This window comes from Gobio gobio (assembly GCF_949357685.1).
Source record: "Gobio gobio genome assembly, chromosome: 18".
Taxonomy (NCBI): Eukaryota; Metazoa; Chordata; class Actinopteri; order Cypriniformes; family Gobionidae; genus Gobio; species Gobio gobio.
The window spans coordinates 26545307-26805683 of record NC_137111.1 but is presented as its reverse complement, the minus strand read 5'-3'; the positions used below and the strand labels follow the sequence as shown (position 1 = coordinate 26805683).

At 38.3% G+C, this 260377-nt stretch overlaps 7 protein-coding genes and 1 pseudogene across 24 annotated transcripts; 6 read left to right on the top strand and 2 right to left on the bottom strand.

Moving 5' to 3' along the window:
- The first annotated feature begins 5111 nt into the window (after positions 1–5111).
- vstm4a (V-set and transmembrane domain containing 4a) lies at positions 5112–18433 on the top strand. Its single transcript, XM_079841944.1, has 8 exons — positions 5112–5521; positions 6332–6727; positions 14631–14684; positions 15204–15311; positions 15493–15526; positions 16417–16541; positions 16992–17050; positions 17947–18433. Exons 1-8 carry the CDS (start codon positions 5470–5472, stop codon positions 18106–18108), a joined length of 990 nt encoding a protein of 329 aa, XP_079698070.1. The 5' UTR covers positions 5112–5469; the 3' UTR covers positions 18109–18433.
- An 11755-nt stretch (positions 18434–30188) lies between these two features.
- wdfy4 (WDFY family member 4) lies at positions 30189–88097 on the bottom strand. The gene is made up of 62 exons (XM_079841943.1): positions 87781–88097; positions 86598–86834; positions 82195–82306; positions 81740–81846; positions 80963–81115; positions 80523–80712; positions 79765–79954; positions 77919–78079; positions 76566–77027; positions 76387–76488; positions 75976–76166; positions 71031–71638; positions 70824–70914; positions 70004–70218; positions 69827–69900; positions 69451–69679; positions 68806–68882; positions 68330–68542; positions 68064–68242; positions 67318–67549; positions 67083–67234; positions 66886–66997; positions 66577–66767; positions 66344–66496; positions 64646–64716; positions 64301–64462; positions 64049–64140; positions 63837–63927; positions 61894–62096; positions 61593–61759; positions 61307–61426; positions 60810–60971; positions 60503–60682; positions 59924–60050; positions 59638–59789; positions 59308–59546; positions 58207–58328; positions 57928–58119; positions 57625–57737; positions 54750–54827; positions 54458–54649; positions 54157–54241; positions 53869–54041; positions 51021–51169; positions 50292–50412; positions 49980–50065; positions 49724–49780; positions 45127–45169; positions 44816–44935; positions 44608–44725; positions 44218–44327; positions 43182–43335; positions 42688–42779; positions 41499–41711; positions 37139–37271; positions 35034–35191; positions 34718–34876; positions 34402–34581; positions 32884–33066; positions 32327–32423; positions 31518–31638; positions 30189–31400 (listed from the first exon to the last, which is right to left on the bottom strand). Exons 1-62 carry the CDS (start codon positions 87799–87801, stop codon positions 31334–31336), a joined length of 9534 nt encoding a protein of 3177 aa, XP_079698069.1. The 5' UTR covers positions 87802–88097; the 3' UTR covers positions 30189–31333.
- lrrc18a (leucine rich repeat containing 18a) lies at positions 47843–48841 on the top strand (the record flags this gene model as incomplete). The annotated part of the gene is made up of 1 exon (XM_079843507.1): positions 47843–48841. Exon 1 carries the CDS (start codon positions 47951–47953, stop codon positions 48839–48841), a length of 891 nt encoding a protein of 296 aa, XP_079699633.1. The 5' UTR covers positions 47843–47950.
- Positions 88098–90639: 2542 nt separating the features above from the next.
- LOC307141804 (serine/threonine-protein kinase pim-2-like) lies at positions 90640–94629 on the top strand (annotated as a pseudogene). The gene is made up of 7 exons: positions 90640–90874; positions 91146–91277; positions 91518–91612; positions 91752–91802; positions 91978–92353; positions 92443–92617; positions 94502–94629. The product of its transcript is annotated as a serine/threonine-protein kinase pim-2-like (transcript).
- Positions 94630–96015: 1386 nt separating this feature from the next.
- On the top strand, positions 96016–110400 carry LOC307142477 (uncharacterized protein). Its single transcript, XM_079843393.1, has 10 exons — positions 96016–96324; positions 101074–101209; positions 101331–101441; positions 101588–101720; positions 104034–104212; positions 105359–105432; positions 105519–105681; positions 105776–105858; positions 105958–106148; positions 106898–110400. The coding sequence occupies exons 1-10, from the start codon at positions 96219–96221 to the stop codon at positions 107354–107356; spliced, it is 1635 nt and encodes a 544-aa protein (XP_079699519.1). The 5' UTR covers positions 96016–96218; the 3' UTR covers positions 107357–110400.
- A 1383-nt stretch (positions 110401–111783) lies between these two features.
- Positions 111784–148878, top strand: arhgap22a (Rho GTPase activating protein 22a). Of its 3 annotated transcripts, none has more exons than XM_079843390.1 (10): positions 111784–111909; positions 118167–118366; positions 122517–122604; positions 138776–138904; positions 141179–141386; positions 142221–142353; positions 144362–144435; positions 144582–144703; positions 144775–145666; positions 147438–148878. In XM_079843390.1, the coding sequence occupies exons 1-10, from the start codon at positions 111864–111866 to the stop codon at positions 147658–147660; spliced, it is 2115 nt and encodes a 704-aa protein (XP_079699516.1). In that variant the 5' UTR covers positions 111784–111863; the 3' UTR covers positions 147661–148878. The 3 variants fall into 3 exon arrangements, with proteins under 3 accessions (XP_079699516.1, XP_079699517.1, XP_079699518.1); XM_079843391.1 differs by lacking the exon at positions 111784–111909 and adding an exon at positions 114596–114743; XM_079843392.1 differs by lacking the exons at positions 111784–111909; positions 118167–118366; positions 122517–122604 and adding an exon at positions 130191–130490.
- Positions 148879–149401: 523 nt separating this feature from the next.
- mapk8a (mitogen-activated protein kinase 8a) lies at positions 149402–164648 on the bottom strand. 15 transcript variants are annotated; one of them, XM_079842125.1, is made up of 13 exons: positions 164422–164622; positions 162672–162840; positions 162449–162578; positions 162271–162329; positions 161958–162096; positions 160476–160641; positions 160014–160085; positions 158053–158235; positions 157590–157714; positions 155490–155553; positions 153923–154000; positions 153063–153159; positions 149402–150469 (listed from the first exon to the last, which is right to left on the bottom strand). In XM_079842125.1, the coding sequence occupies exons 2-12, from the start codon at positions 162791–162793 to the stop codon at positions 153089–153091; spliced, it is 1209 nt and encodes a 402-aa protein (XP_079698251.1). In that variant the 5' UTR covers positions 162794–162840; positions 164422–164622; the 3' UTR covers positions 149402–150469; positions 153063–153088. The 15 variants fall into 15 exon arrangements, with proteins under 15 accessions (XP_079698251.1, XP_079698258.1, XP_079698248.1 ...); XM_079842132.1 differs by having other exon boundaries at positions 149403–150469; positions 153063–153234; positions 164422–164648; XM_079842122.1 differs by lacking the exon at positions 160014–160085 and adding an exon at positions 158461–158532 and having other exon boundaries at positions 149403–150469; positions 153063–153234.
- Positions 164649–167085: 2437 nt separating this feature from the next.
- ptpn20 (protein tyrosine phosphatase non-receptor type 20) lies at positions 167086–219549 on the top strand. The gene is made up of 47 exons (XM_079842121.1): positions 167086–167310; positions 175009–175156; positions 175249–175409; positions 179936–180001; positions 180140–180319; positions 180415–180490; positions 186837–186926; positions 188279–188354; positions 188440–188593; positions 188687–188758; positions 188900–189074; positions 189195–189330; positions 189962–190100; positions 190184–190336; positions 190476–190661; positions 190813–190972; positions 192066–192309; positions 192408–192508; positions 192652–192729; positions 192822–192929; positions 193010–193126; positions 193366–193565; positions 193669–193770; positions 193855–193948; positions 194582–194667; positions 195716–195905; positions 196789–196994; positions 197637–197714; positions 197791–198236; positions 199517–199826; positions 201252–201422; positions 201573–201747; positions 203246–203456; positions 203546–203583; positions 204095–204181; positions 204732–204796; positions 205446–205607; positions 205694–205865; positions 207261–207346; positions 207663–207736; positions 208265–208413; positions 208605–208750; positions 208994–209084; positions 214256–214590; positions 216722–216937; positions 217852–217914; positions 218152–219549. Exons 2-47 carry the CDS (start codon positions 175033–175035, stop codon positions 218266–218268), a joined length of 6666 nt encoding a protein of 2221 aa, XP_079698247.1. The 5' UTR covers positions 167086–167310; positions 175009–175032; the 3' UTR covers positions 218269–219549.
- The last annotated feature ends 40828 nt before the right edge of the window (positions 219550–260377 follow it).

The following is a 260377-nucleotide window of genomic DNA, read 5'->3' as shown; positions in this document are numbered from 1 at the left end:
TCATCTTAATAAAAGGGGGCAATAAATGGGTCACAATAGGAGTGGTGTTTTTTGAGCTGGCACCTCCCCCCTCAGTCAATCCATTTTCAAATGTCCCCCTGATGTCAAGCTGTCTCGAGCCAGTCTTAACATTGCAGCCAGGCACTGCTATAATAGGACATGGGTGCAGTGAACTCTTTCCCAGGAGTCTTGGCTGCAGCAGAGGGCCTGGAGCGTAAATGTGATGGACACTCACATATGGAGCAGCAGGGCCGCCCTCTCTCCTCTTTAGAGCTCTGTTGCTAAGCTCTCGTCCGAGCTGTTGCACCCTCGCTCACCACTTCCTCACCACTCGCAGCTGTAGTTTACAGTACTGCCTGATATCCTCAGCTGAACAAGATGACCTGTTATGATCAAAACAATATGAGTCTAACCGCTGAGAACATGAGAGATACAGTCACAGTACATTAACATTGAGAAATGTCTCATTTTTATATTTTTGCATGAATTTTTGTAAATAGTCATATTTACTTGGATTTGTTTTTGATAATGAAAAAGGCAATTTTTACACTGCAAAAATATTTTTCCTAAACAGCTACAAAAAGATTTGGTAACACTTTAGATTAGGGTCCAATTATCACTATTAAATAGTTACTTTTTACATTTGTATTAGGACTAATAAAGCACATATTAATGCCTTTTTCTGCATATAGTCTAGCATCCCTTAATCCTACAGAACAAGGGTGTACCTTTACAACAGCTTGTACTACTTACTCAGTACCCTTAAAAGGACATCTTTGTACCTTAGTACCTTAGAGTACAAATACGTACCTTAAGAGGTACTAATATGAACCTTTTTGTGGTAAAAAAGGTACAAAGATGTCCTTTTAAGGGTACTGCCCCAGTGACAAGCTGTATAACCCCTAAAGGTACAATTTTGACACCCTTTTTCTCTGTATGTACCCAATACCTAAACTTAACAACTACCTCACTAATTATTAATAAGCAGTAATTAGGAGTATATTGAGGCAAAAGTCATAGTAAATAGTGAGAACTGGACCCTAAACTAAAGTGGATTTACATAAGAAACTAAATAACTTTTTTTAGTTTTCCAGTTTAATTGGCATAAAAAAATATAATATAATATATATTTGTAGGTGGAACTTCACAGTACAAACACGTAAATTGTTTGTTTGAGTAGCCCAAAACAGCAACAAATCTGAACAGTTCGGATCTTCCCATCCTATCTACAGAATTTATTTTCTCAAATAAGCATGATATAGGTGGCTTACGGGGACATTCCATGGGCGCAATGTTTTTATACTGTACAAACTGTATATTCTATCACCCTACACTAACCCTACCCCAAAACCTACCCATCACACAAAACTTTCTGTATGTTTACATTTCTAGTAAAAAGTCGTTTAGTAGGCTATGTTCATTTTGCGTTTTGAATTACAAAATCAGGGTAAAAACCTCCATATTATGCCATGTTGAGGATAATGGGAGCAACTGTCGCTATCATGGGTGGAGTCTCAGTGGGATACTACACTCTTGTAAAAGTTCTGATTATATTACATATGTACATCTGGCCTTGAGAGATCAGGAAGGTGCTGAACCCCATAACAGGCTGTAATGGTCTCTTCCAATCACTGGTCATTCCCTCTGTGAATCACCCCACATGACATTTATGGGATTGTACTGCATTTACAGACATTCTGCTTGTCAAATATTTCTAAATGCGTTATCAGGTAACTGATAACAGTGTTGTTTCAATACACTCTATTATCAATTTATTTTTGAACAGCTGCAAATGCAGAGTTTTTACTGCTTGCACACTCTTTCGCTTTATTTTGGACTAAAAATTTCTACAAACAATAATGCCTACTTTATGTGGATTGTCATTATAAGCTCAGAAACTCTGTTGGAGGAGCCCAACACAGCAATATTGGCTCAACCAATGGTATGAGTTTGGGGGTGAGGCTAACACTCAGTCAATAATCTGTCACTGAAAGTACTTAAGCCATCAAATATTAGAATAACGTCACTACTTCCCAGGCTCATTTACAAAACGCATAGCCCTTCTTATGGTGCCTGTAATGTTCTGACATATTGATTGTATCAGGGATATTAGCTGGTCTGTGACTTAATCAGCCACCGCCCCCATCTGAATAAAGCTTGAGCTAAATGACTCCCTCCTGAGGGGGTCTGCTCTGTCTCTTTTTATTAAAACCCCGCAGTCATTTGAATGAAAATGTCAATAGATCTTCCCTTACATTTACTTTTACAAGAGAACGAACTGGATTGTGATGAATTCAGAGTGACAAAACACTTTTATATACAGCCCTATTTATTTGATTTAATTCATATCTTATGGGATTTTTTTTTTAAATGCTGATCCATTGGGCCTACTACAGTATTTCAGTGGTTCAGCCAATAAGCCTTGTTCCAAACTTCCGAAGATAATGATTCAAGAGTTTTATTCCCAGAAATGTATGCATTGGTTTACTGATACTGTGAGGATGGGGGAATGGCAACAGGCTATAACATGTAAATAATCTAGGACATTAAACAGTCCCATTTCCACGCTGGGTCTTTTTTAGAGTGCCACAACACTGGTCCTCTGCATATCCAGTGGTATAATTATAAAACCAATTAACTGAGAATAATTTGCCCTAATGGCAGAGCCAATAAACAAACAAACTGAGCGAGTGATTTAATGGAAGGGTGTCTTTGTGTTGCTTTGTTGCCTCGCGAGTGGCCCAAATGAGTTTAACAAGAGCTCCCTCGAGATGCTACATATACCAGAGATATGAGTGTGCATCTCCTTTTGATTTCCCCAGATCCTCGACTCGCATTAAAAACTTTAAGAGGCGTCTGTGGAGGTCGGTCGAGCACCTTACTGTACCTATAGCACTGACCATACCGGAGATGTCCGGTGTAGAGACCGGACCCGAGGCTCTTATGTTAGCGGAGTTGTTGTTGTTGTGTTATCCGTATCTCCCGCTGACTTGTGTATTACATTAACAAGCCACTTACTGATTGACTGAGAGCTTCTCTCCATGAGCCCTTTTAATCTACTCTGATATGAAATGCATGATTTCGCTGCAGGAGTCAGGTCTGCGGGTGGGCGATGTCTTAAACTGTAATTGAATAAGTGTAAGAATCACTGTGTCTTACATTATCTACAAGGGTAACATAAGTGATGATCGTTCACCCTTTTTTGATTGGCGCACACACACAACACACAGGTTTATAGTGCAATTGGGACCTTATATGTAAAATGTCATCCAAATTTTAAGCTTCCAGACTGTTAACAAAGTGGACCATAAAAGCATATATAATCATGAAGTGAATCTCTGTGAGTTGGTTCTGTGTGAGAGGATCTGGCATCTGTGTTGTAGCCACATGGAGTCAGTGTAGAGTCCTGATAGCAGGAATGAATGTGGCATGTAATTATTTTACAATGAATTGAGTTTCTCTTGCATTTTGCTGGCCTGATTAACTGGTTAATTAGAATAGAAAAAAAAAACAGGTGTTTTGCAATGAAAAACCTGATAAAAATGCTCATTTTGACTACAGACGCAATGTTACTTGTATTGACTGCTGTTTTGGAATACCATCACAGCAGTAAATTTAAGCATACATGCTTAGATTGATTTTAGATTTCCACTCTCCAGTATGATGAAGGAACCAGATGTGGCATCAGCTGTGATTTTCAAACTTTCTTGACTTATTGATGCAGCAGTAACAGTACTTTTTCCAAGATGACAACTAGATGCCACTCACTGAATTAAATTAAAATGCAATGCCGTCATGTTTTAAACATTAATCGATGCATAGTGCATTCACAGTATTTAAAAATGTAGCTAAAGCTGTGAAATACAGTCCTTGTTGTAATCAATGAGTTGGATGCAGCCCTGAAAGATAAGTGGTAGTATCTTTAGAGAATTGTTTATACATAGAATTCCTACTTGTTTAGACTTCTGAGACTCTGATGTCTGATGTCTGTGTGGGAGTCTAGCATTAAATGTTTACGTTTTGGTGGTGTGCCGACTTTTTCCTGTCTTTTAAACGTCTGATTTAGACCAACCGATTCCAGCATATCAAAGTTTACGAATAACTGGCATTTTCTTGCACATGCTCCTTTGGCTGAGTTTTAAATGTTTCATAAATGATTGTAAACTGTGAAAACTAATAACTGGAAATTTCTTGCGCATGCTCCTTTGGTTGAGTTCAACATGTTTCATAAATTATTACAGACGTGAAATTCTCAACAGGCTTTGTCTCCAGACAGCATATTACAACATGCTGTATATATTCTTAAATTTTTTCCTTGATCCGAGAACAATGGAATGATTTTTTCCCCCCAAACAATACAGAGTTAAAGACAAAAGCTGAAGTATTGCACTGGCAGGACACGTGTTAAGCTGTAGCCCTATAATCTGTTGCTATATATAAGCACATTGTGTAATTCAACTCCTCTTGGCAGCAGTTCTCAGTAGGAGAAACCACTAGCTCAGCACATTACTCTACCCAATAAACCATTATGCTTCAAACCACGAGATGGGTGGACAAGAACTGTGTGCTGAAGACAGAAAACTGCATTACAACTCCAGACCGTGGACATATTTTCAATAGTCAATGTTTAAAGGCGTTTACACGAAAGTCCGTCATCATTTACTCATACTCATGTCACTTCAAACCTGCAGTACTTTATTTCTTCCGTAGAATACAAAGTGTGAATTTTGAAAATCATTTTGGTCAGTTTGTAAATTGTTACACAAAGATTTTATATATTATGTATGGTGCATGAGATATATGGACTATTTTTGAGAGACTTTAATGATAGTTTTGCATCCTTTTTAAAGCTTAAAAGCCCGATCATTGTAACTGCGTGGAAGAAATTAATCCATCCTTTGTGTTTAACAGAAGAAAGTCAATACGAGTGGATCAACATTAATTAAAAATTTGGGGTGAACTATTCCTTTAAACTTATTTTCTGCTTAATTTTTTTTAAATATATTGTGAATAACAGTAAACCAAATTTTTACCACTGTCACAATATTTATATAAATTGGGGTTTTGGACTTTCTAAAAAGTGAGTGTGAGACAAGCCACTGTCTTCACTCATTGTCTAAGCTGAATTCGTAAACCCCACTAAGACCTGGCCGCTGCTCCTACTTTCGTACGCTGTATGTCCAGCTGAAAATTTGTGCTGCTTCCAAAGGTTCTCTCAGGAAATGACATTTCCTACGTACTCTTCCCTGGCAGGGGGAGTGATTTCAGGATAGAGAAAGAAAATGAATGCGGGTGAAAAAAGAAAGACTGGGAAAGAGGGGTGTTTCTAACTGGGAACAGAGCACGCACTGTTTCAGATTACACACACACAGTGAGAGGGAGAAAGAGAAAGAAAAGGAGAAAAAATCCCTGGGACTCCTTTCTTTTCTTGACGTTTAGTTGGGTTTATGGAGCCTGCGGGTCTGCAAAATGAAGCTCTCCGCTGTTGCGATAGTTCTCCTGACTAGGGCTTTTATTGGAGGTAAGGATGTGTGTTTATGTTGGCCTTTTATGCAATGACGAAACTTGCAAAATAGCTTTCAGGGGGTGAGATTTCTGAGACAACTGCTTCACGGTTGTCACACATGTACAGTAACTGCAGTCTTTATTTGCATAAATCTATTTTGCATGCTAAAAATGTAATTTAAAAAAAGTAAACAAAACTTATAAAACTCTTTGACCTAATTTTACTCTAGATTTGTGTATTTTTCTCCAGTGAATATTGCAAACTGCATTGTTTTGAACAGTAAGCAACTACTTAAAACATCTTCATGGTCAAGATTTTATTCAGCATTATTATTGTGGGGGCTTTTTGTTTGTCCAAATTTCTCTTGTGATGTGGTTTTGGCATTGAAAACAGAGCCCCGGTTGACCCCTGAGGGTCTCGAGTAATTGGGACACAACATAAACACGACATATGCTTTTAACAGCTGGATACAATCTTGTTGTCGTGTTCCCTGCTCTATCCTCTAGTTCAAGAAGGCAGACAAATGTTTTCCACCTGTAGTTTCTGTTTGGCAGAGCATATTGAGCCCAGATGCATTCAGATATTTTACATCCTTTATAGGGGTCATGGATTTGGGCCAGAATAGGAGACATCACCAATGAAGCTTAAATCTAAATGTTTATTTTTTTCTTTTTATGATTCAAATCTATTTCTCTGTATGCACATTTAAATTAGGAATTACTTTCTATTGATTTAAGTCAATATCACAGAATCAAACATGCTCTATTTAATATAATACATTAGCAGCATTACAGAGAAACATAATTTTTTTAATTCTTTTCCCAGAGCTGAGTGGTGCTTTAAATGTGTCCGTCACCCCTGGGCCAGTCAGCATGTGTATGGAAGGAGACAACATCACTTTGTCTTGCTTAGTGTCTCAGAGGAAGAGAAGCAGCAGTGTTTTGGTGCTTCGTTGGCTCTATTTCCCCACTCCTGAAGACGAGCACCTCCTGGTCAGAATGGGCATGAAGAAAGCCAAGTATTACGGCAACTACAGCAAGCACTTTCCCCAGACAAAGTTCCACCTGTGGGAAGAAATGGACGGACAGATCTACCGTCTACTGATCCTGAATGTGTCCCTGGAGGACGGGGGCAACTACACCTGTAAAGTGCAGGAAATACGGAAGCACAGAAACAAGTGGAGGGCCTCGTCGAATGGAACAGGGAGCATGGAATTACGAGGTAACTTAAGGATTTTTTGAGCTGTGTCTTAAATTATGTAAAATACACATGTACTCAGCTATATAGTATATATTTATGCAAGTTATATATATATATATATAGTCAAATCAAAGATTATTCAGACACCAGGTATTTTTTTTACTAATAGGTACAGGACACTATAGTTCATTTTTGTAAGTGAGGATAGCAAAATAAAGTAATAAACTGTGATATATTATACACAACAATTCTTCATACAGTGGACTACCAGTAAAATTAATACAAATTTGGGACCAAAACTATTCATAAACTTTGACCTGACCAAGTGTTTTTTTCTTTAATTGCTAACAGCTGACTGGTTGTAATCCATTACATACCTTTCTATCAAAGTTATCTGACATTATCAAGATTAATTTGTTCTGACATAGTTTAACTTAAGTTCTTGTCATATTTTATTACCATTTTCTAAACTATAGTGAATTAACTTAAATAATGTGAGTAAATGTTGAAGGTGTCTGAATAAATGTTGGTTTGATTGTATATAAAGTGTATAAAGCAACTTTTTCAGTTCACTTATCAAATGTGCATTCTCTCGTTTGGTGCGGTGGTTAGCTAACCTGAGTCCAAGCACCAATTTTTTTCTTTTTTTTATATATACATATTACGCATATTATACAAATATTGAATCATTAATCACACATTGAACTCACATTTGAAATGTGTTTTGGTAGTTGACGTCTGCCATTTTAACATTTTTATCAAGCTAACTTTGTAGCTCTGTTTTTGTTGCATACAAAAAATATGTTTTTATTGAACATTGATGGAGCAACAGATTTTGTGTGGGGGAAAAAAATCATAAAAGTGTTTTGTTTAAAAATCTTATAAATGCATCAGGTGGCAAGGTGGGCCTTTTACCCCACACATGAGGTAAAAGGCACAAAGTATTGATACAAATAATTGTAAAAAGCTAAATTAATAATGTCTAAGTTAACCCTCCTGTTACCCTCAAATCTGGTAACATTTTTACCCACTGGGGTCAATTTGACCCCAGCAATTTAAACATCCAGAATATGATTTTTTTTTTTTTTTTTGGTTACAAAGGTTTATTTATTTATCAGGTCATTTATGACTGAAAGCATATCTGGTGGGCCCTGGAACCATTTTGAAGACATTAGCAGCACTATGTTTACCCGGTTGTTAAAGTGGGGAGCAGTACCATAATAACATTAACTACTAGTGGTTCTTACAATACTACAGGTATGGTTATGTTAGGTTAGGTTAGGTAAGGTTAGAGCCCTAAAACAGAGGGAAGTTGTTTGAATATTATATTGAATATATAAAATTATAGCATGTTATAGTGACCTAAAAAAAAAAAAACCAAAACAAATGTGTGTTTTATACAGCTAAAAGAGCCTGGGGTCAAATTGACCCCAAAGAACACATGCTACAAAATGTGTACTGGACATTGGAAAAATATCATCATGCTCATTTTATGTTTACAGAGTTGTCCCCATTAAATTAGGAAAAGTCATTAATTCAATCTGAAGCAAAAGAAATTATGTCAATTGTGTATCTAGACGTTAAACATTGAAGATAATAGGAGGGTTAATACTTCCCAAACAATAACTTTAGCAAAGTACTATTGTACTAGTATAGCTTTACCGTAGTAACAAATAAATATATTTTATTACATGATATGATTAACATATTTTAATATGATGGTTTAATTATAAATATGGCGATTATCTCTAAGGTAGACACCCAACTTGGTTATGATATTCATCTGAATCTAACATGTCATATCAACAAATGGAAAAGTCAGCCAGCTATTGTCGTGTTAATTGTGCTTTTAGCCACAGGGGCACTTTTTAACCCAAATACCGTACTTTGACATATTCTTCCGTAATTGAAAAACTGTTGCTTTAATTACCTTGAACAAAACATTAACAAGACCTTTGTCTCAAAATATAGTCAGTAATTTTATACATTCTCATCTGCTATATAAATCTACAAAAAAACATGAAATATTAGATCAAATTAGCGCATAATCAACTTGACGTTGCTGTCTGCGATCGCGTCAAGGATCAGTCAAATGTCCACGTGCTTCAAAAGCGGTTGTTAAGAAAAGTGAGCTGAATTTTTGTGCCATCTAGCCTAGTTTATCTAGTTATGGCCGATACATATGCTCCTTTTTTAAACTCTATTTGCTTTTTTGTCAACGTGGGCATTTGTTGTTGTTGTGTTTTCTGTAGTTTATTGTTGTTGGACCACCTCCTCCATTTGGACAAACTAATTAGTGCAACAACAAAAAAAGCAAGGCGCATGTGCGAGGTGCGCATACAGATTATGCATGGTTAGAAAAATTGCACAATGCCAAAGCTTTGTATGCAAGTAAAGTAAGCAATCTGGAGTATCAGAGTTTAAAACTAACCGTTCAATTCAGAGCCTAGTCACTAGTGCCAGCGAACACAGTGGCTGAGTTGGATGTGGTGGAAGAGTGATGTCTTGCCACGGTCAGGGCTAACCACACAACAGCTGTTTCCTCCAGTTCACTAATCCTTCAGTTCACCCAGCACAGGGTCAATTCCAATTCCACAATTAGCGACAACGTTCATTGTTAGCTATTTGTAAACCTCTTTTACAGAGGGGATGGTCTGTCTTTTCACAACATCACAAAAGAGTGACTATATCAGATTCACAGTGACATTACTCCATGTCAATGGTTCAAAGCCCAAATCCAAATAGTTTTAGAATGGTCCATAAAATCTTCAAATAAGCAACAAGAAAATGAGGTGTAAACGTTCCCATTTCTCACGTTGTAGCCTTTTCTTACATGCTAGCTTCGGTGTGATTGTAAGTCTCAGGGTTCCACCTTCCACATATATACATCATTTCCACTATAAATGTGTTCTGGGCCAACACAAACAGACCATGAGGCTGTTAACGAGAGCAACCTGGACACACTGTGGGGACAGAGCGAGGAGGCTTGGCAAGGATGCAACTGAAAACATTTACTCTGGCTGCATTAGGAGTTTTCCTATGGTGTTCGGACAGCAAGAGGTCCCCAATGCCTCAGCGTCCACTGGATTAATCATCTGCCTGATAAACGCAATTGCCTGATTCAAGCAACAATAATGAGAACAAAGAAGTATTTGTTTGCACTTAAAGGGACAGTTCACTTAAAAATAAACATTTAGTCATTTTTGACTTAATGCCTGCCATATGACTTTATTACTTCGATAGAACACAAAAGATGTTCTGAAGAATGTACTAAACTTTAAAAAAAAAACATGCAAACATCATTCAGCAACATTTTATAAAAGTAAATAAATCTTCTGAAATACCTTTGTGTGATCAATAGACTAAAATATACGTTTTTCACGTATAATCCTCACCGTTTTTTAATCAAGATTTTGTAAACGGAATCGAGTCATTTGAAAAGATCCAAATCAAAAGAATGATGCTTTCACAAATCAGACATTGCTCACGAATGTAGTGTACATTAACACAACATACATGTACATATGGTGCTTTATTTACTGCTGGTTACTAGGTTACCAATACCACCGTCAACCGCTCGAGCAACTTGATGGAAACGCACCTAATTTGCATTTATTTTGTTTGTTTTTTTTGTGAACTTTGAAAAGATTTGCTTCACGTTTAGATGGAAACCCAGCTGGTGAGAACTATGGCAGATGTAAAGATTTTCATTGTATAAGAAATTACATTTCAATCTGTTCCTCGCATAAAGCTATTACAGGTTTCAGAAGACTTGGAATATAGTGCACAAGTCATATTTCTTTTTTTATGTTCTACTGAAGATAGAAAGTCATATGGGTTTGGAATGACATGAGAATAAAGAAATGTTTAATCCAAAAATTGAAAACTATGTCATAATTTACTAATTTAGCTCAGTTCTTTGTACCATTTACCGTTCTTTGTATACGTTTAGTATGCTTCATTATTGGCTATGAATATCCATTGCATTTTTCTTTGAATAGTTTTCTTTGTATAATTGATGTTTTAAGCTAAATCCAAAATTCTATAAGTCTGTGAAATTGCAGTATATACAAGCAGTTTGTTTTGAAAAGAGAAAAAACATGTTTTGCTGATGATTTATTTGAAGAAATACACAGGCATATATTACACTGATATAAAGATGTGGGTTTGAGGGATATAAGCACTCTGAAACACAAAAATACAAGAAAAAAACAAGCGAAAGAGTAAACAAGCAAGAGGCAATAAGGAAGGAAATGGCGGTCGTAGGTTGAGTTAAACCAGGGAATTTGTCTTGTACAACAAAACAATGTCAACTAGCTGAGATACCCCATAAACATAGACCAAAGCAGGACCACAGAGCAGGGTTAACCACTTCAACTATCCCTACAGCCACAGGGTCGGCCAGCAAATGACTTAATGCTTTTCCAAAACAAAAGCGGTACTCAAACATGTGCTGTTCCCCACCCGTTTGACTTCAGATGTATTGTGCACTTTGTTCTCGAGTGTTATTGCACAGTGTTTCTGTAGATCTGAAAATGTGCTGAACCCTTCAGTTTAGCAGGGGTTTTATAGAACGGTTTTGACTTGAAGGAAAATGCAGATCAGATGTGTAACCGTATACCTGGTGTGGATGGAGTCTCTAGAAAGGTTTCTCTAGAGCTCTGCTCTTGTGCCTTTCACTGCTCTAGTAATTAAGAAAATGTAACAGTGTTCAATTTTAATGTTAAAATACTTTATCCTTGCTTAATATACAGAGAAAGCCATTTGTGGATTGATTTATCCTTCCATTCCATTTCTTTAGCATCTTAACCTGCCCAACACAGCAACATTGACTCTGATTGGCAGAAATATGTTTCTGGCTGACCATTGGCAGACGAAGGGAATGTTCAGGGAATTTCAAGTTTTTTGCTTTCTTGTTGTGTCACACAAAGAAAGTGTAAGCAAGAACCTATTATTGCGTTTCATCATTCCATCATCTACATTTTATTGAGCTCATTTGAAGTTTTAACTATCTTACAATTATCTTTGAAAGTAATTTTCTCTACAGTGCCCTCAACATCTGCAAGCAATTTCCCCTGACCTGTTTAAAAAATGCCATGCAGCAAGCATTGAAAGAGGACAAATTAAAGAAAGAGAGAAAGAGTATGATTTTCCATGTATTCTCAAAAATCTGATTTTAGTTTCCCAGGTAAACTATAATATTAACAATAATAAATAGTAAACTAAGTTATTTAAACATTGGTGTAATGCATGCTGAATGTATTAATAGTTGTTTGTAAGCTTTCTGTGATAGATTTATTAAAGCCACATTTCTCAGGGTCAAAGGTTAAGTATTTTTAGAGGCCGCTAATGCAACTTCCTTTTAAACTAAATGTCCTTGCCTGGTCATATTGAAGCCTCATCAAGCACAACCCTGCAAAAAATATCCAAGGTATACAAGATGTTGGAAAAAAATTACCAGTTTGGGACTTGAGCCAAATATGCAACAATAAATTTCAATATTTTGTGTTGAACTTTTTTGTCTGAACTTAGATTGTAAAATTGAAATACAAATGTTAAGCACAATAAAATCCACAACAACCCAAACCAGTTTGGGTTATGAGCTATCCGATATATTCTGATTGTCAAATATGTGTAAGTAAATGTGTTTTTTTTAAACACCTTTACAATGATTATGTTAGTTGTATAATGCGAGATGGGCTGTGCCATGTTAGTCAATTCAGAGAATCTGATCTGTCAGATTTACATCACATATAATCATTTTCTCCCGAATAATTTTCTTCAGTTTATTCTAATAACTTTTGAACTGTAAGGGCTAAAAACAAAATGAAAAACAATTATCTGATGTTATAAGTTCAAGACGATTTGATTGCATCCTACGACATTTTCCATCATGAAAAATTGTCCACCATTTTGAATTTTTCCGAAAAACCTACATTTTTGAAATCATCCTAAATGGTATGTCTGTTTTTCACTCAAATGGGATCATCTTCAGACCATGCTGGAAAAAAAGTTATTGAAAGTTTTTTGATAAACCCAACCGTTTACAAATAACGAGCACACCAAAATGGATGCAAGGCTATGTCGCCACAATGCTTTAGAGTGTCGAGACAAATCTCTCAAATGTCATCACAAGCATGACCTTAGGCTAAATTCAGCATTTCGGCACAGCGCCACCTACTGGTCAGGAGATGTGAAAAGTGTCTATTTTTGCTTATAACTTCTGAAATTGTCATAAATGCTTTGTTTTATGAACACATTAGTGTATCATTCATTACGAAACTTAGAACAGTGCCACCTTGGTCAAAATTTATAATGAAAAATGCTATAGCTTTTGATTCATTTTGCCTATTTAAATGAAACTGGTCTGATAGATTTCTTGAGTCATACTGAGAACCAATTATGCCATAATCGGGCAAACTTGCTGTCCTTTTTGAATTTCTTTGAAAACCTACTTTTTCAAACTCCTCCTAGACTTTTGGTCTGATTTTCACCAAAATCAGCTCAGATCATCAACAGACCATGCTCGCAAAAAGTTATTAAAAGCGTTCTCGAATAATAACACATCAACAAATTTGATGGTGTGGCGACAAGCTGATTCTCAGACTGATAAGGCCTGGGTATACTTCATTTTCCGCAGTTGAGCACGCAAGCCTTTCAAACGGTGAGTCCCAATTCGAATACTATCCGTCCTAAATAGTATTTGAAAATAGAATTAGTATGTCCCAAATTGTAGTATGTTAAAATGAGTATTCCAAAGATACCCGGATGGTCTACTATTTCCGGTTAGAATTCGAAGTGCAGATCCATGCACACTCTAACAGTTAATATTGCCCACAACCCATTGCGAGTTGGACGAGGATTCGATTAGAACTACAAACGAGGATAAAAGCGTATTAAAAAACTACAAACACGGCGGATGTGCAAGTCCGACGGTTAAGTAGAGAAGTTTAGATAAAGGGGTTTGAGTGAATAATTATCAGTATGTAACCTGATGAAAAGACATTTATTCAGTGTTATCCACATTATATTTAATCTGCAACAGAATTGAGAACTTTTGTAATGATACGTTTGGCCATTAACTTTTAAACACATTATCATATTCAAATTTCAAACACATGAGGGGAGTCTCTGCATGAAATACCCATGACTGGTAGATCAACGTGCTACTACAAACTCTCCGATACGGTAGGAAATTAAATGAAAGGAGGGTTTTAACTGTGACAAGATGATTGACAGGGCAGTTTAAACAGTGACAGGATGCACGTAACTAAGCGACAGAGCTGTCCGTTAAAGATGACGAAGTAGTATGTCCCAAAGCTTTTCTAGTTTTCTGCAACACACTCAAAAGCATGTACTTTTTCTTTACAAAAAGAGTAGGTCGTAGTATAAGTAGGCGAATTGGGACGCAGCAAAATTATATTCCTTTGGTCATGAGTGCAGAAAAGACGCATTTGTTGTGTGCGTAGTATCTAGTAGACTGTGTTTTCAAGTGCTCAAGTCACTCACACATGCGCTGAGTCTGCGGACCCTCCTGATAACGAAAATTACGTCACACGGACAGTGTGCGGACCATCGCAAAACGCAGACAGCCAACTTTGGTCTTGAATCTACAACGCTCTGGCAAACTGACACCAAACTTTATGTGTCATTGTCTCCTCACACTGAAAACACAACATCAATTTGGTAACAGTGCCACCTATGTCAAAAGTGATAAGCAATTTAATACAAGTGATTGTATTTGGGATTTTTCCTGCCATTTTGACTAAAATAATCTAAAAATGTCTTTAATTATTCATTGTTTCAATTCCTCTGATCCTCCCAGCCATGCTTGCATAACTCATCATGCCTTTTTTTGTTGGCCCTTTATTTGCTGCTTTCAGCTGTATTTTTATGTCTCAATTTATTTTATGTCTGTTTTCAGTACATCATATACCAAGCACAGGAAAAGCTGACGTCATATGGCGCATGTTTGAAGGTATGCTGTTACCTCAATATTGTAATAATAGAGCAACTTGTTGTTTATTGCAGTCTGGTGTATGGTCTCTGTCACTGATAAAGAAACACATTTTGTGTTCTGGCTTAGATCCCAGTTTAGTGTTAGACAGCTTTTGGCTAGTGTGCTACATCTCCTCCCTTCTGGTGGAGAAAGACCAAACCAAATTCAACCAAGTGTAAACCAAATGTGCTCACAGTGTTTGGTTTATTTTTGTGGTCAGCTTTGCCCAAGCTTTTATTGGAACAAAGATTCTTACTTGGTTTATGACACTTTACAACATTTCCATTGTATTATTACAAAATCCACTACATTTTAAATACAAAATAAATAAGAAAAAACATTACATTATTGTGGGTATAATTTATAGTTTTAATAACATTTGTTAAAAGTAAAAATAACGTAGCAGTGATGTATGATTGTTGGAGAATGTTTTCATTTGTTTTCTGCTCATTGTAATTTAGTGTTTACAGCACATCATTTTGCTCTGATGTTTTTTAGATTTGTATCTGTGTGCTGTGCTCATCTGCTCTATCGGTCTGGTCTGTATGCTTGTCTTTGCCATGACTATCACATGTCAGCACCTGCAGCACAAACGAAGAATACGAGGTGATGAGCTTTTTACCCTAGATTCAAATTATTTACACTATACTTTAATAAGTCAATGTCATCAATGCAAAAATGTATTTCAAAATTAAATTGTATTATTATTATTTTATTATTTTCTTGATCCTGTTGTTTCATGTCTAATTTGTTTTCTAAAGTTTATGCTTGTTCTGTCTCCATCTAGCCAATTATTACCTGGTGAAGTGCCCAGAAAACAGGTAAACCTATGTAATTAGGGTGGCCATACGTCCAGATTTTGGCCGGACAGTCCGGATTTTAAGCCTCCTGTCAAGCGTAGCCTCAAGCCGGACACTCATTTGTCCTCCTTTTTGGAGTTGCACTGAAAAGTTGCTAAAAGAAAAACTCAGCTCTAGAATCTTTATTGGGAAGCAGCGGCATAACGTCTAATGCCCGTAAGATCTCTGGTCAAACAAATGATTGGCTGAAAGCGGTGTCAAATAAATATCTGATATATCATTGGTTAAAACCGTAAACAAGCCTCCACGACGTGCTGGCTACGTCATATCATAACGTTAACATGCTGAAACGTCAGACCTCTTTTAATCCGGAATGGACAAAAGAGCACGAATTTATATCAAAAAGCAGTAGATACGCTTTTCATGGATTTGGCACAGATTATTTGTTTATTTATGTATTTCTTTTATTTCCAGAAGTCTATGTTTTCTGGCACACTGCACTTTGCAAGTGGTTCATCTCAGTGATCAGTTTTTGAAACAGACATCACATTGTCTTGAATAAATACAAATACTGTGAACAAACACTTTTTTTGCCTCTTACACATACGTCTACTTCAAGATATATATCGTAGATCAAATGGTCTGGCAATGAATAGAGCAGGCTATCTCAGAATCACTGTATCATGATACCATCGATATGATGGACAAAAATGTATTGTAGTTGCGAGTACACCAGTCCTATGCAATTATTCTTGCTTCACTAAATGCCGCAAAGTGTCCTCCTTTTTGGTGTTATGGAAATGGCCACCCTATATGTAATATGATTTAGCCTACCACTGCTTTACTGTTATGTGATTGATTTATTCTTAGATTGATTCTAAGACTAACATTGTTCTGTTTTAAATATCCAGCTCAGGAGAGACAGTAACCAGCGTGGCCAGCTCCTCTCCTGCAATGCACAGAAAAGAGAAACGACACAAACCACAGCTCAGAAAAGTCACTGAACCACTACCACCACCACAGATACCAGCTAAAGGTACATTAAAACACCAAAACAAAGATGGCTGTCTGGGTGCATATTGTGTTATCAAAAATGTTGGGTAACACTGTACAATAAGGTTAAATGAATTAACATTAGTTAATGCGTTAGGTATCATAAACCAACAATTAACTTTTTAATAGCATTTAATAATACAGGTTAATGTTAAATTATAAATAAACTATTGCATTTACATTTATGCATCTGGCAGATGCTTTTGTCCATTTGTTCATTCACATTCATATACATTATTTACTGTTCATTGAACACTTAGTGTGTGTAGAAATTACAACATTAACCAATGTTAATAAATGCTTTAAATAATTTTATGCTAACTATTTCACAGCTTTTCACACTAGCTGTTACACTATAGAACCTTATTGTAAAGTGTTTCCAAATATTGAACCCTTCAAAATAATGATTTTTTTTTCATATTATGTTTTCTAGCACCTGTACCAAGAAAACCACGTAGAACCAAACTTTTAAAGCCACAACATACAAAAATGGTAGGAATGCAGACTCTTATCGAATTCATTTTCCATAAGAGGATTATTTGCTTTCATGCTAAAACATTAAAAAGATTAAGTGATGCTGATATGGTTTCATAATTGTCCTATAAATATATATCGTGCTAAATTACTTTTATAATTTAAAAAAATATATTTTTTATAATTAATTTTGTATGTGTAATCTTTTTATTCACAATTGTATAATATTTGCATCTAACAACGCACTTTCTTTAGCCTCTCAATTGAATTTTCACAGACTAGAAACATGCAAGAGGGAAATAATGTGGCTTTCTCATAGAGCTTTATGTTCACCACAGTTATTGCTATACCTACCTCCATTTATGGGTGTTATAATTTTATTTACTATTATTGCTTTCCAAAGCGTGATTATTTATTTAACATGCTTGATTCTTATTAGATTAGTTTCCAGGGAAATCATCACAGAAATGCAGAAAAGCAGCAAAAAAGAAAATGTTTTATGATCCAGCATTGTGTTATGAAATCCGGTTGTAATCTGGTTGGTCAATGATGACAAGCTTTATTATGACAAGGCTCTATATAGAACACAGACTTGTTTAAATGTGTGATTGATAGGGTATCGGAGGACATAAATATGTCTATGCTTCCACTCTGTTTACGTTGTTTGCGTTCCATTTTTTAGAAGTACTTGCTTTGACCATCTGAAATATCTGCTTATCAGTTGAACTGCTTGTTCCTACTTGAGACTCAGTTACAACTGTCTCCAAACAATCCTAAAATTATACCTATAATTTCATGTTGTTCTGACCCCACATTCCCCAGTGAATACTAAACGCCTTTTTCAGACCTCTGACCACATACTGTAGTCTAGTCTTCATATATCTGAAACGCCCTGTTCTCTTCTCGTCCTCAAGCCAAGGGTGGTGGAGGACAGTCTGACATATGCAGAGCTGGAGCTGGTGAAACCGAAGCCTGAGCTGAAAACAGACTCGACTGGATATGCACAACTTGAGCCCAAAACAAACTGCACGGGGACTGTATACGCCCAAATACTTTTTGTGGAGAAGCAAGTGTAAATATGTATATAAAGAGTTTCATACCAAAATTATTTATTTTTTACCTACATACTGATGTTCTGGTTTTCACATGGACTAGTATAAATCTGTAATGCAACAGCAGTATTTTCTTTTTATATATTTGGGCACATTTATGTACCTATAGATTTGAGACCTTCCTTTCTTTAGCAAAAAAGAAAGGATTACATTATGGATTTAACTCCGAACATGTGTAATTTGATTATGCAATTTTGTAAAATATGTAACAATTTAATTTTTTGCTATGTTGTATGGAATAAAGATTACTCCTCTAAAAGCAGAGGATGATACAGTATGAGAAAAACTGATTTATTGTCTCATTTATGTCCGCTTAAACATGCAGTCAAAACTTATTGAGTATTGAAGCATATCGAAGAATATTTAACACTCTGATGTAACCGTGAGTGGACACCATGCATTTAAACTTTGCGTTAGATATTTTATTCAGCTCGACTGAGACAATTTATAAAAAATGCATAATATTTGTAAATAATAATAATAATAATAAACATTTATTTATTTTAAATATATATATATATATATATATATATATATATATATATATATATATATATATATATATATATATATATATATATATATATATATATATACATTATTACAAATACAAACAGAGCAATATTTTTTATATGAATATGCATATGAGTGTAGTGAAGGTTATGCACATGGAGCATTTGCTTCTTTAAACATTTTTGATAGTAATAAAATCTGTAATATTTTGCAATTCAGGAGTGCTCGTAATTTATTATGTTTTATAACAGCTAAAATGTCTATCTACATAATTAGGTTTGGACAAGTTATTCTAAGCATGAAGCCACTGATACAATGCACATCCTGTCCTCTCCTATCGTCCATTCTTGAGTTTAGTCTGTCTCTCTCTTTCTCCATTTCTCCCACACACAGTTAAGAACCAGTGACTGTGATGAACCCTTTAATGGTTACATTTATTAAAATCATACTAATTGTAATCATGCTTAATAATTAGCTTTACAGTGCATTATAATTGGGTTAGGCTACAAGATGGTTCTGCCTAGGTGATATAATTTATTTGATTTAATTATTCAGAAGAGCCCAAATGGTTTGACATTTAATATCCTAAAATCACCGACGTATTAAAATTGAGATGGCTATTGTCTTTTCAGAAGGTCATTTGCTTCTCTTCTTGAGATATACGGTGATTATTTTCCAGTCTATTAAGCGCCTCTACTTAGCACAATTAGCCGCATGCACAAAGGTTAAAGAGAGCGACTCTCCCCCCTTCCTTGTGGTCACAGTGCATATTAATGAGCAGATGCGGCGCGAGGATGGCAGAGGGGCCGAACAGGAGAGGGAGTGACAGAGCGAGATACAGTTTCTCCTGCGCCCTCAGCTCTGGATCACTATGAAACATTAGCGTCAAGCGTAAACACAGCTATACTCTTCATCAAAGCCTGTCTGTTTCGTCTCATCTAAACTTACGGTGACCTTCTGCTGCCCCGTTTTGTTTTTGCTCTGCAGGAGTGGCCGTGCTATAGCTGAGGAGACCATTTTCTGACCGGGTCTCCTCAGAGAGAGAGAGAGAGTGAGAGAGAGAGAGACTAGGCCTGCTCTCTGCTGTTTTGTATGGATATGTGCAGATGTTGCAAGCACAAAACAAAGAACAAAGCGAGAATGTCAACTGTTCTCAAGGGAGAGAAATCCACAAACACAGTGTACCACAAACCACACAGAGATGCTTACATATTAGGCCATCAAAAGCTGTTTTTCTGCTCTCAAGTCTGTTGTGTTTTGAACAACACCCTCGACTAAATATAAAAAGGCAGCAACAAAAAAAAATCTAATTTTCCCTGCTCTAAGCTGCAACTTCAGCACAAAAAAAAAAGAAAAAAAGAGAAAAAGTCTGTGATTATTTACTCACGCTCATGTCGTTCCAAACCCATATGCTGTCATTTAAACTCCAAATGGCAGAATCTGAAGGATTTTACATCGTTCTTTTCCTCACAGTTCATAGAGACCTATAGGGCCTATAGGGTAAAAAATAAAGCACAATAAATTGAAGGCACTATATGTATGTATATTTCAAGTTAGTGTTTTAGACAATTTAAACAACATACAGTATATTATTTGTGAACTAATGTTCAGCGGTCATCTATCTTGTACACTGGTGGTCAGATACAGACATGAAGATGTACCTTTAATTTCCCCATGATGATTGGTAGTGGTTTTGGTGGAGCTAGTAAAAATGCTGTCTTCGCGTGCTATCAGCAAAATCCCACTTCCCACTTCTGAAGTCGTGATTACGTGCTCATCACATTTAAATTTTGACTTGATAGGGCGTTCATTTCCATTTTTTTAACTAGGAAACCAGTATTTGCCATAATTCCGATAGCACGTGAAGGCATTATGCTGCGTTCACACCACCTCTTATTTACCGGAATCTTGAGATGACAACACGTGACATTGTATTCGGGGCTATTTTTTTTACTCTGAGCTGTAAACCGGGGATTATCCGTTTCTATAGCGACAGTCGGCTAAATGAACCCGCGTGAAAGAATGCTGTAATTTATGCTGCCTTCACGTGCTATCGGAATTATCGTAAATACGAGTTTCCTAGGTAAAAATTGGCCATGAACACCCTCTGATGTCGTGTTTACCACTGGGAAGTTTGGAAATAATTTTGATACCCAAATTCCTGAGATGGGCGTGCCATAAACTTTAAACATGGTGGCGGGGAGAACTACTGCTGGGTTTCCCCCAAAACAGCTAGGTCGTCTTGTCTTGACATTAATGTAGTGCATATTTACATGTACGAGTAATCATTTGAAGCGTATTGTATGTTTGATACACAGTGAAAATAGCCTGCATTACTGAAATTACAGAATCGGCAGAAAGCTGGCAATCTGGAATGTTTATCAGTGCATGGGACACTACATAGGCCTATGATGTTGGTTTTAATAAGATTTTCCCAAATAAGATAGGCAAGAATAAACGTTAGGTTACTGACGTCACCCCGGTTCTCTGATAACATGAAGTAAGGTATCTCACTATGGGAACGCCTCAGGGCATGACCGATCGCGGAAGCACCAATAACACCACGTCAGCCAACCATGGCAGACCAATCGCTACAGCGATCAGGGAGTCCCGTCTCCCTGTATATAAACCGCAGCAACCTGCCATTTCGTCATTTTCTGCATATCTCTTCTCCGTGCAGGACAGGCAAGGAGGGCAATGTTGTGCGATACCTCACTTCATGTTATCAGAGAACCAGGGTTACGTCAGTAACCTAAAGTTATTTTTCAAACATTTGTTCGGTATCTCACTATGGGATATAGACAACTCCCGTATTGCCGATATGCTGATGAAGCAGACTAAGAAAGGCTGTGTAATTCTCTGAATCATAACTCCCGACGGAGGTGAAAACAGAATAATAAGAGGAATTCGCCCATTAATAAACTAACTACTCACTCCCAGGACTGAGTGGGCTAGAGAGGGTTCTGTCACATCCAGTCTATAGAAACGAGCAAAAGAGTGCAGAGAAGACCAGCTGGCTGCCGCACAAATTTCTTGGATAGAGATGCCTCTAAACAGAGCCCAGAACATAGCCATGCCTCTAATGGAGTGTGCTCGTAGTCCTATTAGGGGCTCTAAATTTGCATTATTGTAACATAATACGATAGCCTCCACCCCCCAGTGAGAAAGGCGTTGACAGAATAGGTTTAGATAGGTTTTCCACTGTGAGAGTCAGCCCACGAGACAAATAGCTGATTGCTCTTACGAAGTGAGCGGGTTCTCTGAACATACATATGTAGACTACGCACCGGACATAAACTATGTAACCTCTCCTCCTCTGGTGATTGAAAAGGTGTTGGATGAAAAACTAGCAGGTCCACCGTTTGGACTGCACCAGCGTGATCAGACCCGGGTACAAACGCAGGGTTAGTTCTAAAAGTGACTTTTTGACCACCCATAGCGAACATCATACATGAAGAGTGAACTGATAAAGCCTGTAGTTCACTCACCCTTTTTGCTGTAGTGAGAGCAAGTAACAGAGCCGTCTTTAAAGCAAGTAGCTGAAGGCAATTTTATCAATGGGTTCGAAAGGGGCTTTCGAGAGCGTGTTCAAAACCACGGACAAGTCCCAGGGCGGGACCAGCGGCTTCGAGCAGGAAAAATATCAATGTGAAAATATGCGTCCTGGAGGTCCACCGAGGTGAACCAATCCCCTTGACGAATACTTTGACACAAAGTTCTGAGCGAAAGCATTCTGAATTTGTATTTTCTGAGGTGTTTGTTGAGGATCCGTAAATCTAAAATGCGACAAAGACCCATTCCCGTTTGGGAATCACAAAATAACGGGAGTAGAAACCCATCTGGCTTTCTTCCGTTGGAATCACTCTTATCACTCCTTTTCTCATTAAAGAGAAATATTTCTTCCTCTAAAACCTGAGCTGCTTCCCCTTGGGCCACTGAAATAACCACTCCACTGAACACAGGAGGTTTTTACAGCGAATTGAAGTCTGTATCCTCTGTCTATCGTGGTTAAAACCCAGGGATGAACTGCACTAGATAGATAGATAGATAGATAGATAGATAGATAGATAGATAGATAGATAGATAGATAGATAGATAGATAGATAGATAGATAGATAGATAGATAGATAGATAGATAGATAGATAGATAGATAGATAGATAGATAGATAGATAGATAGATAGATAGATAGATAGATAGATAGATAGATAGATAGATAGATAGATAGATAGATAGATAGATAGATAGATAGATAGATAGATAGATAGATAGATAGATAGATAGATAGATAGATAGATAGATAGATAGATAGATAGATAGATAGATAGATAGATAGATAGATAGATAGATAGATAGATAGATAGATAGATAGATAGATAGATAGATAGATAGATAGATAGATAGATAGATAGATAGATAGATAGATAGATAGATAGATAGATAGATAGATAGATAGATAGATAGATAGATAGATAGATAGATAGATAGATAGATAGATAGATAGATAGATAGATAGATAGATAGATAGATAGATAGATAGATAGATAGATAGATAGATAGATAGATAGATAGATAGATAGATAGATAGATAGATAGATAATAGATAGATAGATAGATAGATAGATAGATAGATAGATAGATAGATAGATAGATAGATAGATAGATAGATAGATAGATAGATAGATAGATAGATAGATAGATAGATAAATAGTCTCCAAACCCCTCTTGTTGGCAAACTAATGTCTCAGGTCGACCGTCTCTTCTTATTCCCCAGAGGGGTGGCCGTCTGGTATTTCGCTGCTGCGGCTGCGAATGACTGTTTCGGTCTCACGAAACCGGGCTTTGACTGAGGGTCTGCGTTTCCCGGCTGTTTTGGTGGAGAAGGATGGGAAGGTTGATATTCAGAGTGACCTCCTCTACCTGAAGGCCTGAAATTCGGACTGCTCGGGTGATAAGGGCGAGCTGCCGGCTTTCTGGGGAGACAGACCTCGAATGCTTCTCCCTCTTTTTTCCGCAGGTCACATTATTGACACATAGCTGAGACCGTCGCACCGAACATGGCCTTTGGGTCGATAGGGGCTTTTTCTTTGTCAGAGAGGCCTGACAAACCCAGCCATAGTGATCTCTCTCCCACAACAGCTAAGCCCATATTCCAATCGCAACTTTCAACTGCTCCGCGGTTTAAATCTGCAATGACGCATATCTCCTCCCAGAGCGCTGGGTTGGGAGAACCGGAGTCCAGCTGACGAACCATCTCCTCTAATAACTCCGCTTGATAGGCTGTAAGGAGGGATGTCGCGTTCAAAGCACGGATGGCTAGTGCAGAAGACTTATAAATCTTTTGAAAAACAGAGGCGGCAAAGCGCTTTGTTTTCCCTGGCAGCGAGGCTCCGGCTGACGAGAGCGCTGCCCTGCGACTCGGGTGCAAATGATTCGCCACCGATGATTCGACTGGGGGAGGATCCGCCATCCCCAAATCCTCCATTCCCTGAACATCCAGCCTCGAGAAGCCCTTGACAGGTACTCGGTGGGAAATAGGCTTATCCCAAAACCTCTTCATTTCAGCCTTACAAGCCGGGACGGCTGGAATATGCTGCTTCACTGGAGGGAGATGTGACGGAAGTCTCTTTCCATCATACAAGTCTCTTACAGCTCCCTGACCTGCTGGTTGGGATGACCAGTCGATCGACAGTCTGGCCGTGGCCCTGCGACAGAGCTCGAGAAGGTCTGCATCCGTCTGCACGGGGGAGGGGGAGCTCTCATCCTGTGCGCTCGGCAAATGCAATTGCATCGGGGGAAGAATAGCATCGTCATCCTCGTCCTCGAGGATGGTCGACAGAACTTCGTCATCGTTATCTTCCTCTCCCGCTAACGGATCTCCGAACAGCGGGGGAAGGACGGGTGACACCTTCTCCATCATCTCACCCCACGAGCTGGAGGCCTGTGATGGACAATCCATCGGTTCCTCTCTGGGTTGAGCAGAGAGGCATGAGTCCGATTTCCCAGCTACTGCGACACGAAGCCTTCGCTCTCTGGTTTTAACCGAGAATGTTGTGCAGTAAGGACAGCACTCAAGGTTGGACAGCGCTGCCTGAGCATGTTTAGTGCCAAAACAGGAGATGCAGAGACCGTGTGAATCCTTCGCAGAAATCCACATTCCGCAAGTACACGGCCTTTTCCTCCGTGGTGAGTGCACCAAAAACTTGGAAAATTAAATAAATAGAAACTTAAAGCTGAAAACTCGCCTTTACGCGTTAGTTATCTTGCTCTAAGTAGCAAGTCACTCGACAAACGTTAAGAATATATTGCGTTTGGGATGTTACCTTGCGGCTCCGTATGTAAGCCATTGAGCAATAATTCCCAAAGTCTGCTGAGAACAGCTTCCGAAATCTTCACGGGGAAGAGAGCGAGAATGACGAAATGGCAGGTTGCTGCGGTATATATATGGGGAGACGGGACTCCCTGATCGCTGCAGCGATTGGTCTGCCATGGTTGGCAGACGTGGTGTTAATGGTGCTTCTGCGATCGGTCATGCCCTGAGGCGTTCCCACAGTGAGATACCGAACTAATGTTTGAAAGAGAACCTGGTGTCCTCCATGTTTCCTGTTCATTCCGACAACAAAGCACTTGAATGCAACAAATTCGTAATCACGACTTCTAAAGTGGGAATTAGGACATTTCCGATAGCATGTGAAAGCAGCATTAATTTAAGTAAAATGTAATAAAATGTAATTTAAGTACTAAGAAGAACAAAAATCCCCATAGAAGTAACACTGAAGGGTTATTCAAATGCGTTATTATTACACTTTCATTTATTTAGGTTGTCATATTGTCGTGTATATATATATATATATATATATATATATATATATATATACACATCTATGGCCGTAATGCTCAGACAATTCCCAGCCCACATACTGTAATTACGAGCTCTACGAGGACGTGAACACTTTTAAAAGCTAGAATCTCGTAATTACAGGAATTACGAGGTGGCGAGAACGCACCTTTATGCTGCCTCCGGAGGACACATTTCAAGGCAGGAAGGCACCAAGGAATGTCCGAATCTAATGTTAGCTTCACTTCCTGTCTCCATGTAGAGATACCTTCATCTGATCGATTTTTGAATATTTAATATATTTAACTACTACACCCTAGGGTGCTTCTCAATATCCCTCCTTGTTTCCTCGCTCCTCCATCCTATGACCCGGAAACCGACCGAGCTCAGCCATCTTGTAGGACATCTCAATTCTCTAATTGCATCACGAGGAGGCGAGGATCGAGGAGTGAGGAGGCTTCCTGAGGAGTCATGAGCATACATGGGTGTATCCTTTGAGGAAGTGTTTTATCGACTAAAGGTGACACACATAATAATTCTCCTCCCCCTTCACATCTTGCCACAGTTTATTGACACAAATGTATGTCAAATAACAACAACTGAGAGTTGCAGAATTATATCAAAGCACAAGAAAATGAAAGAAACAAACTGTAATACTATAAACAAAAAATAAAAAGCAGTTAATAACTGGATATAAATAGTTGTTATTAATAACTGGTAATATTAAATAAAATATGGACAAATGTGGTATTTTCGTGGCATTGAAACTATTACAATATAAATAATTATCTCTAATGTTCAAGAATCCCGATGTATGCTCCAATGCTTTGTTTACATCTAACGTTAGCTATCACAATTCCTTGCGCACAGCAGTTTGGCTTGCCTTTGCTAAAAAAAAGTCGTGAGTCGTGGTTTGAAGTCTTGACTAACGTTACGGGCTCAAACACCTGCCTGGAACACAGCATTATGATGGCCAAATTCCCGAGATGGGCGTGCCATAAACTACATAATAATTGGCATAATTTCTTTCGGTGTTTCGGTTTTCGGCCTTGGTTTCCTCTTTTTCGGTTTTCGGCCAAGAATTTTCATTTCGGTGCATCCCTACATATGTTGGTTTTAATAAGATTTTTAAGGCTACTTACATACCCTGAAAGTTACCTCCATTTTTGGAACCGAAAATTGAGGTTATACCCCAGTATGTCTCATAACCTGCTTTCTGGAATACCCCCTGGTGTCCTCCATGATTCCTGTTCATTCCGACAACAAAGCACTTGAATGCAAGCTCGTAATCACGACTTCTGAAGTGGGAATTAGGAAATGTCTGATAGCATAAAATATATATAAAATATGTATAAAATTATATAGGCTATATATCCACATACCGGTATTCAACTGCAGTAAGGAGTGAAGAATATGAATATAATAAGAATATAATACATAAAGAGAATGTCCACATATTCATTGCAGTAAAGTGACATATGTGTGTTTGTGTGTGTGTATATATATATATATATATATATATATATATATATATATATATATATATATATATATATATATATATATATATATATATATATATATATATATATATATATATATATATACACACACATACATACACACACACACACACACAAAATGTCACTTTACTGCAGTGAACATGTGGACATTAATATTTCTTTATTTTTCGCATTTTGAGAGCAAGTACAATACACCAATCTCCCTACACACCAGAGCAAAGTGGAGATATAACCTTATGGAACGGCTGATCTCAGATTCCCATCCCCGTTTTCTTTATGACCCGACCCCCATCGCTGGATTATTCATGCTGCTTAATGACGGCTATTAGGAGAAGACAGTCTCCAAAGGTTGGAGGGGAGCAACAATTAGCCCTCTTCCCCAGGGAGGGAAGTGGAGCGTGGCCTGGTGGGAGCTCCCAGTAATCACAGCTCTTTCCCTGCTGTCCGCCTGCTTGAGAGAACCAGACTCAGACTCACTCATGTGCCAAAGAGCCCCTTAATACACAGCAAAGTTACACATCTGGACAGCTGAACAGAGGAAGACCAGAAGCTTTTTATTTTTTTTGCTGGTCTGTTCAAGAAGTTATTTCTGAGAGCCTTATATATAGTCTAAATATATATAATATAGTAAATACATTTTATAAATTCTATTTATGTATAAATTATAAAAACATAATTATAATATAATTATTGAACAATTATATTTAAAGCATTTCCTGGGTCCACATTGCAATTTTTGTAAAAGCATGTGTTGTTCTGCATGCAGTGACCCATATTCTTAAACTTAATGGACATCTGTGTTGATTCTATGAATTTAACTACCGCAGTAGCCCTGACAACAACTTCCAAAAACATTACATCAACTACTGGATGCTGCCAGGGGACCACATGTACAAATGGACAATTCACAGAAAACTTATATTCGCTAGCATTCCTGTAGAATAAACATATTCATTAAGGGTGTCAGCAAATACAGGCTATTATTAATCGGTCTGCATGCAAACAGAAGCGTCATTCAAGGTCATGACTAAATGATGCTATTCAAATCATAAGATTCATTAATATTCCTGGCATCTTTTGCAGATGATGTTACACATTTACACTTTATGTGTTGATGACATCTGAGAAATTAATCAGATTAAATATGCATTAGTGGGTTAAATAGATATGTTAAGGCATATTTTGGTAATGCTGGAATGAGGTTTGGTAAGTAGAGCCTGTGATTGAGGGTAAAAACAGGCATGCAGGGCTCCAGACTAACTTTTTTCACTAGGAGCACAGTGGCCCCCAACTGAAAATTTTAGGGGCACAACCAGAAATTTTAGGGGCGCACACCGTAAATCAACATGCTAACCAAATCTACTAATTTCCACTGTATTACTAATAGGGATCGGTATTGTTAAGGTTTTAATAGTATTACTACTCTTACCGATACTGCTTATTGATCCGTTACTTTAACAGTATTCTTACCGGTTCTTTTTATTATACTTTATATATATATATATATATATATATATATATATATATATATATATATATATATATATATATATATATATATATATATATATATATATATATATATATATATATATATAAAACATAATTAAGAACATAATTAACATGGCTTTATAATCTGAAAAGTAAAATATCTATAGCAAAAGAAACCGCAAAGTTTGAACAAAAATATAAAACATCTATTTGTAAATGGACCAGTGTGCAGGCATTCGGAAGGTCTGCTAACATTAATATTACAGTAAAGAACAAACCTACACAGAAATCTAATAAAGTAATGAAATGTAAAATAACACTGCATAGTTTTCACTGTATAAATTGATAGATTAATGCTTATAAAAGCTAAAGTTATTAATTCAAGAGATGTGAATATTTTCTATTTGCCTTTTGTTCGATTCGAATTAATGTCTCAATCGTCAGCAGGTTTATTAGACGCTGCCCCTTTAAGACCGATCGATTGTAGAACTAATAATATCATATTCTCCTATTTCTCCAAACTATTTACGCCCATTTAAGATATAAACTGTTAAAATAACTACTCTCCAATCCGTTCATTTTGACACCGGCTATTTGTTGTTTATTTGATGGTTTAGACGCGCACACGAAGCCTAAAATATTAAGTGCAAGTCGGTCCATTTCGCAGCACACACACATAAGCCGCATTGAAGTTGGAAACAGCGTCTCTTGCGCGGATTATTGTGCATTTAATAGCTCTTTATTATCAAACACATCCCGCAGTTTAGCAACAGTAGAGACTGCAGTTTACAACAATCACTGAATCTGACGTTTAGTTTAGGTTTAGGGAGAAATGACAGCGCAGCTGTGAAGGGAAGGATGAGCTCGACGAACACGGCTATAGGAATAGTTTTACCTCATACCATCTTTTTATAATTCTTGGAAGCCAAAATCGAAAATAAAATTAGATTAATATCACAGCACATCCCTAAAGTTTAAGCAGACTAAAGTTTTGTTTAGTTCTTGGCCATCGTCACTCATTAAGCTGACTGTGGTGTTGTGTTCGCTGTAGCTCCACGTGAGAGCTCGCTCGCTTTCTCTCTCTTCTGGATTGCATTTGCAAATGGCAAAAATGCCACGGACAAATGGTTTAATATTCTCTCATATAGAAACGGCTGGCAAAGATAGAATTTGCCAGACATAACGTCTATCAATTATAATTAGTAAGTGTATTTTCTGAATTTCTCCAGTACCGACAGTAGGCAAATTTACTGGTCGCACATGTGCGACTGGATGTAAAATTCAGTCGCACACTCTCAAATTTTAGTCGCAAAATGCGACCATTTAGTCGCACTCTGGAGCCCTGGCATGTACAGTACAAACATGTTTTCCAAACCAAACAACAAAGAATTTTCATTTTCAATCCTTTACCACACTGCAAAAACAAAATGTTCCACAATTAAATTCTGTAAAAATCTTTAAATTGTTTAAGTTGGGGTCAGCAAGTTTTTTTTGTTTTGTTTTAAGTAATACTTTAATTCAGCAAAAACACATAACATTGATCCGAAGTGACAGTAAAATTTATATTGTTAAAAAAAAAACGTATTCAAATAAATTATGTTCTTTCTAACATTCTATTAATCAAAGAACTCTAAATAAAATGTATCAAAATGTACAGAAAAATATTAAGCAGCACAACCGTTTCCAATATTGATAATAAGAAATGTTTATTGAACACCTAATTTGCATATTAGAACGATTTTAAAATATATAAAAATGGAAAACAGTTTTTAAAACAATATTTTAAAATATTACTGTTTTACTGTATTATTGCTTTTTATTTATGTGTTGCTTTGTTGATCATAGAAAAAACTTTTTAAAACATTTACAGTAAAATATTAACAACCCCAAAGTTTTAGTTCATTGTTAGTTTATGACACAATGCATTAATTAATGTTAACTAATGCTAATGTAAGCGTTAGCAATAATAATTCTTTACACAAATAAAACCGGATATCACAGTTCTTTCCTTTATGGCATAATTTTGTGGCATTTATTTCAGAATTCTCCAGATCATGGAATGCGTGTAAATGCAGCTTTACAAATCCGCACCCTCTATGATGGGAATCAGGGGCACATTGCCAGTGGAATCTCTGACTCTAATTGGCTGAGGGTTGATTCAGCCCTTTAACAGTAGCCAGACTGAGATAGCAGGACCACATAATGAGTAAACAATTTTATTTTGATTTAATTACAGATTGTTAAGTTTAACTAATAAAATCATCTTGATATACAGTATACACTGTATAAAAAAATCCTCATGGTTCCAGTATAAAAAACAGCAAGTAAGCAGAACCCTGCTGCTTTATAAAGTACACATATCCATTCAGTATGTCCACCAGTGTAATTTAAAGCAAAAAATATGAAATGGCACACAAGCGAATGGCTTTGAAATTCCAGCATACCAGTGTTTATAAAATAAACATTACTTTGGCTTTCTGAGAGTCCAGCGAGAGAAAGAGAGCCTACTATACAATAAAACCGATCCACCGAATGGGCCTAATTTATAATTTTTTTTAAATGGCATCATCTTTCATTTCTTAAATAAGCAGTGTTGTGTTTCCGGCCCTGGCCAGCGAGCCTCACCCAGTCCAAGAAAGAATGCGTCATCCCTGTAATTCACCAGACCCAGAGTGGGTCTCCTGAAGTCAGCAGTCCTGCTGGAAGTGGTGAGAGCAAAGTGCACACGTAGGCAGCTCTTAAGCTGGACTCTCCGCTGGAATGTGCCTGCATTCAGCTGCAGTTACTGCCGAATTTAACGCTGACTGACGGATGACTGATTGATCCTAGCTCTCGCAGGACCAGCCATACACCCTGCCCCAGGCATCACCTACCAGCAGCGTGCCATACGTTCTGAAATCACAATAAAATGATATCTTCAGAAGAAAAGACACTGCTGCAGTTCAATCCTGCACTGAATCATTTAAAAAAGGAGAGCTTTCAGCCCATAGACCGGCCTTTTGTCAATACCTGGATATGCTCAGAGCCGTAATCGCAGGGTTATTTTTGCAGCGTCTACGAGAGACGGCCTGGTTGCGGTTTAACTCTCGACAGAGCACCAGGTGTCTTTCCCACTTCCACGAGCCGCTGTCTAAGAAAAGCAAAAGCAAGAGTGAGATATGAGACAGAGATTATTTATGGTCAGCACGTTGTTAAATTGAGAGAAATACATCTAATATAAAGCCTTCACTGTTACAACGAGTTCCCCCAATTTAATTTAAACGTGTTGATACTTACACGCGCTGACGCTGTGCTGTAACCAATGTGTACCAAATTGGATTTGGTTATTATTGCTTTCTAAATTGCATGCCTACATCAGCAAAATTGCTCATCAGTGTTTACAGGCTGTATGTTTAATAACTTTGCCCCATAATTCCTCGCAGCTAGCCCTAATGCGTCGCACGAAACAGTAGATCATTATGAACTTTTCTTGCGGATCGCTCAAAACCGAACCTCCGGCTGAGCGTCTGTACTATCACACTTAAGAACAGATGTAATCCGATTTATACGGCATTTTTGAAGGATGTCTAGTATTTGGTCTGGCTATTTAATTTCAAACATTACTTGTATATTAGAAAATAACGATTCTCGTGACGTCACAAAGTACATTGTTTTCCAATATTCTGAGCGAGTTCCTGTTATTTCATGCTGGCCATTAAGGAAGCTTGTGGTTATATCAGCTTGTGGTTATACCGGTCCTATGACCGGAGGCGAGAGCAAATGCACATATTCACGCTCTAGTTCAATTCTGCACTTAAGGTGAAGTGTATTAGTGTTACCTGCTTCCTCAGGAGCTGATGACAAAACATGCCCTTGAGACACCGAGCACTCCTCATGTCCAGGTAATTGTACTCTAGTATATTCAGTCTTCCATATCTGCAACAGAACCACACGGTTAATGAAAAAAAGAGGGGAGAAAAAAAAAAAATCGAATGCAATTGAAGCTATATTCATAAATCAAATCTGCCGGCCATTGATGTCGCAGGTCCAGGCTCCAATTGATGCCTAATTTAAGAAGCATTTTGATTTAATAACTGCTCTTACCTCATTTAAAGTGAGCACATGTAACTATTAATGCTTCAGTGGGACTTTTCAGCCAAGCCTGTGAGCCCCATTTCAATATCCCAGTTACCATATTTTAATATTTTTCAGCTATATTACCTGACTATTAAGCAGGAAACTCTACAGGAAAGATTTATTGCTTAAACACAAAGGTGTAGTCTTTGGAGAAGACTTCTCATTTAAACGCTCTCATTATAAAGTTCGCTATGCGAACGCTACGCCCCATCATCTTTCAGTCAAAGCCTTTCGAAGAGCATTAAAAAAAAGCCCGTACCCGGACGATGCCGTCAGCGCTGCCGGTGACGATCACGTTGCGAGAGTCCCACTCGTACTTCTGAGTGAAACAGCAGCAAAGAATGTCTCCTTCAGGCCAACAGGAAGTGTTTACAGATGCCAGCTGCTGCCCCTTCATGCTCCACAGGTACAAATGTGTCCCTGCACATGACAAAATCTCACCCTGAGAGAGATAGAAAGGCGATTAATGATGTAAACATATCAGGGAATGCTCTATCTATCCATCTACACTATTGTTCAAAAGTTTAGATGATCAAAAAATACTTTTAGTCACCAAGCATGCCTTAAATTAATCAAAAGTGACAGTAGCCACGTTTCCATTACAGATTTGTGCAAATCTCCATCCATGGTTTCCATTAACCATGTTACGCGACTAAAACGTAATTATTTCCTCCTGCGATAAGTCATTCCAAAAATAATGGTTTCCATTGCAGTTTTGCGAAATATTCCTTTGTCAAATTGCCTGAAAAACCACCTTATGTGAGCGTAAAAACTTTTTTGAGATATATGGGAGTTTTTGCGAAATTGGCGTTTTCCATTGGGTGTGTTTCCAAATTGCAATTTCAATTTGCACCATTAAAATGGAATGGAATTGGAAATGTGGCTACTAGTAAAGACATTTCCGAAGGATCATGGGACATTGAAGACTGGAGTAAGACTCTGAAAATTCAGCTTTGCCATTACAGGAATAAATTATATTTTAAAATGTATTCAAATGTAAAAATTAAATTCCAATAGTTCACAATATTAGTTTTTACCATAGTTTTGATCAAATAAACGCAGCCTTGGTAAAAAATAAGAAACTTCTTTAAAAAAATCTTACCGACTCCAAACTTTTGTACTGTAATACTTTTTTTTTTTTTTTATACTTTCAAACAAGCCAATCTTCAAAGCTTGTCTAGACAAATGTTGTTTTTTAATCAAAAATGGCAGTTACATGAATTAAAAAAATATATATTTTAAATTATATTTATTTACAACAAATTGCAATTCTGTATGTTTGCTACTAGAAATTTAAATGAAAATTAAAAGGCATTTTTAATTCATTTCAGGCATACAACTCTGATATTAACAGTGGCCCAAAAACATTTAGATATTTAAGCAATCCTTCATTTATGAAGAAATATTTACATGGTTAAATTACCTTAAATACTTCCAATTTGCTGTATTTGAAGGAATTTTGGAATCATACATCATGTCGCTTGTGTTTTTAGTAGCAGGTACGTTTCACACTGTTTAACAGGGGGTTTAAGCGTTAAAGCAGGTCTGAAGGGAAGGATGTGCCCACCCTTCCTTCACACAGCTAGCTGAAGGGAGTTGCAGAAACCACTCTGCGGGTGCAAATGAGCCGGTATAAATGTGTCATCCAGACGCAACACGAGCTGAACGGCCCTAACCAAATTAAATGTGCGGGAGTGAGATGGATGGAGAGAGATTTGGGGGCTGAAAAATGCAGGCTGACCTCAGAGTGTGTATGTTTTTGCTGGAGGATACTCACGGTCAGGTCATTAATAGCCAGGGCAGACACGGCAGAGGAATGTTCTGGTAACTGTATGATGTAGCTGAGGTCCTCCAGGTCCCACAGGATGCAGGTCTGGTCAAGAGAGCCGCTAATAATCACACTATGTGCTTCTGATGCTACCAGACATGTCACCGTGTCTGTGTGACCGTACAAGGTCTAGGATGGAAAACAACAGAACATTTATTTTTAAAAAATGAAAAAAAAAAACTGATACCATCTTATCACAAAACTGCTTTGTGACAACTAAGCGTGAACATGGCTCTTAATGAATGGTAACAAGTGTGAATCTGACCTGTTTGAGTTTCATGTGTTTAGGTTTGTCCTTGCTAATGGAGACGTCCCACACACACACTACAGTGCTGGTCCCAGCAGTGATGATGGTGCTGTTGTTGGGACAGGCAGCACACACAGCCTCTCCCCAGTCTGACAGGCTCTCACACACTCCAAAGCTCTGCAGCACATGCAATAAAGCTATCAAACTTTAACAGCCAACCAGAAGTAACCTTGTTAAATCATAAACAGTAATTTAGTTACACAATAGGAAAACATTACAAGCAGGGCCGTCACTTTAATTTATTTATGGATCTAGAGAAACAATAAAAGCAAACCTTTTCGGCTGTGTAGCTCCCAAAAGAGCAGGTCTGGTCATAAGAACCCCAGCAGAAGTACGTGTTCCATTGCGGAGGGATGAGAAGTTTGTTTTTTTCCACAACCAATACATCCTTCTCTCTACACACTATTTGACCAACAGGCCCCAGCGAAAGCTCTACCAAGAGAAACAACAGAAAATCAGCTTTATCAACATACTGCAACAATTTTTGGGCAGTTGAGATGCTATGTATATGTGTATATGATGTCACAAGTACCGGTACTTTGGTACCAAGTCTTTACTGAAATTATAAAAATGTGTCTCTGCCGTGTGTCACTATGAGGACACGAACGCATAAACCGTCACTTCATGAGAATTTACCGTTCATTTGAGAAAACTGTCATTCAGTCAGGTCTTCACGGCAACCCGTCAAAATAAAAGTTAGGTAAAAATGTTTAATTGGCAATATATTGGGCTACTGTTGTAGCCTACAGTAGATTTAGCTACATCTCTATGTAATAATAATACGTTTCTACTACTAATAATAATTATGCCTATATGGTTGATTTATTTTTCACTTGATTTTTTTTATAAACAATGTTTACTTTTAAACAGCATACAGCCTTTAAATGTTTATGTATTATTTACTTTTGGAATTTTGGTACCGTGACATCCCTAATATATATATATATATATAGAGAGAGAGAGAGAGAGAGAGAGAGAGAGATAGAGATATATATATATATATATATATAGAGAGAGAGAGAGAGAGAGAGAGAGAGAGAGAGAGAGAGAGAGAGAGACAGACTACTATTCAAATGCTGAATTGAAGCTGTCATTAATGTAGTCTTCAGTGTCACATGATCCTTCACAAATAATTCTAATATTTGGTGCTCAAGAAACTTCTTATTGTCAATTCTTCTTCTTATTGTCAATGATGAAAACAGTTTTCTTTTTGTGGGAACCTTGATACATTTTATTTGAGCATTTATTTGAGCATTTTTTAATGAATAGAAAGTTCAAACGAACAGCATTTATTTGAAATAGATCCAATTACTCATCATAGTATTCATTTCTTTAAAAAAAACTGATGTCAAATGTTTTAAATGGAGTGTGTATATATATATATATATATATATACACACACACACACACACACACTTTTTTTAATTATTGTTTAACGTTTAATGTATTATTATACATGCAGTTAATTATAATACATGAGTTAATTTTAATTGTACTTTCATTTGTCAGAAAAGTATTACTGTTAAACTGTTAAAAGTAATATGTCAAACTATTTAAAAAAATCTAAACTTTAAATGAAGACTAAAAATGATTTATTAATCCTATTAAATTCTTACAAAATAAAATGTCACTAGTGGTTAAGACTTTTTGGAACTCATTATATATTTAAACAAAAATCTTGATGTTAAATTGGCCATTTTTTTTGACAGCCACCTTTTTACACTGTTATTGTATCTAGAATTTTGAATCAGGCATGTGGGATATTATAATTGAATTGGAACAACTGTCTCAGGTTTAAGGATATAAAAAAAAGTGTAGTCAAGACGAAGGAGTATTCAAATGACCTACATATGTGAGGACACAGTCAATCTCCTGGCTCACTGACAGTAGAACAGTAAAAGAAATCATAATGAAGCCTGAGACGATTGCAAATTTCTCTCAGGATGCCCTTCAAATCTTTCCTTGTTGGATTTACTGATCAGAATGATAAAGTAATGCCTGATGTGAGAACAAGATATTGAGCGAGAGACAATAGAGTGAGAGAGATGGAAGCGGAAGAGAATCATCTAATTTTCTAAGAGAGATCCTTTTGGGATATTCAGATTATTAAATAAGCCTCAGTGGCTGTATCATCAAGAGCGGCCTAACAAATAGCAGGAGCTGAATGGAGCCGGAGCTGAGCTATGACTGAGAAAATTAGCCTGTGAAAAGTCTAGCCAGCATCTTCTGCCTCGCGGCTCCTATTACTCCCCGTAGACATGGCCCCATCTTGTAAAAAATAATTGAGGAATGGAATAAAATAACAAGGTGACTATGAATGATTAAATGGGGGGTCTCGACCACAGAGCTGAGAAGGTTCATTTCAAGCAGGCAATGTACCTTTTATTGCCTGGGTGGAGGGCTTCAGCTTGTCCAGTTTAAAGAAAAATGGGGTTATCTGACTGGATGCCGATGTCTCTTTCGCAGCAGGACCCTTGGGAGATGTGCGGCTAGGGTGTGGTTTTGTGAAGAGCTGGAAGCATATAACTTCATTTAGTATGGGATTTAACATGCAGTACCACAATAAATCATCTCAATACAAGAAATAAACTTTTAACCCTCTGGTTGTGTTCTGGTCCTTTTGACACGGAGAAGATTTTCTTTTCCTCAAAAATGCTAGTTAATGACATTGCGTTGAACTAAAACTTGCTGATTTTTACTCACACAGTGTAGACCAATCCAGGACAGGTTTTGTATTCCTTTTGAAACGGATTGATCGTAGGCCTCAATGATCTGAGTTTATAAGCTCAGATCAATGAGGCTTGCGATTAATCAGTTTCAACAAGAATACAAAACCTGTTCTAAAAAACAAGTTAGAAGATTTAAAAAGACTGAATCCAATATTTGACGATAATATAGCTTAATAAGTGATTTAAAAGCAATAAAAAAACGGATATGTCAACACAACAGTAGGGTTAAACTGTTGTAAAAAGTTATGCTATTTTAGCATATGTTAGGCATGCATGACATTTTACAGCTATATTTGTTATTGGCCGTTATTAGAGATTTTATGTTATCAGTCAATATTGGATATTTAATTGTGCATTTCCCATATTTTTGGTCATCTAATGCTCACTTAGTTAATTTTATTTAAAGCTACACTGTGTAACTTTTTTAGTTTATTCTTAGCTAAAAACACTTAGTTCTTTCAAAAATATATGTGCTCATTAATGTATATTTACTTCTTTCAAGTAATAAAGTAAAGTATTCTCGTAAGTTTATAATATGCCATTGAAAATACAGGGAGTGCAGAATTATTAGGCACGTTGATTTTCTGATCATATTTTTTTTCCAGGCACATTTGACCAATTCCAAACCACAGTAATCCTAATAACTACTATTGATTTAGTATTTAATAATGTATAAGTGATATATAATTGTTCATGAAGGCTGGAAATGAAAAACACCTTATATTCAGGTGTGCAGAATTATTAGGCATGTTTTCTTTTACAGATAAATTGAGCCAAAAAAGAGATTTAACTCAGACTGAAAAGTCAAAAAGTATTAAATGCCCATGAGAAGGATGCAATACTAATGCAATACTAGACATTGCAGTTAAGGCATGACCATTGGACAGTGAAATGCTCGTTGGGTCAGCAGGATCTGACAAAAACATGTGGCGGAGAAAAGACACCTGTTAACCGCAAAAGAATTAAGAATTAAGGTGAAGAATTAAGGGTGAAACCATCAGGAAGCCTTTAGTCTCCAGCGCCACCATTTTCCAGAGCTGCAACCTACCTGGAGTTTCCAGAAGTGCAAGGTGTCAGGATCTCAGAGACTTCAGTTAGGTAAAGAATCCTAAAAAATGACCCCCACTAAATAAGAATCATAAGCTGAAGTGTTGTAAAATACATGAAGAAGGTTTTTTTATAGGCTTTATGGACAGATAGGTTGAGAGTGACTCTTGAAGGACCAGCACCACATCCTCTAGTACCACTGTTTGAAGAATTCATCTTCCAGAATCTGGCAGTACGTTTTGGGAGTTCATTTTTGTCCATCCTGAAGTCCGTTTTGCAGAGATGGACTAAAAATGAACTCCCAAAACGTACTGCCAGATTCTGGAAGATGAATTCTTCAAACAGTGGTACTAGAGGATGTGGTGCTGGTCCTTCAAGTCACTCTCAACTTATCTGTCCATAAAGCCTATAAAAAAACCTTCTTCGTGTATTTTACAACACTTCAGCTTGTCATTCTTATCTAGTGGGGGTCATTTTTTAGGATTCTTTACCTAACTGAAGTCTCTGATATCCTGACACCTTGCACTTCTGGAGACTCCAGGTAGGTTGCAGCTTTGGAAAATGGTGGCGCTGGAGACTAAAGGGTTCCTGATGGTTTCACCCTTAATTCTTCACCTTAATTCTTAATTCTTTTGCAGTTAACAGGTGTCTTTTCTTCACCACCTGTTTTTGTCAGATCCTGCTGACCCAACGAGCATTTCACTGTCCAATGGTCATGCCTTAACTGCAATGTCTAGTATTGCATTAGTATTGCATCCTTCTCATGGGCATTTAATACTTTTTGACTTTTCAGTCTGAGTTAAATCTCTTTTTTGGCTCAATTTATCTGTAAAAGAAAACATGCCTAATAATTCTGCACACCTGAACAGTCCTTCCAGAAAAATGCTGCTTTTTTTTGTGATTGTTGCGGGCAAAAATCCTTGATTATGCGGCACGTTTTCTTAAAAAATGCGATGAAAAATGCGGGATATTTATGCAATTTTATGCGATAAAATTGCGGGAACTTGCAAAAACTGCGGTTTGATGAGAGAGAAAAAAAGCACTACATCACAGAAAGTGCTGGAATATTTAAGTTCTCATCTTGTTTTATTGAAGACCTTAATAATGGCTCAAATTTACAAAACATTTAGTCAATCAAGTTCTGTAGCTTTACAAAAGGAATATGCTACAACTTCTGAAAAAATTAATAAATAACTTCCTGTTTTACAGATGTCGCTGTACAAAACAGACATTTGAGTGCTTCCAATGCACAAAGTGCAATCTCTTAAAGGGTTAGTTCACCTAAAAATGAAAATTCTGTCATTAATGACTTCCCTTTATGTTGTTGGACACAAATTAAGATATTTTAGTTGAATTCCGATGGCTCAGAAAGGCCTCCATTGGCACAATGTACACTCTCAAGACCCATAAAAGGTAGCCTACTAAAGACGTCGTTACAAAGTCCATCTCACTACAGTGGTTCTACAATAACTTTATGAAGCGACGATAATAGTTATTGTGTGCAAAAAAAACTAAATAACGACTTATATAGTGATGACTAATTTCAAAACACAGCATCATGATGCTATGAATCATCGAGTCGATTCATGATTCGGATCGGGTGTCAAACTGCTGAAATACGTGACTTTGGCGATCCAACCCGCTGAATCGACTCATTGATTCAAAACGCTTCAAACCGCTGAATCAACTCATTGATTCATAACGCTTCAAACCGCTGAATCGACTCATTGATTCATAACGCTTCAAAGCTTCATGATGCTGTGTTTTGAAATCAGTCAGCACACAGGGAAACTGCTTTGCTCTTTTGCTGTTATTTTTGTTGGCCAATGGGAGTTTGTGCTTCATCATGGTTTCACCGGTATCTATGGTTTCTCCACGGGGTTTGAAGCTTTTCGATGACGTTCGCGTCGGGTAATCACGTCACTTCAAAACGTTCCCATGGCAATAGGCGGAAATGGCGGCTCTTGTGTGAATTAAACGAAAAATTTTCAACTTTCTGCTAATATATATGACTTTTTTTGCAACGAAAATGCGGGGATTATGAAATCATGATAGCCCCGCATATTTTGCACGCGGAAATAGGCAATTTATGCGGCGAAAGTGCGGCGTATTTGAAAAAATGCGGCCCCCGCATGAATATGCGGACGTTGGCTGATTATGCGTTAAATCACGCGATCGCATAATCGCGTTTTTCTGGAGGGACTGCCTGAATATAAGGTGATTTTCATTTCCAGCCTTCATGAACAATTATATATCACTTATACATTATTAAATACTAAATCAATAGTAGTTATTAGGATTACTGTGGTTTGGAATTGGTCAAATGTGCCTGGAAAAAAAATATGATGAGAAAATCAACGTGCCTAATAATTCTGCACTCCCTGTACATACGGGTAAGGGGTTTGAATGCGGGTCGCCATGTTGCCCCTCCATCTTTAAAGTACATTAGCCAAAGAGGGACATACCCGTAAATTCAAGCTTCGCCTTTCGAGTTTTAACACTCGATGGCACCGTGTCGAATGTGGACGAGGTCGAACTGGAAGCCATGTTAATCTTGGACTAAATCGGCCACCGTAGGAGTTAAAACGAAATCGGAATTGAGAGGATCAGAAACTAAAATTCACTGGATGGTCATATACCTTTCACCACTAGATGGGGGGAAATATCACACAGTGTAGCTTTAAGTAATAATTTAATCTCAATAATTTAGCAAATCTCAAAATGAATATCTATGTCATATTGTACATGTTGTGATGCCTGAATTCACTAAAAAAATTTAAGACTGACCATTTATCAGCCATAACTTTAAATAATTATTGGCTTATCAGTATTGGCCAGACTTGATATATATGCACCCCTACTATATATTGTTGTGAAAGGTGCTTTAAAATGACAACCAAAAACAATTTGAATAGAGGAATACAGGATCTCCTTATTTTCTTTAACCTGAACAACTGGTGTACCTGTTTCGGCATTTGGCCAAAGTTGTTGATATAGCCGAGGACAGTACTTTTCATGACAGGATCCTTCATGGTCGCTCTATCATGTTTGTCAGTGTAGAAGTACGGGTGAAAGGTGTTGAGGGCCTCCACCGAAGGCGGACCCTGCTGTCTGTAGCCGAAGATCAGATCAATCCAAAGATGCAGGCGTGCACTCGTGTAATCGCTCTCAAGAGCCTGCAGAGAGTGCAAACTCGGTCAGTCAGCGTATCTGGATAGGTCTAATATGCTATCAGTGATGCCGAAACCTTTATTTCTATAGAAGTGCAGGCGGAAAAGCGTACAAATTTCAGGTCAAAGAGATTGCACAATAATGCATTTTAAAAAGATAATATTCCATCCGGACGACTGGTTATGGTTCGAACAATCTGATCTAAAAAATTATATTCCAAAAGTTTGTATTCCTATTCCATGTTAATAAGTTATTTTTCCAATATATATTTTTTTTAAATATAAGTATTTTATAATTGGCTAAAGTGCCTAAACATAACATAAACATTTACACAAAGGGAAAAAAACACTTAAAATAACAAGTATAATCAAAGCAGCTCTAAGTCACAAGCACTAAATTGTGGAAGATCCCTTATATTACCCTTCATTTGCATATGAAGGAAGGCGAGCAGACAGAATAGCTCATTTTATGCCATCTGGAAATGATACAAATATTGCTCTGTAGATTGGGAACTGATAAAGCCTGGCCCTTATATGCCTGCGGGCATAACGTAGTGAGAAAGAAAGCATTCATTCCAATAACCAGCAGGCTTCAGTAATGGAGTTATAGGAGAGTGCAGATATTGTACTTGCGCTGAATTGGGCCTGTTATCTTCTAATTACAATGGCGTTAAACAGAGTAATGGGGCTTCCTTGATGAACTCAACAAGTGCTTATTATCTCAAGAAAGGCAAAAAATAAAGCAACTACAAAAATTATTTAACTATTGCCAAGTTTAGCTGGATATGAATGGTGCAACGACACTGACACTGTTTCACCCCATGCTTGCTTTCATGAAACTTGCTATGTGCTCTGATTGCACTGACTCTTGTTGTCTCATGTATAGTATAAGAGTAAGTAGCAGCATTTAAACTAGAATCAGATATTATGATGCTGGTGGTCCACAAAAAAGGACTATTTTGAGTTTGATGGACAGACTGACCTCTCTGTGTACTCTGATGAACTCCTGTGGGTCTCCTTTAGCCCATGGTGGCAAAACCACATCATCTAATGATGTCCCATCCTGCATGCAACCTATATTATCAACACACACATTTACAGACTTATGAAACAGGTCATTTACAAATAAAGTATCAAAAAAGAGCCACTTTGACTCAAACCATGAAAAAAACACTAAAAGAATAAGAGTTCTCTTTTATAGTTCTCTTTCTCACTAAAATAGAACTATAAGAAACTACATTTCCATTCGATTGTTGAGCTAATACTGATATGTATTAAAGCTCGTTTCCGCCACAGAATAAAACAATTTAAAAGATAATTGCGACTTTTTATCTCACAATTCTGAATTCATAGCGCAATTGCGAGTTTATATCATGAGTTTATATAATTCAAAAAAGTTAGAATTGGGAGATAAAAAGTCACAATAACCTTCTTTTTTTATTGTGTTGTGGAAACAAGCTTTCATAGATATATTACCGAAGTCAAATTGGTTGGAGTTGACAAGAAAGTCCGGGAGGTAGAAAAATTCTGGAATGAGCTCTCTGACATCACTCATATTGTCCTTTGATGAAGATTCCCACTCATTCTGAATGCTGTGGAACATCCGCTCTGGGACGTCAAATGCTCCGCCCTGCAAAAAAAAAAATGTAAGAGTGATCTATGATCACTTTTCTAATGTTATTTGAAAGCAAAGTGGCACAATGAAAATTATTCAGAGCAAGGAAAATTATAAAGAATGAAAAAAGATGCCATCATATGTGTTTGTTTAATGCATAAGCCTGAGAGCACCACCGCCAGCTAGGCTAGAACACTAAAACAGCCCCATGTGTGCATATGAATCATAGTCAAGGAACAACTGCTTAGATTTGAGACATTTTCAAGCAATTGATTCAGGCTTTTTATTTTTCCAGGGAGTTTATATGTCCTGACGAAAATCTCTGGAGAAGTTATGTAATTTGCAGGAAAAGCAAATGCCCTCATTGAATGAAAGTAATATACTGTTAGTGGCACAAATCTGATTATGAATATTACTGCACGGAGGAAAGCTGCTCAAGTTCAGCAAATATCATTGCAAAGTGTTATCCTAATGTTTGCATTACGTTACAACGGCTATCAAATATGTATGACATTTTATTTTAATCAATTGGTTCCATGTGTATAAATGAAATATTCTTTAAAAAAACTAAATGCGGTTTTGCAAGCAAGTGACGCAAAAGAATTTATTTGCATACATATTAAAATCATACCCTAATTCAGTTTTGGAAAGAAGAAATAAAAAGCGCACACAAGCCCAAACAAGGCCAAAACCAATGAAGCTCGTTTCATCAAGTAACTTCAATTTAGAAAAATCTAATTTTATAGGAGAAGTTCTGTCACGCAGACATGTTTTGTGCTTAATTTGATAAAGAAGAAGTCAACACATATTATTGATTTCAGTTTCGGTAGCACTGTGTGCCCTGCAACAACAGTAGTGTGATGTATTTGAGTCTGGTGACACAGGTGAGAAGTTTACCTGCAGCTGGAGGAAGGTCTGAGAGAAAGGCTCCATCCTCACCAGATATGAGGCCACTATGATGGCTGAGGAATAGTGTGTGCAGTAATGACACTGAGCCGACAAATCACCTGTAATCATGATATTCACGTATGAACATAAAAGTATTTATTTTATCATTTAATCCAGTCCTACAGCCCCGAATGCTTTTTTCTGAAAAACAGCCCTGCCTTTATGTTTAAAAGCTGCTCTTGGTTAACAGAATCAGATTTTTTTGTGAAAGAAAACAAACAAAAAACACTCATGGGCCTCCATATCTGCAGGTGAAACCAACAAACTTCATGAACTAAAGCTGTGAGTGAAAGGTTTTCTCAGTTACAGAATAGTTGCATATAAAAATATTTTTTTTACCATCATTATTTTCCACTTCAAGGTATCTCTGAATGAACTTTGCTTTTCTCTTCTCAGTTTGAGCTCCCATTGGTTTGGAAAGATCTCTGAATGTAGCAGGACAGGACAGATCTAGAGTCTAATCAGCAAACAAACAAGAATTTTCTTAAAAATAAAAAAAAGTCCTTGAAATTCAAAAGTTTCAACTTTGGATGCATGTTAATTTGACCTCTGATTCATAATCAGCAATGATCCACGGAAAAACAGGATATTGCATCAAGTCGTTGTATGTCCGTCCAGCAAGCGTGTTTAGATGCATTAGGTATTCAAAGTTACTTATTTCTCCCTTCTATGGAAAAATTAAATAAATAATGTCAAAACAGAAGGGAAAAAAACAAACAAAAAAATATGCATTTGGGGTTAATGTAAAATCCCTTTTGCAAAGAGCTTATGTTTCTATTACTGCATTCAATCAATTTGCAGGATGTATATCACAAATGATAATGGTTAATAATGATAAAAGAGATTGAAGGCTCTCACCTGCCATTTAATTAGGGCCATCTTCTCAACTGCTGCCGTCCTTCTGTATGAACACAGCAAAGAAGTATTTGAAGACAGGTATTATTCAAATATTTTATTGTGAAGAATTTGTGACATCTGTCACAAAAAAAAACAAATATTTTATTTGACCTATTGCGATGAAACCTGTAATGCAAACAGAGCTGTTTACTTCTAATTCTGAACCGTTACAGAATCAAGTGCCTTGAATAAAGGGAATTCAGAACTAGTCATCTGAACCAAGTCTACTATCGTTGCGTAGCAACAGGTTAAGGAATAGAAAGAGCTTATGGTTTTAAACCAAGGAGGTACATCTTTCATCAGACACAGGGCAATAGAAACATGTATATTCTTGTGGAAATAAGGGTTGAGATTTTTGTTCAGTCATACCGTTCCCTCCATTAAAGTAGTAAATAGTGCCATCTATAGGTTTTTGAAAATGACTGTAAACACACAGTAACATATTACCTTGATAGTTTGGCTGCCTCTTCACACAAATGACTGAATTACAAGATTGCGAAGTGTGGCTCTTACAACAAGCAACCCAAACATGCAAAATCCCAGCTGATTTGACATGCATGCATGCTGATGATACACCACAAGTACTGAAATTGGTTTGCATTTATCACCATTTATTCCCATATATAAATTAAAAGAAAGAAAGAAAAAAAGAAAGAAAAAAGAGAAGAAAATACAAAGTTGAATTGTGGCTAATGGGTGAAACTATTAACGTCCCAGACTTCAAATAACATTCTGAAAATGTAATCTGAGGGAGTGTACACACACACACACACACACACACACACACACACACAAACGCTGCAACACTTCTTTCTCCCCTTTCTTTTGTCCACACTCCGGTCACAGGACAATAAAACTCTTGGCACCCCACGCAAGTGTTGCTTGGTAACAAAAGTTAAACAGGACAAAGCTTCTTTTTGGACTACAGTCTGAAGATCCTCCCCTGATTCTCAAGCAATTCAAGTTGTGGACCTTATTAAAAACCGTGAGTAAGAAAAACGTATTTAAGTCTTCCTTCACACCAGAAAGGGGATGAAATGAATCCTGGTTAACAATAGCTGGTTGAGACAAAAATGATGGTTTTTACAGCCGTTTGCGTAATCCTTTTACCTTTAAGCCTTTTAGCCTTTCTGAAGTTCTTGTGAAGCTTGTTTAAGCACAGAAAAAAATGTAAAAGGCACAAATGACTAAACATGTTATGGTTAATGATAAACCTACACACATTATGGTTAGAAAATGTGCCTACTGACTGAGTAGGGTGAATACAGGTACAACTAGTGGCACAACTATCAAAGTTAGACACTGAAGCTTATATATCTATCACAGTGTTTATATGTTTTTTTCTATTACTAAAAATAGCCATTTCATATATGACCCTGGACCACAAAATCAGTCATAAGGGTCCATTTTTAGAAATTAGAAATTGTATACATCATCTCAAGCTGAATAAATAAAATTCCCATTGATGTATGGTTTTTTAGGATATGACAATATTAGGCAGAGATACAGCCATTTGAAAATCTGGAATCTGAGGGTGCAAAAAAATATAAATACTGAGAAAATCACCTTTAAAATTGTCCAAAATGAAGTCCTTAGCAATGCATATTACTATTAATAATAAATGTTTGATATATCTATGGTAGGAAATTTACAAAATATCTTCATGAAACATGATCTTTACTTATTATCCTAATGATTTTGTCATAAAAGAAAAATTGATCATTTTGACCCATACAATGTATGGTTGGCTATTGCGACAAATATACCCGTGCGACTTATGACTAGTTTTGTGGTCCAGGGTCACATATTAGCAATTTGGATCATATTTTAAAGCGATAAAAATTACAAATTAGAACGTGTCTGACTGTATTCACTCATATATGTTTTACTTGTTATATCATTGGTACAACATTCAAAACCATTACATTTTTTATTAATGTTAATTTCGGTAAAATTTGTAATACTCTAAGACTAACTAACTAAACTATTTTTAGAGAGATTTACAAAAAGCATATTCATCAATTAGAAGTATATAAAAGTATATTTTGTTTGCAAATGATTTCGGGTCTTAAATCTGTAGTTGTGACATCTATTATATTCCATATGTCACGAAAATAGCAACACCATCCAATTTTCTCTCCGTTTGGAGGGTTCAGAATCAGCGAATCACAAACAACATGAAGATGGATCACGCCGATGGTCAGCTCTCTGTAATTGCACCTCTCGGATGCAATGGATTCAAAAACAAAAGGTCTAATAGAAACAGGATGAACCGTATTAGCCCATCTACCAATGTGATTAATGAGTTGCCAAAGGGCTTACAATGCAGCCACTCCTCCTTTTTAATGGGAAGATATGAAGGGAGCGAGTTTAAATCTCTTTCCAGTGTCATTTATCAAAGTACTGATTTGACTCTCTTCACACAGTCGCACGGACTGCTAGCGCCGCCCTGGATCAATCAGATGGAACACAAACAGCTTTTCCCAGAATATCTGTTGGGTGCTCGCCGTACCTACCGTTATCTGTTATTAGCCTTAATTAGAGAACGACATTATCCTAAAAGATCCCTTTAGGGTGAGTTGGGTGAGTGAATCAGGGTGTAAACATTACACCCCTCATTCCCCTAATGGCCCGACACCTCGCCGCCCACCGATACTGCCTGTGGCCATACATGATACCTCTTTCCCTATGCAAACAACTAAACTGTCCCGTCATTAAGTCATACATGTTTAAAGCTACCAGCTCCTGAGATAATAATTACATGAGTTAAGATTTAATCAAATTGATGCTTCAGAAGCGTTTAACCATTAATCTGTGTCTGTACAGCTCCATGGCTAAAGGGAAGAGATCAGGTGGAGCCAAAGGTACGAAGATAACACTGAAAATGGCTAAAAATGCTCTCAGAGTAACTGCAGATGGCAAACTACGACTTGATCTGAGCAACGTAGGCATCGCCACATTTCCCAAATGCCTCTTAAAGTTAAGAAACGTAGAGGAACTTGACCTGAGCCGGAACATATTGAAAACAATCCCAGAATTCATTGGCCAGCTGACTGGACTGCGTTGGTTAGACCTCCACAGCAACCAAATCGAACAACTGCCTGAAAGCATCGGACTCCTGGGATCTCTAGTCCACCTCAACCTCTGTAACAACAACCTGGACTCTGCTGGCTTGTCGCCTCAAATAGGAAATCTGAGAAACCTCCAGGTTCTGAACTTGGGTATGAATCGTCTAAACGCCCTCCCGCCCACTTTGGCTGCCCTGACAAACCTGACAGAGCTGGGACTTTTTGATAACTTGCTCACACAGGTACCTGAATGCATCCACGTGCTGCCCAACCTGACGAAGTTGAACACCAAACGCAATCCTGTGGCCTACACACAGCAAGATGGCAAAGACTCTGATTCTCTAAAGATGACGGGAAGTCTGCATTTGTTGAGAGAAGGAGATTTGTGCAATCCTTGTCAAGAGAGGTGCAGAAAGAAAAAGATGCTTGATAGGTCGCAAAGGAAGATTAATTTTTCAGGGCTGATCTCGCCAAACTCTGTAGCTCGAGGTATTCAAGAAAATTGGCGGCAAAAAACTACTACCTCACCTCCAAGTTTTCACAGAGAACATGACAGACCTGCCGGAGACACCAATACATTGTCTTTTATTAACAACCTCAATACATAATGACTGTTTTAACATTTGAATCTACTCCTGAAATTGTATTAAATAAACTGCAGGATTTGCAGGGGGTCCACCAATAACTGTTTGATCAACTCAAATGCATTTGTGAAAAAAAAAGGAAAAGAAAATATGTTTCAAACTAACCTACAACAATGTTAAAGTTTAGCTGTTTCATTGTGCCTCCAAAATTAAATGTAATGTACCAATATATGAATTTGTACATCATTAATGATTAATTAAATGTGTAAATATATAAATTGTCACTAGTATAAATGTTTTTTTAGGCCAGGTTTAAAAATGCTATCCACGAAGGGGTCTTTCGATCTGTAATCTGTACAGTATCATTAAAATAATATGCATCAAATTACTGTACATTTCTCATTGTATGAACATTTTTTGGCTTTGAAGCCGATGGGAAACAATGCTGATATTAAGTTAATTCCCTCTTCTTCATGTCAAAAAGTCAGGGAACTAAACATGATAAAACTAAATTGAGGAGAAATTGAAATGGTGAGTTAAGGAATGGTAATTTGAAACAAAACAACATCTGAAATAACAAATAGGTAGAAAGCTTATGGCACCCTTGCAGACAATTAACAACTATAAAATCGTGACTATTGGCAGCTTATGACTTTGAAAAGTTACTGAGGCTGTTTTAATTGGTAGAAAGTGCTGAAGATGCAGTTATTGTAGTTTCAGTGTTATGCCGGGATATTGTTGAGGGGATTGAGAGTCTTCCTGTCAATATTTAACCGCACACATATGAGAATGTCTTTTCTGGAAACTTTGAAACCGCGAAACTCCGATTCAATATAAAAGCACTGCAGTCTCTCCAACTGAAGTGGCAGCTGCCTTCAAGATCTGGTAGATGCTTTTGACACTCACCTCACATTAAGTACAGTCTCTCCCCTTCCCTTTAATGAGGAGACCACAGAGCACAGCCTGGAAAGAAGGACAAAGAGAGAGAGAGACCATACGAGAGAGAGAGAGAGAGAGAGAGAGAGAGAGAGAGAGAGAGAGAGAGAGAGAGAGAGAGAGAGAGAGAGAGAGAGAGAGAAAAAAATAAAGATAAATCAATTTAGTCTGTCACCTCACACACAGTTCTTTACATGCCTAAAACACAAGCACTCTCTCGCTTTACCTCTTATATGCATTGACGTGGTCATTGTTGAAGAATACCAGGAACACAGAAGTTCCGTTCTTTAAGAATATTTCCAGAGCGTTATCCTAAAGCATCATCAAGAAATAAAACAAACAATAAAAATTTAACATAATGGCTATATATATATATATATATATATATATATATATATATATATATATATATATATATATATATATATATATATATATATATATATATATATATATATATATATATATATATATATATATAATAAAATAAATAAATGAATTCAAAAAGTGAAATAACTATGGGCTCTGTGAATCTCACCTCAAGCAGAAAGCGCATGAAATTGGCCTCTTTGATGTCATCATATGACCAGCGTTTGCAGCTCGGACTCACTGAGTTTTTCTCTTTATTCATCATGTTGCAAATATATGAGTCTCTCACACTATAATTACAGAAAATGTAAGATACTGTTGAATCTACACACACAAATAAATAAAGCTGTTCTATCTCAGTAAAATCAATGTTAACCATTTAATTTATCATAAAATAGCTAATCATCACATAATCATATACAGAAAGATATACAATTATATATGGGGTGCAAAATTCTGATAAAATACTTTTAAATAAATACTGTATATACAACCATTCAAAAGTTTCTCAGTAAGATTTTTTCAATTAATACTTTTATTCCGCAAGGATGCATTCAGTGGATAAAAAGTGACAGTAAAGATGTTTACACTGTTGCAAAAGATTTATATTCCAAATAAATGCTGTTCTTTTAAACTTCCCACTTATCAAAGAATACTGAAAAAAAAAATGATTCTGATTCCCACAAAAATATTAAGCCTCACAACCATTTTTAAGACTGGAGTTCTGGAGAAAATACAGCTTTGCCAACACGGAAATAAATGAGATTTCTAATAGAAAAAGGTGTTGTTCAATTATTTTACAATATTACTGTTTTTACTTTACTTACCGACCCCAAACATTAAACGGTAGTGTGTGTATGTATGTACTGTATATGCTGAAAGAAAACAGTAGCTTTACTTGGTCTGATGATGGATTCTACAGCACACATCTCCTGTAGAGGTCAACGTGAAGCCCTCACATATGTAGAGGTCAGCTTTACCAAACAACAGCACTCCTTCAGTCACCAAGTGACCACTGACGACCACCACGCAGTGTTTGGCTTTGACCTGAAGTATGGGCACATTACAGCAGACAGCATGTGTATCAAGTAGCTTACACAGGAATCCGTTTTGTGCATTGAACTGTTTAAAATAAAGCTGTAATTTGTTTTACATGCTGCCAAAATCAATGGATGAGTAAACACGATGTCAAGCCAAGTTTTCAACAGTTGTACCAAGTGTCACTGCAGCCTGCCTTTTGAATTGTGCCCTGGGGCTAACGTGTCAAAGAAGCGCCACCCTGGCCTTGATTGATCACTGTTACCACTTCATTATCTAAACAACATGGTGAAAAGACAAAAATTAAAGGGAGAAAAAGGCAAGATGCTGAATGGTTGGGGTGTTTGTGATACAGGGCCAATCGTCCGCAGGCGGCGTTCGCACGAAACCTCTCGATTATGCACGGCTAATTGTATTGTCTCCCTTCATTTCACACCAAGCAGCTGCACCTGGCCTCAGCCCTGAGTCACCACGACTCTGGGCTCCGGGGATCCGCGTCCCCGAAACATATGGGGTCCAGCCGTACTGCCAGCCGCTCCACAATTAATACAAATCAAATCAGAGCCTCCTCTCTACGCAAGCGCCCTCTCGCCAGCGCAGAGAGAGGGCCCCACTGTTTATTACCAGAATTAATCAATGACACAGCAACAATGGCAACATGCTAATTGATTAAGGCCCTGTTTAAATATATGGTCCACCTGGTGGGGTTTTGGTTTCAGACAGAGCTTTAAAACAGAATCAGCCCTGACCTGAGTCGGTCCTAATTCTGTCTGCTCTTGAGGATTTACAGCAACAACTTATTACAGCCTGCTACAGAATGTTTTTAGGAGTGCTCGGTGAAAGTTCACATTAGAATTTATATACACTCACATTCTCACACAAACACACACACACACACACACACACACACACACACACACACACATATATATATACATATAATTTTTTTCATTTCAACACGTAAAAAATACTTAATGCAGAATCCGTTTTTTCCGTCATAATTCGGCTAGCGTAACATTATATGATCACACTCTTATTAATGCAAATGCTTTTAAACCATTCAAGCGCCACAAGAGAATCAAGAACATGCTGTCTGTGAACACTATGTGCACACGCGCGCCAGTATCGAGTTCTCTTTCGCGCTTGAAGAAACAATAACACACCTTATAGACCCTTTTCACAGACTGTGATGAAGCGTTTTAACGGTCATCAATATGCAACGTTTTTTGTATTTTCATTTTTTTTTTTAACCATAAGTACATTTATAACACTAATACTTTGTATTTTATTACTTTGCATCAAATTACAAAAACAAGTTACCGCTGCTGTGAGGGTGTTTCTATTACAGCGTCTATGGGAGTGATGGTAAAAAATTAACATATTTCTCTCTTTTGACTGCCGTTATCAATCTCAATCCATTTTTTTTTGTGTGTGAAAGTTGTGAAATCACTATTGTGGCGTTTTTCTTTTGCTATTTGAGCATATGGGCACACAATTTTTTTTTAATGTATTCTCTCATTCACAGCTATAATATTTAACCCAACTATGACGACGACTTCCGCTCTGAGAAACCCGGAAATCTGAAAAGGGTCTATTATGCCAGACTTAAATGAGTTAAATAATGTCTCAAATGAACTTAAAGAGTTGTGAGAGTATGAGATGCACGTCATGTTCAGCAGTGGCAGGTCTTAAAGTCACAGCAGCCTAATAAACCAGTTGCTGTGATGTCTGTCATTAATGTTAATCAAAGAACAAAGGTAACAGAGAAAATTGTAGCTTTGATAACTTTATTCAATTTCTGTATATTTCCTACCTGTAAGACAGAAGGGCACAGGTAAATGTGACATTTATTATAATGGGTTTATGTTAAAATGTTAAATTTTTTAAAGCCTAATAAATGTTGCAATTGATAGCTTTTAGTTATACTTACTAATTACAGAAAAAATGTGCGAAAAAGATTGATATTTATAAACAAATGTACTGCTTTCAACCCTTCCATCTATCTTCTTTTCAATCCATCAACAAACCACACACAATAACGTGGAATATTATTAATTTCCTGCCAAAGGTGCCAAAAAGGCCAAAATTAAAAGCAAAAAAATATTATTATTATAGAGATTTTTTTGCACCTATTGATAGGAATGGTTAAGATAGAACAGGAAATGATGGGTATAGGAGAAGCATTGGGAAATTAAATGAGCTAGATTTAAACTTATTTGTCCACAGGAGCACCACAGCTGAATGTGTCAGGATGTGCACTAATCGCCAAACCTCGGCTCTGTATAAAATAAATAATTAACAACTTGTAATATTGCATCTATGAAGTTATTTCCTGTTTGAGTAATAATGAAAAGCTAAGCCTCTGAGGACATGGTGCCTGTAAATTACAGTCATCATATTGCCTCTGGAATTGAGGCGTAGGCCGCGTCAAGTGTTTGCATTTCTGTATTAATAAGTATGGAGAGGGCAATTCCGCTGGCACGCAGCACAGCAGGACACAACACCGACTGAATGAATACAAGACAGCAGACATCACCCCCTACTGTTCCTTATTAATACTTCTGTCAGCCACTCTCTGCCCTGTTAATGCTGAAGAGCGCTGTCAAGCTCAACACACACACTACAGCTGTCCGTAATGAATCTCAGGAAAGCTTTTTTTCTTCATACAAAAGGAATGTGTCTCCAGGTGAATATAGGATCACTCTCACCTCTTCAGTGGGTTCCAGCTCCTTCAGTATGAGCTGAGTGTCCATGCACTGATCGGGGATGTCCTCGGGCAGAAGTGAGGCATCGTTCAGCACAGGGAAAAAGGTCAAATGCTCACAATCTAAACCAGGCTCCTCCTCAACCTCCCGGCCTGCCTCACACAGGATCCTTGGGTCTGGGACACACATAGAATATATTAACTAAAAGGGATGTGCAGATTCAGCTGTTGCTGTACAATACAAAACACGTTATAAAATTGCTCATAAAAATGACATGGAAAAATATGATACCTGAATCAGCCTCAACAACGTCAGCAACTCCTTTGCTTTCTTCAGTGAAATTCTTCTGAATAAGGCCTGAAGTCAGTGTTGGCCTCTATTTAAAATAAATAAATAAATAAATATTTCTTTAACAGAATAGAACTGAAATTGATACAGAAGATAAATCATTTTCCAAGCACAATTATTCAACAGTGATAGGAAAAATACCAATAAAATAAATATTATTATTATTATTATTAAGAATGTTATTAAGATATTAAGATTTTTCAGTCAGAAATTATTATTATTAGGCACGACAGCAATAGTTCACCTTTTTGGATCGACGTAGCTGCTTTCTGCGAATTCGGGATCGTGTGCGGTTTCGGCCTTCTGCTGTGTTCTGCACCCACCCTTGTTTGAGGAAGACTCCTGGACCAGGGCCGAAGAGACCCCTCTCTCTGAGCAGCTCTTCTTCTATTCTTAGCCACTGAACGGCCATACGTTCATTCTCACTGTGAGTCATCTACACAAAACATAAAAGCATAAGAAGGAAAACAGTTTTTGCTGGATTCCTGGGGCACAGCATTATAGGTATTTACCGTATTAGTGTAAAAAAAACAAACCTGTGCATGACTCCTCAACATGCTATCAAATATGGTCTCACAAGTTTGCCAGTGTGCTTCCATGTCCAACACGAAGCTCTAATGTGAACAAACACACACAACAGGCGCACACATGAAGGTACATTATAACAAGCAGACAGTTATATGTATGTAAACGGTCCTCTGTAGCTATTAGGTTTGCACACAGTTACAATAACATTTCGCAAATTGCATTCATGTGGGAAAAACAAGCTAGTGGCTATTTAACCATACAATAAAGCTGTCTCCAATAGTCCTCAGTGTGCTCTAATTAACTTAAAGTATAATATAAGCACAGTGTGAGGTGGCTGCTGGCCCTGCGCCATGCTCTGTGTCCTGCTGATTTATTGTACTGATAGGCATTAGCCCTTCAGGAAGCCTGTGTACTTCACCACCGACCTGCTCATATCCAGATTTACTTAAAGGCTCATTAAACCAATCATCACAGTGGTGTCCTCTCGGAGCCGCCCAATAGCCACACCGACTGCAGTTCAGAGACTACAGGTGAACCGTAAGAGGACTGAATTCAACGCTGTTAGAGCTCAAACTGAGACAAATATGAATTATGAAGGCACAAGATAAAACGAAGATGAATAAAAGGTGCGATTTCTAAAAATCATAATGAATTATTTCATGTTTTGTTGATTTACAGCTTTAAACCACAGTGGACTTCACATGGCTTTTTTTGGTGCTTCTACTAAATATGGACTTATAGTGGATGATTTTTATCTGTAGAAATGTTTTTCGTAAAAAAAAAAAAATTATGTAAAAAGCAGCAAATGAAATAATCTGTGGTAAAATAAAATAATAAAATAATAAAACAATAAAACATGAAAAGTCCTACTTTTTATCGACAGTACAAAAAGGATTTCTGCAAGTAAAAAATAAAAAGTAAGCAATAAAATAGATATTCAATTTGTAATTTTACTAAGTAACTCCGTCCACTTGTTTCACCTTCATACTCATTGCTGCTTTGCATGCCAAAAATACAACAAAAGTGTAGGAAAAATGCAATTTGGGGGACTTAGAAAGAAAAATAGTGACAAGTTATAAAACTAGAAAAATAGGAAATTGTGCATTTGTGTGTGCCAAATAGATGGTGGGATTAAGAAGTGTTACAAAGGAGTTCACAGGAGTAATTATGGCCCTGTGTTGACAGATAAACACTGAATCATCGCCTAATCGTATTCTTGTATTTAGAGAATCATAAGTAATATATAGCATTAATTACTCCATTTACCCAAACAGCAAACTTATTGGCCTTGTACGAGCGCCACATTAAACAGCATCCCCTCTGCAATTAACATCACACTGATTTCCATTTTAATTACTTTCCACAGAAAAAGACTACCTTTGATGATAACATAACATAATGTCAGCTTCATTTTAGGCTGTTGGTGAATGTGTAATAAACTTAACTTGATCATTAGCTATGTTAATTATCTTTCCATTATGAAGATATAATTAGTCTGTAGAATATATTTGAAATGAATCCAGAGCAAAGTTTGCCTTGGGTGTGCTGTATGGGTAAGTTCTCTGGAGTACAGACAACTGGATTAAACTGTGTATACAAAGTATGCATTTTAAAATGCTGAAATTGATTTATCACCCATTAGACACAGAAATAATGTGATAGTAACAAATAACTAGTTTATAAAAAACTACGGTAAACATCATCAATTAACAGGACATTTTCACCTGTGATTTTCTCATCTCTTTTTTTCTCCTTCAAATTTGCAAGTGAAATAGGAGTGGGGTAAACTGTGTCATTTTACTTACTTTAAGTTTTCTCCTAGTAAAGAAGAAATGAGAGGTAAAACTAATATTCCTAATCACTGTGCTATTATCTGAAATCAGAGGAAAGTGTCTATTGCATATGTCCTTATAAATATGACTTATCAAATTCCATTTACAATAATGAGAGATAAATTCCCAAGCCTTATCTAGCTAGACATTAGTCACATTTTCATAAAACACAGCGGAAAAGGTTTCATATTTATAGTATATGAATGCAGCAGTGAAATAATTATCACTGTTTTCTAATACAGTTTGTAATATAATTTTTTGCTCTAAATGCAGAATATGCTATGACTATTAGTTGAGCAACTAATACTACTAATCAATTAGGAGAATCTTGATTTATGAGCTAAAGTTAACTTTCTATCAAAACTCAAAAGTATGATCTGAAGCATGTGTGTACCACATGATGTTTTGGTACAGGATTTTCCAGGCGATATTCAGAATCCACAAAACGTTTCTGAGGAGGACAATTCATCAAGACAGCTGATAGGCTGTCACAAGCTGATATGATACAGAGTAACACAAAATGAATGTTTTCATCTGATCGGGACTGCCTATAATTACCGCCCCCTGTTTCTGAGGCGGAGACGGAGATAGCAGCAGTTGCAAAGAAACAGCAATTTCATGCCCTTGTGCCTGAGTAATATCTCTGTGCATTCTTTTCCAGATGGCGACGTCTTCAGTGGTGGGAACTAATGATGTGGGTTGCGTTTTCGGGGGGGGAAAAACAACAATAACAGCGTCTTTAACCTTCAACAGCAAACGCAATGTTCTAGTGAGTGTTCCCATGGAAAAAATTAACAAATATCAATTACATTGCCCACTGAGGTGTACTCAGCTGTAATAATCCAAATTGATTTAGAGACAGGATTGAGACAGAGCCACGGGGTAGGTGGTGGCGTCCGGTGGCGGTGACATTGGGATGGTGTGAGGGCACCATGTGAAGGAATTCTCATAGACTAATCTACTCACTTCCTGTCTGTCCAAAGTGGTTCTGGACATGCATCATTGGAATTCAACAGAAAAATTTGTGTTAGAACAAATTTGATTGTCCTACCTCAGCACTGCCAGCTGAATCCTTCCCAAACCTCTTCTGAACAGATTGCAACGCACTGCTGAGAAGTCCTGCCCTCTTCTGGTGGCCATTATTTGCTTTTTTCTTTTGAGAATCTGAGAGAAAAATGTTAAATGTAATTATATGCAGGAAAATCGCTTTCTACTCTTGCAACCTACTGTATATAATTCATGTGCATTCTCCTCTCTTATGTCAGTCAAATACAACCAAAACTAAAGCAAGAGGATCAAAATAAGAAATCTGACAGTAATCTCAAATGTTGACACACAAGTAGCAGTGACTGACCTATAAAGAGCTGCCAAGCTTTCATTGCCGTCTCCTCCCACAGAGGGCTCACATCACCCATAGAGACCTGGCCCTCCTTGCCAGCCGGCTTAGCAGACAGGTCGATTCTATAGGCCTCCTCCAGCGCCTGTCTCCGCTCCTGCATGACTCTACTCCAGGTGTTTTCCACAAGCATCATCAGTTCTGATTCGACTACAAGGATCACAAGCGTATTTAAAACCTTTCCTTTTACTCATGTGCCTGCCAGATAGCTAATAAAATAAGAAGTAAGAAAGACACCTTCTGCTGAATCAGCGACATTGGTCTGCGACATCACCCGGTTGTTCTTGTGAGGGAAAAGATGCCTCCAGATGTTTCTTGAGGGTTTTTTATGGACCTCACATCCAAAGCCTTCAAGAAAGCTAAAAGACAGTAATATAATATTTCTTAATGTATTGATGACATGCAAACTATGAGTTAAAAAAGAGAGTAAATTCTTTAACCACTTAAGTGTCACCCGCCTGTTTTTCACATTTATGACATGAAAATGCACTATTCAAACTTAAATGGTTGTATTTTAAGAATGCTTTGGAATATAGACCTACGGTTGGTCTTGTTTTAAAGAAGACATTTGGCAGATTATTGTAGAAGTGAAATAGAAAAAAAGTTATAGAAGTTTAAGTTTATGAAAATGTAACAACAATGTGTTACAAAACATGTTTTACTCTAAAACTGCAATAAAATCAAAGCAAAAAATCTGAACAAGTTGTGTTTCAAATTTTGTTCCAAGTTGATATCTCAAAAAATGAGCTTTCGGTAAGATTTTGTTTGGGCGCAGTACCAAACTTTTTCACTAGATGGCATCCCAGCTCCATTACTGACCATATAAGGGCATCTACATTTCTGTATATGGTTTGACAGTGGCATGAAAGGGGTTAAAAGAAATTATGTTATTTTTGTCTTATTCAGCAAATGATCAGTGAAATGGTGTTCTTGACTTGAAGAAAATGTAGATCAAACTAAATACTATATTAGCTGTTTTATGTTATATATTTTTAAAGGAGATTTTGCAACCGTTATCAAAATACAGGAAAACATACAGTTTATCTAATGTCAAAACACCTGGTTTATTATTGTGAGAGATTATAGCCTCTAAATAAAGACGACTTGTGATTTCTCTCGAAGGACAAAGTTTGCAGGTTGTGGTGTTATTACGATTTCTCTAGCAATAAACATAAATAATAATAATAACAGCAATAAAGAGTTAACCTGTCACTCAGTTAGGTAGTTTGGTATCAAACACTGGTTCATAGTTATTTATAACCTTATATTTTTCATAAATTCAAGAACAATAACCAAAAATAATCATTCAATAACCACAGAAATTGTGAAAATACCAACCTGCCAGAGCGTATAAGGACGAGGCAGTGCATGAGACAGTTTATGAAGTGGACATTGGCATTGTATGTTGCCATGATCACATCCCAGTGCTGCTGCAAAACGTGCAGTGTCTGAATAAGGAGTTCCTGCTCAGCTGGAGTCTGTCTGGATCGAGACAGGAAGAAGAGCAGGGCCCGGTTCAAGCTTTTGTACAGAATGCTGACCGTTATCTCCCGATGACCTGGACCTCTCTCCAGTGCCTGACGTCAATACAAACATGCAGTGTAAATGCAGGTGTGTCTAGGCTTAAAACAATAATACTGTGTTAGTGAAATCAGAAGATAAACTCACCGCTGCTATCTGTTCAGCCATGAAGACCAAGAGGTTCTCTGGTTCCACCACAAACATGCCAGAGTAGAGTTTTTCCACCAGCTTTTTACTGAAGAACGCCACATTATCAACCAAAACGGCAGCTTTTCCTTCCTGCTTGGACTTGGATGGATCTTATGAGAATTTAGTGGGGTATGTTAGCGGTATAAAAGCACCCTTAAACCTTGCTTGTTATATTTAAAATATAATTTCTGACCTTCAACAAATTCATTAAAAGCATTTTTATATAGTGTCTGATATATTTTACCATCTCTGGTCACATGTGTAGACTGGCCCTCTTCCTGTCCTGTCATGTGGATGATGTCCATCATAAACTCCAGGAGTTCAGTCTGAAAGCTCTGCCTCTGCTCTTGACAAACACCATCTGGGGAAAACTAAAAACAAAACCTTCAGAATGTTAAAATAATGGCTTCACTATAGTCCACAAGGGCGCTACTGGCTAGACTGTATAAACCGTAGTTATCGTCCTCCAGTGAGCAGTAATGTGCATTGCATCATCAAAACTGAGCAAAGAGTGGCACCTTATGGAGGAAAGATATTATGCACAGCATCAGATGCTGGTTTAACAGTTTAGATGCAACTTCTGCATTACAATAGTAGTACCTTTTATTATTAAATGTATGCAATAATATAATTTATATTATTATTATTATTATATAATACATAAATACACAAATACATAAGAATTTATATATTATTTATTTTTTATGTAGAATTTATACTTCATATATTTTATATAATGATTTATAGATACACATTTTGTTAAAAAAAAACAAAATTTAAAAGTTGTATTATTTATTAAATGTCAATATTTTACATCTCTCACCTCTAGCAGTTGTATTAAAGGATGAAGGCCGTCTTTGGCAGAGATGTTAATGAGGCTGTCCATCAAGAGGATGCGGATGAAGTCACACACCTGCTTCCTGCCTGGGTGGGACGGGCGAAGCAAGGGGGGCTCCCCCACCCCCTCGCCACTTTCTTTGATACCCTGGACACCTGTAGAGCTCTGTACAAGAAGATGAGAAGCAGAATATCACTTCTGTAAACTGCTTTCCTATGGGGCAATGAAATGTCTCTTGGGTATATTTTTAAGTTGCACAGAACATGTACGGTACAGTGCCCGAAAGTCTTACCTCTGGGGTTTCAAAGGGGAAAACAGCACTGGCCAGCGAACTGAGGAAATCAGGGGAAGTCCAAAGAGGATCTTGAGGAAACAAACTGTTCACCAGGCAGAGGAACTGCATCACACTACCTGGGTAATGGACTTCCCAGCCATCTGCACTTTCTGTTACAGGCTTAATAAAGATATACAAATACTCAACATGAGAAAACCTGGATTTACTGGTATTGCAATGACTATGCAATGGATTATTCAACATGTTTGCAAAAAGGGACTGTAATCATGCAAACTGCCGCTCAAATAATATGTACAAGATTACATCCCGCAGACATGCAATTGTCTGTCAATCTATTTTAATATTGCCTTTTTGAGCACTAGGTGGTGCAATACCTTATTTTGCATGTAGTACCTGCTATCCTATGCTGTCACACATCATGACATTTTTAATTATAAATAAATGTATATTATGTTACCTTATGCCAATAAATGTAACAATTTAGACACACTTACCTTAGTAATGATAATCCTAATCAACTCTAAAAGGACACAAGCTGCATCTGCACATAGTCGGATGCCCTCAGATCCACCGCAGGTGTCAATCAAACTCTGAAGCATCAGATCAATATCAACCTGACATCCAAAGGACAAAGCACAAGCATAAATCATCCCAAAATTGAACCACGAAAGACATCAAATAAACAGAATTGGGTGTAGGTAATTTAACCGTCACAATTAAATATACATGCCAATAAAATAAATGTTGTCACATGAGACATTTAAGCAATGTGATCTCTACCTGCCCAGCAGGAACCTGGAAATCAGATTTTCCTACAAGCAGTGCAGCTAGAGCTCCATAAATTTGAGGCAGGTGGATATGGATGACAAGCAGCTTCTGCAGGACTTCAAACCCTGGGCAGATACAGCTCAAACATTCAAACGACCATGAGCGAGACTTCAAATTATCTAGAGGAAAATGGCAAAAAAAAAATCAAAAATACAATTATTTTATTACATTATTTTAAATAGTTATAGTGCTATATATATAGCAAATCACATGCAACCAAATTAATGGACAATTTCATCCAGAAACACAGTACCTGTGATACTGGTAGGTATCTCCATGGTCTCCACCAATGTTCCTGGTGACACACCCTCTCTAAACTTGGTCAGGATGTTCGGATATGATAGGAAGTGAGTAAGCAATGTGAGAACCAGCAGCACTGTGCTAGTGTGGATGTGGCCCTGTAAGAAGAGGAGGAACCAATCCGACCCCAATGCGAAGAACACCTCTTCCTGGTTACTGCCATTTGAGAACGTATTTAGAATTAAAGATTTTGAAAAATATTTTATGAATATTATTGAACATGATCCAACCAAAAATCATATAGCACATATTTATGGGAAGTTAATGCAGGATCAATCTGATGACACGTTTCATATCAAAAGAAACTGGGAACTAGAGTTAAATACTGTTATAGAGGATGAGATGTGGATAAATATATGTGCTGGTGCAGGTTAAAATCTGACATTTTTCGACAGAAGTGGGCACTAATTGAAACTTATTTGCTTGAAGGAAATAGATTTAACCCTCTGGTGCTCTTCGGTCATTTCTGACCGGAATATTTTCTGTTTTGAAATTTAAAAAATCACAGCTTCATCGGAATGACATGAAACTTGGTGACTTTTCTAGCATTAGGTATGTAAACACAAAAAAATTGGGGTCATGATTCGAGCATGCTAATTGGTCGTAAAAAAAAAGTTGCGTTCATTGTCTTCGGTCAATGACCGACCATAGGAAATGAATGGGAAATCGGCAAAAACACAAAAATTCCTTGAATATTTGTGTGTACAATCTACAAATCGGCGACGATGCTGAAAAAAAGTACACAGCAGTAAAGAGGTGACACTCTAAAACATCAAGAGTGTGATATTGACACATCCACTCAGTCACACATGCACACTTATACACACACACACACACCTATGAAAAACTGAACCTATGAACCACATTTTGAATTTTTAAAAATCACAGCTTCATCAGAATGATATGAAACGTGGTGACTTTTCTAGCATTAGGTATGTAAACACAAAAAAATTGGGGTCATGATTCGAGCATGCTAATTGGTTGTAAAAAAAAAAGTTGCGTTCATTGTCTTCGGTCAATGACCGACCATAGGAAATGAATGGGAAATCGGCAAAAACACAAAAATTCCTTGAATATTTTTGTGTACAATCTACAAATCGGCCACGATGCTGAAAAAAAAGTACACAGCAGTAAAGAGGTGACACTCTAAAACATCAAGAGTGTGATATTGACACATCCACTCAGTCACACATGCACACTTATACACACACACACACACACACACACACACACACACACACACACACACACACACACACACACACACACACACACACACACACCTATGAAAAACTGAACCTTTGAACCACATTTTGAATTTTTAACATTCAAAAAAATACATTTTGAAGGCCTAGTCTCTATTTTAACCTGAAATACTGCAATTGTAATAAAATAAATAACAAACACATTTTTTTAAAAATAATTTTCAATGACAAAAATAGACCATAATCATTGCATAAATATAAAAAAAATACCATCAAATCAACTCAAAATACAAAATTTAAAAAAGAAAAAATATTATTGAAGAAAAATAAATTGCATTGGTTTTACTGGGGTGGAGGAAGTTTAATTTTTAGGTGTCCGGTCACTTATGACCAGGAAGACAACCAATGCAACCCCTAAACGAAGAGCAACAGATATGTTAATGTTTGAACCATGCAGATAATGTCAGGGGCTTGTGTATTTTTTGTGGGGTTTTTTGTTTATTTATTTATTTACTTTGCATGAGTCATATTCTATGTACATGTTATGTAACAGTGCTCTGTTTATAAGAGAAGTTCAATAAAAACACAGTTAAAAAAGAATTCAAGATTCAAGATATGCATCAATGGGATCACGTAAACAAGGATAAAGAGAGCAAGAGTTGTCGTTGTTACATTGCTAAACTCAACTCACATGCTTGAAGTGTTTGGGATGATTAGAGAAGACAGCATAGAGAGCAACTGGTTCCTTATCCAAACTGATCTCCCAGGAGTCTGACTCCAGCCTAGAGTCACAAAGAGTTTAAAGAGCATGTAAGGAGTGAGCCTCTTTCAAAAGTCAAGATTTGAGTAGAGCACAAATCTAAAATCATGAAGAAAATTAATGTTTATTGCAAAAATTGGTACCTTGTGATTGATCATCAAAATCCAAATCAGAGAAAGTGCTTTTCTCGTTCAAAGTAGGAGGCAAAAGACTATGAACTAAGAAGAGTCCAAGCCTGATTGAACAAACAAAAGTGTCAAGAAATCACACTGGGTGACTTATTTTTATTCATTTGGCGTCTTAAAGCTTTGGCGATTTTCCCAAAATTGTCATGGAAATTGAGATGCAACAAATGATTTAATTTAAGCCAAGACTGTAAAAGTTAACAGACATGCCTCTTGATGTCTGTGATGTTGAAATGCTCTTCGAGGAGGGATTTGATGATGGTACAGATGACTGACACCTTCCTGCGGGTCACACTGGGATCATGCAGCAGGATCAGGAGTTTGCTCATCATGTTGAGTATGTGCATGACTTCAGCATTCTTTTGACTCCCACTGGAAACAAACTCACCATCAGACACACGTATCCACAACAAACAACACAGGCACAGCATGTTTCCACTAACAAGGTTTATGCATGGTTGAAAAACAGGAAGTGTGCCACGCGTTTCACATCACTTTATGCTGCACACTAAACATGAACTCAAAACAACTTTACATCAGTAGCCAACAACGTACCTTGACATCAGGATATCAGCAAAATGATTTAAAACACAAATGTCAAGATTTTCGGGAGCATTCTGCCACACCTACAGAAAAAAGAAGAAATAAACTTCTCATGATTTAAGCAAAAAGTTGCTGTTGTTTCAACAACACTTTTGCAATTTCAAGTTTTGCAAAACAATAGGGCCCGGTTTCATAGTCAAGGCTTAGATTAAGTCAGGATTAAACCTTAGTTCAATTAGGGCATTTAAGTGACTTTTACCAACATGCCTTGTGCATCTTGAGACAAAACAATGGCACTGACTTATTTTAAGATATGTAATTGCAAGTTGCTTTCAGATAAAACAGCTTAAATGTGTAATTTAGTCTGGGACTAGGTTTAAGCCTTGTCTGTGAAACCGGGGGTAGAGGTGCTAAGCTTGTTGTCCTAAAACAAAGAGAATTATCACTTGAGTAACGATAACTCCTATGAGTTTTTAAAATGGCAGTAAAATAAGGTCTGTGATTAACATTGCTTGAGAGATTTCCCCTTTTTGGCTCTAAAACTTTAGCTATGCACAGTCATATCTCAAATCTGACTTCTGCAACTGCTATAAAAATATACAATACCATTCAAAGGTTTGGGTTCAGCAAGATTTTTTTAAAGAAATTTGTATTGTTTATTCAGCAAGGATGCATTCAATTGGTCAAAAGTGACAGTGAAGACATTTATAATGTGACAAATGATATTATATTTCAAATAAGCACTGTAGAAAATGTATGACTGTTAAAAATAGTAAGTAGCACAGCTGTTTTCGACATTGATAATAATAATAAATGTTTTTTTTTTGTTTTTTTATATTTTATTTAAAGCTTTTCACATTTTTACAGAACCCCCCACCCCATAATAAATGTTTTTTGAGAAGCAAATCAGCATATTAGAATGATTTCTGAAGGATCACGTGACACTGAAGACTGGAGTAATGAAAAATTCAGCTTTGCCATCAAAGAAATAAATTACATTTTAAAATATATTAAAATAGAAAACAGTTATGTAAATTGTTCTAATATTTCACAATATTACAGTTTTTACTCTATTTTGACCAAATAAATGCAGCCTTGGTGAGCATAAGAGACTTCTTTAAAAAACATTTTACAGACCCAAAAATGGTAGTGTACATTGCCAAAAAATTGCTACATAAATGTGATAAGAGTTGTTAGCTTAATTGCACATCATTAATCAAGCATGCACACTTGCATCCTTGTTTTGCATGCAGAAAGTAGTGTGTAGTGCTATTTTCACCCTTACATGAATTTCACATGGGCAAAAATACATGTGGTCACAAGTGAAACACATACTTTGCACATTGAACAGTTCCCATGTGAAATACATGTGTGATCACATGTGAAACCATGTTGTCCACATGTGATCACATGTATAATAAAAAAACAGAAACAGAAATTAAAATAAACCTGTCAGTCCAGTCGTTATGTAGCTAGCTACTTGCTAGCTAGCTCTGAAAAGTTAATTTGTATGAGTCATATATTTAGACTTGCTATGGTTAACACTCCTTGTTGAAGAATTTTATCACTAAATATAGCAATGACCAGCTTGGTAGACACCGCAGCTCTATTAAAATTCAATTAAAGTCATTCAGAATGCTATTATATTCACCAAAGTATATTAAAATTGTAGCTATGAAGAAACATACAGCACACCAAACTAAAACTTACCTCAAAGTCACAGAGGACATCCTGAAAAGCGCTGATATTTGGGATACGAGTAGTGACAATGCCCAGCTCCATTGTGCCCACTATGGCCAGAATGAGCTGAAAAATCCGGCAGCTGATCAGCTGAGACTTCATCTTCAGCAGGAAGGACAAGAGCTGACAATACAAAACAAATCAAATCTGCAGCTTTGATTTGTTATACTGTAAGTCTTAACTAATTTAATTGACTGCACTACCTTATAGCCATTAGTACGCTTCATCTCCTGCTCCATTACAGGATTTGTCTCTAAAACTGAGAGCAGAACTTTGACAGCAGCATACAAGGATCCATCATCTGAGGCCATCGCCACCAAACTCAGAATGGCAGAAGGGCCACCAATATACTGGAAGCTACTAGCAGCACTGAATGACTTGAACGTCCTTACACCTGGAAATAAAAGTGTAAAATCTGCCTCAAATCAGAAGTTCACTATCAAAACAAATGCTGCAGTCTTGTCTTACAGTAAGCACTTTAGAGCAGTAGCTAGTGGGTTTGTGTTTTTTACCAAAACAACCAACCAGGGCTGCCCCAATCGTCCGGGCAGTTCCACTGAGATGCTGGCTGATATTATGAGCCAGGAAGACAGGAGTACAGTGATCACGTGACGTAACTCCCATCTGTAATCAACATAATAGAAGAATCAATCATGATTTAATAATCAAAATAATTCAATCCATGAATTAAAAAGGAAAATAAAAGCACCTCTTTGGCAATCAGGCGACAGTCCACCTCATTGTACTGGTCTCTAATATTTACTACTGTAGTTATGGTGGAAACCGCCGGGTTTATGGCAAAGGAAATCCTCTCTGGGGAGACCATCCTAATTTGGGACATCGCACCGTCTGTCTCACCTCCTATTAAACATATGTACTTGTGTGAATACAGATTCACATAAAATTCAGAACTATTTCAGACAGAGAGAAGCAAACTTTCTCACCTAAAACGTTGAGAGCGAGGTAATTGCCAATGTATTTGGTGCCCTGCCCATAAATAGTCTCCACCTGAACAGAACTCAAAACTTCCTCAAACAAGTATGTCGGACCGACACGCCAGACCAGAGCTGCATGCTGTTTCCATAAAGGTGGAGTGCCAATAATCCCACACACGTCAATGACTGCAGAGGGATCCATTGAGATGGACTGACCGGGAAACGGCTGAATGTACTTAATCTGCAAAAAGAGCATTTTTAACAACATGTTAGCATCGGGGCTACTTGTATGGAAAACACAAGGGAAGCTTTTATCCTAAGTGATTTAAACTGCATTCAAGGTATACATTTTTTTAGGTTATGCATTGCCTGGGAATTGAACCCTTGACCTTGGCATTGCTAGCTCCATTCTCTACTGTTTGAGCTACAGAATTCCTATAATGTTAAACATGAACTTTCTTTATAAAAAATAAAAAATAAAAAAATAATTCAAACAGACCCAAAACTTTTGAACGGCAATGTATGTCACACCAAATATATTCAAATTTCCTTTTTTTGAAGAAGAATCCTTAATTTAACAAAACATCAAACATTCTTGCAAAATGTAGTTTAAGTCAAACATTCATAACATTTTCTAAAAATTCATAATTTGTGTTCGACAAAAGAAAGTCAGTCATACTGTATATAGCTAGCTTTGAAACAATAGGAAAGCGAGTAAATTATTTTTAAGTGAAAAATAAACTCCCTGCCCCAACCTTTGCTGTTCCGATTGCGGTTGCATTCAGATAAACAGTGACTACACAGCTCTTCTTGATTCCTTTGGTCATAACCACACAAAGTTGGTGCCACTGGCATGGTATCAGCTGTTTGGAACAATTAAACCGCACTGAGGCCGGCAGCGAGCTGGGAGTCGACAACTCTGGCTCCATCATGTCTGTAGAGTAAAATAAAAACTGTAAATAAGACATGGCTAAACTAGGGAAAAAAAACAAATAAAAGTAATCTCAAGTGAAATTTTCACCTAAGAACTGATATGCTTCCTCCTCAGTGGAGATCACCAAGTTGCCTTCAGAGATACTGACAGACAAGCAGCTGAACTGCTGCTCAGCACGAGACATGTGGCGCACTACCGTGAGCAGACGCACAGGGTGAGTTTCAAATGCCGAGCTGAACCTACAGATCATAAACCAGCAGGAGAAAGACAGGCCTGCTGAAGGAGGGAAGCCTCTGCAGTCTGTGGAGATAAACAAAAGGATATAAAAGAAGAACCGGACCTGCATTGCACCTTTATATATATATTATAAAAGCGTCTGGTAAATGGGTTATTTCTGAAGCAGATAAATCCATTTGGAAACAACCTTTTATTAGATTATTAGTATATTAGATTTTCATACCAAAATAATTTTAGTTGTACTTATATGTATCATGTGATTTTAGATGGGTATTTGAATCTCATATTATTTTTATGCAACAATGTAATTCTATAGTATTTCTTACCATTCCCCAAACCACCAGTGGAGATAAAGTCTGCACTGACACCTTTCACTGTGGCAAGAGATGGCAGGAACAAACACCTGTGGAGACAAAATAGTTTTTTGTCAATTAGCAGAATAAATAATGCTAGATTAATATATCAGTCATTTTACTTCCAGTAACATCTTACGTTTGGCATTGATATGTTAATTTTAACCAAAGCCCTTTAAGATATATACATATAAAGCCCATAAAGCAAAGCCCACAAAGGAAACTTGGCATGTCAATATACAGTGTTTGGCATTTTGGGATTACAGAAACAACAGTTGCCATGGTAAACACACAATACTTATACATGAACTGCTAATGAAACATATGGAAACTGTGGCTGAAAATGAACATCATACCTGCATTCAACATACCAGTTACATACTTTATGGTAATTTCATGACTTACTAATTGACAACATAATTACGACATTGCTTGCTCGTAATTATATTTTGCGCTTTATTTATAATGAAGCGATATACAGTGTGCGTAGGCGCACTTGCACAAGAAGCGCAATATCTTGCGACCCATATTTGAGTCGCAACCCACCAGTTGAGAAACACTGCCTAAAAAACACAAATCTCTATTGGTATGTCTATAAACCCGTCTGCAAACACTTACCCATAGCCACTGTCTATCATGTCAAACTCCACAAAAGAAGGGGAAATGGATATTTTGTGTGGCTGAAAGGACCGTGGCGATGTGATTGAGACAAGACTTATGATTCTATGAAGAGGAACTGCCATCCCACTGTCTAAAGAGGTTTTCAGTAGACTGAAACTTCTTTTCATTGCCTTTTTTGAGGATTTTTGAGGGTTATCCTCAGTGTCCTCAGAGTCTTTTGTCTGGTCTGTGCAATAGATAAAAGAAAATGATGAAGATCAATACAGTTTCTTCAAACAACAGATGTAACAATATGATCAAATGTTTTTTTCTTCTTCCATGAAACAGGAAGTAGTCCAAAAAGGAAGTCTGTGAGGACTAAGAAGAACTGTACTTGTGCAGTTGGCCTCTTCACAGGAGAGGTTTTCTCCACTACACATCAGAGGATCCCCAAGACACAGAAACTGCCTAAAATAATGGCATACAAAATATGTAAAGTCATTTTATCATATCATATTTAACATTTTGCATGAAGAATGCTTGAGCATGTTAACTGCAAACATATGCTGACCTCAGGCACGTGTGATCCATGGACTGAGAGGCGAGTTTCTCAACGATCCGAACTATGGGCAGGTGTAGTGAATGGGAATTGTCAATGAGGATGCGTTTGCAGTGAGTCAGCAGTGTGGAAACCAGACCAAACTCACACATGATCTGCCTGTTTCTCTCTGACTTGACCAGAGTCTGCACATGATGAGCCACAGCCAGCTGCAGCTCTTCAGCCAACTATAGGACAGAATGTGGGCCGTTACTGTAATTCTGTCAGAATCACTATCGTCAAAGTGATAGACAATTAGCATATAGTTTAGATTGGCGGTATGGTTCTGTTCTGGGCAAGAACTCCCTGTGCATCCATGCAGCCTAGCATGAATAAGAGCAGGGAGAGCAGTGATAAATACCCTTAGGGTAAACAGAACAGAAGCAATTATGTATTGCAGATAGCATTAATGTCAATATTAAAATGTACAACCAAATTTGGGAATTTAGTCTGATTCAGAGGGAATCAGAATGCCAAATCCTGACTGACGAGAGGAGGAGCTGGGGATGGAGAAGGGTAATTAGCTCCGGAGAAACACGATAGCAGCTGATAGTACTGAAGGAGCTTATATATGCATGCTGTGATGGGCATCGTATTCCTACAGGTAGATGTGATCAGCCGACAGTCAGCTGATGCGAGCTTGCCTAACGTGACCTGCCAGAACTAACGCTATATGCTGGATTTGAATAACTGTGCTATTTGTTTGTTTGTTTAAAGCAAATTATTGCCTATTAGTCATGACACCAAATACAAATTATGTCCGAGGTATGACTGTGATTGTGGTTTTACTTACACAAGGATCACTAGGACAGTAAATACTAGGCAGGAGAGTCATGATGAGCTTAACAGCTCCTGGATGAAGAATGGTGAGGTCAGAGTAAACCCTGAATAAACAATGATATGTTTAACAATCATAGACAGGCAGACAAATCTATACATTATACATAAATCTATGTCCAAGTAATCTATACATAGATAAAAGTTGATTGAGAATACCTACCTTCCAGAATTTGTTGATACTAAAGACACACTTGCGGCCCTACTGTGATTCAACAACTCATCCTCATTGGGTAGCTCCCCTATCCTCTGACCTGAGACTGTGATCTGACTCTCACCAGCATCAATATTCCCCTGCAAACTAGTGCATGGATCTGCAGCCAAGCTCACACCGGTAGCAAACTGCTCCAGGAATCCCAGCAGCTTAACACAGTCTCCTAAAGGTGGTGGCAACTGGGGTTCCGGCCTCTCCGCCGCTTCCACAAACTGCTGGAAACTCCTGCCGCCTGAGATGTCTTTGTCTGTTTCCACAGGGACCCCTCTCTGGAAACAACCTAGATGCAGCAGAGCCTCACCCAGCTTCTCGCAGACTCCGGTTGTGTGAAAAAAGTGGCCGTTGACCGGATGCACGTGCACGGCAAGGGCGATGGTGTGCAGGGTAAGAAGCAGCAGCTCAACAAGGCTCTGGCGGCTCAGTGAGGCCCACATTCCAGTTGGGGCTTCCAGCAGGGATCCTTCCATGTCCACGACAACGGAGAGCAGGCCGTTAAAGCCTCCAGCAGTGCGGAAGGCATTCCAACTGTTTGGATTCTCCAGAACTTTCATAATAGACTGTGCAAAGGCAAGATGCAAGGGATTATTACAAGTATTTCAAATGTTTGGGGTCAGTATGATTTCTTTGTTTTTGAAAACGGTAACTTATACTGCTCACCAAGGCTGATTTAATTTAATCAAAAATACAGTAAAACAGTAATATTGTGAAATATTATTTTATTTTTTTTAATCCTGTGAGGGCAAAGCTGAATTTTCAGCAGCCATTACTACAGTCTTCCATGTCACATTTAAGTAACATTTCTTATTATTATCAAGATTGAAAGCAGTTGTGCTCCTTATTTTTGAGGAAACTTCTTTGATACAAAATTCAAAAGAACAGCATTTATTTGAAAAATAAATCTTTGAGACATTATAAATGTCTTGCTGAATAAACTTTCAAAGTTTTCAAGTTTCAACAGTTGAGTAGCTCTACGGAGCCCCTGAAGGGACATGGTGATGGGAAAAAAAAGAGATCTCTTAAAGGGGTGGTAAACCACGATTTCACTATTCTAACTTTAGCTAGCGTGTAATGTTGCTGCTTGAGCATAAACAACATCTGCAAAGTTACAACGTTCAAAGTTTAAAGCAAAGGGAGATATTTGCTTTTAAAGAAATCAGTTTCTAAGGACTACAGCAAACGGCCAGTAGGCGACTACAGACATTCCTCCAGGGTTGGTGACATCAACAGGCTCAATATTTACATAAACCCCTCCTCCGAGAATATTAAATAGGGGGGGGGGGGCATTTTGTATCGCGGCGCTGTTGTGGTATAACGTTAGTTAGGCTGGAGTGTTGTTGCCGCGATGCCAAGGAAACGCTGTTATTTTCATCCGGATTGCAGGTCTGGGGTACTTGCTCTGTTCAGCCTTCCTTGGGACGGGGGTGCGTTGCAGAGCGTTTAACACACAGCATGTTATATGCACGTGTGTTTGAGTCAGCGGGGAATCAGGCGCGCGCAGGGCTCCCTGCAGCACATCTAACAGAGGAAAACATCCACCGTCTTCGCGATTTCAATGCCAGATTTGCACAACGTCAGCTGCGTGAAAAAAACACTGCCAGTGCGTGGATGCACGACGCGCGCGCTGCACATTTCACGGAGGACAACACAATCTTCCACAAACTTCGCGAGTTCAATACAGGATTTGCACAACGGCTTGTCCTGAAAGCTGGATTTACAAACAAAAGCTGTTTACGGGCCACAACCTGTAAGTCTGATTTATTTTTCATCGATGTGTTTTCCTGTAATAGGTTGTAGCAAGGAAGTAAACAGATGACAACACTGTTCTGCAAACCAGTCTGTTAAAAGCTCATTCATACTTAACGTTATCCGACGAACACCTAACGTTACAAACACTAACGTTAAAATCTCAACAGCGAACCTGGCATTAGTGTAAATGATTCTTTGATTAGAGCTTTTATGTATTGTTTATCTACAGGCATGCTAAACATGGTTCTGTGTGTGATTTGGCTAACTTACTAGTTAAAGCCAGTGCTTAGTGTTCGTTTTGGGTTAGTTCTTGCGACAGATATTTGGCTATAATCGTTCTAAAAATACAAAAGTTAAAGTGCCATTCAGTAGCGATCACTATAGACCCGCAGTCTTTACTCTTGAGGACTGAACAGGTTCTGCTCGATCATCTTCACTCAAATGTTCTGGATCTGATTCGGGCTCATATGGTTTTATTGACGCCGACCAAAGCACAGCCTCCGGTAAGGGGCGTGACGTTTCCGACGTGCACTGCGGTTAGCGAATCACAACACACTGGGCCAGCTAACCAATCTGAGCCCATTGCGTATTTTTGAGGGACTGGCTTCATACAACCCGGAAAGCATCAGACCGTTTTACAAGGAGGGACAGAGCAGTGTAGAATAAAGGTCAAATATATGAAAAATAAGGCAATTTTTTTTAAAACGAAGCATGAATACATGTTACAGTGCACCCCACAAACACAATCAAGCCTTCAAAAGAATGTGTTTTACCACCCCTTTAAGGAATTTTTTTTTAGATGGGAGGACAAATTATGTCAATGTTTTTGCATTCTCGCACAAATATTTTTCGTTCCCCAAGAAATTTTGCAGTTCATTGCAAGCGAACACAAAGTTTCTTGGGGGAAAGCAAAAGTTTTGAGAGAGAACACAAATGTTTTGAAATATAATTTTTCTACTAATCTCATATCATCATGTCCCTTTTGAGGTTCTGTACAGTTCAGACGTTAATCTTTATCAAACTTTATTATTAAATCATCAATATAAATAATATAATGGGTCATTCCGTGTCAACTCAACCAGAGGTCCTTGGCTAAAAAAACTTTGATATTGATCATTTTTTTCTGCTGAAGGAAATAAATACATGAAGAAGAAAGCCAAAATATAAAATTTCATGAATGTATATTTACTGAGTAATGCAGTAATTGTAGAGGGGGTCAAAATGACAATTTTCACATGAGATTTGGTGCCACATTACAGGGGGTAAAAATTATTTTAGAAAGATGGCAGCATCATTATTTTATTATTACACAGAGATTGTTAGGTTTATTAGTTAAATCTGTTTACTTAAGCAGTCTTTGTTGGAATATATGGTTATAACGATGACAGTTCAAAAATGGGAAAAAGCACTTCTTGTGTTTTTTGCCCCAAGTTTACATGCCTGTAACTCAAGAAGTATTAAATATATCTTAATTTCCTTTTAGATTCTAGTTCGTAACAAACTTTTCTTTTGGCGTCTTCATTTTAAAGGCCCAATATGGAGATGTTAATGTGGCTCCATGAGTAAATTGGTCAATTGTACACATTTTTAGTGGTCAAATGCCAAATGTGGGTAACTTTTCAAACAACTGATCCTTATTGTGTTTAAAGAGTAATTTCTGAAGAACAAATAATACTGAAACTAGAAATGTATCTTGTTTCCCTCTATCAAAATCATTGCATACAACATACCTCTCTGAGTACCAAAAATATATATTTTTCTGAAGTTTACATGTCTGTAACTTAAGGGCCCGGTTTCACAGACAGGGCTTAGACTAAGCCAGGATTAGGCCTTAGTTCAATTAGGACATTTAAGTAACTTTTATAAACGTGCCCAAGAAAAAAACATTACTGGTGTGCATCTTGAGACAAAACAATGCCACTGACATATTTTAAGATTTGTCAGTGCAAGATTCTTTCAGTTAAAATAGCTCAAACATGCATTTTAGTCTAGGATTAGCTTAAGCATTGTCTGTGAAACCGGGGGAAGAAGTGTTAAAGATATCTTGATATAATTTTAGACTCTTGTTCCTATTAAACTTTTCTTTTGGAATCTTAATTTTTAAGGGCCTATGAGGTTCAATCCCAGAGATATTGGGATACTCAGTAAATATACAGCCATTTAATTTAATATTTTGGCTTTCATCACAATTTATGTTAATCTTAAACAAAATTAAAAATTTGAGCCAGGGGAAGTTTCCGAAATGAGGTTGATTTGACATGGAATGACCCAACAGGAATTAGTTACAAGGTTTTACTACACCTGCCTAGAATTGTTCAAAATATCTGTTAGAAAATAATGCATCACTGTGAAAAGGCAAACGGGAGGGGTCTCACGTTTCAAAGAGCCTAGCACAAAATGGATTAGCCCTTATTCAATCTACCATGCTAATACATCAAAGAGCTAATGTGTCATAAAATGAAGCCCAAACCTAATTAGCACCAATAGAAGTAATCAGAATGGCTTTGACACATTTCACAGAGTGGTCGGGGTGAATCCAATTGTCAGCAGCCTTAACCCAGTTACACTTTAATGGTCTGCAGGTTAGTATTCCTGAGCTTGAATCTAAAAAATGGACATGTACAGTAACTGAATAACATAGTTATGCATAATTAGATTTCTCTCACATTCTCTGATCTGATATTGCTCATAATTTTGTGTGTGTCGCACCACAAGGCTGCAGGCTTAATCGAATGAAGCTTGAGTTAACAGCTAACTGTATATTAGCAAATCAATCTGAATTTGGCTATAATGGAATCAGGCTCCCAAAAGCTGATATAATAAATTCACCGGCTCATTATGCTTTAAACATGTTATAATTTGTTAGAATTAGGAATGGAGCTGAATTTACAGACAGTTACAGGCTACCTGAACTCACATTTTAGATTTAGTAGGTGCCATCTCCATTATAATCCCATCATGCTTTGGAATAACCAATTGCGACTTGTATTTCAACATTTGTACATGTATAATAAATAATTAAAAAAGTAAACAGCCCAAATCAGGAAGACAAAAATAACCATAGAAATGCATAATGGTCTTTACAGTATGTGTATGTGACTGAGGAAGTGGGAGAGCCAAAAATAAAAAGCAGCAATGGAGTAAATACCTGTAAAAGATCCTGTTTGAGTCTGAGCTCACTCTCAGTGGAGGAGCATATGGCTCCGATGGCGGTGCTCATGTATTCCTCTGGATTCACCTCAGAAAGCTGCTCCAGGATGCACAGAGCAGGACTCCGGATCTGCTCAACATCCAGAAAGATCTTCACATAGGGAATCATCCCCAAGTCCCGGATGAACACTATTAAAGCCAAGAGACTGATCAGATGCTTTGATTTCAGATGTACTGTCCTTTAGATAAACTCCTTACTTCAAATTGTACGAGAAAATGCAAGAGAAGAGATCGTTTTTTTCTTCTTTTTTCCTTCCTAAAATGTTTTAATTTAATTATATTTAATTTTATTGCAACTATTTCCTGGCTGCGTAGAGGATTCATTATAAAGAAAATTACTTCAACCAACCAGTGTTCCTGACTGACTGCAAGGCCAGGGCTGCAACCACATTCAAAATATTGGTGGTCAACTTCATCTCAAAGTTGTCACCCTTCTCTTCATCCTCATTTGCTGTTGATAAATAAGACCTTAGATCAGAACAAACTGTCTTGTAATTCATAGTACGGAGTAAACGCTGAATGACTCACCAGCAACACCAGTCTTTCTGATTATCTTCGCCCTTCTTTTAAGCTCAAACAAAAGTAGCTCCATCAGTCCTCCATCACTCAGGACTTCAGACAGCAATCCACTGTGCATGATGAGCCTATAGAAGCAGTCCAGAGCTGCGACGTTGAAGGACTCTGAACAGCCCTGCTTCAGTACAGTTTGGATCTTCTTGAGGGTCTCGTGTGGGATGTAGAAGAGCTGGAAGATGACGGTCTCAAACAGTTCAAAGAAAATGAGGTGAACAGGTGGCGATTTCTGCCACACACACTCAGCCAGCTGAGCCAGAGACTGCAGAGTCCACTCCAGCAGGAAGAAGTTAGCCTTTTCCCAAGACCAGATCATCTGGATGGTGCGCAGGATTTGGCTGCAGATCACGGTGTTGTCGGAGCGCAAGAAGGAGGACTGGATGATCTTGAAGGCTGTGAGGTTCTTCACTGACGAACCTGAAAATATGAAGACAGTGAGGCCCTTAGAAAGTGAGAAGGAAAAGGAGCAACTGGTCGAGTACTTAACTAAAAACGTTCTAGTCAAAACATTTTATAAAATAAGAAAACCATAAAATACACACCTAAAAAATGTAATACAAATAAAATGCTCAGAAAATGATCTGTACAGAAAACAAATTAATAAAATAAAAAGTGAAGTAAAGTAAAGTAAAATAAAATAAAATAAAAACTGATTAGAGATGCAATTAACTTGACTGGACAAAAAACATTGCATCATGTTTGACTAGAATAACCATGTATTACTTGACTTTATGTAGACTACACATAACGCTAACACTATTCCTAAAAGTTCATTGAGAGAGATAACTGATGACATTATGAACAACTAAGAGCTCAAGCAAATGAGAAACTATGCATCAGTATTGAGTTATTCACACTTATGCTGGCTGAAACTGTGTTATATGGCACGTATTAAAGAGATTAAACTACATTTTGAACTATATCAACATTTAAGTGTGTCAACATATGAAAAAAAAAAGACTGATTTGCTCTTTGGACAAAGGTGCGCTGATGTTTATGGCAAATAAATATAGCTGCAGAGGGTAATAAGATTGAGTTTCACCCATAATTAAAATCACATCAAAGCCAAATGAAATAAAGCTTAAAAAAAGGCACTGTTTTTCTCTCTCTCAGGAGTGAGGTGCTCTGGTGGTGATGAATGGAGAATTGCTGTATGGATGAAGAGAATGGATGCAGGGTGGCTTAAATGGGTTAGTGAGGAGAGCTGCACTTCATCATCCTGGACATAATTGCCTTTTCTGTGGTGCTACTATGAGGTGGCGCAGCAGAGATGCAGAGTGGCACTTACTGTCTGTCATGGCGGCTTACCGTTAGTCAGGGTGGGGTCAAACTTAAAGCCTGGTGGTTGGGGGTTGTTCACACATATGGCCACTTTCAGCTCAGCCTTGCCAAGAAGCGTAAATGATGCAATGAGGCCAAGAAGGTCTTGAACTGCTAGAAAGTGCTCATCTGTTACTTCCTCCTCGCAGCTGCAAAGGCAAAAAAAAAGTAATTCTCTAGTCCAATATGGCATGTTTACACTTGTATGTACATGTTTGCAACAGCTGAAACATTTAAATTCCAGTAAAACACAGTATGAATGGTATTTTGTATAATTTATTCTTTACAACTGGTCAAAGCTACACTACAGTTCGAAAGATGAAAGTATGATTTAAAAAAAAAAATTACAATTAATACTTTCATTCAGCAATGAAGCATTATATTGATCAGAATTAACAGTAAATACATTTATACTGCTACAAAAAAATCTATTTCAAATAAAAGCTGTTGTTTTTAACTTTTTATTTATCAAAGAATTCTAAAAAAATAAATTCCACAACAATATTATGCAGCACAACTGTTTTCAACATTGCTAATAAGAAATGTTACTTGAGCACCAAATCAGCATATTAAAATGATTTCTGAAGGATCATGTGACACTGAAGACTGGGTTAATGATGCTTAAATTCAGCTTTGCCAATACAGGAATAATTACATATTAAAATATATTAAAATTAGTGCTGTAAAATCGATTAAGCGCAATTAATCGCATCCAAAATAAATGTTTGTGTTTACATAATATATGTGTGTGTACTGTGTACAATCATAACAGACTTTTTTCCAAAACATTAAGGGACGGATTTACTAACATCTTGTGCTAGCGCAAACCCTCTTTTGGCATTAAAAAACTACTCTCTGGATTTACTAATGACACGCAGTGAAAAATTATCGCTGAAAAGGCGTGGACCGGATATATATATTTGTAGGAGTTTCCCGTTCATATGCAAAATTTATGGGAGGAGAGAATTTAAATGAATCTTGTAGGTGATTTACTGAAGTTTGCGCTGGTCAATTTACTGGTATTAACGCCATTATTTTCAGCCCCAAAAAAGCATGTCTTAAACCAGATGCTAAATTGCGCTGCTCTTGGTAGATTGCGTTTGTCATTATGGAAATGATCAGGCTGGGTCTGTGTTCTTTAATGTGCAGGTCTTCAGTAGATCATGCGCAGAACTTTCCACTCCCATCCGTGCTTTTTTTTTGGAATTGCGCTCTCACGCTAATTTGCCATTTAGTAAATCTGGCCTTAAAAAATCCTACAGACGCCAACATTTTGAACGGTAGTGTAAGTAACAGACAACAAGGTAACAGTGGTCTCTTTTACTAAGCGTTCTTGCAGCATGTGCACAGAAAAGTAACACAAACATTTCTACGGATTAAATGCAGATGCTCGCACACAGGTTCTACATACAAATACGCGTGTAAGCATGCTTGGTGAATGAGACCCATTGTTCATTGAGGGCGGTCTTGTCCTGTAGTGACCCTTGCTGTGAGGAAGCGCAGACACACAGTGGGTAAGAGAGAGCTGGCATGATCAGTAATATGATTGAGCTCAATTTACTGCTGATCTCATTACAAGCTCTTTAATTATTGAATTCTGCGGCATTCAAAAAGAAACTTGAAGGAGCTGAGAATGAGAGGAAGAAAGAGAGCTACAGAAAGGAATGGAAAGCCCCTAAGAATGCATTACACAAAAGCATCGAGGTGGTGGGCCACCTAATTTTTTAAAGCTTCGGAGACATTTAGTCTTCAGTTCTGCCTTTCATATGTGCACTATTTAGTGACAATCTTCAACTACATTGTTGATTTTTCCCAACAAAACTCATGAATTTACCGTAACAAGATGGCCTGAAAGATGCCATAGCCGTCGTTGTTCTCAAACTCCTCAAAAAGAACAGGGCTGACTGGATAAGAGTCCTTCACAAAGCTGAAAACACTCATGGCCACCTCAGCTAGAACATGACCAGGGACGTCCTTGCTGAACTTATGCATGTTCTGGATGCAGATCTTAATGCAGTTACTAGCTAAAGGAAACAAAACACCATAAATAAGTGTAATAGAATTACATAAGTACCTGAAGTACATACTAACAATTTAGGAACTAAGTTTCCCTAAGTCAGTGTGTAAATTTTTCTAATTGTCTCTGGCTCAGGATGTCAGGATGACAGGATGTCCCCGGGCAAACTTTCTGACTTGGATTATGTTCAATATAATATCCTAGACCCAGGACCACCAAAAAGGAGGGACAACTGGAAGCTTTTGTATCATGCCCAAGATTTTCTAATGTTATGACAACCACATGGTATGTATTCATAAGTCTGGGGCAACTAAGTAATTCAATTTAGCATCATATGAAAGTAAATTGAAGATGTGCTTATAGTCCCTTTCCATATTTAGCCAAAATACAATAATATTGTTGATAAAAGTAGATATTACCTAGATTTTTAAGTAGTTTATTACTCCAAAACACTTTTTCAATAAACTAAATGCCAATAATTGATTATGATTTTTTTTCTTCTTCATAATACAATCTAATAAGATGCATTCAGTTGACCGAAGAATGGGCTGGGGCTTGTGTGTGTGGTTGTTGACCTTGCAGTGCAGGTACAGTGTTGTGAGCTTGTGCAGCAGACACTGCTCGGAGCACACGGGACGCCTGCTGTCTCCATGAGGGGCTGCACTGATCCCACAGCAGGGTGAGAGAGATCATCACACTTGAAAGCTCCTGGGTCTCCAGCAGAACCTCCACAAAACACACATGCCTGCAGAGCTGCAAGATCACCTGAGCAAGGTTTAAAGAGATATATTTCTCTTAGTTTGACACAAATGCATTAGATATGAAAACTTTCTATACATGGTCATTCAATATAAGATTTTTTAAACAATAATAATACTAAACAAAGACATAGCTTTCTAAAAATGTACTTGCTAATGGAGAAACATTATCCCAATTTGATAAACATTACACAAGATGAGCATCTGTAGCGTAATTGCTTTACAACATAAAATAAAGCATGCCAAAATGTAAAAACCTGAATAAGAGTGTCCTGGAAAGAGCATTTGACTTCCTCTTTGACATTCTTCTGAGGGTCAAAGCTCTCTTTCCTGGGAGGCAAAGCTACAAACAGGTACAGACACTTGACTAATGCGGCAGGCAGACCTGTCTTGATCATAACGCCAACCTCCTGTCAAATAACACAACAAGTTCATGTCAAAACATGACTAGACAGGATCGAGTCAAACAGAAGAATGCACCCTTTGAACCCTGACTTGTGTAATAAAACCCTAACAAGGGAAAAAAAAGAAAATGATGACTTTGATGATTTTTGTCTCAGCAATCAAAATTCATGATTTATATATTCTTTTTTTTTATTATTGTAAAACAATATGGTAACGCTTTACTATAAGGTCTCATTTGTTAACATTGGTTAATGTATAAACTAACAATGAGCAGTACATTTGTTACAGTATTTGTTCATCTTTGTTAACGTTAATTTTGTTCATTGTTTGTTCGTGCATTAACTAATATATCTTTTTTTTAAATGTATTAGTTAATGCTGATATTAACATCACCTAAGATTAATAAATGCTGTAGAAAGTATTGTTGATTCTTAGTTCATGATAAATTCTGAAACCTTATTGTAAAGTGTTACCTAAAATACATAAAAAGCAACAGATCTGCTCTTTAACAATATTTTTAAAATGTGTAGTTATTGGTAAAACATATAGGCTACATTATACATATACAGCAAAGTAATTACAAAACTGATTGCATACATAAATATATCAGTTTTCATAGTACGACTTACAGCGTCTCTGTTAGACAAAAGAGATATTGATTTGAGCAGAAGCCATCCGTGGTTGCTTTTGACCTCTGACCTCTGAAACAACTGCTCCAATTCATATCGGGCTTCCTCTATTTTAAACAAAGCCATAAAAGCAAACAGAAAGCACAATTAAAGCCATTTGATCGTACTGTATATTAGCACACAACCGATTAGAGAGGTTTTAGGTTCTTTACACGCTGACAAATCCTTTTTAGTAATGTAATTTAAACTTAACATAATAAAGAAGAACTGAAAATATATGCACACAGACAATGTGGTCAACATTCATTTTGTTGCATGTTTGTGAAATAAAGAAGTGGGCTACTTCCCTTTAAACACCAACAGAATTGGAGTTTGCTTTGCATTTGGCCTTTAGTGACCTCTAATGCCAGTTACCACTTTATTAACATACTACGTTGAATGTTATTTGTATGTACCTGCAGGCTTTTCTGCCACTCTCTGCTGTATATGACAGACAAGAGCTTCTCCAACCTGCAGCGCCAGGCCCTGGAGATCCAGATCATCAAGGACATCGCCGCTCTCTGAGACCTTATGAAGAATTAGAGGAAAGATTGTGTCTGCTAATATTTAAACACGATAATAGTAAATGGATAGCATACAGTTGTGGTCATAATTATTGGCACCCCTGGTAAATATGGTGGCTGTAAAAATAAAAAAATGTGGCACACCAGGGTGACTAGGAACATGAAATTCCTGTTTCACATGAGTGTAAATATGAGGAAACACAAAGGCCAAATAATCTTAATCGTCCATCACAACGAGTAAAACCAAAGAATATAGTTCTGATGTGCAGCAAAAAAAATTGAGCTTCACAAAATACAAAAAGTGGCTGTAAGAAAATAGCTTAAACATTGAAAATTCCCATTTCCACCATCAGGGCAATAATTAATAAGTTCCAATCAACTAAAGATGTTACAAATCTTTGAAGAGGACATATGTCTATATCGTCCTAATGCGCGGTGAGGAGGATAGTTTGAGCGGTCAAAGACTCTCCAAGGAACACAGATCAAACAAAGCCCTACAACACCACATGTTGTTTGGGAGGGTTCAAGAAAAATCCTCCCACTAGTCCAAAAAGAAACTCCAGCATATTCAGTTGTCAGACATGTCTGGAACTTCAAACGGGACCGGATTCTATGGTCAGAAAGACCTTTTGGGCAGCAAACCCACCAGATGAATTGGTGCAAACATGAATAAAAAAGTACCCCATGTCCACGGTTAAATATACTGCTGGATCTTTAATGTTGTGGGCCTATTTGTTTGCTGGAGGTCCTGGACATCTTGTTCAGATACATGGTATCATGGATTCTAGCAAACACCTAGACTGGGTAAACCCAGCCTGATCTGCCGGCGATTTGATTTCGCCCGGCAACTCAGTCTGGAAACCTGTACATTCACTTCTACTGCTTCTGTTACACTTTTGCGGGAACCAATCACAGACTGGCTTATCCACCTGGCCCGCTATTGGAGGGATTATCACGATGACGGATAGAGAAGCGATGGGTCGTTGCCCGTTGATCAAGCCTCTTGTGGTCTGATTGGTTGAAGGACTATCCAATTGCGAACAGAGTCATTTGAATTATGCTTGTTTATCACGCCTCTTGTGGTCTGGTTGGTTGAAGGACTATCCAATTGCGTACAGAGTCATTTAATTTATGCGCGTTTATGCTTGCGTGTGCAGTAGAAAATACAGAGCAGACTCCCCAGACCAATGTTCAATCTTAAATTGAGCTTGGTCTGGTGATAGCCAGACAAGCAAATACCAACAGATTTAAAAAAAAATTTAACCCTGACGGCCTCTGCTAGAAATCGTATAAATGGATCTTCCATCAGGATAATGAATGTTCCAAAACAAACATCAAAATCAACACAAAAATGTGTCACAGAGCACTAAATGAAGCTTCTGCCATGACCATCCCAGTCCCCTGATTCAGGTCAGGGGACTGGGATGGTCATGGCAGAAGCTTCAGAAGCTTCACGTAGAAAATGAATGAGTGGTGTGAACTGAAGAGCAGAAGCACCAACATGGAGCTGGGAATCTGACAGATCTGGCGGGATTCGGTATGAAGGAATGGTCTCTGATCTCTTGTCAGGTGTTCTCCAAACTCATCAGTCATTAAAGGAGAAAACTCAGAGCTGTTATCTTGGCAAAAGGAGGTTGCAAAGTATTTAATAAAAGGGTGCCAATAATTATGGCCAACGTGTTTTCCCCCAGTTTCAATTATTTTACTTTAATGAAAGGTTAGATTTTTGCTGTTTTTTTTTTTTTAAATGAAAGATCAAAAGGATAAACGATGCAGATTTATTTTTACAGCAATCTTTGATTGTATTTACCAGGGGTGCCAATAATTCTCCACAACTGTAATCAGCATTTATCACAAGCCAGAAACAAAAACATCCACAATTAAACACAAGTTTAATTTCTCTAAGCTGTGTGAATATTTCACCTAACCTTCCCAACTTCAATCCCTACTTCTGTGTGAGTTTTCAAGCGGATGTGGTTCCTTACTCCTTACACTACGGTTGGTTAAATCCCAGTAAGAATGCAGGAATGGTAACTCAATGAGTCACACGTGTGTAAACCTCCAAACATGAACCCACACTAATCCTGTGAGTGTGATTACATATCAGTAGGTCATGGCATGAGTTTTTGTCAATGCAGCCACAAACCAGATCAATGTCTCCTAGTTGCAGATCATTGCTGGAATTTAAACAGGAAATGCTTAATCAGTGTCAGTGTCAGTGTTAAGGGCTTCTGTCAAAGGGACACAAATTTCATCCAATCACTGATGAGCAGTTAATATTATGAAAGGTGTATAATATTTAGGTTCTTATAAAGTCTTGGGATTTAATATCTATATGACCAATATACATTATCAGTCAAATGTTTCAAAACAAATAGTTTTTATGATGAATTTGGGGTTAGTATTTACTTATTTTTTTTAAGTAATTAATACTTGTATTAACCATGGGCGCATTTAAAGATATATTTCACCCAAAAATGAAAATTACCTCATGATTTACTCACCCTCAAGTCATCCTAGATGTATATGACATTCTTCTTTCAGACGAATACAATCGGAGTCATATAAAAAAAATTGTCCTGGCTCTTCCAATCATTATAATGGCAGTGAATGGCTGTTTATGTTTTGAATAAAAGTGCAACTATCCATCATAAAAGTGCTCCATACAGCTCCAGGGGCTAGTAAAGGCCTTCTGAAGCGATGCGTTCATGTAAGAAAAATATCCATATTTAAAACTTTACAAACTGTAATCTCTAACTTACACAAACTGTCGTACGCGCGTTCACAAGAGTCTGGTGTTCCAGCGTATGACAAAGAGACGCTCCGGTGAGAATATGCTTGTTCTCGCGAGAACCAAGTTTTGTTTTGCTATATCCTCTGCGCTCCCGCACTTGTCATCGGAACTTACGCTACGCTTGCATCCTACGCTGGAACACAAATTCCATCATGAGCGAACGTACAACAGTTTACGGAAGTTAGAGAATACAGTTTGTAAAATTTAAAATATGGATATTTTCTTCACACAAACGCATCGCTTCAGATGGCCTTTATTGGCTCCCGTGTGGAGCACTTTTATGATGATAGATGCACTTTTTTGGACTTCAAAACAGAAACAGCCATTCACTGCCATTATAAAGCTTGAAAGAGCCAGGACATTTTTTTTTATTTAACTCCGATTGTATTTGTCTGAAAGAAAGTCATATACATCTAGGATGGCTTGAGGGTGATTTTGATTCATGGGGTAATTTTCTTTTCGGGGTGAACTATTCCTTTAAAATGAAGAAAAGTGATTGTAAAGACTTTTACATTGTTATTATTTCAAATAATAACTGTTCTTTTGAACATTCTCTTCATCAAACAATATTAAGCAGCACAACAGCAGTTTTCAACATTGATAATAATAAGAAATGTTTCTGGAGCCATTCTAATAAGCATATTAGAAGGCATTTTCTATTTTGCATATTCAGCATATTCTGAAGGATTATGCAACACTGAAGACTGGAGTAATGACTGCTGAAAATTGAAAACACATGTCATTAGATAGATAGATAGATAGATAGATAGATAGATAGATAGATAGATAGATAGATAGATAGATAGATAGATAGGTAGGTAGGTAGGTAGGTAGGTAGGTAGGTAGGTAGGTAGGTAGGTAGGTAGGTAGGTAGGTAGGTAGGTAGGTAGGTAGGTAGGTAGGTAGGTAGGTAGGTAGGTAGGTAGGTAGGTAGGTAGGTAGGTAGGTAGGTAGGTAGGTAGGTAGGTAGGTAGGTAGGTAGGTAGGTAGGTAGGTAGGTAGGTAGGTAGGTAGGTAGGTAGGTAGGTAGGTAGGTAGGTAGGTAGGTAGGTAGGTAGGTAGGTAGGTAGGTAGGTAGGTAGGTAGGTAGGTAGGTAGGTAGGTAGGTAGGTAGATAGATAGATAGATAGATAGATAGATAGATAGATAGATAGATAGATAGATAGATAGATAGATAGATAGATAGATAGATAGATAGATAGATAGATAGATAGATAGATAGATAGATAGATAGATAGATAGATAGATAGATAGATAGATAGATAGATAGATAGATAGTGTGTATATATATATATATATATATATATATATATATATATATATATATATATATATATATATATATATATATATATATATATATATATATATATATATATATATATATATATATATATATATATATATATATATATATATTTAAATTCTTCGCATCCAAAACTTTTGACTGCCAGTTTATAACAATCAGTTCTCCTTCACTCCTCTCACTCATTTTCTGTACCTGGATGAACAGAAGCAGTAGTCGACTGAGCTCTTGGTCTTTATGTTCTGGTGAGTGTTGGCCCAGTTGAGTAAGCTGATCTCTCAGAAACATCACTAGATCCTCATCTGCTTTCAGGTCCACATTTTTCTCACTGTTAATTTGGGTAGTTTTCAATTCTGTGCTCTCTGAACTCTCCCCTGACGTACTCAGTTCTCCGTTCTCCTTACTGATTCTGTCCATTTCTCCTCCCGCCTCCTATGAAAAAAAAAAAAAGAAAAAAAAAAAAGTATTACAATGAAACACTTACACACTGATACCAGATCTGCTGTTCTCTTAAAACATTTCTGAACCTGCTTTCTCAATGAAGTGATTGTAACAAGGAAGTTATTGCACACACAAAAAGAAAAATGATTCTCTGATATGTATCCTTCACAATTCACATTACTTCAAAAACGTATGATCTGGTATATGTAATTTTAATTTTACAGCTCTAGGGAATTTTAGGTGAACCATCTGAGACAAACGTATAAATGAAACATAAAAAGGAACAGTTGATTATTGATGCATGAAACATAAAAAGGAACTTGTGAGCTATAAAACTTATTTTTTTCAAGAAGGCATCACAAAAAAAATAGTACAATATAAACATTGAAGCTGAAGCATCTGACAATAATTTAAAGGCAACTGCAGTAAGTTGGAGGGCTTTCCTGCAACTTACAATCAGCTGTTCGCACATAAATGTGATCTTGTGATGTCAAGCCGTGCTTGTTTTGCTACAGGGAGGACAATTCACATTCCAGGAGAAATGACATATTTGCACTGCACATTCCCACTTATTCGCTCAGTGGCTAAATACAGCACATGAATGTCATATCACTATTTAATCCAAACCTTAATTACTCTAAAGAATGTTGATTCTGTAGGCTACAGTAGCTGGCTTGTCTCTTGCTGAAATGTTTTTATTTTTAAAAAATAAAATAGGCAAATGTGGGCAAACAAATTAGGCTTAGAAAGCACTTGACCAAATCAGTCAAGCTTCCTTGTTTAACTTTGTGAAGCAACAAATACATTTAAATGAGACAACAACATGACAACCACAGCTGTCAACATTCGTCTCGGTGAGATATGTGAATTAACCTCTCAAACGAATGTGAACCCCAGGTGAAACTCCAGTTCAGTCAGACTGTAAACCGACACATACCTGTTGTTTGGTAGGTGGCATCTCAAGTCTTTGATAAGGCTTGTGTACGTAGATTTATGGCTGGACAGAAGTCTTTCCTCTGGGTTCCCATGTCAACTCACTCAGTGAGTGGCCAGTTGATACACACCCTAATCTGTCTAATCCATTCTACACTGTTTGCCTGAACTTTGCACAATGTGAAACTCTGACATCAGCTGCGCCTGGTCATGTGCCTCACTTCCTAGTGAAAAAAAGCAGAAGAAAGACTTTCTTGCGCATCTGTGTGTTTTTCACATTTTAATAGGCTCAAAGTAGGATCATGTGAAGAAGACTACAGTGAAGCAATCGGGCTGGTTTTCCTTATATTATCCTAAAAGGAAGATTTAAAATAGACCAATCAAACGGGATTTTGAGGGCACGTAAGTAGTATCTATGCTCTCCGGTGTTTTTTTTTTCTACACCAAACGCTTTGAGACGCGGCAGATGTTGAGCAACAGTGCCATCGTGTGGTGATTTAAGATAGCTCACAAAAATATTACAGTGACTAGGCAACTTAACAATTCACATAATAACATTTTGTAAAAACAATTAAAATCGTACAGTTGATATTTATCTGGTAGGTTTGTTAAATGTCGCAGTTAATTGTTATATATATATATATATATATATATATATATATATATATATATATATATATATATATATATATATATATATATATATATATATATATATATATATATATATATATATATACACTTGCAAATATTTCTTAAATATATACATTATGTATTTATATATACATAGTAATTATATACAGTACACACACATATATTATGTAAACACAAACTTTTATTTTGGATGTGATTAATCGATTTGGCACTAATATTTTTATAGTGAATATTTTATGTTTTAAGCATAAATCTAACATCATTTAGTGAGGTTTATGCTTAAAACAAATTCCTGAAAGGAGTAAGAAAAACTAAAGTAATTTAAAAAATAAATCTATATATAAATAATATATATATGGCTAGACAATTAACTGCGACATTTAAGTTTGAGTAGCTTGGTTGGTTTAGTTAGGCACAAACACATAGAAAAATCGAAATACACACGTACTGTCTTGCACACGTAAGTTACTGAACTGTCGGACGAAAGTAGCTCTTCAGTTCTGACTCTTATTTTGAGGGCACAGGATTTTCTCGTTTTACAAGTGTGCCGCAAAGGAGAAGGCAAAACGTTTCGCTCGCCCCATGTGGCTGGATGCAGTATAGCTCATAAACCCCGCCCTCTCCATATGTAATCTCAACATAGGATCTCGAGGCGATGACTTACATTCCTCATCGCGTGGTGGTCACGAAATAAAGAGCGGTCTCGACAATATCACGTCCCACGAGTTTATGTCGTGGCTGCCACAACAAAAATCAACGTGTTCCCATTCCGGTCCCCGTAGATACGTGTTTCTCAGAAAGGCAGTTCCTGTGGCGTTTGGATTTATACAAAACAGTTATTAAAATTAAACCACTAAACAGTCTGTGTAAACATAGGGTATAATGGTGCTAAAGTACACCTTAAGAAAATGTGCTTTTCAGCTACTTCCAAAGTTGCAGAAATTACTTATTGAATAATTGCATATCATTAATAATAGAGTAAATTGTGTGTTTTCAGAGAGGTTAACAGATAAGTTTTTGTTTAGGCCTGGCCAAAAGAGATAAGTAGCTACAGCCTATAATTCAGAAATTAATGTAGCTAATTTATCCTATAGCCTAAGTGTTATTCATTTTTAATGTCTGTGAAGTCATATTTAAAAAGTAAATAAATAAAGGCATTTGTTATTTGGCGCTTAACGTAAACTCTGGTACAGCTAGGCTACTTGTTATACGCCTATAAAATCAATATTTAATTCTCCATATGACGTTTTATGTGCTCGGATTTTTTATATTGATTAGCCTAAACAATTCAAAACAAGACATGGTTTGTAGTTGATTATTGACGTCCATTCATATCTTCCATGCCGCTTTTACCATATGGGACGCGGGAGAATATGTCAAATAAAAAAAATAAAAAATAATAAATAACAAGATGAAAAGAGGTTAATAGAACGTTCTGGGAACGTTACGGGAAGGTTAAGAGAACGTTCGGCAAACCTAAACAACCTATCTATTTCCGTAACGAAAACTTTTCTGGCTAACCAAAAACACATGTTACAAATACATGTTTTGAGAACGTTCCCAGAACGTTCTGGAAACCAAAATTTGTTAGCTGGGCTGTATTATACGAGATGGTAGCCAATGTACCAAAGAAAAAAACAATGAGAAATGCAATATTCATTGATGTCTCGCATAATAATTTAATACAAATAAAGAGACGTAAAAACATCCATGGATAATTTTACGTCTCTTTATTTTTATTAAAACATGTTTACATGTTTAAACATAAAAACAATACACTCAGCACACACTAAAAAACTAAATTGTTTAAACTCTCAGGGTCTTCTGCAGATTTATTTGATTTATATTTTAAAATCAAATGATATAGGGATTGTACAAAAATGCCCATGGCCTATTGCAATAAAACAATAAACGGTTTATTTTGAAATCAGTATAGGTTTTTCATTCTGTAGGCTATAATGACCAGAACTCTTTTATGTGCATAGTTCAACGAAATCCCGTTTAGTAGCCTATTTCTGTCAGATACACGCATTGCATTATTATTGGACATTATTAGAAGCATGTCTTCAGCGGTGAGTGAGATTTATTACGTCATATAAGTGTGTGACACTTTTAGAACGTTGCGCGCGAGACAGATTCGTGAAACTCTCTCATTGCTTACTCTGCTGCTCCTAAATCCGATAGTGTAATGCAAGCGCACATTGTGATCATGGGACAGAAGAGAAAAAGAAGTTGTTCATGCAGCGCGAAAGCTGATAATGATTGCGATCTGGTGTGCAACTTCGATCAAAGTGCAACATCCAGCACTAATGTCGCGGTGAACCATCTTCAGCCCGTTGGTGTTGGTGAGGGAAACGAGAGGCAGGGGAGAAAGAAGAGGAGGATGAAGTCACCATCTCGTAATTTCTCTGACCCGAGAGATGGCTCAGGTCAGGAGGACCAGGGTACAGCATGGCAGAGAAGTACTGAAGGTGAATCTCATGTGGTGTGAATGCCAATGTGGTTTACTGGAATAAAGTATCAAAAAGTCTCGTCTTCATATTCAGCTAGATATTAATTAATTAATTAGGTGAACGTTAATGTCGCTTAGGATGATTCTATCATTAACATATCCAAAACACAAGCACTGAAGAATCACTATGAGTAGGCTATGCCATAAACTATAATTAGCCTATTTGACTAAAACAAGCTTTTGGTTAATGTGCCCTTATTTAGTTCAGGATTCTCTACAGCACACAAGCTGTTCTGTGGAGAAGCATTATCTTCAGGAACCTCGCAACAGTGGCCCTGAGGTCCTCCCAGCTGAGGATGAGCAGGTTCAGTCTCATCCTGCTCAAGTCCCCAACAGTAATTGACCTTTATGTCAAAATTGTTCAAGTTATTTGTCAACATCAAGATTGTATATGTTGTATATGTTATAGAAGCTGTAATTGCTATAACATTAGGTTTCCCACAATTACGTTTTTTTGTGTGAAAAAAAAAATCGAAATAATGAACAAATACTCATATTCATAAATTAACTACATGTTTAATAATGATTAAACATTTTGTTTATAATGTCAAATCCAATGATTTCTCTTTTTATAGGTGACATTTTGAGTCGCTATGAAATTGGCAATAAGCTTGGTGAGGGAGCATTTGGCGCCGTCTTCGAAGGGATTCGCTTGAAGGATGGCCTTAAGGTTTCATTTTTTACTCACAGTAGCTTATCTAGACAGCTAATTGTTTTGTTGTATTCCACTCCACTCTTATTGTATATTGTGTCCACAATTTAAGACCTCTGCACACGTCAACCGTTACAATTTTTATGTTGTTGATCAGGTGGCACTGAAATTGGCCTTGAAGACGGACACCATGGAATATATCAGTATTGTAAGTAGGCTGTTTTCACATTTTTCATTTGAAAACGTATATTTAAAACTTATATTAATAGTAATCATAGATGCTTTTTCAAACTGCCATTGACAACAAAATTGTTGACTGGACTTAATGATTCTTTTGGGAAAGCTCCTCCATCTAACAATCATAAAAATGATCTTTCTTCTAGCCTGGTCATACTACGCCCCTTCCCTTAGAGGTTGCCCTAACAATGCTTGCTAACAAGGGCCCCAGCGTTCCACAGATAGTTCAGCTGGAGTGGCAGGACCAGCTCTGCTTCTACACGATGGTCTTGGAACGGCCCTCACCCTGCGAGGATCTGTTTAATTTCCTGCAGCACCGCGGAGGCGTCCTCAGTGAGGACTTAACTCGACTTATCATGTGGCAGGTAGTGCAGGCCGCCCACATGTGCTGTCGTCGTCGAGTGCTTCACCGTGATATCAAACTGGAGAACCTGTTGTTCAACAAAGAAACGCTTGAAGTCAAACTTATTGACTTCGGGTGCGGGGACCTCCTAAAAACTTCTGCCTATAAGAAATTCTGCGGTATGTATTATACTTCAAACCTGTAGCTTGTGACCACTCCTACATGCATTCTTCTTCTAACCAGTCTTCTAAAAAATGTCTTCCTTTAGGTACACAATCGTACTGCCCTCCTGAGTTTGACACGAGTGGCAAGTACCATGGGAAACCCGCAACTGTATGGTCGCTGGGAGTGCTCATGTTCGAGTTAGTGTGCGGAGACCCTCCAGACAGCAATGACCTGGACATGATTAACGCGGGCATGGACTAAACCTGGATTGTCGAAAGGTAAGCTGCCATTCACCACAGCAAAGAAGGCCAGTTGTTTCTGACGTTACAGTTTAGGACAGTTATAGATCTAATATTTTAGAGTAATAATCAGACTGTCCCATCTCCCATCTTTATGAATGCTGCCATTTAGTAAGTAAGTAAGTAAAATTTTATTTATATAGCACTTTTAACGCTACAATGCACAAAGTGCTTTACACAGTAATAACAATAAAAACAATCATTTAAACACATAATGAAGAGCTATACATAATGAAACAAAATATAATATAAGGTATCAAACCCAAACTACACAAGGACATCATTGAATACTAAAAGCACGTCTATACAAATAAGTTTTCAGACGACATTTAAAAACAGACACACATTCAGATGTTCTAATATCCATTGGCAAACTATTCCATAATTTTGGAGCTCTCACGGCAAATGCTCTATCTCCTTTTGTTTTAAATCTAGTTCTTGGAACATCCAGCAGCTTCTTAACAGACGACCTCAGACATCTCCCTGCTTCATAAGGTCTCAGGAGCTCAGTTAAATATATAGGTGCCAGACCATTTAATGCTTTGTATGTCAACAATAAAATCTTAAACTCAACCCTTGAATAAACAGGTAACCAATGTAAAGACGCTAAAACAGGTGTAATATGTTGAGATCTCTTTGTTCGTGTCAGTAATCTGGCTGCAGCATTTTGCACCAATTGTAAACGAGATAAAGTGCGATTGTTCAAAGACGAAAACAAAACATTACAATAATCAAGGCGGGAGGATATAAAAGCATGAATAAGCTTCTCTGTATCATTAAAATGTAAAAACTGCCTCACCTTGGAAATGTTTCTTAACTGATAAAAACAGGACTGAATCAGCTTCTTAACATGAAATTCAAAATTTAGATTAGAATCAAAATAAACACCCAAATTTCTAACTACCTGCTTAATATTTGGAAAAACCCCATTTAGAGCAAGCTCAATCTGATTTTTCCTTAAGCTCTGACCAATTATCACAACTTCAGTTTTATCTGTATTTAACTGCAGAAAATGTAAGGCCATCCAATTTCTTATGTCAGTTAAGCAAGCTTGGAGGACATCCAGACTATTTAGATCCTTAGAACTCAATGAAAAGTATAACTGTAGGTCATCTGCATAACAATGAAAATTTATATTATGTTTCCTGATTACTGCACCTAATGGCAGCATGTAAATTGAGAACAAGATTGGTCCTAAAAAATTGGTCCATTTGATTCAATCTTGCCTGCAGCAGAAGCGGCTTGGTTTGAGGAAAATCATTCTCCATGACTGGTTTAAGGTATCAAGTTCTAAAATGTTTTTTAAATTTTTTTATTGAGTATGTTATTTGTTTATTGTGACATGGGAATACATCTGAAGTCAAATCTCTTCTAAGTGTAATGCATGTACCTGATTTGTGTTTTTGTATGTTTCAGACCACCAAATAAGGGGAGAATGTAAATAATGTAAATGAAATCTAAATTCATTTGCACTATTATTTACCACATCAGTTGAGGAACTTCTCAGTCGGCTTAGCATCTGGCGGGCTGACATGAGTGAATTAGTCCATCCCTAGCGTCTTGTGAGAGCCAGAGCTGGTTCCCAAAGCCACCTCAGCTCCAGTGCTCTGTCAGCTCTATCCTTGTCTAAAAACTCCCTGTCAAGGCTGCCTGGGACCAAAAGTTCCTGACAAACCATGCCAGTCACAGAGCTCTCCAAATCCTGACTTCAGGTGCGAAGACCTCCAAAAAACTTCTGCCATAAGACATTCTGGGTTATGTATAATGCCTCAAACCTGTAGCTGGGACTTAAATTCTAGTGACCATGTTAAACCATATCCTAATATGCATTCTTACAGCCAATCTAAAATGTATTTTCTTCAGGCACAGAACTGTACTGCCCTCCTGAGGTTGAAACAAGTAGCAAGTACCGTGGAAAACCCGCATATGGGAGTGCTCATGTTCGAATTGGTGTGAGGAGACCCTCCAAAGCAGCAATGACCTGGACATGATGGGCCTTATGGGGTGCCGTTTGTAAAGCGGCTCACGCTGAAAATAACAGCAACATTTTGACACATTTAGCTTCAAACAATGTTTAAAAAACTGGTATGAATTTTTGGCGGTCACTTTTTTAGCACATTTACAACAATATTTGTCAACTTAGAGATATTTTAAATAGTTAAATCTAAATGTTAAATCTAAATGTTAAATCTAAATCTAAATGTTAAATCTAAATCTAAATGTTAAATCTAAATGTTAAATCTAAATGTTAAATCTAAATCTAAATTCTAAATCTAAATGTTAAATCTAAACGTTAAATCTAAATGTTACATCTAAATCTAAATGTAAAATCTAAATGTTAAATCTAAATGTTAAATCTAAATGTTAAATCTAAATGCTAAATCTAAATGTTAAATCTAAACGTTAAATCTAAATGTTACATCTAAATCTAAATGTAAAATCTAAATGTTAAATCTAAATGTTAAAACCGGTTATCTGCATTCTGAATTTGCATATTAGTTAAATATTTAGTTTCACCCGAAACATTTAGATTCAACATTTATATTTAGATTTAACATTTAGATTTAACATTTAGATTTTACATTTAGATTTAGATGTAACATTTAGATTTAACGTTTAGATTTAACATTTAGATTTAGCATTTAGATTTAGATTTAACATTTAGATTTAGATTTAACATTTAGATTTAGCATTTAGATTTAACATTTAGATTTAACATTTAGATTTAGATTTAACATTTAGATTTAACTATTTAAAATATCTCTAAGTTGACAAATATTGTTGTAAATGTGCTAAAAAAGTGACCGCCAAAAATTCATACCAGTTTTTTAAACATTGTTTGAAGCTAAATGTGTCAAAATGTTGCTGTTATTTTCAGCGTGAGCCGCTTTACAAACGGCGCCCCATAGGGCCTCTGGGGCCGGATTCACGAAACATTCTTATGAATAAAATTATTCTTAACTGACCCTTTCATCTTATTTTCTAACTTAAAAAAAGCTAAAAATGATCTTGATGGACAAAACATGTAAGTATCATAAACTTTTGTTTATCACAGAGTTTTTGTTTTTGTTGCTATAATTCTAAACCTTGTGGAAAAATCCTATTGGGTTATCGAGAGAGAGTGTGTGCGTTTAGGCCTACATCATATGGGCATTAATTCATAATTTTTGAGATGGCTGGTAAAAAATTATTAGTATACCATGTTCCAAGCGTTGCATTTAAATCTATTACAAACGATTATACTTCCATTGTCTTCTTCAGTGAGGCAAAACAAAAAAAATCTAACATTTAACTGCGGTTCAGGCCAGGTTTTGGGCCACCGAGCGCCCACTAGAGGAAACATTAAACATTTCTCCCTGTAGAGACCTATACTTGCCAGAGGGCGGGTTTTCTTTTAAATCACTAGTTCAGCCGGTGTTTACCATGGTATTTACACATGAGCAGATTCGGTCTCTTTAATCTTACGGGGCGAATATTGTGATGGACGTAGACTGTTCCGCTGAAACAAATTAATAGAACAATTAAAATATCCTTTTATAATGAGTTTCTTACAGTTGGCCGAGAAATAAATGGTGGCAGAATGTTGCAGGCTTCAGGAAGTTGTATCTTTGAATCGATTCAACGGGGTGAGATCGATCAAGTTTCCCATTTATTGCAGCAGGATCGAGGCGTCTTAAAACAAAAAGGTGAGTCTTTTGTTTTAAAGGGGGCTGAAATTGACCCACAGTGACAGATGATGGCAGAGATTGCGCTGATCCTCTGTTAACATTTCGCCTTCATCGAGCTTCATGTAAGCGTTTCGCCCTATTCTTTCACCCACCTATCATTTGCTTTCTATTACGGAAAATACCTAAACGTACGGTTTTTTAATGCATTTGTCGTTTCAATAGCATGCTTCTTCCAGTCTGTTTCCGTCCGTCCGATACCTGTTACGCTTTGTGTGATGTCCTACGTGCCTTTTGTAGGCTATGGGAACCGTAGCTGTAGTATATTTTTCTCCTAAAATACTATATTATTGTTACTAGTACTACAATAAAATTGTGAACTCGGTGATCAAAACAAGGGAAACTGACAAATATTCTGAAAGATTACTGCGGGAGATTTCATAGCATTTGCAACTAATAGTAACTAGTATTTTGACTGAAATTATGATTGATACATCTTTTGTACGGAAACAGAGCCAGTGCAAATTATATGAGTCAATCCTGTAGCTACAATACATTTTGAGCTCTGGTAAATGTAATACATTTGTATTCTTGTGTTAATTAAGTTAATTTCTGCAAGCTCGAACAATTTTTATACCTTTTACATAATAATGGGAAAACAGGATGTTAATAAAGAAGTTAGAGTTTGTTCAACTATTTGCACTACCAGTCAAAAGTCTGGACATATTTAATGTTTTTTTCCTAATTTTTTATTGTTTTCAACATTGTATATTAAAGGCACAATATGTAAGATTTTTGGATTCAAATATCCAAAAACCACTAGAACAATGTATTTTGTTGATTTTATATTTATATTATCCCAAATGTTTCCAAGAATGTTTTAAATCCAGAGAAATGGGCTAAGCAATTTTAACAAGGACCCAGACCGTGTCCGTGCGTCGCCTATTAAAGGGGTCATGAACTGGCTTTTTAAAAAAAAATTATACTGTTGTCTGAGGTCAACTTATGACGTTTGTGTGGTTTTTACATTCAAAAGCATCATAATGAATAAGTAATAGGCTATTTTCTGCCTTGGTTTTGAGGCTCTCTGAGAAACACTCGGATTTGATGGGCGTGCCGAACTGAAGACTTGGAAGTAAACGCCCACGGCTAGGATTGGATAATATTTGCATATTTAATGAGCTTCAGCTACCGTCTGTCCCAGGAATCATCTGGGGGAAATGCACAGAGGACTCGCAAAATATAAAACAAACACTAAATCCCAAACACACACTCTCGCGGACACTCACACACTCACTCACACACACACTCACGCGGACACACACACTCACGCGGACACACACACACTCACTCGCGCGGACACACACACACTCACTCGCTCGCGTGGACACGCACACACACACTCACTCGCTCGCGTGGACACGCACACACACTCACTCGCGCGGGCGGACACGCACACACACTCACTCACTCACTCGCGCGGGCGGACACGCACACACACTCACTCACTCACTCGCGCGGGCGGACACACACTCATTCACTCGCACGGACACGGACACACACACACACACACTCACTCACTCGCGCGGACGCGGAGACACACACACTCGCGCCTGGCCCATAACGCTACAAGTCCGATCACGAGTGAACCAATTAAATAACACCTTCTCCACCCTGTGACAGCGTTCTAGGGTATGTAATCAATAGATTTCAAACGATCTGTAATGTTATGCAAAACTAACACATATTAAAAAAAAACATGTTTTAGCCTACTCGCATAAGTGTGTGTTCAGAAGGAAGCCTATGCAGGGACGATCCTTAGCTCACGAGTAGGTGGGTGGGGCTACAGAAGCATATTTTTCTGTAGAGGTGGCGTCTAGGTCCTATTACGTTAGAGATCCGCACATTCTGAGAGCTCTAGTTTTCTGGGGCTGGTGTCAATAAAAAGTTTTCAGCTCTGAAACTTACAGGATATTCTTATATTACCATGACCTTTTATATATCAAAAGCTCAAGGGAAAGTTGATTTCTCAGTTCATCACCCCTTTAATGACATCATACCCGCTACCCTCAATTTCCTCAATTTCAATTTTTTATTAGACAGGTGAACAACTGTTTGGATACATTAATCGACAGAAAACTAATCATTGGTAAATGGCTCAAAACAGTCTTATTGTCTAAATCTTGTTTTCTTTATTTACCGCAAGTACCATGTTTTACCATGGCTAATATTGCCACATACACACAAAAAAAACCTGGAAGTGGTTATCTGCGGCATAATAAAAGCGCCGCAAAATCAAGGCGTCATCAACCTAAGCCTTTGTTTTGAATAAGTGACCTCTAGTGGCAAAAAATTACATATTGTGGCTTTAATACTGAATACATTGAAAGTATGACAGAACAAATATGGAATTATGTAGTCAACAAAAAACGTGTGTTAAAGGGGTCATAGAATGGTACATGCACTTTTACAAGTTGATTATACGGAAATGTGTGTTGGCAGTGCCTGTACACAACCATCCTATAATGATAAAAATACATCCAGTGTTTTTTTTTAATATCCTTATATACTTTCCCCTGTCTCAAATCGAGCCGTCTGATCGTGTGACGTTACACGGTGTACGCCCCCCCTACGATTGTTGATTGACAGCAGCGTTTCAACACAGACCCGCCCTGAGCGAACTGTCCTCAGTCCGCCATTGTTGATACTCTGGAGCAGAATGGCGTCTAAGCGATTGTGGTGTTGTGTTTTATTAACCTTTATATTAATCTTTGCAAATCGCTTGCACGCTTCACGATGAATGAGGCTAAAGTTTACAGGGTAAGTTACATTTCGGCATGCTTTCTGTGTATGACGTTCTCAATATAATTCATAATCCCACGTTTATAATGAACAACGCGTTATGTTTGTTATTACAAACTGTACTCGGGTGATAAAGTTAACGTGGTAACACTACACTAAGCTTACTTTTGTACATGGTTTATAACGGTGTCTGTTACTGATTAGAAGTAATGTAAAAAAAAAATCTTATAACATAACATCAATCTGTCAATGAACTAACACATCAGTAAACACATAGCATTCGTATCTCACTACGCTACTCTGCCAGTACAAAGATAGATCAAAGTGACATGACGTTAACCAACCATTCAGAAACGTCGAACGTCAGAAACTGTTCGAACTTCGATGGGTTCGTCATCTGTTCCTGGTCCGACTCTGGTTCAAAATGATAAGGTTGCTTAGATGTGTCCTCAGAGACTCCCGTTGCCATTATTTCTCGAAAATATACCCTCAAATGTTGTCAAGGCAACACTCCACGTGTGTTGTGGTGTTGTGTCGGGTCGAACCGAACGCCCCACAGAGCAGAGGGGGCGGGGTGAGCAAAGCTCATTATCATTTAAAGTCACATACACTGAAATGACTTGCTGAAAACTGAGTTGGTTTTGACCAGGTAAAATGAGTGTTTTCTTACAATACTAATGAGAATTTTTAATTAAAGTATATTACAAACTTTTCATTTAGACACTAAAGAATCATATTAACTTGTACAAAAATGTCATTCTATGACCCCTTTAAAAAACCCAGAAAATGTTTTATATTTTCGCTTCTTCAAAGTAGCCACATTTAGCTTTGCACACTCTTGGTATTCTCTCAGTCAGCCTCATGAGGTAGGTAGTCACCTGGAATGGTTTTCAAACAATCTTGGAGTTCCCAGAGGTGTTAAGTACTTATTGGTTATTTTTCCTTCACTCTCTGGTCCAACTCATCCCAAACCCTCTCAATTGGATTTAGATCGGGTGATTGTGGAGGCCAGGTCGTCTGATGCAGCACTCTCCTTCTTGGACAAATAGCTCTTACATAACCTAGAGGTGTGTTTTGGGTTATTGTCCTGTTGGAAAAGGAATGATTTACCAGTGCAAACCAGATGGGATGGCATGTCACTGCAAAATGCTGTGGTAGCCATGCTTGTTAAGTGTGGCCTCAAGCCACCAACAGTGTCACCAACAAAGCACCCTCAACACCATCACACCTCCTTCTACATGCTTCACAGTGGAAACCACACATTCAGGAGCCGTCCGTTCACCCTCTCTGTGTCTAACAAAGACACGGCAGTTAGAACCTAAAATCTCAAATTTGGACTCATCAGACCAAAGGACTGTTTCCCACTGTTGTAATGTAATGTCCATTCCTTGTGTTTCTTGGCCCATGCAAGTCTCTTCTGCTTGTTGTTCTTCCAAAGTAATGGTTTCTTTGCCATTGTCAGACCATGAAGGCCTGACTCACTCAGTCTCCTCTGAACAAAGGATGTTGAAATATGTCTGCCCCTTGAACGCCAAGAAGCATTTCTGTAGGCTGAGGTGCAGTAAATCGGCTGGTATTTCTAATAAACTAATAAAAAGCTCTTGGTCTTCCTTTCTTGGGATAGTCCTTATGAGAGCCAGCACTAATAGGGCTATTGACTCTTGTACCCACCCTTCCTCTGCAAAAGACAACTGATGGTCTACTCTAAAGCACATTAAGAAGGATAGAAATGTCACAAATTAACTCTTGACAAGGCACACCTGTGAATTAAAAACCTTTCAGGTTATTTTATGAATCTGAGCCATGAAGCAATACAGATACATAGACAATCGATGAGAGATTATTTTATGTATACATACACCTCTTTTCCACTGCATATTTATATTTTAATTGTCAACTCGTGTTTTGGGATTGTCACAAAAAATGTTAAAAGTAAAAAAAAAAAAAAAAAATTTCTCACTTTCTCAGGTTGGGGAGGTTTCAGAGCCCTCCACTTTGCAGCTCTCTATGGAAACCGGCCAGTGGCTGAGCTTCTGCTGAACAGTGGTGCTGATCCAAACATCCCTTGTGATGCAGGACAAACTCCTTTTCACTTCGCTTGCAGGTACGGAAAACCTCATTCATCTTATTTGTGATTTTTAATTAAAACATCCATCATACATTCTGCTCTTCCTGAAAGATCATAACATATGAAGAGGGCTTACTGTACTGTGTTATTCTTACAGAAATGGCAATATTTATATCATGCACAAAATGATGCAGCACGGTGCAGACTTGCACATAGTAGATGAGCAGGGGAAATCGTCTCTTCATCATGCAGTCGGTGGTGGAAGCGTGTAAGTAACTGGGCCTGTTACATTAGCGGCAGTCAAACGCCAACACAAAAACACTCAGGATTGTTCAAAATAATTATAGTTTTGTTTTGGTGTATGCTGCATACTTCAATATAATGTTCTTGTCACTTTCTCGTTTTCTTTCTCAGTATTGCCACGCAGTACCTGTGGGAGACTGGAATGTTCCGTTTCTCAGATGCAGATAACTATCAGGTCACTCCGCTGCATTTGGCAGCTTCCACAGGCAATACTGATGTAGTGCGGTATCTCCTTAGAGCGAATGTAAGGACTTTTACTTTACAGCACTGCTTGTAATTCTCTTACAGGGTACAACTAGGCTAAATGGCCACTAAACACGGCTGGGCAAATGCAGAATGGCTGAAAACTCGTATAAATTCTCCCATCACAATGAAATTTCATTGTATTGGAATGTTCTTTTTTTCTTAATTTTTTCAATATTACTACTTTGTTAGAGTTAGTTGTTCATTTACCTTAGTTTAAGATTTTCCTTAATTGTAAACTAGAACAGACTGTGATTTAAAGAGACTTACTATAATAGGCTTAGCTGCGGCACCATCTTAAACTTATCTATGTTTTAAAGTCATCATGAAACAGAAGATGCGATAGTGTTTTCTTCTCTATAGAGTTCAACAGTAAACTCCATTCATTTTCTCCATTAGGAAATTGATTTTGAACGATAACTTATAAACCTTTAAAGACAGACCTACTGTGAGCTACGAGGTTGTTAATCAATGGTATTTGCTTCTGCTGAAGTCATCAGCCTGCATAATTTCAGCTTATGTTTTAAAATAATTGTTTAACAGCGTAATTCCTCGTCAAAACTACATTACCCATGATGATGTACAGAAGATTAAACCAATCAGAGAGTCAAAAAAAGCAACATGCACCAAAATAGGTCTTTAGCCCCACCCACTCCCACACTCGAAGAAAAAAATGGTACGGTGGAGGTACAGTTTTGTTCCTTGGGGAACAAAACGTATAACTGTACCTTTAAAGGTACACAATTGGTCCTTAGGGTACAATTATACCATTGTTTTCCTCTACTTAGAGGTACAAAAATGTACCCTTAAGGGTACCACCCTATGACGGCCACAATTTTGGTACTTTTATTTGTTTTTGTGCAAGACTGAGCACTGCAAAATGACATATCAACATTTGTAAATGAGTAGTTTTATATTTCTCCATTGTTTTAAATTCGATTATGCTGTTTGCAATGCTTCATGGGGTTCTTTCCCTCACTAAAACTGTTTAGTACACAGTCTTGTACTTAAGCTTTTGTCTTGTCCCAACGGTTTTGACTTTTCATATGCTTCAACATGGCAGTCATAGTTGGGACCCATAAAGTAGTAGTAGCATCTCACAAACCTACGGCGAGTTTCAGGATTCAGGAATGGCTGTGACCTCATGTGAGTGACAGGTTGTCCCGCCCTCGCGACATTAAACGTCAGAGAGATATTGTTGCAAGAGGGAGGGGAAGTTAAAGGCTACATAACACACGCAGTTTCTGCCAATCTCATGTTAATCTTGAGTACCTTTAGAGTAGTATTGCATCCTTCATACCTCCAAAGAGTCTTTGGTTTTAGCATATTTATAAAAGACAGATAAGATGTACCGATTCTTTCCGAAAACAGTAGAGCTTGTGCAGGCGTGCAGTGGGCGGAGCTAAAGAGTCGCGAGCACATGCACACACACACACGAAATACAGTTATTATCCCTGGATAACTTTCGATTCACTATACGTTCGTGTTGTTTACATTATATGCACTTACGCGCAGATTGCCAATAAAGCATAGACATTTGATTTCACTCACCGCCTGCGGTTTCGACTCATGACCGAGGACAAACAAACACACTTGCAGAACTGAATTGCATCCACTGTTTCCTTAACGCTGGGTTGTCCGGGAAGCTGAACAAGGTTGTCTTTCCCTCACAACCAAAAACACACTTCTTTAGTGACATTGTTGATTTCGTGGTCTAAAAACAAAATCCGTAACCCAAACGAAACTCGTTCTTGCTCACGCTCTGGTTGATGTGCGCACACGCTTATCTGGGAGAAGTGCCCATACAAGCAGTTCCGTCCTTTAAGGCGTCATACAGTGCCATACAGTATCTGAAAAAAGTTTCCGAAACGTATTCGATTCCGGAAGGAGTGTATTTGGCACAAAAATACTCCGTCATATGTTCAACTCGTTTTTTTGAAGTTTTGGCCATGTTTAGCATGAGTCAGAATGCTTGAAATTGCATTAGACCCCCCCTTTAAATGTTCTGAAATGTGTTTGTTTCATTTAATAAATGTATTGTTTATAAATATGTTTATATCAGGGTTCCTCAAACTCAGTCCTGGAGGGCCACTGTCCTGCAGAGTTTAGCTCTAACCCTGATAAAACTCACCTACCTGTGATTTTCGTGTGATCCTGTGAATACCTTGATTAGCTTGTTCAGGTGGGTTGGATCAGGGTTGGAGCTAAACGCTGCAGGACAGTGACCCTCCAGGACCAACTTTGAGGAACCCTGGTTTGTATAGTGCTTCAATGTGTTTTCTTCAAGGTGTTATCTGATTATATCTTTAAACAGAGGTGCACAGCAGAGGCAGTTGACCACCAGGGGGCAACAGCACTTCACGTGGCTGCAGAGAAAGGCATGATTGAGGTGTGCTGGCTACTGTTGAAGAGTGCCGGACTCCACATTTTACACATGAAAAACCACACTGGCCTCACACCTCTAGACCTCTGTAATCAAGGGAATACTTTTAGGTCTGTTGAGAACCAATGAAAAATATAAAGGCTCTAATTCTGATTATTTATTTATCTTTCCAAGAGTTGAAGCAAAAATTGTGGAAATTCATTTAATTTATAAAAAGCAGGAAAACAGGAAGAATATTTAAATTTACCTGCGCTGCAATGAACATATAGCTTCAAATGGGGCACATTTAAAGGAAATCATATACACCAATCAGGCATAATATTATGACCACCTCCCTAATATTAAGTCGGCCCCCCCTTTTGCTGCCAAAACAGCCCTGACCCGTCAAAGCATCCTTTAAGTTGCGAGGCAGGGCCTCCATGGATCGGACTTTCTTTGTTCAGCACACCCTACAGATGCTTGATTGGAATGAGATCTGGGGAATTTAGAGGCCAAGTCAACACCTCAAACTTGTTGTTGTGCTCCTCAAACCATTCCTGAAGCTTTTTTGCTTTGTGGCAAGGCGCATTATCTTGCCGAAAGAGGCCACAGCTACCAGGAAATACCGTTTCCATTAAAGGGTGTACATGGTTTGCAACAATGCTTAGGTAGGTGGTACGTGTCAAAGTAACATCCACATGGATGGCAGTACCCAAGGTTTCCCAGCAGAACATTGCCCAAAGCATCACACTGCAGCCCCTTATGAACAAACTGAAGCACTGTGTATTCTGACACTTTTCTAGCAGAACCAGCATTAACTTCTTGAGCAATTTGAGCTACAGTAGCTCGTCTGTTTGATCGGACCACACGGGCCAGCCTTTGTTACACAACCCAGCCAGGATACTGACCACTGCAGACCGGGAACACCTCATTAGAACTGCAGTTTTGGAGATGCTGTGACCCAGTCGTCTAGCCTTCACAATTTGGCCCTTTGTAAAACTTGCTCAAATCCTTATGCTTGCCCATTTCTCCTGCTTCTAACACATCAACTTTGAGGACAAAATGTTCACTTGCTGCCTAATATATCCCACACACTAACAGGTGCCTTGATGAAGAGATAATCAGTGTTATTCACTTCACCTGTCAGTGGTCATAATGCTGTGCCTGATCGGTGTATATATGCTGTATATTATTTTCTATTTGTTGTAATTATACACAGTAATTACATTTTATATTGTTAACAGAATAAGATATCTACTCCTTTTTTTTATGTGCAGACATCAGCAGCTCTCCAGTATTTTGACCGGTTTCAGTCAACGACCAAAAGATCTGATTCCTAAGGACTCATATGGTATCATTTTGTTTCCTTTGGGTTTATTGTATTGTAGTGATATTCAATTGCTGTAATGTTTATTCATGAAATGATCTGTTCCCCAGTGATGTACTTCTGGGTGCTGTTGTTACCGTCTCTTAGCGGGGCAGCGGTTCTCATTATAGCTGCGGCTCTTGGTGAACATGGGGGTATCTTCTCTGCGTTGCTTTTCCCCTGTATGGCAAAAGTCATTCTTTCTCAGTATCACAGACTGAGCAGCTTTCAAAGGTTAGAGAGCTGTGATTGGAAATTGCATTATCACTGATAATAAAAGCAATGTTGATGGCATTATAACCTTTTTACTCTTTGTTTTGGACTGCAGGTTACCAAACCCTGTTTACCTGGGAACACTGACTGCAGGCCTAGTTCATTCCACAGCTTGTTTTCTCTATAAAATTTTACCTAATATCCTTTGCAGATAGCTTATGCCATCAACCACTTTTACAAGTTGAATCATTTTGATTTTGAATCATGTTTTATGTCAATGTTTCCTTAACTGCTCACGTTTTTGGCCAGCTCATACCCTCTTACACATTTCACTTGTCCATTTTTGTGTGCTTGCTGGACTTTTTTGGAAAGTACTAAATCAGAACCCAGGACAACTCAAAGAAGCTGACACTGATTCCCGGTTTTCCAGCATTGGAGACTTAATGGAAGCCAGCCAGAGGCCAGACAGATTCTGTATTTACTGCGAGGTGAGCACTTCTTTAACCAGCAGTTTGCTGACTAACATACTTTGTTAATTTATTTATGCATTAAAATTGTTTTCTTTGGAGGCTTGGATCACCAACCATTTTTGGTTTGTGAAACAAAACCTACAAGTACCAAAAACATTTTTTTTTGACATTTTATTACTAATAATATTACAATTATATTATTATTATTATTATTATTATTATTAATAATACTAACATTAATATTAATTGTTATTATTACTTTCTGTGGAGGCTTGGATCATTAACCATTTTTGGATGGTTAAACAGATCCTTCAAGTACAAATAAAAAAATCTAATTGAATTAATTACTTATTAACTTAACATTATTATTTGTATTTAATAATAATAATAATAATAATAATAATAGAATTGTATTATTTTGAGTAACCCTCCTTTCTGTGGAGGGCTGGATCATCAACCATTTTTGGATGGTTAAACAAATATAATAAAAAAAAGAAATTAAAAAAATGAATTTAATGAATTATTATTATTATTTAATTGGAAATATTATTATTAAATTAAAATGTAATATTTTAAATAATTATAATAATTAGCTTTGGATTCTAATCTGAGGATTAGCTAACTAATATATTTTGAGAGTTCATTTATTTACTTTATAAAACTATTTTTGGTTGGCTAAAATAAATATATAATATTATTATTATTACTAATAAACAATATTAGAAAAAAATACAAATGTCAAAACTGCACAAGCTATTCTCTTTCAGCTAATTCAAGTGGACAATTGCAAACACTGCCGTTTGTGTGACATGTGCATCCAAGACTACGACCACCACTGCCTCTTCCTCAATCAATGTGTGGGACGGGACAACCACTGCATCTTTATCCTCTTCATCATGTCCATGGTGATGGCTCATCTCATCTTCATCCTCAGTGCCGTTTACTACCTCTACCTGAAACTCTCAGGCTTGCAGCTGTCTGACTGGGTCTCAGTGGTGGGAAGAGAGGCCTGGGTCGTCCTGCTGGCTCTGCTCAACATCCTTTCTCTAATCTGGGTGGGATGGTTGCTAGTCGAGCAGCTTGATGCCATTTCAAGGGGAACCACAACCTACTTTAGGCGGTACGACCACAAGGGGCCTTCTAAAAGACAACGGTTGGGAACAGTCCTCTCTTTTCTGCTTGAAGGGAAAAGAAGACAGGAGCACAGTCGGTCTTTTAACATATAGAGACTTTTTGAAACTATAAAGCAACATCGCAGTTTAATCTGTATCTTGTTGTTTAGCTGGAATATACTACACAACTGTCTGGAGGAGTCGAAGCTAGTTGGCGGAAGTCCGAGCCGGTCTGCAGATTTTGTCCAGTCGCATAGTGTATGATGTTTATATTATACACAATAATACACACAATTTAAAGGTCCAATGGCATGAAATTTTCATTTTATGAGGTTTTTCAACATTAATATGAGTTCCCCTAGCCTGAATATTGTCCCCAAGTGGATAGAAATGTTGATCGGTGTAAACCCGAGTTCTGGCTGTCTTTCTCTGCCTTTGAGAAAATGACAGGCCAGACTAGCCAATCCTGAAGTCTCCTGTTTTGACGTCCAAGCAGGAACGGTTACCTCCCTTTCCTCCGCCCAGAGAATCTGGCACGCCCATGCAAACGCTCAAGAGATCATTACTTGTGAACGAGTGAACGCTGGCAGTTTCTCAGTGTTTGGATGTACAAATGAAAACAGAAGTCTTTTTTCAGTTCCTTCTGATCTGTGATCAGTGATTTCTGATGTGTAGCTAATTATTTATTATTTGTGCACACGCTGCCGCTTCTCTCTCTCCAGACAGAACGGTGTTTTCTATCTTGTGAGTCAGTGTTTTTGTACGTCCTCGTCGCGTCTATCGGTTCTAAAATGTGCATACAGTCATGAGTTTCTGCTCAACATCGGCAGAGAAAAACATCTTTAGAGATAAACCTCACACACGCCGAAGCTCGGGCTGCACTGGCCGGTGGCCTTCAACATCCCCGACCCCCAGTACTGCATCTGGCCCACAGCGGAGGCACCAAACGCGGCGTGAGATTAAGCAGACGGGGGGTAAGTGTGAGCATATCCGGGCTAGCCAGCCTAGCCCCACAATAAACTGGATTACATTCGATTACTGCTTATTTTATTTTAAAAATAATGCTATTATCAACACTTACTTTTAACTCGTTCATCTCGACAGCTGTAATGGTACTTTGCATGTGTTACAAAGTTGGTAGAATAATGATGAAGACGGACTCGGTGTGACTGGGACTCGTGTTTATTCAGAACTCTCAGATACAAACACAATAAACTCACGCTGACTGACAGCGCTCTCATAACTCAGTAGTTACAATAAATAACTTTGTTAGCAATCGCTGAGCTCCATCTCTGGTACGTTAGTGATGTCCGGTTCGCGAACGATCTTTCTTTTGAACCAGTTCTTTTTAGTGAACCGAATCAGTTCACCAAATCGGACTGAATCGTTCTAAACGGTTCGCGTCTCCAGTCAGCGCTGATCCATAATTTACTAAAGTTACTAACTTTCTGACATGAGTGACAGCCCCTCCGACTAGAAATAGACTAATAACCTGAAGTATATGCTGTAACTACAACAGTTCAGACATGCTGAGAACCGATGTGAAGTGAACTCCGGTCCATCCGTCTCTCTTGCAGCAGCTCGTGCCTGCTCGTACCTCGTAGACCTCATTAAACCACGCCCCTCCGCTCATTTAAAATGCAAAGATGTCAGCCAATCACAACAGTGGGCGTTTTTACTGAAGTCTCACAGCAGACACGCCTCTTGAAGCAGGGCATTCAGCCACAGGGCAAACAGCAGTATAGAAAAAATGCCTTTTATTTCTAAATTATGACATTTTATGATGTAAAAGTCATACTAACAATATAAGTACACCTCAGGAAACATTATAAAATAATAGAAAAATGCCATGCCATGGGACCTTTAAAACAGGGATGTCAAGTATACAGCCCGCGGAGCCGAAAACAGATGGTGTCCGAACTGACCCAGGAGATGATTTGAACAATAATAGAAAATAGAGATGCACTGGTCAAACGGCTGTAAATCGGAAAATGCTTTAAGTTTTATTTTGGCCTATTCCGGACTTGCGCACAAACTGCTTTGCAATCATTTCCCAAAATGTAATTTGTGTGGGAATATTACGACATCTGTAAACAGGACGTTAACACAGGTCAGAGACAGGAAACGCTGAAGACAGATGCAAAGAGAACACAGACGAGCCAGCAGAGCAAAAACTGTACCAGGCACAGAAAGCTCACTGTTCGTGAAATATAGGAAGGAACAATTTTAAATATTGAGAGTTGTCCTCTTTACTCTGTAAACAGTAATGATTTTAAAAGCAGCGCTACTTTGTGTACAGCAGTGAACAAAGAAATGCTATATTGCTCCTGTTCCATAAGCGCCACTTACTGCCACCTATCAAAAAATAACTGCTCATGCTGCATGTGTGTGGCATCTTTGTTTGCATCATGATTAAAATGTAGTTTCAAATCTAATTTCAAATGGCTACAAATATTTGTTTTTTATTTAAGGACAGTTTGGCCTGTTATAGAGCAAATTTGCTCAAACAAAGAAGAAAAAATTAATTACCCACAAAAAAAATCATAATCGGCGCATCCCTAATAAAAAAAATATTCTTGCCAATTAGTTTGTATGGTTAATATTAGCGTAGGCTAATTGTTAGCGCATTATGGTTTAAAAAAGGTACTTTGGCTCGCACATGGTTATATTTTCTTCCCATCCTGCCCTCAAATTAGTTTGACACCCCTGATTTAAAACAAAAGAAAATAAATTTGATTCCCATAGTTTGTACACTCTAAAAAATGCTGGGTTAAAAATAACCCAAGTTGGGTTGAAAATGGACAAACCCAGCGGTTGGGTTGTTTTAACCCAGCGGTTGGGTTGTTTTAACCCAGTGAATGGGTTGTTTTAACCCAGTGGTTGGGTTAAATGTTTGCTTAAAACAACCCAATGGCTGGGTTAAAACAACCCAACCGCTGGATTTGTCCATTTTCAACCCAACTTAGGTTATTTTTAACCCAGCATTTTTTAGAGTGTAAGAAGAAGAAAAAAAAGCATTACCTAGATGAAAAATCTTTGTAATAGTGTTTGAATTAAACAGAGGTCACTGCTGGCTTTCCACTCCCATAATAGTATCTGTACTGTTATTTTTTTGTATTTATGTGAAGTATTTTAAATAAACATCTTTGTGTAAATGTATACATTTTAATGTCTCATTTTTATCATTAATTTTTAAGTAAAACATAATGGATGAATGAGGCCAAATAAATGAGCAAAAAAAAAAAAAGATGCCCAGTTATTCATTAGTATAAAGTATTTGTTTTTATTATTCTATAAAACAGATTTGTAACATCGATTTAAACTGCTTTAACACTAAATGTATCTATATGTAAGTAATTCTTGATCAGAGCACGATGACGACTTCTTTTCTGGCTGCTCTTGACTGCATTAGGATGGAGAAGCGCTCGCGCTGCGTTCCCAGCCCTGCTTTTAAGACTGGTGTCCATCATGAATCATCTGTGAGGCTTGTGTAGTCTGCTGCTAATTTTACATTGATTTTGCTGCAGTAATACCATTCAGTGGGGGAATCTGCAGACCTATATCATTGGTCTAAGTGACATGGCAATGAATAAATGCATTTTGTTACTACTGTGGCAGAATCCTGCTAATGCAGGAGAGCATATTCAACATCTTATTCATGGGACATCCAAGTCTAGGGTTTGATTCAGGACAGGTCATTTATTGTATTTTCTCAGATGCCCTCTGTGTCTGTATAAGGCATGTGATTCCCTATCTTAGTCACTAATCACATGCTCATCTTTAGTCTATTACTGGATTAAATGATAATTCTGTCTAATTGCCAATTTATTTGGTCCCACGCTAGGCTTGTATTTTAATGATTACACTTTGAGTCTGAAATTGCCTTTTTATATTTTCATTTCAAAAAGAATTGTCTTTACACTTAATATTACATGATTTCGGGGCAAGCACACAGTTGACATTGCCCTAAGCTAACTCGACTCCATATACAGTTATACATTACTTTGTAGAAGAGCCACAATAATCCTCGACTTGATTTGGATTATTGCTCCTCTTCATTTGTTGTATTTGTTCAATTAGTACCCATAAGTATTGCACAAAATGTGTAAAACCATTATGTGCAGACAACATCCTACATGTAAGGCCATAATAAGAGGCACATGCTGCTGTTTTCACTTCTGCATTAGCAGTCGTCATTTCCTTAGATGTCTCAGCTACCAACTTTCTTGTGATTTTACCCTTCTCAGCTTTTGGAAATTTCCCCTTTATAATGCAGCTGAGCACAGTAATTCATTGGATAGCAAATGTGAAAATACTGACCTCATAGTGTTTGTGTTAGAGAGACGGATTACCGAGTAATTCTTCTCCTGAGAACCACTCTTGCTATTTTTTTGATGATGTGGACGCATTTTTCTTTAAGTTGTGTATTTATTAGATCTGCATTTGACTTGGCAAAATCATTCTCCTCCTCTCAGTTCCTTAAATGATCGAGTGGGAGTCTCTTGGTAGATGTCACATTGATGAACTATAAACTTATAACTGTAGTTCTCCTTTTACTTACACAGATATGAAGCTGTTAGTTTCATATGTCATATATGAAGATGCTAAATTGTAAGCCCTAATGTACAACTCTGAGGGTTCACCAAGGAGACGATGGAGATTTTTAGGTAATTCGTTGACTTTAATATTCTTGTTTGACTGTAAGTGATTTGTATGGTAATTTTTTGTTTGATCTCAACATCTCTTATAACTTATGACTAACAATATATGGCAAATTATTATGTAACATTTGTCATTGAAGAAAGCCTGAGAGTGTAAACATTTGTGTAAAATAAAATAAGATTTTGAATTTTGATTGTGAATCACAGCTGAATTCTTGATGTAATTACAAAGATTTATGCACCAAAATAAGACAATATGACACTTGTTGAACTAAATTATTTGTAACGGTCATAACATTTATATGACCCAGTACTATAGGCTTTATCTATTACTTTGAGCTTTTTAGAATTTTTTTTTAAATAGCTTGTGTGATTCTCAGGCAAACGGTGACCATATAGTTTTGCAGACAAAACATTTTTACTGTTGCAATTGTTGTGAAATAATATGTGTAAAATTTCATGTTTTTATTAATTAATTATCAATGCAACTACTAGATGTTAATAATACTGTTATGATTAACAATTTAAAGAACTAGTTTACTTAAAAAATAAATTATTATTTATTCACCCAAACCCATAAGCTATTATTTTTTATAATATTTAAAATTTTTAATTATTATTTATTGTGTTTCTAATGAACGCACAGCTGACATTTTAAAGATGATTTATGCAGCTCTAATGCCAGTTCACAATGACCACGTCCAGAAATGACAAAAGCGCCATAAAAAGCCCATATGAATTCTTCAATATATTCCAATTCTTCTAAAGTCATATTTAAGGGCCAAGCACCGAAGGTGTATCCGTTAGGTTTCTTATTTTTATTCTTCCGCTTCTTCTTCTACCGCTCTATAAGTCTATGGCAGCCCATAGAATCGTTGGGTAAAAAGTCGTGAAATTTGGCACACAGATTGTCCAAACATTCACCACAGCAAATTTGGAGTCTGTAACTAAATCCCTATAGCGCCACCAACTGTCCAAAGTTTCACTTACATTTATGTTAATAACTTTTTTAACTGTAAGAACTAGAAACAAATGTCTTTTTCCTCTGATTCCTTGGCTCAATCTGATTAGATTGCACCCTATATTCTGTCATAAAATCCACCATTTTGAATTTTACACCAGAACATTTTTCAAGCTTTTTCAAACTCTTCCAAATGGTTTGTCCGATTTTCACGACAAATTGGACGTGAGCCTATATCTCCGCAACGCTTTAGCGTATTCAGACCATCCCTGGTACATGTCATTATAAGCATGAGGCTACAAGCAGTGTTTCGCCACAGCGCCACTTACTGGTCCGAAAATATGAAAAATTGCTTATTTTTGCTATTAACTTATGAAAGGTTTGCCCATAAATCATAGAATTAAATTCGGTACTACATGCCAAGTTGAAGGATACCCATTTTTCCCACATCGACCATTTTGGACATCAGCCATTTATATTTTTGTGGTAAAATGCTGAATTGTATGAACGCATTACCGTATCATTACGAACTTGGTTTGTGTCATTGGCATCATGCCCTGAAGGAGCCTGTGAAGTTTCGGGTCAAAAATATATACAGTGAGGAAAATAAGTATTTGAACACCCTGCTATTTTGCAAGTTCTCCCACTTAGAAATCATGGAGGAGTTATGTCTGTGAGAGACATAATCTAAAAAAAAAAATCCAGAAATCACAATGTATGATTTTTTAAAACTATTTATTTGTATGATACAGCTGCAAATAAGTATTTGAACACCTGTCTATCAGCTAGAATTCTGACCCTCAAAGCCCTGTTAGTCTGCATTTAAAATGTCCACCTCCACTCCATTTATTATCCTAAATTAGATGCACCTGTTTGAGGTCTTTAGCTGCATAAAGACACCTGTCCACCCCATACAATCAGTAAGAATCCAACTACTAACATGGCCAAGACCAAAGAGCTGTCCAAAGACACTAGAGACAAAATTGTACACCTCCACAGGGCTGGAAAGGGCTATGGGGAAATTGCCAAGCAGCTTGGTGAAAAAAGGTCTACTGTTGGAGCAATCATTAGAAAATGGAAATATTAATTAAATATAATTAAATATCTTGAATTACTCATTGTTGCAGTTTTTCTGAGCCATGCTTGCATGTCTCATTGGCCCTTTTTGTGCTTGGCCCCGATAATTACTGCTTGCAGCTATATTTTGTTTTGTTTTGTAAATGTAAGTAAATGATGACAATATTTCTGGCAGAACTATCCTTTTTACAACTTTTTGTTGTTGTTTGGGAGTCATTTGAAATTAGGAAAAGCTAAACAATGAAAAGGTGATTGTAGAGTAGAGAAGTACATACAGTAATACTCACAAGCACATGCACATACATTCACCAGATTAAAGAGCCAATTAGGAGGGAGGGAGAATGGGGGGAAATGGCCGAAGCCCTTCTGTTTCTGCTTCACTGAATTATTGAGTGTAATCATCCAGGCCATTAATGGCTGGTCCGGAGTGGAATTAATTTGGGTGGTGTGGGATAAATAATGCATTATGGGTAAGGGTGGATCTGAGCGTGTGCAAGAGGTCTCTCTCCTCCAGCTGCCTCTGCATGATAAGGGTGGGAGGGGCCGGGAAGCGTGCCGCTCAGTGCAGTGGGCCAGTGGGACATGAGAGGGGGGAGAGAGAGCGAGAGAGAGAGAGAGAGAGAGAGAGAGAGGAAGAGAGGGAGGGAGGAAGACAGATGCTGTCCAGAGCAGGCGGAAGAGGTGCAACAGGGCGAGGCTCAGGAGGAGAGAGTAGAGTGTGGATCCCAACATGTGGATGGAGGACAGTGTTGCTCCGCTATGAACACCATGCTAAGCCCCAAGATTAGACAGTCCAGGAGAGGTAAGACTGATATGATCTGCCTTTAATTCTCAGCATCACTGGCATGTATTTCCATCCGTAGTAACACCCTCTTCAGGCTGCTTTAGCTGCGCTCACTACCGGCTCATAGTCCGCTGATCTCACATATCTCTGAGGCTCCATGGCAGTGATTCAACACACTGGGCGGTTGCTTGGAAACATCTTTCAGCTTGATTAGTGGTTAATGAGTGTAAGTGGTCTCTGGCTTTGTGTCACACTCCTTAACCAGGAAGTCATGATTAAGATCTTGACACATGCTGTTCATGCCTCATAACGTTTTATTTTGTGATTTTGGCTCACTTTTTCAAAAATGATGATGCAGAAAAGTCAAGAAGGAGTGTGATCATTATATTTCCATGTCATTTTCTCTACATGAACTCATGTTCTATTCTTGGTCTATGATGAATTGTAGTCTCAACACTCAAGGGACTTATAGGTGCAATAAATCATAACAGCTGAATGTCAAACTGTTTCACCTGCATGAGAAAAAGCTTGCTGACAATAGCCTGTAGCCTGCTATACTATTAGGGCGTACAGTATTCTTAAGCTTAATGTCATACAAAATGTAAACTACAAGCTAAATGTAGCTTGTAGGTTTATTGATCAGGTGACACTTTACAATAAGGTTCAATTCACTAACATTTTTAGTTCATGATACCCAATGCATTAACCAATGAACAGTACTTTTGCAGTATTTTCTGATCTAGGTTACTGTTAATTTCTATATGTCCTGTTCTATAAATCTAATAGTATTATGAACATGAAATAACAATCTTAACCTAGTTTTTTAAAGTGTTAAATAAATTGGATTATTTATGATACTAAATTGATCCTTATTATACAGTATTACCATTGATCAATTCCATGCACAAAACAGGTGCAACTTAATTTTTTAAAAGCTGAATTGATAATAATTGCCGGTTTTTCTTTTTATTATTTCTCCTCCTAAATGGAGAATAGTCGTGTCTGCTTCAGCAGTTGTGGTAAGAGGCTATTGTAGATTGATTTCTGCCCTGCTGTGCAACATAAAGCAAACAGAAGCATTTGAAGCGCACTGTCTGTCTGCTGGGCTCTGCATTTGTCATCTTGCATATGGATTGTGTCACCTTTAGTGAGGGTGTTGGGTTCGCCGTGTTTTAAGCTGCTACAGCACATATTCCAGCACAGCAGGCTCAGAGAAACTGCCGGGTTTCATTTGCCGACTGGTGTGTCATTCCATTCTGAGTGTCAAAACAATAAGTGGATTTACAATTGCCTTTTAATTTTGTGCTGAACTTCTGTGTTATACATGCTGTATGCTTGATACAATGTGTGTGTATATATACAGTATATGCATATGAATATGCGTGTGTGTAATATGTAAGTGAATTCATTAACTTGTGTTAGTTTTTTTTTAAGAAGTCCTACTATAATCCTCAAGAAAATTATAATCGAGCTGGATTCACGTCTGCTGTGGAAGTAATAACCCAGCGACACAAGATTCATTATTATTCTGTTCCTCGTGCCATACTCAAGGTGTCCTCATAAAACATGTCTTGTACAAAACTCTTTATTACGAGGCTATTTTAAGCAGCCTGGGCATTTCAGGCATAGATTAATTGTTGATATTAATTCTTAATAATTCTCAAAGTCTTCATATTCACTACCAGAGCCCTGAAAGGATATTTAAGGAACAGACACACATAAGAAAGGCTATTTTGTCATTCCAAAAAATGAGTCTGAATTAAACATGCATGGGCCTGGTTAGACTTCCAGTATTTTTAGACTGTGAACGTGTCAACTCGAGACAAAGCTCTGATGCTGACCCCTCTGCCCATCCGGCAACCTGCATGTTATTGAGAGTTTGCTGCTAGGTTTAAGGGGTAATAAGGAGAAACATCATTCTGTGTGTCCCTGGAGACTGTTGTTCAAAAGGCTGGATCATTTTAGGGGCTTTTCTCCCACCCTCTTCCTTCCATTTATGCTCTCTCTCACTCTTTCTCTCTCCATGAGGCTATGAGGTGTACATTTACACTGATGAGGCTTCCATTACTTACAGTGATTGAATCAGAAGGCCAGCGTTTGCAGCCCTTCATTCAGATGGGGAGGCTGTAGAGCAGAGCGGGCAGGCCATTTCTGTTATGCAGTACCTTTACACTTTGTAACTAAGAAAGAATGCTTGCATTGTAATTCAAAGAAGAATAATTATAACTTTATTATTTACACAACGGCAAGAAAATTAAGGGGATGAAATTTAACAGGAAGGAAAAAGCATTGTTAACTTACGTGATGCTTATCATTTTATATATACTTTTATGTTGTATAATTTTTATTTATTTCCATATTTTTTTTTAAAATATATTTTAAATATTTTTTTATGTGTTTTATAAATCACAGAATATAAAAAAAAAATCACAAAAATACTAATGTTTGTGTTGATGTTTGTCCACCAAAAATGACATCACTTCCTGGGTGATGTCATTGAGGAATTGGCTTGTGTTAGTTAAAGGGAGGTTACAAAGGATTTGATTACTTATTATATAATATATTTCCAATACAGTAAAAAAAAACAAAAAAAAAATTATCAGTCGAAGAAAGGACAGAATAAATTAAAAATAGATTTTTTTTAAATATATTTAGTTTTTTTATATTATAATTTGCATTAAAATTACATTCAAATTCAAAGTAATGACATTTGTTTAACTATGAAAAAAGAACAAAATGATTTCCAACTTTTAAAAACATATTTTAATTATTTTAAATACATCATTTTAACATGTTATCCAATAAATGAAGACCTACTCTGAGCATATGAAAATGTACTGCATAATAGGAATGACCCAGCCATTGTGGGCCACTGTGATAAAGGCTAGAAAAAAAATCAATCATGACTTAGCAAATAAGAGCAGTGGGATAAGACAGAAAGAGGGAGATCCGTCATGAACACGGCTGTACAAAGGAAGCTTGGGAGTACACTCTCGTGTTTACTGCTATCCTGCTGCTCTCAGCACACAGGAAAGAAAGGATTGATTTTTTTCCCTTCCGGCCCACGAGCTGCTTGTGTCACTGGGCATGCCTCTCAAAAACAGCTGCCCTATCTGATTCGCTTTGCTGTGGTTTGTGGTTGTCTCTGGTCAACATAAGAGGAATTTAAATTCATGAATAGGCCAAAAAAAATTTGCATTTGCATTACTGAGGAACCAGTCATAAAGCATGCATGATACATCTTGTTTTCAGCTGTGGTGGGAAATTACTGGCATTGCCTAACACATCTAAGCATTTTTATGCATTCTGTGCATATACTTGTCCAAACTAGTGGAGGTAAATTCTCTTGGCATAGATTGAGCAGAATGGGAATGTAAATGTGACATATAATCTAACCTAACATGTTTGAATGTATGTATGTATGTGTGTTTACGTTTCCAGCTAGGTCTAAGAGCATGGTCATGGGGGAGCTCTCCCGCGGCTCCAGCAGGCCGTCGTCCCCCAGCCTCCAAGAGAGGGCGCTGAAAGCAGGCTGGCTTAAGAAACAGCGCAGCATCATGAAGAACTGGCAGCTGCGCTGGTTTGTGCTCCGGACTGATCAGCTCTACTTCTACAAGGATGAGGAGGAAACCAAACCACAGGTACAGTTGGAGGAGGACAGACCATCCTGAGAACAGAAATAAGGATAGATGTTTTGTTATGATGTCATTTATCTGAAATAAAAAGTTTTTCCAGCCACATTAATCAAAATAAAACCTGACCCTGTTGTGTCTAAACAGTGTGACAGTTAATGTACCAAAAATAGATTTAAAAAAAGAAGACACCTAGACCTTTTATTTCTGATCAATAACACTACCTCTAAAAAAATCAATATGTTATTCTTCTTACTGATTTAAGCATTGATTGTGAGATAACTAATGACACTATTTTCGAGTTCAACCCCTATACCCACAATACACACCATCTAGGATATTGTGCTCAACACTGTATTTTACATAAATTTCAATGCATTGGATAGCCTATCTGAAGTGTTTAAATAATTTTTGAGCCGCTGTATGATCACGTGTGAATATATACACTACTGTTCAAATGTTTTTTTTTTGTTTGTATGAAATAAATGTATACTTATATTCAGCAAGGATGCATTGAAGGAACACGCCGACTTTTTGGGACTTTATCTTATTCCCCATATCCCCCAGAGTTAGATAAGTCCATACATACCATTCTCATCTCCGTGCGTGCCATAACTCTGTCTGACACACCCACCGCTAGCCTAGCTTAGCACAAAGACTGGAGGTAAATGGCTCCAGCTAGCCTACTGCTCAATAATTGTCAAAATAACGCCAACATTTTCCTATTTTGTGATGTGTATAGTTACATTGTGTACTAAGACCGACGGAAAATTAAAAGTTGTGATTTTCTAGACCGATATGACCATAGATATCCATAATAAAGGCTAGATGCCTTACGGCGGAGTCTCTAACGTCATCACCGGCGGCCATCTTGTCACAGGCAGGGCTCTGTGGTACCTGATGATCTGCATGAACACAAATACTCTTATCTCACTGAAATCTTAATGGATTTACAAATGGTTTGGTTTCTTACAAACGTTATTAACGTGGCTATAATTATGGATGCTTGAACAAATTATGAATAATTTTTTTTAAAAGTATGCAGTGTCATAACTACATCTCTGACGTTTATAACAAACCAAACAGTTTGAAAATCGGTAGAAAACTGAGCAAGTTATGGTTATTTAAAAAGTGCAAGCACCATGAAAACAATGTTACGAGTGAGCGAGCTGCCTGTGACAATATGGCCGCCAGGTGCGGACGTCGACCTCCATTGGCCAGCAGCGCGCACGAGACATCTAGCCTTTATTATGGATATCTATGGATATGACTATGAACTATACTCTCATTCCTGTGTAATGATCAAGGAATTTTACTGCCGTCCCATGAGTGAAGCGGCGCAATGATATTATGCAGCACCTGAAAACAGGCTAACTTCCATCAACATAGCCAACGTGTAACAGACTTCATTGTGATTTATCTTATAATTTTTTTTTTGTGTAAATTTTTGACATTTGTGTGTGTTTAAATAGGTTTAAGGTCTGCATTATCTGTCTTAATAAGTAGGGACTTTTATTTTGACGGATGTTGTAGTCTACGGAGAGATAGTGAGAGCTCGCGGTCCATCGGAGTGGTTAGGCAGATTTAAAGTTTTCAGTTTGTTAAGCACCCCCCGAAAAGGCATAAGGTGTGTATGTTCTTGCTTGCACAGAGAGCGCTGGGGACTATTATCAGGTGCTGCATAATATCATTGCGCCGCTTCACTCATGGTACGGCTCAAAGTTCCTTGATCATTACACAGGAATGAGAGAATAGTTCCTAGCCATATCAGTCTAGAAAATCGCAACTTTTAATTTTCCGTCGGTCTTAGTACACGATGTAACTATACACATCACAACATGTAAATGGGAAAATGTTGGCGTTATTTTGTCACTTATTGAGCAGTAGGCTAGCTGGAGCCATTTACCTCCAGTCTTTGTGCTAAGCTAGGCTAGCAGTGAGTGTGTTAGACAGAGTTATGGCACGCACGGAGATGAGAATGGTATGTATGGACTTATCTAACTCTGGGGGATGTGGTGAATAAGCTAAAGTCCCAAAAAGTTGCCGTGTTCCTTTAAACTGATCAAAGGTGACAGTAAACGCTTTTATAATGCCACAAAAAATAAATAAATACTGTTCTTTTGAACTTTTTGTTCATCATAAGTCAATTCCACAAAAATATTAAGCAACATAAGTGTTTTCAATTGTGAAATGTTTCTTAAGCAGCAAATCAGTAGCCTAGAAATCTAGATGCACCCTAGCGGCAGCAAATCTAATTTGCAGCCAGGGTCGTCTAGCAACTCTCCGTTGGCTTGCGAGCTAGATAAACCAAACTATGGTCAGGCCAATTACATCGTGTATAGAGTCGGTGGGCGGGCTTAACATAATTACAGCTGCAGTTCCGTGTGCTACTTGTAAACAAAGAAGCTGGCGAACAGCGGTCTTTCGAATCGGCTTTGGCCACGACTCTGGAAGACTTGGAGTTTAGCTCTTCTTTGAGAAAAGAACAAAGAACGGCACTGAAGTCATTCTTAAAAAAAGAAAGATGTGTTTGGAGTTTTGCCGACCAGATACAGCAAAAGTTTAATCTATCAACTAGCTCCGCTTCACCTTCTTCGTCGCTCTGGTTGGTTGTAGCGCTATCCTATTGTGTGCAGAGGGAATTTGAAAGACAACCGTTTATCCCGCCCCTCGGATTGAGCCCTGCCAATGATGTGTTCCCAGACCCAACATCTTAATGTGGGTCTGGCTTGTCAGGTTAGCAAATCAGCATTAGAATGATTTCTGAAGGATCATGTGACACTGAAGACTGGAGTAATGATGCTGAAAATGTAGCTTTGCCATCACAGGACTAAATTACATTTTAAAATATATTAGAATAGCAACATTTATTTTAAATTGTAATAATATTTCACAATATTACTGTATTGTTGATCCAATAAATTCAGCCTTGGTGAGCATCCTGGAGGCGTCTTTCAAACACTTTTGAACCATGTACATGAACGTATACATTATAAATATTGAAAAAATGAAATAAGTACTCAAGACACTATGCAAGAATTTGCTAATTTTTAAATTTGTGATTTTCAACTCCCCTAAAATTTCCTCATTGCTGTTCATGTATCAAGTACTTGTTTTTTAAAAATATGAAATTGAATGCAACATTTTTGATATATTGTATATTTTGTTTGTGAGTTGAATGCATGTTATTTTATTCTGAAAAATAATCACAAAAAATTAAGTACAAAAAAGAAAAAAAAAACTAAACAAACCTAAGAAAAAGAAATACGAAACTAAATATCATATATAGGGATTCATTCTCCCCTGTCAGCGAGGCTTTGGAAACAAAGCTATGTCCTCCACTGTCTCCATTACAGCAAGATGACATCAGCATGCTGTTAGCCTGACAAGCTCATTTGGAAACAGCATGCCCTCCCGCTTGGCTGTAGTGTAAGTCAAAGCATTTAGCGGATACAGAGCAGCTGACCCATGACCCCTAATGCAGCATGACTTTACTCAGTGTATACCGGCCACTCTGGCTCATCCATCCTTCAAGTCGTATTATTCTCCTCTGGAGCCTGTAATGCTCCCCCTCCCCCCGACCCCACCCCATCCCATCTCCATCACAGCTAAATTCAATCTCCGCTGCAGAAATGTGCCCGGCTTGCATTTGAGTGGGTAACCCTATAAGCATTTTTACCCTTATCAATGCATACCTTCTGAAATTTCATTTAACTGCAGCTGAATAGCAGAGAGGATTTTAGAGCGATGAGAACTCACATTTCTGTGTTAATGCAGCAAAGGTTGGAGGATGAACTAAAGGTGGCTGGTGCATAATTTATGATTTGACTGTCGTGTCTAATTATGCATGACTCAGCATTGCTGATTACAGTGTAAAAACTCAAATCCCGCAATGCCTTATCTGCCCTGAAGCTGAACCCCCATAGGTGCTTATTAGCACCACAAATCAATTATCAAATTACAATAGCCTAATGGAACACTGATCTCCAGTTTATCACGGCAGAGAAATTGTTCATTATGCTAATGCTATAAAAGATAAAACAGCTTAAAAAGTTAAAAAGTTCTAAAACCGAGCGAACTGGACACAAACTGTGCTAAAGACGTGACTTTCAGCCCTCTTTTCACTGTAAAGTCATCTTTTCTTTCTTTTTCCCTCCAGGGATGTATCCCATTGCAGGGGAGTCAAGTCAACGAGCTGACAGCCAATTCTGATGAACCTGGGCGGCATCTTTTTGAAATAGTTCCAGGTATGAGATAATTAAATATACCTGAATCTTCTGTGGTCTAATAAAAAAAAAAAAAAAAAACATTTAGATGGTTTGTGCCATCAGGGCATAATCTGTGCACATTATATTTTATACTATACTGTATAGTGTATACAGTATATAATTAGTCCTACTTGTCACTCAAGAAAGAATATAATGGTAAAGCAAGAAAACAAACAAGGCACTGTTCTCAGGCTCTGAACGGGAGCTTGCATATTGTTACTGATGAAATACAGCTTCCTCATTACCAGAGTTAATCACTAGAGGGCATGAGGTGTCCTCTGAGGATACATGAAGGACATTTGTGAAGACTAAAATCCATTCATATGCAAAATGCTGACCACCTGCTGTGAGGTTCAAAAGTCTGAGACCACATTGACAATCTGTTTGGTTTTCTTTACACCTTAAAATAAAAAGATGAACAACAAATTAAAAATAAAGTTGAAAAATGTATGACGTTGAAAAGGAAAAAATAAAACTGAATAATAAATACTTAAGACTTTTCTGGGTCACAAATTTATGACATTGCAGCCTGATGAGTGCTTTCATTAGGCATACTGAATATTGTAAAATTCGGAAATGTATATACATTTTTCCATTAAACCTTTGACCTGTGTAGAAGTTATTACACAGCACGTTTGAGCTTCCGCAAGAACCAATGAGGTTCATTCTTGTGTGTTACGCAGCACGTTTGAGCTTCCGCAAGAACCAATGAGGTTCATTCTCGTGTGTTACACAGCACGTTTGAGCTTCCGCAAGAACCAATGAGGTTCATTCTCGTGTGTTACGCAGTACGTTTGAGCTTCTGCAAGAACCAATGAGGTTCATTCTTGTGTGTTACGCAGCACGTTTGAGCTTCCGGAAGAACCAATGAGATTTGTTCTTGCGCATCAAGGAGGTTCAGTTGAGCTTCTGTTTGTGATCAATGTTTGAATGTGAATAAAAGCCAAAGTGGTAGTTGCATAGACCGTCAATGGAGGGACAGAAAGCTCTCAGATTTCATCAAAAAGATGTGTGTTCTGAAGATGAACGAAAGTCTTACGGGTTTGGAACAACATGATTAATTGCATAATTTTCTTTTTTTTTGGTGAACTAACCCTTTAACAATAAGGTGAAGTACCGGTAATTGTTAAAGGGGAGGTAAACCACGATTTCACTTTTCTAACTTTAGCTAGTGTGTAATGTTGCTGTTTGAGCATAAACAACATCTGCAAAGTTACAACGTTCAAAGTTTAAAGCAAAGGGAGATATTTGCTTTTAAAGAAATCAATTTCTAAGGACTACAGCAAACGGCCGGTAGGGACTACCAGACATTCCTCCAGGGTCTCTGACATCACCAGCCCCAATATTTACATAAACCCCTCCTCTGAGAATATTAAATAAGGGGGGACGAGGCCATTTTGTATTGCCGCAGGGAAGCGTTGTTGTGGTATAGTTAGTAGGCTGGAGTGTTGTTGCCGCAATGCCGACGAAACGCTGTTATTTTCATCCGGATTGCAGGTCCACTTTGTTCAGCCTTCCTAGGGACGGGGGTGCGTTGCAGTGCGTTTAACATACAACATGTTATATGCATGTGTGTATGAGACAGAGGGGAACAGGTCGCATTTGCAGCAGATATATGCTGCCCATCATAAATCAAAGCACGAGACAGACAGGGGTCGGAGGAGAAGACCGGAAAATGTGACATAATGGACAATATTCGTCTGTATTTGCAATACACAAGCCGCGGTTCAGCTGCGCGAGACAAACACTGCCAGTGTGGATGCACGACGGGCGCGCGCGGCTCCCGCTGCACATTTCACGGAGGAAAGCTTCCACAATCTTAGCGAGTTCAATGAAGGATTCGCACAACGGCTTGTCCTGAAAGATGGATTTAAAAACAGACGCTGTTTAAGGGCCACAACCTGTAAGTAAGATTTATTTTTCGTCGATGTGTTTTCCTGTAATAGTTCGTATTGTTAATTGTACGTTGTAGCAAGGAAATACACAGATGACAACGCTGTTTGCAGGGGCGGGGCCAGAGGGGGGCCTGGGGTGGCACGGGCCACCCCCAAAATGTAATTGGCCACCCCAAGTGCCCCCCCACCCATCAGAGTCGGAAGGTAATATGTTGTTGGACTTGTCAGTTTGAATTCTTTACAAGTAGTTCCAGCGGTTTTCTTAACTAAAACTAATATTTTACAGAGCATTGATTTATTTATATTTTATTGTATGCATGCAAGTGGCCACTGTACTCCTCGCCCTGTTGTTGTTGTGGAGCCGCTCCGCACTGGGGAGGAACCACTCTACCATGACGTGCTGTTATCGGAGTAAATAGTGGGCGCAAACGGACGGCGAAGTGCGGTGGTTGGTTTCTCTACTTTAAAGCTTATAAAAAAACATTTGAGCACAAACATAAACTAAAACTAAACCAATTCAGGAGTTAGAAAACGCGAATGAGAAGTTGTGCACGCTGTGAGAAGTGTGTGTGTGTGTGTGTGTGTGTGTGTGTGTGTGTGTGTGTGTGTGTGTGTGTGTTTGTGCTCATCCGAAGCGCGCAAACTCGCGTCTCGAGCAAATATTGAGTTCTCTTTAAAGTCTTGCGCTTAAACGGACAAATTCACACAAAAATTTTCAACATGATCGTCTTGAGTATTCTAGCAAACTAATATTCCTGCTGTCTGTGTTTTTAATGTTAATCAAACTACAAAAGACAAGTAAATCACTCACTGCTTTAGCTTGTATAACTTTAATAACAGTCTTTAATTTATACAGTCAAATGTGTAATGTAATTTTACATTTGATTACGGATATTCCATTTCTGAGAACTAATGTTAGACCTACCAGAAAAACCTGAAAAGCACTGTTTATTTTATAAGTATCTTTGCTCTGATTGTATTTATTTGTGCTTTTGCATAGTTAGATTATTTGTTTTTATTTTCTTTATTTTCTTTATTTTTATTTGACAGTAGTTCTTTTTTCCCTGAATATAGCACATACAGACTGAACCATGAGTAATTTGAACAGTTAGACCCTATAGCCTAAATATTCACATAAAAAATATGTATTACAGGCCCCCACTAATTATTCTAGAAATAAGTTAACTCAACGAAGGTAACCTCTTTTACTGTATTTTTTTGATGGTTTGAATGCATACTCTCCATGTTTTACCATTTATGAACTATCATTTATGTGCCCTATACCATCACCATTCATATCTATGCAACCAATAAATAAATTACTACTAAATTACAAAATTGTTTACAAAAACAAATTTCTTTATGGATCTAGTCACTTAATTTTTCTCTCAAAATGCACCAGATTTATGCATTTAAATTTAAAATGAACAAAATGTTCTTTTGGGGAGCAACCCCTAGCCTAGAGGGACCAATGTATACCCAGCACAGTCTCAAAAAATCCTGTGGGAAACAAAAATAATATATTTATAATGTAATATGAATATGAATAAACACTGCTACAGCTTCTTGTTGAGCTCAAAAGCCTTTCTACTGTTGTCTAATGTTGGTCCATCAAAAATCATGCTTGCATTGCATTTACTACAACCCATGTTCTTCTACTACTGTTGAGTTATTTGTTATTTCATATCACATTTGAAGTTGCTCATTTTTAATTCCTTTTCACTCATTATAATACGTTTTGTTATCAATAATATACAGTATTATTACCTCCAGTGTAGGGCTATTTATACTGGTTCACTGTTTACATGTATTTAAATGTGCCACCCCTCTCTGAGTCTGTGCCCCAGCCTGGCCCCCCCACGAAAAATTGTCTAGACCCGCCCCTGGCTGTTTGGCTCTGCAAACCAGTTTGTTAAATGCTCATTCATCCTTAACGTTATCCGACAAACACCTAACGTTACAAACTTTTTTTTAAATCTCAACAGCGAACTTGGCATTAGTGTAAATTATTCTTGGATTAGAGCTTTTATGTATTGTTTATCTACAGGCTTGCTAAACATGGTTCTGTGTTTGATTTAGCTATTAGTAAAGCCAAAGTTTAGTGTTCGTTTTGGGTTAATAGTTCTTGCAACAGATATTTGGCTATAATCGTTCTAAAAATACAAAAGTAACAGTGCCATTCAGTAGCGATCACTATAGATACGCAGTCTTTACTCTTGAGGACTGAACAGGTTCTGCTCGATCATCTTCACTAAAATTGTCTGGGTCTGATTCGGCTCAAATTGGTATGGTTTTATTGACGCCATTGTTTCTAATACTACCCAAAGCACAGTCTACCTGTAAAGGTAAGGGGCGTGACGTTTCCGACAAACGTGCACTCGGCGGTTAGCGAATCACAACACACTGAGCCAGCTAACCAATCTGAGCCCATTGCGTATTTTTGAGGGACCGGCTTCATAGAACCCGGAAACCATCAGACCGTTTTTACAAGAAGGGACAGAGCAGTGTAGAATAAAGGTGAAATATATGAGAAAAAAAAACGAAGCATGAACACATGTTACAGTGCACCCCACAAACACAATCAAGCCTTCGAAAGAATGTGTTTTACCACCCCTTTAAGTCTTTCATCTGTTTTTTTTCTGTTTAGTTGTCATTTATCTTGTTTGGCACACATTATCCAACAGTTATTAACTTTAGGAATTTCACATATCAACAATAATATACGATTATCCTGAATTTCTAATTCAAAGCAAACAATCCACCTCTGTTGTGTCACATGGGTCACGCTACAGATGAAGCAGTATGTTCCCGTGGGACAGATTCTGCTGAAGCGTCTATTGTTTACGTGTACTCTGGGAACCTCCGCATATCACATCATTCTGCACTGCCTGACCCAGAATCTCATAAGCTAAGGACGTGCTGGGTCAGGCTGTTGAACCTTGAATTCAGTATGGAGTGTCATAGGTTAACATGAGCTGTTGCAGGCAGTCCCCTCATATGGGGGACATTCCTTGATTCAAAATAAAGACTAAGGGGCGGTACACACAGAAAGCATTTTTGTTGTTAAAAATGCGAGGCGCAGATCAGTGGAATGAAAAAAGCGCTAGGTCTAGAGATGCATTTTTTTAAAAGTTGAACTGATTTTAACTTTTGTAAAGTTTTTATAATACCGTGTCATGCGCGAGACACTGCAAGAAATGAAAAACTATGGAAAAGTAGCACAGTGGAAGGGGAAAATTTGTTCTGTGTGGAAGGCCCCTAAATGGATAAAACTGATACGTATTTGCATGTCCACAGTAGTGACACATGCTTTTACTGCATTCACTGACACATGCTTGACACGTGCATTTACTGACACAGTTGCTTGTTGTCGAAACCCAGGAGAGCCATCATTGACTGTCAAATATTAGAAAATCTCGTACACTGTATTTGTGTGACAGCTTTTTTCTCCACTTATCTGTGGCCCTAACAGTTGCCTTATTCATGCCCTTCTGTAACTATAGATGGCTAGAGACACTTCTGTTTACAAATGTTATGTTAGATTTTGATGCTAATTTTGATGGTGTTTTTTTATTCCAATCCTCTGCAGAAATCCTAAATGAAAAATCTGTTTGCATTATGAAACTCATCTGCTAGGGTCAAGTTTATATAGTTTTGGTGATGTTATAGTGAAATGCTGTTGTCTTTTAGCCTCTTATTGGGATATTTTATTTAGGTGCCTAGCAACACGCAGACTCTCTCTCGTCTTTGTCGTAAAGTGACTGATGAGAGAATTCTTTCATTTACAACATGTAAATATCACAAGCTGTTGCTACAGCAATCAAACCTGAACGTAAAAAAAGTTTAACCTATTCCAACACATGATTTGGCATTCAGGACAGAGGTGTCTGTATTCTTTTCTGAGACTTTAAGCGCTTAGTCATAATTAACTTTAATACTTTAATGTGATGCTGAAGCAAAATCTAAGTATGAACAAGTGCATGATGGAACGAAAGTAGGGGAAAAAAGAAGGTAAAGAATAAATCATTACACTACCGTTCAAAAGTTTTGGGGTCAGTAAGGTTATTTTTTGTTGTTGTTTTGTAAATTAATACTTTTATTCAGCAAGGACACATTAAACTGATCAAAAGTCACAGTAAAGACATTTATATTGTTACAAAAGATTTTTATTTCTAATAAATGTTTAAATATTTGAATTCTGTTCATCAGAATCCTGAAGAAAAAAATGTATCACAGTTTTCTCAAAAATATTAAGCAGCACAACTTTTTTATAATAATAATCATAAATGTTTCTTGAGCAGCAAATCAGCATATTAGAATGAATTCGGAAGGATCATGTGACACTGAAGACTGCTGAAAATTCAGCTTTGCCATCACAGGAATAAATCACATATTAAAATAGAAAGCAGTTATTTTGAATTGTACAAATGTATTTAACATTATTACTTGCAAGGTATTCCTAATGGATTTATGAGTTCATACTTAAGTGAAACGTAAAGGAGAACAAACTGTCATGCTTGAAAATCACACACTTTTTGTGTAAAAAAATAAATAAAACTGATTAGTCATTGATTATTTGGCATGTAGAGTGGACACAAAAACCTCTGATGTGTCTTGGTGGTCTTGCATTTCAGATTATTGAAATTAAGATTAAAAGTGAATAATGGCTAAATCCCCTGTCTCTGAGAGTCTTTGCACACTTCTTAGGAGTTGGAGAAAGAATAGCACTTAAAAAGACCAAACAAAAGGCAAGTCTTAGCAACTTCTGCTGAGAATGAAGCATGCATTAGTTGTTGAGATTCAACACTGGCCTCCATTTATATACTTTTTACATTCTGCAGTTCATTTCTTACACCTTGACTATTATTGTCACCCCTATTATCCTTTTGCAAAGTGGACACTGAGCTTCTCTGTGTAATGGTGTTTTGTTATGTACTGCAAACTAAACCCGCTTTCCATAAGTCCTGGTCTTTTTATATCAGTCACTCAAACAATGGCTCTATTTACGCCTGCTCTCAACACAAAAGTACGACTGCAGACTGGAGTAGGGAGGTCTGATCCGAGCATGTCCTTACAGCTGACAGAAGCGTGATGCTCTGTCTGTGAAGATTGCAGTTTGGTACATTAAAAGCTCAGATCTAAAGCCTTCTGGCAATGTGCAATAAAAGCATCTGTGTAACACACAAAGCCCCTTGTGGTCTCCGAAATGTCTTCAAAGAGGGGAAGTTTTAATTAATAAGCCGTTAGATTTAATAGGGGAAAAGATCCAGGCAACATGCAGAGATTTGTGCGTCAGGCTTACAGAAATGTTCAACCGCCTCCCATGTGAAGTCACATCAACCCCCAACCACACACACACACACACACACACACACACACACACACACACACACACACACACACACACACACACACACACACACACACACACACACACACACACACACACACACACACACACACACACACACACACACAGATTGATTAGCCAGGTCTGTTTGTGTTTGGGGGGATGTTTGGCAAAGATGAGCACTGTGGTGGCTCTGCTCATGAGGGTGAGCGAGGGCGAGTCTGACAGACCAGGGGGCGGGGAAGAAAAAGGTTGGAAAAAAAGAGAACACAACAACTTCTTTTTTTTTGGAATGAATGAATGAAGCAGACTGAGGACTTGTTTTTCGGGTTTCTGGTGGTGATGGTACTGTGGGGTTCTTTGCGCTCTCTCTTTCACTCCTTTTTCTTTTACTCCTCTATTCTCACTATCTTTCTTCGTCCCATGCACAGTTTTTCCCTCTCCTCTCTCCCTCATTCGCATGCACCTAGCACACACCTATGTTGCGTATTTACCTTCCAGGAAGGCCAGAGATGTAACTAACATGGCACAGCTGTAGGGCTGCCCTCTTTGGCACCAGCGTGCCAACATGGGACTCGGTTGCCGCAAACTGCAGGAGCACCGATCTGTTCATGCTAAGGGTAAGGACACACTTTACTCATAAAGACGGCAACTTATATCGATCGATATGTGAGATTTACCGTGGTGAAAGTACAGTACGGCGTTTATAGCCAGAAAAGAATTTATGGAGGGGATTTTGTTCTTTAACCTGTAAATCGTCTATGTTGGGTCCAGCTGCGGCTTGTAAGGACTGTAACATCTGGAGTGTCAAATGCATGAAAAAGATCCAGGAAGCTGTGGCTTTGTGAGTTGTGTATTTTTGGAACAGGCTGTGAGGAGTGGAGTTGCTGCTGGTGAGGTAGTCTTGCATGAATGTGAGGGCCTGTAATTTTGCCTGAGCTATGCTGAAAGGTGTTTGTCTGCTCTCTGATCTGAAACTGACACTTTAACCCTTTCCCTGCTCATTTTGATTAAGATTTCATATGAAGTTAGTTCATGAAGTATTGTGACGATACAGTTTATTTGTGTTATTCTGTAATACTATTTGCAAGTGTATAGATTTTACAGATGGGTTCCAGGAGCTATTAGTAAAGACTTAGATTTTCCTTTGTTAAACCCATAAAAGAGAAAATATGACTTAAATATTGGGGCTTTCAGAAGATTTAAATAATTGATTTTGTAATTATTTTAACGTGTTAAATGTAATTTATTCCTGTGATGGTAAAACTCATTGTCATTAAAGTGTCACATGATCCTTCAGAAATCATTCTAATATGCTGATTTGGTGCTCAAGAAATATTTCTTATTATTATCAATGTTGAAAAAAGTTGCCTTGTTTAATATTTTTTGTGGATACAAATATACCATGATGTTTAATATACCATGATGCATTTATTTTTTCAGGATTCTGTGATGAAAAAGTTCAAAAGAACAGCATGTATTTGAAATAGAAATCAAACGAATGCTGTAGAATCACATTATAAATGTATTTACTGTAACAGTTGATCAGTTTAATCAATGCACCCCTGTTGAGTAGTATTAATAAGTATTCAAATCTTTAAAAAACATCTTACTGACCCCAAACTTTTAGAACACTATAGTGTAGAGTTTATGCACTTGGTCTGTACTTGTTTCACATATATCTCACACTTTCCCACACTGTTATTTCACTCTATTTACTGTTATTGTTCCATTTAATATATAATCCATAATATCAAACTATGTGCAGTTATAAAATATTGTAACCGATTCTTTATTTCTTACACTGCTTCAGTTTAAAACTAAGCGACTTGTTTTTTCACCTATACGGTATCAATTTGTTTTACGTGTAATGGCTATTTTAGTTATGATCATGCTAAATGATATCCAGTATAAATAAGTTAAAAAGAGCACTTTTCTTTTTTTTTGTCAATGAAGGAATACATATGATAAAAAATGGTTGAGAAACATTTATCTATAATGTCTGTGGTTGTATGTTTAAATAAAGGTCTTGTCATGTAGACATAACCATGGGGTATCATAGACTAATGATCACAAAGTTCAGAATAATCCTATTCCTTGCATTTCTCTACAAAGTAAAAACACACAGGAAGAGCTAATGGCTGTCAGAATGTAAGGAAGCCATTGTGGGTCAACTGATTTTATGACAGTGGGAGTCATGGGGGCCCATCAGGAGAGCAGAGACTCACCAAAGAGTGGCTCCCATCTGCACTAATCAGAACCAGAAACAGCAGCCCCACAGAGAGAGCTAAACCAACAGCACTGATAAGAGTTTCCAAATGGCAGATATTTTGGAGCATGTTTATGTTGGTTACTCTACATAAAGAATTCAAGCACAATTGACACGCATTGTGTTCGCAATTAGAGATCAGCTAGATTGTTCAAAGAGAGTGGACTGAAAGAAGATTGGGATATTTCTGTGAGCACTCTGAACTTAATTGCATATCTGCCCTGAATGTTTCAGATTGTGTGTGTGTTCATGTTTTTCTATCCCGGTGGAGACTTCAACCTAAATGCACACTGACTCATGGGGAACCGTGGGGACCTAAATTGAGGTCCCTATGAGGAATCAAGCTTATAAATCATACAGAATGAGTTCTTTTGAAAATGTAAAAATGCTGAGTGATGGGTAGGGTTAGTGTAAGGGGAATATACAGTTTGTACAGTATAAAAACCATTACATCTATGGTGAATTCCCACAAAGATAGTGAACCAGACATATAATTGGGATGTTTGGGAAAAAAAGGGGGGGATTTTAAAGGGATGTAACCTTGTTAGGTGTTAGCAAAGGTGTTTTGACTGGTTGCTAGGCTGTTCTGACTGTTTGGTGTGTGACTAGGCGTTTCCTATATGGTGTTCTTGGGTGGTTTCTGGGGCATTTCTAAGTGGTTGCTAGGGTGTTCTGGCTGGTTGGTTGGCCATGTATTGGTGGTTCCTATATGGTGTTTTGGTTGGTTGCTCAGGCATTTCTAGGTGAGATAGATAGACAGACAGACTGATAGACTAAAACAGCAAAACAGGGAGTTATGACCACAATTTTAGATACCAGTGAAAATTCACAATTCTCTTTTTCAGTATTGATACCGCAGATTAAACTACTAACTATAGGCTATAAATGTAAATATATTCTGCATAGTCTTCACTGTATAAATTAAACATAGATTGATCCTTAGATTTAAAAGTTATTCAGTCAAGAGCATTGAGTGATTTTTTTTTTCAGTCTTATTTTGTTTGATTAACATAAAAAACAGACAGCAGGAATATTAGGCTGCTGTCACTTTAAGACCTAAAGCACGGATCCAATATACTCATACTGCTACACATGCGATTTATTTCTCAACTGTTTACACTCACTTAAGACATAACCTATGTTTACTAGGATACTCGCAGAGACAGGCTTTTTTTTTACAAAATTTTGTGTGAATTTGTCAATTCAAGCGCAAGAAGATGTGAAAGAGAGGTCCATTTAGTATTCGCACACTGTCTGAGACGTGGATTTCTAGGTGCGCTCTACAGATGTTTAAACTTCCCTCACAGCGCACAAGTAATGAATTGAGTTCCCGTTCACGTCTCTTGCAGTTTAATATTTAAATAGGCAAGGCTTAAACTTTCATGATGATGCAGCACTGGCTGTCAACTGTCCCGGACTGTCGTTCACATTTGTTCACGTTCGTTCTCACAACATTGCATTGTTAGAATTCATAAAAAATTCAGCAGTATTACATATAAAAATATATTATTTAAAGTTTCAAAATTGTATGAACGTTAAATAATTATCTGTTAAGTGACTAAATGAATGATGTTTGTTATTATAAACTTTTGCTGAACATTATACTGGTGTCAGATTTCTCATTAAGTTAAGACACAGACTTTCACCTCTCAAGGCTGGAAAGTGGTGAATTCAAAATAAAGATCTTCTTCATCTGAAAGCCTCAGGCCTGCCGTGCTGGATGTCCTCCCAGTCTACTGCTGGCCAAACCACACACTGTGCCTTGGGCCTCGCTCTGCCTCCCATCTCTCTCTGATACATGAGAGAGGAAGACACACTGCAGCCATCAAAAAGCTGCTGACTGAGCTCTTATAGTGTGATTTCATAGTGTGTTTTTAGATGATACTCCAAAGCATTTGTTTCAATAATTTAACAAAGCGATGCATTTTAGTGCTCAAAGACAGCTAAAACTAAATTATGACTAATAAAATATGTAGGAAATGTAACCCCTTTTAAGCATTGACCTAATTGAGACTAAAGGACATTAAAGGGTTAGTTCACCCAAAAATGAAAATTCAGTCATTAATTACTCATGTCATTTCAAACCTGTAAGACCTTCGTTCATCTTCAGAACACGAATTAAGATGTTTTTGATGAAATCTGAGAGCTCTCTGACCCCACATAGACTGCAACGTTATTACCACTTTCGAGGCCCAGAAAGGTAGTAAAGACATCGATAAAATAGTCCATGTGAATACAGTGGTTCAACCATAATGCTATGAACCAACGAGAATACTTTTTGTCCGCAAACCCTTTAAGATTTTTTTTTTTACTAATCTAGTATAAATGTCTTGCATTTTAAGATGCACATAAAATTATTGTTTTTATTATTATGCGTGATAGTGCTAATGGGACATTAATGAAGACTATTTGGATCACTCCAGTACAAAGACTCTCCAAGACATGAAATTCCTAAGTACATGTTTTATCTTGAACAATGCATCATGTAAAATAGGCATGACATTGTTTGGTTCTTGACACCAGTGGAATACACAGCACTGCTCAGTCCTTCATTTTATAAATAGTCCATATCCATGACTGTACCATAGAAATATGCTGAATGTCATAGTAAAATCATTGTTTGTGATATGCATGCTAGGACAACGAGGATGTGAGAAGTTTAGCCCAGTTTGGGGTAGCAGATAAGGGATTGCAAGGCCATCTACAACCCTGGGAATTCGAAATTATGTTGTGAATGCAGAGTGATTATTTCTGACCTTGACTTTGGCCTTGAGAGTGAGCATGATAAAATGCACTTATAATTCACTCAAATTCAGGAATAACAGGAAATTATTCACACACACACACACACACACACACACATATATATATATATATATGTGTACATGTGTGTTTATATATATATATATATATATATATATATATATATATATATATATATATATATATATATATATATATATATATATATATATATGTATATGTATATGTATATATATATATATATATATATATGTATATATATATATATATATATGTATATATGTGTACATGTGTGTTTATATATATATATATATATTACACACACACACACACAGTGCATCCGAAAAGTATTCACAGCGCTTCACTTTTTCCACATTTTATGTTACAGCCTTAAAACTCATTATTTTCCTCAAAATTCTACAAACAATACCCCGTAATGACAACGTGAAAGAAGTTTGTTTGAAATATTTGCTAATTTATTAAAAAATAAAAAACAAAAAAAGTATTCACAGCCTTTGCCATGAGCTCAGGTGCACCCTGTTTCCACTGATCATCCTTGAGATGTTTCTACAACTTGAATTTACCACAGGTGGTCTCCAATCAGTTGATTGGACATGATTTGGAATGGCACACACCTGTCTTTATAAGTTTCCACAGTTCACAGTGCATGTCAGAGCACAAACCAAGGAATTGTCTGTAGACCTCCGTGACAGGATTGTATCGAGGCACAGATCCGGGGAAGGGTACAAAAAATGTCTGCAGGATTGAAGGTCCCAATGAGCACAGTGGCCTCCATCATCCGTAAATGGAAAAAGTTTGGAACCACTAAACTCTTCCTAGAGCCGGCCAAACTGAGCGATCAGGGGAGAAGGGCCTTAGTCAGGGAGGTGAACAAGAATCCAATGGTCACTCTGACAAAGCTCCAACGTTTCTCTGTGGAGAGAGGAGAACCTTCTAGAAGAATAACCATCTCTGCAGCACTCCACCAATCAGGCCTATATGGTAGAGTGGCCCAACGGAAGCCACTCCTCACAGACTGATCTCATGAAATAGCAAATGTATGACACGCCAATTCGCTATGCCATTTTGGCGTGCTATCAAGATGTATAATCTCTTTTTAGCGTGTTTATCAACGCCGTTTCATTCTATCCCCCTACACGGCCCCTACCCCTAAACCTACCCATCACACACACACACACACACACACACACACACTGCCCCTGCCCCTAAACCTACCCATCATAAGAAACATTCTGCATTTTTACATTTTCAAAAAAACATCATTTAGTATGTTTATAAATCCATTTACATTCACGCGGAATCATACGGCGTTGACATACACGCGGAATCACACCGTAGACATACACGCAGAGATTATGGTCCGTTTCGGCGTACACATACACGCGGAATGACACGGCGTAGACATACACGCGGGTAGCTCAAAATGCGTACAGATAACACGCCATTTGGCTTTAGAAAGTGGCGTGTATGTTTACGCAAAGTCATGATGTCATGTTGCTCCTCAGTAAAAGGCACATGACAGCCTGCCTGAAGTTTGCTAAAAGGCACCTGGAGGACTCGCATACCATGAGAAACAAAATTCTCTGGTCTGATGAAACAAAGATTGAACTCTTTGGCCTCAATGGCAAGCGTCATGTCTGGAGAAAACTAGGCACCACTCATCACCTGGCCAATACCATCCCTACAGTGAAGCATGGTGGCAGCATCATGCTGTGGGGATGTTTTTCAGCGGCAGGAACTGGGAGACTAGTCAGGATCGAGGGAAAGATGAATGCAGCAATGTACAGAGACATCCTTGATGAAAACCTGCTCCAGAGCACTCTGGACCTCAGACTGGGGTGAAGGTTCATCTTCCAACAGGTCAACGACCCTAAGCACACAGCCAAGATAACAAAGGAATGGCTACGGGACAACTCTGTGAATGTCCTTGAGTGGCCCAGCCAGAGCCCAGACTTGAACCCGATTGAACATCTCTGGAGAGATCTGAAAATGGCTGTGCACCGACGCTCCCCATCCAACCTGATGGAGCTTGAGAGGTCCTGCAAAGAAGAATGGGAGAAACTGCACAAAAATAGGTGTGCCAAGCTTGTAGCATCATACTCAAAAAGATATAATATACTAATTTTAATAAATCTTGAATTTATTAAGAATAGAGCCTGGTACTTTTATGTATGCCTCCTGTATAATTGTATTGTTTATTTACAAGCTTTTGTATGTAGGCTGGTAGGTAATCTGATATATATTACATGGACCTGGTTAGTGTTTCTGGCACCTTGCTGCAACTTGTTTCCCTAAGTGGTACAATAAAGCTGATCACCAATGCAAATCTGTCAATTTTAGAAATATCAAGTCAAAAGACCCAATGAAATCAACAGCTTGTGTTCTCTGAAGAGGTCACATTCACTTCTCCACAAAGTCAGGCCTTTGATTATTGCCATTAAATGTTAGGTACAGGCAGTGGAACTGCATCTGCCAAGGGCACAAGCACAGAGGCAATGCATCATCCACACTCACTGTCGTTCAGACATGTAGATCAGAGACAGTCAGACACTCCTCAGGGAGTCCTACAGTATGCGTGCTGTCTGACACAGCCACTAGCTACCTACCAATACTCTGCAGTCTGCAGCCTGGCTCAGACAGATAATGGAACCATCCATCCACAAAAACTAGGTTAAACAGAATTTATGCTGAGGATATTTTTGGGAGGTGGAGAGGGAGGGGCTGTTTGAGCAAGGAAATGAAAAGTCACAGTTCCATAATGCTATGAATTTATCAAGGCATGATGTGCTTTTGACAACCATTTAAAAACAAATCAACTTAATATTGAACTCTGTAGTTCATTTGAATAGAACACTAACATAATTTAAGTTCAAATGATAGCTTCTCCAAATGTCATGGCCCATTCAGTTCTTCCGATGTCCTCCCTTTAAGAACAATATACAATTTTCTCCTGTTTTGCTTTGGCTAATGTCTGGTATGAAGGATGATGTCATAAAGAGAAATCACAATTTTGGCCATGTGAGATTTCCCCATGACTTTAGTGCCATCTAGTGGTTAGTTAACTACAAAATATAGTAAAGAGATGCATATTCTTGTGATGGCATAGCTGAATTTTCAGCTAGACTGCACCCTTGCTGAGTAAATGTATATATATATATATATATATATATATATATATATATATATATATATATATATATATATATATATATATATATATATATATATATATATATATATATATATATATATATATATATATATATATATATATATATATATATATATATATATATATATATATATATATATATATATATATATATATATATATATATATATATATATATATATATATATATATATATATATATATATATATATATATATGAATTTATATATATATATATATATATATATATATATATATATATATATATGAATTTATATATATATATATATATATATATATATATATATATATATGAATATATATATATATATATATATATATATGAATTAAAAATTCTGAACCATCATTCATCCTTGAACGCTGATGTTTGAGTCATACTTTTTTGTATCAATTACATTTTTAACATCATTAGCATTAATTATATTATACAACAGTATTAGCATTATGTGGTTTTAATGATTCCCCGCAAATAATTATGAAATAGGTTTTCAAGTGTTATAATAGGTCTACAAACAGTAGAAGCATTTGCAATGATGTAAATGAATAGAATTATTCATGTTTTGGTATTTATCTGTCATTTGAAGCATCAAGGGACTCTGACAGACTAAATGCTATCAGTGTCAATCAAATGATTTATTCGTTTTTTCCCATCTCCATAGGCTGTTCAGGAGAGAAGGACAGATCGGCTCTCAGCCATGAGGCTTTCCTGCTCATGGCAAACTCCCAGAATGACATGGAGGATTGGGTCAAAGCCATCAGACGTGTCATCTGGGCTCCCTTTGGAGGAGGTAACTTGTATACATGGACCTAAGACCAATCACTTAACATTAGTTTCTCTTTTATGAGGCAACAATCTGCTGATTTCAAGAAAACAATGAAACTAAACTAGCAAGCATGTGTCTGTTTCTCTATTCTCGCCTTGTTTAGCTAGAGTGATCTATATCTGGCGCACAGCTTATATCATGCTGCATGGCTGATACACAAGCTCACTAAAATAACAACAGCACTAGTACAGTATGACAGTGTCTGAATCTTTAGGCATTGTATTACAGGTCTTTAATAACATGGATTATTTAGGGGTATCTTAATAATCGCAGACATTTTAATATTATTTTAATGGTATTAAATATCCACCCCAGACAGCCTCTTATATATCACAGGACCCAGACAGATTGCAGTTCTGAGCATAGCTCTTATACACAACAGCAACAGGACTTTTCAGTCTTGCCCTTAAAGTAGAAATGAAATATTAGTCATTATTTAGTTAACTGATTTCCACTTTAATAAAAATATATATAATAAACATGATTAATGTAACCATTTTAAAGACAAAAGGATGTTTTGTTAAAGTTTTAGAGCAAGGGTGCCGCCATCTTGCAATACCACAGCGTGTGACGTCATGGTGTTGGTTTGCTCCGTTGGCCAATGAAATAATATAAGCATTTCTTTACTTTTTTAACACACGCTTGTTTTGAAATTGACTGACTGTTTCATATCCACTTTAAAGTCCCACTGAAGTGCCTTGAAATGTATTTCCACTGAAAAGGAGAGTCATATCGAGTGACTCATCCCCTTTTTTTTAAATAGCCAATAGTATTTATTTTACTTCGCAGCTTGGCAAAGCAGCAGTAGACAGCTTGTGATATTCACAGTTTTATTAAAAAAGTCTACTAGGTTTTCCCATTTATGGAAGCTTGTTTCCGCCACAGAATAAGACAATTTAAAAGGTAATTGTGACTTTTTATCTCACAATTATGATTTTTTTTCTCTCACAATTGCGAGTTTTTCCCGCAAATCTGACTTTCTTGCCATTGCTAAATTATATCTGGCAATTCTGACTTCTTTGCTCAGAATTGTCAAATATAAACTCCATAATACTGACTTTTTTCTCAGAATTTATTTATGACGCTATAACACACAATTGTGACTTTATATCACGTAATTCTGACTTTAGAACTCTTAATTGTGAGTTTATATCACAAAATTCTGAATCGCTCTGAACACAAACATTTCAGCTCTCATGCCTTCTCCAGTGTGCGACTCACACAGTCACACATGAAGAATGCCGAAGAGCTGAAATGTTTTCCTCTATGTGTGAAAATGATTTAGAGTTTTTAATTTTGAGCACTGGCAAATCTTCTGCATTTAAATATTAGATCAAAAACTTTAAAAAAACATTAAAAGAAAATGTGTATATATTATATACAATGCCTTTGCAACTGAAGTACTACAATTACTAAAACTAAAAATTATAAAGCTAAATAGAAATACAAAAAGCACTATAAAAACGAATGATATAAAATGCCTAGTAATACTGCAACATGAAATAAGGCAGCGTGATACCAACAGTGAAATGTTCCAGTGCTGTTGGACTGTATATCAGCACTGAGCAGTGTAATCACTAAAATTGTCATATTTAAATCATATGTTTATAAAAAAGCAGTGTGTAATCTGGGCATAAATGGGTTAAGCAATATGATACCTCTGTGTAATCACTTACGCTCACCCACATTCTCTCCACGCTCTGTGAGGCTGGATTACCATTACAATGAAAGAGGACAGAAGCAGGTGTGACTGCTGATCGGCTGCACACACACACACACACACACACACACACACACACACACACACACACACACACACACACACACACACACACACACACACACACACACACACACTCACTCACATTCACATGCATCACTGTTCACTTGAGTCTGAAGTGGACTGCTGCCTGTGCCAGGAGGGATCTGTCATGTGTCTCATGCCTGATGTTAAAACCTTGTCATGTCTGTTCGATCATCATGGCTTGTGTGTGCATGCAGAAGATTGTAAAATACGAGGCAGAACTGTCCTACAAGGTAGGATAGGATACTGAATAGTTTTGACACAGTCAATTTTTGAGATTTACTGTGATTTTGTTAAACATATTTTGATTTCTACCATTTTGATAATGTCAAAGGTTTACAAATGTGTTTCATGTATATAATTCTCTCTCTCTCTCTCTCTCTCTCTCTCTCTCTCTCTCTCTCTCTCTCTCTCTCTCTCTCGTATTACTGTAGGTATCTTTGGCCAGCGACTGGAGGACACCGTACAATATGAGAGGAAGTTTGGACCACGGCTAGCCCCTCTCCTAGTGGAGCAGTGTGTCGATTTCATAAGGGAACAGGGTCTGAAAGAGGAGGGTCTCTTTAGGATGCCAGGACAAGCCAACCTGGTCAAAGAACTTCAGGATGCTTTTGACTGTGGTGATAAGCCTCTGTTTGACAGGTACGATGAGATCAAAACATCTCTACAACATTTAAACATTTATATTTCCATTTAGGCATTTAGCAGACTTTTATTGAAAACGACTTACAAATAGCACAAGCAATTTATGAAACGAAGCAACAATATTTGCAGTACATAATGCCAAGTGTTAAGCATAAGCTATGAATTGTACACAAGCTGTAGTAAAAGTCAAATGCAGGCAAGTAGCTTTCTTTGGAAGGTCCAATAAACTGCTTTTTAGAAACCATTTAGACTGACGTGGATATCAGAAACATCCCACAGTCATAAAGAGCATTAAGATGCTTAAAGTCAGCACAAAACGGAGGTTGTGATCTTTCCTTCCCTATTGTGTGACGTATATTTACACATGTAAAATGGCTTCTCGAACAAGAGAAAATGTAGGGCGGGACTTGATTTGTCTGAATTTATTGGATCGTTGGATGGATGTGGTTTTCTATTGCTGTGATCTTTTGTGAGTGACAGGTTGTCCCGCCCTCTCACCAGTAAACATCATCATCAGATAAGAGATGTCACTGCAAGATGGAGGGGAAGTTATTTTGATTAAAATGATGAGGGCATATGAATGAAAAAATAATGATGTGCACTGATAAATAATTTATAATAATAAATAATTTATATAATTTCATGGTGACTTTAAAGAGTATGCTTCCCTCCACCAGTTTAAACCAGCATTAGTTTCTACTGTAAATAGGCTGTATTATGCTGGTTAGGTGATTTTCAGGGTGCTGGACCAGTTTAACCATACTTGCCTAGTCAAGAAAACTAAACTGATGCATTTGTGTATCCCGCTGACCTGTGTGTGACCTCTTGCAGTAACACTGACGTTCACACAGTGGCGTCCCTCCTGAAGCTCTATCTCAGGGAGTTGCCCGAGCCTGTGATCCCCTTTAACAAATATGAGGACTTTCTAACCTGTGCACAGCTTCTGTTAAAAGATGATGAAGTGGTGAGTCTGATATACATCTTGATTTCAGTGGGATGAAGTTAAATTAAATAATGATTGCCCTTGGAAAAAATTTTTTAAAGCGTACTTTTAGAAAGAGTACTTAATATAATTTAGTATGAACTGAATATAATGTTTTCGGGCACTTAATTGCATGTCAATCAAATTAAACTGTATCATATTTTAAATTTATGTTAAATCAGTTTTTGCCCTCTTAAGTAGGACTCAAAAATGAAAAAATGCTGTCATTAATTACTCACCCGCATGTTGTTCCCAACCCGTAAGACCTTCGTTCATCTTCAGAACACAAATTAAGATATTTTTGATGAAACCCGAGAGCTCTTTGACCCCTCCATTGACAGCAATTAACACTTTCAAGGTCCAGAAAGGTAGTAAAAGCATAGTTAAAATAGGGGTCAGAGAGCTCTCAGATTTCATCAAAAATATCTTAATTTGTGTTCTGAATATGAGCGAAGGTCCTATGGGTTTGGAACGACATGAAGGGTAATTAATGATAGAATTTTCATTTTTTTGGGAAAAAACTAACCCTTTAAGCTAGTCCCATACTAAAATGCATGATTGAGCTGTTTTAACTGAAAGAAACTTATTACTGAAATATATTAAAATATCAGTAATGTTTTTTTCTAAGGCACATTTATAAAAGCTACTTGAATGTACTTGAACTAAGGCCTAATCATGGCTTAATACAAGCCCTGTCTGTGAAACCAGGCCTATATGTAATTTCATAATTACTTCTGTTTTCTTTGAAAATAGGGTTAAAGTGCACTGCCGAATGTTCTGACAAGCATTTATGGTAAACTAAAATATACTTTAATGTAATTTCTATATAAGAGCTTGTATGTCATGTATTTAAATATACATTTGCAAATACACATTTGTAGGCTAATGATGTTTGAAAGTTGCATTTTAGTACAAAATATATGAACTTTCAGTGTAATATTAACACACCACAGTTCAAATTCTAATCAAGAACTTTACATGAGCTTTAGTATATTAGTCATCAGATCAAAATAAGTTTACTTCTTTAAAGTATGACGAAAGATTATCAAAACAATGATTTAAAATGTACTTTAAAGGAACACGCCGAATTTTTGGGGCTTAATCTTATTCACCGTATCCCCCAGAGTTAGATAAGTCCATAAATACCATTCTCATCTCCGTGCGTGCCATAACTCTGTCTGACGCACACACCGCTAGCCTAGCTTAGCACAAAGACTGGAGATAAATGGCTCCAGCTAGCCTACTGCTCAATAAGTGACAAAATAACGCCAACATTTTCCTATTTACATGTTGTGTATAGTTACATCGTGTACTAAGACCGACGGTGTATGAATGAGTGAATCAATGGGTGAATGTGAGGCAATATGTAAAGCGATTTGATGGCCATGGGTCTGTTGAAAGCGCTATATAAATGCAGTCCATTTACCATTTTACCATGGTACGGCACATAGTTCCTTGATCATTACGCAGGAATGAGAGAATAGTTCCTAGCCATACCAGTCTAGAAAATTGCTACTTTTCATTTTCTGTCTGTCTTAGTACACGATGTAACTATACACATCACAACATGTAAATAGGAAAATGTCAGCGTTATTTTGTCACTTATTGAGTAGTAGGCTAGCTGGAGCCATTTACTTCCAGTCTTTTTGCTAACTTAGGCTAACGGTGGGTGCGTCAGACAGAGTTATGTCACGCACGCCACGGAGATGAGAATGGTATGTATGGACTTATCTAACTCTGGGGGATACGGCGAATAAGTCCCAAAAAGTTGGCGTGTTCCTTTAAAGTTAAACTTTTAATTATGTTTACATTATTACATAGTGCAGTTTTAAAGGTATTATATTATCTTAAATATACTTTTAAGATTTAAAGTGCACATTCAAAACAATAAATTTCACTTCTTTTTCAAATGGGGGATTTGATAGAAAAGCTCACTGCATTTTTTCCTAGTTTCCTGGATTTCTAATGTTCTCATGTGTGTCTCCTTAAGGGACTCGATGAGCTTGTGAAGCAGGTGAACACTCTTCCTCAGGCTAATTATAATTTGTTAAAGTACATTTGCAAGTAAGTGAATATATATAGTGACTTATGAATATATAACATTTCATCAGCTTTCTTGTACATGTCGATGTTTTTTAAATTATTCCTTTTTTTCATTTGAATAAATGATGAATGAATATCTGTTGTCTTTACTGTACGTCTTCACGTAGATTCTTAGATGAGGTGCAATCACACTCAAATGAGAATAAGATGAGTGTTCAGAACCTTGCAACAGTTTTTGGACCAAATATCCTTCGGCCTAAAATAGAGGACGCCGTTTCAATGATGGAAGGTAAGTATTTGCAGATATTGTGATATTTAGCTAGAAACACACATCTGAGTCATTTTAAATATTTTGTTTAGGAACCTCCCAGGTTCAGCACCTGATGACGGTGTTGATCAGTGAACATGAGCGTCTTTATGAGGGGACTGAGGGAGATCTGTCTTCTGAGCAGACCGGAAGTTGTCTTCGGGGTCAACGCAGCATGGTGGAGTGGATCTCCAATGAGGAGATGCTGAACTGCTCATCACCGAGCCAGGCGTCCAAAGTGGCAGAGAGTGTGTGCGACAGTGCCACGTCTTTAGATATCAGTACAAGTGCCCCTATCACTGCCAAAATGACACCTCAGGGAAAAGCTGGGGTGACGGTCAGCCCCAGCAAGCAGACAAAATCCCTCCCCTCCTGGAAATACTCCTTCAAGAGTGGAGGGGTACGCGGTCAGCCCGCGAAAATAGGGGGCTCGTCTGTGGACGTGTCCACCTTGCCTAGTACGGGCAACTGGTTGATGAATGGGCTTTCTTCTCTCCGCAGCCACCGACGTACTTCGTCAGGAGAGCGCATGGGAAAGGATTCAGCCCTGTCGCACCGTCTGTCCACTTACGACAACGTGACCTCATCCAGTCTCAGCGTACCCAGTGTCGCGAGCACGCCGTGGTCCACGTCCTCCTGTGAGATCTTAGTGGCTGACTCCGTGGGCAGTGACCCTTCCGGACTAAACTCTATGAAGGTGGAGTGGTCAGTTGAAGGGTCGGTCCAAGGGCAAAGTGAGGACAGGAGTTCAGAGGTCATGGAGAGCAGTGAAGCACTGGAAATGTGTGTGAGCAGTGCAGGCTGCAGTGAGAATGGAAATGTTGAAGATATGGTGAACGCCACAGGAGATACTGACACTAGCACAACAGCACTTAGCAGCCTGGTAACAGAGCTGAAAGATGAGTTGAAGAAACAGAAAGCCAACTATGAATTACGAATGCGAAGGTATGATTCACAGCAAATACACAGCACACTGATGATTTGTATTTGTCTTTACACTTTATAAGGTAAAGTTTACTTGAACTTATACCATGGTCTTTCTGAAGACTCGATTCTGATTGGCTGGAAGGTGTGCAATAAAAACGTTTAATGCACAGGTAGTTGGATCACCGTTCTACATTAATGTGCTGTGTTCATTGAAGCACGAACACACATACATCACTCGCACACAGAGAGTGGAGATCGTGCGCACACACAGAAACAACTTATTAACGCTGCCCAGCAACTTTTAGTAATAAAATAGCTTCGCTACAGAATTGCTGCATTATATTTCTCAGCAATGATGGGGTTACATCATTATTTTGAAGTAATTAAACTCACAGCTTCGTTGTTAATAGAGAGAGACGATGAACAGACGCCGGTACAAATTTCTCTTTCTCTCTCTCAATAATTAATTCAAATAAATGCTATATCATTCATTCAAGCAAATGTAATCTTACGCACTAGGGACAATCAAACGCTTTCCATTGACTTTGCATTGCGTGAGGCTGCCTCCTTGTCATTACGGACTTATAACAAAAATCAGATCAATGTCTAAAAGCTGCTATGTGACAAAGTGTACAGCAAACAAGCTAAACAAAACCCAGAACCAAAAACCCAGAAGTTTTTATAAGCTGTTGACCCAAAAAACGATCGTTTAAGGACACAAAAGTGACCTATAAGAGTGTGACACGTTATATTACACTGAGAACTACACCCACTGGAGGGGAACGCGATCAGCGACAGGAAATATAATATGACATTTGGATGACGAACTGACATTTGGATATTTAACTTAACAGTGACAAAATGTTTACAGGCATACTGAGTGTCAGGATCCCAAAATTGACCCATTCTTCCTACGGAAGCTTCACGTTTTATTGCCTGTATCCACTTTTGTCTCCTTAAATGCTCGTTTTTTGGGGGTCGACAGCTAAAAACATATTTCTGTGTTTTTTTTAGCTTGTTTGCTTGTTTGACTGACAGCAAGCTGCATGCTCCTGAAAACATTAGATTCATCCGCGCTGAGGAGCCATGGCCATGCACAACCCATGTAAAGAAGATAACTCCGCAAATAACTGCAATTGCAGGTTTCAAACAGAGATGGCGACAAAGAGGCAAAATTTACTGACTGCAGCTTTAAGCTCAAGAAGTTAGCAGCATAAACGTTCTCCTCATTACTTTAATGTTAGAATCTTTTTCAAAGCTGAAGTGTGTAAGTTGAGATGCTGTTGCGAGGGGGAGGGGAAGATTTTTTTTTTCCAGGGCACATTCTTTTTTCTTTTTTTTTAATTGTCATAAAGAATTGTCAATTTTGATTTTATGGATACTTTCTCTATAGCCCAGTTTTAATATTCAGACATGAGGGAGCCATTTTGTTAGTCGATTTCCCCTGAAAAAAGAGTAAATACTTTGGATTTCTGGTCTAATCAAAACATTATACTGTTTTTTTTTTTTTTTTTTCTGCCACAATGGCTCAACCAATGGTGTGAGTTTGGGGCGGGGCTATCTGTCTCTGCCAATAGCAGAGAGTGTGAAACCTGCTTGACAACAATTATTATTGCATTTTCATTTGATACTGCTAGCGGCGCAGAAATTACACACTTCACCTTTATATGATTTATTAAATTAATTAGAATAAATTGTGTGTAATTTATTGTGTGTTTCCTTTGCATTTCCTACATGGCATATTTGGCATTACTTTTAAAATGTAATTGATGTAATTCATTCTTCTAAGGATTGAGGAATCCAGCATCATGCTGCGTAGCCAAATGGAGAGACTAGAGGAGGAGTTGGACCAGGAGAAGAAAAGGTATCGCATGTTGGAAATTAAACTCCGCAACTCTGAACGGGCCCGTGAGGACGCAGAGACCCGCAACCGCTTGCTCCAGAACGAAATGGAGGAGTTCTTCTCCACCTTGGGAGATCTTACGTTGGGAACTAGGACAAGCAAAATTTGACCGGCGTTCTGACAGTCCTCCTGATTTAACACTGAGAGACTGCGTGTTTGTTGTAGATAGAATTTTGAAATCTCTCTGCTCATGCATCATGAGTATTCAGAGGTCATTTTGTGCTGTTTTGTAACGGCGACCTGATCGTGTAGCAGTTTTACTTTTCTCTCTGACCTTCAGTCTTACATTTTAAAGGGATAGTTCACACAAAAATTCAAATTCTGTGATTTACTCCCCCTGTTCCAAACTCATATGCTGTTTTTTTCTGGAGAGAACAAAAGGAGAAATTTTGAGAAATCTTAAAAAATGTCCAAAAGTAGTGCACTGTTTTGTGTGAAGAACAAACCAAAATGTGAATTTTGTTCTTAACGTCAAACTTGCCACGTGCTAGTTGTAAATAATAACAGTTTTATTTTCAGGTGAACTATTCCTTTAAGGTGAAGTCCAATTGTTAGCAGTCATCACTTGCACAACATAACATGCACAGATTATACCAAAGCATGACTTTTCTGACCAGACTGTTCACTCACAATGGCATTTCCTGTTAATGCATGGTATGAAAGAAGTCCTGCTGAACCGTCTCTTGATGTTTTGATGAAATTATCACATTTTCATCCAAAGTCTACTTCACTTAAAAGCAGTAAAACCATACACAAGCTGCATCCCTATCACACTGTGCCTCACACTACCAGACATGAACAAGCCATTGCTCATTTTGATCAACTGTTACACTATCAGACTACACAAACTCTTTTCAGCAAATCCCTTTATTGTAAGTAAAATGCACTATAGAATAAAAGATTAGAAGAGGTGTCACCATTCAAACTGTACAATTGTTGAACTGTAGGCTACAACTTGTCAAAAGTTATTACAATCTTTTAAATCTGCTATCAAAAGATTACTTCAGCTGCAAGATTGCCAAGGCTAGTATTTATTTAAGCTTATTAATGGTACCTAGAACTATTTCTCAGGTGTTGTTTTTCAAAACACTCAAAGAATGAGTGTCTTTATATAAAATAGATAATGGAACTAAGGCTGACATATACTTGAATGTGTTAAGGTTTTGTTTTTTTTCTTCCCAAGTATGCACATGTTCTTGTGGTTGTTTTTTTTCTTTTTCTGTTGATTCCCGAATGCAGAAAGTGCCAAAGTAGAGGTCTTCAAAAAATGGGTATTTCATTTCAAATGAAGACTGGCTAGTCTTCTTAATAAATTGCCGTTGTCATTAAACCTGTGCAATGTTGTGACTTTATAATGCATCAAGGAAGTAATATAAAAACTCATTATCCATTATCTTATTATCAAATCAAGGGTAACTTAAAGGAATAGCTCATTCAAAAATGAAAATTCTGTCATCAATTACTCACCCTCATGTCATTCCAAACCCATAAACATTCATCTTCAGAACACAATTTTTTTTTTTTTTTTTTAATGAAACCGGAGTGATTTCCTTCATGTCTCAAACTTTTTGAAATGGTGGAATGAGCTTTAAGTAGAGGGACAGGTATCCCACAGGATTCTTTTAAAAATATCTTCCATTTGTGTTTTGAAGATGAACAAAAGTCTTACTGGGCTGGAAAGATGTGAGGGTACATGATGACCGAATTTTTATTTTTGAGTGAACTATCCTTTAAAGGGTTTGGTAATATATGTAGAAAGCATTTTCCATGGTCAAATAAGGTAGTTCACTTGGAAAAAAGATAGGACTTAAGTAAAACTTGGACATCAATGAGGACACACAGACAAGCAAACCCATTTTCATATGGTTTATTTCCATTTTTCCAGTTGTTATGATGTTAACAGTTGAAGTTCAGTGCATTCTAAAGAGGTGGTAATCTGCTAACCCTAATATAAAACAACTGCATCAGTTTGTGAAGTCTAATAAACCCAGCACCATGATCTTATGGTTCTTGTAGAGTGTTTTGGACTTAAAATCAAATGCTAAGCAGGTCATGCAAGATACCGCCCACTGTTGAGACTGGGGATGAGTAATTTTTCCTCTCCATTTCAATCATTCTCTTTTCTTTTTCTCGAAACAGCAAAACATGGACATTCCAAACATTTTCTGAAATAGAGTCTGAAATAAGATGGTTCATTGTTCAGCTTTGAGAGTTACTGCACATAAGCTGAAGAAAACAAAAAAACAGTCTAGAGGAAACAAGGACAAGCACTCATTGAATTGTATACACGTACATACATACAATACATTCTCACTTACAAACTATAAAGACACTTGTACACTCCTATTCTTCTGAATAAATAAATAAAACAAAAATCAAGTTTACAGTAATACTTGTAAAATGTGAGCTGTATGGTGTCAGTGTGAGGTAGTTCAGACTCGACCTTCAAACGGCTCTTGTGTTTCATGCTTAAAACATCATGTTGAGAAGCTTTTGCTTTTTGCAGTTAAAGTTACAGTAGGTTCAGGCTTCCCAGGCAAGTACGTAGGGCTTAATATCATTGCCACAGTTAAGAGCACTTAAAAAAAATGTAATAATATAAAGCAATAGCAAAATATTTCGTTTTTTTACCCTGTACACAGGTAAATAAATCCAATGGGCTAAACCCTAGGTCAACAACATTCAGATTCCCACTTTTCACTCCACAACTTCAGGCCTATAACGTTCTCTCTCATGTTCACATTCAAAAGCAAATGTAAAAGAAACCCACTTCCCTGATATATCTTAATCTTATCAAATAATGCATGGTGCTCCACAGTATTCAATGTCATGAGTTACAATTCACATACGGAGAGTAGGTCATTTCAGTAGTTTCCGTTCATTTAGAGCACATCACGTGCCATTAAAGACCTTCCAACCTGACAGGGGAAACAAAAAAAATAACAGTAAAAATAATCTAGAGATAAATTATTTCCAAATTTGATTCATTTCCCTGTTATACAAAAATAAGTAGCTTAATAACTCTAATGGAATATGCTAGAAATGAACCAGTGTAGATGTTTTTGTTGGTATTCCAAATAATAATAAATTAGTAATTGGAAAACATTTGTTCTACCAGCTCAGATCATCTGAATAAAAAGTCACAAAAGCTGGGAAAAATATTAGAGAAAAACTGCAAAATCTAATATTGATACAATCCCAGCAACAGTCGTAGTCAGAAGTATTGGCACCCTTTGTAAATATGATCAAAGAAAACTGATGGGGGGGGGGCATTGTTTATTCTTTTGAACTTTCATTCATCCCCCCCCCCCCAATCTTACATTTCATTGAAGTAAATCTAATGAAAGTGGGGGGGGTGGGGGGGTTACATTATGAAATGTTTTTTTTTTCTTTCTAATATACATTGGCCCCAATTACTGGTACCCCTAGAAATTCCTACAAGTAATATATATCTGAAGTATATTCCCCTTCATATTTACAATTTTTAGCACACCAGGGTGGCTAGGAAAATGCCATTACTTCCTGTTTCACAGGAGTATAAATATGAAAAAACACAAAGGCCAAATTCCCTTAATCGTCCATCACAATGACTAAAACCGAAGAATATGGTTCTGTTTTGCAGTAAAAGGTTGTTGAGCTTCACAAAATAGAAAGTGATTGTAAGAAAATAGCTGAAGCATTGAAAATTCCCATTTCTACCATCAGGGCAATAATTAAGACGTTCCAATCAACAGGAAATGTTACAAATCTGCCTGGACGAGGACGTGTGTCTATATTGTCTTAATAAGCAGTGAGGAGGATAGTTTGAGTGGCCAAAGACTCTCCAAGAATCACAGCTGGAGAATTGCAGAAAATAGTTGAGTATTGGGGTCCGAAAGCCTAAAAATTGGCCCTACATCACCACAACTTGTCTGGGAGGGTTTCAAGAAAAATCTTCGGCTCTCATCCAAAAACAAACTCCAGCATATTCAGTTGTCGGACACGACTGGAACTTAAAAAGGGACCAGCTTCTATGGTCAGATGAAACTAAAAAAAAGCTTTTTGGCAGCAAACCCACCAGATGGGTTTGGTGTAAACTGGGATAAAAAGTACCCCAATGCCCACGGTTAAATATACCGCTGGATCTTTAATGTTGTGGGCCTATTTTTTTTTTTTTTTTTTTGGAGGTCCTGGACATCTTGTTCTGATACATGGTATCATGGATTCTAGCAAATACCAGATAATAAATCAAAACCTGATGGCTTCTGCTGGAAATCTTATAATGAGCCGTGGTTGGATCTTCCATCAGGACAATGATCCAAAGCAAACATCAAAATCAACACAAAAATATGTCACTGAACACAAAATCTGCCATGGCCATCCCAGTTTCCTGACCTGAACCCTATAGAAAATGAGTGGTGTGAACTGAAGAGAAGAAGCACCAACATGGAGCTGTGAATCTGGAGAGATTCTGTATGGAGGAATGGTCTCTGACCTCTTGTCAGGTGTTCTCCAAGCTCATCAGGCATTAAAGGAGAAAACTCAGGAGCTTGCAAAAAGTATGGCACAAAGGGTGCCATTAATTGTGGCCAATTTCATAATGAGATTTTCTCCCCATTTTCAATTGTTTTGCTTAAATCAATGGTAAGATTTTTTTTCTTCTTCAAAATAAAAGGTCAAAAGGTTTAAAAATGCAGATTTATTTCCACAGTCTTCTTTGCTCATATTTACCAAGGGTGCCAATATTTTCTGACCAGGACGGTATTTAAGTGCAATGCTTGATCTATATGCAGATTTCGAAGGGATAAAATGAATTTAAATAATAAAAAAGGTGCTGAAATCTTAGGTAACTAGGACTAGAACAAGAACACCAGAGACAGACGCACAAGCACGTCACATATCACAGTCTACCAGGAAATTAACCAGCAGCAAAAGTATTCATGAAAAACAGAACAGCCTGATAAAATAAATTAATGTACATATAAAAATATTTTTTTCGATGTTGTGAGTTATTATATCTAAATGAAACTGTACAAAATTTAAATAAAATGTGCTGTGCACAAAGATGGAAAACATGACCCAGAAAAAGCCACCTCTGGCGAGTTGTCAAAATGTACTTAAATAACTATGTTGATATCAATTTGTGCAACATCGTTATGTCCATTTTAAAATACTAATATTGAAAATCTAAAGATTTCCATATCCCAGGTGACCAAGAAAATTATACATTGACCAGGGAAAAAAAAAAGACTCAAACTAAATTAATTTGAGAAAATATATTCACAATTAAATCTTTACAGATTACCTTCCAAAATCACTCTACGACAACATGACAAAATACTCTAAACGTAGCTTATAAAAGAAGAGTTTTGTTAAGGAGTTCACTATCATTGGCTAAGCCTGGTTAGGGCTGTCGCTAAAAAGATAAAATTGTATAGTCATTTACAGCATCTAGAGCAGAACTCAAAAAAAGCCATACCCGACCCGAAATAATGTATTAGACTGGCCTAAATCTGATACCATGCCACACACAGAGAAACTCCAGGGGAAGGTGATAGTCATCTGCAGCAGCTCAGGGGTCCCGCAGAGGCCTCCAGGCTGCTGTCCGTGTCCGAGGCCACGGTGGGCTCTGTGGACATGGAGGAGACGTCATTAATAGAGGAGGAGGAGGAGGGCTGGGGTGAGCCGTTGATCACTGCTGCACCTGTGCTACGTGAAACACAACAGTCAGTTAGATTACCTGCACATGATGTGTGATTATATGCAGATGGTGGCAGATGCAGAGCTCAACAATAAGGACTGCCTGATGGCCCGAGGCCAGCGTGAAAGATGCTTGATGGAATTGTCATCATTTGCACATGTGTTTTGCCAAATTAATCATGCAAGTGATTGTCTGTTAGGCTAGAAATTAGAATTGAGAATTGCAAATGTTTACTGGACTCGAACATTTTGATGTCATGGGCCAAAATCACTGAAAACAATAAAAATGTTAGGTAACGCTTTATTTTACAGTGGCTTTGTCACACGTTACATGTAGTTACTATAGTAATTATGCATAATTACATGCAACTAACTCTCACAAAACCCTAATCCTACCCTGACCATATAGTAAGTGCATGCAGTTAATTAATATTACTCTTACTTAAATATATAATTACACTGTAACAAAGATACCTTAAAATAAAGTATAACCAAATTTAATTTATATAATGTGTGGTGGGGCTAGTGAAAATTTTGGTAGAGCAAGTAAAAATTTAAACCACTGGCTTGACCGGGCCAGTAGAATTAATCCGTAGCATTGAGCTCTGAGATGGTAAAAAAAAAAAACTAAAAACGAAATCAACATAAGCGAATTATTCTGCATTAGACTAAGAGAAACTCGTCTAACTAACCTAGAGGGGAGGGCTGACCTCGAATGACACCATTCTTCACCCGTTCTTCCCAATCCAGCACTTCTTTATAGATCAGCTCTGATGAAGAAAAACAAAGAGAGAATGATTAGAAAGAATAGTCAAAAGAGTGAGGCTACTCTTTTTGAAGTACTTAGCAGCATACACTTTTTATCCAGCTACAGTGAAGCAATTTAAGGGAATTAAACTTTATAAATATATTTATCAAGCATAAAAAGTAAACCATAAGATGAATTGAACCATCATTTGGGTTCAATTCAATTACAGATACATTAATGCAACTAGAAAATAATACAAAATTATGCTTGTTTCAGCCCGACGCAGTTATAATTTTCACATCCAGCACCACGTTGTTTAAATAGCAAATGTACTTGCAGTCTCGCACCCATCTGTCCGCCCATGGGCATGCTGGTCTGAAAACGAGGTGTGTTCAGGCAGAAAACAACTGACCCATTGACCAACAAAAACCTGGTCAATAGCGCAGTATTTTTGTGTTATTTAAAGGGCGTGTTAGTAAAATGTGCCTATAGGTGGGTGCACAACGCACATACACTCTGCTTATTACACAGGGACGTGCAGCAGCACACAAAAAAATTTAAGTATTAAAAATAAAAGGATTCCTCTCTGGAGAAGCGTTCAGTCTTTCCATTATCAAATTCCGCCATGTAAATAGCGAATCCGCCATGGTGCAAGTGCAACTGGCTTTTAAAGGGAATGGGAGATGAGACTCTGATTCGTTTATTGCACATTACGGCCAAAACACACCCATGACTCATTAAGAGGCTAGATACAACCCTTTTGGACCATGCGCCTGCCACGCTGACCGTTTTACCATCACTAAACTAGCAATATTGGATTCGGACACACCCTAAGTGCACCTGCGCCATGAGCTTCAGACCACATGCTCAAATCATTAAAATAGGGCCCTAAATTACATACTTGGAAGGGAAAAAAGCAGGGATTGGAATAAAAGTTAATTAATTGTTTGACTGATTAATCGCTTATTGTATCATACAACAACTAATGTATCGTATAACCCTCCAAATGAAATTATTTCCTAAAATGCATCACACTTCGCAACACTTTTAGGAACTTGCGAGGGATTTTTGTTTTGTCACACTACATAGCTACTTGGTGGGAAAAAAATAGCTTCTCTTTGAAAATTTGGAATAGATATGCTGTCTTGAATACAGCTGAGCAACTGTCATGCAGCTGAAAAAAATCCAGATAAGTTGCAATGTTACTTTTAGTTAGTTATTCCCCAACACTGGATAGATGAACGAAATCATAGAATCTGGTAAGGTTTACATTCAACAGCACATGCTCCTCTCCATGAGTTGAAAGAAATATCAATCTTTCTAATTTAAGCAACTGCCGTCAGACATTTAAACACGCTGTGGAGCTTATTAACACTATTTAATCAGGTGACCGCGCAGACAAGATTTCGACCGCGTGTGCAGTGGGCAAATGATGTTCGTTCTCAACCTCTGGCACTTTCCTTTGCATCGGATTTCACTCAGTGAACTTTAAAGTTAGAAAAACAAACTACCTTTCCACTCATCCACTGTGTGTTCCCTCTCATCGAGCTGTTTGTCTGTGATCAGAGGAGGTGGCTGAAGAGAGAAAGAGAAGCATACATAATTATACTGGCGAGAAAAACAAATCAATGTGCTAAATGCATGCTAATCTGAGAATTTAAAAAAACTGAGGCACAAACTCCATGTTTCTGTTGTGAGAACTATTAGATACACTACTTTTTGAAAGAAATTAATAGTTTTATTCTGCAAGAACATATTAAATTGATCAAAAGTGACAGTTAAGACAATGTTACAAAATATTTATTTTTCAAATAAATACTGCTTTTTTAAAATGTATATTCATCAGAGAATCCTTAAAAAATGTATCACATTTTCCACAACAATATTAGGCAGCGCAACTGTGTTCAACATTGATAATAAGAAGAAATGTTTCAGCATATTAGAATGATTTCTGAAGGATCATGTGACACTGACGACTGGAGTTATGACTGTTAAAAGTTCAGCTTTGCCATTACAGGAAAAAATATTATTTTAAATTGTAATAATATTTTTCACAATATTACCGTTTTTACTAGTGATGCACCAATAGGATTTTTTGGGCCGACTGTTAACAAACAAGTATAAAATACACAAAAACCTTATTGCAAGAAGTTCTTGCCCAAACTTCAAAGCCCTGTTTAATTGCTTAAAACTAGTGGTATATCATGACTTTTAGACTACTTTTATCATGTAAAACTATACATTGGTCCATCTTTTACTACCAAAACAGCCCTGACCCATCAAGGCATGGACTCCACTAGACCCCTGAAAGTGTGCTGTGGTATCTGGCACCAAGATGTTAGCAGTAGATCCTTTAAGTCCTGTAAGTTGCGAGGTGGGACCTCCATGGATCAGACTTGTTTGTTCAGCACATCCCACAGATGCTCGATTGGATTGAGATCTGGGGAATTTGGAAGCCAATATAACACCTCAAATTCGTTGATGTGCTCCTGAACCATTTTTGCTTTGTGACAGGGCGCATTATCCTGCTGAAAGAGGCCACAGCCACCAGGGAATACCGTCCGTTTCCATGAAAGGGTGTCCATGGTCTGCAACAATGCTTAGGTAGGTGGTACGTGTCAAAATAACATCCACATGGATGGCAGGACCCAAGGTTTCCCAGCAGAACATTGCCCAAAGCATCACACTGCCTCTGTCGGCTTGCCTTCTCTTCCATAGTGCATCCTGGTGCCATGTGTTCCCCAGGTAAGTGACGCACGAGCACCCAGCCATCCACGTGATGTAAAAGAAAACGTGATTCATCAGACCAGGCCACCTTCTTCCATTGCTCCGTGGTACAGTTCTGATGCTCACATGCCCACTGTTGGCGCTTTCGGCGATGGACAGGGGTCAGCATGGGCACACTGACTGGTCTGCGGCTATGCAGCCCCATACGCAATTCGTGTATTCTGACACCTTTCCATCAGAACCAGAATTAACTTCTTGAGCAATTTGATTTTGAGCTACAGTAGCTTGTCTGTTTAATCGGACCACACGGGCCAGCCTTTGCTCCCCACGTGCATCACTGAGCCTTGGCCGCCCATGAACCTGTCGCCGGTTCACCACTGTTCCTTCCTTGGATCACTTTTGATAGATACTGACCACTGCAGACCGGAAACACCCCACAAGAGCTACAGTTTTGAAGATATTCTGACCCAGTAGTCTAGCCTAGTCTAGTGCTTGCCCATTTCTCCTGCTTCTAACACATCAACTTTGAGGACAAAATGTTCACTTGCTGCCTAATATATCCTACACACTAACAGGTGCCGTGATGAAGAGATAATCAGTGTTATTCACTTCACCTGTCAAATTACAAACTAGTAACCCATTTATTATGGCACAGTTGTAAATAAAGTAGAAAATAACAAAAAAAATATATATATATAAATTTAGTATTGGTAAAATGGTTTCAAAATTACAACCCTTAGTTTGACTATTTGGGAGAGAAAAAAAATCTACCCTAATTATGTAGACTATTCACAAGTGCAGGGACTTGAAATCACAATGAGTTTGGATGTGTACTTAACAGCAATGGATTGGTACTTGGTGTGTGTGAATGCGCATAAGCTCACCGCTTCCACTTCAGCTGGGTCGTACCACACATTAATGTAGGGGTGCTGAAGAGCTTCATCCACAGAGATACGTTTAGATGCATCTATCACCAGCATTTTAGACAACAGGTCCCGCGCCTGGCTCGCTGCATAACAAAATCACACCAAATACAAAGAGTTAATGGTGTTTCTGAGGTTCTCAAGTGGCTTGACATGTCACCTCGAACACACAGCAGATTATTCAGGCCACTTCACAGTGAATGCACTGGAAATGATTAGAATTGCAAAATAGGTTGTTTTTGTTCTGCAAATGTGTCAATTGAGTTATGGATGAAATATTTAATTTCCAGGGCATTTAAATACTACACAGACAAAACCAAAAAGTGTACATTCCCATTTGCAAGCAGCAATTGCACAGCTGCCCATTTAAGTACAAAATTGCTACAAAAAAATGTCACCCATTTAAATCTTTAAGAAGATGTACCTTTCAGTTTGTTGTGTTCTGAATCAGCAGGGAACAGGACGTCGGGAAACAGTTTCTCAAAGCTGTATCCGGTGTAACGTGGCCGGTTCTCCACATAGGTCCGCACAGACTGGTTGAGTTTCATCAGGAACTCCTGGGATGGTGTTCCCAGCTGCTCTATAACTTTGTTCCACTGATCAATATCTTCAGGCATTTGAAGGTTAAGAAAATAATAAATAGGCCTACAATATCCAAAATGATCTGGCTTTCCACAAATATTTTACTTTGCACCAATTCATTTTGAAGGCCTATGCTAAATCTATTTAATTCTAAAAGCCATTGCGTACCATGGAAAAACAATGTATTGTGTGTAACAGAAAGATGGGATGGCCATGGAATGGATGACACACGATAGACATGTAAGGATACGATCTGAACCCGGAAACAACACACTACCTCTGACAATTTCAGCCATGATACAGCCAACAGACCACACATCCACTGAAAAATGAAATGAAAGTGAAATTAGCATGCAACAGAGCCAAAAAAGGAGGCAAAATGACAAAATGAAGATGAAGTGTTGGCAAGAAAAGTGATGTGCGTCATGCAGGAGCTGTCATGTCTAGCAGGGAAAGTCAGCGAGGATGGAGCACAGACGTAACACAGAATGATCATCGCAAAACTAAAAATAAATCGGAAACGAGCTTTATAAAGCATCACGGGCCCGGCCATTTACACTCATGTTGTGACTCACAATGGTGACTCATCAGCTGATTATGATGGAGTAAAAAAAATCATTGGTCAATATTACAGACTTAGATTTAACATGACCATACACAATTACAGAATATTATTTCCACACAATACGAGAAAATCCTGATGTAGGCTTTTTTGGGATGACACTACATGTCATCTCAAACACCATCAAAACTAACTACCATTTAAAAGTTTGGAGTCTGTAAGATTTATTTTGGAAGAAGTCTTTTATGCTTATCAAGGCTACCATTTATTTGATCGAAAAATACAGTAAAATATTATTACAATTTAAAATAACTGTTTTCTATTTTAATATACTTTAAAATATGATTTATTCCTGTGGTGATGTGACAATGTTGAAAACAGTTGTGCTGCTTCATACGTTTGTGGAAACTGTGATGCATTTTTTGATTAATAGAAAATTCTAAATATTTTTAATGAAATACATTTTTTGTAACATTATACATTTCTTTAATGTCGCTTTTGATCAATTTAATGAATCTTTTTCTAAATAGAAGTATGCATTTCTTTTAAAAAAGGAAACGCTTACTGACCCCAAGCTTGTGAACAGAAGTGAACACCAGAGAGTGCAAAACCTTCTAATCTAATTAGCTCATAAATGCAACTGACTCAGTGTTCAGGGGTAATTTATAATAGGAAACTAAAACAATGTCAGACCTTTATCACAAGAGCAGAAAACAGAACAACAGCTAGAATGCCTGAATGAATATCAAACTGAATAGTACAACTGCGTTTAGTGCCACATGAAATAATGAATAATATTGAGAAAATCTCAATGTTATGATTTTATTTTATTCTTTGTTTCTTTTTAATTTACCATGACACTAGAACACATGCCAATGAGAGACGACCAGTAAATGAAAAATCCAAACTAACCCTTCAACATAGTGGTGTTCAGACTGTTCACAAAAGGTAAAGCCAAAATTAGCCAGAAAGTCAACTGAAAAAGTAAAGACCGCAATTCATAGAAATTAATAGTTGCGTGAAATGCTATAACTATAACCAAAACGTAACCAATGTATGATGAACACAACATGCATAACAAAAAGCACAATATAGAAGAACCTTCATATACATTTATGCCAAATTAGCGAGGGACTATATACGGTATATCTAGCTCAATATATGCCGCATGTTTCTCAAAATGACAACAGACAATCTGAGCGTCACTGATGCATTTTTGTAATTTTACGGCTCAAGGATACAGTCCCTCCCAGGAAAAAGGATTTTGTGACGGACCATTTCTGCCAAAATGCAGCCCACAGACCAAATGTCCACTAAGCGCGTGCAGCAGAGGGAAAGAGAGAAAACGGTTAAGCAGGAAGTCAGGGGGTGTTAGTATTTTTTGACTGTTGCATAAGAGCTTGTTTTATTCATTACAGTTTGGTTAAGAAATGAATGAGCACACCAAGCCATTGTCTACTCATCACACACTAAGCAAGCTTCACATTTTATCAAAGACAGAACCAAAAAGAATGAATTCCCAACAAATTGAAGGCCTTGTAACACGTTTTGGTGCTGAAAACACAAAGCTATTAGTGTAAGGAAAGCATCAGAGAGGCCTATAAAAGCGTGAATTGAAACCTGCAACACGAGGATGATATTGGCAGTTAAGCATGCATAGGATGTGCCAACTAGGCATTCTGTATCTTGTCAGCAGCACTGACCATTGGCTTGATATCCCATTCCCAGGATGACTTCAGGGGCTCTGTAGTAGCGTGTCACCACATATGGTGTCATCAGCAGACCCGTAGCTGCTGTCCTGGCCAGTCCGAAATCCAGGATCTTCAGGGTACAGTCTGACTTTACCACGATGTTGCTGGGTTTTAGATCCTAAAGAATAACAGGACAGAATATTTGTCAATGGTGCAGTTTTGTGCATTCTCATTTGTAGCATTTGTTTTAATATACATTAAAAGTATTTGGTGGTCCAAAAGTCTGAGACGACAGAAAATACACATCCAAGTAGAAAAAAGATAATAATAAAGACAGTTGTGACACACTACCATTCAATAGTTTGGGATTGGAAGATTTTTTGAAAGAAATCTCAATGCTGCATTTTTTTTATTAAAAAAACAGTAAAAACATTATTGTAAAATATTATGACAATTTATAATATTATTATTATCATCCATGTTGAAAACAGCTGTTCTGCTTAATATTTTTGTGGAAATCGTGATACATTTTTTCAGTATTCTTTGTTTAATAGAAAATTTAGAAGAGACCATTTATTTGAAATAGTCAAAATATGTTTCCATTCTATTTCCATTCAAAATGTTATGCTGATAATATACTGTAATATACAAAAACAGGAGCACACTTTTGGACCAGTGACAGCAGCATTTAACATTCAGGTAACATTAAAGGGTAAATGTAAAAAAAAAAATAATGTCTCACTTAAATAATAATTGTAAATAAACAGGCATAAGTGTTTATAAACTATGAGCACTACAGTATCGACTATTTTATATTTCACTTATGGTCCTGTCTAACCGAAAATTAACCAGCAATACAGATATATTTCCGGGGGCTAAAGTGAATTAAAACCAATGTTCTGTCCTCCATTTTCAACAAACAAATCTTTCCACATCATTAACCTTGAAAAAGATTTTCCTTCAATGTTCCTGCGTTCTCATCTCCTATCAATTGATCTGTCAGAGTGAAACCATTTTTATTCATTTAATGCTTGATTATCCACGGTTGCAAATTAAATTGGCATATTTAATGCTTAAAGGTCACTGTTTATAAGACATGACCTTGTGCAGTGAGACAAGATTTATTGTATTACATCCATAGATATCTGGTCATATCTGTGCAAAAGCAGCGCACCGTATAAGACAGAGGTAAAGTCAAGGTGAAACGGGACTACAGGACAGCGATGTTTACTGAGGATCACTTGATCGCTTCCCTCCTGTCGCCTCTCAACACGTCCCTGCCTCAACAGCGCAATGCAGTCCACAGCAGCAGCTGCAGTCAGGCAGTCAGGCAGGCAGGCAGAGGTCTGGCTTTTTGTAATCAGCCCGGGGATGAAACCCCTCCCCCTCCCTCACCTTAACTGATTATTAAGCTTTTTGCCGTCAGTGCAACCTTGGCTGCGTACGGCAGTCTTTTTGTTTAGGCGGACAGGCTTTAGGCTAAAGAGCACCGACCCTGTGGATGATCCCTGCGGAGTGGAGGTGTTTTATTCCACACAGCGTCTGGTACAGCAGATAGGACAGCCGCTCGTGGTCCAGCTCCATCTGAATGACTTGGCAGAGGTTGGCGTCCATCAGCTCCATTACTAGGTAACTGCCGTTGGGGAAGGGGCGGGAAGGGGAGGGACAAAAAAAGAGGGTGTGATGGGGGGGTAAGAGAGAGCAGAGAAGAAGGGGAGGGGTGTGTGTGTGGATGTGAGAGAGCATTAGCGGGGTATCAGCTGGGGTCTGGCGTTTTGAACTGTATAAATACACAACATATACTCACACATCTTGGAATTCTTCTAATGTTTTTTGGGGTGTAAAAACATTTAAGAGCCCTATTATCTGGGAATGAAAAAGACAAGCATATCTATTAGAGCGCTTATGCCCTGCTGGATGCTGGCTAAAATGTATGTTTCCCTTTGCATGCAACATGCACCTTTTTGGGGGTCAGGATGACTTACATTTTTATGGTTGACACACTTCATGAGCACCAGCTCTCTGTACGCGCGTTTGGCATGAGTCTGATTCTGAAAAGGCCGGCTGAGTTTCTTTATAGCCACGTTTCGCTCAAGGTTGTGGTCATACGCCGAGCTAAAAGAGAAAAGGATGCATGAAACAGAGGAAAAGATGTGGCGACTGTGTAACGTCCTTGATTTGAGGCGGAATACGAGCTCTAGAACATACCAGACTATTCCCTGAGCACCCGAGCCAATGGGTCTTAGATTCTGATAGCGCTTCAACACTGTGAATGTCGAATCACCCACATCTACGCTGTAGAATTCTTTTTCTCGCTTATTTTTGTTCATGGTGAAGTCGATGTCCTAGCATCCGAACGAGGCAGACTTTTACAAACCTAGAGCACAAAAACAAAACAAAATGCACTATGTTGCAATGGTTGTGAAATCCCAAGCATCGTAACATCATTTTCCTGCAGTATCTTTTTTCCTGGCATAGCAGAATAAACTGAAAGGACAGCACAAAGTGGTCTCGAGCCTCTTTTTGGCTCTGGGCTTCATATCTCTGTGCCATCAAAAAGAAAATAACTAGAGCATACAGCTGTTAGAAATACACACGCACACATAAAAAGGGGACTCGCACGCCACTGAAGAGTAGGGCAGTTTCCTAATAGCTCTTAACCCGAGTTAAAACAGCAGGACTAACAGCATGACCCAGATCCACAGAAAAACGCCTCCACATTTTTTGTTTTGTTTCCGCAAATGGATAAATATTAGGGATATTTTTTGTTTGACATGTCACAGTACATTAAAAGTAAGTCCACTGTGTTGAGAGGAAGCAGCACTGAATACGTCTGAACAAAAAAAGCATGAAAAATGCATTTGGATCCATAGCAACACAGAGACTTTTGCCAAGATTTAGTTCTGGAAAACCCTAGACGAAGAGTCTTTGGTTGTAACCATACATACAGGAATTACAGGCCCTTGTTTAATTGTAAATTTAAACAATAATGCTTATGATAGAATATTAATTGTAGAATCAGGCATGCACCCAAACAGATTTTTAATCAGATCATAATAAAGGCTAAGACTTCCAGGCTAATAACTCTCACAACTACTCAACACAACATTCCTAAAGAGAACAATTTCAAACCACAAGTATTATTATGCACCACAATAGAAATTATTGATAGAAATGAATGGAAAACTGCCTTCAATTAATGGAATTATTATAATTATCAAGTGAATTTATTAGAATTAAAACATTCAGGACAGCCTTCCTGGTAAAAAGTAAAAACACAAGTGACCATTGAATAAAAACGTCTATATCAAGTTAACTAGAAATTTCTACAATATGACCAATTCTCATTAAGATACAAACTTTAATCATGTGTTCATGCCACCAAACTTCAAGGGTCATTGTTGTTTGTTTTTGTTTCATTAATAATACTGACAATTTTATTCAAACACACAGATCTAAGGGCAAATTCTGTCAAGCAAGAATTAATCAGTCTGTTGCCAATTCATTTATATTTGACTAGTTATAATTCAGGATACATATTATCGTCATGACAGTACAGTCCTGTAAGATATGTATAAAATAAATAATTATAGTTTTTTGACGTGGACAGAGATCAGTATACATGTTAAAGTTAAACCATATGTAATTCAGCCTACATTCGTATGTTCATACGTTATTGATTAAATGATCTGCAGAAGAATACACACAGAGAAGGTATGGTTACAGTGGGTGGCTGGCAAGGCGAACAGCTTGACAAATAGCATTGTAAGCGATCTCACGTAACCCACGGATCCGGGCTCATTTATTAGTCGCTGCGTTTAAAAGCCTCATCATTCAAAACAGAGACATTGTCGTGTCACTGTTTCAAATGAAAGAAATGAGCTGTGATGTGTGCAGACACCCTCCCCCACTGCGAAACAATACCACGTATTAAAACCACCTTAAAACGCTCACTTACCTGCTACGATTGAAATATAAACGCTCCCTGTATCCTAAATGCCACTTAAATACTCGAGCTCTCCAGAAATGATGTGGTGAAGTCTCTATCGATTATTAATAGCGCTTATTCTGCTGCTGGTTTCGATAACATGACCTCACCGAATTGAAAGCGCTTTCTTCCACTGGCAGCAGCAGCAGCAGAGCAGGCCTCGCGTGCACTGCGGACGACATGCGCTCTACGTCACCAAACCCCCACGCGCTTCCGTGCCATCACGCCGGTCTATTCATAGATGGGTACAGCTTTCTTTTTCTTTCTTTCTTTCTTTCTTTCTTTCTTTCTTTCTTTCTTTCTTTCTTTCTTTCTTTCTTTCTTTCTTTCTTTCTTTCTTTCTTTCTTTCTTTCTTTCTTTCTATCGGTACAGCTTTCTTTTTCTATCTATCTATCTATCTATCTATCTATCTATCTATCTATCTATCTATCTATCTATCTATCTATCTATCTATCTATCTATCTATCTATCTATCTATCTATCTATCTATCTATCTATCTATCTATCTATCTATCTATCTATCTATCTAATAGATAGATAGATAGATAGATAGATAGATAGATAGATAGATAGATAGATAGATAGATAGATAGATAGATAGTATCTATCTATCTATCTATCTATCTATCTATCTATCTATCTATCTATCTATCTATCTATCTATCTATCTATCTATCTATCTATCTGTCTGTCTGTCTGTCTGTATATCTATCTATCTATCTATCTATCTATCTATCTATCTATCTATCTATCTATCTATCTATCTATCTATCTATCTATCTATCTATCTATCTATCTATCTATCTATCTATCTATCTATCTATCTATCTATCTGTCTGTCTGTCTGTCTGTCTGTATATCTATCTATCTATCGTTCTATCTATCATTCTACCGTTCTATCTATTTATCATTCGATCTATCTATCTATCGTTCTATTGTTCTATCTATCTATCTATCTATCTATCTATCTATCTATCTATCTATCTATCTATCTATCTATCTATCTATCTATCTATCTATCTATCTATCTATCTATCTATCTATCTATCTATCTATCTATCTATCTATTTATCTATCTATCTAAATCTATCCATCATCCATCCGTCCATGCATATCTAATCCATCCATCCATCTATCGGTACAGCTCTCTTTTTCTATCTATCTATCTATCTATCTATCTATCTATCTATCTATCTATCTATCTATCTATCTATCTATCTATCTATCTATCTATCTATCTATCTATCTATCTATCTATCTATCTATCTATCTATCTATCTATCTAATCTATAGGTACAGCTTTCTTTTCTTTCTGCCTTTCTTTCTACCATCCATATCTATCTATCTATCCATCATCCATCCGTCCATGCATTTCTATCTATCTATCTATCTATCTATCTATCTATCTATCTATCTATCTATCTATCTATCTATCTATCTATCTATCTATCTATCTATCTATCTATCTATCTATCTATCTATCTATCTATCTATCTATCTATCTATCTATCTATCTATCTATCTATCTATTGGTACAGCTTTCTTTTTCTTTTCTTTCTGCCTTTCTTTCTACCATCCATATCCATCTCTCCATCATCCATCCGTCCATGCATTTCTATCTATCTATCTATCTATCTATCTATCTATCTATCTATCTATCTATCTATCTATCTATCTATCTATCTATCTATCTATCTATCTATCTATCTATCTATCTATCTATCTATCTATCTATCTATCTATCTATCTATCTATCTATCTATCTATCGGTACAGCTTTCTTTTTCTTTTATTTGTTTCTTTCTATCTCCTTCCATCCATCCATATCCATCCATCCATCCATGCATATCTATCTATCTATCTATCTATCTATCTATCTATCTATCTATCTATCTATCTATCTATCTATCTATCTATCTATCTATCTATCTATCTATCTATCTATCTATCTATCTATCTATCTATCTATCTATCTATCTATCTATCTATCTATCTATCTAATCTAGTATCAATATTATGAAAAATAGTATCAAAAGTCTAAAGACAATCTAGTTCAATATTTATTGCGTGAAAATTGACATATCTGTTTCACAAAAAAGAGGATTGTCCACAGTTCTGGTGCCTAATAAAGTTTTTTCAAAATTTAGTGTTTGTTTATCAAGGAGACAACAGAGGCAGAGGAGCTTGAGATGAAATATGAGACTGGTAAACACCACTTATTTTTATATGCATTTTTATTGTAAGTTCCAGTCAAGATGTAAAAATATGCAAAGAGAGTGAAAATGTTTAATTGTGTGCATTTAGGATACACATGCTAGCATTAACAGGGCAAAATAGTCTATTTATTAACAGCAATTTAAATCCAAAAATGTTTTAAATGCAATTTATATGTATTTAATACATTACATAACATAAGATGTGGTGAAAAAGAATCAGAATTCTTCTGTGGATTAATTGTGAGGAATAAAGGACATCAGTGGAAATGCTACATATACATAAAAGGACCACAAGTTAAGTAAAAAAAAAATCCTGAAGACGCCTTCATCCTCTTCTGTCGCTGCTCATCTAATCCAATTGAGCTCTTAGCTGTAGTCTAAGAATAGTTGTTCATTTTGCAAAAAGTTTCGAGGGCCCACAGACATCAGTTGCTTCTTAGTGATTAGACGTGAGTAGTTTATCAGTAAATGCATTTTTGTATGGTTGTACAATACAGTATGCTGGAGCAGAGGCCGGGTCACATGTGGCATTTGGTAACAGAAGGTAAACGAAACATGTAGTGATCCACTGGATTAAAGTGTGTGCACTGGGACTGGAGGCATCAGAGGGAGATCCGGACCGTAATACACTGAATGCTAGAAGGTAAAATCTATTAATATTCCTAAAATGATAGATCACGCTTAGTAGCTTTAGTTTGCGTGATTATATAAATCTTTCTTGATTTAAAATTCATGAAGTTGTATGTTAAGATTGAACAACCTCTTCTGTTTGTAATTGATTAAAGCTGCTGCCGTGACTTGGTCAGCTATATTGGTTAAAGCTATTAAAAAGCTACAGTGCTGAGCTGTGATTAGTGTATGTATAGTATCTCAGACTTTTTATTTAGCCAGGGAAGACCTAGAACCTCTCGATCAGTACACAATGAAAAAAGAAGGATATAAAGAAAATGCACTCTTATTTTGTTTATTTATTTAACCACTGCTCCCAACAGTATTGGTGCACAAAGGCTACGTTGTTTATTGGAATATTCTAAGATTTGATTATCGTAGGAATTCAGTGAGAATTTTGTGTCTTTTCTCTCTCCGTGAGAATTTGCATGCTGAGCTTCCTATACTAAGAGTCTGAGAGAGCTTAAACTTATTTTGAATATATATATATATATATATATATATATATATATATATATATATATATATATATATATATATATATATATATATATATATATATATATGTATAGTTCTGTCAGGATCACTATCGTCAAAGTGATAGACAATTAGCATATAGTTTAGATTGGCGGTGTGGTTCTGTTCTGGGCAAGAACTCCCTGCACATCCATGCAGCCTAGCATGAATAAGAGCAGGGAGAGCAGTGATAAATACCCTTAGGGTAAACAGAACAGAAGCAACGATGTATTGCAGATAGCATTAATGTCAATATTAAAATGTACAACCTAATTCGGGAATTTAGTCTGATTCAGGGGGAATCAGATGCCAAATCCTGACTGACGAGTGGAGGAGCTGGGGATGGAGGAGGGTAATTAGCTCCAGAGACATGCAAGCTGTGGTAGACATGATCAGCTGATGCAAGCTTGACTAACGTGCCCTGCCAGATACATGTGTATATGAGTCAAAATCTACTAAGGGTTAATAATGGAACAACAGTTAAAAACAATTTTTTCACTATATTATTTACAAGAGGATTTGCATTTTCATGGGTTTAAATAAAATATTTTTGTTATAAGAGATAATAAAAAACAATGTTGTGCATCAAAACCACCCCTGGTAAGAACTGAACTTGATTTTCAAAAGTCAACGAATTTGCGACAGCTGAATGAATGTAACATTTTCTATTAACAAGCCTAAAATGTCAGTTTCTAAATAAGATGTAATTTACAAAATACATTCTGTAAACTACGCAAAAAGCATTTCTAACGTAACAGTTCAAACGTTATCACTTCCCTCAAAAACTTAAGGCTGGCTGTAGGTTGGAATATTAGAACTAAAACATATTAGACATTGTATAACACACTCGTGGTCATCAATCACTTCACTGAATACTTGCCGCCTAAGATATAAATAATTATTACCTTTCGATCCATCTATTTTCAAATCCACATCATTTGGAAACCACGACTGTCTGTCAAATAATAATGTGCTCAGTACACGGCAGTATTTACGAAAAGCAGAGGTCCAGGTATGCTGCCTTCACCTGCTATCGGAAATGTGATAATTCCGACTTTGAAGTCGTGATTGTGAGCTCATTGCATTCAAGTTTCAAAATGTCAGGGCGTTCATGTGCAATTTTTACCAAGGAAACTCGTATTTACGATAATTCTGAGAGCACGTGAAGGTGCACGCATTTCCTGGGAAACCCACACTATACCGGATGTTTTGAATGCGTTATCGCATTCTGAGAAGAGGGAGAAAATAGCGGCCAGTGTCTGTCAGAGAGGACAAGACAACGTGCATAATGCATTACGCACCACGTGAGTAAATGTGTTCTTCGTTCACACGCTGAAATGATCAGAGAACTGATTGAAATACACACTGCATGCTAAAGTGAATAATCTCTATTTAAAAAACTTTGCTGGGTTAGTGAATAATCGTTCAAAATGTGTTGGTTTTGATGGACCTTTTTATGCACGAACTGGGGCTTTTGATGGACATTTTTATGCACGAACTAGGCCTACGCATTCTGAATGTGACATTCCTGGTTTGAATAATTTCACAAATGTTCTTGACTGATTTTTCCCCCATAATTTTTCCAATAGATGTACTGTTAAATGAGTGATCTTCAGAGTCCCTGTAGTCGTCCATTTTGACTCTCAAATGCTGATGTATATTAGGCTATAAACTTGACTGGTGATTTTTTTTAAATAAAATGTAGTTTGATCACTATCTATCTTCTTTAATAATCATACACTGTTTGTTAATTGGCCTGAGGAGAACTGGCACCCCGACTGAGCCTTGTTTCTCCCAAGGTTTATTTTTCTCCATTATGCCACCTGATGGAGTTTTGGTTCCTTGCCACTGTCACCTTTGGCTTAATTGGCTTGCTCAGTTGGGGTCACTACATTTTCAACTAAATATCCAAATAAATGTAATTACTAAACTAAATGAAATGCCCACATTGTCACTGTATGATAGTTGAAATGAGCTGATGACATCACCGTTTTCTCCAGAGCGGTTTGACTTGACTTGACTTCTCAGTTGTTTAAAATATTAAGGCAGTTATCAAACTTTGATGAAATGTTTAATTTTCTGATAAAAGGTTATACATGTTTACATAATTCATTACATTTAATTACGAACCACATTACAGTAAAAATACTACAGTAAATTAACAAAGTGTAGTAAATATTATACTACAATATACTAAAATTTCCTGTAGTATCTTTACATAGTATGGTTCAAAAACACTATAGTATTTACTAGCGTAATTTTACTATAATATACTATAGTATTTTTTTCATCTGGGAGATTTTGACTCATATAATTACTATATTGATTCAAGTGTTTTTAGCATTTGCGTGCTAATCTAAGACAAAATTAAGCATGCTATTTCTGACAGGCCACAAAAAGAAACTCAAGCCTTCCCAATGTTCAGTCCAACACATCTGCAGGTCCTGCTTAACCTTCTTTGGAGTTGAAGCTCATTATAGCATGGGCACGTTTCGTTTGTGTGTGCGTCTAACCTACATATTTGTTGTTCTGTCTGATCTGTTGAGGCAGTCCATACATTTTTTTTTTTTTAACAAATATGTTGAGTCAGCTTGTTAACACAGAGTATATTTAATTAACTAGATTGTGTAATCTCCCTGTATTGGCACTTAGACCTGATCTAGTTTACAGTTTTTCTCAGTCGTTTTGGTACATTTCTCAGATCAGAATTGAAATTCTCAAAGCTACCTGTTCAATCTTCACATCATTGTGTCACTTGTGCACATCAAAAAAGCAGTTTCTCATTTCTTTGAACAAGTTGCAAATGCTTGTGTACATCCATGCAAATGATTATGTACAATTCTCTGCTGTTTCCTACATTATCAGTTGCTTATGTCATGTTGATCAAAATGTATTACAATGGGTCTCTGTTGAATAGTCTCACCCCCACAACTTTTAGGCATTAGTTCATAGCATAAGTCTTTACATGCAAAATGGTTGAACAAGTTATCATAAAATGTCAAGCATATTTCTATACATTTCCGTTAGACGTTCACATTTCTACTTTTGTTTTTCAGGGTTTTTTTTTCTTTGTGCTATGCAGTGCTGTCTTTTCCTTTCTGTATCACAATGACATGGTCTGTCAACAAATTACAGTACAAACAGTAAAAGCATAAATGTGAATCTTGTCCAGTCTCTTGCATTCAAACTCCCACATACACTAAGGTGTAACCTACAATTTACAATAATTGTCATCAAAATTTTAGCCATATTTACATCAGAACATCCCTCCAGAGTACAGTTATATTGACAATATGACTAAGCAATTTGACTGTCTTATTCATACACAATGACACAAGGACTTGTCATTCTGATGGCACTGACATGTTCATTGACACAGATATTTACTTTTGAGAGATGAACTAAGGATTTTGAGCAAGAGACTGGCTTTTGCAGGTAATCCATGGTGTTTTGCTATTTGTACGAATTGTTTTGAGAAATGCACTTGCTGTTTTGCAAATGTCGAGGATGATTCGAGAAATGTACCAAAGCGACTGAGAAAAACTGTAATATAATAAGCCTCAAGAGAGGCAAACAACAACAGACTGGATGTAAGGTTTCGAAATAAACTACAATCTTTCATTTTTGCCTCTTATTTAAATGCATTTCATATATTTAAATCTATTTTATAATTAAAATTCACATGTAGTATATTTTTGACTGCATTTAAAATTCTGAAAAATCCTATTGAAGTATTTTTCAGAGTTACTTATAGTTACTAATTATATATACACAGTACATTGCTAAATATCTGTGAGATGGTTAGAGAGTGAATTCTGCTGCAGTAATTACAGGAATATCATCATTTATGAGAGCTTATTTTCATTTTGCTCTCTGTTATATTAAAGAGAATGTTCACCCAGGAATGAAAATCCTGTCATAGTCACGCTCAAGTTGTTCCAAACCTGTATAAATAAACCATAGTATTTTCCCCCCACTATGGTAGTCAATGGCTGCCGGGATCTGCTTGGTTACAAACATTCTGCCAAATATCTTCCTTTGTGTTCAGCAGAACAAAGACATTTGTATATAGGTTTGGAACAACTTGAGGGTGAGTAAATGATGACAGAATTTTCATTTTTGGGTGAACTATCCCTTTAATTTGACAGTGTAGCGTTTTACCTGGACCTGCTAAAATTAGCAGAGTAAGAGTGTGGTTACACAAAATGTCATTGCAGTCTTACGGTCATGAATTTGAGTCTTGATGGCTGATGTTGGTGACATCTTGTCCAGGTCCTGGCTTCTTCTTATGGACACAGGTATGGACATCTGATTTTGTCCCACTTCTTGAGCCAGATTACTGTAATCCTTAACTTTTCTATCTGTTCAATGCATTTGCTTGTGGAAACCTTGCTTTAAAATTTGAATCACAGTTTTCTATTAGCAACATTGAAAATGTTCCATAGTGTGACGTGATTAAGAGTGAAAAGTATATTCATTGTGAAAATGTGTAGGAGAGGATTTGATTTTATTCACTTGGGAATTGAATTGTTATTGCCTCCTAAAGATGAATTGCTTGTTGAATTCCTCATTTCTACGTCGCTTTTAATAAAAGCGTTTGCTAAATAAATAAATATAAATGATTGGATTGAGAGGAGGGCTTGAAAAAAGTATGGATTGGAGACAGCAGCTGAGAGACATGATTGTGATTATTAATTTAAATAATGAATTATGCAAAATAACACCAGGACTGTGCATTTAGAAAGTCGATACTGTCATATTTTATGTTGACTTTAACCAGCCACACGTCACTTACTGTATACATCACAGCAAAATTAAAGACCAGCTAAATGAATGAAAAAGTCACTGTTCTATTGGTTTATTAAATTATCTTCCTCATATACCAAAAAAGTGTGTATAATGAAGTTAATTTCTTTGGTGCTCTAGCAAGCTATTTAGATTTGTGTATTTTTGTACACCAAATCAAAAAGGTTTTTTTTTGTACTAACTGAAACATTCTTTTGAGAAGGAGGCTACATATGAAGACTCTGAAGTCCGTCCAACATTTTTCTTTAAAATAAGCATTTTTGTCAGGCTTCTATGTAAAGGTTTCTACCTAAGTACCGGTACTTCTGAATGGGCTGAGGCTGGTGTATTTTATGAACGTATACAATATGCGGAGAGCATTCACTCAGTATTATCTCATTTTTGACCGAAGTGGCTTTTAGAGGTAGACTGGGTAAACCCAGCCTGATCTGCCAGCGATTAAATTGAGCTTGTTTTGGTGATAGCCAGACAATTTTTGAGGATTTTGCATCTGAACTCTTCATATTTTGATTAGTTTGGGAATGTACATGCACTTGATATGAAATGTCTCCCCCTGGCTTCTGTCTTGTGTAGTTACAGTTAGACACATTGGAATAAATGAAAAGACTTCAGGAAACTCCCTGTATTGTAAGGTGACCAGATTTCTGAAATGGAAATCAGGGACATTTCCCATTTGAGTGGTCAAATATCATTAAAAATCGCATTTGTAATGATATTTGACCATTCAAATGGGAAATGTCCCCAAAATATATTTCTGAATGTTTTTAGTTGTCTTTGTTGTTGTGGGCTCCCTATATTTTTATTAACATTAATAATTATTATGATTTAGTTTTATTATTAAGATTTTTGGTCTGGTTTTAATACAATTCACCGCACCCGCAAAAACAAACCAAAAACAAAAACAATGAACAGTTAATAGTAACCATTGTAAATCATAAGCCGTTCAAAACAATATTATAACGTGACAAAAACACATTACAAAAATAAAACAACATAAAATTTATGTTTATAGCCTACTGTATAAATCTTTAATTGGTCTTATTTTGCATTATAGGCTTATTTTAAGCATGTGTTTGAGTATGTGTATTCTGCACATGTATTTGTTGCAACTGCAAGTGTAATTGTTTAGGTTTTTTTATATTTATAGTTCAGGTGTGTGATAACGTTGTGACTTTTGGGGACAAAACAATCCCGCATCCTGTTGAGGCCCTGTTATAAAGCACATGCAAACAGTATTACTTTAATTTAACATTAATAGTTAGTATGTTACTACCTTGAAAGCGATAATAATGTTTCTGTGAGATGGTGGTCCAGTGGGTTAAACCATGGAACTGATATGCAGAAGGTTGCTGGTTCGATCCCAGCGGTCACCACCAGTGTGTCCTTGAGCAAGGCACTTTACTCCATGTTGCTCCAGGGGGATTGTCCCTGTAATAAGGGCACTGTAAGTCGCTTTGGATAAAAGCGTCTGCCAAATGCATAAATGTAAATGTAAATGTAAATGTAAATGTTTCTTTTGATATTTGACGATAACGGCGCTCTGCTCGTTGTTCATGAAGTAGTAGCGGCGCGCGCGACCAAGTAGAGTCAGCGTATCTCACAGCGCCATCTGCTGGTGAAAATAATTACTACACGATTGCTCCTATGGTCAGCAGGCTGCTGTATGTTGGGCTTTTTTTGCAATGTAGCCTATATGCGGGTTGTTTTGAATGAGCTGTAAAATGGGGACATTTCCGGGGACTGCTCCAGTCAGGGACAGTCCCCGGAAAACGGCTACGTCTAGTCACCCTACTGTATTGTTCAGTATTGTAGCAGGTGACATAAATGTAGAAGTAGATGTGAATTAGAATTACAGTAGATAGATTTCATATTGGGGAAAAACTGGCTGGAATCTTTTAGCATAATTTGTGTATTATGCACATTGGACTAGGGAGGACATCAGATTGACTGATAATGAAAATAAAAAAATGAATAAATTAAAATCTGTATATGTTTAGAGCTTGCTCTTCTCCACAACTTATCTGAAAATGTAAAGAAAGAAGTTTATTTTGATGTGTCCTCTGAAGTCCAACCACAGTGATTATGCAAAACAATTGGCACATTCTCAGCTAAGCTTGTTCTTTTGATAGTTGGAATAAAGTCAGCAAAAGATAAAAATAGATAATTGTAGACAGATTTAGATTTACACATCACACATGAGAACTAATGTAATTGCACAATATTGTTATGAAACACTGGTGATGAAAGCACTGAGAGAGTCCCTGCTGATCACTTTGTTTAGGCTCCATCTTCTTTCAACAGATTTCTCTCCTCCTCCATCAGCCACTTAGCTTGTAACTCTCCTTCTCAGGTATCTGTTTCGCGACTCTGCAGGATGAGCAGCACATTTGTGACCCTCGCCGAGGTGCTGGAAGCCAGAGGAGGACCACTGGAAGAGGACGAGGTTTGGTCCCTCCTGCTGGGCTCGGCTGAATCACTCGTAGACCTGTCCTACAAAGGTAAAATGTTGACCTTGCTGCTAGTTGTATTTTCCTACTGGTGAAGAGTGCAGTCCATGCAAAATTAAATGAACGTGTGTCTGTTTTTCTAGGTCACAATATCTGCAACATTATAACTCCTGCATCACTGCTCTTGTCTGCGACTGGGACACTGGCGTTCAAGAACTGTGCAATGACAGATGAGGTGTGTGCCTTCACAGCCCCGGAGATGCTGCAAGGCCGTGCCATCTCCACCAAACTAGCCATGGAGAAGGTCAGTTTCATTCAGCGACATCAGGAGGTTATTATACATTAAACCTGTGAAATCTGATTTCAACCCTCTACAGATACACTGGGAATATAATTGGCATTGGCTTGTAAATATATATAACATTTTCTAGCCAATATACATTTCAAATCAAATCAGCTTCTCATCGCAAAATGACAGATTTTTTACAAAGATATATTTATACATACTGATGCTTTAGATTTTATTGGTCATTCATAGTTTCATTACTAATACTGGGACAATACTAATAAAATAATGATAATAACATTAATACTACTAATATTGAAATACAACGAGCTAAGGTCTGACAGACTGCTGTGCTTGTGAATATTAAAGGTCCCATGGCATGAAAATTTCTTTTTATGAGGTTTATTAACATTAATATGAGTTCCCCTAGCCTGTATATGGTCCCCAAGTGGAAATTTCGATAGGTGTAAACCGAGTTCTGGGTGTCTTTCTCTGCCTTTGAGAAAATGAAAGTTCAGACGAGCCGATCTGGAATCTTCCCTGTATGCCGTCATACAGGGAAACGTTACCTCCCCTTCCTTTGCTTTTCCCGCCCAGAGAATTAGGAGAAAATGTATTGTTTATTTTACTCGCAATGTCAGCACTGGCTTTTACTATATGGATTCGACAGCACCGCCACAAACAGTGAGTAACAGTGTTCATTAATGCCTGATCTGTGATCAGTGATTTCTGATGTGTTGCTAAATATTCAAGTTCACACAGACTGTCTTTCTGAATGGTTTATGCATCCGTGAATCAAGCCAGTGACTAAACGATCTGCCCAACGAAGCACTTACTGTATGCATATCGCTGTCCTGTTTGCTGTTAGTTGTGGTGAAAGTTGTTGTGTCGTCTGGAGGACCCGCGGCGCGGAAAACACTCTTCGCGCGGCGCAAAGGATGCGAATCCGCCTCATTTGCGCGTCAGACACGAATTGAGCGTATTGCGCAATACGCACAAGTGGTGTTTTTGTGCATTCACGCGTTTGAAGCGAATTTGCGTCCGACGCCCGAGTTGGAAAATGTGAACTTTGCCGTCAATTCGCGCCGCGTTAACCAATCAGGAGCCTGCTTGCTGCTGTCACGTGGTAAAGTGATGTGATGAGGAACCCTGCATAATTTAAAAATACTACTATTGTGTCACAAAATGTAGTTTTAAGACTTTTTCAGGTGAGAATGTTGTTGTTTAAAGCTCAAATCTGTGGTTTATTTATAAAGAGAGCGCCTATTTAAAAAAAATGATCTTGTGTTTTTGGAGTTGTGAGATTCAGGCGATCACTGGGCACTCACCGCTCATAACCCCGGCGAGAGCAGCCTTTCCTCGGCTAGTCCTTCTGCCGTCTGCCGCCGGCTCTGATGTCCTGTAGTGGTGCATCTTGTGTAGATCTAACGGGCGATCTTTGGTGTCATGAATCTATAATTTGTTGTCTGCCAAATAGTTTTGACTGAGGGAAAAGAGAAGTTTCATAACTTTATTTTTTAAGGATATTTAAATTTGCAGTGAAGATAATGTAGGAGTGAAACACAAATTTTCAGTCAATCTCATGTCAATGTCAATCTTGAGTACCTATAGAGTAGTATTGCATCTTTCATATCTCCGAAAAGTCTTTAGTTTTATTATATTTATAAAAGAAAGATACACTGTACCGTGTCTTTCCGAAAAAAGCAGAGCGGCTGGGGGCGTATCGTTCGGGCGGAGCTAAAGAATGACGAGCATGCGCAGCTATTGCGTTGAGCTATGCATGTTTACATAGAAAAACAATGGAATCGAAAGCAAACAACACAGACATTTGAAGCAATTTTACTCACCGCCTGTTACCAACACACAACCGTGAACCTTAATCACTGGGATTGCTCCATCTTTCAGCATTAGGCGAGCTACAAATCCAGAGTTGAACTGTACCTTGTTTATAAACCATTGTCGCCAAAATTCAGGGAACAAACAAACACTTTCACAACTCCGTTGCTGCTTCGTAAAAAGTAAAAACATGATCGTCTTTGCCATGACAACCAAACACACACATCTTTGATGACATTGTTGATTTCGTGAAGTCCTGTGACTGCAGCGCAGCCGGCTTCCCTAAAGCGTTCGCTCTCTCGCTGTAGTCGTGCGCGCGCGAAAAAAAACCTTTCCAAAACTTACGAGAAACCGGAAGGAGTATTTTTGGTACAGAAATATTCCATCAAACGTCCAACTTTTTTTTAAAACTTTGTCCATGTTTAGGATGGGAATCCAAGTCTTTAACAGTGTAAAAAGCTCAGTATGCATGAAACAGTATTTCACCCCCCCTTTAAATATTGAACGGCTCTGTTCACACCCTTATAAATGAGCTAACGCACTATCCTGTCAGGTCCTGAAAAAGTATCTGTGCTAAGCTTATTCTTGTAAATCTACTGTCTTTGGCCTAACTCAATCACTCACAAGTGGAATGGAAACTCAAAAGTATCTACTTTTGCGTCACAAAAAGAGTACATACTTTTAGGTCATAGTATAAGTAGGCAAATTGGGATGCAGCACAAGACACTGGAAAAAGCTCAGAAATGCAGTACAGACATATACAAGACTTCACAAAGAATGACTGAGGCTGAATCCCAAATGGCACCCTAAACCCTGACGGTCTTCCTCGGAGTCCGCACTTTCATGACATAACACTGCTTTGACTGCTGAAGTCCTTTGTGTAGTGCCAAACTTTCAGGCTCAGCTGAAGGCTGTGTCCGAAACCTGGAAAATGCTGCCTTCGGAGGACACATTTCAAAGTAGGAAGGCATCAAGGCATCAAATGTTAGCTTCACTTCCTGTCTCCTAGTGATGTTACGTATGACACTGAAGCTTCGATGCGCGTATCGCGCATGCGAGACAATTTCTAGTGAAGCTCCGTATCGGGGTGTGTATTGGTTTCCCAGAGTCACGTGATCGATGGACAGAAAGTGAGGCTTCATTTGTCAATCTCGTGCGCGTTTCACTCTGCGTGTCAGGAGGTTCGAACCCCAGAGTCCTTGTTGGCTCAGTCAGTCTGGTTGATGCGTTTGTGAGGAGAGTGCTGTACTTTGAAAGTTAATCAATACATTACATTTAGATAACCAACATTTATTTGTCACTATTTTTGTTGTTGTTGTTGTGTGTTTTTATTTTGGTAAAATCTTTGCACTTTTGTTGTTTTTTTAGGTAATTTGGTGTTGGTATTTGGGGTTAGGGTGGGATTAGGGGATAGGGTGTTGGTGTTTGGTGAAGGGTTTGTATTTAGAGCAATGGCAACAGGCAAAAAAGAAAAGCTTCCCCTATCTGGGAATATTTTGAGTTTATAGCTTCCAATGTATGTACGCTTTTCTACTGTCTAAGAGGAGAAATAGACCCAGCCCCAACACTGTGAAGCAGTTTTTTTCCCTTAATAAAAATAATTAAAAACTTCTGACATTCCTGCAGTTACACAAGCACTATCACTACCAAGTGTCATAAGCACATTTAATTATCCTATCACACAACGTCCTTATTCACAATGTGTGTGTGTGAGAGAGAGAGAGAAGGCCTATAATAGATCTTATTGAATCATATAAGCTCATATTATATTTTACTGTCACACTTTAATGAGTAAATTAATTTATTTAATGGACAAATTAAACTCAAACGTGTAAGGCTTTTTTTTGTACACATAACATTGAAGCGATGGGAGTGTGTTGTGGTTGCTTCATCTGACAGAGCTTCTTCCACAGGCTTGTGGCTGCTTTATTTTAAATAAAACACCAGATGGCGCTGTTCTCGACACTCTTGAAGCTTTGAATCTTTTCCCGGTACAGTCAGGGGAAAGCCTCACTGCTTCATGAGGCTTCATTTCCCCATCCCTACTGTCTCCTGAGATACCGCATTTTCCAGGTTTCGGATGCAGCCGAAGTGTGTCATTTGGGATTCAGCCTGAGTTAACTGGGTTTATATAGGCTTGGCTTAACAAGATAAATGAGACACAGCTGTAAGCAATCAGGCATGATGAGTCCAGGCAATGGGTTATGGGAAATGTAGTCCATTCGGGAATGACAATGGTCTAGGCAGGAGTGTCCTCTGGTGGATATGCAGGGCACACCAACTGGTTATCGTGTCAACATTATTATATTTTCTTCACTATAGTAATATCCTATTAAATGTATAATTTATTTGTTTGTTTAATTTAATCTTATTTTTTATGAATTTATATTAATCAACATTTTTATTTATTTTAATCTAATTTAATCTATTTAAAATATTAATATATAATATTGTTATATTATTTTAATCTAATTTATTATTTTTAATCTATTTTTATTTATTTACTTATTTTTTTATCATAGGCTATTATTTGTTTATCTTTACATTTTTTTCCCCCGAATTTTTCTTTAGACTTTTCCACAGACCCCCTTGCGGTCCCGTTTGGCAACCCTGACCTATAGTGAAATTTATTTGATATGTAGAGGGTTGGGTTTATTTTACAAAAGTGCCACAGAAGAGATACTGATGATTTGTGTCGTTTCTTCCAGATAATCGTGTATTCTCTTGGTATGACTCTGTATTGGTCAGTTGATTATCATCTCCCTCAAAACCAGGTCAGTTTCACAGAAATAAGACCGTATAAGATTGAATGAACAAACCATACCAGTGAAGAATAAGCCAGCTACATTTAACATTCATCATACTTTCCATCTAAAAATTTTTTACTGGAAATGTGTTTTCTGCTTGTTTAGCCCATTCAGCTAAGTGACTCTCTGAATTGCCTTCTCCTGAGCATGTGTGAGGACATGGCCCATCGGCGAGCCAACCTGAACTCCATCTTGGAAGTGTGTGAAGCGCATCACAAAGCATCTCTCCTGCCTCCTCCTAACAAAGTCATCAAACAGCTAGTAGAGGATGTCTTCCAAGACTCTGTGAGTTAAAAAAGAGCATTTATACCTCAAACACTTCTCAGTTGATCAATTTAGAAAAATGGTAGTCAAGAAGTTCACGAGATCTTCATTTCCAGGTGGATCGAGCTGCTTTAACTGAAAATGTTGTGCAGTTGAGTGGGAAAAGTCAGATGATCAGAGAAAGACTTCATGGTAGGAATACCCTTGAATCTCAAAATCCTGTCCTCTCTTATCCTCTTATAGTTGTGAAAATACTTTAAGAAGTGTAGTCAAATAAGTAGTAATTATTTTACTAATAATATATTTTGTAATATTTAGGGGCCAAGCACCAAAGGTGCGTAGGCACCTATTGTATCCGTTAGTGTTCTACGCGTTCTTCGTCTTCGTCTTCGTCTTCTTCTTCCGCTCTTGAAGTCTATGGCAGCCCATAGAACCATACGGTAAAAAGCTATGAAATTTGGCACATAAATAGAAGACAGTCTGAGCATTAACCATAGAAATTTCGGAGCCTCTAGCGCCACCAGCTGTCCAAAGTTTCACTCACATTTATGCTAATAACTTTTGTAAGAAAAACACAAAAAAATTCAGTCATGAAACATTTTCCAAAAAATTTGATTTTTTTAACCCATCCTAGACCGTTAGTCCTATGTTTTACCAAAATTGTTGGCGATCATCTTTTCAGGCCATGGTGACAAAAAATGGAAATCAGGTTTATTCGTCCAACCGTACTTGAATAACACGCGAACAAATTTGACGAGGAGCATGACAAAATTTTGTCGTAAAATGCTATATTTTACGAATGCATCGGTGTATCATTAAGTAATTTGGTAAGTGTCATCGACACCATGCCCTGAAGGTACTCCAAAAGTTTCAGGGCTGCGCCACCTTGTGGTCAACAATTATAATACGATTTTTAAAAAAAAATGCTAATTGCTTCTGATTGTTTTTGGCTATTGTAATGACACTGGTCTAAATCGATTCCTTGGGTCATACCATTTTTTCATATTCGGACAAATTTCTCCTAGGCCAATGCTCTGATTTGCATGACAATTTGATCAGATCATCCTCAGACCTTGCTGGCAAAAAAAACTACAACAAAACCCCTCAAAAAAATCATGGCATTCAAGTCTGTTCATCAAACCTTTCTCATTTAATGTGAGAACACGGACGTGGATTTGAGGCTAAAATTTAATGGATGTGAGACACTTTAGTGTATTCTGACCAAACTTGGTCTTTGTTATGAATATAAAAAAAAATTATATATACAAAAATTGTCACTCAACACTGACCACACAAGATCAATTTGGTGTCAGTGCTACCTATTGGTCAAAAGTAATAAGCAATTATGTCACATTATAAGTGATTGTATTTATGGGCTTTCAACTGTTTTGCTTAAAACGGTCTCCAAATGTCTTTAATCATTTTTGCGGTTGGTCTGATGCTCGCTGCCTTGATTTTTAGCTCCTTTTCTTGGCCCCTTACTTGCTGCTTGCAGCTGTGTTTTAAAATAATGCATGTAGATGTGACTTGATTAGATTAGATTAGATTAGATTCAACTTTATTGTCATTACACAAGTACAAGTACAAGGCAACGAAATGCAGTTTAGGTCTAACCAGAAGTGCAATAGCAGCAAGTGCAGGATATACAACGTTTGCATAAGTGCAGGACATGGATATGTACTGAGTATATATAAATATGTCTATAAATAGAGAGATGGTTATTACTATAAACAGAATTTACAGGTGAATAATATACAGATGGTTAATACTATAAACAGAATTTACAGGTGGATATGTACTATGAATATAATATAATATACATTTTACAGATAGAGGTATACAATGATATGTTAGGCTAAAATGAGGAATATGGCAGTGGATTAAGGTAGTGCAATAAATTATGGACAGAAGCTATCCGAAAAAAGTGTAAAAGTGCAGTGGAAAGTGGTTGCATATTACAGTTAGAAGTACAGTGCAAAATACAAATGTAAACAGTAGGTACTGTAAACAGTCGGCAGTGCAAATGAGCATAATCCAGTTACGGTGTGGTAGTGCAAAATGAATAAGTAAACAGTTGTTACTGTGATAAACAGTCGGTAGTGCAAATAACAAAGTGAAGGAAGATGTGAGGTAGGAGAGTTATCAGTTTATGAGGAAAGTGGATCAACGGGGGTTTGAGTTCAATAAAGAGACAGCTCTGGGGAAAAAACTGTTCTTTAGTCTGCTGGTCCTGGTCCGGTGGATCCTGAAACGCCTGCCGGAGGGCAGGAGAGAAAACAGTCTGTGGGCTGGGTGAGAGGAGTCCTTGAGGATGCTGCGAGCTCGATGCAGACAGCGTTTCCTCTGGATGTGCTCGATGGCAGGCAGTGGAGTCCCTGTGATGCGCTGGGCAGTTTTCACCACCCGCTGCAGTGCCTTGCGCTCCGCAACAGAGCAGCTCCCATACCACACTGCCACACAGTTGGTCAGGATGCTTTCTATTGCGCAGCGGTAGAAGTTCACCAGGATAGCCGAGGAGAGCTGATTCTTCCTCAGTGTCCTCAGGAAGAAGAGGCGCTGGTGAGCCTTCTTGACCAGGCTGGAGGTGTTGGTCGTCCACGACATGTCCGCCGAGATGTGGATCCCCAGGAACTTGAAACTGGAGACACGTTCAACAGCCATTCCATTGATGTGGATGGTGTCGTGTGTGCCTCTTGACTCCTTCCTGAAGTCCACGATGAGCTCCTTCGTTTTGGTGGTGTTGAGGAGCAGGTTATTATCAGCGCACCATGTGGCCAGGTGCTGGATCTCCTCCCTGTAGGCGGTCTCATCGTTGTTGCTGATGAGACCAATCACCGTAGTGTCGTCCGCAAACTTGACGATAGAATTAGATCCATACACAGGCTTGCAGTCGGCGGTGAAGAGGGAGTAGAGAAACGGGCTTAGCACACAGCCCTGTGGTACGCCAGTGTTGAGTGTGATGGATGTGGAGCAGGTGAATCCTGAACGAACATTCTGGGGTCTGTCAGTTAGGAAGTCCAAAATCCAGTTGCACATTGAAGTGTTGATGCCCAGGTCTCCAAGTTTGGCTATTAACTTGGTTGGGATGACAGTGTTGAATGCTGAAGTCAACAAACAGCATGCGTGCATACGTGTTCTTATGGTCCAAATGGGTGAGCACAGAGTGCAGTGCCATGGAAACGGCATCCTCTGTGCTCCTATTGCTGCGATAGGCAAACTGGTGTGAGTCCAATGTGGATGGTAGAGAGTCTTTTAGGTGTTCCAGGACCAGCCGCTCAAAGCACTTCATGACGATGGGTGTGAGTGCTACAGGGCGGTAGTCATTAGGGCACCTCGGGTTAGAGTGTTTCGGCACTGGCACAATGGACGTGCGTTTAAAGCATGAAGGTACAGCTGCTTGGGCAAGAGACAGGTTGAAAATGTCTGTAAAAACCCCAGCGAGCTGCTCCGCACATGCCCTGAGAACACGACCAGGGATGTTGTCTGGTCCAGCAGCCTTGTGTGCGCTGATCCGGCTCAGTGACTTGCAGACATCTGTGGTGGAGAGTGTGATTGGTGGGTCAGCTGAGGGTTTAAGCTTGGTGGCAGTTTCTCTGTTGTCTCTTTCAAAGCGAGCATAAAAGTGATTTAGCTCGTTCAGGAAGTTGACATCAGTGGCTGCGGGGATGGAGTGGGGGGGTTTGTAGTTACTGATGGCCTGGATGCCCTGCCACATGCGTCGAGGGTCAGAGTTGGAAAAGTGACCCTCTATCTTCAGCTTGTAGCAGTGCTTGGCCTTTTTGATGCCCCTCTTCAGGTTAGCTCTGGATGTACTGTAGGCTTGTGCATCTCCTGATCTGAAGGCAGTATTGCGTGACTTCAGCAGGAGTCGAACTTCCCTGTTCATCCAAGGCTTCTGATTAGGGTATGTGGTGATCTGTTTCTGGGTTGTAACACTGTCAATGGTGGTATTGATATGATCCAATACAGAGGAGGTGTAGAAGTCAATGTCCGTGTGAGCGCCACTGGTGGCTTGAGAAGCAAACACACTCCAGTCTGTGTGTAGAAACCTTTCCTGGAGTGTGGAGTCAACCCCCGCAGGCAACACCTTGATGGTCTTTACTGCTGGCTTCACACGGTTGATGAGGGGTGCATATTTGGGGATGAGGAACAAAGAAAGGTGATCTGACTGTCCCAGGTGGGGGAGGGGTATCGCAACGTAAGCACCAGCCATGTTTGTGTACACATGGTCTAAGGTTTTGTTTCCTCTGGTGTGGCAGGAAACATGCTGGTGAAACTTGGGTAGCACTGACTTTAAGTTTGAATGATTAAAGTCACCTGCAACAATAAAAGCAGCTTCCGGGTGATCAGTCTGTTGTTTACTGATGGCTGCGTGAAGTTCTTTCATAGCAAGCTTGGCATCAGCATCCGGAGGAATATAGGCTGCAGTTATAATGGTGGAAGTGAACTCACGCGGCAGATAAAACGGTCTACATTTAACCATGAGAAACTCGAGGTTAGCTGAACAATGACTCCCAACAATAGCAGAGTTTGTGCACCAGGCTTTGTTAATGTAAATGCACAATCCACCACCTCTGGTCTTACCGGAGCCATCTAATGTTCTATCCGCCCGGAGCGTGTGGCATCCCGCTAGCTCAATAGCGGTGTCCGGTATTCCGCCGTTTAGCCAGGTTTCCGTGAAGATTAGGACGTTACAGTTCAAAAGTTTCTTGCTGTGTGTGATGCTGAGTCGAATCTCCTCCATTTTGTTCACTAGCGACCGTACATTGGCAAGGAAAATACTGGGTAAAGAGAGCCGATGTGGGGTTAGCCTTAGCTTTAGCCTTAGCTTAGCTCTCAGACCACCGCGTATTCCCCGCCTTTGTTTACGATCTCGGCGCCGCCTGCGAGCACTTCCGCCCGGCCGGGTAGAGTGCATAGCCTCGGGTGTCCTAGCGATCTCAGGAAGGAGTCGAAGATTGTCCATAAAACTGTCGGAAATTCGCAAACCAATATCCAAAATCTCACCACGGGTGTACGATGTTAAGGCACAACTATTCTGAACGAACAGACCCGAGATGAGCAGGAAAAATACCGCAAAATTGCAGAATCTGGAGAGACCCAGAGCCTCGCGAACTACTCGCGCCGCCATCTTGGATGTATCCAAATGGATACATCCCTTGGATGTATCCGCCATCTTGGATGTATCCATCATCCATAGATGATGTTTTGATACATATTCAAATTAGTTTATGTAATAAGTATTTACAGACAGTGGTGGACTTAGTACACAAATCAAGACCTTCGTTCATCTTCAGAACACAAATTAAGATATTTTGATGAAACCCGAGAGCTCTCTGACCCCTCCATAGACTGCTATTTAATTACCATTTTCAAGGTCCAGAAAGGTCGGAAGGATATTGTTAAAATAGTCCATGTGACTCCAGTGGTTCAACCTTAATTTTATGAAGCGACAAGAATACTTTTTTGTGCAGAAAAAAACAAACAAAAATAACAACTTTATTCAACAATCTCCTACGCTGTTGACGTAGTGTAAACAGTGCAGCACTTCCTAGTTCTACGACAGAACGGCGGCTCCCAATTGGCTAGCTCCTGCATCAGCATCACATGCATGCGTCGTGGTGCTCACGTGAACAGCATCAGCCAATGGTAAGCTGACGTAGCGCTTTGAAAGCACTGCACTGTATTTACTAAGTGAACAGCGTAGGAGACTGTTGAATAAAGTCATTATTTTTGTTTGTTTAAAAGTATTATTTTTTTATAAATATGTGGCAACAAATGGCATAGAAATAAAAATTCAATGTACAGACATCACATGGGCCAAAATGTGTTAACATTTTTAAGAAGAATACTATACAATGCAAACATACTAGTTTTATATAATTTTAAACTGCTACAACAGTTTCAAAAGTAAAAAGTAAAATTTTGTGCTTTGGAATGTAGTGAAGTAAAAGTTAAAGTTTTCCAGAATAAAAATACTCTGATAAAGTACAGATACTTGAAAATTGTACTTAAGTACAGTAACGAAGTAGAAATACTTTGTTACTGTCCACCACTTTTTATAGAAGAGTTTTATTGTGTCATGTTACAGTCTTTGCACGTCAGATCCTTTGCATAACAGGTCTAAGTGGGTATTGATGCCACACATTTGCCTTACAATCTGTCCTTAACTAACTGTTTCATTGGTATTCCAGACATAGTCATTGGATTATAATGTTTATCCTAAAAATTAAATCAGTAAAACCCTGCAGGTTTGACGAACATGTGCGTAAGAAAGCACCACTGCACCAATAAAATAGTGTCCACAATTGGATTAACAGTTTAACCTAACCTGAACATGGGATTACAAAAGGTTGTAATCAGGCTCAAAGCATTGATGCTTCAGCGGAAACCTATAATGTAAGCGTAGTGCTCATATGTTTGGCTGCTTTCCAGAGGTCTTACTTGTGTAACCATGTGCAGTATAAACTGCTGTGTGTATACAATTAGTGCACAGTATACATTGTGACGGTATAGTGATCAGGTCTCTGTTGAGTAGGTAAGCGTGGACCATATCCTGGTTATACAGAGGGGAACGGAGCTACAGGAGAGACCCGCAGACTGTCTCTGGACTCTGAGCCAAAGCAAGGTGAACTCATACACTACCGTTCACAAGCTTGTGGTCGATTTTTTAAAAATGTTTTTGAAAGAAAGCTTTTGCTTACCAATGCTGCATTTATTTGATCAAAAGTACAGCAATTAAATATTATTACAATATCTGTTTTCTACTTTTATATATTTTAAAATGTAATTTATTCCTGTTATGGCAAAGCTACATTTTCAGCATCATTACTCTAATCTTCAGTGTCACACGATCCTTCAGAAATCATTCTAATATCAAGAAACATTTCTTAGTGTATTATTATACATTTTCGATGAATAGAAATAGTAAACGGTGTATCAATATAAATACAAGTGAATTTAACACTTCTTACCATTAATGCGACTTTTGCTGCTGCATGGTTTTGTGCAGATTTGTTTGTTGTCAGTTAAAATCCATTTTGTCAGTGATGCAATTTATAAAATGAGACAAACCGTAGGAAATCGTTCCACAAATGTTAGTTGTCATTGATGAATCGAAAGTTTAAAAGAACAGTGTGGCGAGGTGGACGAGCGAGAGACATGGGAGGAGCGAGCGAGACCGGTGTGCCTCGCAGGTGACGTTCATTCTCAATCACGCACACCGATCTCGCTCGCTCCTCCCATGTCTCTCGCTCGTCCACCTCGCCACAAACAGCATTTATTCAGAGTTCGTACTTGACAAGGTGCTTGAATTTGACTTTTTAAAATGTTTTGAAGTCTTGGAAAACCCTTGAAAACAGCCATATTTATGAAAAGGTACTTGAAAGTGCTTAAATTATCGAAAGACAATATATGAGAAATTAGTGTTTAATGTTATTGATAAAATTAATGTCATGCAAAATGAATGCTGCAGCCCATCTAATATAGATATAGAGCCATGAGCTATATGAGCATGATATTGCTAATATAAATATCCAAGTATATGATACAGCTTTCATTCTTCAGGTCAATCATATATTCATGAGAAAAAAAATCAGTTTGAATAAGGAAATATCTTTGTCAATGTATATTTCAATGGTTAAAGTTACCACAGTTATTGTATAGCTGCACTTTATTTTTACAATTTTGTTTTATTAATTTATTTTTATTTATCTATTTACCTTTTTGTAGATTATGAAAGATAATAAAGATATTGTTTGATAAGTGAGATCTCTGATTGTAGAAAAACAAAAAAAAAGTAGTCCTTGAAAGTCCTCTGGCAATATTATGAATGTTTTGAATCTCACTGCCCCCCAATTTTTTAACAAGTTATGTCAGATCATTTTCTATATAACTATTGTTGCTGTTTGTCAGTTTGTCAAATTGTGTTTGCTGAGTACTTTTCAGTATCCATTCTAGCTGATTTGTTTTTATTTTCAGAAATTTCCCATCAACAGAAAACCTGGTCTCTCAGAAGTAGACCTAGTCAGACCACATCCTATCAGGGCTCAAACAGGTTGGTAGTCTTGTTGTGTGCTTTTAAATGTAATATCAAGCTATTAGTGCTGGTAATGCCAGTCTCTGATGTTTTGGTATCTCAGAAATCCACTGGGGCTTCACCATAGACGAAGCACAAGTTGTTGGCTGTCCCGGAGTTCATGCCTAAACGTTCCCAACAAGGGTGAAGCTCGGCCTTCTAGTCCCTGCATTACTCTTAGTGAGTCTGCAGTCAGCCTCTCCCAAAGGAAAGCTAAGGTAATGAGCTTAAATCTGTGCTGTACTATAATATGAATGCTGCACCCTATGCTAATTTAATAGTAATTGTCTGTTTACATGTTTCAATTGTAGAGTCTTGGACCTGAATTTACCAGGATGATTGATGAACCTCAAATAGTTTTGGAGCTGCCTGGATCTCTAGTGGTAATCTGCGTTTCTGTATTTTTGTTTACATAATGACCTTTGGTTTTAAGTGTTCTGTTCAGCTTTACTGCATTCTAAGGTTGCAGAGGTTGTGTCTCTGTATATTTATCTTCTTCTCCCTTTCTCTCTCGATCGATACAGTCGAAGAAAGGCAAGTCAGGCTTCTCTCAAAGGGAAGTTAATGTGATCATGCCAAATGAACAGTGTGTGGCAGTGAAATGTGACATCAAGTCCCGTGGGAGAGATGTATTCGACATGGTTGTGGCGCATGCTAACCTTGTGGAGCACTTTTACTTTGGCCTTGCTTTCATTGATGGTAATGCAATCTTCTTGTGTGTGTTGTTAATGACTGAAAGAGAATCACATGTATATAGTATATACACTTTAAGCTGTCTTGCATAAGTGATTGAGTAATAATTACATTTTTCTTTTTTAGATGGTGAATTTTTCTTTTTGGACCATGAGACAAAAATCTCAAAAGTTGCCCCAGATTACTGGAAGAAAGTGGCTTCTGCAACATTTACCCTTTTTCTCCGTGTCAAATTTTTCCCTGATGACATCTCCTACATATTGTAAATCTTTTTTTACTGTTTACATATACTGTACATCATATTTAGATGGTCTGTTTAAAGACCCCTTGATATCAGGCTTTTATCTATGTTTGTTAGGTTTGGGGTCACCTATGTGGTAGTGTACTCCAAAAATATACTTTTTAGTACATAAACACTACTTTATAAAAGTTTGGGGTCAGTAAGATTTTTTTTTTGTTCAAACAAAGATGAATCTAATGCTCTTAAAGGGTTAGTTCACCCAAAAATGAAAATTCTGTCATTAATTACTTACCCTCATGTCGTTCGACACCCGTCAGACCTCCGTTCATCTTCGGAACAGAAATTAAGATATTTTAGTGGAAATCTGATGGCTCTGAAAGGCCTCCATTGGCACAATGGCACTGTACACTATCAAGACCCTTAAAACGTACATTAAAATATCTTAATGACCTCAAACTTTTGAGCACATTTTAAAGAAGTCTTTCTCTTCCAGGAAAATGAACCAAAAAAAAAACTGTGATTTCATGGGGTCTTTAATGATCATTATTCCTAATTGTTTCCTGTGAAGTCTTCTCCTTTTATTCCAATTCTCACTGCTTGTTTTTATTCCAATTCTCAAAAATTGTTTGTTTTTGTCTTATAATTTTAAAAGGCATAGACTTACACGACACCAATACTATCTCCAGCTGAGGAGAGACGTTCTGGAGGACAGAGTGTGCTGTAATGAGGAATCCGCATTGTTTCTTGCTGCACTAGCACTGCAGGCTGAGTTTGGAGATTATATGCCTGAAGTGAGTCAGATATTAATGAACATTTTAATTTTCAACAGACCTAACCAGACAGTATTTTGAGAAATCGCACTGATTTTTTTCAGGTTTACGGGAAGAACTATTTCCAGATGGAACAGTACATCTCTAAGAGAGTCATAGAGAAAGTGGCCTTGCCCTGTTTAAGAGAGGAGTTGCCAAGGTTACATGCCAATAATGCCCAGATGCTTCCAGAGGAGGCTGAGATGGAGTTCTTAAAGGTTCTTTTGGCCTTAAATTACCTTATAAAACTAAACAATAAAACAAATTAACTCTCAGATCAATATAATTGTACTTTTCAAATATTTGGATGTTGGATCATAGTTGTAAATACCTCCTGTGTTGTTCATGTCTTTATAGATTGCACAGCAGCTACCAGAGTACGGCATGCTGTTTCACAGGGTAGCCCGTGAAAGAAAACCTATTATTGGAGAGCTGGTTTTGGGAATTTGTGCCAAAGGTATTCTGGTATATGAAGTCAAGAACAATTCTCGGTTGTTCAGCCGCAGATTTCATTGGACAGAGACAGACAGTCTGTCAACAAGTGTGAGTTTATGGCTATTTGTGTGGCTTATATTGCTTGTTTAGCTCTTTTTTGTTACTTAATTAAATCCAGTATCAACTATTTCAAGTTAAAAACACCAACAGTACATGATGTTTTTGTTAATCCTGATAAACTTTGTCAATCCTGCCATAGAGACGAAAATTTACCATTGAGTGCAGCCCGAGTGGGAAGAAGCACTCGTTTGTGACGGAGAGCTCAAAGATCGCACAGTACCTCCTGAACCTCTGCTCAGCCCAACACAAGTTTCACAGTGAGATGACCTCTCGTCAGCTGACCTACTGTTTAGCCTCAGGTGTGTACAATTACTTGTGTATACAGTGTTATTTGAAGTTTAATACTTAGGGCCAGGCATGACGCAAGTGTTTTTTTCTAGTTTCAGCCCGGCGCAGTTATCATTTTCACGTCCAGCTCCAAGTTGTTTAAATAGCAAATGCATTCACGCCCATCTGTTTACCCATGGGCGTGCTGGTCTGAAAATGAGGTGTGTTCAGGCACATTGTTGGCGCGTTGCTATTTTAAGGCAACTGAAAACGACTGTGCCATTGACCAACAAAAACCTGGTCTAAAGTCATTAGCTCAGTATTTTTTGTGTTATTTAAAGGGCGTGTTAGTACTATGCATCTATAGGTGGGTGCACAGCGTGCATACACTCTGCTTATTACACACACAGGGACACACAGCAGCACACAAACATTTTTAAATATTAAAAATAAAAGGATTCGTCTCTTGAGAAGCAGTCTTTCTGCTCGCAAATTCCGCCATGTAAATAGCAAATTCCGACATGGTGCAAGTGCAACTGGCTTTTAAAGGGAATGGAGATAACACTCTGATTGGTTTATTGCACGTTATGCCCTAAACACACCCATGACTCATTAAAAGACTAGGTACAACCCTTTTGGACCATGCGCCTAACACGTCGACCGTTTTTTCTGTTGTTAAAGTAGCAAAAGTGGATTCGGACATAGCCTAAGTGCACTTGCGCCATGCGGTTAAATCGCTAAAATAGGGTCCTTAGAGTCCAACAGTAAATGCTTATGTGTTGCATTCTTTTTATACAAATAGAATTTTAATACCAATTTTATCATTACAAATTATATATTTATTTATCTTTTCCAAAGAGCATGTTATGTTTCAATAGACTCTACAGATGGAAATTGAGGGGGGGTTTTTTAAGTTGTTGAAAGACTTTATTTTTTATTTTCAACGTTTTGCATGAATAAATAAAAATTACAAAAAAATTCTATAATAATTTAATAATTTGAAACCTGTTTGTTTCCCCTTTTTATTAGTTTGTTTTTGTCAGCTGGAAAAGATTTGTTAGTTTTTTTTGGATCATGAATAAACTGAATTTTATTGGAGTTAATTTCTCTTATCTCTCATTCTAGATGACAACGTAGCAAAATACACATCGATATGCCGTGCTCGACACAATCAGATAAAGAGGTTGTCTTGCTCGGAGATTGTGCTCAATAATATTGGTTTGAATGTATTACCAAATGACTCCATGAGCAAGTCTTGCGATGACCTGTCGGCAAAGATCGGAGTTCGGATCCGGCAACAGAGCGAAGTAAATTACATTTCTGAACCAAGAACTCAGAGTGAAATGAAAGACCAGAGCCAAAGCAGCAGGTGTGTCAAAAATGGATCTGCTCTGCACATCGTTCAAATCCTAATGCAAAACCAAATATGTGCTAAAGGCCTATTGTTTTGATCTTTCCTCCTTGCAGCCCACCAGACACTTTCGGTCCTCCAATCTATCGCATCATGTCCAATGTCTCTTTGCAAAAGCAGGACTCAGAGGTTCATTCGACCACCTCGTCTATAAGAGGTTATGACTGGAATTAAACAAGACTGATCGAATAGGAACTGATTATAAACATTTCAACACTCTTTAAACATTTAAAACAACAGTTATTCTCAACATAACATGATATGATAAATGGGTATTTCAACTACATTTTTTTTTCTCAGTGGACACACCGACAAGAACAACTCCAGAGAGAGAAATGATCTGTGTTACTCTAAAGAAGGATCCCAAACTTGGTTTCGGTGAGTAAAAATGAGCATGCATCTTTTATATAATATGACTTGTTTGCCGTACACCTGCTCCAAAACACTGATGTATCACTGTTGTTGCAAAGGTTTTGTAATAGTCGGGGAGGACAACACAGGGAAGTTAGATCTTGGGATTTTCATCGCATCCATCGTTCCCGATGGGCCAGCAGATAAGGACGGCAGAATCAGACCAGGTGAAATTCTGACCATTTTCCCTCTTTTATGGCAAAAGAAACAAATGAAAGAAGCTGAAAGTCATTTCTTCTCCGTTTAGGTGGTCGGCTGATCTCTCTGAATAAGATCAGTCTAGAGGGGGTGACGTTTAATATAGCTGCTGCCATACTGCAGAACAGCCCGGATGAAGTGGAGCTCATAGTGTCCCAACCCAAACGTATGCCTTCATATTGTAACACGAGATTCAATATTGTTATAATATTTCACTAAAGGTGAAGTGTGTAATTTTTCAATATGATATTATACCAGCTTAATATGCTGAGAAAACTATAAGTAATCTGTATTTTTTCAATTACATTTGGTGATAGGAATGTCTCACTTCATCTTTAAAAGGAAGAAAACTGACCAAGCTAACCACTGTCTGGTAAAATGTTTTCATTTTTTCTTCATGTTTAGAGGATCTTCGGGGCAGTAAGACCTCACTGGCTGCAAGTAATTTAGGGATGATGCTGGAAAAAGGCTTTGGCTCCCAAAGCACCCTGAGTGCAGAGTACAGGCCTGTGATGGAGGAGCTGGAGGAGACTCTCTCCAACATCATGGCTCCTAAAATGGGCAAAAGGCTGCACATACCTGTGGTGCGGATTTTGGATATTCAGGTGTGATTTACAGTGATGCAGTTTGTCCAGTTTATTAAAACATCTGACATCCTCCAATACTGATTTTAACCAAAATGATTTTTTATTTGTTCATCATTTGCAGGATGGGATGTCTAATAATTCTTCTAGCTTCAGCTTGAAGCCAGGTGAAGTAATCTACATGGAGCTCAGAAAGATCAACAGCAGCTTGGGAATCAGTGTTGCTGTGAGTTTTTACTCTGTCTGGCGTTCATTTCAATTCTCGAATCTAAAAACATGGATGATGATACTATTATTTCATGATTTTTAGGGGGGAATCAACACTAATGTTCATCATGGAGGCATCTACATCAAAAGCGTGATGCCAGGAGGAGCGGCAGATCAAGATGGAAGAATACAGATAGGTTAAGATCCATCATTACTGATGATAAAACTTGATAAATATTCTGAATTCAAAATATTCTATTTCCTAAAATAATGTTTTAATTGTCTAATTTTTGTAAGATGAAGGTCGGTATGATGAAAGAAGTCTCTTGTGCTCACCAAGGCTGCATTTATTTGATGAAAAATACAGTAAAAAAGGAATATTGTGAATATATTTGAATATATTTTAAAATGTATTTTATTCCTGTGATGGCAAAGCTGACTTGTCAGCATCATTACTCCAGTCTTCAGTCTCACATGATCCTTCAGAAATCATTCTAATTTTCTGATTTACTGCTCAAGAAACATTACTTATTACAGGATTCTTTTATGAATAAAAATCTAAAAAGAACAGCATGCATTTAAACACAAATCTTTTGTAACATTATAAATGTACAATTTTAAATTCATGAATTTACTGTCATATTTTAACAGTAGTGGTATGTGTTCCATTTTTTTTGCGTGTTCTATGCATATTTATCATCTCCTTGACGATGTACAAATATGACTCAGATGTTCCTAACATGCTAATGAGCATGAACATGCAACTCCTGATTTGTTGATGCATGATTGATTGGTGTTGACAGCTCAATGATGTGTTGTGTGTGTGACAGGTGACAGGCTACTGGAGGTGGACGGCTGTAACCTGCGTTCCGTCACACACAGGCAGGCAGTGGAGTGCCTAAAGAGGACGGGAGAGGTACTGACATGTTTGCTTTACTTCTGAGTGGTACAATCACAACCGTTTATGCAGTTAGCTGTTGCATATGAGTGAGCCTCAAGTTTAGTGCTCATGATTCAGAAGTTATGTGAGAATGTTTCTGCTGAAAGTACATGTTGTATTTATTAATATTCTGAGCTTAATATTAGCTTTTATTTTTATATTTCCAGTTTTTATTTAAATTTTACTTTTTAAAATAATTGTATGTGCTTTTGTCATTTTTAATAGTTAATTATTTTCTGTAAATTTCTGTTTAGCTTTAATTTATATGTATTTCAGTTTTAGTAATTTTTGTATTTCAACTTATTTTTAAATTTTTTTAATCTAATATATATATATATATATATATATATATATATATATATATATATATATATATATATATATATATATATATATATATATATATATATATTTAGCTTCGTTTAAATTAACGAAAACATTTTTAAAAGTTTTACTTTTTAAGTCTTATACAACTGACAAGCATTTTGACATGCGAGTCAGTTCAGTCTATTGTAGCAGAGCACTTGCATTAAGTTTTGTTTTTACAGACAGTTAAAGAGCAGTCGCTTTCGTTTAATCTTGAGAAGTAACAGCTGTGAACTCTAGCACAAGGGCGAGCCAGAGGTCACAATATGTCTGAAGGGCCTTTGCCCCTTTCTTCAGCATGTCAGTTGCTTTAGGACAACAGCACCAGCACCCTTGTGTCTTAAAGGTTCACAGACTGCACAAAAGAGAGATCTAAAGTGACACATGGTTGTGAAAGCATATGTGTTGGTCGTTATTTTTGTCTGGGCTAATAAGATTTTCTGGGGTATGACGCTGAGCTGTGCGTCGTCATACTGACAAACTATAACACTTAAGCTGAGCAATCTTCTGCCACATGCACTGGTTAGGTAACAGGCCTTTTGCTAAGCACACTGATGACATAGTTATGGTCACCGTAGGTGTGCAGCTGATGGGGCAACCATTGTCTGTAACCGTAAAATAACAAGACATGTTGTTTTAATGAGAGTGTTATTTTCAGGTGGTGAGCTTGGTTCTTGAACGAGAGCCTCCGGTGGTGTTGGACACTTTCAGTGCTTCATCCACATTGGAGAGACGGAGATCTCCTTCACCCATCAGTGTGCAGAGCGCACCCACCCCCCTGAGGAGAGATGTGACCATGGAAACGCCCTTTTCTGTCAGGGCCAAGGACTTCAGCTTTGTGTCAGATGGTGAGACAGGGATCAGAAAGGGGGAGAGAACACTGCAAAACATTTCAAATGAATCTGACAGGGACACTGTGCTAGATGCCAGACCCCCGTAACTCAAAGCCCTAGCCAAATTTAGATCTTGGGAACATTGGTTTTTATGCATAAATTATACAAATTTTTGCACTAGCATATGTTTTTTATTAAGCGTGACGAATAGAGTCACTTTTACGTGCAACATTTAGTTTCTTTTCTATTAATTTCTTCTGTGGGACACAAAAAGTGCATTTTTGAAAAGTACCTTGGACACTTTCAAATCTTCTGATGTCATACGGTCAGTGTAGTTATTGTTAACTAAAACTATAAAAAAATCAGTTTTGTTAATTTAAATTAAAATACAAATATTAGATGAAATTTTTTTTATTTTAAATGGAAATTAGAAATGTTGCTTTGGTAATTAACAGAAACAAATGATTTTAAGATGAAGTATGAAAACTGAAATAATAAATTTAAGCAAAAGAGAGTGATATAATAAAAACAAGAACTACATAGTTCTACTATAACAAAAGCACTTGACAAAATTACCAAAACTGGAATTAAAATTAAATTTAAAACTGAAAATATAAAAATAAAAGCAAATTAAAATGGTTAATAAATACTATAATACTGTATAAATAATACTAAAATAACACTGCAATGTGTGACAGTCCTCATTTATTTTCATTATATTAAAGAGTTGCCAGGATATACTGTAATTCCCACAGAAGAAAGTAAGTGGAACATCATGAGAGTGAGTAAAATAGTAACAGAAATGTAACCCTTTAACTGTTCACTGGTTTTTGTGTGTGTGAGTCTGAACCCATTATTAACTACAAATTGAGAGAGTTCTGCTCTTTCTTTGTGGCAGATAACATCCGGGAGGTGACGCTTCAGAAGAGACTCAGTGGCCTGGGGTTCAGCTTCCTCGTGTCTGAGCTGGGTCCTGATGAGGGCAGCATGGTGCATATTAAGAGCATTTCTTCTGGTCAGCCTGCAGGGAATTGTGGGCTTCTGAAGGAGGGAGACATAATCCTGGCCATCAATGGAGAACCTGTTAGAGGCTTGGCTTATGAGGTAAAGGATGCATTATTTATCCAGCATCCCAAGATTGGATGCATCAAAGCAGTGTGAGAGACAACAAGCTCTTACAGATGTACTGAGATTCATATTTATATATGTATAAAATATAACAAGTCTGTAGCACAATACATTTTTTGTCTGATTTATGACAACATAATGTGTCTGTGTGTGGCCAAGAAACACAATTAGTTTCTAAAACTTGTCACGTCACAGTTAAGTCTTTAATCCACCAATTGGTGCTTTCAGTTTAATACAATATACTAGATTAAATAAAACAACTAATACATTAATGCATCAAGAGGCTAATCCATCATTTTTTAAAATAAATAAATGAATACTTTAAAAAAATAGAGATGGATCAAATTGGATTAAATTATTAAATAAAGATGGATTCAATTACTCAGAAGTGACATCCATCACGATTTCCACAAAAATATTAAGCATCACAATGGTTTTCAACACTGATAATAAGATGTTTTTTGAGCAGCAAATCAACATGTTAGAATTTCTAAAGGATCATGTGACACTGAAGACTGGAGTAATGATGCCGAAAATTCAGCTTTGCATCACAGGAATAAATTACATTTTAAAAGTTATTTAAAAAAAAATAAATATTATGTCTTTCTAACACCGCAGGAGGTTCTACATCTCCTACAAAAATCTCCGTCTGACATCAGGCTGTCAATCTGCCGACCCTCACGGGACACCTCTCTGGTAACATCATTTTCTACGTTGTTGGGAACAACTCATTTGACATGTTATTTTTCTAACTCGCATCCCTTTTTGACAGGGTCCTGACACACTTCCAACCCGTGAACTGAGATCCAGATCTCTAGACCTGCATGCGAGGACTGTTGCCCCAGACTTCAGTGAACTTCTCAAGAAGCGGGCAAAAGAGATGGGTCTAAAGAAAGAAGTTTCCCCGGAGAGAACCAAGGAGATTCCCTTGACCCAACAGAACCAAGACAGTGAGATGGTGGATACGACTATATCAGCCCCTCCACCCCTACCTCCACGTCCATCCTCAGGTGAAGCTGGAGAATTAAAACCTCATGCCATAGTGAGGCCGGGGCATGAGAATATAGCCCCACCCCCAACTCCTCCCCCAACGCCAAGCATTATTAAAGTGACAACAGCCAACACAGCACCAACTCCAGCAGCCCCTGACACAGCTCATCAGCAAGAGTCAAAAGATGATATCATCTCAAAAAGCAACCATGTCTCAGCTTGTACCAGGTAAAGGCCTGTTTATTTCTATGTGATATTATGTATAAAATTATCAATACGATCCTAACATTAAGGGCCAGATTTACTACTGTCTTAAACCAGACGCTAATTTAATTTGCGCTGCTCTTGGTAGATTGCGTTGGTCATTATGGAAATGATCCGGCTGCGCTTGTGTTCTTATTTGCATGTCGTCAGTAGATCACGCACTGAATTTTCCACTCCCAGTCCCATCTGAGCTTTTTAGGAATTGCGATCACACGTTAATTTGCAATGTTTAGTAAATCCCTAGATGTAAATGTGTTGACTCTTTTATTAAATTTTATTTTTGAGAATAACACTAACACTTTCTCATACACTACCGTTCAAAAGTTTGCAGTCAGTATGTTTTTTTTTTTTTATGTTTTAGAAAAAAGTATTTCATGCTCACCAAGTCTGCATTTATAAAGTTAATATTTAAAGTAGCTGTTTTCTATTTTAATATTAATTTATTGCTGTGATGACCCAGCTGAATTTTTCAGTGCCACATGATCCTTTAGAAAGTATTCTAATATGTTGATTTAGTGCTTAATAAACATTTCTTATTATTATCAATGTTAAAAACAATTGTGCTGCTTAATATTTTTGTGGAAACAATTTTATTAATCAATAAAAAGTTAACAAGTACAGCATTTGAATAGATGTATTTTTTTACATTATAAATGTCTTTACTGTCCCTTTTTGTTGATTAAATGCATCCTTGTTGGATTAAAGTTTAAATCGTAATTCAGCTGTGCTTGGGGTGGGACCAGATGAGGCTTGATATGTTTCCAGTGAAACGCAATTGGTCTGTCTACACCAGGGGTGGCGAACTCCGGGCCTGGAGGGCCACTGTCCTGCAGAGTTCAGCTCCAACCCTGATAAAACTCACCTGCCTTTAGCTTTCTAGTAACCCTTCAGACCATGATTAGCTTGTTCAGGTGTGTTTGATTAGGGTTGAAGCAAAACTATGCAGGACAGTGGCCCTCCAGGACCGGAGTTCGCCACCCCTGCTCTACACTGAACACAAAAATGCTACACAATGAAATCATATTTAATGTTTAATTGTAGCTATGTGGAGTGGGCTTTGGGACCAATGAGATTTGGGTAGGGCTATCTAGTACAAATAAATAAAAATCGCATGTGGTTTAAAGTTACAACAAAACAGTTTGTTTTTTTCATTGCTTAATTCAAGAAAATGGTCATGAAAAGCTAAAATATGATGTCAATATTTTGGCACACACAAACATTAACTCCCTGTTATCTGTTCACAGTCACACAGCCGAAGGTGTGGGAGAGAGCATGAAAAGTTTCACAGCTAATGGGCTGAGTGTTACAGCTGATGAGGAATATTTGACCATCACCACCATGGCACCCTCTCCCCCGTGCAGCAGCGCTGCTTTCTCCGGTGAACCACGCCCTCCACCAGCCCTTTCTCTATCATTGCTAAGCACACCTCCTTCCTACCAGCAAGCAATTCAAGCAGCATCCCCAGCAGATCCTCTTGCTCAGCTCAGCGCCCCCTCAGCCAGCAACAACAATGGCTGGGACGATGATGATGAGGATGACGAAGATCCCAGAAGGGTGAAGTCTGATTGCATTTGCCTATTCATAGTTTTCAGTCAAATGGCTGGCGCTGAGACCTGGAGGGCAAAATATCCATAGAACTGCAGCACTGGCCTTTCAATTTTTCCAGTTGTTTCAAGCCAAGTTTTTGGGAGTGGAAATTTCTGTGAATGATCTACTGACTACGCACAAATTAAAGAACACAGACGCAGCCGGATCTTTTCATATTGACCAATGCAATCTACCAAATTAGCGCCTATTTTAAAGACGTGGCACAAATACCAGTAAATTGACTAGCGTAAACCTTAGTAAATCACTTTGCATGATTAATTTAAATACTCTCCTCCCATAAATGTTGCGTCTGAAAGGGAAACCCCTATAATAACCCTTTCCACACTTTTTATATTCTTTGGTTTTCTATGGAAAAAACGCTTAACAAGAACCTGCGACTTATGCTTATATTCTGGGTTCATCTGTTTGGCTGTTTAGACTGTAACGATACCCTCATGTCACAATTCGATATACATCACGATACTGAACTCACGGTACGTTATTATTGCGATAGTCAAAAATATGGTAAAAGGGTTAACAAAAAATGTACTGTTGATTAAAAAGCTAAATTTGGTATTATATTGGGGGTGGAAATTAATAGGCTTGGACTTGGTGATGGTAACCCAATGCACAGGACAATGGTGTCACCAGAATAAAAATATTCATGATTCTGAAGCTGAAGCTGAAAATGCAGAATTATTTTAGATGAATATGCTTGCTTGCACTCTGTCAATGACTAGATATATTTAACATAACATAGGCCACTTTTTCCTGGAAACATAAGACATTTGGCATTATCAGGACTCACAAACATTCCCCCATTGCATTATTATACATTTAAACACAGAAGTTTTTCTCTCATAGTAATCTTCATTTTGGGTGAACTATACACAATATAGATTGTCACTATCCACGATACATATTGTTGCATTTTTTTATTGTGATATATTGTGACACAATATTGTTACACCCCTATTGGCTGTACATAGAATGCATCATCAATAAGGTGTATATTGAAATTGTTCTTTTTAACAAGGTCTTTGTATCACTGTCTTAATGCATTAGCCTTGTTTTGCCATCCAGTTGGGCGTTCCTATATGGGTGTCACGTCACTTGAAAACTATGAATTGATTGCCTTAGTCCTTAGATCAGCATTTCAGTGCCTGTTGAGGCTCCAAAACTCTGGAATACCTACTTATATTTAATTTATTTAAATCTTCAAACATTGTTTGAGATAGTTTTTACTTGATTTTGTTTGCTTTTATGCATACCGGTATTTACTTTTTTTTTAATGTTTTTCTGTTTTCATCATAATCTAATGCTTGTCTAGCTGGTGGAATAGCATTGCCATGTTGTTCACCTTCTCATACAGTATGTTCTGTCTTGTTTTAGGACATGTTGACGGAGTTTGAAATGACTGTCTCACTGACCAAATCGTGGTGTGGCAGCTTTGGTTTTACAATAACCAGGAGTAAACTGGACAACTGCTATTATATCCAGGATGTCCTGGATAATCCGGCCAAAGCAGATGGCAGACTGAGGGCAGGAGACAGGCTTGTCATGGTAGCCTACAGCTTTTCTTACCATTCGAAACACAATCACAGTTATGACAATCGCTTTCTGAACATTTGATTTGATTGTCATTGGTTCACAATTGCAATTTACAGCTTATGTGTTAAGACTAAATTGGCATTATCAACTTATATTTGTCAGGTGAACGGTCACAATGTGACCAACGTGGCAGATGACGTGGCAATTAGCATCCTCAGATGCTCCTCCAAAAGACTGCACATGGTGTTGGGCAGAGCCGTGCAAAATTTACTCCCTCCACCACCTCCTGACACGCTCCATGACATTGTAATACCCAAGACTCCATCTGGACAACTGGGTGAGGAAATGCTTGATAGTAGGGGAAACTAGTGTAACATTCCCACATGGAAAGAACCTATATGAGGATATATGCGCATATATGAAACCTATATGCAGTTTATATGCACATATATGCTGCATATAAACAGCATATATGCACATATATGATAATATATATGCTGCATATATGCGTATATATGCTGCATATATGCGTATACACTCACCTAAAGGATTATTAGGAACACCTGTTCAATTTCTCATTAATGCAATTATCTAATCAACCAATCACATGGCAGTTGCTTCAATGCATTTAAGGGGTGTGGTCCTGGTCAAGACAATCTCCTGAACTCCAAACTGAATGTCAGAATGGGAAAGAAAGGTGATTTAAGCAATTTTGAGCGTGGCATGGTTGTTGGTGCCAGACGGGCCAGTCTGAGTATTTCACAATCTGCTCAGTTACTGGGATTTTCACGCACAACCATTTCTAGGGTTTACAAAGAATGGTGTGAAAAGGGAAAAACATCCAGTATGCGGCAGTCCTGTGGGCGAAAATGCCTTGTTGATGCTAGAGGTCAGAGGAGAATTTTGGTGAGCTCGTGCAAATTGTAGCCTCTTTTTCCTATTTGTAGTGGAGATGAGTGGTACCCGGTGGGGTCTTCTGCTGTTGTAGCCCATCCGCCTCAAGGTTGTGCGTGTTGTGGCTTCACAAATGCTTTGCTGCATACCTCGGTTGTAACGAGTGGTTATTTCAGTCAAAGTTGCTCTTCTTTCAGCTTGAATCAGTCGGCCCATTCTCCTCTGACCTCTAGCATCAACAAGGCATTTTCGCCCACAGGACTGCCGCATACTGGATGTTTTTCCCTTTTCACACCATTCTTTGTAAACCCTAGAAATGGTTGTGCGTGAAAATCCCAGTAACTGAGCAGATTGTGAAATACTCAGACTGGCCCGTCTGGCACCAACAACCATGCCACGCTCAAAATTGCTTAAATCACCTTTCTTTCCCATTCTGACATTCAGTTTGGAGTTCAGGAGATTGTCTTGACCAGGACCACACCCCTTAAATGCATTGAAGCAACTGCCATGTGATTGGTTGATTAGATAGTTGCATTAATGAGAAATTGAACAGGTGTTCCTAATAATCCTTTAGGTGAGTGTAAATGTAGCACAAAAAAAAGTACAGAGGTGAACATATAGGTGCATATATACGTGCATATATGTACCTATATAGGTATATGTATGCACGTATATATGTACACATATATGTACATACAATATAGGCAAACAGCCAATTTTATATATGTCACATATATTAAAAACCTATATCAAAATCTATATTGAAACATATATGTTCATGTAGATTATTTCCATGTGGGTTGTATCACTATATAAGAAATTTAGAACCAAAGAGAAAAAAAAACATTTTGAGGTATAAAAGGGAATGTTTAAGAAACTGTAACCTTCTGACTTTTCATATTCAATTCAAAATGATGATACTTTTGCATTTGTCTGTGCAGGTATCAAGCTAACAGGGGGCATTGGCAGCAAGTGGCAGGGAATTTATGTCCAGGAGGTGGTGCCAAGTTCCCCTGCTAGTGAAGAGGGCAGCATCCAGCCCAATGACAAAATTGTTTACATATGTGGGAAGTGCACCCTGGGAATGACGCTGGAGGATGCCGTGAAAGTGTGTGAGAGCGCCCCACGCAAAGTCAGATTCAAAGCCATGAGGTGAGATTGGAGTATGATTAAGTAAAAACTTTAGTTATTTAAAGTTTATGTTTTTCTTTTTTTTAAATAAATGTTTTTCTTTGTTTCAGAGATGACCAACCAGTGATACCAATGGATAAATGGAATGGTATATTTGAGCTGTTCTGCTTGAATTACAGCAATACTTGTTTGAATCATAATCTATACACAATAGGAGGTTGTAATTAGTTTAATGTTTATTTCTTCACTATTATTGAGCCTTATATGGAGTTACATGGAGACTTTAACCTTCCCATGGGCAAAGTAACTGCTCTGGTTGTCAGTGGGATGTGTTTTCATTTGCTCTGGGCGTGTGAAGGCTCCTGCTGGGCTGCAGAGGGCAGTCGTGATCGACATGTTTCAGTCTAGTCTGAAGTGACAGAAATGAGGTGGAGAGCTGCTCCAGCAAAGGTCTAAAGCAGCCCATGCCTTCATTGCACGCTTCAATGGACATTGCAACATTTTGAGCAGAGTGTCAACTCTTATTAGAGTGCTTTACACTGTGTCAGCCCTGTTTGATATTTTCTCACAAATTTAATATGAAGCAAACCCTGATTTCTGGAGTAGCACATTTAAAACAAAAAAGCATCAGTTTATCTCTTACCGTTTCTCCTCTTCAGGTTTGTTTGAATGGAAGAAGGAGAAAAAAGTCTTCCCTCGCCTCGAAGAGCCTGCGTCACCTGACATGGAGGCAGCTGCTACGGATGGTAAAGCCTTTGGTTTCCTGTGTCTCTGTTGTCTGGGAGTTGTGGCATTAGATCTGTGCTGACAGACATGGCATGTCTTGCTCAGAGGGCAGCGGGTGCAGGATTAATTATTAGCGAGGGACATGGCCTCCTCTGGCCGATCAAAGTGCGCTTTCTTGTGTCTGACGGATAAAGGCCAGCTGATCTAGTGGGCATCAAGGTTGCTAGGAGACCGCTATCCAGGAGGTCCGAAAGAGCTTGAAAAGGCTAGCACAGTTTACCTACCATAGCATAGAGCAGGTCATCAACGCATCTCCCCCCCCGAAATGGCAGCAGAGGATGGGGACGTTTGTGAGTTTGGGATCTGTTTGAAATTGCTCTGCGGAAATTGCGGTTTCCTCATTTGGGTTGATTTTGTCTTTATTTCTGATTAACTTTGACATTTGTTTAATGCGTTAGATGTACCATTGAGTGTGAACGATCCTGGTCAGTTAAAGAACTATATCTAAAATTTCTTTAGTTTTGGTTCTAGAATTTTTCTGACACAAAATCTCTCTTGTTTCTGCTACAGTTAAACCAGTCGCTGACAATGCTGTGCAATTCAGGAAGAGGCTGTCTGTCACATCGGCGCAGGAGGTAATTGTCCCTCGGCCCTGTTTTAGGCTGATGACATAGGCTGTAACATGACTCTTGCTTTGTAATCTCTCTATGTCATTCACCCCTAAATAGCTTTGTAAGCATCATTATCAGCTAGATTTATAGTTAATTAATATTACACTATTCAAACAGCAATCATTTAAACCTTTCCAAGAAAATGGGAGAACATGTAGATGCTTTTTCAGGCAAGACTTGAACGTCTGGACCTGTCTAAAACAATACTTCAAATAGCAAATGGTCCAATACTCCATATTGCAAATACAATATTTCATATAGTAAATGGTGACATTCATTTATTTACTATACACAACACAGTAAATATGTCAGCATTTTTAACAGTATTTGCTTCAACACATTAAATGCCTCTATTGCTTATGTGAGTACAGTCTACAATGTAATGATATGAATAAATTACATCTATTAAAATAAAATTATTTCAAAAACGTTCAAATCTTTTGATCGCTAGTGTAGATGTACTGAACATTGATCCATTTTATCTTAGCAACTGACTAAATTTCATCACTTGAAGATGTAATTGACAGTGTGGACAGTTGGCACACAAATCCAATTTGGCTTTTTAACTATGTTAACCGTCCTTGTTCCAATATATGTGTCTCTTTTTCTGTAGAGCTGTATCCTCCAGGTAGAGTTCACCAAGCCTGAGAGAGGTGGGCTGGGCTTTGCTCTGGTGGGCGGGGTCAATGGGAGCACACTTAGAGTGAAGGATATTTGTTGTGGGGGCGCGGCCGAGCAGGATGGTCGTCTCAGAGTGGGTGACATCCTTTTGGAGGTATGAGATGATAATTCGCTCATTAAATTTTTTTTTTTTTATTGATCAACCTTGTGAGGTTTACCATATCTGTGTATGTTTTGCAGGTGAATGGTATCATTGTATCAGGACTGAGCCACTGTAAAGTTGTGGATATTTTACGGAAGGCAGAGGGCACGGTTCAGCTGACGGTATGTAGGGACATCCTGCCCATGCCAACCTGCTCTGGTTCCAGCTCCCCTGCTGAGGCCTCTCAGGAATTCAACACAAATTCTGCAGGTCAGCAAGCCTGATACGCAAGCCCCGCTCTGTCTCCCTCCACTGTACTTGGTCATCTATTATATCAAACGGACTGCATCAATTATATATTCATGTTCAATTGATAAAACTATAACTTATCATTTTTGTATTGAATGATAATAGAATAATATACAGTATAGGCCAATTAATGCTAATAGCATTGTCAGTGGATACTACATTTTTTTTGTTTTAATTTTGTCATCAGGTCCTTTTGTACAGTTATATACAAATTCAGTACGATTTAAAAAAAAAAAAAATAATACTTTTATTCAGCAAGGGTGCATTAAATTGATCAAAAAATGAAAGAAAAGACATTTATAATGTTACAAAAGATGTATATATATAAAATGCTGTTCTTTTAAACATTCAATTCATCAAGGAATCCTACAATAGGAATCATAGTTCCAACAGATATTAAACATCACAACTGTTTTCAACATTTATAATAATAAGAAATGTTTTTAGCAACAAATCAGAATATTAGAATGATTTCTGAATCATGTGACACGGAAGTAACATGTGAGTAATGATGCTGAAAATAATTCAGCTTTACCATCACAGGAATAAATTATACTTTAAAATGTATTAAAATATAAAACAGTTATGTAAATTGTACTGATATTTCACAATATTACTATTTTTACTGTATCTTGACCAAATAAATGCAGCCTTGGTGAGCATGAGAGACTTCTTTCAAAAACATTTAAAAACATCATACTAACCACACATTTTTAAATGGTAGTGTAGCCTATGTTCGTTGATTTCAGCAATTCTGTTAACATCTCATTTGTCATCATTAAATTATATTATGTATATCAAAGGATGTCAATTTACATTAATTTACTGTGATTTAATTGCTAAAATGTAAAAAAATATGATAAATTAATTAAAAAAAATTAAATATTATTATGTGATCAATTTGATTACCGGTAGTTCAATGAATTAATCAGTCTATCATGTTTTTATTTTTATCACATTTTAAATTACAATTTTGACAGTTCTACACTGTAAAAAATAAAAACGGAAAGAGTACTGGTCATTTTCTGCCAGGACCTTATCCAAATAATTTTACGGAAATTTCCGTTAACCCTAAAACAGAACACAATGCAATGCGTAATTCAAAATAGAAAGTAAAACACCTGTAAAAAAACCTATATGGAAAAGTCCTTCATATGTATACAGTAAATTGTGCCCTATTTTTACTGACTTTTTTTTACAGTGTAATATATTGGCATTATATTGGCCACCCTTTCTAGATATCTGTATCAACACTGCCCGTTGAAAAGATATATTGTTGTTTAACCACAAGTACTGACACATATATTGTTTCTAATGTTTTAATGGTCTCATCCTGCTGTAATGCTTCATTTGCAGATACTACAGCACAAACAGAAACACATGCGGATCATGTTTCTTTCCAGACCTCAGAATGTCCTGGACTTAGAGGTGAATGTGAGCAGGTATAAAAAAATTATTTACTGTCAAGTAGATACACAAGTAAGATATAGAAGTATGTAAGTAAATACTGAGATGATGACTTTCTCCAGTGAATTTAAAGCCCATCCCAGAACAGATTAGAAGACAAAAAGCTAATCTAATAAGTGACAAGTTCCAGCACCTAGTGAGGTTCACCATAAAATTAATTAGCTCTGCCTCCAATTTCTCTGGAACCACGGAAACTCAGATGACAGTAAGGGTGGCCCAAACGGAGTTAACTCATCACCTGTCTCCTCTTTCTTTCTCTTTCTCCTTTTTCTTTCTATCTCTTGCCTGTAGGAAAGTCGAAACTGTACACCTACCTGTCAAAGGTGTTGTCCGTCTCTGGGAGTTACGGACATGCTACAAGAAAGGTGAGTGTCACTGAATTCCAGTATTTCTTTCTCACGTTTTTGTTGATGCAGCTTCTATATCACATGTGGCATAGAAGTGTTCAGTATTGTGCAGAAGAATGAGACCTGAACATTTGAATGAACTGAAACTTGCAACTATCCGTATAAACAGTTAGTCTATTTACCCTAGTATATTTGCAACGTGTAATGACTGACTGAACATAAACCAGATCACAAGGACTGAATTTCATTGCAGTTTTTGTTTTGTTTCTGTTTGTTTGTTTTTTTAACATAGCTCTCAAATGGAATCGCCACAGGGAGGCACTAAAGAGTCATTAATAAAACACAAGCCCAATAATCACAGTTTTGGCTTATAGTTAGGCTGGCCTACAAGCCACACTTGTTATAGTACGTAGCACTTGCAATTAGCAGCTTTTTTACATTTTAGGTGGAAAAATCGCAGGAAAACAAGCCTTGCATGATAACAGGCCCCGGAACGTAGCAATGTGGTCAAGGTCTCTGCTCATTCCTGCCCCGTACCCCCTTCAGGACAGACCCCCAGAAGCAGCACCTAGAAAAATCTGCCATGAGAACAGAGCATAGCGAGTCAGACGACTGGAGCAGTGATGAGGAAGAGGATGGTGATGATGATGACAATGCTTCTCAGCCATCGCCTGCAGAGGCTATTCCTCATACAGGTAAATGAGGCATAATCTTCATATTTATTCACCATCTTAGTATTTCTACTCAACATATATTCATAATTATAGTATTATATGATATAATAGTTAAGTTTTCATATATCATTATGAAACTACAATTTCATACTCTAGAAATCTGTTTGGCTTGTGTAGATCCAGGCATCTAAAAAGAACTTTATTACATTAAGGTCGACCAATCGTGTCAGAAGAGGAGCTTGCCAGTCTTGCAGTCATATCCCCTTCTAAGAATGGGCAGTACTCTGGCTCCAGGGTCAAAGCCCTCATCCAAGCCCTTGAACAGTTAGAAAAGCAAGATCTGATCAAAGAGTTTATGGTAAGTTCCTGTTGTTTTCATCAATACAAACATCTATATCTTCACAGCACTAAATATCGTTGATTGATACAAGCAGAAACGTCCAACCACATTTGTTTTATTGTAATATTTTTCATATAAAGCTGTAGATTCTCTCTTTGATACTAATAGAATGTCTAAAACACACATTGAAATTGTATTTAAATAATGATTAACTCAAGTGTGTAAATGAAAGAACGTGTATGGCTCTTTTTTTTTTACTAGGCTTTAGAGCATTTGAAACCCTCAGACAACTGCCTGGTTGGAAAAGCACCCGAAAACCGCGAGAAGAACAGATACAGGGACATCCTGCCCTGTAAGTTCCTCTGCTTCTCCCATAATCCTCCACAAACCCTCCTTAGTCAGGACTTTTATTGGTGTTTTACAGTTTGTGAGCCTCACTTCTCATAAAAGAAATTTTTGGGTGTACATTTTCACACCATTCTGAAACCACATGGACCACACACTGTACAAAATTGGCAGGAAACTGTGTACTAACAGTAATTCCTTATAATAAAAACTATACGTTTTTAAATATATAAAACTATATGTATTTAACTGTAAAAATCTTACAGTTAAATCAATGTAGGCTTGGTCATTTTGATGGTAAAAATCACTGTAAATAAAATATTAACAATAATAGTTGTACAATTTATTACACATAAATGTTCTTTTTACACGTAAATTGTCACATATCTTTTGTTTGAATTTGCGTAATTTTTGTTACATAATATTACTACTATTAATATTTCACAGGTATTACAATTAAATGATTTGTAATAAATTGTTCAGATTCTTCTATAAATTCACAAATATATAGGCTACTGTAAATATGTACAGTACATTTCCAGAACAAAGAACATTTGTTTAAATGTTGACAACAGTGAATGTGGGGAGAGCAATGGCCCCTGTATACATTTACCTGTAAACAGTGGAACACATGACACTGCAATTAAGTGAAATGTAACCAATCCCTGGTTATTTACTCCCGAGTGTCCTACCAGTGCGATATTAGATTACATTGCCGGTGTAGACGTCCATTTGACTCGGTATTTCACACTCTATCCGCCACCTCTTTGCGGCTTTCCGGACCTCTTCACCCATGTGGTGCCGTTTTCACACTGCGGCCATGCTTATCCTGTTTGTACGAATTCAGTTTTTGCTGGTGTGAAGTGTAAGGAGGTCAGAGGCTGCGAGAGACGTTGTTTGCCCTCAGTTTAAAACATAACAGAACGCTGCAAACGTAAAGTCAAAGAGGAGATGTGTGACTCATAGATCTGCTTTCACTGTTAATGGGAAACATCCATTCATGTGCAGTTTCACAACGAATATGCAGAGAATGGGCTGTACTAGTTGTATTGAAGAGAGGGGGTCTCTGTACAGAATAGGCACAATACAGCGCTTCATGTGCTGGCAGGGGGCAGACTGGCCCTAGCCTGGCCTGGAGTGTTTGTTTATTATCACGGCAGCTCACTGGGCTTCTGTTCCCAGAATAAAGCGCCCAGGATTGAAAAGTGTGAGGCCCCTGGGACTTAACCACTGTTATTGCTGGAGGCAGTTCAAGGGCCGCAACCTTCTCCAGGAAGCCTGATGCCACCCATTGTGGAGGCCGCTCCACACGAATTTACCTACTGCCAGTGACATACGCTTCCCCTTACATATGCCCCCCTTGTTCATCTTCCCTCTCAGTTTCATTTTTCAGCCCATTTCCTTTTCCGAGCTGTTGAACATGTTTTTGCAAGCAGCCCCCTTGTAGAGAGTTACAACAGCAATCTCTTCAGCATCTTCATCTCTTCTCGCGTAACGGGACAAAACAGGCTACTAACAAATAGGACCTATCTATTTTGACATGTTGTAACAGAAACAGAAATATTGTGAAATATTATAATTTAAAATAACCGTTTATAGCTATAATTTGAAACTGGTACGGCAGCGGGGAAGATGCATCAGCATTATTTTGGTGTTTTTTTATTTATGTTATCTTTAGTTTTTACCTAAAACCTACCATAAAACCGTTCATACATATGAACATGTGCACATTCAATGGGTTTAAACAGCTCACCCTTTTACAGCAAATTTAGTTCAAAAACAAGTGACAGCCGTGACCTAAAAATGATTTTCATGTACAATAATAAATTAGTAACTTACTTTCGGCATTAGTAACTTACTTTTCGCGCCATCCCTTGCGGGTAAACATGATTTCACCAAGTACAACATGTTCCTGGATCAACATATTTGTTGATTCTGGAACAACATTCCAATCAATCTATCAGATTTGAGGGACACGTTTACAGTTTGAGCTTACAAGCAGGGTTAGGGGCTGCTGCACCATTCTTATTCACTTATTTCCCTCTGAGTTTAGGGATAAGTTTTGGAACTAAATATTGGAATGTTGTTCCAGGATCAACAAAATATTATACGCTCAGAGGATCTTTTTGAGTCAGACTTGTGAATTCAGTGAATTGTTAAAGGGTTACTTCAGTGATTTAGCATTAAGCTTTGTATCAGTAGAAACCCGGTAGTATATTCGAATTTATTCTAATCGTACTTTCCCCCCTCATGTCGCCCTGAGACGAGAGAATTATACATTTTATTTCTGGAAAAAATCCTCAGATGACGCAAATATCGTCATTTTGCATAATCTGAGGATTTTTTTGGCCAGAGGCTAGAGACTAGAGGGCTGCATTGGGATTGAGTCCCGCCGGGTCCCGCGGGACCCAACGTAAATCTCGCGGGAGCGGGCGGTTTGAATTTTGCTGCGGGCGGGAATGGGCGGCTAAAAAAAATCACCGCGGGAATCGGCGGGATAGGGAGGTTGCCTAACGACATGATGGAGAAGATGTCAATAGATGATGTAGAAAAGAACCTCAAACGAGGTATTTACAGCACAAAAGCTAAGCAAGGAAAGTCTGACATTTGGAGAAGTTTCTCAATTGTTTTGGTAGGCAAAGTCATGCGGTATAACGTTATATGTATCCACATATTGCGCAGCTGGCTACTTGCTACTTGATCTACTTGATCATACCTCACCAAAAACGCTCAGCACTCCCTGCAGGTCAAGTTGACTGTTTGGTGTTTTTGACAAACAATACATAGAAGTTTAGTGAGTGGAAATGGATTGTTTCTAAATGTCCGTTTGCTATTTTGTGTTCACATTACGTTCTGTTGAAGCATGTTTTCTCAGGTTTCCTTTCAGTCGGTCACGTTCGACGGAATTGGGATCTGTTTTTTGTTTCTCAATCTGGTTTTCTGTTTTCTGTTTTGCAAAGCAGTCTATTTTTATGTGCAAAGTTTTTGATAAAAACGAAATTATATTTGAATGTATTTGTCTTTTTTTTTTTTACATGCAGGCCAGGGAAACGAAACAAACAACCCCATGAATCTCTTTATTAATATCAATACAAATACGTGTTTTTTTTTCCCTGCGGGACGGGAGAAGACACAAAATCAATGCATCTCTATTATTGTGCGGGAATAAATTCTCGGAGTTTTGCGGGTGCGGGCGGGAGTGGACATACATATTGCGGGAGCGGGCGGGAGTGTAACACATACGTTGCGGGAGCGGGCGGTAATGGTCAGAAATTCGGCGGGTGCGGGCGGGAGCGGGATGAAGAAAACAGTCCCGCGCAGGGCTCTACTAGAGACTACAGCCAGTAGTAGAAGTTAGTTCTGCATGTTTTAAACCCGCCCATAGGGGGTGGGATCTGTACGTTAAATAATGTTTTATAACTTTGCTGTTTTACTGCTAACTATATCATTATGTATAGGCTACTGTGTGATCAGAAATCATGTTGAGTATTAGCGAGAGTCTTACCTCTAGGTGAACGCGTGTAGTACCAGATGGCCCTGGCTGTTCGTCATCTGGGAAGGTGAATATCGAAGGAATCACGGTGTCCTTCAGAGAGGCTCTCTTCATTCCAAGCACATTCGGTTCGTAGTTTAAGTTATCTTAGGGCAGCGAAACAAGTGCATTCTGGGAGTTGTTGTCTTTCATCCACTTGAGCCAAAAACACATTTTCTGGCTTTTCTCAGTCTAGAAGGCACCAAATTTAAAAATAATTTCACATTTCTACTACATAAATGACACAGTTTAAATACAGATTCATATTCCCAGTGCTGAAGTATCCCTTTAACTTAAGACTCACTCTGACCGGATCATTTGAATCAGTGATTTGTTGAATCGAGAACAGATGCAATCGGATCAGTCCAGTTCACAAATGAATCGTTCAGTGTGATTTACAAACAGATTTAACAGGTTAAATGTACATAATCAGCGCGTTCACGAATCGGACATGGCTGTCGCATCTCAGAGCGGGTGACTTTATTCAGTTCAAAAGAACGAGACACAACATGTAATGAAATTTATGAAATGAAGTGGGATATTATGCTTTGGATTTTGTGAAGTACAAGTAAAAATGCAACAACAAAAAAACAATACAGATACTTTAAAGAATTGACTTTGTTACTGTCCAGCACTGAATTTAATGCATTAATTTAATGCGTCCTTACTGAATAAAAGTACTAATTTCTTTAAAAAAAAATCTTACTGATCCCAAACTTTTGAACGGTATAGTGTAAATGTCAGCTTTTCTTAATTAAGAAAATATATAAAATTATATTTAATCTGTATGAAGTATTACATTAAGTTAATGAGTGATAAAGTAATGTCATTATTTTAACTGAAATAAACAGAAAATCAAGCAAAATAGGACTTTTGTTGGGATTCTAGTCACACAAAAAAATCAGTATTCATCTCACTGATTCGATTTCAAAGTTTAAAAATGGCAGGTAAAGTCTCAAGTGTACTGCATCAAGCAACAAGTCACCATGAGAATACTCTGGAACATTCTTCTCACCCTGCTCCCCTGTGTCCACTCCTTTAGGCTTTCCAGCCGGCATGACCTTGAGAGCTTGTTTCATTTCTTTGGAGCTATTTGCTGTACCTCGGCACAATTTGTTCCTTCTCCTCTATGGGGAAACCAACAACAGCACATTCTTGGTTTGTAGATTAATAACACTGTTGGCTACCAGAGCCAACAACAGCAATCACCTCATTACAGGAATGCTGAGGCCCCGTATAAATCTCCAACCTGCGTTTCAAATAAAAATTTGTTTGTGGTTTGGGAAACATACATTTGAGAGTAAATACACAAGAGTTTTATTTGTTTGCTCATACATGGATTTTGACTGAATCTGAAAACAGAAAAATTGTATACCTTCTGCTTTTCATAATAAGCACTCGATGGTTTAGTTGCCCTGTGGGAATTGAGCCGTCATAGAGAGTTTAACTGTTGTTTTCTTATCTTTTATTATTGCCAAATAACAGGCATGCTTGTTCAAGCTCAAATGTACTAAAATGTTGGGCCGAGGCACATACATTTATCATTACAGCAGAAGTAAATGTTTGTTTTTTCAAAGTGTGAGTTTGCGTATAAAAATGAATCACAATCTACAATCCCTGTTTCTCTCTACTGTTTGAACAATCAGATGATAAGACGCGCGTTCCTGTCGGAGAGAGCGAGGGCTACATCAATGCCAGCTACATTCGTATGAAGGTGGGCACAGAAGAGCTCTTCTACATCTCCGCTCAGGGCCCTTTGCCTGGCACTCAGGATAACTTCTGGCAGATGGTGTGGGAGAACAAGTCTGATGTTATCGCCATGATGACTCAGGAGGTGGAACGTGGCCGGGTAAAATGCCACAAGTACTGGCCCGAAAAGCTTGATGTTCCCAAAGAAACCTGCCGTTACCAGCTCTTCCTGGATAACTACCAGATGCTTGGCTATTTCCACATTAAGGTCATCAAGATGGTGGAAAAAGAGGTTAGGAGCGTGTACCTGATGGAAATGTTGCATCTTGTCCAAAAAATATCTTTTTCTTATTTGAACCTTTTCAGTGTAAAATCTACCATTTAAAAATCACAGTCAGGCTATGTTTTCAACATCCTTAAAACAAGATACATTTTAGGAATCAGGAATAATGAAATTCTATACTCAGCAAACAAACAAAACATCCTTCCACTTTCAACTACTTTTTTTCCCAGTAAATTTCTTAACATGTGTAAATATTTGTATGAACATAAAACTATTTTAATCAAGGCACATGCAAGTTCTTGAACACATGTAAGGGTACATATGGTCACGTGGTTTGGCGCTGAGAGGACGATCAGCTGTCCTTCCTGTAGCACTTGGGCATCTTGCATTACAGAGACGTTGCAGTTTATTGTTCTGGCCACATCTGCAGTGCTCATGTCTCCTGCAGCAGGACTATGGCATGTTCACGCAGGTGATCAGGGACTCTGGACATCTTTCTCCAGGTGTTTTACAGAATCAGTAAAAACGGTCTCTTTAGTGCCCTAAGTTATTGAAACTGTGACCTCAATTGTCTACCACCTGCAAACTATTAGGGCCAGTTTGACTAACAGCTTGTGCTAGCGCAAACCATCTTTTGGCGTTAAAAAAACACCGTCAGGATTTACTAAAGATACGCAGTGAAAAATTAGCACTGAAAAGGTGTGGAGAGGGTTATTTTTGCGGCTGACTTTATTGCATGTGCATTTGTAGGAATTTCCCTTTCAGACGCAAAATGTATGGGAAGAGAGTATTTAAATTAATCATCCAAGGGGATTTACTAAGGTTTGCACTAGTCAATTTACTGATATTTGCACTGTTATTTACACAACCCAAAAAAACATGTCTTAAACCAGACGCTAATTTGTGCTGCTCTTGGTATTGCATTGGTCAATTATGGAAATGATCCTTGCGCGTTGTCAGTAGATCACTCACAGAACTTTCCACTCCCATCTGCTATTTTATGGGATTGCGCTTTCAAGCTAATTTGCCCTGTTTAGTAAATCTGGCCCTTAGTGTCTTAAGGACTGTTCCATAGGTGCAATAGGTGTTTGTTTTTTATTGAACAAGCATGAAAACCATTGTTTAAACCTTTCCAATAGAAATCTGTAAAGCTCATTTGGGCTTTACAAAATTATCTTGAAAAACCGTATGATGGAAAAAGGAAGTTTCTTTTTTTTATATAATGCGTAAAGAGTTTAGCCTATAATGCAGAAATGTAATTATCAAGTCAATTTAGCTTGTTTTAAAGGTCCCGTTTTTCGTGTTTTTTTGAAGCTTTGATTGTGTTTACAGTGTGCAATATAACGTGCTCATGTTTCGCTTGTAAAAAAAACCCAGTATTTTTCACACAATTTACTTATCTGTATACCGCTGTTTTCACTGTCCTAAAAACGGCCTGAGAATTTCCTTATTCTATGAAGTCCCTCCTTCAGAAACACGTAACGAGTTCTGATTGTGCCAGCGGTTCCCGTGTTGTGATTCGACAGCAGCTTAGCGCACGTTGCCCGGAAAGGTCACGCCTCTTACCATAACGGAGATGCATGCGCTAAATGATCTCTAAGTACAGCGTCCCTGGGAAAGCCAAACAAAGGTGATTTGACTCCGGGATGAAAATAACAGCGTCTCGACGACATGGCGCCAAACAAACTATACAAACGCAACACTTCCTCTTCTCCACGCGGGAGCAACAAGACCACGCCCCCTTTTTCGCGTATTCTTGTGGGCGGAGGTTAGTCAACAAACTGTTCTACTGACGTCATTAAAGCAGGATGTACAGGGATGTAGTCCAAACCAGCCGTTCGCTGTAGGCTTTGAAAGGGAACTTCTGTTAAATAAAATATCTCGCTTGGCATTGAACTTTGAGCTTTATAATTTTACAGGTATTATTTATGCTCTAACAGCAACATTACACACTAACTAAAGTTTGAAAAATGGGATCACGAAGAACAGGACCTTTAAAAATGTTTTTATATTTTATTGGGGAAAAAAAAACCATACTGATTAAGAAAATCTTTTTGCCATTTATCTTTACATTTTCATTATCTCCCAAAATCTCAAAATTGTGCAACGTGCAACTCATTATTGACGTGTACTTTTCCAGAGTGGAGGCATTCACTTTGTGAAGCATCTAAAGTTCACCACGTGGCCAGACCATGGCACACCTCACTCCTCTGAGCAGCTGGTGTGCTTCATTCGCTACATGAGGGCTGTACACTCTAAAGGGCCGATCACAGTCCACTGCAGTGCAGGCATTGGCCGAGCTGGAGTCCTCATCTGCACTGATGTCATCCTCAATCTCATTGAGAAAGACCTAAGTGTAAGTATTCTGCACAAATATAGCATCATAGATCATCGAAATATGAAAATGATCATTCATTTAAATGTAAATACTGAAAGAATTCTATGGAAGCTTAGTATGCTATGGAAACAAAGGGGAATTGTGACATAATTCTGACTTTTTTCCTCTTTTCTATGTGAATTATAAATGTACAATTTGTGAGAAATTAGGTAATAATTGCGAGTTGTGACTTTGTTTCTCTCAATTGCAAGTTTATAACAGATTATTCCCCCAGAATTGTGAAATATAAACCATGAATTGCGAGAAAAATATCAGAATTGTGAGATATAAACATAAGTAATGGACTGTGATGACGTGTTTCAGCGGTCATCTGCATCGTAAATCATGCAAAGTTTTTTATATTTTCATGTTTTTTAATGTACCGGTATGAACGTTTATAACACTATACTTGGTATTATATTACCTTTGCATCAATTAAATGAATCTAGTTAACACTGAGGGTGTTTCTAATACAGCGGCTATGGGAGTGATGGTAAAATTGACATCTTTCTCTCTACTGATTGCCATTATCAATCTCGTTCTATTTTATTCATATTTTTAAAAGTTTTGAAAACACTATTGTGGAGTTTTTCTTTTGCTGTTTGAGCAAATGGGAACACAAAAAATATATATTTAATTTATTCTCTCATTCACCACTATAGAAGTTTACACAATTATGATGATTGCACTTCTGAGAACCCCCGGAAATGTGAAAAGGGTCTTTTTCACACAATTCTGACTTTTTATAATATTGTATTGCATGTCTTTCAGAATGTCTCATTTAGCATTTTTTTTCTCAGAATTATGAGATATAAACTCACAATTGCGAGTACTGTAAATGTAACATTAATTATGAGCAGCTAAAAATATGTAGTTCTGTTTTGCTCCCGTAGATTAATGTGAGTGACATAGTAAAGGAAATGAGACTCCAGCGGCACGGCATGATTCAGACCAAGGTGAGTAAATCAGGACATTTAGTAAGAATACTTCCTTCAGGTGAATATATGATGCACTAGAGCACATGATCTCTCAGCAAAAAACCTCAACCATGAGCTTGTCTTGAGATGGCTTTCATTTACTTAATCAGCTTTTAATTAGCATCAAAATGGGGTTGGGAAAAATACAATGCTTATTTATTTTTGCTTCTGAATATGTAGTATATACAGTTTTGCCATTCTTCTTTCTGATTTCAGGAACAATACCTCTTTTGTTACAAAGTCTGGCTGGAGGTGTTACAAAGCATCTCACTTCTTCATGGTCACCACTGGCAAACCGAGACCTCTTCATTAATGCATCCTTACAGTCCTTAAAGTCTTACAAGTGTTTCCTCAGAAAAGCAACAATATATGTGTCTTGGAGTGGCAGACATGGTGATGTGTTGATTGTGTGTGTCTGATATAGTACGACCACTAGTTTTATTAATCGAATATTGAATATATCATAGGAAATATGGTAGATATTTCCATCAACTGTGCAATGTCCTTGTGTGATCTTATATATATTTTTGTACCATTTTGGCTTAAAAACACTGATTTCATAGCCTTTCTGGACTCTTAGTCATTTTGCCTTGAACATGTTTTATTTTCTTTAAGATAAAAGTTATGCACATTAATTATTAACTTATTTTTCACATTTTAAAGAATTTCCTATTCAACCTCAAACCATTATACAAAATGTATGTTTTGAATACTTTGAATCCAAACAGAAGTATGTCAAGTTTTCAGATTTTCTTACAGAATTGCATTGTTTTGATTTTACAGTATTGCAGTGTCTGATTTTAGTAGCCGCGAGAGAGGTTATCTTCATTCAAAATGATTTTTACACTCTCAGAAGAACCAGCTGCTAGACAGATACTTTTAGCAAAGTGCCTTTTAATTTCTCTACATGTGGGCAGTTTACCGCTCATCTTTCTTTATCTGCACTCTTCTTAAATAAAACAAGCTGTTTTACCTCTTAGTTGACATTAGGTCAGAGCAGGAGGAATTAACCCAAAGAAATTGGACTGATGCTAAGAGATTACAAACCACAGCCTTCTTATCAGTATGTATAGCTTCTGAGGGTCTGCCAGCAGGCACAATCGCTTGGAAACCAGTATTTGACTTTGGACGGCAGAGCAAGTATCTGCTTACACTTGTAATGGAGAAAGAACGCTTGCGGTAAACCATCTTAAGACATCGGACTCACAATATTAAGCAACAAATGTGTGAATGGGTTGGATATGGCAATGGACCAATATTCTGTGATACTGTAGAACTTCTCACTGTTTAGCTTGATGCAAAGCAACAGCACAATAGTTTGCAGCACACTAATGTCTTAAACTGAGTTTATTATAGACTATGAGCACATCAGAGCTTTTAAAAGGGGAAAATCATCCCATTTGATCTATAGTCGTATATTTATTTGCTTTAATTTTCCACAGGCTTTGTGAAAACATGATCAAACTACTATATTGCTGTATTAAACTATAAATTATTAATCTTGTACTTTGATGGAAAGCTCAATTATAAGCTATAGTTATGATATGTATCAGAAAAGTAGGCCTATTACTCTTACTGTACCCATTTTTACAAATAAAAACAGTATATAATTGTATTTCATGTTTCAAAATGTCATATCACATTCAAAACATCATATTCAGGTTGGGAAAAGTTTGCACAAGCATTGTTCCACAGACGAAATACTGTATTCAAATACGCTTACCTAGTAGTGGTACTCATACCACTACTTTTGGTGATACCGCAACACAGCTATTAACCCTAAAACGCATACCTCGTGTCTTTAGTGACCCGGGATGTCATTCACTACCCTCCTTCTCATTCATGAAGGCGCCAGGCGCGACACAAGTGTTTTTTGCTAGTTTCAGCCCGGTACAGTAATTATTTTCATGTCCAGCGCCACATTGTTTAAATAGCAAATGCCCTCGCACCCATCTGTTCGCCCATGAGCGTGCTGGTCTGAAAATTAGGTGTGTTCAGGCGCATTGTTGGCGCATTGCTATTTTCAGGCAAGTGAAAATGACTGCGCCATTGACCAACAAAAACCTGGTCTAAATTCAATAGCACAGTATTTTTTGTGTTATTTAAAGGGCGTGTTCATAATATGCGCCTATAGGTGGGTGCACAACGCACGTAGGCCTACACTCTGCTTATTACACACACAGGGCAGCAGCACACGAACATTTTTAAATATTAAAAATAAAAGGATTCCTCTCTGGAGAAGCGCTCAGACTTTCCACTCGCAAATTCCACCATGTAAATAGCGAATCCGCCATGGTGCAAGAGCAACTGGCTTTTAAAGGGAATGGGAGATGAGACTGATTGGTTTATTGCATGTTACGCCCATGACTCCATGAACCCTTTTGGACCATGAGCCTGGCGCACCGACCATTTTTTCCATCATTAAACAAAAAAACAAAAGTGGATTCGGAAATGCCCTAAGTGCACCTGCAGGGCACAACTCCCAGAATGCACTTGCTTCACTGCCCAACGAGGCCACTCCCAAAGCCCCGGCCACTGGTTATCACTTGCCCACCATGAGACTGTCCTGACGCCGTTTAAAATCTTTTCGTTCAGTTAGAGAACAGACACTACAATTAAACACAAACGTGTCTTTTCAATAAAGTGAGAGTGAGCGAAACGAAAGTCACGGCACAATCGCAGCAGGAGTCAGATTTCATTCATCACGAGAGAGAAGAGCTGAGCAGAGCTGAGGTAAGCGCGGCAGTCATTCATGACGTGTGTCCAGTCTGGCGCATTTTCAGATCGCATATGGAAGCTTAACTTTCATAGGAATTCATTGAAACACTCACTTTGCCCCGCACACCGTTTTGAATGCCCGAGCCGAGCGGCCCTGCGCATTTACATTCTGTGAGTGAGATCCCCCTATGGGCGGGTTGATAACATGCGGAACTAACTCCTACTGGCTGTAGTCTCTACCCTCTGGCCAAAGAAATAACATTTTTCCAGAAATAAAATGCATAATTATCTTGTCTCAGGGAGACCTGAGGGGGGAAAAGTACGATAATTAGAATATAGTACCGGGTTTCTACTGATACAAAGCTTAATGCTAATCGCTGAAGTAACCCTTTAATAAATTAGCAATGACAAAAATGTATGATAACCGATGTATTTTTCAATAAGTCCGATATTTTAGTGATTATTGTTTGGTAGCTTGTTGTAAATCACCCACTACAATTAACACGGCGATAAGCCTATGTGTGAACTGATATTAGGCTAATATTGTAAATCTACTGCTCTGTTGGGTTTTGATCAATGCTGTGTGGAAGAAGCAAGATAATTTAATAATTATATTACCGCATTGGTGAACCTATGATAACTCTTATTTAAACAACTATTACTTAGGGTCAGATAAAATGACACAGAAAAGAAAAACAGGCATGGGATAATTTTTCAGTCCACCAAAATGCCACAAATATACTTAATAGTACAAATTTGGCTGTATTATTTGTGTCCCCTTCAAAAATTGCCCTTGAGAAATGTTATGTTTATTGTCCCCCTTAACTGATGAAATTTACGCCCATGAGTAGTACTATATATTATTCAGCACAGCTCAGAAGTCTTTCTTCCTACACTTGATCTGTACACATCCTGAGGTTTCCAGTTGTCATTGCGGCCACATTGCGGATGATAAATTTCAAGAGAAACAAAAACAGAAACTTTTCAGCCAACGCAATGGCACGCGGGGAAGAGTGTTCCCACTCTGCTTTTACTGCAGAGTAAACACCACCTCTCACATGGGCTCTTGTGACAGCATGGAAAGCCTTTTGACCTTGTGGAAGAGGAGGAAAGCCTCCAAAGCCAAACATTTGTGTGAAAACAAGATTGGCAAGTTGTTGATATTGTGAATTAGCAGCCGTGGCTTGAGTTGTCTTCAAATTTTTGTAAAGTGCAAAACCACAATTGAATGATAATTTCACATCGGGAGGGATGTTCTCTATTATTGTTCATTTAACAATCACTCTTTGTTGAGAAGCTACCTTTATGTGTTGGAAATGAAACACTCTTTCCCTAACTGGTGTGATTTTAGGCATGTTTTGCAATAATATGGACCCATCTGGATTTCATTATTGCTTCTGTTTTCTTCAACGTGTTCTCCAACTGTTTTCAATTAGCAAAGACTAACAATGCCACTGTTGCCTTATAGTAAACATAATGTGTTGGTGGAATGGAATCCCTGACATTAATTGTAATGTTTTGTAGTTGTTGGCAATCCTATAATCATCTTTGTTTAATTATTATTCTTTTTACTACAGAGTTTTTTACTACAGAGTGATGATAAAATAACTATTCTATGAAAATCCATTTATTGACAACAGCAACGCACTGACATAAAGCAATTCCTTTAGCAAGGCCTGATTTAGTTCGCTTGCAGAAGGAAATCTCCAGAGGATGTGGTTGGTATCTGACATACTCCAATCATCGATCATGCAACTGAAACCACATGTGCGGAAATTTGAACATACTTTAGGAATTAATATAAGACCTAACCAAGCTCATCTTTCAGTTTTATAACACTTCCAGATCCGCTGCTATTGTCACTGAGCTGAAAAGTTCAGCGCAGGAGTGGGTGTATTGTCGTGGTAAAGTCATTTGGAACCGTGTATTTGGTGAAAGCCAGTGATTTATAAGAGTGTGGAAATGATCTCACAGCCACCTTGTAAATCCACCAACTCTTGGGTTCACAGTGCAGTGCAGACAGAATTTTTTTTGTAACAAATGTAAAAATAGCATACAATGTAATACAGCACTAACAAGTCAACGTCCTCCCGATACAGTTCCACAGAATTACATTGGTATTAATTGCTAATGCAAAATAGATTCTTTGAAACTATAAATTAAAGCACTGAACTAATGAAGTTGGATTGGCTCTAGGTAGATTTGGTCATCGCCATGGTGTGTCGGTAAGGACACGGAGACAGGAAGCCCATTTAAATGACTTTAATGTCCATCAAGTTTACTGGTTACATTGGTGTCTGTGGGTGTGTGTGTGTGTGCTTTTTGTATCATTGACGCACACTAGGAATTTGGAGGAAACAACACACGGACCATCTCTCTATGATGAGCGATAACAAACTAAACAGTTCTGTGCATGATCACTGACCAATGTTGTGTTTTGATTGGCTGTCCGTTCGCGTGATCAGTGCATGATCGCTACGCAAGCTCGTCCTTTATGGTTGTTGAATGGATAATGGTGTCCAGCAGAGGGCACTGCTTAACTTCCTCTTCTACAGCCGCCCCTACATTTGCTGTGTAAATGTACTTTCCATCTTCCTTGTTAGTCTGTTGAAGGCTCGTTGTCTGGGATGGCGGGCAGTGTGATGAGACGAGACACAGGTCGATGGTAGTGTTTGGTTTTTACTTCAATCTTTGCTGAGCGTACACGGCCATCCGATCCAGAGTATGTGGTTATTACCTTGCCGACTGGCCACAGAGCTCGAGGAAGTTGCTGGTCTATTATCATCACAACAGTCCCAGGTGTGAGGTTGCTGCAGTCACTCATCCATTTCTGACGTGGTTGCAGGCTGGGCAAGTAATTCTTTATGAAACTCATCCAGAACTGGTCTGCCAATACTTGTGAGTGTCGCCATCTTTTCCGACTAAGAATTTCGGATTCTGGGTAAATCACTTGCGGTAGTGATGTATCTGGCCGCCCCATCAGCAGGTAATTTGGAGTTACCGGATCTGGATCCGCTATGTCAGAGGAGACATAACCCAGTGGTTTAGCGTTGAGTATAGCCTCAACCTCTATAAGGAGTGTTCGTAGAACTTCCTCTGAAAGAATCTGAGACCCTACTATGGTATGTAGAGCAGTTTTCACTGAGCGGATTTCGCGCTCCCACATACCTCCGAAATGTGGAGCATTCGGAGGGTTGTAATGGAACTGTATCTTCTGTTTCGCTAATTGGTTTTGGAGATGTGAACTCATGGAAGCAAAAGCTGTCTGTAACTCTTTATCACCTCCTCGAAAATTGGTGCCCTGATCCGCCAGGATTTCAGAAGGAGTTCCACGTCGAGCAACCATACGCCTGAGCGCCATCAGAAAGGAGTCTGTATCCATGTTACTCAGTAGATCTAAGTGGACACAGCGGGTAGTCATGCACTTAAAAATTATTCCCCACCTCTTTTCATTGCTCCTCCCTCGTTTTACCAGGAATGGGCCGAAGCAATCTACCCCTGTGGAGTAGAAGGCTGGTTTCCTTATGCGAAGTCTGGCGGGAGGAAGTTCTGCCATCTTTGGGATGTTGGGTTTAGCTCTCCACCTTTGGCATTCAACACAGGAATGTTGGTGGCGCCGTATTGCTTCTCTCCCTCTGAGGATCCAGTAATATCTTCGCATCTCTGCAAAGACCCTTTCTGGCCCAGGATGGCAGAGTTTGGCATCATAATGCTTTATGAGGAGGCGGGTAATAGAGTGTTTTGAGTCCAAGACTATAGGATGTACAGTACTGTAACTCAATTGGGTAGCCCGGCGTAGTCGTCCTCCTACACGGATGAGTCCAGTCCTTTCATCCAGCTCTGGTGACAGTGTGAGCAAACGGCTAGAGGAATGGATCAGCTTACCAGTTGTAAGAGCTTGATATTCTGAAGGAAAACTGTCTAATTGGGCTTGCCTCAATAGACTTGTTTCAGCCTGCTGGTACTCCGGTGCTCCTGGGTCACCTGCTTTCCCTACCGCCCCGTGCATGGAGATGCAGGTAGCTTCAAGGAGTTCCTCAAAGGTTGGGAACTGTGTAGCGTCTGGCAGTGGTGATTCAGGATCAGTCAACGTGAGGCCACAAAACTTTGTTTTACGAAGCTCAGTAGGGTCCTCATTCAGTCTAATGGCAGGACATTCTGGCCATGAATCAGGTTGTAGGTAGAGGAAGTCCGGCCCATTACACCATCGACTAGGTTGGGATAATTCAAGCAAGGTTTTGCCACGGGTTATGTCATCTGCAGAGTTATTTTCTGAATCTACATAGCGCCAACAATGACCTTCGGTAAGTTCTTGTATTTCAGTTACTCTGGTCCCTACAAAAACTTTGAATCTGCAGGACTCTGATTTCAGCCAGGTGAGTACTGTTGTTGAGTCGCTCCACAAGTATGTGTTCTTGATCTCCAGTGAGAGCTCATTATTGAGTAGCTTGGCTAACTGTGCTCCAGTGAGAGCGGCACAAAGTTCGAGCCTAGGCATTGATTGTTGCCTTTTTGGAGATACTCTAGATCTGGCATGGACAAATGCCAGCTCAACTTGACCTTGGTGTTCAGTTCGGAGGTATGCTACTGACCCATAGGCTGCCTCAGAGGCGTCACAGAAGATGTGAAGTTCTCGTTCCACCTCTGGGACATCCAGTGTGGCTGACACATAACACCGAGGTATGGTGATTAGTGGTAGATGTTCCAGTTCTGCTTCCCATTTTTGCCAGGCCTGCAACAGCTCAGAAGGAAGAAGAGGGTCATCCCATTCTCTTTCTTTCTCCCACAATTGTCTTACCAGAATTTTAGCCCTGGTTGTGAAAGGTATTATGTAACCCAAGGGGTCGTACTGGCTGGCGAGGACTCTGTAGATGTTTCTCATTGTTACCTTGTGGTAGGATAGCAAACGATGGCGGTAATGGAGGGTGTCTGGTACACAATGCCAGTTTAATCCAAGGGTCATTTCTTGAGGGTCTGATTGACTGCGGGAAATCCATAACTCAGTGTTCTCTGATCTAGCCTCTTTGGGGAGATGGCTAATCACTGAGGCCTCGTTGCTCGCCCACTGACGAATTTCAAACCCACCTGTAGCCAGTAGGGACCTTAATCCATCGATTAGCTCACGGGCGTCAACCGAGGATGCAGTGCTCTGTAAACAGTTGTCGACATAAAAGCAGCGTTCAATTGACTGTCGTATTTTATTACCCTGCTGGCAATGGGTGAAAACGTGTTGCTGTACTGCAAATGTCGCACAACAGGGGCTACAGGTAGTACCGAATGGAAGGACCTGCCACTCGTACACGTCTGGTGGGTTCTCAGGCTGTAGGTCCCGCCACAAGAACCTTAGAAGGGGTTTGTCCTTGGGGAGCAGGCGGACCTGGTGGAACATCCCCTTTATGTCTCCACTAATGGCTACTCGATGTTCTCTAAAGCGGATTAACACTCCAAGGAGAGAGGGGCCCAGCGTAGGTCCAGGTAACAGTTGCTTGTTCAGATTTTCCCCATTGTAGGTGTACGAGCAATTGAATACCACTCTGTGTTTCCCATTGTGGGTGACAATATGGTGGGGCAAATACCATGATTCTGTAGACACGGCTGCTTCTTGAGGTGGTAATTTAGTGGCATAACCTGCTTTTTCCAGCTTTTGGATCTCTTCTCGGTACTTGTTAGCTAATGGCGTGTCCTTAGCTAACCGACGTTCAGTGTTACGGAGGTGGCCCATCACGGCATCCTTTGGAGCATGTAACAGAGGCATGGTTTTAACTCTCAAAAGTGGGGTGGCGTACCGTTCAACTCCATCAACTTTTACTCGCACTGTCTGTGCCTCCAGCATGTTCAGAGCTTCTTGGTCTTGTTGTGACCTTATCACCATCTTTTCACTGCGATACGGCAGAATATCCATCTGCCACAACCTTTCAACTTGACGAAATAGTTCTGCAGATGGGGAGCAGTTAGACGTGAACAGACACTGCGAGACTGGGAGTTTATCCTGCAGAAGTTTGGAGGGACCTTGCAATGTCCAGCCAAGATGCGTTCTGACAGCGGCTGGTCCCCCAGGTGGACCCAATCGCACAGGTTCAATTGGGGTGATGAGCTCAGTGTGATCTGAACCAATAAGCAGTAGGGGACAAGCTTTGACCAGATGGGGTATTGGTATCCCTCTGAGGTGTCTGTACCTTTCCTGCAGGGTACTCACCGGGTAGGTATATTCTGCTAGTCCAAATTGATCTGCTGTAAAGGCCTCCTGAATGCTGAACCTTTTACTGGGGTTACTTGGGGTGGATAAGCTGAAGTTCACGGAAGTGCCATGCAGTGTCCTGATGTCTTGATGCACCGTCCGTAAATTCAGTTGCTCTGGTTTGCCCTTTAAACCGAGGTGTTTTGCAGCTGTGGCAAGCAAAATGGTGCGCTCAGAGCCATCATCAAGTACAGCAAATGTGTCCAAAGCTTTGTGCTGGTGATGGATGGTAACCTTGACAACTTTCAGGAACACTTTCCCACCACAGCGAGGTTGGTCTAAGTAAAGAGTTTCTGTGGTGGAGTTGTCTAGGCTATTACTCTCACTGGTAACCTCACCTTTCCTTTGGTTGATGTCGTGGAGTATGGAGAGATGTTTGGCTTGGCAAAGGTGACAAGGCCTCTTTAGGTCACAGTCTTTGGCCATGTGAGAGCGTGCACATTTCCAGCACCGTTTATTGTCTTTGATCCAGCCAACCATTTGCTCTTTGGTTAATGCTGTGAATGCAGTACACTGACTGAGGTAATGTTCTGCACTGCAGTATGGACAGATAGCTTTGGGCTTGGTCAGTATTTTGGGATGAACTGCCTTGGGTTTGGTTAGTGGTTCCATAACCTGTCTGTGCTCCACGCCATGCAGTATGGTGGTCTGTTTGCTTTGTCCCCGAATTGCTGCCCGTTGATCTCGCTTTGTGGATCTTGTCTCGTCAGTTGGGTCAAATTCCATACAGTTAGCTTCTAGCTGCAGCCAATCTGCAAACTCAAGGAGGGAGAACTTAGTCTTATCTGGGTTTCTCTTGAGGTGATGCCTCCTGAATTGGGTTTGTTGTGAACGAGGAAGACGGTTCAGAAGGCGTTTCACATTTGACCCACTGTGCAGTTCTTCAATCCCATCCCCCTTTAGAGCTTTGAGCATGCCGACTATGGCTTGAACTCTAAGGGAAAAGTCATCAAATGCCCGCTCGTCACCGGCATGGATAGGTGGCAGGCTCTCTAAAGTCTCTATTTCCTTCAGCACAAACTGGTAGGGCCGACCATACCTTCTATCAAGGGCTTGCATGGCATTAGTGTAGGGCATGACGGACTCTGCATGTGCTAACACCAGTCTGTGAGCATTAGGCACCTTCACATGCTTAAGAAGGATGGAGTACTTATAATGTTCTGGTAATTGGGGGTGGAGCAGGTTGTCCAAAGCGATCCTAAGTTCCACATACTGGGCTCTGTCCTCTTTAATGAAATCTGGGAAGGTGGGGCCTTCTACTGTTGGAAGCCAGCATGACGATGGATGGGGTGTGTAAGGTACAGCGTCAGGCCTAAGCTGCGATGTTGTAACTTGGAACAAAGTTCTTGGCATTGGCTCAGTCTCTGAAGCAAACTGACTGTGTGCTGGATAAGCCGCGGAGGGTGATACTTGATAGAAAGGATGCTGGGTAGTTTGGCTTGGTCTCTGTTCAGGGAGAGGCGGCAATGGTTTCATCCAGGGCTCTGCTCTGTAGCCCGCTTGGGTTCTGGTTGGGTCTGACAGAGGGCTGCAGCATGGTGAGGCGTACTGGTGTGCCGACAGGGTAGCCTCTCTGCTCACAGGAGGTGGTGACTGGAAATGAGTGTCACTGATTTGGGTTTTCCTCAGTACTCGTGAAAGCTCCTCAATGAAAGGGGTTTGGGGTTTGGCAGGCTGTGGCCAAGGATGATGGTCCGAACTGACATCATCAGGGCTAGCATCGGATTTAAGCTGTCCCTTCTCCACTGATTTCAGGATCTGGGTCTTAGGTGTCTGATGCCGGGATGATGCTTGTGAGGAGTGGCCAGAGGTTTGAGGAGTGCTGTGTAGCAGGACTTTCTCCAAGAGTTCTGTTTGGCGCCTAGCAGTCTCGCTCTGTTGCTTGGTAATTTCCATTATCTGCAGCATAAAGTCCTCTGATGAACCAGCTGTTCCAAATGGGTGGTGAGAGGAGATGGGGGTTGAAGTCACCATTGCCTTCTCCTTTGGTCTAACAGTCTGCCCTGATGGGTTCCCAACATAGTCAACCACGTAGTCATCTAGGTAGACAGGTCTCTGCATTGCTCTGCGTGGACGTCGGGATGAGGCAGGGGCCGACTTTGACATTACAGACTCTGGGGTTGCCATGGTAACGACCCGGATCCGGCTCGAAGGACCATTGAACTAATGAAGTTGGATTGGCTCTAGGTAGATTTGGTCATCGCCATGGTGTGTCGGTAAGGACACGGAGACAGGAAGCCCATTTAAATGACTTTAATGTCCATCAAGTTTACTGGTTACATTGGTGTCTGTGGGTGTGTGTGTGTGTGTGTGCTTTTTGTATCATTGACGCACACTAGGAATTTGGAGGAAACAACACACGGACCATCTCTCTATGATGAGCGATAACAAACTAAACAGTTCTGTGCATGATCACTGACCAATGTTGTGTTTTGATTGGCTGTCCGTTCGCGTGATCAGTGCATGATCGCTACGCAAGCTCGTCCTATATGGTTGTTGAATGGATAATGGTGTCCAGCAGAGGGCACTGCTTAACTTCCTCTTCTACAAGCACCAAACCAGTTCCGTGAAAGAGTAGGCTATGTTTTGCAGCATTCAGAACTAAAACACGATTTTATGTTTGCAGAAAAAGTATTCACGCAAAATTCCCGCCAGATTCACAACACATCTGGAACATAACATTCTTACTCTAGTTTTAGTGTATGAGTCCAGATTATTGTAAGGGGCTGTTTAAATGACACCGTTTTCAATTAAAAACGTAAAACTTTTTATGCGTTTTGGTCGTTCATTTACACAACAATGACATTTTGGGAGTCTGAAAAGGCAAAGTTTTTAAAACGGGTTTCAAAGTGCAAGTTTCAGTCTCAGTGTAAACAACAAAAACCAGAATCTGTGAAAATGACGAGGCACATGCGTACATGTTCAGTCAGTCTAAGGGATAGTTAGCCAAAAGGCCTTCTGAAGCGAATCGACGATGCGTTTGTCTAAGAAAAATATCCATATTTAAAACTTTATAATGTAAACTTTCGGCCGACCGCCTTCCCTGATCAATTTATGGAAAAAATTTTGAAAGTTCCCCTGCCGATCGAAAGACTAATGCGACCAGGTACGCTCGTCATGACGTCACATAAGCATCTTGAGTTTCACTTTCAACATTCAACACTTTTCCATGGAAGGCGGTCGTCCGAAAGTTTTCTTGATAAAGTTTTAAATATGGATCTTTTTCTTACACAAACGCGTCGATTTGCTTCAGAAGGCCTTTATTAACACCCCGGAGCCCCGTGGAGCACGTTATTTGACGGACAGATGCACGTTTTATGGACTTCAAAAACAGAGCAACTATAAATCCAATTCTAATGCTTGGATTAGCCTGGACCTTTGTAATATAACTCCGATTTTATTCGTCTGAAAGAAGAATGTCATATACACCTGTGACTTGAGGGTAAATCATGGGCTAATTTTCATTTTTGGGTGAACTATCCCTTTAAGTGTTCCATCACCATAACGGCCTAACAGCAGAATAGAGCATTTTTAGTAGTTTTTATGTATCCGTGTGAATGGGGATCGTTTTGACAATGGTGTCATCTGTATGCGGAAAACTCCCACATGGATTTCATATAGGGTGGCACTTGCCACTAAATGGGACCCAAGTGGGCAACATGCACAAGAACCATCTCGGTCCCAGCTTTAACCCAGACAACATTTTATATGTGGGGTCCATGTGGGTATGAAATGGGCTGAAAAATGTTAGTTGCCCTCATGGATTTCATATAGGATGGCACTCACGACTAAGTGGGACCCAAGTGGGCAACACGCATAAGACTAGAGGTCGACCGATAGTGGATTTTACAGATACCGATAACTAGGTTGGACCGCACTTGTCGATAACCGATTAATCGACCGATAGTTTTTAAAATGGATATTGGATTTAAAACAAAAACATAATTAAAACAGTGCTGAACTTTGAAAATGTGCTAGATTAAAAACATTTAAATATGAATATTAAAATGAGAAGTTCTAACATAAATTCTTCAGAAAATAATTTAAACATTAAAATATTACAGGTCAAATTTGTTTCTTTACCTATTATCTAGAAACATGCATGTACATTTCATAGGTAACACTATGCAAGTCCCTATGCAACAAGGATGTATTAGCTTACATGAACTATATGCATTATGCATACATTTTTACAGCATGTATTAATATGAGCAATACAATTGTACCTTGAATTGTACAACATGAATGATAGTTCATAGTGCATTAACCAAGGTTAACAGATAAAAATTCAAACAATTTAATGTTGAAATTAACATACTAACGATGAACAATACTTCCACAGCATTTATTAACCTTAGTCAATGTTACAAATGGAATCTTATTGTAGTGTTACCATTTTATACAAATCCAAACAGTCTGCTTTTTTAGAAGGAAATTATCTAATAAAAAATGAATGCGCTTCTGCTTTATTTATGTTTCTGTCGGCAGCATGATGATACAGTTTGCTTTCTCACATCACTAATTTTATATGTGCAACATTTGGGTCGGACTTGCATGTGTTTTTATCACATTTTAACTGCTTGAGGTACTGCTATTAGCGTCCTCTCAGCCTCGTCGACAAACACACACACTGCTGTTATTTATGGCAGACCATGTCAGGTTCAACCCATTTTATTGAGCTTTGGAGACTTTGGCTCCCCGACTACAGAGAGGCGGCATCGTCAACCTGAGAGGCAGCGTCAATCATATAGGTGGCAGCGTCAACCAGTGAGGTGCCAGTTTTAACCTGAGAGCGGGCAGCTTCAACCAGAGAGCGGGCAGTTTCAACCAGAGGGGCGGCAGCTTCATACTGAGAGGCAGTGTCGTCAAATAGAGAGGCAGCGTCACCCTGAGAGGCAGTGTCAACCAGAGAGCGGGCATCTTCAACCAGAGAGGCAGCGTTGTCAACCAGAGAGGCAGCGTTGTCAACCAGAGAGGCGGCATCGTCAACCATAGAGGCAGCAGTGTCAAATAGAGAGGCAGGGTCACCCTGAGAGGCAGTGTCAACCACAGAGAAAGCAGCTTCAACCTGAGAGGCAGCGTCGTCACTCAGAAAGGAGGCAGCGTCAACCAGAGAGGCGGCAGCGTTAAATAGAGAGGCAGCGTCACCCTGAGCGGCAGCTTCAACCAGAGAGCAGGCAGCTTCAGCCAGAGAGTGGGCAGCTTCAGCCAGAGAGGCGGCAGCTTTAACCAGAGAGGTGGCTTTGTCAACCGGAGAGGCAGCGTTGTCAACCTGAGAGGCAGCGTCGTCAACCAGAGAGGCAGCGTCGTCAACCAGAGAGGCAGCGTCGTCAACCACAACCAGAGAGGCAGCGTCGTCAACCACAACCAGAGAGGCAGCATCGTCAACCAGAGAGGCAGCTTCATCAACCAGAGAGGCAGCGTCGTCAACCAGAGAGGCAGCATCGTCAACCAGAGAGGCAGCATCGTCAACCTGAGAGGCAGCGTCAACCAGAGAGGCAGCGTCGTCAACCAGAGAGGCAGCGTCGTCAACCAGAGAGGCAGCATCGACAACCAGAGAGGCAGCGTCGTCAACCTGAGAGGGAGCTTCAACACGAGAGGTGGCAGTATCAACCTGAGAGGCAGCAGTATCAACCTGAGAGGCAGCGTCGTCAACTAGAGAGGCACCTTCAACCTGAGAGGCGGCAGTATCAACCTGAGAGGCAGCGTCGTCAACCAGAGAGGCAGCGTCGTCAACCTGAGAGGCACCTTCAACCTGAGAGACGGCAGTATCAACTTGAGAGGCAGCGTCGTCAACCTGAGAGGCAGCGTCAACCCGAGAGGCGGGAGTATCAACCTGAGAGGCAGCGTCGTCAACCTGAGAGGCAGCGTCGTCAACTAGAGAGGCAGCGTCGTCAACCTGAGAGGCAGCATCGTCAACCTGAGAGGCAGCGTCATCAACTAGAGAGGCAGCGTCGTCAACCTGAGAGGCAGCGTCGTCAACCTGTGAGGCAGCGCCTTCAACCAGAGAGGCAGCGTCGTCTACCAGAGAGGCAGCGCCATCAACCTGAGAGGCGGCAGTATCAACCTGAGAGGCAGCATCGTCAACCAGAGAGGCAGCGTCGTCAACCTGAGAGGCAGCGTCGTCAACCTGAGAGGCAGCGTCGTCAACCTGAGAGGCAGCGTCGTCAACTAGAGAGGCAGCGTCGTCAACTAGAGAGGCAGCGTCGTCAACCTGAGAGGCAGCGTCGTCAAGCAGAGAGGCAGCGTCGTCAAGCAGAGAGGCAGCGTCGTCAACCTGAGAGGCAGCGTCGTCAACCTGAGAGGCAGCGTTGTCAACCTGAGAGGCAGCGTCGTCAACCTGAGAGGTAGCGTCTTCAACCAGAGAGGCAGCGTCGTCAACCTGAGAGGCAGCGTCAACCTGAGAGGCAGCGTCATCAACCAGAGAGGCAGCGTCAACCTGAGAGGCAGCGTCGTCAACCTGAGAGGCAGCGTCAACCTGAGAGGCAGCGTCATCAACCAGAGAGGCAGCGTCAACCTGAGAGGCAGCGTCGTCAACCTGAGAGGCAGCTTCAACCTGAGAGGCGGCAGTATCAACCTGAGAGGCAGCGTCGTCAACCAGAGAGGCAGCGTCGTCAACCTGAGTGGCAGCTTCAACCTGAGAGGCGGCAGTATCAAACTGAGAGGCAGCATCGTCAACCAGAGAGGCAGCGTCGTCAACCAGAGAGGCAGCGTCGTCAACTAGAGAGGCAGCGTCGTCAACCTGAGAGGCAGCGTCGTCAACTAGAGAGGCAGCGTCGTCAACCTGAGAGGCAGCGTCGTCAACCAGTGAGGCAGCGTCAATCTGAAAGTCAGTGGTAGGCTCAGACTCTGTAGCAAAAGAAGAAAGCAGAAACTATTATACTTTTAAATTTACTTAATTTTTATCAGTATAATGGTTACTGTGATGATTAAAGATATTTTTTTGATTGCACTGTTGGGTGCATTTTATATTTTATATTCAGTAATACACTTCATAACATATAGATGTGCATGTTATCACAGACACACCAACAGATCGGCGCACATGCTCACACACACACACACACACACACACATCCACGCTCAATCAGCTGTAATGTTATACATGCGGTTGACTTGCCTAGTTTGTCACCTGGTTCCGATTCGGCTGGCCAGCACTCCCTGGCTGAATCCGAAATCACCCCCTAAACCCTCAAATAGGGCACTATTTGAGGGGACAGACATTTTTAGTGGTGTCCGAAACCATAGTGGACGTTATTGAGTGCACTCATTCAATTCCACATTGCACCGCAATAACAAGTGTATATTCCGAATTCACTCGTTTTCATTCATTCATCAAGTGAACTATATTAGTGGACTAACGTAGGGAATAGTGATTGAGGTTTTAGGGGGCGATTTCGGATTTAAAACTAGCTCCTAAATCCATGAAACACTAGGAGTAGTCAAGAGGACTCCCAAGTCACTAAAGCTGCGTTTCCACTGCAGGAACTTTCTCCAGGAACTATGAACTTTGGGGTGGTATTCGGTGTGTTTTCGACTAGGGATGTCAATTTACACAAATTTCCATGATCGATCGTCGTTTAAATTAACAACCAATTAATCGATTAATTGTTAACCTTAATACTGCATATGCATCTACAGCAGTGGCGGTAACACTTTAGAATAACAGTACATGAATAATCATGTATTAATACATGAATTAATAGTTAATTCAACATGAACTCATGATTAGTGAAGATATGAACTAATCATGAACAAATGAGGAGCTATCATGAACTAAGACAGGAGTCATAATGATTCATGCATGAATAACAGCAGCATTAATACATGTTAGTACATGTTTGATAATTAATGCATTAATTAACATGTATGGGTAAACTAAATCAAACAGGCTTTCTAAGAATGAATAACATATTTTGACTTTGAAATACATTTTAAAATGTATTATTGTCATAATTTAAACCATTTTTATCAGAAGCTTCATCATAAATATTACTGAAAGCCACAGGAATAGTTTTTCATTACTTTCACTGATCACCCTTATCAAACATAGAAAATACTAAATCTGCTATATTTTATCTCAAATGGTCTCAGTCTGTTTTGTGATATTCTCTTTCCCATCAAACTAAACCTACTGTGACTTATTATAACAGTTCCTGAGAAATCAGTTACCAAAAAATAACCAAACAGGAAACATGCAGTAAAGTCAGGAAGTGAGGGATCGTCTGCTGGGATCCGTACGGTCCTCTCTCCACCCAGACACAGGCCGTGATGATACTGTACCTCCATTCTCTTAACTGGGCTGAATACTAGTTATACTAGTTACATGTGTATTTGATAGTAAGTTTATGATAAATCATGAGCTGAATTTGATAAGTAGTTAACAGGGAATTAATCATGATGTGCCCCCTCAAGTAAAGTCATGACACAATGATGCATTAACAAGCCATGAGTTGATGTTAGTGTATGGTTAGTTAATGAATTAATCATGATGTGCCCCCTCAAGTAAAGTCATGACATAGTCATACAGTAACAAGCCATTAGTTGATGTTAGTGTATGGTAAGTTAACCATGAGATAGTAATGCCGTGCCCCCTGAAGTAAACTCATGACACAGTGATGCACTAACAATTCATTCATTATAAAATGAATAAACATATACACTAAGAATCCTTATTCCTTTACACCCTTGGTACAAAAAACTAAGATAAAAAGTATTTGTAGGCTAGTTCTTTTATTTATATTTATACAATTAAACATATATGGACTTAAAAGAAAGCCCAAACATACCTGTAAAGACCCAGGCATGTTTACATGTAAAACAGGGCGCATCCACCGGCTAATGCTAATCGAAGCATATAAGTTTAAACAATTAAAAAATACAGTTAATTAAAGTACACACCTCCAGAAATATCCCATTACACCAAACATACAAACATGTCTTAAATTATTATTTCGGTTAACCAAAGCAGTCGACATATATTATTTGATGAAAAGTAGTGATGCACCGAATCCAGATTTTTGGGGTTCGGCCGAATACCGAATCCACTGGTTAAGATTCGGCCGAATCCGAAACCGAATACCGAATCCTACTCCCATCCGCGGTCCATTATCACAGTAAACACATTAATGAAGTTAACAACGTCCACAGCAGTGTAGGGATGCTATTGACCATTAAATGTTTTGGTCAAGTTTACTAAAGGAAACATTGTCGTGTATGTTCTTCTCGCCGCTATTTCATGATGGTTTATAGAAAAATTACCCCGAGTCATCCTCTGTCATTTCAAAGAACAACCCAACGGAGAGCGCAGGAGGCGCGCGCTAGGGTTGTGCCGACATCAAGATGGAGCGCCATCATCGTGATGCCACGCCCCCGTTGCGAGTCTGTTGTGTGCGACACACACTAATCCTCTTCTATAGTATTAGTTCAACTAAAAACTCAGCAGGGATTCCTCTGTAAATTAAATTGAGAATGTAACTAATGCATATATGCTATTTTAAATACTGTAGTGTAGTCTATGCCAGATATATAGCCTATAATATATGATATATATGAAATCATTTGAGGCTGAAACATCCATAAGCATGCGTGTAAAACTTTGCATGTGATGTGGTTCAGGAAATGTGCTACCAGGATGGTGTGTCCATTAAAACACAGTTGATCCAGTACTCAATCCATACTCATTTATTGTACACATCAGCATGTGAATCAGGCCATAGTCACAGGGAATCAGACAGAGTGGAATGGAAATTGGACATAGAGTTGCATGGTTTCTAAACAAAAGAACAAACAAAATCTTAAATACAATTAACACAATGGAAATGCAACCAATATATTCCCAATCGTACGATGCAACTATTTCAACACAAAACAATTCAAAATGAATAAACTTACAATTTCAGGAACACACCAACTCTACAGAAAGCTCTCATTTAGGAGAGAAGGAAAGGGACAGTCTGCTTCAGCTACATGTTGCACACAAACACACCAAACAAAGGCAACTTATCCATAATTTGGTACACCTGAGGAGACCTGGCTCCTCCCATGACTGGCTATGTCATGTGATCCCATGAGAATTCTCAACAATGCGTGTTTATTTTAGCACTTCCGTCAGTGAAACAACACAGCCTATAAAACAAAAACGATTTTCAGTAAATAATGGTAACCTCAAGAATATATGAAAATTAAATATTAGTTAGAAAAATATTAGATTCATACTATTTCCCCGCAAAGATGCGTCATATAGCCTAGGCCTACCGCTCTGCGCTTTGAGAGGAATGGGACACTGAATAGACACCTTCTTGAATATCTTCGTCTTCATATGTTCTACTGATGTTGCAAAGCAACACTTGTTGTAAAAGGTCTGAAGAGCGGATTTTATTTTCCACAGGGTCAAGACATTTAGGCAATGTTTGATTATTCACTGCCAGAGAAAACTAAACTAAAATCACCGGCGTGTGTGAAATGCGCTATTCAAATAAACCAAACTTGACGCGCCTTACCAAGTTTAATAACAAGAACAAACTGTGTTAAATAAAATTTGAAGTAAAAAGGTATTCGTCTTACAGTGTTTTTTATACTTTCCCACAGTAAAGGATGTGAATAGTTATAATAGACTTAATTATAAGCAAACGAAAGGAAGAAACGTTTATAATCCCCTGCGAACATGGCGACGTGAGTGAAGAGTTGGGAAAAGAAACGAGATGTCCTTGTCCATTGGGATAAAATGGACTACTAGGCCTATTGTTCAAATTCACGGAAAATCGAGTGACCATATCCAGATCGTAAAACAGAATGAAAAAGAGCTATCTGACCATTATTTCCTTTCTAGGCTAAACAAAGCTTTGTGCTTCACTCCTGTGATAATATTCACGTGAAACAGCATTCACATACAAAACACTGGGTTAGTAAAATAACGAAGTAATTTTTTTAAAAGTAGAAAATAGTATTTATGTAAAGAGATAAAAATAAAAAGAGCTCAACTCTTAAGTGGAAGGAACCTATTTCCCCCCCTCACGTGCAACCTAGCGGATGAATCATTATTTGGGTTAGTAAAAATAACGAAATGATGGTTTTAAGAGAATAGTAGGCTATATATGTAAAGATATATAGTATATTATCTACCTATTTACCTAATTCCGGTTCTTCAAAGCTAACGGATTCAGTGTATTTTCATTTTGTCATCTTAATTTGGTAATTATTTAAGTGAAAAATATTTAGTGTAGGCCTATATATTTGATTAATTTTATTTATATTTTATCTGATCTATAGATCTATAGGCTGTTTGCACGGTAAAATAAAATACATTTTGGCTGCTGTCTGTAGCCTAGATTCCTTCATGCACAACTCGTATCGGATGTTTCATATGCAAATGTTTTAACAGCGGCTGTTGTTTAGGGTCCTTGTCATCATGAGACAAATCAGCATTGCAAATTGAACGCGTAGCTCAACTTGAATCGCCTTCTTTTGACTTAAAGTATACTGCCACGTTTTCTGTTCATGAGTTCCATTTTCACTTTCAACAGCGGTGTCATTACGTTCAACCAGCGGGGCGCGCATAGTGCAAGCCTAGGGTTCGGGTTCGGTGGAAATAAATTCTGAGGTTCGGCAGAAACCGAACCCAGTCAAAAAGCCCAATATTCGGCCGAACCCGAACCCTGGATTCGGTGCATCCCTAATAAAAAGCCAACAATACCGAAGGAACACAACTAACGCGCTAGGAGCACCGAGGGCGCCACTAATGAGTATCCCACCAGAAACAAACCCTACATACTGTAGTTCCGGGAAGAAAACTAGCTGTGACTAAACGTAGCCTAATTGAACTATAAAAATCTGAAAACAGTTTATATCAAATTAAAATGATTAGTGATAGTTATTAGTCTATTTTCCACGTTTGATTAGACAAATGTGTGTAATTAATGGCTCACAAAAATGGCTAAAAATCACAAAGCTGCAGATGGCAGATTATAATAGGCTATTACAGTTTAAATTATGACAGTATTAAATCACATGTTTAATTCAAAGTCAGAGTACTTCCTATTTATTCTTAAGGTGCCTGTTTGATTTAGTTTAACCATACATGTTAATTAATGCATTAATTATCAAACATGTACTAACATGTATTAATGCTGCTGTTATTCATGCATGAATCCTTATGACTCCTGTCTTAGTTCATGATAGCTCCTCATTTGTTCATGATTAGTTCATATCTTCACTAATCATGAGTTCATGTTGAATTAACTATTAATTTATGTATTAATACATGATTATTCATGTACTGTTATCGTAAAGTGTTACCGCAGTGGCTTACAGCCGACCGCATGACAGGGTGTGCAAATGCTGACAAAACGCCATGTTCCTCACCAAATCATTGGAAAGGGTTTTTAGTCTAAATAAAGGGCTATAAGATTGTAAAAATGAATCGATGTAATTGATAATTTAATTAAATTACTTATTTAATAATCAAATATGAGTAATACAACATGTCACCAACTCCACCTCAGATGCGTGCTCTTCAGAATGTGTGGACGCGCTCTTCCTGAAACAACGCGCTGAAAACGGCAACTAGACCCAGTAAATTCACAACAATTTATTACAATATTGTTCTCTTTTTAGTGATGTGTAACATGACAGTCCCAATCATAGTCGTTAGACCCATCTCGGTCCCAGCTTTAGCGTAGCCTACCCTTAAAGGGATCCCATGGTGTTAAGACTTGTATGGCTTAATATAACATAAATGATGTCTCTTACTGAAATATGTAGTAGAAATCCCATGAAAGATCCACGTTATTTAAAAAATCCATTATAAATTTGGACAATGGGCGGCGGCATTTTGATTGCGTTCTAGGTTGATGGCGTAGAATGGTTGCACTCGGCAATGAACTGGCTCTACCCGTAGCTATTTTTACCACAACCACACCTCGAAAATTGTTTCAGAGTTAAACAAACCCATCAATTGCTTTGTAGTTGCATTTAAAACACACTCAAACTAACATGTGCACACAAACACTCTCTAACACACACATACAAACACACACACACACATCTGACAGACTGCTCTGTCTCAACCGAGATGTGTTATGGGCTGCCCTCGTCAGTATCCAGGACAGGGGCTGAATCTGAAATCGCCCCCTAAAACCTCAATCACTATTCCTTACGTTATTCACTTATACAGTTCACTTGATGAGTGAATGAAAACGAGTGAGTGAATTCGGACACTGTTGTGTGTACATCAGCTGTTCACTCATTATTGCGGTGCAATGTGGGATTGAATGAGTGCACATAACGTCCACTATGGTTTCGGACACCTCTACAAATGGCTGTCCCCTCAAACAACGCCCTATTTGAGGGTATATTTCAGATTCAGCCAGGGAGAGTGCTGGCCTGCCGAATTGGAACCAGGTGACAAACTAGGCTAGTCAACCTCATGTAACATTACAGCTGATTGAGCGTGTGCACGGATGTGTGTGTGTGAGTGCGCCCCCCGATATATTGCTATATTGGTGTGTCTGTGTGTGTGTGTGTGTGTGTGTGTGTGTGTGTGTGTGTGTGTGTGTGTGTGTGTGTGTGTGTGTGTGTGTGTGTGTGTGTGTGTGTGTGTGTGTGTGTGTGTGTGTGTGTGTGTGTGTGTGTGTGTGTGTGTGTGTGTGTGTGTGTGTGAGAGAGGGACAGGGTTTGTGTGCACGTGTGTGTTTTAAATGCAATTACAAAGCAATTGATTGGTTTTGTTTAACTCTGAAAATGTTTCGAGGTGTGGTAAAAATAGCTACGGGTAGAGCCAGCATTGCAGAGTGCAACCATTCTACGTCATCAACCTAGAACGCAAACAAAATGGCGCCGCCCATTGTCCAAATTTATAATGGATTTTTTAAATAACGTGGATCTTTCATGGGATTTCTACTACATATTTCAGTAAGAGACATAATTTATGTTATATTAAGCCATACAAGTCTTAACACCATGGGATCCCTTTAATGATGGCCATTCCCGTAACTACTAATTTGCATAAAGACGCACATGACACAAACCATGTCGATATGGCTTTCCGTAGCCTACTCTCCTGAGAGCATTCAGAAAGATCTTCGAGACAAGGCATTCTTTTTCGGATTTCTCATTGACCAGCTGCGCATACAAACTTATGCAGATTGTTTTTTATATATCACTTAATTATTAGGCTACTCTGAAATAATCAATAGCCTTATTTTGTAGAATTTCAATAATAGAAAAATTAAGCTAAATTAAAATAGCTTAACAAGTAGGCATACTTTCTAACACATCTGTGAGAATGTTGTGTAGCCTATGTGTGGATTCGATCTGTCCAAAATTTGGAAAATACATTTTAGCGCGAACTAACTGATGATTAAATATGGGGACTTTATTTTAGCACTGCATATAATTGCTTATGGATTAAGTGTAAGTTTATATAATAATTTTTAGTTTGTGTGCTAATATGGTCAGTTCTGTTTGAAATTAGATGTCTCACTCACAAAAGCAGTGAGTGAATATTGTGAATCTGCAGTGAATTATGGAGAGCAAAGGATCAGTTCATAAAAGGCAGCCAATGGATCTTTGAGAGCAACCAGAGACTTGTATGCAGACAGAAGATGTCTTGTATACATACAGCTGGAGCTTCACTTATGGACTTCTTCTAGTCACAAAAAGGAAATGATGGGAAATGCAGAAGACCATGGATGGTTAGAAGAACAGGGCAGGTGTTGACTAGCATGCTGGTGGGTAAGTAATAGTGTTCCACCTGTGCTGTATCCCCCATGTAGTCATGTATTTGATTAACAGCAGGAAAGGCTCTCTGGGCTGTAAAATATGACCAGATTTCTTGAGCGCTACAAGATGAAGTATAGATTTTAGCAATGAAAAGTGAGGGAATTGCACATGGTACAGCATATTTAAAAGTATTTAAGTGCAAAAAAGAGGCCTACGAGTTATATTTGGAAAGTAAATCTGATTGAACTTTACGTGCACTGACAATTCCGCTTCTGTCCCGTGGAAAGTGCAGTGAACTGTCAGGCAGTCTAAAGGTCTGAGGATTCAGTTGGCAATAAGTCGAAAGTAAGTTTGCTGAATAGGAGCATGCTGGGGATCTGCCCATCTGGGCCAATGCAATGCAGCTGGTGCTCATGTGTTTGTTTTTTACATTGTCCTTTGTATAGATACACTCCCCTGGCATCTCTTTGGTGACTGCATAGTGTCACAGACAGAACAACCATTTATTACAGGCCTGAAAAAAACTTACTTCAAGTTCATTATATTAAGTATACCAATAAGTAAAGTTCAAGTATACTTTATGTAGTAAATATACATATACTGACAGCTTAGTAGTTACACTCCTAACCAATTTTCATCTTAGCACAGCAGTTAATTTAACATTCGAAATGCAATAAAACAAAACACCTCATTCAAGTCTCAAATCAACTTATTCTTTATAACTTTTTAACTTAACAAACACACTTTGTCACTCATTAAACAACTTTAAAAAACATTAACAACAGGTTATATGTTTTCTTTTGTAAACTGTTTTACAAAACAAAACTGACAGTTCTCTATTTTTTATAATTCACTGAATTATGTTACATGGTCCATGTTTGCACTACAGTACAAAATTATTCCTAAGTTTCCCCTTTTGTATAGATGTAATGAAATTGAAAGACTAACATAGTGTTTCAACTTTTAGATTTGGATTATGTTTCAATATGGTACTACTGTAGAAATTTAGCAAATAAGGTGTGTCTTCGTCCCGTAAACGGTCCAACTAAAGAGGGAGAGGGCTCTGGATGATGATGCGATGATGGTGGGAGGAGCCAGGCAGGGACCCAGAGGGCTGCTAAGACAAAAGTCCATGGAGGAAGGAGCCATGATGGAGACTTGGCAGACGACACCTGGGTGCAGACAGAGAGCAGATGGGACCGGGCGACATGATGGTCCTGGAGGCCAAGGTGGAGCCACAGAGATTAGCGACCAAGCTGAAGCCCGGGTGCCTGAGGACTGAGACGGAACCGGTGGGACTGAGGACCGAAGTGGAGCTGGCGGAAGGCAGAGACAGACGGAGCTCAATGGCTTGTAAATCCATGGTGCAGGCAGGCTGACATCTGACCAAGGCAGAGCCGGAGGGACGATGGAGGCCGGTGGAGCCACAAGGGCGATGGTATCTGGTGAAGTGGAGGGAGGGAAGAGCCAAGGTGTAGGCGACAGGTCGATGGATCGAGCTGGAGTAATGGGATCAGCGGCTGGAGGTGGAGTACTGGCTCAGCCTTCTTTTCTGGCTCTGGCTTGTGCATCGTCGCAGGTTTAATTCGTCCATCTGCGGTGGGCTCTGGTATACGCTCTGTGCAGCAGGGTGATGACTGGCTGAAAATCAAGGTGGAGCCGCAGTGACAAGCGTCCAAGGTGTTGCCAGGGAGCCTGAGGACTGAGCGAAGCTGGTGGGACTGAGGACAGATGTGGAGCCGGAGACAGATGGAACGCAACGGATGAGCGGCTCATAAGTCTATGGCGCAGGCAGGGTGACATCGGACCAAGGTAGAGCCGGAGGGACGAGGGAACCCTCTGAAGCCGCAAGGACGATGGTATCTGGTGGAGCCGAGGGAGGGAAGAGAACTGACGCTGGAGAATTAAGGGGTTCGAGGCGGATCCACTCAATGAAGTGGAGTCACATGAGGATCCAAGGGGCTGAAGGGAACCAGAAGAGGCAGGACTGATGAATTGGCTGAGTTTGGAAGAGGGAGGCTGGGCGGGAACTTGGGATGGACAGGAGTCTTTGTGCTGGGCAGGACCAGTCGGGGCTCAGTGGCGGGAGTATGGATAGGTCTCCTTTTTTATTCCCTTGATATCCATGAGAGCTCCCACGCTGCCGGAAGATGTAGTCGGCTCACACACCTGGTCAGATGAACAGTAAGGCTCGGGTTCCGGGATGATGGCTGGCTCAGCCTTCTTTTCTGGCTCGGGCTTGTGAAAAGCGGCAGGCTTAATCTGTCCATCTGCGGTGGGCTCTGGCATGCACTCTGTGCAGCAGGGTGCTGGCTGGCTGGGCTCTGGGTCACAGCCTGTGATAGAAAACCTGTGCTGTACCCAGCCCAAATACTCCAGCAAATTCCTCTGTTCAGGGAGACGCACTGCTGGTGAGTCTATCTTTTCTTTTAACTATACTAAATTGAGGGTCCGTTATGTCACGCACAGGTGGATAAGTAAAGTGCATGGCAAAGGAGTAGCTGGAAAAACAGACTTTAATAGAATCCAATCGCTTATACATCGAAAGCAAACAATAACGGACAAAGGAACTAAACAGAACAGGGAGTATATATACACAGGCTTTAACATGGCCTACAAGGGAACAGTAATTCGTAATCAAGGAGACTAGGGCAAACATATACTAGGGCTGCTCGATTATGGAAAAAATCATAATCACGATTATTTTGGTCAATATTGAAATCACGATTATGTAACACGATTATTTCACATGACTTTGGGAATGTGTTGTATTTATTAAAAATACACCTTTCAACAATTCAATTGAAATTGTAACATTTGTTGTACTTTTTGAACTATTAAAATAAATAATATAACATATATTCGAATCAAAGTATAAAAGTATTCACGTAAAAATGATAACCACAAATAAATAAGATCAACAATATGGTTCGGCTATGCTTTTCATGTACGTCTAACATTAGTTTTCAGGTACAGAAATGTATCAAATGTAAAATAACATTGCATATTTGAGTGCATAAATTAAAGATTAATCCTATTAAACTTACAAAAGCTATTCAATCAAGAGCGGTGAGTGATGTCCTTGTCTTTTGTTGTTTGACATTAAACAGACAGCAGTAAAGGCTACTGCCTCTTTAAGACCTCGCGTCTTCTTTATCGACTGTATAAAGTTCACTTAAGGCATATACAGACTATGTCTGCTAAGATACTCATCAAGATGGACATGTTGACATACGTTTTGTGTGAGTTTGTCCGTTTAAGAGCAAGACTTGAAAGAGAACTCAATATTTGCGCGCTGTGAGACGTGTGCGCGCTCTCGGATGAACGCACAGAGACACATTTTCTCACAGCGCGCGCGGCTTCTCATTCTAAACCTAAACCCTAAAGCACTAAACCCGGGTGATGACGGTGAAAACGACTGGTCATATTCGAAAATATGGCAGCACTCGCAATCTCGCATGCATTGAACAAAGTTTACAAAGAGAGAATTATTTGAAAAATATGAAGGAAAAAAAGGACGTTTACACGGCACCCCTGCTCTCGTCAGTTTTTGTTTCTTTATTAGATTGTCATAGGTCACTCTGTTTAATTTTCAAGTGGTTAAACAAATTCGTGGTGTTTCCTTGCGTTGCAGCCACTACCATGTAGCAAATCTTAGCATGTTTCTGCTCGTCGTCTGATTCCTCGAAGCCAAACTGTTCCCAGACAACGGAGTTGGTTTTGCCTTTTTTGCTCACCAAACGCTGCTGTAACTGCCCTCCTTCTGCCATCTTTACTCGCGCCGAGTTTTTAAATTCCAGCGGATGATATGCACACGAGACTCACGACCTGAGAGAGATTTGTGGGTTCGGGAGGGGCGGATGAGCGCGTGCGCGTTTCATTCAGAACGCAAGACAAAATAATCGTTTTTTCTCGATTGTACTATTTTGGTGATCGTTGGGAGGCAAAATCGAAATCGAAATCGAAATTCGATTAATTGCACAGCCCTAACATATACTGTATATATGAGCAATATTATTAAATGATTAATATTGATTAATGTTTAAATATTTGAAAACACTGTTTGTCAACACTGTTTTGTTGCTCCAGGCTTTCAAAAATCAAGTCCAGCAGAAGTGCTACTCCTAAATGTACAAACTTACCCTTATAAAGACTGAAAAAAAAAAAACTTTTTAGACCTCAGATGGGTAAATCAATCCCTTTATATTGCTCTGTGCCAAGAGTCTAATATGGAAGAATAGTCATTACCAGAGTGATGACTTGGGAGGTAGAACGAATTGTACATCTGCAAGCCAACCCTTATCTACATCCTATTAAAGGGTTCAGTGCTTCTCCAAGGACATGTAAAGTCAATGGAATAACCAAAATGTTTCTGAAAAGTGCTCACTGGAGGACCTCTCTGGTGATTAGACCTTTTCATGTCACTCAGGGAGAATGCTCTGAAGACATAACCGTCTGTCCATATGTTAAATGGAAGAGCATTTGGTGTTATTTTTCAGGATTAAGCTTGCCAGCGGAGAAAAGGCCAAGCTTGTGAAAAGTGAATGCTGTTGCAGCTGTGGTTATGGTGTTTCATTTTGAGTGAGTGGGATACAGAGCAACTTCACCCCCTGTTAACCTGACCTGTCTGTTCCATGATTGACAGAAATTGTTGATTGACACTGAGAATTGACAGTTATATAGGGTATAGGATAGTGGAGGATTGCCCCCCTTAAGAACAATGTGGATTTACTTTGTAACTCTTAGATATAAGTTATATAAGATTAGCATGTGCAGGATGATGCATCAGCCTGTGTTATATAAGAAATAAATAGAAACATTTGCTAATTTACTTTTTATAGCACAAAATGTAAAATATTAAAAGAGGGGTAAATTGGCCCCCTACCTGGTGTAAGAAGTGTTAAATAACCGATGACAGACAAAGCAGAATCCCAGTAAAAGAGATTAATTTGAAAGGTTATTCTACGACATATACAGGTATATGAATATTTACTTATTTAATTGCCCATATTTTAATTAAAGATACACCATATTGCCAAAAGTTTTGGGACGTCTGCCTTCACATGCACATGAACTTTAATGGTATCCCATTCTTAATCCGTAGGGTTTATGGAGTTGGCACCCTTTGCAGCTATAACAGCTTCAACTCTTCTGGGAAAGCTCACCACAAGGTTTGGAGTGTGTTTTGAGCATTCTTCAAGAAGCGCATTTGTGAGGTCAGGCACTGATGTTGGACGAGAAGGCCTGGTTCGCAGTGTCCGGTCTAATTCATCCCAAAAGTGTTCTGTCGGGTTGAGGTCAGGCCAGTGAAGTTCCTCCACACCAAACTCGCTCATCTGTGTCTTTTTTATGCTTTGTACACTGATGTGCAGTCATGTTGGAACAAAAGTGGCCATCCCCAAACTGTTCTCACAAAGTTGGGAGCATGAAATTGTCTAAAATATATTGGTATCCTGAAGTATTAAGAGTTCCTTTGACTGGAACTAAGGGGCCAAGACCAACCCCTGAAAAACAACCCCACACCATGACATAATCTCACAAATGTTGATATTCAGATGAAATGACAAAATTAAAAATAGCGTAGCCATTCATCAAAGGTGATGAGATGTGATTTTCTGATCTATGGTCAGGAGAAAATATATATAAACTATATATATAAAAAAGAAAAAGAAATGTCCCTTTTTCAGGGTACTGTATTTTAAAGATAATTTTGTAAAATCCAGATAAGTTTTACAGATCTTTATTGGAAAGTTTTTAAACAAAGTTTTTCATGCTTCTTAAATGAACCATACATTTTTTTTGCACATGCACCTGTGGAACCAATGTCCGTATTGTAAGACGTCAAATACAGTGCTACAGGGAGACAGGAAGGACAGCCGATATTTAATATTTCTATATATGTAAAAAATAACACTTAAAATTACTACATAAAAGGTATTTTTGTGTGGACAAAAACTACTTGTGAGCTTAAGTGGTAGAAACCATCTGTTTTTAGACCCACTGGCTGGCCCTGTCTCGGCCCATCTTCAAAAACTCGCTTTTCCACGACACCAGAACAATTATCGTAAGTTCTTCCAGGGAGTGAGAGACATTGAATGAGTGCCTGTCATTAACACCACTGTGGGTTGGCAACATGTTCCCAAAGGCTGCTCTGTTAGAATGAGCACCTTTATTCAAAGTGCAGTTAAATCCAGTGCCCTGCTATGTTAACCATTCAGCAATTACATCTTAATGATGTTCCCTTGCAATCCGAGCCTGCAGAACTTCAGGTTCTTTGTTGAAGAGATGACAGGACTAATACGGCTCTCCAGAGATCCTGAGAGGTACACTGAGTTGCGTGTATTTGGGTTATAAATCACAGACACAAGTGTGTGATGTAGGCGTGTTTAAACAATTCGCAGGACTCTGTATGTTTTTTCCTATCGCTATTGTTTATATTGGCCCAGTCGATCATTTTTATTGTGGATAAAGAATGAGAAATATTATTTCAAAGGTGATAAATCTGAAAGTTGTTTTACAGTGCACCATACACCCAGGGATCCGGTTTGCGTCAGTGACCAAGAGCAGCTTGGATCAGGAAACCTGAGCCACTTGCGGTGACAGACAGGGGGATGGTGACATTGGACAACAGATTACTTGGCTTGTAGGGCAATCTGGGATGCCAATTAACCACAATGCCAGATGGAGAGGGCATCAACGACCCTCTGAAACAGCAGTGGCTTGATTGACTCCATCCGCAGAAGTAAATCCCACACTTTGACTTTTATAAATAAAACTTGCCGACATGATGTTAATTACTGTTAAATCGCTGTGTGGAAAATAGGTTTCCTGATAAAGCCGCCGTCCTCTGTTTGTTAATGTTCCTGCCCAATCAGAGGTGTAATAAGCACCTGCTTTCAATTATATTACTGTGATGTCAAGCCAGAGATATAGACAGATAAATCATGTCTCACATCATGCAAGATGGGCCTAAATTAGAAAACTATTACAATGAGGTAGCAGACACTCCGACGTCCCGGGAAGATCGTTTATCTTCATCAAAGTGGGCTATCCTTGAGCAACTCAACAGGGGGCGTGTAATTGAAAAATGCAAGGAGATGTGATTGTTGGGAGCAATAATAATTTATTACACTGAGCGCCGGGAGCTCGGGGAGCCATTTGTTTTCATTAATGTGAATTCAAATTACCTTGGCGATTAAAATGTGACTTTGACAGGCAGAGGAGCTCTGATCCGGGAGACAGGACTGATGAGACCCTTAATTCGGGTCATTTGTTTTCCGCCCGAAGAACGGGAGAGCGCTGCCTTTCCTTGCTGCCTTAATTTGCCATTTGATTTGATTTGAGGCATTAAAAGTGATGGCCACAAAGTGTGCGATGGATCTCCCCGGTCATTAAAGAGACTGTTTCAGCTAATTGGATCCATGAAGACAAAGGCAAAAATAGTTATGGTATCAAAAGGGGCCAGGCAGTTACTCTTCATTTTAAAATCTCTGTGACATATAGAGAGATAAAGATCAGAAATAGGACGGTGTCATGAAGATAACGTCAAATGATGCTGAGAAGTTCCTCTGTCAGGAATGTTGACAATTTTTGCCTCTAATAGTTGTGAATGAGCACTAACTAATTCTGGCACAATGGAGAGTGAGTAACTTTATCAGATGTGCATGGTCTACCATTTGAGCAGCTTTACTAACAAAATCACTTCTTTATTTGAGATTTACCAGAATGAAGATAAACGAAATAACTAAATTCACGAATTAGCTATTGCATGACTTCAGAAGACTTTCATCCTTGTTGAATTACAGAGGACTATTTTGACAACTATAATATAGTATAATATACAAAACTAGTGTGCACCTGTAGGTGGCGCAAGAGGACTCATTGGCACTTCTGATATTTTTAGGGCAGCAGTGTGAGTCTGATAAGATCTCTGTTTTTCCAGAGCAGGAAAATTTCCTCTCGTCTGTGCATTAATTTCTGAGCTTCAGGAAGAGATTTGTACTTTCATATGCATATTAGAATGACCCAAGGATGTACTCTAAGGACCTTAAAGAAATAACATCTTTAAAATACTGCAGCGCTGTTTTCCACGAACAACTCTCGAGTGTTTCTAAGATTTATAATGAAGTGTGGATAGGAAATGACTTAAAACCATTTTCCATAAAATATCTACTTAAATAAAGCTGCGAGGCCTTCATATACAGCACAAATGTTTTGCTTTTGGAAACTCAAGCTGATTGATTGGTTTTGTCTTTTATATGTTTTTGCCCATGTTAAAACCACTTCATTTTTATTGTTTATACCTTAAGCAACACAAAAATAAACAAGCGTGCTCTAAGTGGGTGTTATTATGTGTGGAGGAATAGGAAGTGCATGAGGTGTCTGGAGTTTATTACATATAGACGGATGTGGAACATGGCATGTTTCTCACACATCTTTCACTGTTGTCACTTCATTAATAATAAGTGATGGTCACTAGCAGACACACACTGCTCAAGTGTTTCAGACTTTTGTAACATTAACCCTCTGTTTGATGGAAGTCCCAGACAGAGACAATGGGAAACGGGAGCTTGTCTGTCCCTACATAAAACACACACAGTTGCCTCTCATCGTGTGGTAGATTCGGCTCCAGTTACTGCACTTCCTTGTAATTCATCACTCACCCAATCAAAAGGAAGAGCTGTCGCCCCCAGTCCAAAGCTCGGGTTTCATCCAAATATTGGTCAATAATCAGGCATATCAGCCCCTCTGATCTGAGCGAACTCAACTTGGAAGGAGAGCTAAGAAAAGGCACTTCAAACGGGTTAGAAGGTTGTGTATTCTACATTTTACCAGCAATTTACCTCAGTAACAACTTAATTGATTCATAACAACCTGCTGACTTTTCTTTGTCCAAAAACATCACAAATTAGAGAATTAAGCAAAAGAGAGGAAAAAGATGACGAGGGAAGCCCAGGTGACGTGTTTTCACATATGGAATCCCCCTGCGTCTGAGGCCAGTCTGTTACTTTTTCCAAGCTTCTAAAAACAACAGGCATTTCATGAGAGGCTCCCCTTCCATCTGAGAGGAAGACATTCACAGCTTGGCTCTTTTTTTCTCTCAAATCAGTTGGACTGTCAGAATGTATTTGTTTCTATGCCCCATAAGAAGAAGAAAAAAATGGTTCGGATAAATTATCTGGAGCAGGGTCAGAAATTAAAGGAGTCATGGGTCAAAAATTCCACAGAAAATGACAAAAAGTGGCCTGAATTAAAAATGTGGAGGCAAATTACTTTTAATTAAATAAAGAATTTCCCCCCGCAGATTCAAATTACATTCTGATTAACTGAACTGATGAAATTGACTTTTTATACATGGAAAAACATGTAAAATGACGAATGAAAAAATCTCTTGAAAATTCATTCCAAATTGGTCTGGAGAATACAAAGCAGAAAAGCTGTTCCAGCCTACTCAATCACAAAAAAAGGTTTATTTTTTATAGTACATAAGCAAGGTATCAAAAGTAAAGAAAGTCACGAAAACCGAGCCACTGCAAACAACAGCGATGACATGAAATATAACCCAAAGAAAATGAATCCCTGAGATCACAGATCTTAACGAAAAACTAAATGAAAGCGCCCCTGTTTTTATGGCTGCCTTTTACTGCTGTTAACACTGAGGTTCAATGCCATGATTAATGCCATCCAACAAAGAACTTTCAGTCGCCTTTGTTGTGAAGTGTGAAGCTCACAAATTGTTAGCCAGAGTTGAAATATTAAGTTTCCCTCCTCCACCCATCATGTTTTAATAGCAAAAACGGTAGAGGGTACGGATGCCAGAGGCGAGGTCCAGGCCATCTGCTATTCTCACTGACAATCTTCTCACTTTCCATATGCTTTGCCATATTCTGTACACCATGCCAGAGACTAATGCATTTGCTGCAACTGATGAAGATGCAACTGAAGGTGCAACTGGTTTAGCTACGCCGATGTATGAAGTTATGACTATTTCCTTCTGAATGAATGAATTCAATGACTGTCTTCATCCATCGCTTTCTCCCAGACAGCAACTCACACTTGAGGATGTTAACTTAGTGAATAAAGATATTCTTAGATTTTTTTTTAAAAGAAAGGAACAATTCATTAAAAATTATACATTTGCTTCTCTTGCAGATTCTTGCAAATGATTAATGTTGCAGACTACACAACTCTCGATTACCTTGACCCACAAACAAAAATGTGACAACAGATATAAATCAATGCACTTTTTGCTTAAGTTTGAAACATTTTCCACATTTATTCTTCCAATGAGGCCTAATTTCTCACCTTATAACAGCTTGAGTTGTTACCTTACCCAATTTATGAATTCTCAGACTCCATTTTGCTTCCCCATTTTAAGCTCCAACCAACTTCTCTAACACAGCAGAAGAATGATCATGATAAAGCTTTCTGACATGTATTGTTTGCAGGAGAGAATTTAAAGCGTGGGCCTTTGGCCTCACCTACAGTCTGAGCTGCAACCGCAGCCCTCAGCGGGTGAGTGTGACTAATTAGCTAGAGAATGGTATTTATACATGGCAGGGCCATTAGCAATTTTAGCTCATGGGTGGCACAGCGGGGAGAAACGACAGGCATTGTAACCGACCACATCAGCCTTGCTACGTCTTATTCAGCCCTAAAGCAAAGTCTGCCATTTCAGAGACCTTAACCATCTTAGTGGGTTAGCAAAACAAACAACAACTGCCATTATGTGAAGCCGCACTTGTTCTGCTTGGTTTTCAAAAATGTCATCACTAGGGGAGACAAGACATAGCCTATACGTAATAATAGCATAAGCAGCTCTTTTGATTTAGCTATTTTATACAAAACATATAGTAGGAGAATCTGATCCATTGGTAGAAATGTAAAACATTTTGTATTAGTCTATATCATAATCTTGCTCGATAATATAGAGCCAAACAAAAGATTTGGTCAGTCTCTGAGAAAAAAAACAAAAACTCCTCCTGTGATGGAATACCGTATTAAAAGACTGATAATATACCCTGCAATGTTATTCTACCATTCCAAAAATAAAGTGAAGAAACAAAAAACAATTCGCTATTTTGGTGATTTAAAAACATACAGTGGTGGCCCAAATTATTAGAACACCGGACAAATTTCGAAATATTGACCTTTTTTGCCTCAAACATATTTCATTTCATAATGTTCATGAAACATGCAGATGGTTGCTCTGACCAGCAAATATCAGATGAAGTGAGTCGTATACTGTTTTTATCCACTTTTAACTTACATTTGGTATGTCCACCTTTTGCAGCAATTACAGCAGCACATCTCTCTGGCATAGTGTCAATATATTTCCTCTGAGACCTTTAACACTAATGTTATCCCGTGCCTTCTGCAAAGGCTTTCCTTTGAATGTACAAATTATCTGTCCAGTTTATTTTCCAACTCGCCCCAAATGTGCTTGATGGGGTTGAGGTCCGGACTTTGAGGGAGCCAGTCCATCATTTTCAATGTTCCAGCAGATTCCTTCTGTCGCAGGTAGTTCCGGCAATAGTTCGAAGAATGTTTCGGATCATTGTCCTCTTGGAAAATAAATCCAGGCCCAATAAGACGACTCCCAGATGCCAAGTGTCCTAATAATTTTGGCCACCACACAGCGCAACCAGTGAAGTCAGATTTTAGAACGAATTACTTTGAGTCGGTTCTTTTAGTAAATCAAAACCATACAGCATGACCAAAGTAGTCAGATTCCCAAACAAATGACTCTTAAAGAGCCTGTACTTTGTACTGGATCAAAAAGAAACAGTGCAACCAGTGTAGCCCGATTCCTGGAAGAATGGCTCATAAAAACTGGTTATTTTTACTGAATTCAACACATTAAAAAAGTCAGTAGCTATACTGACTGGTTGTGTATTTGACTCTGTGTTAGTGTCATTTGTCAGCGGTATTTTATAAAAATACATGATTGAAAGGTATTTCAAACACTTTAGCAAGAGTAGTTAAAATGGTCACTTATGCAATTACATTTATTTTTTCCAAATAGTTCTTCCTCAAAATAGTCGAGAACCATTAAGGAACCAAAATTGTTAAGAGAATAGGAAAAGGAATTGTTAAATTTATTATGATTCCCATCCCTAATCATTACAAGCTGTGTTTGTCTCAATTATGTATAAGCAACCAGTAGAAATTGTGTAAGGAACATGCACAGTATAGAGTCAAACAAAAGACTGACCACCATCTCTGAGAAAGAAAAAAAACTCCACCTGTCCAGTGATGGAAGCCTAATGGCAGAGTGGTCAGACATGAGTTTTTATGAAAGGTGTAAAAATACCAGACTGGTCCAAGATAAACTCACTGTCCCGAAGCCTGACATTTACCCTGGCCAAAGCCAGAGGGCTTGCGCTCACCTGGAGAAAAGCCCCATTGATGTGAGCTGGTGCAAAACTTCCGCCCCTGTTTGAAGTGTACTGGGCTGGGAAATACTGGGTTTTTCCATATGTCTCACTTGCAGAAAGTGTGCTATGGGCTACCCTTGTTTGTATGGGTATGGGTGACAACTTTTAAGTGCATGTAGTAAATTACTCATGCTCAATTGGGAATTTGGGAAATCTGTTTTCACATCTGAAAGCTTTCAGATGCACTTTTCAGAGCCATTTAAAGAATCCCCTAAAGAAGTAGCCCTAGACGAACAGGATAAATATGTATTTACATAATAAATACTATGACTTAAACAGTTGAAGCATAATAAAACAAATTCGATACTGATAGACTAAATATATATAATCAAAATGAAAAGGGTGCAAAGCAATAACAACTTTCATTCTATTTCTTTGCTTTTTTGGCCCTCTCAGCAAGTGTTACCTCACCCATTGTGTCCGTGTGTTGCTGCAATGAATAGAAAGCACACAGTTCAGGATTTACATGTAAGTCCTGTTTTTTTAGGAGCTGTGCTTTTAGTGGTTAAAACACAGCACCAGAAGAGCAGAGCGGTGACTGAATAAACCTTAAATCCTGCTTGTGGATTTCTTTGGCACTTTTTTTTTTTTTTTTACTGTGCTTGATGACTTTATCTCCAATTTCAGGTTTATGGATTTATTTTTAATGTCTTTACAGTACCAGGTTCCCTGTGGTGTTAAATGGTTTTTCCAGTAATTTAAAAATACCTTGAAATGTTGTTTATCTGGTATAGACTAACAAAGAGCACCTCAGGGAAATTAAACAGGAACAAACTGGATTTAAACTGTGAAAGTATGTGATCTTCAGTGTTTATTCAGTTACATGTGTGAGTGTCGTGAAAAGCAGGATTCAAAAGTTCATTATAACAATTGCACGAAACTGAGCACAAATACATTATCGTTTAAAAATGTGGGGTCGGTAAGACTTTTTAATGTTTCCGAAAGAAGTCCCGTACGCTCACCAAGGCTGCATTTTACTTGATCCAAAATACAGTAAAATATTGTGAAATATTATTACTCTTAATAACTCTTTTCTTTTTTAATATAGTTTAAAATGTAATTTTATTAATGGGGTGGCAAAGCTGAATTTTCAGCATCATTACTCCAGTCTTCAGTGTCACACAATCCTTAAGAAATCATTCTAACATGCAGATTTGGTGCTGAAGAAATATTTTTACTATCAACGTTGAATGTTGTTTTGCTGCTTTTTTAAACACTTGTTTTTTCATGACACTTTTTGCAGGATTCTTTGATGAATAGAAAGTTCAAAAGAACAGCATTTATTGAACAAAAGTATTCATATCTTGACACCAACATTTTGAACGATATAATTGTGTAAATGACTTTGCCAACTTAGTAAAGAGATCAAACTGAAAGAAAACAAAATACATGAATAACCAAACTTTTATTCTCCTTTGGAGAGATGTTTTTCTTTTTAAGGATTTGTACTTAGAGATTAAATATCTTAGAAACATTCGAAGAAACATCTCTGCCAAATGTTAGCAAAGCATTACAAAGACATGAGGATATCCCATGACACCCTGTATCACTGGACACAGCAGGATGAGGTCACGGGTTACAGGAGACCTTGCTTGTGAGGTAAGCGACGAGCCAGCTTTGATCTCACAAGTAAAGAGCATTGGACCTGCAGGCAGCATCACACCTGCCGCAAGGCCTGCTGTCATTTCCACATCTGATAACAATTATTCCTCAGTTAAGGGCACCACGCTATTAACTTGATGCACAAATCCCACCAAGGATGACAAGACTCATCAATCTTGTGCTGTCACTTGTCTCAGAGACACTGCTGCGCCGTTAAGTGTTGTTCTTACATCCCAAGAAGCTCTGTGCTGACAGACAAGTCTCTGGTTCGCAGGCTCCCCTGACAAGCATTCTTTTATCTCTTAATAATATATGAAACTCTTTTTAGTTCTACATTTACACTCTCACTTCATCCATTTGCTTTGCTTGGAAATGAGGCCTTTCCTACTTCAAGTCTTTCAAAACCTGCAGCAAGGATACCTTTTCAGACGTCTGGCTCTCGTTCTCAAGTGAAGGAGCCCACAATGAGTGGGAATGGTATGCTGTATGAGTTCACCAGCCCTTGCGACGTCCCAAGGGCCGTCTCTTGGGTAAGACTCTGACAGAACATGAGGACTGCCATGATTGTACTGGCAGAGACCTTGGTCGTCTCTGTTTTTGCAGAGGCCTTCCCTCTCTCTGCTTCTTATGTCGTGGATGTGTTTTCAGCATGCCCAGCGGGTTCTTGACTGTCCACAAAGGCCTCTTCATTCACAGGCGGAGAATGCCAGCTGGTGTGAGCACTAACCAAATAATGACTCTATCTGCTTCAGCCCACTGACCTGCAGCAACAACACACACGACACCCCGCAATGTTTTGTGGGAAAAAAATTTGGATCATGAAGGGAACTAAAAAGGTATTATGACTAAGAAGAACTGCAAGACAGAAGGGCTGGGGGTGTTATAATGAAGTCAATCAACTGTACACATCCACAAGAACAAAAAGCCAACTCAGCTCAGAGTAAAACTTATTTTCACTAACCATTTGTGCCAGTGTCATGCTAAATTAAATTAAGATGAAAAACATCTTGGTACCGAGCAGAACATGACAAGTATTGTCTTTGAAACATTATATTTAAGATGTCAATGAATTCGAAATGGGAAATAAAGAAATATATTGTATGATGTTTATGTAATGTATTATATTATATTTTTACTTTTGCCTGCTATTTGACTTCCTAAAATATACCACGGCCTATATGCATTTTTACATTTAATATTAGTAACATTATACTACTTCAAAGATTTTGTCTAATCTCAGTGACACAAATCTATTCACCGAAAAATTGATTCAGGTTTGTTTATTGAATTCCAGTGAAAGTGTGTGTGTGTGTGTGTGTGTGTGTGTGTGTGTGTGTGTGTGTGTGTGTGTGTGTGTGTGTGTGTGTGTGTGTGTGTGTGTGTGTGTGTGTGTGTGTGTGTGTGTGTGTGTGTGTGTGTGTGTGTGTGTTATTAATGAGTAGTAATAGAATTACTTAAATGATTCTTTAAAGCAGCACTAGGTAACTTTTCAACCTTCATAATATATTTTCAAAACTCTTGTGATGATACATCGACTTACAATAGGTTGAATGACACGTCTGCCATAGCCTGACGGGGTCTGTATCGTTTTAAATCGTACTTTTAAACTTCGGGTTTCGGGTAGTAACCCGAGAAAAAAAAGAACTACAAAATTCGACTGCTTTACAGCATATACGCCACTTCCACCACCACCCCCACTTCCTTAAATTCGGACGTGTGAGCCAAACTATCATTTGTTTGCCAAATGTTATAGTCATGGCCGAAGCAGCACAGAAAAATAAGAAAGCAAAGGTTTTGTCGGAGGAAAGCAAAAAGAGGAAACGAGAAAGTGATCGGATTAAAGGCAGGAGGATCAACATTGGGCCAGCGTTTGCTCGCTGGCGTGAGCTGAAGGAGGAGCGGCTACATTCTTGCAAGAAAATACGTAATACATACAAAATCATATTTTAGGATACCTAACATGTCTGTGATATTGGTTTATTTGTCTTTCCTCAAGCTATAATGCAAATCGATTTTTCAAATTTGCAGATTCATCTAGGGTAGCTTGATATTATAATATTGACGATATATGGTTATTACCTACCACTCAAACATTGAACTGAAGTATCATAGATTCTGTAAAACGGGAACCAATAGACTAGGCTACTATAATGACGCTGGCTTGTAAACGTGAGCATCGCGATCATTTGGCGTTTGAAAAAAATAAAACCCATGAAATTATATTCATACGACATGCTGAAACAAATGCCACTGTACCTGGGATGAAGACATTTCACACGCGACGCAAGCAGAACACCTGAATGTGAACTACTGCAGTGTTCAGGGCTATCATGGTTGTCATGTCAACAAATGCACGTGCGATGCATCCGCTGATGTAGAATGACAGTTTACGACAGTAGTAGAGGACAATACTGTTTCACAACTGTAGGGGGAGCCCGAGAGCAAAAGTTACCTAGTGCTGCTTTAATAAACATGGATATTAACGAAACAAAAGGTTTGAATCTTGCTTCATTTTAACTGAGAATGGTCATCAGTCATTTTTACACATATATAATTCTTTTTGGAAAAATGTTGTTAGTGAATGCAAGAGAACAAGAACAATTTACTTAAATTCATATTTAAAAAAAAAAAAAAAATCATCTTTTACAAAACTACACTAAAACTAGGCTGCTTCTTATGCCAATAAACAATCACATTATTTGGGTTGCGCATGAAATATGACAAAACTTGGAAAATGTGTCATTCCACACTATATTCCCACTCTTCATGTTCCAGTTGATTTAAGAGAAACCATTTAACATGTGAGATTGTTTACACCATCAGTAATGCTGTAAACGCAGACAGCTTAACAGATTTTAGGAGGCAGGGCTTTGTGGGTCAAAGCAGATGTGTACATGGAGCACGATGGCCTCCTTCACCTTTAAGTGTGAGTACTAAGTTACATTGGCCTTTCACCTAGTTAGCTTTAGATTATGTAAGGCATTATCAATCATAATATTCACTCAGTCACCTCTGAGGGAGGACTAGTGTAGCTGTCTCTGACTATTTACAACCCGTGTACGCTTGAGAGCAAAAGCCCACAGGATTACAAGCATTATGGGTATGTTGCCTGTCTTGTCTTGTCTACTAGAAGAGTGTTATTGATATTTGGAGCTTTCAGGGCGGGTTTAGATAGCGTTAGCTATTGTCATTCCATTAGCCTATAGGTTGTTGTAGTGCTTTACTTGATTTGGGCCATGTAAATTATTAACCCACAACAGAATCTTAAGTTGTCTTATTAGTCAATTTGTGACTCTTTCCATTTAAAGGTGCAGTATGTAGGATTGACAGCTAGCGGTCGAAATAGGTACTGCAGTCCAAATTCAACATTTCGGAGAGAGTTGTTTCCCCCTGCCCCCTCCTCCTCAGAATCGACGCTCGTGCGGGTTGCCAGCTTGAGGACACGCAACAGGAGTGAGCTCAATTGACAATGAAAGCCACACTGTAAGTTGATGAGTTGATTTTTTAGGTCTTTTTAGGTCGGGTAGAATCTGCGATCTCTGACCCAATTTGTTCGCTGGCTTCCATAGATGCAATACGCTGTGTTTTCCGGCAACTGGAAACCTGTGGTGTCAAAATACTATTGGGTAAACTGGCAACTTTCGCACAGACCAAAGCAAAAACAGACATTCCGATAAGGAACACACATTTCAAAGTAGAATAACTGGTTGTAGCATTGTTTTTCTGAGAAATTAGCATGTTCCCTACGTATCTGCAAACATATTATGGTATTTGTATGCTTTAAGTGAAAAAATTTACATACAGCACCTTTAAACTGGTTATCTCTTGTTTCCAGTCACTCAAGACAACAGCATAATATATGGCACTTACCTGCTCAAATGACATCTTTTTTTAGATTTTTTTTTTTTTTTTTTTTTGCTCTACCAATGAAATGAGTTCCTAATGAATCCAAGCAACAAACCGTAGCTGTGTTTTGTTCCTAAATAAACCATTGTTTTTTTTATTGAAGTGGTTCATAGTCAGCCGTTTCATTGCTGAATGATCCAGTGTTATCGGACGATTCTCTGAATGATTCAAAGAGTCTCTCGATTATAGACAGTAACTTGTCACCGGCTACTGGCGTAACAACAGAAAGTTCAATTATGAAATATGTTACATTGCATTATGTGACATTCTCAGATCTGTTCAGTGTTCTGTGCAGCCTGTTGTTGTGGATAGTGTTTGAATTGGTGGTGTAGTATTAGAATACAGTGCATGTGTGTGTATGTGTTTACTGAGGGAGGTGTTAACCTTTATTCTGGAAACGCTCCCAATGTAACACCTCAATAAAGCATCCAGCCAACATTGATTCTGGGCCTGGGAAGCCTTGCATGGTGGTCCATGGTAAGACCTTTGGAAAAAGAGAATGCTGGTTAATGCATAAACTTAATATAAGGATACCAACATAAAGATGTTTTTACCAAACAAAATCTTTAGACCAATAATGCAACCAGAGTGCACCTCTTCAAACAGCCACAGTCCAAACAAAAAAGATCTCTTCCAATTCACAATTTGCGACATTGCGTATATTTTTGCTCTAACATGTGCGTTCCATTAATTTTCCAGAACTCCAGCTTGGTGTTTTTTTAGCTGTAAAGCTGATACTGTCTTGATCATGCTAACCGCATTCAAGTTGATCCAGGCAGCAGCCAGTAAGCTGGGATCGGACGTGCCCCTGTGCCGCGGC

What these genes read in the sequence shown, in the direction of transcription:
- vstm4a (XM_079841944.1), top strand. Translation starts at nt 5,470, where the DNA reads ATGAAGCTCTCCGCTGTTGCGATAGTTCTCCTGACTAGGGCTTTTATT. An exon ending in GACTAGGGCTTTTATTGGAG is followed by an intron (nt 5,522 to 6,331) that starts GTAAGGATGTGT and finishes TTCTTTTCCCAG; the next exon opens with AGCTGAGTGGTGCTTTAAAT. An exon ending in AGGGAGCATGGAATTACGAG is followed by an intron (nt 6,728 to 14,630) that starts GTAACTTAAGGA and finishes GTCTGTTTTCAG; the next exon opens with TACATCATATACCAAGCACA.
- wdfy4 (XM_079841943.1), bottom strand. Translation starts at nt 87,801, where the DNA reads ATGCCACCTACCAAACAACAG. An exon ending in GTCCTTATACGCTCTGGCAG is followed by an intron (nt 58,329 to 59,307) that starts GTTGGTATTTTC and finishes ACTGTCTTTTAG; the next exon opens with CTTTCTTGAAGGCTTTGGAT. An exon ending in TGGCCCTAATTAAATGGCAG is followed by an intron (nt 44,936 to 45,126) that starts GTGAGAGCCTTC and finishes ATTTTTCCATAG; the next exon opens with AAGGGAGAAATAAGTAACTT.
- LOC307142477 (XM_079843393.1), top strand. Translation starts at nt 96,219, where the DNA reads ATGTTGCAGGCTTCAGGAAGTTGTATCTTTGAATCGATTCAACGGGGT. An exon ending in AGGCGTCTTAAAACAAAAAG is followed by an intron (nt 96,325 to 101,073) that starts GTGAGTCTTTTG and finishes TCACTTTCTCAG; the next exon opens with GTTGGGGAGGTTTCAGAGCC. An exon ending in AATCAAGGGAATACTTTTAG is followed by an intron (nt 104,213 to 105,358) that starts GTCTGTTGAGAA and finishes TTTTATGTGCAG; the next exon opens with ACATCAGCAGCTCTCCAGTA.
- arhgap22a (XM_079843390.1), top strand. Translation starts at nt 111,864, where the DNA reads ATGTACAACTCTGAGGGTTCACCAAGGAGACGATGGAGATTTTTAG. An exon ending in TGTTAAAAGATGATGAAGTG is followed by an intron (nt 142,354 to 144,361) that starts GTGAGTCTGATA and finishes TGTCTCCTTAAG; the next exon opens with GGACTCGATGAGCTTGTGAA. An exon ending in TATGAATTACGAATGCGAAG is followed by an intron (nt 145,667 to 147,437) that starts GTATGATTCACA and finishes CATTCTTCTAAG; the next exon opens with GATTGAGGAATCCAGCATCA.
- mapk8a (XM_079842132.1), bottom strand. Translation starts at nt 162,793, where the DNA reads ATGAACAAAAATAAGCGAGAAAAAGAATTCTACAGCGTAGATGTGGGT. An exon ending in AGTGTGTCAACCATAAAAAT is followed by an intron (nt 162,330 to 162,448) that starts GTAAGTCATCCT and finishes TTTCATTCCCAG; the next exon opens with ATAATAGGGCTCTTAAATGT. An exon ending in CCGCAGGGATCATCCACAGG is followed by an intron (nt 160,642 to 161,957) that starts GTCGGTGCTCTT and finishes GTTATTCTTTAG; the next exon opens with GATCTAAAACCCAGCAACAT.
- ptpn20 (XM_079842121.1), top strand. Translation starts at nt 175,033, where the DNA reads ATGAGCAGCACATTTGTGACCCTCGCCGAGGTGCTGGAAGCCAGAGGA. An exon ending in TGCGGATTTTGGATATTCAG is followed by an intron (nt 193,566 to 193,668) that starts GTGTGATTTACA and finishes CATCATTTGCAG; the next exon opens with GATGGGATGTCTAATAATTC. An exon ending in ACCAATGGATAAATGGAATG is followed by an intron (nt 203,584 to 204,094) that starts GTATATTTGAGC and finishes TCTCCTCTTCAG; the next exon opens with GTTTGTTTGAATGGAAGAAG.